The sequence below is a fragment of the Polyodon spathula genome, chromosome 5 (genome assembly GCF_017654505.1).
Source record: "Polyodon spathula isolate WHYD16114869_AA chromosome 5, ASM1765450v1, whole genome shotgun sequence".
NCBI lineage: Eukaryota > Metazoa > Chordata > Actinopteri > Acipenseriformes > Polyodontidae > Polyodon > Polyodon spathula.
In genome coordinates this window covers 20,582,085-20,829,411 of record NC_054538.1, presented here as the reverse complement: position 1 = coordinate 20,829,411, position 247,327 = coordinate 20,582,085, and the positions used below count along the sequence as shown (strand labels likewise).

The following is a 247,327-nucleotide window of genomic DNA, read 5'->3' as shown; positions in this document are numbered from 1 at the left end:
TATACCCTCCCTGTCATCTGTCAGCTGTTACTGATCTCTTGCTTTCTGAGAACAACCTTTCCAGTGGAGCTGTTCACAGGATTGTGGTCAGGCCACCTGCTTGGTACCATTATGCGCTGAGTATGAAGTGATTATAAACTAAAGACACTTTTACATGACAGCAGCAAATTCATTCATTGTATGAATGTAAACCTTCATACAGTAAGGGGTCAAATTTGCTTGTGAAATAGTGTACTTTTTTAGGCTTTTAAGGGAAAAACAAAACAAAACAAAACAAAAAAACCCCCCAAAACCTCAAGGTTACCATACATGTCATCTGCTTCCTCCAGAAAGGAAACACATTGCTGAGCACTCCTGGCCAGTTCATTCTGCACCAAAAGGGAAAGCTTGTTTTTTAGTCTACAGTATGTACTGGCGCTTCAGCCAACCGAAGAGCCTCTGCCAAAAGCCCGGGAGTCTAGCTGTGGGAGTCCTGCAAGGAAAGGCTGTTGGCTCTGGAAGATGCCAGCTACTAGACAGGTCTGTACCCTCCTCCCACCCTTCCTGCTCCCACTACTACTGTACCTATCTGTCTCACCTGTCCTGCAATGACTGTCTCTCACATCCCTGTTATTCTGTCCTCTCACTCTTGTCCTGTGTCCTCTCTCAACCACTGCTCCCCTAACCCCTCTAACTTCTACTCTCTCCTCTGCTAAACGCTCCTATTCCCAATCTATTATCCAATCCTCCAATAACAACCCCCGGAAACCATTCTCTACCTCCTCCCTCCTCCAGGGCCACAAACACACCCTTTTCTTCCTCTCTTCTTCCATTCCTCTGGAATCTACCACACTCTCCTTCCTTCTCAGCCAAGAACCTCAGTAACTCTGGACCCCTGTCTCTCCTACTCCCAGCACATCTCCACTCTAGCACGCACTTGCTGGTTCTTCCTGAGCAACGTACAAAGAATCAGACCCTTCCTCACCAACTACTCCATGCAACTTCTCGTCCACCTATACTGCAACTCCTTCCTGGCTGGCCTCCCTGTGTCCGCTCCAGCTCATCCAGAACTCCGTCTAGCTTCTCTCACACTACTTCACTGGCTCCTGATCACCGCTTGCATCCAGTTCAAGACTTGTACTCACCTACCGATGCCTTCACTAGGCTGCACCCAGCTACCTCTAGACCCTCATCTCTCCCTACACCCTCACCGATCACTCCGCGCCGCCTCCACTAGAAGACTGGCTGTCCTTCTCCACACATGCCCTGCAGTGCTGGAACGACCTTCCTGCGGATGTCAAGAGAGCGAGTGACGTGCAGCGTTGGCTTAGTGCTGACTCAATGAACTCACCGACTCTCAGCTGCTGAGCTGCTCAGCAGAAAGATGGGAACTCCCACACCACGATTAAGCTGTTATATAAAAATTATGGATGGGATTTAAATGTAGATACTGATACTGTTGTCCGATTTTAAAATGGTAATCGCCAGTATACACACAATTTTTTTTTATTTATGTATTATTGTGTAACAAATAAGACGCAGCAAATATGACACACACACACATATATATATATATATATATATATATATATATATATATATAATAATATAATATACAGTGGCTTGCGAAAGTATTGACCCCCCTTGGCATTTTTCCTATTTTGTTGCCTTACAACCTGGAATTAAAATTTATTTTTTGGGGGTTTGTATCATTTGATTTACACAACATGCCTACCACTTTGAAGATGCAAAATATTTTTTATTGTGAAACAAACAAGAAATAAGACAAAAAAACAGAAAACTTGAGCGTGCATAAGTATTCACACCCCCCCCCCCCCCCCCAAAGTCAATACTTTGTAGAGCCACCTTTTGCAGCAATTACAGCTGCAAGTCTCTTGGGGTATGTATCTATAAGCTTGGCACATCTAGCCACTGGGATTTTTGCCCATTCTTCAAGGCAAAACTGCTCCAGCTCCTTCAAGTTGGATGGGTTCCGCTGGTGTACAGCAATCTTTAAGTCATACCACAGATTCTCAATTGGATTGAGGTTTGGGCTTTGACTAGGCCATTCCAAGACATTTAAATGTTTCCCCTTAAACCCTTCTAGTGTTGCTTTAGCAGTATGCTTAGGGTCATTGTCCTGCTGGAAGGTGAACCTCCATCCCAGTCTCAAATCTCTGGAAGACTGAAGCAGGTTTCCCTCAAGAATTTCCCTGTATTTAGCGCCATCCATCATTCCTTCAATTCTGACCAGTTTCCCAGTCCCTGCCAATGAAAAACATCCCCACAGCATGATGCTGCCACCATCATGCTTCACTGTGGGGATGGTGTTCTCGGGGTGATGAGAGGTGTTGGGTTTGTGCCAGACATAGCGTTTTCCTTGATGGCCAAAAAGCTCAATTTTAGTCTCATTTGACCAGAGTACCTTCTTTCATATGTTTGGGGAGTCTCCCACATGCCTTTTGGCGAACACCAAAAGTGTTTGCTTATTATTTTCTTTAAGCAATGGCTTTGTTCTGGCCACTCTTCCGTAAAGCCCAGCTATGTGGAATGTATGGCTTAAAGTGGTCCTATGGACAGATACTCTAATCTCCGCTGTGGAGCTTTGCAGCTCCTTCAGGGTTATCTTTGGTCTCTTTGTTGCCTCTCTGATTAATGCCCTCCTTGCCTGGTCCGTGAGTTTTGGTGGGCGGCCCTCTCTTGCCAGGTTTGTTGTGGTGTCATATTCTTTCCATTTTTTAATAATGGCTTTAATGGTGCTCCGTGGGATGTTCAAAGTTTCGGATATTTTTTTATAACCCAACCCTGATCTGTACTTCTCCACAACTTTGTCCCTGACCTGTTTGGAGAGCTCCTTGGTCTTCAAGGTGCCGCTTGCTTGGTGGTGCCCCTTGCTTAGTGGTGTTGCAGACTCTGGGGCCTTTCAGAACAGGTGTATATATACTGAGATCATGTTACAGATCATGTGACACTTAGATTGCACACAGGTGGACTTTATTTAACTAATTATGTGACTTCTGGAGGTAATTGGTTGCACCAGATCTTATTTAGAGGCTTAATAGCAAAGGGGGTGAATACATATGCACGCACCACTTTTCCGTTATTTATTTTTTCCGTTCCGTTATTTTTTTCATTTCATTTCACCAATTTGGACTATTTTGTGTATGTCCATTACATGAAATCCAAATAAAAATCCATTTTAATTCCAGGTTGTAAGGCAACAAAATAGGAAAAATGCCAAGGGGGGTCAATACTCTGAAGTGTTGTGACAATAGTGACGTTTTTGTTCAGTCAACGCTCAGCAGTACCACTGAATTCAGGTAGGCACCCATTTGCTTTTATTAGGACTGAAGTCATTGTATTTTGTATCTTGTTCTTCATTGTACTGTAATTCTTGATATGTATTTTTTGTATACAACTAAGTCACCTGGGTAAGAGCATCTGCTAAGAAATAAATAATACTAGTGTTTCTCAACCACATTTCTTAATCCAAATTTGTTATGCTTTGACATGTGCGAGGTTGTGCGCAATACAAGACAGTGACTTTAGTCTGGTTTGCATCCAGAAGGTTATGCAATGTTTTTAAATGAAAAATAATAAAACAAAATTGTTCATATTTTTTTTTTTTTTTACACAAATGAAGTCAACTTTTCTAAACAAAAGCCTATACTGTGCACACTGTTACCTGTAAATATCCAATCCTCTGCTAATTGTTTGCCTGTTCTGAGTTTCACCAAGAGGATTGATTAATTCATTGAGAAAGGACTTACAAATCTCAAACTTCATAAAAAAGCAAGTTATACATGTTTAATTTTACAAATTTTTATTTATTTATTTATTTTTTAAAAGGAACTGCAAACTAATAGTCAGCAATGACATTTATTCAGTATTACTCATGACAAGCTGTGAATTGTTTCATCTCTTTGCAGCATCCCAAAGTCCCAGTCTCCAGTAGGAATTATACAAATGGAAGTCACATTAGCACATTTCCAGTTTAAACCAGTACATTCCAGTTTACTTTGAAAACAAGCTGTTGATTCAGAGTTCATTACACTACATTTATTCACAATTGTTTGAGGCTCCTTGAATAAATGGGTCTCGGGACCTTGGCAGTACACTGACATAACTTTGCACTTGTTCTCTAAAATAAAAAATTTGTGTAGGAACAAACAAATACAGTAATAATATAAATGCTAAAACAGTATACATCCATAACTACAAAAAACACAATGGTGGTCTATGTAGTAACACTAAAAGAAACATGACTTTTTTGCATTAAAACCATGCAATTGCCATTGACTTGTCATGCCATGTGAATAGGGTAAAAATGACTAACATGAAAGTTATACTAAATAAATAAAATACAGGTGCGATACTGGAAATAAAATGTAAAAAATATATATAAAAAAAGGCACTGAAATTCTACATTTGTCTCATTCTGCTCCTCTTTAAAACTATCAAATAATATTACAAGTTTATTTAAAAGGACAACAGCAGCTCTGATCCAACACGGATATATCTTAACTAGCGCTTTAACACTCCTTTAAAACAAGACGGGGCATTATATCATTAAAGCTGCCGCTTGTCCCAAATTTCCTGGCTTTCATTGTGCATGTGGCTACTACATCCTACCCTTTGTAACTAGTTGCAATATCAATGAAGCAATGACAATGCAACTTTGTTTTTTTTATAGTAGAAAAAACAACACCTCACTATCCAGTAATTTAGTGAAAAAATTAAAAGAAACTAAAACAGCACATGTAAAATAAAAAAAATAAACCAATAAAACTTAAGCATATTGTTAGCACATTACAAGTAAAATTCTGACAGTTATAAAAAGCAGTGTATAAAATGGAGGCTGGTCTTAAATCTGTTACGGGAAGTCTGCACAGGAAAGCTTCCTTCTTGTTTCCAGTGTTAATCTTGACTTGTGGAAATTCCTCTGCCGTTGTTACACTAGCCACCGAAACAGGAAGGAGACTGAGGCACCCAAGGCCAGGCCCAGAGATAGGAAGAAGGCCATGACTGCGCCAGTCGTCTCTGCTTCATGAGAGGCCACTTTCCTGTGGACAAAACAAGATGTAAAAGGCATTCAAATCGAAGACAAATATGGACAGAGATGCCTTAATTAAAATAATGGTTTTCCACCAAGCATTAAATCTGTACCCTCAACACTACCTCTCCTCAAAAGGTCCTACCCAGGGTACAATTAAGGAAAGCCAGCTGTGCAGGACAGCCTTTTCTCAGCTCTGGACCCTTGATAGATTACCTGTCAAACTGCATCTCTTACACTGAAAATTCCTTCGGCGGTAAAATAATTAAAATGAATGCTACAGCAATTGCCATAGCTACAGCCACGGCAAGACTATAGTGCTACTAAAAACAAACAAAGTACACACACATAGGTATCTACATTTGAATCTGAATTAGTTAATTCTATAGGGTGATGCAAACTTTTGGCCATAGCTGTAGAGTTACATACAGTACCTAGATACACTAGAACAGTCTACAGTGCTGTAGACCAGTGGTTTCCAAACTGGTCCCGAGGACCCACTGTGTCTGCTGGTTTTCATTCCAACTGAGCTCTCAATTACTTAACTAGACCCTTAATTGAACTGATAATTTGCTGAAATAAACCTTAATTGTATTCAGCTCTTAACAGTTGCACATGTCAAGTTAGCTGTAACATTTTATAAGTCACTTGAATGCTGCAGCTGTTTAAGAGCTGAAAACAATTAAAAGGTCTAAACAAATTATCAGTTCAATTAAGGGTCTAGTTAAGTAATTGAGCGCTCAGTTGGAATAAAAACCAGCTGACACAGTTGGTCCCCAGGACTAGGGTTGGGAGCCACTGCTGTAGACTGCAAGTCACCTGGTGGGGATTGCTTAATGTTAAACAGTTCAGTTCCTTTCTCCTTTGACACACTAATAGATTTGTGTGCATTGCTGCCGCCAGCGGCCGTGTCCTTACTTGGGTCCGAAGCACATGCAAAGGCTGGCCAGGTATCCATTGGAGAAGGCGAAGAGGATCATGAAGATGATGTACCATATGTCGTGACTGAAGAGGACAGGCAGGTTCTCCCGGGGCTGCACGTTACACAGCATGAACAGGGGCACGAAGACCACGCGAGCCACCACCATGATTGGCAAGAGCCAGCTGTCCTTTCCGGGCTGAAGGGGAAGCACAAAATAAGCATTCCAATCGGTAAAACTGCAGCATGTCATACACTGAACTGCCTGACTTCCTCAGGGCAACAGCTTTGTGGGCAGCAGGGTCTGGATGGAGAATGTGTGGTAGTAACTCAACCAGGAGATGAGAAGGTGCTGCTGCTTTCTGATACTGTAGTTCAATCAGACTATCATTAGGATTATTATTCCATTTTTACTGTGCCGTAGCTATCTGTACAGGTGCACTACACTTATAATGGGACAATGGAAAATACCTTAAATATAAACAATACAAGAAAGCTCAACTTCCAAAGAACGGGAGTTTATTATTTGTACAAAACACGCCCATGTGGGCCTTACAATGTAATTGGTACCATTTTCCGAATTTATATTTTCGCTACGTGTAATTAAAATTGTATACGTTAAACTGTACAACAGCTGTGCCAACAAAAACAGAATAAAATGAAACAGCTTTTATCCTGCCCAATGTCACATATGCCGCCATGACTCATTTACTGTCCCAGATGTACCTTATTTGTGAAAAAGACTTGCCTGTGGAACAGGAAAACTGTACCTAATAAAACAACGGTACTGTATATATTAAACTGTACTTAAATGCAAAAGTCATGCCTGTGGAACAGGCAAACTCTACGTATTAAAATAGTATATATGTTATAAATAAGTCTGTTTTAACCAGAGTAATTTCCCATTAAAACCCATGTTTGGCAGAGACACGCCTCCTCAATATGCTGTAAACTGAACTCCGTTCTAACAGGACCAGTTATAAGTGGGGTGCACCTGTATCAAAACAGAACTGTGAAAAGATTAAGTCGGTTTCTTTGCCATTCATGCAGCACTAGCAATGACATTTTATTGATGTTTGATATTAAAGGCCGCTATAAAAAGGATAGCGGCTTTGTAATTCAAATGTAACCCTAGGGTATGTGATCTACATCAATTGTACAAGAATACAGTGCTTTAATATGGTTGTATTTGAGATGTGCATACGGTACATTCAATTAATGCAAGAGAGAAACAAAACATATCGTATACAAAAGTGAGCCACCAAAAGATTCTTAGCACAACATACAAGCACCACAATGTTATTAAATTCAAGAGGTTAGAAAATAGACTACAACAAGCATTGGTTGTAATTTTGTTTACCCCCAGGCAAGAGGTAACAGAAGACCTATTTTAAAATACAATATATTGTTCCTGCTGTTTAATAGCTTTCTTATTCACTGTAGGTGTAAAACTAATTCTTAGAATTCAAGTTTAAAGGTTAACAGCATTTGCCAGAAAGTAAATTTAAAACATGCTGAAATAACCAAGTTCAAAACATGATGTGCAAATTATATGCACTGGCTTATCACTGGCTTTTATGGAACTTTTTTGCCATACGCAAATCGTGGCAGTGAATAAGAAAGCTATTAAAAGCAGTCTTAACGAGAATAAGCGCACATCAAATATCTGGAAAAAAAACCAAACTTATTTAGATTTTTGTATCCATTAACAAAAAAAAACAAAAAACACACATGATACTTCAAGGTATTTCAAGTGTAGGATAATATTTTTATATAATTATATTCATTAGGGTTGTTTTTGGTTACAGTAAAATAAAAATGCCATTTGGATGGATCATTTGTTGATGTTCTGTAGAAACACCATACAGTTGTCAGCCTCAGGGCTATCGGACACAACCCAGGAGTAAGTGTTGTGGCACCAACCAGTTCAAGTACAATGGCCCTTGTTCAGGCTGGGAAAGTGCTGTGGACATCTGGTATGTTCACTAATACTTTAATCTAACCATTTACTGCAAGGCAAGTGTTTCTTGCATTTGGCATCAGGACTTACCCACAAACAGATTGCAGTGAGACTCCTTCCAGCCCAGTCACACAGGTTAAACAGCAGGAAACATGAGACAGGGATAAAATAGTCTCCTAAAAACCAACAAACAAAACATCTAACCGTTACTCAACAGTAAAATTCAGTGCTTCTATGAAGCTCTGTATCAGATGCAGGGTCGGGGTCAATTCCTGTTTCAATTCCATTTCCTTTTTAAAATCAATTCAAATTCCCTTTGTATTAATCCATTTCTTACACATCACTGATCACAATTGCAATTAGCAGTATTCTGTTAAATGCGCTTCTTGCAGTGGCAACAAATTACATAAATTGAAGTCACTGTTAGTCAATTAAATTTGCTTCAAATGAAAAGCAGTTGAATAATTCACACCAGTGATGTCTTTGAAAGGAATTGGATTTTTTTTATAAAAAAATGTAGTCATCTCCAATTATTTATTTTTTTTTACCCTGGTTTTCTCCCCAATTTGATGTGCCCAACTGTTATCTGTATCTTTGGCCCACTGCTAGCAACCCACCCTGCCGTCTCAGGGAATGGAGGCTGGAGCACGCGTCCTCTGAAACGTGCTCCTGACAATCTGTCATTTTTCGGACTGTGGATCCACAGCGAGGCCACCTGACCTATAGTGCTGGAGGACAACACAAATCTGGAGGCTCCACTGCAGAATCACGTTTGGCTGTAACATAGCCTGGATTTGAACCTGTGATCCCCAGGCTATAGGGCACCTCTGCGTGGAGCTCCTTTGCTGGATGCGGCACTCGGGAGCCCCTGATTTTGAAAAGGAATTGGAATTGAAAAACAGGATTTGACTCAACCCTGATTATATGCCCAGTGAAGCGAACAAGAGACTGGTATTTACATAACGGCCAAACATGGGCTGTGAAATTAAAACATTTGAAACTTTAAGCCTTATAAAAACAAACCATAATAATAATATCCTGTCAAACTGTAAATTTCAGAAAATGTATGAAGCATTCTCACACTTACCCCAGCGACTGTCCCCTGCAATGGTGGATTTCACATCGACAGTGACAGCGGGAAATGAACCAATAGTGACCATAAACACAAAGCACACAGATAACGCCAGCACCCAGATCTGTAACAACAACACTGTCAGTCAATGGGAGGAGCTCTTCAGTAGCCAGTACTCATTTAAAACAGCACACCAAGTAACAACTGATGCTCTGAAGTAATGCCTTATAAAAGGTTATTTTAGCAGCCCCCCATGCTTTACCTGTGGCTATACTATAATTTACCCTGATTTGCCATGTTTATTAACAGTTATGCCAAATAATTTATTTGTTACTAAATTCGGTTTCTTGTTAAAAAAAAAAAAAAAAAAAAAAAAAAAAAGAAATTCCTGTCCAGAAACACAAAGTACTGCATAGGAAAAAGTCTGGCTTGTGAGGCTGGACTTAAAAACGAATATACAGGGGTGGCTAAGCATTGCATCACACGATACAGAAAGTGGCATTTTATGCTTGACCATAGTGCACCTCGCTATTCTTTACAAAGCTTACCTATGATATACCCATGCTTTATTACACCTTGCTATGCTTTAACTATGGAAACTTTTATAGGGGATGGTATGTAACATTTATGTTCTAGTTATTTCTGAAAAATGAATCAATGGCTCATTTTTTTGTGTGTGAAGTGAGATCTGGTGTCTCAGGTGGTATGTAGACGCGTTACCTTTTTTAAGATTTCAAATACTGAGACTTGAGGTTGAAGATCGTCCGTGAGGCTTATGACAGCCTTTTTATCTGCCCCGTTTGTATGTTCCGCTAATAAAAAGAAAAAAAAAGTACAAAGAAAAAGTACAAAGAATAACAAATTGTTAGTTTCCTTGTGATACTTGAGTCACTCTCAAATGTCCATGCTTTCTCTCCCCACTGTTTAACTGAGCCAAAGAGGCAGCACCAGTGTCTGGGATCAATTTATATACTGTTGTATGCTGGATTATACTTCAGCATGGAATCCTATACTGCCATTGGTTCCAGTAGTTTAAAAAGGGACAATAATGATACAGGCATGCTTTCACAAATCGGGACACGCACCTTAATAGAAGCAAATCTGGTTCAGTGCAGTAGCCTCTAGCAATACAATATAGGCCATTAATATGCCTGCAATTAGGCCATCAAAAACACAAAAGCAGAAAAGCAGTGCCAGAGCCTTAAAAACGCTGCAGGGCGGCATCTTGCACCAGCAGAGCCGTACCTTTCTTCAGCAGGTCTAGTTTGGTTTCGTCATCGTTGCTGCTCGTCATAGAGCTGCTGTTTTTGTTCAAATAATACAAGAAGAATTCCTGTGTGAAAAAAAAAAGCCAATAATGACAATGAAAGCCAACGTTACTATAAACAACAGCATGTTTATTTTACTGTGATATGCAATCCATGTTTACAAGAGGGTTCTGGCGCCAGACAGTTTTCAAAACGCAACAGCTGCTTTCCCAAGGGTTGCATTCCAAAACATTATCAACATGGGGTCCCTGCAGAGATCATCTCTAACTGTTACAGATCAGGCTTGAAAAATAAATTACATTGTCATGTAGGTGACCGGGATTAATGTAGCTTTCATTATATACTGTAATCCGTCGCATAGCCGCCTGCGGTGGAACCAGAGTAAGAGCAGATAGTAAAAAGGCAGATAAATGAATCCTGTTTTAAATACCATTATACACAGCTGTAACTATTACTGTAGCGACCTGGCCAACTGGGCGCTCAGAAGACCCGCTGTTGTGGTTGTTATGTGTTGTACGTGTTGTGTGTGTTGTTAAGCTGGTATGCACGCGAGTGTGTATGCGCAGCCGGGAAAAAATGGAGTTTGTTAGATTGCACGGCTGCTTGTGTGAGTGGTGGAGGAGGAGACATTAAAACTGTGTGTGACAATGAGTGAGAGACAGTACCTGCCTACAGTGTGAGATTAGAAGCCAGCTACAGTTGTTTGTGGTTAATAAATAAAAAACTGAACGACATTCCTCGTCAGCAACTTTATTGCTGGCGCCGCAAAGAAAAGGGACGACGGGTCACTAATATTGTTACCATTCACGCAACTATTGTTTTGAGATTCAGCTTTTATTAGGGAGCTCCCATAAATCCCCTGGTTAGAAAGATACAGGGTATTATTGCCTTGGACAGGGTAGCCATCTGCCGTGTGGGTGCGTGCATTCGCTGCTGAGTGACAGGCCGGAAAGGGAGAGGGAGGTTGAAGCTGACATGCTCCGCAAGCGAAGTAAACACACGGAACAGCTCACATGACACTTCCAGCAATGGCAGCGCATGGAGCACATACAACACCGTGAACAAAAACTTTGGTGGGAGCTACAATCACTGAACTAATTTTCTCTGTTCAACAATAAACTAACGTTGCTTAAGAGACTGATCATGGCGGATAAACGTTTAGGGTGGATATGCGACGGACTACTGTATAGTATCCCCCCCCCCCGCGGAAATCAACATGGGGCAAGTTAACAGTACTTGAACACATACTTCAATAAATATTCAGCAAAATCACCACCCCACTGCTGCAGAACTCACAGCCTGTCTGTGGTAGCATTGAAGTACTCCAGTAATTAATACGTTTTTATTTAAAATTCACACACCCCAAACCAACCTCAAAAAGTAGCCTGGCAAACACCTAAAAACAGTGCTATGAGGCAGCAAATAACCCCAGATTAGTCACTATACTGGCATTCAAGAACAAACAAAAACACATGACGTGAATGATACTCTCCTCACTGGTTTATTTGAAGGTATAGTAACAGGTAACGTGACCCTTACCATTTTAGGGAGGGTTATGTAGGAAACAATAGCTAGGAGGATCACCACACATGCTGTGATGAAATATCCGAAGGCACTGTCTTGTAACTCCGAACCACCTGGAAGGAAGGGTCAATGGGAAGAGTATTAGAACTACAAAATAATAGTTTTGCAACAATGATCAAGTAACTACAGAACCAAAATCCCTATTCACAAGCACTAAATTCAGAAGATTTTTAAAACAAGCTTGTTTATGTTCATGTAACTAACAGTTCTTTAAAATTACTCATGAGTCTAAGCTTTGGGAATAAGGGGCCCATATCTCATCCCCAGTTCCTGTGGAGGTTTTTTTAATTCACATTTTGGAAGGTTTTCTTCATTTGTTTATCTGTCAGTTTTTCCACAGCCCATCTTAGCTGTGGTTTCCTTTTTTGCACATCAAATCAAATGTAAAGTGCACAGATTCTCTTGTATTGGTTTAGGTGTAGCTCCACTGCTGATAAAAAGTATAGTGTGTTTACTGTAATTAGCTGACAGCTGCTCCTCAAAAGCACTGCGTAAACCGCAAGAGTGGTTGAATAGAAGCATCTTTGTCAGGTCACTGACAAGCAGCAAAAGATTGGGAGAGAGAAAACTGCATCATGAAATCGCAGAATTCCCTTAAAGCAGTAGCTTTTTTTCTTTCTATTTGTAAAACAGACAAAATCAAAACATACTTGCAATGGCACAGATCATAGCAATGGCAGCAAATGTGCCTGCCATGCCCTGTCCACTCATGATGGGGGCAGTGTAGCTGGCTGGCAGCAGGCCGGCTAGTCCGAAGAGACTGCCCTGAAGAATCGCTCCAAAGGCTACAAAGAGAGAAACACAGCTACTGTCCCTTATCTACTTTAAAAGACAAAAATACACACAGAGGCAAGACCAATCAAGGCATTCAATTACATTTATAAATTAAGTGTTTAAATCCTAAGCAAGTCAGGAGAGGTCCTTGAGATTTGCTGGAGGTCTAGGATTTGAACAAGCTGCCATTACACCATAGTTCCACATTAACTCAACTTTAATAATCACTCAAGCACATTGTGTTTCAATCCGAGTTCCCCTTGTTTTGTTCAGACAGTTCCAATCACTGTTTAAACCTTTTGTGGAGGGCTTTTTTTTTTGTATGTAAAAATTAATTGGAAATAATCAGAAATCCCGTTTGGTGAAATTAAAAAAAATAAAAAATAACCACACACACACACACGGGTAATTATGATCATTGGCTCAACACTAGTAAAAGAGCAGGTGTCGCTTACAGTTGATACAAACAATTGTGATCATCGTCAGCACAAAGAAGGAGAGTGGAAGGATGGAGATCTTGACGAGAGCAGCAGTCACTAGGAACAGCAGCAGAATGACACCCAGGCTTCCCATGATGCGCATCTTCTGGGGAACCCTGAAAGAGAAAGTACAGGGGTAACTTTACCACCAAGCTTCTAAAATAAGGCCAAACACCCAACCCTTTTTTTAATTCTAAATAAAGCCCCTGCCTTCTACATACACTTGAGTGTTACACCAGGATGGATGCTGTGCATAACACCAATTTCAATAAAATGTTATTACAAAAATGGGGGAATTTTATTAAAATTAGCCAGTTTCTTTAAATCAGCCAAAACCATAACATTCAACAAAGTAAAAAAAAAAATGGTTTAGATAAATCTAGCTTTGTGAAGGAATGAAGTGCTTACCTTTGATGGAGGACTGAGTTGAGGCAGGAGAAGATAAGAAGTGGCACCATGGCACACAAAGTCATAAAGTTGTTGAATTTGGACTCCAGGTAATTCTTAGGCACCAAGACAGTCAGGTTGCCTGTGGTATTTACCTGTAACATCCTTTCCTCTGCAGTTACCAGCCGGCTGGTGAAGTACTGTGAGAGAGGAAACCAAGCTTGGTTACATCTTGGCTCATCCTTCACACCAAGGCTTCATTACCTCCAACACATCGCATATTTATTCAAGTGGTCTAGTGCAGCGGTGAATTAACTTTTGGGCCGCTGATAAACAACATACATTACCAGATGGCAGCGGACTTCATCCAAAAATATGCAAACTAAAAAGGCACCAGTCAGATGCACAGCTCCATCTACAAACTTTGACATGCAGAGAGGTGTCAGTCAGCATAAAGACAGGTTTTAAGTTAATATATGCCATATAACGGGATCGCTACCAGTACTTTATGCAACCCTCTGATTGGTGGAAGTATTATTGGCGATCCAATCAAAAATAGCCAATAAAGCCCAAATAAAGTATGAGCACGTTATATGGTATAGCCTTGGTTAAGATGTGTGCTGTAATTATTAAAAAAAAAAAAAAAAAAATAATAATTAAAATTAAAACCCTGAACCTTCTGGCACCCCACCCCCAGGACATAGTCCGCGCCCCCCAGTTTGAGAACCGCCTGTCTAGTGCATGATTAGTCAGTATACGCTTTTATAATACATTCCTGCTCTTTTAATATGTTACTACAGGGATGGAAGTAAATACTTTAATCCATTCCCAATTTTACTATGAGTTTAAAAGACACACCCCTGAGCTTGTTGCCTGTATACTGTGGCTAATCAAGCTTGTCTTAACACCTGGAACAGGTGAAACGGCTATACAATAGGAGTCGTATTTCCATCCCTGTAAATTAAGCTTCTGGTCCAGCCAGCTGAAAACTCCAACTAGATAATACAAAAATTGTGTATTTTTATTTTTTTTAAATGTACACCATCTACAGTAAACAAAAAAACTCAAATTCTGTGCTTCAGGAAACCAAAACTGTAAGAGTATCACTGTAAAGCTGAGGGAACACAAAGCCACTTTTTCAGGAACAGTGGCTTGAAACCTGGCTCCAGAAGACTGGGAGAACTGGTTTAAGGCAACTTTGTTGTATCGGGCCCCAAGTCTCCCCTGGTGTCCGGAGATCAGGTTCTAAGCCACAAGTGGCTTCGTGTTCCCTCAGCTTAAGTGTATGTTACAAGAAACCCAAATATAAAAAAATAAATGAATACAGTAATTACCATTGTGGCAGTCATGAAGAAATTCCATGGCAGAAGTGTTCCTAATCCAAGAATAAAGAATATCAACCACACAGCCTTGTATCTGCAAAGTAGTAAAGAGAAGCACAGTTTCAGTGGTCTGACTGCCAATATACTGTTTGTTACTATCACTGAACTGTACAGATGTGTGGATACAAACTGTTCCACTGCTGCTCTGTGTTACTCTGCTGGGCTACCTGGTATCAGAACACTTTATTAGGGTGGGGCTTCCATGATCACTGAATGTATAAATAAAAATTAAAGTAGTAAATATATGCATACACTAAAACATAAACTTACTTGTCTTGTGGTGGATTAATAGCTGTCATTTTGCAAGTCTGATGTTTCTATAACAGTTTTGATTCAATTCACAGCACAGGGCCTGAAAGAAAAAAACAAGCAACTGTTTTAAAAGTTTTACAGTTTCCAAGGCACATGTCACGACAGCAGGCTTTAAGAATGGCTCACCACCTTATAGCATCGTTACTTCAAGAGCTCAAAGATTACATCATTCACTGCAATGCAGTTTGATGCGAATAGAAATTTTACTGCCAATGCTACACAACACCACAGGTAGCACTGTTTATAATGCACCAGCAAAATGCATTCACAGATTTACTTTGTATGGTAAAGAAATACAAAACAAAGGATTCTTCATATCGACTACAAACTGCTGCATTTGAATGATAAACCTTTGGGTTAAAGGGTATTGATAAATTGCAGTTCAGTACCATTAACCAGGGCAATTGCATTGGTCACCAATAAGGATATTTTACAGGGCAAGGGTAACTTTAGTATCCAACTGCATTGAGGTTTGAGCAATTCCAAGTGTTCCGGTCAGCCTGCACGCTACTATGTAACTTCTAATTTAAGTGCTTCTGTATCCAATTAAGTGGATCACTAAAAGCTGGAATTGCTCATTCCAGTATTCAAAACATGTTGCCCCATAATACATAAACAGCAGCATCAATGTCTTTCCATTCTAAATGAGCCTATAGCTTTCTATTTTAAAAGGATGATTACATAAAACCTAAATGTTTGCAGTTTGTTTTCCATAAATGTAACAGTATGACAAACTTAAAATGATAAAAATTACAAAGGATACCACTTTATAAAACACACCTGACATTACATTACTACAGGACTGTTTCACTTCAGTCAAAATTGAAAATAATGAGCAAGCACAGTACTTACACACTTTTCACTTGATCCAGTACAAATATGTAAAAAAAAATTATGCAGTCTCTTTTTATACATGATCTGTAATCTGGGCACCTTTCCAAGAATTGCAGCCCCATTCACTGGTAATGCCCTGCCTCAGAACCGCTGACATTTGGAATAGTTCTGAAACACGTGCAGCCTCGGGTCGTTCACCCCCTATACCCTGCACATGCCCATGTCGTTTAACACAGATGGGCTTGGTCCAATTTCTATTTCAGGGGCTGAGAAATACTGTAATAATTCACTCATCTTTTATAGTGCATACTTGAGTAGGGTTCTCCAGCGGAACACCATGAGATGGACCTGTTAATTGTGCAACAGGTCTTACATTTCCACTTTGAGTTGTTTTTTGACCAGCTAAGTTCAAGACTCGTAAATGAGTGGGCTGGTGATCCTCATATCCAAAACAATAGGAAAAGAGGCAGGTATGACTAACGGTCGTTTCTTTTGCTGTGATTTTCTTTAGCTTAAAAGTCTCCGCCCCACACACATTTAGTCAGCTCCTACTTAAACAACTAATTGATTTAAAATGACCACATTAGGCAGAAAAGCCCAAGCAAAATTAAAAAAAAAAGAGAAAAACACACACATTACTCTAAAAGGTAAGAAATGTATTATGGGATTTTGAGATCCTGAAAAATAAACTAGAGATGGAAAGAAGACTCCCATTACATAGTAGTTTAATCCATCCCTGGTTTCCCTGAGTAAGACACACCTGCAGTTGTTACAGACACACTGTGTCTAATAACCCTTACTCAAACTAGGAATGGGTGAAACTGCTTTGTAATGGGAGTCTGTGGCAAAGTGGCTGCTGACAATGAACAGGTGCAGAGGTGATGCACTGCAGGAATAATCACAGGCAGACAATTGTAATTCGGTTTAGAAAAAGGGGTGCTTTATTTTACAAATCCAGGTCTGATGACCTCAAACAATAATCCCAGGCAATACACAGCACTGTGTATTGCACCGCTTAATAATAACGGGTTGCAGTCCCAAATAATAAACACAGTTAGTACAACCACAATATACAATACACAGCCACCAAATTTGGGTGCGTGCCGTAGTGCTTGTGGTGCGTGACAACAAGTTTAACACTGAGAGTAGTGCAGTTGGGATTTTCCCAGAGAAATACTTGCAAGTCAAAGGTGAAGACGTGAATTCACTGCAGATGGTATTTCAGTCAAATTTTCAATGACTTGTTAAATCCATCTAGATGTGCTTTTGCATTTGTTTTTACGCAGTACATATACCTCTTGCAGACGTATGCAGAACAGGGAAAGAAGTGCTGGACATGGGAAATATTGTGTCAGATGTCAAAGTGGACATGACAATGGCAGTGATAAAGCCAGTTTATTTGAAAACATTAAAATTAGGATTGGACATTTCCATCAAAGGATTTACAAAAATCTGATGTGATCAGCAACCCAACAAGCCAAAATGTCCCATTACAACATATGCTATGCTGGGGGTGCAGGAGCACCCCCTGGCTTGAAGTACAGGGGCGCAGTGAACCTGCTGGTGCAATGATAATTCCTGCCAGTTTTGTGAATCTTTGAGCTGTGTGTGTGCAGTGCACTGCGCCCTTTTCACGCTGCTTTGACACACAAATGATAATAGACTAATCAGCGCCGGCTGTCACAACAGGGATGGGAAACTTTATAAATCACGTGGTGGCAATCTCATGAGAGTTGATTAGTAGCTGGAACGCCTATTGAAAATGTTCCCAAAAATTTTTTGAGTGAATTCCTTCACCTGCTAAATTCAGCTGGTCACAAATGTGCTAACTGGGTGGGGGGGGTACTTTGTGGAGCAATACTAAAAACCAACACAGTGGCATTCTGGGTGCGCCAGATGTCCAAAAACTCAACAGCATGACACTGAAGCACAAATCAACCTTCGAAGTTTTCAGGCCGTCCTTGTCTTCAACGACTACTGTAAATAAAATAGAACTGTTCAACTTGTTTTTACAAGTAAACCTTTCTAAACTGCGGTATTTAAGTGGAATACAACATTATACGCCACTTTTTGATTTGTTTGCTCTACACGTTTTATGGTAAGCATCCTGTATATATTGTAGAAAGGACTGTGGTTAAAGATTTTACTTGAACAGATAAACAGGTGTGGGTGCTGCTTCACTTTATTAACATGTTTAACATAATAGCAGCCGAATCCAAGGCTTTCATCATATACAGGGGTAACAGTTTTGTTCCATGGCTTTCAGCACCCTCACTATAAACACTGTTACAGCGCCACTGCCGCCCCAACAACATCTGATTGAGATTTAGTGAGGTCACATTTTACAAACCCTGCCAGTTGACTTTGTGCCACCATTCATACCACTGCACTTTTACTCTGTATTGATAAGAATCCAAACAGATTTTTCTAAAGAATGAATGTGTCTAGGAGTTGAACATGATGTGAATTTGTATATCCAGCTAACAGCATCAAAATCTAAAAAGAAAAACAACAAAAAAAAGATTAAATAGCGTCTGTAGCCTGAAAAAACAAAAAAGTTTGTAAAAAAGGGTTTATTGAAAAATTATAGTGTTTGGGGGAAATGCGTGCAAAGGTTGCACAACGTAGGGATTGGAACTTTATTGCAGCAAATTGTCATCCTTGTTCTAAGAAAAACATGAGCTAAGACTTAAAACACTTTGTTACGTTGTATTGTTAAAATCTTATTTGGAAAAAGTATTACCCAAAAAGAAAAAAAAGGAAATTACTACGTTGCCCACCTTTTGGTACAATGTGTAAGCCAGGAACTCTAGGACCAAATGTTTCAGAACGTCAGATTAAAAAGGAAACAAATAGAAAGCAGTCTTACTGTAGGTTTACCTGTACTGTATGCATTCACGTCAAGATCTGACAACCTGCTTACAAAAGGGAGGGGAGGACAATCGTCACTACTGTGAAACAGTATCCAACTATAGTACCGTCCAATTACAGTATGAGGAATGCACTGTAACTATTTAAAAGTTCAATTAAACTCCAGGTTCAGAATTACAGAATTTATAGCCCAACCAAATTAGCAATTATGACCTAAATTATCGTACTATAATCAAAATCAAGCTTTTGAGAATATCTATACCATGTTTGGATGAATAACTTGCAAGATTGTCTGCAATGTGCAACATCTGTCCCCTAAAGGAGATAATAAGAGGGCAAATCCTTCTTTAAAACAATGATCTGCTGTACAGAACTGATAGGATGCAAACCAGATAACACCTCATCATGTTAACATAACACTTTAAAATATTTGGGTTTGGTCCCTTCAGGCTTTCCAGTAAAACATGTTACAGCCTTTATGTTTTACAATGCAATAGCTTATTAGGACAAAAAACGACAAGACTTATTGTTACAGGCACTATTAGCATGCGACATCACTGACTCCCATTATCATTAATGCATACTGATTATGTGATCATCTGTAGCACAGAAACTGATTTGGTACAAGGACGCAACACTTTCAACCATCTAGGATGCATTTAAAAAAAAAAAAAAAAATCTGCTAATAGTTCTTTAAATCTAAATTGATATATATATATATATATATATATATATATATATATATATATATATATATATATATATATATACACATATATATATCCACACACATTTCTTTTTAAAAATGCAGTTCAGAATTGGAGAACAGAACCACTCAGAATGATTGTAAACATAAACAGGTAATAAAGATAGACATTTAGTCTACTAGCCCTTTAAACCTTCCGCTCCAGTGAACATTCAGTCTGTTTAAGTTCTGACTGACTTGACTTTCGGTTTGTGTATCAGGACAAATATCCACCAAAAGTATACAATACCTTTCTAAAACAGGCGACAGTCTGAGAATTATTAGGAGAATAACATTTTCACTAAGATTAAATATACCCTATGATTACCTAGCTTGAGTGTAAAAAATAAGTTTTAAAATATACTCAAACTGTCTCCGTAAGTATAATTTAGTGATCTCCTACCCAAAAATATAAAAAAAGTATCAGTTGTAGCCACAACCTTCAGAAACCAGGACCCCATTTACACTTGCGATTTAAGGAGGCCCAGTCGCTCAGTAGTCCCACGCGTGAAAAGTAAATAGAAAGGTGAAGGCTCTGCTAGCCACTACGGCAGTGGATCAATATTGAATGGTAATTATTTCTACATAATACAACTTTAATTCTAAAAACATTACATTTAAAAAATAAATAAACAAATAAAAATCTAGTGGGTTAACGTTCAGGTTGTTTCTTTCACTTAGAACATAAGAACATAAGAAAGTTTACAAATGAGAGGAGGCCATTCGGCCCATCTTGCTCGTTTGGTTGTTAGTAGCTTATTGATCCCAAAATCTCATCAAGCAGCTTCTTGAAGGATCCCAGGGTGTCAGCTTCACTTTAGCCTGTCTGCATATGACATGCCTTTTAAGCCCGGAATAATTCTGGTCGCTCTTCTTTGCACTCTTTCCAGAGCAGCAATATCTTTTTTATAGCGAAGTGACCAGAACTGCACACAATATTCAAGATGAGGTCTTACTAGTGCATTGTACAGTTTTAACATTACTTCCCTTGATTTAAATTCAACACTTTTCACAATGTATCCGAGCATCTTGTTAGCCTTTTTTATAGCTTCCCCACATTGTCTAGATGAAGACATTTCTGAGTCAACAAAAACTCCTAGGTCTTTTTCATAGATTCCTTCTCCAATTTCAGTATCTCCCATATGATATTTATAATGTACATTTTTATTTCCTGCGTGCACTACCTTACACTTGTCTCTATTAAATATCATTTGCCATGTGTCTGCCCAGTTCTGAATCTTGTCTAGATCATTTTGAATGACCTTTGCTGCTGCAACAGTGTTTGCCACTCCTCCTAATTTTGTGTCGCCTGCAAATTTAACAAGTTTGCTTACTATACCAGAATCTAAATCATTAATGTAGATTAGATTAACCTAATACGAGCTGCAGCGTATACTAAAGCTTAATTTGTCACAATTACCTTTTCTTCCTGTTATTTAGTAACTAATTGATAAATATTTAAAAAATTGCCCGATATCTGTTATTGCTATTTCACGTATTGTTACTATCATGTATTCTGCACTTTCCACTGTATTTAGTGTACTATTTCATGTATTATGCTACCATCATGTAATATGCACTTTCCACTGTATTGTGTTCTGTGTGGGGCTCAAGAAGAGCTACTTCCTTGTAGCAACCCCTGGGCAACATCTCTGACGGCAAAAAGCTATTCAAATCGAACTTACCATGCAATGATTAAGCAAAGCAATCTTGGGCTTGGTTAGTACTTGGATGGGAGACAACCTGGAAATACTGAGTGCTGTAGGTTGCATGTTAAGCTCATACGAAAATAGATATTGTATGGTGTATTATGTACTTTCCACTGTATATCATGTATTATGAATTTCTCTATTTGAAGTATTATGGATTTTCTTGTATTTACTGCATCTTGTAAAGCACTTTGTGATAGTGTTCCACTACAAAAGGCGCTATATAAAATAGATTGATTGATTGAAACCGAAACCCAAGATATGGAAATGTCGCACCTCATAATAAAAAGCTATCTATTGGCCTGGGGCTTTAGTGAAATGCATTTTGATTGGAGAATCATCCGTGATGTTTATCCTATGAATATTTCACTACAGTTACTATTTTGTTCATTTTTGGGTTTATAAACATTTGACGAACTATACTGAGCATCAAAAGAAACTTAGCACTTACATTTGAATAAAATTCACTAGATGAGATCGAAAAATAATAAACTTTTTAGAGCCGGTGCAGTGACTTTATTGTGCTGATTAACAACTGACATCACGAACATGCTGCAAAATAATCTGTCGATCCTAGGCAGGTGTTGACTCTTGGTCTCCCAGTTCGTGGCCTGTCATTAACAGAGTGTGTCTGGTTATAACCTATCACCAGGTTTGAAACTGCTCACCCAAGACGGCGAGCCACAGCACGCTGCCCTAGTCCAGCCTCCAAATTGCCAATTGCACAAAGGCGCTGCTCTCGAGATGTGGCATATTGGTTTTTTTCTGTGATTTTCTTTATTGCTTTTATTCAAGCTTGCAATTCAACAGCTGAATCACTCCATATCCAGTGTCCAATAAACTGTAATTAGGTGATTAGCAGGAGGCAGTGTGGTCCAGTGGTTAAAAAAACAGGCTTGCAACCCCAAGGTACCCCGTTCAAATATCAGCTCAGCCACTGACTCGTTGTGTGACCCCAATCAAATCACTTAATTTTCTTGTGCTCCGTCTTTTGGGTGAGATGTTCTTGTAAGTGATTCTGCAGGTGATACTTAGTTGACACACCCTAGTCTCATATCTTGTAAAGCATTTGTGATGGTGGTCCACTATGAAAGGTGCTATATAAATATTATTATTAAGTGCATAAGCTTCTGTCATAGTCACTCAAATGTGTCAAGGATGAAAGATCGTGTGATTAAAAAGAAACCAAAAACAATTTTGTCAATGTCCATCATTTATATACCTTATTTTTTGTTCGAAAATAAAATGAATTATAATAAAAATATGTTTCTTTTGATGCAGAGCCTCCTTCCCCCTAAACTCTAGATGTAACCAGATTATCTCAAAGAATGCCAGGAACTGTTTGTCAGCACAGGAGAGGCCCGCACTAAGAGGCACCAACAAAGGGGAGCTCTGGGACATCTGTCCAGCTCATTAACAGAGAAGTGATCAGTCACCACTGATCATATTCTGTGCCTATTTTCTGAAGCCCTCCAAGAATCACCTTCCTGAAGTGACCTTTCTTTCAAGGACCAATCCAAAAGTTTAGAGCCGATTTCCAGGGTGTTACTTTCAGCATCTAAAAATACACCCACGCCTAAAAGGTTGCTCATACACCCGATTTAGTAACCCAATTATAGAGCTGTGTAAAAGGCACGGTGTCCTGTACCGGATTCGAAATAATATGTTTGGCACCTCACTTTAGCATAGATGTAGTAAACTGTCACCCACAAGTAAAGTTGATATGTTTCTGCAGCATTACATATTAAAGGATCCGAAACCACGAAGCCACAATTTAATTTAAAAATGACAAGTTGCTAACCCTGGAAGTTTAGACTAAGCCAGGGGTTACCACTAATTATTTTAGCAATAACCTACGCAATTATTTCTCTTTTGCAAAACAACTGAAACACGACCTCTGCGTGATCCAAGACAAAATGTAAAGCTACAGAAATCCAGGCAGCCAGCACTTTAAGGCTTCAGTCAAATCCTGTCACAAACACCCCCCCCCCACCCCACCCCCTTCTTGAGATTTTTCCTAGTCATTTTTACAAAACTAAACAAATATTAACATATCGCCCTAATTATGTGTTCTGTATAGCGGGTTAATATGTTTACCCCCGCCTACAAATGGGGCGGAGGGCAATATATATATATATATATATATATATATATATATATATATATTATATATATATATATATATATATATATATTAATTGTTATAGCCTCATCATATTCTGATATATAATCCAAAGCAATATCTTTTTTTTTTTAAAAAATTTTAGACTGGCAATTTTAAATCCAGCATGTGGTATTTTATTAGGATTGCGTAATTAGTGTGCCGTTCTACGATGTAAATCATTTGAATCATCAAATGTGTTCCGCAGAACTCTCAAGCTCACTATAATTAATTCTAAAAGAAACTAACAAAAGTAACCCTGTTCGTATTACAAAACCCGAGTATAAGCTCAACACATGGAATTCAGCACGTCTTGTTCCTTCCAAATGTATTTCAAATCTCATCGACACCACAATAGCACAGCAGATCCGCAAATGCGGCACAATACATGTACTATCTAATTAAAACTGTAATGCAAGAAGTAAGGCTGCTACAACAGCAAAATAATTGTTCCCGCTTCTAAGATTCGGAGGACACATGTAAGAATTGTAAACGCTTAAGCACGTGTACCTGTGCGAATATATAAATCACCTGTAGCTAGCGACTTAGAGGCTGTGATCAGATAATCGATAACTGGCACAGATAATGCACATAATATTTTACCCCCAGCAGCAAACGCGAATATTCATATAAAACAGTTGTAACTCGAAATACTCAGTATTGGACGGGCTCAGCCATGGCAGTTCACTTCGCATTTCCCAGTTCTGGTACACCAAGCATAATTATAAAGTCTCACACACAAACACATGGAATTAGTTTTAAAGTTATACCGTAGCGTATTTTATTGTCTCTTAATATCAACGTTTTATCAACCCGTTTAATTTTGGGTATATATGTTTTATTTTCATTATTATTATTATTATTATTATTACTATTACTAATAATAATAATAATAATAATAATAATAATAATAATAATAATAATAATAATAATAATAATAATCATAAACCAGTACGAAAGTCAAAACAACCATTTGTTTCCCGCGCAGAATGAAACGCCTAAGTATAATTTTCATTGACAGACACACAAAACTGAAAATTAATAATCCCAAGGTATGCAGTTTGTATGTATCTGGTTTGCGTTAGGCTGCAACATTCTAACATTTTTAAATACACTTTTGGTCAACTGATTGTAATAAACTACAGCATATAACATTATATTACCGTTCCAGTATCCTTTTCTGCCACAGGATGTAATATTGGAGCGGAGATTCTGGCGGTAAATGAAGAGGCAGTCAGAATGAAATTGTTACAGTGAACACTGCCGCTCTAACTTCTAGCAAGGGACTTCGCGCTCTTAATCAAAGGAAAGCGACCCGCCCACTTATCACCCATTGGTCCATATGTTTCCATTCGCATTCACACACAAATACTGACTGACATACTGCTCAAGAGAGATATGGTTGGGCCACCAACACGCCAAGGAATTTACAGTTTTATTTATTTTATCAACAAGAAAATATGAACTAAAAATGGGTATTTGGGCTCCACAGATTTCTAGTCATAGACTAATATTAGTCTTGGGCAAAAAAAAAAAAAAGTTAGAAATAACACTGACAAGTTCGTCAAGCAGGGTCAATTGCAACGAACTGAAAGCAGCGTACTAACTGGGGATGATCCCGTGGTTAATACGCTGCTGCGTACTAAACTAGCGCGCAAGTTAAATACCAATTGCAACGAACTTTGCGGCTGAAGTTAGTCCCAGCTAAGTGCTAAAAAGTTCTCAATTGCGACGAACCCATAAATAACTGCTTCTGCCCTCTAGAGGATACCAAGTACGAGACTAAGTTAGTCTAACCCTTTCTATAGACTAACGATTTATAGTACTGTACTAAGTGAAACAAATGTGTATTGACAACTTTTGTAACTGAACAATTCATAATCACAAATCCGTAAACCTACATTTTACATATAAAAGACATATTTACTTTGCATTTTAGCAATAACCTACTCAATTATTTCTATTTTGCAAAACAATTGAAACACTACCTATGCGTGATCCAAGTCATAATGTAAAGCTACAGAAATCCAGGCAGCCAGCACTTTAAGGCTTCAGTCAAATCCTGTCACAAACACACACACCCTTCTTTCTAAAAGCACCCAAAACCAAAGTGGTTTTCCTAGTCATCCAAAAAACGAAAAAAATAAACCAAAAAACATATGGCCCTAATTATACATCTGTTTATACCCTTAGACGGAATCCAAAAAATGTCTAGATGGGCGGTCACGCCTATATATATATATATATATATATATATATATATATATATATATATATATATATATATAAGGGATGTCATTGCTGGCATTGCAATATATTCGTGTATCTTTGGAATAAGTTACGTTATTATACCGAAAACAATACTCACCCCCCACCCCCAATGATCAAATCGCTTCCACAACGAAAAAATGATCTAACGGCAAAATATTACAATTACGGTTGAAAGGATTTATTACAAATATTAAATAACTGAGAATATATTTAAAACCGTACAGTAATTATGTATTACCCACATGGAACAGAATTGCAATATTTAATATATGAGTAATATATTTTAAAGTTAGATATAACAGGCTATATGTATACTTGTGTCAACGTATGTTTTTAGTAGCCAATAGCATGCATGGGGTAGTTGGTTAGTGATCAGGACTGACCATCCACACAACACTGTGATAGCACTGTAAGCATTCCCCCGCGGCGAGAAGCGCCTCGCCGCTTGTGCCTAGCGTGCCACGCGCCAGTTATCTCTCTGCCTGTGTGTTACGCAAAGAAAAAAAAAAAAATATATTATATATAGATATATATATATAGTATATATATATATATATATATATATATATAGTAACATCAAGTTAGACCAAAACCACTGGTTTACCACTGCCCTACTGGTTTTTGTTCCAACTGAGCTTTCAATTACTTAATTGAACTAATAATTTGCCTAATTTGAGCTCTCAAATTATTTTAAACAGATGGATATTTTAAGTGAAGTATAAAATTGTATAAGGAACTTGAAATCTCCCATTTAAGTCACACAATTGAAAAAGGAAAAAATAAGCAAATTATTAGTTCAACTAAGTAACTGAGATATCAGTTGGAACAAAAACCAGCAGGGCAGTCCCTCAGCACCAGGATTGCGAACCACTGGTTTTGACTACATACAAGACAAAACAATTTGTCGGTGCTTGCGGGAGAGGTCTCATTTTGATTTGTTGTTCGTAAATATTCCCTTTCAAAATTATAACTTAAGCATGAATAAATCAAAATAAATAAAATAATACAGATGTTTAGGTTTCGTAAAAAACACCAAAAACAAAAAAAACAAAAAACAAAACAAAAAAAACACACGCATACCTTTACGAAAAAATCAATTTGTTGAGATAAGAGTTGAAATTCAAAGAATTAAAAGAACCATACACAATCTGGCCTTTGAAGGACCGATGAGGGATACACACCACATGTGAGCAGCTCACAACCCATTTTAATTATGTCATACACTTTAAGAAAACATCTTTTAACATATTTGTATTTTCTTGAGTGTATACCGTCTGTGGTGGGTGATGGCCCACAGATAATGAGGAGGCAGAAAAAGAGAACAAAGGAGTGTTTGAGAGTGTGGAGAGTGGAGTGTGGAGTGTGGAGAGTGGAGTGTGTAGCATGTGGAAAGTGGATTGTGAAGAGTGGAGTGTGAAGAGTGGAGAGTGTGTAGGAGTGGGCTGAGAGAGAAAATAAAAAGTGAATAAGTGTTGAAGACTGGGATATGTGTTTTGTTTTGTGTGTTTTGATTAAAACCTTTAATTTGCTCACATGCTTTGTTTGTTTTGTGTAAATAATAGTGCAACAAGGCACTTAACTACAGTACTGTCTCAGGGTGAGTGCCTGTCTGTCACGTTACCAGAGTATGCAAAAAACAAAGGAGGTTCAAACGAGCTACAGAGCTTAATAATTAATGGCCTACAAAATGAATTGGCATAAAAAGGAGTATTCATAAGATGCAATGCAGGTTTGTTTTAACTAGTTTGATCCCAGAATGCCAAGTTCTTCTATCTGCGATTTAAACAAACATTTTCAAGTAGAATTATAACCAGCCCATAGGGTATCATAAAGTAAATGTAAAACAAAGATCTTGTGTGATGTTGAACAAAAAACTTTCTGTGCAGGCAGAATAAAGACATGACAAAACACTGCTGCTGACCCTAAGAGACTGTGTAGGCATGTTAAAGGAGAATTTACTCTTGACTGGTAACAGCCAGACTATATTCCTCAATTAGAGTATATTTACCACTTGTATGAGGCTGGTTTGCATCCCCCAACATCAGTGTCTGGATGACTCAGATCTCAGGACAAGTCCATTTTATATCATCAAGAAACCCACACAACCTGGATACTGGGACTGTAGTGCCTCTAGTAGCAAAAGAAGACTTTCAGATGGCTTCTCTCTTAGTTTCACCTAGATGTAGATATCCAGTAGATTCAGCCAACAAAACATGGACACAGATACAGTACATGTAAAACAGAACGTTGTTTACAATTATGTTTTCCAATTTTTATTTGATTTTTTCCCTGAGAGTTTTATTATGGGCTTTGGGGAAAAATGTCACGTAAAACAATTATGTAGCACAGCAAAACTTCCCAAAAAAACTTTCACAAGTATCGGAAGCATGTTATAGATTACATTGTATCTTTTGAGACACCATCTACCACATGCTTGACATCAAAAATGTTTTCGCTTTTTTACTACAAGTTTGCATGTGACCTCGTGCCAGATGTTCAAATATGCCTTGGTGGTGTTCTCCAATACCATCAAAGAATAGGGAACATGTATCCATCTAACCCTGGCAAAGTACAGGCTTACAATGTGTAACTACAGCTTTAAGAAGTGAATAAATGCCCCCTCTGCTGTGGTTTAGGAAAAGGTTCTTACATTGCTGCTCGGACATAAATATACTCCCTCTCCCAGTACATCCACACCCTGTCTAGTCTTAAAAATTATTACTGCCATGGTTTTAAAATTACATGACACGATAAAGCCAGCACATCATTAAAATGAGCCTTAAAAGTTAAACAAGTTGAGGCCTTGAACCCAATTAGCTTTTTGCTAAACACTTTTCACTCTGTATAATTTTAAAATCCTTTAAAATAAATAAATCAATCAATTTTAGCAATTTTTTTTTACCTCTGAACTCCTTTAAGCTAATGAAAAGAGCAGCGCTGGAGAATGTAGTTCTTTATTTTTCAGGTTCATTCTCTGACAAGAGGGCAAGTTTTGAACACGCTGATGCCAGTTTTAACTGAAAACAACGTATTTCAGCCGACCTTCATTTTGATTATGCTGCATCAAAGCTACTTCATATAAGCAGACACATTTTGTCTCTAAAGAAAGAGGAGCTCGAAAAATTACAAAGTAGCCGGTCTTCAAATGAGGACAATGGCACTAAATGGGTTACCATGGACCCTTGTGTCTAGTAATAGAAAAAAAAAAAAAGTGAAATGCAATATGCAAAAAAGCATCATAAACAGGTACTTACTCTTCAAGCCTCCCATTCCCTGATTGAATTGGGACTGTACTCTGTTATGAACAGCTGTTGCACAACACAAACAAACATAATTCCTCATTCACTCAGAGGTTATGTGGTAGACTTGTTTAAATACCCATCTTTACACTTTGTCAAAAGCCCTTCTTCCTCTAACTGATGCCAACACCTTTTTAAGCAAAATCTTTGGGAACTTCTAGAAGTATTAATAGGAATAATTAAATAATACTTTATTTCTGCAAATATTGATTTTGCGCAGACAATCCTATGAATTTACGGAACAGTATCAATATGTTTGGTGTTTTTGGTACCAACTGGAGTCAAGGGGATTGAATAGTCGTTTAGGACCTTTACCTTTTGATCCATTTCAGTTAAAGTGAATTCCCACTTTGAGGGTGTGTGGGGGTTCAGAACTGTATCTAATCCTCTCTCACGGTATGAAGTTGTGTTATTTCAAACTTTTTCCTACCTTTAATAATTTTCATATTCATAGTCCTCATATTCACACACGGTAGCGCTTTTGCAGATACTGGGATGTGGTAAAATTAAGTGTATTTGGAACGTGTGCAACAGAGATATAGCCTGGTGGTCCGCAGAGAGCAATGGAAATGAAAACTCAACACTGAAGTAACACTATGTAACACAATTTTTGTTCCTGGGTAGTAAGTGCTATTTCCTAATTGCTTATGCCTCAGAAGTATAAAAAAAAAAAATGACTACAAAAGATTTAGAAGTATTTACAGTATAATCGTAAATCTCGAAAAACTACCCACTTCTAAATCTTTTGTAGTCATTTTTGTATTACTTTAGTATAAATGCATGTTAATTTGGATTCATATGTTGTTTTTTTCTGACTTTATGTGAACGAAAAGACACACATTTGCCCGTTTTCCCATTGGAAATAGTGATATTTTGAAATATCACTGTCCTGGTCACAAAAGCAAAGTTTGTGGGGAATAATAGCCATTTTCTATACTTTTGAGGCATAAGCAATTAGGAAATAACACTTACTACCCAGGAACAAAAAAAAAAAAAAAAAAAAAAACATTTGTTACACGGTGTAATCGTATACTAGTAACCCAAAAACAGGACCATGAAAGAAAGCAACTGTGTGCTCTAATAACATACTTTGGTTGGTGGGATGCTTGACCCATCTTCTGGACAGAGGTTGCTACAAGGTGCTTCTTACCTTCAAACTGGAACTACCAGACCAAAGTTTTCATTCACTCTAATGTTTTAATGCTGAGTGAGAAAAAATGTCCAGGAAAAAAGTCCAGAACTAAGTCGCCTGATGCAGCTCGATCTTGAAAAGCAGCAAACCGCCTTCACCAGCGCTGCTCACTGCTGCTGTTTCCATCCAGACTGAGCAAACATCATTGCTTAGTTACAATTGCATTGCCCTGTGTTGCAGAGTATGCGCATTGTTCATTTTCCACCCATCTCTAATTGTTTATCACTTCTTGTTAGTGGTATATAAAGGGCTTCTGAGAGGCATAGAGACATGATAGTATTCAGTCTTTGACCCAGCAATGTACAGTACCTTACATTAGAGGGACCACTCTTAAACATTGTCAGATGGTATCTTAGTGGCTGATTTGTACCACTTAGTGACATTCTTGGGACCGGTGGACAGTAGTGGCGCAATTGGCAAGCTAATTTCTTAAATTGATTATTACATATGCATTTCTCGCCAATAAATCAATGCAGCAACACCATTTCATTTTTCAAAATCAGGAACGCCAATAATTGTTGCATCTCAATTGGACAGGCTTCTCATTGCACCGACATGCTCATTGATAGCTCGTTGTCATTGTATCAGTAAAATGTGAAGTCTGCTCAAGACATTACTATTGTTGTTCATCTCGTACCACCTTCATTGTGTGCACTGTGCTTAGGGCTCGCTGTGCTGATGGCTTTGCCAAGTGGTTTCCTAGAACAGTGCAAACAATGGAAAGAAAAACATCAGGAGGGGATGGGCAGGAGATCCGGTCTGGTTCCTTGGTTCTCGTTTTTTTTAGTTTCACAGTTAGGTAATTTGCAAACTCCTGAAATAACAGTGGGCCAGACTTCCATGAACCCTGAAAGACTTCCCACATACAGCAAATAGCTGTTTTTATGAGAAAGTCGGGTGCTTACTTTCTGAGCAGTGCTTGCCCTTAGAAACCACACACCACCTGCCAGGCTAAGTGAAAAAGGATCTCACTGCAGCAGCAGCAACATTGTAACAAAAGAAAAGTGATGTGGATTTCATTCTTCACACTAACAGAAAGGCAGCTTCCAGGAACTGAGAAGCAGGATGGCATACCAGACACAAACATAATGATGTGCCACAAGAACCTGCTTTATAACAGAACTTCAGTTACTGGGACTACTGTTCTCCCTTTTCTTAGATGTTGTTCAGCTTCCTTTGCTTTTAAAGTTCCAAATCCTCTTTGGTCTCAAGAAAAGTATTTAATCTGTGAGCACTGCCTTTACACTTACTCTCTGCGCTGGATTCTTTCTTGTGGTGTTGTAAGCAGCAAATTAGTGTCAATCAGTCTCACAGATCATATGTCTGACCCCCACTCCCACCAGCAAAATTTTCCTGCATATAAGAAAGGTGACAACCTTCATTCAATTTTGCTTCCATAACAAAACAATATTCAGTCCTGCCAAATAGCAATCACCCATCTTAAAATAAATCTGTGGAACCTTGGATTCAAAATTAGAATACTGCATTGCAATGCTTGATCCCTGTTACAGACACATACAAAAGCTATTTTAAACCAGGAATACTAAAAACCATTGGTTCCTTTTGCGGACAAAAAAACAATCTCTATTTTTGCCCGTTTCACAAAAATTATTAAGTAACAGCGTATGTAACATTCAGTACCGAAACAATGTAATAATCACAGTGGACAACATTAAACACTAACAGAAGGAGCACATCATCTTATTTCTTCATTTTAAATCAGTTATGTCAATATTGTGTAACCTTTGGGTCACATGTAATTGCATATATTTCCCAAGGCTGAATTATTTCTCATATTTTTTCATATGTTAAGACTATTTGAAACAGTAATTGTTATGAAATACAGCAGAACGCCACACAAACATGTTGGGAATGGAGGTTGTTTGTAAGTCTGAAATGTTCGTAACTTTGAAAACTGAATTTTCAGTGGTTTTATTATATGTGGACACCTGATCTACACCCTTAATCTGGCAAATAATACAAGGATACAGCACAGTAATACAACACTCATATTGTTGTGGTTTTAAAGTCTTTAAAAATTGTACTATAAATGGAAAAAAAGGTTACATTTAAGTTACCATTGAAATCGTAACTGCAGCAAAAACAGTGATTTAAATGTCCATGAAAACCTGGGTTAACATAGTGCTTGTTTTAACAAAATTAATTCCTGCAGCTTGCCTCCTTTGGCATGGATAAAAAAACAAAACAAAACTGAGCTTTGTTTAAAACTCAAACATTCCTAGTAAAATTGCCTGTACTTGCTTTGAAATCTGCTTTACCTTTCTGGATACATTTGTTGGTACAGTAATTTTGCCTTCTGTGTTACCAGCATGCCAGTCATGGGAGCTCCTATGTGATTGTGTATTTACGGTTGAAAGTGGGAGTTCGGTAGACCGATCAGTTCGTAACTCTGGTGTTCGGAACTGTGGTGTTCTACTGTGATAAAACAAACAACATGTCACTTCATTATATAAAAAACAAAAAGGAAAAGAAAAAAGAAACACTTTCTTTACACTGTTCCTTTTACCGTTTGATGTTGTTTGTAATCATTCAGTGTACAATTGCTGTAAATGTACTTTGAGAAGATTTTTTTTAATGGGTTCCGGAACTGCTCTGACCTGACAAAGATACAGTAGATATAAAGTGGGCTAGACCAGCCAAAATCTATTTTATTTAGCAAGGTCCAGAACCTTCTACAGTAGAAGACAGCGGTGTTACCAGCAAAATACATCACTTTGAAAATATATTCATGATAACACAGAATATCATATCTCCTTAATAGGAAAATAAACAGCTTACATTTTTCATGAATAAATCATTTCACTTCTCCAATCCTGTACAGTTGGAAGTTTATTATATTTCTAGTAAGATTTTTGGGGGGCTTAAACCCCAGCCAAAGTGATGTTCATGCTCACAGGGTGCACCACAGCTTGAAGTTCCAGGCTGCTAGGAGCAGTTTGATTACAAGCACACATGAATCAGAACTGTGAACTGAAAACATGGGAACAAATATTAGCACAGCACTCAATTTAAAGAGTTACTAAATTATTAACTTCCATCCATTAAATACTGTCTACACATGGAACAATATACTTACAAGTTTAATTTCCCAGTTTTCATGTCGCAAAAAACACTGTCTCGTGACCATGTGATATTAGAAGACCAGAAACCACATACAAACAGAAAAGGAAAATACATACCCGGCCATAACAAAAAAAAACCAACAAAAAAACACATGCTGATTTGCTGTAACCCAGGCCTAATTTCACCATTACCCAATTATTTCTACAGAACACACATTTATTTTTTCTTATATGCAAAATACCTTTACAAAAACAACCTGTAGACAGTTCCTGTTTGCAGAACTGGTGAGCGTTTCAAGCTCTGAGTCAGGTTACAGAATACCTAAACACTTTTTAAGGGTGACCTCTGTGCCTATGATTGTCCTGTTCACAAGCACTGAACAATGTCAGCACAAACTGATCATGGCATCTGAATGTATCATCATATGACAAACCAAGCCAAAGTTACCAGAACATAAAAATATACAGTGTCTCTGTAGGGCAAGAACAAACACCAGACTTAAACAGGTGTTTAAAGTATACATCACGAGAATCTCTGACTATTTATATCACATCATGAGGTGCTTATTTTAAGCTTTTTTAATGATCAGTGATGGAAATAAGACTCCCATTGCATAGCAGTTTCATCCATTCCAGGTTTTACTGCCAGCTTGATTAGCCATAGTGTACAGGTAACAAGCTCAGGAGTGTTACCTGTATGAATGGATCAAACTACTGTACAATAGGGCTCCCTATAGCTTGGATATCGCTGGTTCGAAGTCAAGCTATGCCACTGCCGACCGTGAAAAGGAGTTCCTGGGGGCAGCGCACAATTGGCCAAGCACTGCCCGGGCAGGCTCACTCCCCACCAGCAACCCCTGTGGCTGACCGTGCGCTTGCAGGCAGGCCTCTATGCAATTCAGAACTGCGTGGTCCTACGAAGCTGTAAGTTCTGGATACGTCTGCACAGCAGGCTTGCTGAGCGAAAAAAAGCAGATGGCTGATGGCACTCGTTTTGGAGGACGAGAGGGCTCATCTTCGTCTCTTGAGTTAGTTAGGGGGTTGCAGCGGTAAACCAGGCTGAATAATAATAATTGGACATTCCAAAACTGAGAGACAAATTGGAAAGATGAATAAAAAAATTAAAAAATACTGTGCAATGGGGATCATATTTCCAAGCCTGATGACATTTTACTATTTGGATAACTGTACCTTTAAGTAATGTTGATAGCTCTTTAGCACGACCAACTGGGCTGTATGCTATCCGTTGCAGAGGATGGACAGCTGTACATGTGTCTTGGGTGTATCCAGAGTAATGTGGGTTAACTAGCAAGCTGAATAATAGACCTACCTAACTCTGTGGCATGCATGTTATCAAATGAAACTGTATAACTAGGCTCTGTATGGTCTGAACCATTTGTCCTGGATTGCCCTGATATAAATTTCTATAGCCAGCTTAGTTGACTTGTCCTTTGTATCAGGGGCGCCTAACTTTGTTTAACAATGGGGGGCAAAGTGAAAGAAGAACTACCTAATTTTTACTGCGCAATCTTTTTCAAGTTATTGTTTTTGTAACAGTAAACCCACAACACTGAACAGATGTTTCAACATAAAATATAGAATATTTACTAAGCTGAGCATTTGTTAAGTACAAACAGAAGCAGCACCAATTGGCAGAGCCAGCTCCAGTAGCATATCTGCACAATGCTGTACAGAACCTATAATCCCAACATGCAGCTTATTAAAGGGAAGTGCTAAACAAACACAAGCAATAACATGTACAACGTGTTATAATATGGCTTGCTCGACTCTGTTTTAAATGTAGTGCTGGACGTTTTTCACATTGTGTCATCAGACAATGCTGAGCTCAATTATCACAGCAAAACCAGCCGCTACAAGACTTTCGGAAAGCGAACACGAATAGGTAGGTTGAAACAATAAGCAATCACCCTCACATTGCAATGCTTCATGCTAATTGGTTGAAACACTAAATGCCAGCCCTCAACCAGCCGATTCATGACAATATTACAGGCAGTGCAGATCAACCAATAATACACTGCTCATACTTTAACAAGAGTACAGTTGTGTTCGGCCACGCCGACAGCATTCCCACTTCTGGCATCCTTAGGCACTAAAATAAATAAATAAATAACAACTGATGTGCCAAGTAGGTGAAATTTACCTGCCCAAGACCAATGGAGCCGATGATATACTGAAATCTAACAGATTACAGTAGGCTTATATCACAACGAGCTACATTGGTAAATATTGAGCCGCCCTTTTTATCAATCAGCATTATTTCTACATCTTTTAGTCACTTAGTCATACCTACATGTTTATTATTAAACAAATGTGAGTTTAAATGATTAGTAAGTACACGTTTCGATATGAAAGCTGAACATTAACATCAGCAAAGAATAAGTAAGAAACACGTTTTGTGTGATTGTGTGATTTTGAAGTGCCACTTTTTGATACATTTACTACTGCTTAATCTAAGTTAAAAATAAAATAATTTGGTGGGAATTGAACTTGTTTGTGGCCCCGCGGCAACATTATCCTATTTTTAATTCTAAAAGCCAACATTATTTAATTTTTAATAATGGTCTGATACTCTCTCTTCCTTATCTTTATCTTTTCATAATGGTCTTATATTATCTCTTCATTCAGATAGTTTGTTTATACAAAATAAAAAATAAATACAAAATATATTCCTGCATTTAAGTATTAATATTTCGTGCAGTCCTCTCTCTGACTGCCGGCCAAGTTCACATTCCTTTCACAATGTTTTTTCTTACTGTTAGCCAACTTTAGCTACACCGCATACCATGGGTCAAACCAATATGTTCGTGCATGTAGGGAAATTTTATTGTGATTGATTATAAATGTGGCCCATTCTCTGAATACTTTTTCATTTTTATATTCTATTTTAAAGATTTTAAAGCAAACCAATGCCAAACACAACAAGGTATAATACATAAATAATGAGGGGGGGCGGGGGGGATATAAACCCCCCATATTCAAAGTGGGCGGGACGACGAAGACGACACAGGCCCCTACCGCCTCGTAGGTTAGGCGCCTATACTCGGTAAAGCGTTTTGGTAGTTTATCCAACGAAACAATGCCTTGTATTCACTACATTTCACATGGGTGAATCTGGCTCTCATTTACAACCAGCTTTTTATATAATTTACTGACTGATACGTAGACAAAGACTGGTTGGGATGTCATTATATTGTACACATACATAAGTAAATCATAGACTGTATGAAGAAACTGTAAATCTGCAGCTGTACATTTTCTAAGTAAAAATTACTTACTGTTTATATTGCAAGATCAGGGTTGGGGTCAATTCCTGTTTTTCAATTCCAATCCTTTTTAAAATCACTTCCCAACCCTGTACAGGATCTTTCCAAAGAATTAAATTGACACTAATTAATGAAGCAAGCCAAGGTTTTTCCTGGAAGCTCAACAAAATTCATTTGCGGTTTCCCTTTCATACTGGATCCACTTATATAAGCCGAAATGGTGTTCCGGTACTTTTTCTATAGGCAGAACCTTGACTTAAGAATTAACTTAAGGATCTTTACCAATCTGTTATGAAAATGCTTATATGGTGCCCAACCACTCTAATTTTGGTGCCCGGGCATCAATGAAATGATTTGTTTTCCATGGGGAAATCAAATTAGCCTTCCCATTGAATAGGCACTAGGAACCAAAAAAATCAGTGTCTGATTCCTTACACACCGGTTTTGATGGTACACTCTGAATAGGAGTCTTTGATAACTGGTGCGTATTTTAAATGTTTGTAGAAGTCACACACATTTCCTGCACACTTGTCTGACTTTAGGAACATTAGGAACGTCTATTACAAACTACAGTACTACTTTAAATAAATATGCTGATGAAAAGGGCAAAAGTGCATCCTACGACTGTGGTCATAAACACGGGTTTAAAGCTGCTTTGTACATCGGTCACAGAGACCCAGGGACTGCCCTTGCAGTCGTTCATTCTGTCATTGCCATTAATGTATATTGCAAAAGCATAAATAAGTGCTATACTTTATTTAAAATAAATGTTATAAGTAATGTTATAAACTATTTATATCTTAGTACCAGAACTGCTGTTTTTTTATCTGATGACGAAATCACAAAAGACAACATTTACCCGCTAGATGCTTTCAAAACAAGCCAAATTTGTCTGGAAAAATGCAGATCTACCAGCCATCTTTGTGCCATATGTAGGGATCTACTTAAATTGCGGTAAATTTTTCACGGGTAGGTTGCGGAATAAAATTAGGATTTCGCAGACATTTTGCGGACCTGTTTAAACATTAAAGAAACATATATATATAAAAGAGGAGAATGTGAAGAAGCAAAAGGGGAAAGAAAAGGAACGGCCAGCCCCCAAAACAGAGGGACAGAGGAAGCAAGAGGACGGAGCCCCAGCTCTGGCCATGGGACCTCACATGGTGGGTACAGAGGGAGGATGGATGGGGGACTGGTGCGAATACTGCTATCGATTTGGGAATGAGAAGGAAAGCTGCACAAACGTCAGCAGGGAGAAGGATAAGGAAGGGGATCAGCCCAAAGTCCCAATGTGTCCAGCGCCCAAGTGGGTGGAGCAAAACCGTTCACAGCCCAAGAGGGGCCATTGGGACAGCTACTTCCACCATGCTGAGGCAGTAAGTTGGTGCCCTTCCTGTGGTGAGGGGGGCCACTCGTCATGAACTGCCGTCGCCCTGGAGAGGAGGAGGAGGGAAGATCCGGAGGGCAGCTGGGAGGCCTAACTCTGCGCCCTCAAGGCCTTGAACCTGTGCCCTGCCTGCACAGAGTGGGGCCACTTTGCGGTCAACTGCCCCCTCCTCCAGGAAAAGGAAGAAAAGGAGCACCAGTTCCCTGCTGCTCCCTTATTGGCTGGAGGCTCCCCTCCTGCCGTCACCTCCCGAGGGTCTGCTGCTGCCGTCGCCTTCAGAGGGACCACTCCTGCACTGCCTGGGGCTGCCCGGCCTGCAAAGCCTAGGGCTACCGGGCCAACATTAATTGGCTGTCGGACCAACATTACCTGGCCGGTTCGCCATCGCCTGGGGAGGCCTGCTCGCCATCGCCTGGGGAGGCCTGTTCGCCATCGCCTGGGGAGGCCTGCTCGCCATCGCCTGGGGAGGCCTGCTCGCCATCGCCTGGGGAGGCCTGCTCGCCATCGCCTGGGGAGGCCTGCTCGCCATCGCCTGGGGAGGCCTGCTCGCCATCGCCTGGGGAGGCCAGTTCGCCATCGCCTGGGGAGGCCTGCTCGCCATCGCCTGGGGAGGCCACTTCGCTCGCCATCGCCTGGGGAGGCCTGTTCGCCATCGCCTGGGGAGGCCTGGGGAGGCCTTCGCCATCGCCTGGGGAGGCCTGCTCGCCATCGCCTGGGGAGGCCTGCTCGCCATCGCCTGGGGAGGCCTGTTCGCCATCGCCTGGGGAGGCCTGTTCGCCATCGCCTGGGGAGGCCTGTTCGCCATCGCCTGGGGAGGCCTGTTCGCCATCGCCTGGGGAGGCCTGTTCGCCATCGCCTGGGGAGGCCTGTTCGCCATCGCCTGGGGAGGCCTGTTCGCCATCGCCTGGGGAGGCCTGCTCGCCATCGCCTGGGGAGGCCTGTTCGCCATCGCCTGGGGAGGCCTGTTCGCCATCGCCTGGGGAGGCCTGTTCGCCATCGCCTGGGGAGGCCTGCTCGCCATCGCCTGGGGAGGCCTGCTCGCCATCGCCTGGGGAGGCCTGCTCGCCATCGCCTGGGGAGGCCTGCTCGCCATCGCCTGGGGAGGCCTGCTCGCCATCGCCTGGGGAGGCCACTTCGCCATCGCCTGGGGAGGCCTGCTCGCCATCGCCTGGGGAGGCCTGTTCGCCATCGCCTGGGGAGGCCTGCTCGCCATCGCCTGGGGAGGCCTGTTCGCCATCGCCTGGGGAGGCCACTTCGCCATCGCCTGGGGAGGCCTGCTCGCCATCGCCTGGGGAGGCCTGCTCGCCATCGCCTGGGGAGGCCACTTCGCCATCGCCTGGGGAGGCCTGTTCGCCATCGCCTGGGGAGGCCTGCTCGCCATCGCCTGGGGAGGCCTGCTCGCCATCGCCTGGGGAGGCCTGCTCGCCATCGTCTGGGGAGTACTGCTCGCCATCGCCTGGGGGGGCCTACTCACCATCGCCTAGGGAGGCCAGTTTGCCATCGCCTGGGGAGAACTGCTCGCCATCGCCTGGGGAGACCTCCTCACCATCGCCTGGGGAGGCCAGTTTGCCATCACCTGGGGAGGCCAGTTCACCATCGCCTGGGGAGGCCAGTTCATCATCGCCTGGGGTTTCCTGTTCGCCATCGCCAGTGCATCACTGCTGCTAGCCTTGCCCTTATGGGCTACATGACTGGAGAGAGCAGCCTTTCCGCTGCCAGTCCCTGTACTTGGCCTGAGACTTTGTGCAAGGGGTTTTAAGGGGAGAGGTGGCCATTGAGGCCATGTATGCTGTGCACAAAGGGGGCGTATGTGGGAGGGTGTCCCGCCCCTTTGTGTATATATTTGTTTATTGTTATTATTGTTATGATTTATGTAGACATGGCGGCGTAATGCCAGTATTTATTTGCGTTTTATTATTGTGCGGCAGGATGAGCAAGGTGCCGTCCGCCATGCTATCGTTTATGTTTTAAATACCTCATGGAAATGTGTGACTGATAAACTACTAAGTATATAATTAGCTGACAGTCACGCATCCATACTAAACCCATGCAAAAGTTTCTTTATAGATACTGCCACTCGGGGAGGTTACTCATAAACATGGGGTGAATTTCCACAGCTATGCAGATGACACAGAGATTTATATATTTGTTAAAACAGGTCACACAACAGCTATCAATGACCTTTTCAAATGCCTAGCCAATACTACAAGCTGGATGTCTCAGAATTTCTTATAGTTAAATTCCGATAAGACAGAAGTCCTACTTTTAGGCTCTAATCAACAGATGGACTTGACAAATATTGATCTAGGTATGCTAAAATCAGATGTAAAATCTGAAGTGAAAAACCTCTGGGTTATTTTTGATTCTGCACTTTCCTTTGAACCACATATAAAATACTTTACTAGAGTGTCCTTCTATTATTTAAGAATCATTGCAAAAGTTAGATCACTCTTGTCCTTGGATGATGCAAAGAAATAAGTACATGCTTTTATTTTTTCTAGGTTAGATTACTGTAACGCTTTATTTTCTGGACTTACAAGTCATGCTATATCACGCCTACAGGTAGTGCAAAATGCTGCTGCTAGAATGCTAACTAGAACAAAACAAAGGGCTCACAATACGCCTGTGTTGGCATCATTGCATTGGCTTCTTGTGCATTACAGAATTGATTTTAAAATTCTGTTACTAGTTTTTAAAGCACTGAATGGACTATCTCCACAATATCTAAATGATATGCTAATTCCTTATAAGCTTGAATGCACTCTGAGATCTGCAAATGCTGGCCTTTTATGTATTCCAAGGGTGAATGGTAAAAGGATGGGTGAGGCTGCTTTCTGTTTTAATGCCCCCACACTCTGGAACTCCTTACCCCCTTTTATCAGAAATTCACCTTCAATTGCAATCTTCAAATCTCGATTAAAAACATACCTTTTTAATATAGTTTTTCCATAACATTTTTATGTTTTATTCTGAATTTTATTGTTACTTCTGTTTTTAACAACTGTACTCTTTTCTTACTGCTTATTATTGTTTTTTTGTATTTTTTTTCTGTATGTAAAGTTCTTTGAATTGTATTGTACATGAATTGTGCTATATAAATAAAGGTTTATTATTATTATTATTATTATTATTATTATTATTATTATTATTATTATTATTATTATATTATTATAACATAATAATTGATGCCTAGTTGATCCCTCGGTCACCAATATAAAAGAGCAAAGTTTGGCTGGTAGTGTTCAGAGGAAATGTTCAGAGTGGAGAACGAGAGTGGAGACGGGAGGTAAAATAATAATTTAAAAAGATAAAAACTGCTAAGTAAGCTGGTTTTGCAACCAGCATACTACTTGTTGCTGTTAGTATCGTTTCATTGTTTCTTTTGACCAACGTGCCTTTTTCTTTTGTGTTTTCTGTAAACCTTTTATTTTTGTTTATTTGTTTAAAAAAGCGCAAGCAGCATATTTCATACCACAGTGCTGTCTGAGTGTCTGTATCTTCTGAGTCTGTGACATCATCCACACCCTCTAACCCAGTGGTCCTCAAAGTGGTGCCCGCAAAGCCAGGCCATCGTGCCCACCGCAGCTGTTCGTAAATTATGGGTCGTGAACACATTTCTGGCGGGTTGCAGCATGGGAAAATAAAGAAAGCTTTAAACAGGTTTTCCAACAAAAGCGTCACAGTGGTCTGTTGACAACGCTGCTCGCTTATGCTGTGCTTGTACGTACTAGACATTTTTTTATTTTATTTTTAAATTTTTTTTTCCTGAAGGGCTTCTGAGTTACGATCAACCAATTGAATATCTGGATTGTCTCTGTGGTAGCCCAATCATAAGTTAGCTGGGTGGGACATAAACTGTGTTTGTTTCAGTTACAGGTACTGACAGTAAGTTTAACCAATAGGAGAGTCATATCTGCCAAATTTTACGCAGCTGCCCAATCATAACCAAGAAGAGGCCATTCACAGTTTTCTGTATGAAAATTGAAGGCGAGCGAGTAGCCAATGGGAAAGTGAAAAATCTGACAGCTGTCCAATTATTCGTGAGCAGAGGCGGGTGTTAATATGCCGGGTAAGCATTGAATTTTGCCGACTGTTATTGAGAAAAATAATACATTTCAGTATGTAGAATTTAATTTTCTATATCTACATTTTTTATTTCACCAGGGAAGGAAAACACTGTAGTATATTTAGTTACAAATAAACTTTTTCTGAATAATTGTACTGGAGATGAGCAATCTTTAAAACAGAGTAGTGTTGACAAATTTGTCAAATTGAAACAAAGCGAGATGCTATCTATCCTTTTATTTTAGTTTATTCATGTTTATCTGTGTAAACATGCTATTTGAAAATATTAGCATTGCATATTTTATATAAATTATTTAAAGAATAAGCACCACATGCACAATTACAGCCTGAGACTTGGTTTTATGAGAGCGAGCCAAGAATAACTCCCGCTAAAACTAAATATATATATATATATATATACATACACACACACACACACACACACACGAGAAGGCAGTGCAAAAGTCAGCGTGCCCGCAAACAGCCAAGTAAGATCAATTTATGGCTAATCAACCTTCAGGGCACCAGTGCAGAGCTCTCTGGGGGCTCCAGACAAGATCATCAATTCAGAGGTGCAAGATCCTAATCACAAGAGAAAAGCAGCTTCATAACAGACAGGACTAGCAGGGATTTCTTCTTGTAAACGGCACAAGATTTTTCTAGATGGTGACATCACTTAAAGGTTAATTTATGACTCTTTAAATTGTTGACTCAAGGGAGCCAACTTCCCAATGGTTCGGTATATTTGACATACCTTTGTCAAGGGAAAGTGTGTTTGACAACAACCAATGGAGGCACTTATAGGCTTTTAAAGCCATGGTAACTACACTCACTTATTTCTACTTAAATCTATGTATCTGTGATGTAATTTACTACATAGTTAACAATATAACAGGCTACTATTCTTTTCTTTTTAAACCTTCAGGCATTATGATATTGATTCATTTATTTTCCTTTATTCTTCCATATTGTACATTGTCTAATTGTATTTTGTTCTAAAACTACAAACTGCTGGTCAGTGGTTTATTTACCTTTGTTATGTTTGTGTGAACTCTATGCAGCAACACAGGCTTGTATTCAGTACACTATGATCTGTTTTAAATGCACTGAGAATCCATATTTTTAACTATGGCATGTCAGACGAGCTTGTCAGGAGACGCCTGAAACAGTGTACTAGTCAATTCTGGGCTTTAGATGGCCTGTCAGCATTTTCTGGTTCCTTGTTTCAGTTATAGGGAGTTGTTCTGTTAAATACTATACAAAAAAGGCATTCAAGTCATTGTACCGAAAGGATTTATGGAGATCAGTTAAAATTAGAAGTTAATCCACCTGTATGATATCCAGATAATCATGATATTCTGCTGTGGTCATATTATTAACTTGCACTGGAGATGTATTAGCACCCATTTTCATTCAGCAGCAGTTAAAAAAACTGTCGCTGCCTTTAAAATGAATCTAATGTCACTTGCAGGTAAGGTCTGAAGATACTCACTGCAGGCACTCAGAACACGACTTTCCAGATTACCAAAATACAGAAATTCATATTAACATATTTATTCTCACACAAGAAAAAAAAAAAAATCACCCAAAGATATTTCTGGATAGATATTGATGACATCTACAAGAACCATACAAAACATTTCGGTATCCGAAGATTTTGGATTTTTGAAGTTGCATTTGTCATAACCCCTCACTTGAATTATTCCTGTTCAATTAACAGTTCAATTACAGGTTCAATTACAGGTTGACTGAACTGTTGTTTAACTCAAATTCATTCTGGAACTCCTAGTTTTGTATTGTACATGTTAAAAAAAACAAAACAAAACAAAAAAAACAGCTGCTGCAAGGGTGAACCTGTAACCATATGGTCAAACTACCACATACAGTGCCGTGAACAAGTATTTGCCCCCTGTCTGATTGTCTGCATTTTTGCACATTTTTCACATTGAACTTGTTCAGATCTTTTTGAGGGCTGTAGTAGTATATAGAAGTTTGGTGCTTCTTTCATTTGTTTGGTGTGCAAAGTAATCAAACATGCAATCTTCAGATGTGAAAAAGCTATTTCCCCCCCTAGTTAACACAACCCAATTAAAGAGATAATTCGGGTCAGCTGTTTGAATACTTTGGTTAACAATCAAGCCTGATTTGGGCCAGCCCTGCCCAATATAAATCTGACTAACTTTGGCCCTTACCATCAGAGTGAAGTTGTCAGCACACAGGTTCTAGAGGCACATCATGCCACGATCAAAAGAAATTCCTCAAGACCTCTGGATAAAAGTTGTTGATGCCTATTAGTCTGGAAAGGGTAACCAAGCCATTTCTAAGGCTCTGGGGCTCCACCAAACCACAGTCAGAGCCATATTGTCCAAATGGAGAAAGTTTGGCACAGTAGTGAATCTTCTCAGGAGTGGCCGTCCTGTCAAAATCTCTCCAAGAGCAAGGTGTAAAATCGTCCAGGAAGTCACAAAGAACCCTAGAATAACATCCAGGGACCTGCAGGTCTCTCTCACTTCGGCTAAGGAGTCCAACCCAGTTAAAGGGATAATTAGGGTCAGCTGTTTTAATACCTTGGTTAATAATCAAGCCTGATTTGGGCCAGCCCTGCCCAATATTAATCTGACTAACTTTGGCCCTTACCTCAGAGTGAAGTTGTCAGCACCCAGGTTCTAGAGGCACATCATGCCACGATCCAAAGAAATTCCTGAAGACATCTGGAAAAAAGATGCCTATCAGTCTGGAAAGGGTTAAAAACAATTTCTAAGGCTCTGGGGCTCCACAAAACCAAAGTCAGAGCCATATTGTCCAAATGGAGAAAGTTTGGCCAGGTAGGGAATCTTTCTCAGGAGTGGCCCGTCACTTTCCAAAATCTCTCCAATAGCAGGTGTAAAATCGCCACGGAATGTCACAAAGAACCCTAAATAACATCCAGGGATCTTTTGAAGTCTCGGCTCCACTTCCGTGAACTAAGTCGTCACGACACTGGGCAAAAATATGATTCATGGCAGAGTAGCAAGGAGGAAACCACTGCTCACTAAAAAGAATATGAATGCTCGTCTCAAGTTTGCCAAAAAGCACCTGTATGATCCTCAAGAGTTCTGCAACACTGTTCTATGGACAGATGAGTCAAAAGTGGAACTTTTTGGCCAACATGGGCCCCATTATGTCTGGCGAAAACCAAACACTGCATTCTACAGTAAGAACCTCATACCAACGGTCAAGCATGGTGGTGGTAGTGTCATGATTTGGGAATGCTTTGCTGCATCAGGACCTGGACGACTTACCAACATTGAAGGAACCATGAATTCTGCTCTGTATCAGAGAATTCTACAGGAGAATGTCAGGCCATCCGTCCGTGAGCTGAAGCTGAAGTGCAGCTGGGTCATACAGTAAGACAATGATCCAAAACACACAAGCAAGTCTACATCAGAATGTTTGAAGAACAAGAAATGTATAGTTTTGGAATGGCCTAGTCAAAGTCCAGACCTAAACCCCATTGAGATGTTGAGGCAGGACCTGAAACAAGCAGTTTATGCTCAAAAACCCACAAATCTCACTGAGTTGAAGAAGTTCTGCATGAAGGAGTGGGCCAAAATTCCTCCACAGCCTTGTGAGAGACTGATCAATAACTAAAGGAAGTGTTTAGTTGCAGCTGTTGCTGCTAAAGTTGGCGTAACCAGTTATTGAGTGTAAGGGGACAATTTTATTTTTTTTCACACAGGCGCATTGGGTGTTGCATAACTTTCTTAAATAAATGAAATAAGTATAGAAATTGTGGGTTATTCGTTCACTCAGGGTCCCTTTTACCTAATATTAGATTTTGGTTGAAGATCTGATAACATTCAGTGTCAGGAAATATGCAGAAAATCAGACAGGGGGCAAATACTTTTTCACAGCATTGTACATATCTTAACACAATTGAACAGTGATACATTTAAAATTAATAAAGCCTTCTGGAGTGTATAACAGATTATAATTACCAGTAACCCACTTAGGCGATTGGTAAAGACACAAAACTGATACTAGAACATTTCGGCTGAACCTAAACAAAGCAGCGTGATTTACGCACGTAAATCAAGCTGTCATGAATGGGACAATATTGTTGCAATGCACTGTTCGTAATTTGCTTGCAAAGCATTTACTGACACAAAAATAGAAATAGAACACCGAGGTACTTTTCAAAAAATGTGTGTCGTTTAAAAACACAAAACAGTATTCATATGGAAGTGTTTTAACAAAACCTCAGAGTAAACAAAGCTACGTGGTCAGAATATCTGGGTTACTGTCTGTAGACTGTGTGTGAAATGAATGTTAACGGACGGGTGTAACTTAATTTGCTACTTCAACACGGCGTTTAGTTACTGTCTCAGTATAGGCATTTCGATTAGCGTACCATTTCTAATACATACTGTCAAATGAACTTACATGTACTGTCGGGCAGTGCTTCTCATCCAAGCGAGTTTTTCACTGTGCTCTGTGACCAAAAAGTTATTGAAATGTTTGCTGTTTTTATAGATTCTCTCCCTGAAGGCTTCTTTTGGTCCTGGTGCTTGTCGTACTACATGCATAGTTTTTTTCATGCATAGTTTTTTAAATAGTTCCTAACATGTCTGGATTATTTGTAATACCTCTGCGCTTTTCCCTTCTGCTTTTTAAATATCGGTTTCGTTTCTTTAATTATATTTGATACATGAAAGCAAGATTTACATCACATTTAAAACATATTAGAAGAGCTGAGGACTGATGCCTAATTGCGGTTGTCTGTTTTTTTGTTATAAACTTACCATAATAGTAAAACGATCTGAACATCCTGTTGCCATGTTAAGCATTGTTTTATTTATTTTTTTGACAGCCAAAGACTTGTGGATTTGTGTGTCTTTTTTTACCATCGTGTCTCTGCACAAAATAGTCTGTTTTATCCTCTCTCAAAATAACCAGTAATACATAAAGGCACAAAATTAATTTACCTTAAGTTTAATATTACTTACACAAAAACACTGCGGCGACAGTATAACTTTCCAAAGTAGTAAAATGCAATGGCACTGTATACATACCAATGTCAAGCTGCAGTACAGCTGCCGCTATAATACTGCAGTATAATACTGTACCGCCTTTTAAATGTTCCCACTTCATGCTGAATATGAAGTAAGTTAGGTAAGTTTTATTTTTTCCCTACTTGTTTTTAAAATTATTATTATTATTATTATTATTTTATCCAAATGTTAGTTAAAACCACCAGTAGTTATTTGACATACTACTGTAGCAGTGAAATATTTAGCCAAGGATTGTGTGTGCTTAGCTAAAAACGCTGTCAAAGGTGTAAGGGGGCCTTCTCCACTTTTATCTGCAGTTATCCAATGTCAATGTGCTGGACAAATTATCCATTTCAGAACAATATATATATATATATATGCAAGCAGCCAGTGTCAGCCAGTTAGGAAATTTAAAAGGAATACAGCAATGCCTAGTAAATACTGCCAAGCTCAGCTTTCCCCTTTTGTAGAAGTCTAATGAACAGAGAGGAGTAGGTATGCATTTAAATTACATCTGAATAGTTGTGGCTCAATCATGCTATTAACAATAACGTGTTTGTCCTTTTGGAAAACAAATGGTGCAAAGCAGAATTCTATCACATAGCAGAGAGTTCAGGAACAGATTTGTTACTTAATCACTTCTGATTAACCAGATCATTGCTCATTTAACCATAAACAGGTAAGAAGACAAACAAACAAACCGAGAGATGGCACACCACTGGCATGCTGTCCAGAAGGATGGTGACAGACAGAAGCAGACTGGCTATAAAACCCTACCTTGTACCTACAATCTAACTCTGATCATCTCCCATAATTTAGCTAATAAATGATTGATTTTAATATGGCAAAAGCATAATTACCTACCATTTAATCTAGATGTGTGGTAGTGCCTCTTCTCCTGCATGGACCTCTCAGAACTACATTTCTCATCATCCTCCTGCTTACATATGTAACCGAGAGGGATTTACCAGTGAACAAAACACACACCTTACGTAAACAGTTGTAGCAATACATGATAACATGTAACGCAAAAAAATAAAAAGGTCCTTATGTAGCCTTTAATCCCAGGTTGTTAGAAAAAAAGCTTGGCACATTTCCGCTCCAACTTTGGTTTAGCTATGAAGTATTTAGCATCTAAGAATGAGCTCCAGTTTTGAGTAATTCCATCTCTTTGTATTTCAGTGCAAAGTGCATTTAGGGTACTCAGTTCTGCTGCGCTTGGTTGGTTGTTGTTTATTTTGGACAGTGTTTCCTTTTATGAGGTTCTAATTCATTTAAGTATAATAACTAATTAAAATGTTGTCAAAGATGATCTTTTATTTAAATGGCTTTAGAATATGTTTCTTTTCTGTTGCATCAAGAGACATAAGAACATAAGAAAGTTTACAAATGAGAGGAGGCCATTTGGCCCGTCTTGCTCGTTTGGTTGTTAGTAACTTATTGATCCCAGAATCTCATCAAGCAGCTTCTTGAAGGATCCCAGGGTGTCAGCTTCAACAACATTACTGGGGAGTTGATTCCAGACCCCCATGATTCTCTATGTAAAAAGGTGCCTCCTATTTTCTGTTCTGAATGCCCCTTTGTCTAATCTCCATTTGTGACCCCTGGTCCTTGTTTCTTTTTTCAGGTCGAAAAAGTCTCTTGGGTCGACATTGTCAGTACCTTATAGAATTTTGAATGCTTGAATTAGGTCGCCGCGTAGTCTTCTTTGTTCAAGACTGAACAGATTCAATTCTTTTAGCCTGTCTGCATATGACATGCCTTTTAAGCCTGGAATAATTCTGGTCGCTCTTCTTTGCACTCTTTCCAGAGCAGCAATATCTTTTTTATAGCGAGGTGACCAGAACTGAACACAATATTCAAGATGAGGTCTTACTAATGCATTGTACAGTTTTAACATTACTTCCATTGATTTAAATTCAACACTTTTCACAATGTATCTGAGCATCTTGTTAGCCTTTTTTATAGCTTCCCCACATTGTCTAGATGGAGACATTTCTGAGTCAACAAAAACTCCTAGGTCTTTTTCATAGATTCCTTCTCCAATTTCAGTATCTCCCATATGATATTTATAATGTACATTTTTATTTCCTGCGTGCAGTACCTTACACTTTTTTCTATTAAATGTCATTTGCCATGTGTCTGCCCAGTTCTGAATCTTGACTAGATCATTTTGAATGACCTTTGCTGCTGCAACAATGTTTGCCAATCAACTGTGTCTGTCCTCTGTTAGAAAAGATACTGCCACACTTTATTTTCCTGCATGAAGTAGAACTTTGATGGCCTTATGCTTTTGAGAATCAAATGTCCCTGATTACATGAATCTCCAGGGCTGTGGGCAATACTTTGATTCTGATTGTTTCTTTCATTCAAATTCAGAAAATTATTTTCAGGGTGATTTATAATGAACAGCTGTTATATTTCATCTCCATTTTTATATTTATGTGCAAGTTTAGTTTCATTACAGTGAGGTTGTTTGTCTGTGTGCCAAACAGGTGCCACATCCTCTACATTTTATATCTGAATAGTTAATTTTGTAGATTTGACTACGTCAATCAAGTGCAGACATATTATAAAAACAAATTAAATGTAGTTAAACACATAGGTTTAGATTTAGCAGGAAAGGCAGCTATCCAGGGAGCTCAATGACAAATGGAGGAGACAACACCAGTAAACAATAACATCTGTATTTATTGTAAGCTTTACAAAAATGTTTTTTGAATATAACATAATGTTGAGTGAATGGCCCCTTCTTGAAACAAGTCAAGATAATTTTGCATAAACGCAATTGTTAATTCATAGATAAGGCCACTTAAAGTATATAGGGTGCAAAGTTTTATCACCCTAGTTTTGTGGACTATCAATATTTTTCCTAATCAGCAGATTGAAAAGTGGTTGCACAAGACTGAAAGAACTAGAGTCCATGGTACACTGCAGCCTCCTGGCTGGAGTGGTGGAGAATTGGAAGAAGATGGATATTGTCTACTGGTTGCAAAGATTACCCCAGCTTTACAAAAGCATTCATTTCTGAAAAAGTTGCCTATTATTGGCTTGGCTTAAAAATAAGGGTCTCAATTCAATTAAGTTCTGGGGAATAAAAAAAAGCATTTTAGGAAAATATAAATCCATGCATTAAACAGAGAATAATGTTTTATTTTGATTCTATTAAGGGATCAAAAGATCTGATTCTTTAAACACAAGCGAATAACCTTGAAAATGTGTCCACATCCATTTTGTTTATATTTTCACTTTTCCCGCTACATTCACTGAATTGGGCTCAAAGTATGCTGTAAAATGCATGTCCCCTGAAAAAAATAACAACACCACATTATAGAAGTTTGTACCACGAAAAGGAGCACATGACCATCATCAGCATTATTTGCAATAGTGTCTCATAATAAGCTACACTGGATAATTTATGTAGTGGTTCCAGACAAGACGTTTCAAAGATATTACCCTCAATTTCTCATCCAATCAGGTGTCAGTACCATAGAAAGTTAAATAATTATGATCTATATACACAGTATATAAAATAACAATGAGTTATTTCCTTGTTCTGTACTTTGTAGCTGGTATTGTGTGCTTTTTAATGTTTGGATCATCCAATAAAATGTTTTTGCGATGCAATAAACTAATAAAATAATGCAGAAGCTGAAAGATATTTTTTATTCTACTGTGTGTAAAAACAATAAATAGATTAAGCACAACGTACAGGAATAGCACTGCTTATTTTCAGCTGAAATTAAGAGCAGTAGACTTCTAGCTGACAAACATGAATGACACTTTATATCACAGCGTTAACTAACCCTACCAAAGCTTCTGCCAGAAAGCAACTCAGACTCAAGGCTTACATTGCATGAGAGCGCTATATAAAGTATGCTGTTGCTAAAAGTACAGTAAACTACAAACATGACAAAATGGTGGCTTGGCATGGTCTAAAAACAGTGCACCTTTACCCTGTTAAACATATATAACACACCCTTCATAATCATCATTCTTGCATAGAAGTAAAAGTGAATCGATTTGATTATTTACATTAAAAGTATTGATGGGTACGATTAATTTTCCCCTATGAGCTGCTGTATGGCAGGCAAGTAAGAGGTCCTCTGGATGTTTTTGAATCACGTGAATCTTTTAAAGGAATGGCACCCAAGGCAGCACAAAGAGAGCAGATGAATTCACGTGAAATTGCACTTATTATTTTAAATACAAACCGCTTTACCTAATATTCACTTCAACGCATAGCTATTCATTTACAGACATTTTGAAAAAAAAAAATCCTTCTTGACCTTATCCTTGAATCATTTCCCAATAGGTTGAAAGGTCATGAATGATCAAAGAAAGCCAACAGGACAGCCTCTGCTGGGCACCGTGACAGGATGATGTCACTGGCCAGGCTGTTGTGATCAGGAAGGAGACAAAGCTGCAGGTTGAAGCACTTTTGCACACTTTTAATTGTGAATAAGAAAACAAACAAACAAAACAAACAGAGGTACGCAGCTGATGGGGATTAGCTGTGAATTGAACTGAATGTTAGATAAAACATTGGCACGTTGAAGGTAAAGGCTGCACATTCATACAGATTCATAACAAAAAGCTGGCATTCCTATGGTTTTCCATTTAACTTTTTTTACAATAAAATTAATTAAAAAAATAACCAGAAACAAAGTATTTTGATGGCATTTATATGCATTCCAGGGAAGTGTATCATTATTTACAATTACATTTTTTTTTACCACTTTAATTCACAACTATTGATTTCCAGGCACTTTCCTTGAATTCTTTCCCATTTATTTGGATTTTAAAGCCTTGGCAACTTTTTATCTGCAAAAGGGCCTTGCAGTAGTTGTACTGTTGCCTTAACTACGGTATACCATGAGCATAGCATTGTACCTGGATTCTAGCAAAGAAAAGCATGGCACAGCAAAAGCAAGCATGTCTGCACACATACAAATATGTTCATTCATGATGGGTATTATTTGAAAACAGAAAACACTTAACACTTAAGAATCATATAGCTAGCTTGACTTTTTGTAAAATTGGTTGGCAGTCATCAAAAAATATCCTACTTGGATCTGAAGATATCATTGTGTTGGATAATGTTCTTGGCATTAGACAACCGCAACAATATTAAAGGGACTTACCAGAAATTCCCTTTCATTTATCTACAAAGAGGAGGCATTATTATGTGAGCAAAGTAGAACATTCCAGTAATTAATATGGGACACTGTTTTTTTAAAATTTACCTACAAAACGTCTGGGCTAGTGATACTACTGCAGAAACTGCTTTGTATTATTGCAGCTTCAAACAGCATGACAGAGACCTTAATATAAAGGATTGTTTTTCTTGCTCCTCCTGAGAAAAGTACTTTCAGCAGAAAAGATAGTCACACTGAGTAGTGCAGGACTTCGGAGCACAGATCTATGATTATCACAGGGAACCACGTCACTCAAACCACAACACGTTAACCACTTGACCAGGCAAGCACAATGCCCTCCAACTACTGAACAGAGAGCATTCTCCGTATCCCGGTGTTTAAGTATTCTCTCAATAGCTGGTTTCAGAAAAATAATCCGTAAACAAACGTGTGTACTTAACAAGAGGGTACTTTAGATGTGAGTAGATGTAGTTTAATTGTCTATAGAACTTTTTTGACTTGCTGAACAGATTTAATTGATAACTGTAAAAATACACTGTGACATGTTTGCAATCACTTTCCCACACGACACAAGCCTTCTCTCCTGTATATGTGGATGAGTCTGGGTGGATCATATGAGTAATCCAGACACAATGAGAACTATATCGTCATCTATGGTCTCTAAGCAATAAAAATACCATAAAAAAAATTAAACATGTCTACTTGAGCTGGAATTTAATGTTGCTGGTGCTATATAAGATACCCTAGCGCTAGAATCCAGCACCATAGCACCACATTTGCACCCCTGAGCATTTTGAGTAACAAGCACATTAAATCCAACGGCATATTACATCTCACGGCAGTCCGGTTGAGTACTGGACACCCTAAAGGGTGGGGGCCCTAGGCAGCCGCCTCACTCACCTTGCATTATGCTGGCATCAGCTGGTTTACATCAGCAGCTTGCCATCACCAGCCTCGTCATTCGACCTTGTGATGCTTTGCCGTCTGTGAGAAATGAGCAAAACACATTTTATATCAAGTTAGTTATTTTTGCTGAACTGTCTGAAACATAATTCAGTAGTTCTGTGCTTCCTTAATATAGTTCATGATTCATGATTAATGGTTAAGTGTGACTTCTTGTTATCTAGGTTTCTGCTGACCTTGGTGAAGTGAAGACAAAATGCAGATGTCAACAATTAATGCGCTTTGTCTCACATCATGTAAACTATGGCAGGGCTGGCATTTGCCCTCCAGAGGCTGTTTGCTCATCGACATCCGTTTATGAGAAATAAATAAAGATAATAAATAAAGAGGAAATTGGCTTGGTAGGGGGATCGAAGTATGGCCTCTGGTTTTCCAGCTGTGTGTGGAACTGCTGCAGTGAGGGGGTGTAATTAGGGGGAAATAGTATCTAAAAAAATTGGGCAATTATAGCACATCTCAATTACATCACTCTTCTCCACTATACTGTCGAATATCTTATTCTGTATTCTAGCCTCACAGTAACATCTTGCCCCACAGGAAAAGTCTGGTATGGAAGTTTTCCACATCAACCTGCCATGCCGCACGTCTCCTTGACCCATTGTTACTTTATCCGTCAGCAGCCCTGTGTAATCAACAAGTTTCTGTGCAGAATACTAATCTGTCTTACTTAGACAGGGAAATTTGCCCAGGAATCTCAATGGAATTTCTAGTGTTGTTCCAGGGGTATTTTCAAAACTTATTTATGAATGAGGGTATTTAATGTAAGAAAATGTTTTAAGAGAATTAAAACCAAGTAATGCTTGGCTTTAAAACAATCTTCCATTGAGTTAAGGATAAGAAGTCAGAAATCTGAATTAGCACTGGAGGACAGTACATTTAAATGGAACAATGCAAGACCAGTGTGCAGCACAAAGAAAAACTAGCTTGTGATACTTGTATATAACGAGTGCTGAGAGGACACATCGAGCAATGTATTAATGAAGTAATAGCTAGGGTCTCTGCTTCCCAAGTGTGGTATGTGAAAAAATTCAATTCGTGTTAATACAGAGCTGGTGGTCCCCCAGCCCCACCACGTTATTATAAGGAACACATGACTTAGGGAAGACCGTGACCTACTGTATACTCCATTCACATTGGGGAATCTGTTCAAGCAGGGCTTCCACTCATGTGCTCTCTATTTAAACCACACAGTGCCAGGGTTTGTTCTTCACAATTACAGCAGATTCTGTTTCCTAGTGGAGAGGGGTGGAAGTGTGTGTGCTGCTTTTGTTTCTTCACAAGGGAGCATTGGATTTCTACAGTCCTCAGTACTCATCCGTATTACTTACTGCTAGTTCCTTGTTTGTTCTGTTTAATGCAGTTTCGTTTTAAAATAAAAAAAAAATAACAGACTTTGCCGAAAGATGCCAATTCCTGCTGCATTGGCTTTTAAAGGGTTTAATAATTGATAACTGAAAAGTGAAAACATTTTGCAGGTCTAGTTTGGGATATTCCGTACTTTATAAAGGTTTTTGAGGATTTGCACTGAACTAACTTACATGATGAGGTTTTGTAGTAGTAATAGTGGTTTATTCTTCAGAAGGCAGACACAGTTTGTAGACAGTCAGAAAAGAATCTGATGTCAAAAATGCCCACACAGGTCAATGTACAGCTATGGCCAAAAGTTCACCTAGAATTTTAGGATTGAGGCATAATAAAAAAAATAAATAACTGTATGAACATAATTTAGATCGTTTATTTAACATCATGTGATCAAAGAAACTACAACATGATATCGCAGAAGCCATAAAAGTAGTTCAGCATTTCATGTTAGATTTTGAAATATCATTTTTATCCATTTTTGTCAGCTAAGAAAATGAAAAACTACAAAGCAATATGTAATTCAAAAATGTTTGCGTAACATTATTCAGCAGGTTTCATTTGACTTTATGAAGCAAAATTAGTCCATTCTACAGGGGGATGCAAAACCTTTGACCATAGCTGTACAAGCTGACACAAGAAATCAGCACTAAAAAAGGAGTTGGGTTGGGTATTGCTCCAGAACCTCTTTAAAAAATGATCAGCAACTGTAAGTACTCAGTGTAATGTATAAAAAAAAATATTTTGTTGACTTTTAAAAAGGTAATTTTGCATTCAAATAAATATTTTAAGCTTGTTAGCTAGTTTCTGAAAAGGGCCTGTGCCAGGATGGAGGAACGATCTTGCTGAGTATATATGTGTGCATCTGTATACGGGCTGACTAAGGTGAATACCTTTCTATTCTTTTTAGGTAGTTGCTTTGAAATGCTATGTGTTTTCAGAAAAGATTCCTGTGGTGCACAGTAACCTGCAAGTGGAGGCTTGCTAAAGAGCTTTCCTGGTTATAGAGCATTTAACTTAACCTCCCTGACAGTGGAAGGACTCTGTAACAGCAGTGCATCACACAACGCTGCCAGTTACATACATAACAACATAAGAAAGCTTACAGACGAGAGGAGGCCATTCGGCCCATCTTGCTCGTTTGGTTATTAGTAGCTTATTGATCCCAGAATCTCATCAAGCAGCTTCTTGAAGGATCCCAGGGTGTCAGCTTCAACAACATTACTGGGGAGTTGATTCCAGACCCTCACGATTCTCTGTGTAAAAAAGTGCCTCCTATTTTCTGTTCTGAATGCCCCTCTGTCTAATCTCCATTTGTGACCCCTGGTCTTTGTTTCTTTTTTCAGGTCGAAAAAGTCCCTTAGGTCGACATTGTCAATACCTTTTAGAATTTTGAATGCTTGAATTAGGTCGCCGCGTAGTCTTCTTTGTTCAAGACTGAACAGATTCAATTCCTTTAGCCTGTCTGCACATGACATGCCTTTTAAACCTGGAATAATTCTGGTCGCTCTTCTTTGCACTCTTTCTAGAGCAGCAATATCTTTTTTATAGCGAGGTGACCAGAACTGCACACAATATTCAAGATGAGGTCTTACTAATGCATTGTACAGTTTTAGCATTACTTCCCTTGATTTAAATTCAACACTTTTCACAATGTATCCAAGCATCTTGTTGGCCTTTTTTATAGCTTCCCCACATTGTCTATAGTAGAAAAACTTTATAAACAAGAAAGTAAAGTACAGAGAAGCAAGGCAGAGAAAAGCAAAGAATTAAAAGCAAATGCATGAATTTTGTTAATCTTGTTTCCAGTGGTGTCCAAAAGGCTTCACCCCAGGCTCTGAGGGGGGTAGCCTGCCATTGCCAAAGAGATTCTCTCTTTATTCTGTCTTGGGGCCCTTTCTGAGCTCATTGCTCTTATTTAATCAAGCAGACGTCTGCCTTTCTGCTCTCCTCAGTATGATGAATAGAAGCTCCCATGACTCATCGGCTTACTGGTGTGCCAAAGGGAAAATGAGTCACACTGAGAAAAGTCTACCTTGGAACATCATATTAAAGCAAAAAATCCAATACACTCCAATAGCTGGTGAGGACAGTAGTTTTTTTGATGAAGGGGACCATGGTGCTAGTGAAGCAGGAATGGGGAGTGGCAGGCATCGGTTTTTTAAAGTAGACTATTGTGGCTCCTGCACTGTAATTGGAATTTATAACAGCAACCTCACAGGCACGATGCTCTTAAGGCCTCGTAGGGAACCTGGTTCTCCATGTTCAAAGACCACAATTTCTCATCCGGCAATGGTAAACAAGTTATTTGGTTAATGCACAGTGATGTTATTTGTTTTGAAAATGTGTTTCTAATTGTTTTATCGCTGAGATAAGAAAGCATAATGAAAGCAAGATGTTTCTACATCTGCCCACTCGTCTGGTTTGAAGCCTGAACTCTGAAGTTAAAACTTGCCATTGCATTACATGATACAAAAGACAAAGGAGAAAAATGGCAGAGGCAAGTATTTCAGTGTCAGCTTAACTGTTTTAGAAATGCTCTTGGGCCATGGGTTAGGTGGCCCACGAGCATTTCTAAAATAGTTAAGCTGGCACTGAAATACCTGCCATCCTTTGTGAACCCCTGCTCAAGAGCATACAACAGTGATAGAGTATAATTACAACAAATATCCACCACCAAGATAGCCGTAGGAAATATTTAGGAGTCATGAGTAACTAATTTATTGGTGTTTAGTTAAACAGTGGTACATTGTTGGGTGTATTTTTGCAATTTTTAAGGTGCAGTTAATTGATGTTACAATCTCTAACTGGGTTGCTGTTGAAGAGATTGAACTGCTTCCATATTTTTGTATTATTGTATTGGTCTAGGATATACCAGTGTTTTAGCAGAGGAATCACACTCTAATTCGCTTGCTGGTACAAAAGAATTATGAAAGTTGATTGTGTCTTCAGAGCTCCTGTAAGGATTTGTTGCTGTCAATGACGTGTGGATGAATTGGCGCTGAGGGTGAGGCGCCTGTGGAGCTTTTATCAAGTCTACACTGGGTGTCTTTTCTTGCGAAACCTTTGGATCACTTTTTGTTTTAATTACAAGCTTGGTCTAGTTTCGAGGTAACGTTGGGCTATAAACATTGTAGAAATCTGCCAACCACAGTAAAAACGTTCGAAACTCCAGTCACCAGAGACTTGCACCCATCTCACTGATAGAGTGCAAGGTGGCCCTAACCAGTTCTCTCCAGTAGTTGACTGTGTTGACTGTTGAATAATGTAAAGCTCAGTGAATTAAATCTGGCTCTTGTGGCATCGCAGACACCACGAGCCAGGCTCCATTTGCTGAGCTTCGTATTTGAGAGAATTGCCTTCATGAGGGGTGGACCTGGATGACTGGATATTGGTTCCCAGTGTATGTACTTTGTGCACTGTCTGAGTGAAGTGGTATAAATGTGTATACAGCACTACTGCTTCACTAACAAAGCCTGGCTCTTCATGCTCTGGAGCACTGACAGCAAAGGTTTACATGGTATCGCAGACATGGGTGAATTCATCACACAGGTCAAACCCTCAATGTGACTCCAGGTCATGGGAATGCAAGCCTGGACAAAAAATGAGTGAGACAAAGTTCATCGGATTTGAGTAATGTTAATGGATACGCATCATTAAAACAACAATTGTATTATCTTCTCAACAGTCAGTGGTATCCTCATTCATCAGGATAAAGTTTTCTTGGAAACAAATGGCCATGTCTTACTAACCAGGCCTAACTCTGGCCTAAAGTGGGGTTGTCATGGGCAAGACCTTGCTGGCCTTTAAACCCACTGGAACTCAGTGTGCTGCAGCCACCAATGACTAACTGTGTGTTAATACTAACAATACTGCAGTTCCTCAATGGGTGATGTGAACGCACGTGAAGCTTAAATCATTGAAGGTATACAGTACATTCGAGCCATTAATATAACTGGTACAGTGAAACCTGTATTAAGAAGCTCATGTATAGAAGGGGACCGGCATTCTAATAGCAGCTCGGTACATTTTCCTTGAAAGAAAGTGTAAATAAAGACCACTTGTCAATGGTCCCTTGCTGGTTTAAATTGTGAAAGTAATACTCTGGGTTATAGAGGATTTGTGAAAGTAGTACTCAGGGTTATAGAGGATTTGTGAAAGTAGTACTCTGGGTTATAGAGGATGCAGGGATCCAGGCACATATTTGCATTATTAATCTGAGACTCTAGGGATCATTCATGACCATTTAGTTTGCCCAGCATTCATGTTACTAGTGTTAATAAAATAGTAACTGTTCTCTTACATTAGCCAGTTTCTTGCGGTACTGTATGGATCAGACTGTGCTGTCTATGCTATGCCCAGCGATGGGTTAAGAACACGTTGGTGCCATGCTTATAAAGGCAAGGATAAGAAGATAACATGGGGTTCATTGCAAGAAGCAGGACTGAAAATATGTCCTATAAAGATACTTTTTTAAAACTTTTGCCATCAAGTACTCTGGGAACTGAATGGGTTCCAGCTGCAGTCATGCTCTCAGCCTTGATGTCTGTGATGAGACAGTGTTGCCCATTTTAGATCAACTAGCTGCATACACTTTATTTGTGTGTTTGAAGATTTTTCTTGTGTTTAATTGCTGTAGTGGCCCAGGGATATTCTATATATTGTTCATGTTCAGCTGTGTGACTGGAAGCTGACTCTGACACTGAACAGACTGGCATGACTGAAAAACCCAAGAGCAGCACCTCAATCTAAACAACACACATTTATAATAAAAATGAAATCAAACAGTTACCAAAGATTCCAACCATGCTCTAGCATGTTTGAACATGTTTCAACATGAACATGTCCATGTTTGAACATCAGGTTTGTGTTATATATAACACCATTTTTTTCAGCGTTGAAGAACATTTACCTATATTGTGTAAGTGTATGTAAGGCACGCTTTACTACAATGAGTGCATGAGGCTAAAACGGTACCACTGTAGCCACACCAGCATTTTCTATTGGACAACACTGGTCTAGACCACTGAGTTGTCATGTTTTTCCTTATTAAAGCGCCCCCATGGTAAATTTGCATGGTAATTTCAGTTTTCTTTGCTTTTTTTGCTTCACCATGGTTATCTATGTTCTTTACTATGCTTCACTACACCACCATAGTATACCGTTTTAAGAGGAGGCATGTGAAACCGAGTTCAGAATGGTTACATACTGTAAAGATGAAGGTAGAGATCAGTGCTATGAGAATGGATCTCATGACAGCATTGCCATTGTCTCCCTGGTTGTAGGCACTGTCAGCAGATACAATGTAATTTCTTAGGAACATCATTTCTTGGCTCCTACATCAAGCAATAAAGCAACATGTTAACTGAGGTGATAAACAGTGCATGTTTCATGAATAAGGTTAACCAGTGAGAATAAGTACCTTATTCTTAGTTTCTTTAATTATCATTAACGTTGCATTCTAAATTTAGTAGTCGCCAATTGTTTTTTTTATTATTTTTTTCTCCCAAGTTTGAATAGTCAATTATTTTTAGGCTCAGCTCACCGAAACTTATACATTTTTTTTCCCCCAAAACCATTCTTTAGCTTATTCTAGCGAAACAGCTGTTTTCATTTGTAAGTGTTTATGAAAAAACAAATGCTTCATCTTCATGTTGATTCAATAAATTGTGATCAGATCATTCTAGTAATGCATTATTTTGACAGAAAACAGATTAAAATAGCTGGATTCTTTCCTGTAAACCTTGTGCAGCATGCAAGCTTCACCCTGGCCTACGCAGTTGTCAAGAAAACTAAAAACAAAAACATTTTGCAATGGATTGATATGTGGACAAAGTAGTGCGATTGCGCCAGCAACACTTTCAACATGTCATCGCCAGCAAGGTAAACATTGTGTTCGCACAGCCAAGTGTTTCAAATGGAAAAGATGACAAAAAAAAACAAATGGGTACTACTCGGGGAACCAGTAAGGTTACTTTACTATTAACACAATATTATAAATACTGGTTTATATAATATACCAACTGCTGGATGTTTTCAGGGTTGAACGGAATACTGTATTTTGTTCATCATTACTGAATTGTCATTAAAGACAAGTCTTATTTTATTTAACCCTTGGGACATCATATGTGTCCCACAAATAAAATTATGCTAACTTTCTTATTTTTGCAATGAGGCGCACGGAACAGGGTTCAACATTTACTGACAGGTCATCCAAATTGTCAGTTTTCTTATGATAAGAAGAAACCTGTTGAACAACCGCTCAATTCCTTGCGTACCTTAAGTGGTTAACCATCAATTGTCTCGGGGAAGCACACCAAAAGTGAGGCGTTTACCCCGCACAATTGTTTACAGTAACACATTCCACAAATTCATCCTTCACAAACAAAAGGAAAAAACTGGAACATGTTTACCACACATCAATTACAAAAACAACTTTTATTTATTAAAAGGATTTGCACAGCACTCTTTTAAAAACACATGTCCATAAACAGAAGTCGATACAAAAGATAAACAGAATTAAAATACAAAATGGTATTTTTTGATATGTTTTACTAATAATTATTTTTATATATATATATATATATATATATATATATATATATATATATATATATATATATATATATATATATATATATAAAACAGTCCTTAATATCCGCAAGTGTTAACAAAAGCTGTCGAAGTATATATGTGTTGGTTTTCCTAAAGTTAATGTTATGTTGATATATCTAATTTTTACAACGTTTCGTGAAACATTTTTGAAACTTGTATTTTGTCTTCAGGGTATTTTGTGTTTTACTAATAAAAAATAACGTAATCACGACAAATTATATATATATATATATATATATATATAATATATATATTATTATATAGATATATAATATATATATATATCGAAAGTTCAAATTTTTATTACTAGTTACCGTAGTTAATACAAAATGTAACATGAAAGCAGTTTCAAACTGCTGGAATTTTTATGAAGCACAATATGCAATAGTTTCCACATAACGTTGCAGGTGTAGTTTGCAATGATGTGTCAGACTTTATTCCACGCTCGTGATCCAGGCAAGGTTCTAAATGCTTCAAATACAGAGGTTAAAAATCTCTTCGCATCATGGCTTTATTGTACCCTTAATGGAACTCGTGATCCAGGCAAGGTTCTTAATGCTTCAAATACAGAGGTTAAAAACCTCTTCGCAGCATGGCTTTATTGTACCCTTAATGGATTTATTCTCAGGTAATTTACTTATTACCTACTATCGTTTTTTAAAAATATAATAATTTTTTTTGTACTTCAATTCCAGTTTCGGTTTTTCTGCAGCCCATTTTTTTTTCCAGCACAAGCCAGATGTTCTTAGGCGTAAACTAACTCCAAAAAGAAGGAATTTCTGTTATTACTGTTGACTGTTAGTGTGTCCGGTGTTAGAGTAACATGAGTGTATATATAAACCATTCATATAAACACTCATGTTACTTGTGTGGGAATTTTAGTTGTCAACATCCGCAGTACTTCTTAAATAAAAGTATGAGTGGTTCAAGATTCTTATTATTTAATCATCTTGCATACAGTAAAAAAAACAAAACAAAAACAAAACCCCCAAACAAATAAAGTAGTCCATTTGGCTGTACACAAGGCATGTTAATAATATATACCATACATTAAATGTCCACTAGCCTCCAAACAGTACAGAATTAGATCAGGTTTGTGATTGTTGTTTCTGAGTTGTAAATCCTGATAAACTGTGGGCACGGCTGTAAATTGTTTAAAAGGAAATTCCATAGCTCATATTGTAAGCACACAACAATAATATATTTTAGTATTAGTGAGCAGCTATACAGATTAGATTGGTGTGCACATGAACATGCTGTAGCCATACCTAAATCGACAAAGAGTAAATGCAGTATAGTGTTATATATTCTATAGTTAAATGTGCCACAAAATAAAATCATATACAAAACACTGTACAATTGCTTTGTATTACAGTATTACTGACACATGTTATTTGAAAAGTATACTGTAACTTGCTTATTCCGTGTGATATTGAAGTTTGAAGCCGACATGGTAAAAATGGATTCCAAGTGGCATTGCTCTTAAATTGAAAGATGGAGGCACAGCTTGACATACGTGTTGGAACCAGGCAGTATAGAATGTGTATCACAGTTCGGCCCAGGATCTCATCCGCAGGTTCAGCCGGACCCCACCCCCTTAACTGAGGTACGACCTACGACACCATCAACCAAGGGATATACACATAGAAGGAGGCAGTAGGCAGACGGGGGATTTTTATCGAATGGTGGGCTTAGTTTATAATATTGGTTAGTCAAAAGAATTCAGTAAAAAGCTCTGGATCTCGCCCCTAGAACTACAGAATGCCCCATATTAAACACAACATCAGGGTGAGGGGGAGTCATATTACTATATTCATGCAATTAACTAAACAATAAACATGACATGATAATGGTATCGACATTTCTAACTTTGTGTTTATTTGTTATTATTGCAAGATGATAAGCACAATTTCCCATAACCTTTCCCTCTCAAATCCATTTCTACTACTGAGATGTATTGATATATTTCTAGCACAGTGTAAAGGGTTTCATAGCACAGCAAGTTTCAAGTTTCTTTTTAAATAACAAGCTTACAGGAGAGTCCAGGGAAGCAAAGGAGTGCAACTTTGAACCAGCAGCGCATAGTGAAACTAATAACTCTGGAGCAGAGAGTGATCTTTAAAAACACAACATAAACAAACAAAAGGGTATTGATTTTTGTTAGTTTAACACCAGAAAAAAAAATCTGTTAGCTGAAGATTTCAAATGAATAAGTCTTTATGTTTTTGTTCAGGAATACAGGAATGCACATTCTAATTCCAATTGATTTATTGTGCGTACTTGTACTCATGTGTAATGGCAAAATGTGAACTCACAACAAAAAACTAACAACACGCACACGCACACAATGATTATGAATTGTTGGGTTAAATATTGGTTCAAATATTGGCTGTTTGGTTTTACCTTCATTACTGTAATTAGTTATGACTTGTTGCTGTTCATTCATACTATAACAGTCGCAACTGAGCAGATAATAAGTGAACAATATATTTAAAATAGAGGTGATTTGTGAATAGCATTGCACTTAACTCGTACTTTGCATGTATATACTACTACAGGATTTAATGTTTTTGAAATAGAAAAGACAACAGCTATATATATATATATATTACACTATACATTTTTCTTGAATGATTTTGGGCTCCCCAGACAGTTTCCATAGCATCCAGACAATGCTGCAGCAGACACTGTGATAAAGTGGGGCCTTAGCCCTGAAATATGTCCATGTTTAGTGTAGGAATAATTTAATAGCTTTGGAGGTGCCATTAATGTTATTTAATGTTGGCTTTGTGTAAATGCCATGATTAATTGTGAACAGCAAATGAATTTACTCATTACATAGACTTTTAAATAGATTTTTTTTTTAAATGAATGCGCTCTGCACACCACCTACTGGTTAAAAAACATATGAAAAAAATTGTCAGTGACTTTACATTTCTTTTCACATCCTGTCAGAAGTGAGGATGAAAATTTATTCCTTCTTTCCAAAGAACTTTTGGAAGACAGATTTGTTTCTTGGTCTCGGGAGACTCCCATAGGTCCTTTCTCCAGGTTTGTCCAGGAAAATTTCAGGGCTCCTGCCAATGAGCTGTGGATCTCTGTGTAGTGCAGACTCCGGACTGTTCAAGAGGGACTGGTTCGGCCCCCGCTGACCATCTGCTAACTGGTCTCCAATGAACAGGGTGACGGAGTAACTGGGTCCTTCAGATTCACCGAAGGGCGTGGAGATGGGAGTTATTTTCTGGTATGCAGCTAAAAAAAAAAAAAAAAAGTGCATATATTTCTATGAAGGAAACTAGGAACTTTGGAACCTCTTAGAATAAACATTCTACTCTGACATAATCATGACATCATCCACAGAATTCTTGAAGAATAACACGTTTACTGCACTGTGTTTACTTTTTTTTCTACTCAGCTGAAGTTTTGGTGCTTTTCAACAATTATGAACCTATCAAACCTCCAGCCAGGTTGTTCTAATTACAGTACTCTGTCGCGTATCCGCCTGTCACATATCTACCCTAACCGTTTACCCGCCATGGTCAACCTCTACAGCAACGATAGTTTATTATTGAACAGAGAAGATTAGTTCAGATATTGTAGATCCTACCAAAGTTTTCGTACACTGTGTTGTATGTGCTCCGTACGCTATCATTGCTGGTAATGTCACGTGAGCTGTTCGCCTGCAGGGCATGTCAGCGTCAACCTCCATCTCAATCTCCTGCTTGTCACTCAGCAGCGAATGCACACACCCACATGGCTACTCTGTCACAAACATTAATACCCTGTATCTTTCTAAACAAAGGGTTTAGGGGAGCTCCCTAATAAAAGCTGAATCTCAAAACAACAATTGTGTGAATATAGTAACTGTTACAACTGTGTATAATGGTATTTAAAACAGGGCTCACTTATCTGCCTTTTTACATATCCTCCCTTACTCTGGTCCCACTGCAGTCGGATAGGCGACAGATTACTGAATTATTTTATTATACCTGTTGAATCAGGTGTAGAATGGCCCTCCTGGTCTTGAGTTACCCACTCCTGCCCTAGTGAAATGCGTCTCTGGATGGTTTGCAAATTGCTAAATTCACAATTAAGTGGTTCAATGAAGGCAATTAACAATACACCCCTGAACAGATTAACAGATCATTTGAATTAGTTAAAATAACTCGGTACCGGTATGCCCTTTTACTCCTTTTACATCCATCTAATGCACTATTCATCCTTGCTGAACAACCAGTAAGCATGCTGCTGTGATGGAAGGTACCTGAGGTAAAGGAGTGGGAGCGTTGCTTGCTCACCACTGGCTCCTGGTCTCGGTCTGTGTGAAAGGAATCCTGTGGCAGCTCGGAGGCGTCCCTGCACGTCTGAGAGAGCTTCTTCCTCGTGGACTGTCGTAGCGAGCCGTAGTAATCTTCTACAAGGGGAGAGGGGCCTATAAGGTGTGCAGGCAAGCATGACGTGACACTTCGAACCCGCACCACTACAGTACTGTATTTTAATATCGCACAGTGTCATGCAAAATATGTATTAGAAAGCTAAGTCCTACCCAGCCACAGCACAAACTATTTGAAACACCCAATAATGTAAAATGTATATATTTTTTCATATATGGATCAGTATTTTATTTTATAGTCATGTCATAAAGGTCTGAGGAAATTTGTGCTTTATAATCAGAGTTTCCATCTACTCCAGTTTTGCCCTTACCACGATGACCAGCGTCTGAAGAAAGAGGTTCTGCCAGGTCCTGTGAATGCCCATGGTACCAGTTTGGCAATTTTGTGTTTTCTCTGGTCAGGACTGTTATTTCTTTAGTCCCTGAGAAAAGGGAAGTGGTGGCGCCCCCTTGAGGACAGTTACATGCAGTGCTGCAGGTGCAAGGAACAGCAAATTGGGAACATCTGAAAGAAATGGTCCCCTACTGTTAATAGCACAATACAAGAATTCTGGTGTTTGAGCTACTCTGGCTTGTTCTGCATGAACGTGTATACAATAGATGCTCTTAAGCTCCTGCTGGCACAGTACTGTTACTGAGAAGCTGTGTTTAACCAGAAACAACTGTCCATAAACACATTCAGAGTCTATTCAACTGTAACTACATACCACTGTTTGTTAAATTAATTGAAAAAGGACGATCTTTACCTATTTTTCAAACAGAAATGCTCTAAATGACTTGATTCACCTAAGGCAACCTTTAGATCAGTTGAATATAGATCTCTACAATAAATAAAGCAATACACTTCTATCTATAAACTATTAAACAAGTTGTTCTATTTTAAGTTAGGGTTGAGCAACGGTGATGAAAGTTGGCTTTTTGAGACTAATGGCTGCCAACAGCAACCAACATTAAATTCCTAGATTTCAATACATCAAAATGACTTATTTCCTAGCGCACGTTCCTAACTGACCAAAAGACTACGTTTTCTTTTTTTAATTGTCACATGCTAGTAAGAACATTTCAGAAGTAGTGAAAACAAAAGGGATGAAGCAATTTGTATTGTGCAGGGGGACATTCTAGATGCTGTTCTGTCAAGGTTGCATTCCCAGCCATTCTGTGTTTCTTGGATCAGCTGCCGATATTATTGAAACAAAAGCTTGGCGACATCGCAAAAGATATTGCGCTCTCATGAGGTAATTAGCTAACCACCAATCAGGGACACAAATAGAAAGCGATGGTATGATTTCAGACAATCAAACTGATTCACTAGTCACGCACTAACTTAATCCTTTAGACCGCAAGTTCCTGCCTTATCTTAACTCAGTTTATAATTCTTAAAAGTACTGACAGGACTTTAAAGTCCTGTTCACCAAAATAATGCACACAGAAAAAATGTTGTCCTATTCACATGTATACTCAGTAAAGGAGGCCATTTTTTAATTATACCACTTAATTTCACATTCTTCAGCTCAAAACAACATTATTCAGGACGGAAAGGGCTAATGAAAGCTAGGAAGCAATTAAGAGCAAGCCAGTACTAATGATGCAAAACAACAGGACCCATCACATATTGTACTGCATTCACTACATACCCATATAACCCCAGATTCTGAAAACTTGTCCGAAAAAACATCCAAACCATGGACAGAATGTACCGGTTTTACAAGGTATTATTTCTGTAGAAAGCCTGTTTGGGTTGCTGAATTAGTCATTTGGAATGTGTGTAACTCTAGCATTGACTTTAAAGTGCATCAATGAGACTAGCAGTCTCCGCTAGACACAAGTACAGTCTAGTTAAATTGTTAAATCACATAACAAATGCAAACTGCACTACACACTTTATTCAAATCATATTCAATCATTAAACGCTAGCACTACAGTGAGTCATTAGGCCTTATTGAAGGACTTACTATAGTAAAAAAGATTCACAAACTTCCTATGTAGTCCAAGAGATAAAGAAAGAGTAAGAAACATTACTTCAAAAAACAACAATAACATATATTTTAAAAAAGCTGTTTTGTAGTGTCTTTTTATGGTGGTTTAGAGATAAAAAAAAAACCCTCTTAAAAGCTTACTAGTTTTCTTTTTTGTCAGATTTTGAAAGACTTGCATTTACAACTGCTGAGATCACAAAACAGGGACTTTCTTACTCTGCAGCAGATAATTGAAATGAAAGCGGGATTTCTTCACTTACAGTGCGACTGGCGTGAGGCCTCCTGCTATTGACCTGGCAGGGTCCAGATCACTGAGCTCTGAGAACACAATGAAGAAAAAAACGACTTGAAAAACACTGTGGCTTTCACAATTTGAAGCAGAGGGCATGCAACACACTAGGGATATTAATAAATGTATTTCGGAAATGTAAAATCAGCTATAAATGAACATATCCATTCAGCGATCACAAATAAAACATTTGAATTGTGTGCTTTCCTTTACTCTATGTAGCAATCTATATGTTGTGACTGCTGGGCTGCCGGTACCCACACAAAACCATGCTGCAGTGTGATAGAACAGCCTCCGCAGAAGACTCAGCAGTAAGATTACTCTCTCATTCTTAAAACCTGTGTGGGAGCTTACTCATGACAGCGAGCAAGGATTTATTAGATAGAGGCTGGACATACATGTATACAAGATAACAACAGATAGAAAAGTACATAGTTAACCAGGAGAGCGAAGACTAGATAAACCAGTGCGATTTTAATCCAGTCATGAGGTTAGCAGTACAGGCTATACCATCACTGACATGGCATGGTTATACACTGAAATAAATGTCATTTACACCAGGAAATACCCACAGGCCTGAATCTGAATCATATTAAACACAATTCAATGTTATTGATACAACAGTAATAGAAGAAGGCTTGTCGGGAGGTATGTTCCTCCATACCCCTAGAGGATGGCACAGTATTGGTATATTCTTTTATTTAGTATTTTACCTATATTTGCTTGTATTTTTAAAATCCATTTCTTCATTAGGAATCCGGAAGGAGCGCTCAACAAATATTCAGAGCCGCCCCGCAGCCTTTACACACAAAGGAGAAATGAATGAGGTGAATGAATGAGAAACCAACAGTATAAAGTTAAACACATTTTTATCATATTTTCCCATATTTTGTAGTTTGTTGCAGAGCTTACTTTACTATTGTTCATATTGCTTATTTAGCCTATACCACAGAATGTCTGCAATATGCTCCTCCTCCTTCCCTATATAATCAATTTGCCCTGATTAAAGCGTGCAATCCCAGACACACAGCTCCCCCTTGTGGTATTCTACAGAATATCTAAGGTGTACTATAACCAAAGCGCATCTTTCTCTCACACACACAAGGACAACCCCAAAACGATTTTGTAGTATAATGCATTAAGAACAGAAAAAAAATACAAATTAATTCCAAATGCATTTACTCTGTTTCTATTTTCCCAAAACATAACAATATTTTTTATTTCTGGCCACAAGGGGTCAGTAAAACTAGGAATTAGAAAAAAACACACTACAACAGTGTACATTGCAATGCCCACTTTTTAAGATCTGTGAGAACATTATCCTCTCTTGCTCCAAACCAAAAATAATCCAGGTTCCTTTGAATGAATCAAAACACAGTACCGAATAGATCCCTCCAGTCCACCCTGTCCACCTCTTGAGATACTCACTCGAGTCTGAAACAGTGCATTTTTTTGGTGTAATCTGATGCAGGACTGCAAACAGCTCCAGTGAGGCTTAGGGGAACACCCGCTACAGAACTCTGCTTGGACACAAACAATGTAAAAAATGGTCATGCTTCTACTTAACAGAAATGTGATGCATACTTCAAAATCATTCCAACTTGGACCCTGATAACAGATCTCAGAAACATCAGTGATGAGACAGGCCAAAGCTAAAATATGCTGTGGTTTACTTGATGTTCTTTGTGGTCCTATCAAGATCTCATGACATTGTAGATCTGGTCATTTTTTTATTTTTTTTCCATTTTCTGTAAATACACATAATCCACCCCCCCCCCCCCCCCCCCCCCCCCCCCCCAAAATCACCACCACTATCACAACCAGTGGTGGTGATAGTTTGGTCATGTATTTAATATGTAAATATATATATTTAAATATATATATATATATATATATATATATATATATATATATATATATATATATATATATATATATAATCACTGTGTGTTAAGAGTTGTGTATGGTATGAAAATTACTAGAATAAATGTTTCAAATCAAATAGATGAAATAGTTTCTTAAAATCAGCCTGAAATCTAGTTTTTATACAATTCTATCTAGAAAGAAATACTACTCACATTAACTTGTGGATTAACACTACTTTAGAAGAATAAGCCTGGATATGTTTAGTTTAAGCTAAGCCATATTTCACAGTTGCTTTTTTTATTGCCTTACGCCAAATGTACAGTACCACCCTGTGCCGACAGGTCTCATAAGACATATCATACTGTCATGAACAGATTCCTACTGACCTGCTTGCTACCTTACCTTGAGCATGTCTTTTCTGTCCTGGTAAAAGCACAGGCTTTGTTTGAACAGCACAGCATAGTAAGTGTTCCACGTTCTACATGACGCCTGTTAAAACATAAAAAAACCCACAAAAAAACAAAAAAAACAACATTAAGCAGATTAGTTAATACATCTATAGGTTATAAAAATTCACCTTGCCGCTTTGCATTGCAGCTTTAGAAAGAATGCTTCCTGCTGCTTTTAATGAGGGAAGCCCTCCTCGACGCAACTAAACGGTTAATTCAATCAGCACTTCATTCACTCATCACTCAGCTATGGCGCCGTGGTGAACACAATTAGCTTCAAGACCACCCTGATGTATAGTGGTTGAAATTTTAAATGTAGGACCCTATTCAGTTAACATCTTAGCTGGAGAGAAACTTGAGGGAGAGAATGAACATAATTAACAGAGTTAATGTGGAGAAACATAATTAACAGAGTTAAAGTGGAGAAACATAATTAACAGAGTTAATGTGGAGAAACATAATTAACTGGGTTAATATGGAGGAACGTTTGTTTGGATTAGATTAACTCATCATCTGTGAGCTGAACCTAATTATACTGCATGTCTAGAGTTGTAAAATGTGCAGGTCTGAGACCTCAACAAGACTCCCAATCCCTATGCAGCACAAGGAGAAGAAAACAAAAAACTATACAAATTTGGTCCATATAATTAAGGTGACACAGCAAAAGTTTGTTGGCAAATCATTGGTTTATGCACGCGCGAATGTATTGTCTTCATTATTACTTCCTTCAATACTAACTTCTTTCGGACCACTGTCTCCTAAATGAACATCTGCTTTGTCAGGTTTCTACAATAATCAAGCTTACCTTTTTCCCTCCTAGCTGCAGCTTGTGCTTCCTCTCCAGCGTTCCCTCCATGGATTGAAACTCAGCCTTGTTTCCATTCTGAAAACATTCAGTAAAATGCAAGTTATTCAGCTAACAAAGACAAAGCAGCAAGACATTTCTACAGGGTCATTGCTACAGCATGCTTGCTTCTTAACCAGGCTTTTACACCAGCATGAAAATCCATTTAGTGGGCAGGTAGCAAAAAAAGAAAAAGAAAATGTTAAATAAATCTGGGAATAAGTGAACATTTTTTAAACAAACATTCATATTCTTCCAAATAAAACATAAAACGCATTTATATACTGTAGAGAACTCTTGCTTATTCATAAAACTGCAGGTTGTGTATAAATAAAATCACCAAATAATATAAAATAATAAAAAGACTAATGAGTAGTTCTGCACCAAAAGAAAAAAAAAACAGTTCTTAAATGGCTATATTCTCTATGTAAAGTTTGAAATCCAGGAGATTGTTCTAGACAACTGTTAAAGAAGCCAACAATACTATCGAACAATTTCATGAATATCCACAAAATATGACGCTGAAAAAAATAAATCCCAAATTGCACCTTTGTGAATTATCAGAAAAAGAAAAAGGTTAACATTGTATTATTTGTTTATTAGATATATAATAGACACTTTAAGGTCAACATGTACTGTACAATTCCAAAAACTTTAGTCATACCATGATTCTACAGTGCCTCCTTGTGTTGATTGTGTGTCTCTGCTCAGCATTGTCACAGTCCCTGTCCTCAAAATCCACTCGCTGCTTTCCATTCCCATCCACGCCCATGTGAACTGACAGGAGGCTCACTGATTGCTCCTGGGGACAGTTCAAAGGTTCTGATTTGTTAAAGGAGTAATAGTGAGACACACTGTCCAACAGGCTTGGGGTTTGCTTTGTTTAGTGGGAGTACTGTTATCGCTGTATCCAACCAGCATTCATTTATAGGGGGTTTAATTTGAAGTAGCAGCCCCACTGTTGTGCATGGAGAAGGACATGTGTTCTGCATTTAAGGTAATTTAATAGCTGCACCCTCATAGTCAGACAACTTTTTGCTTTTAGTCTGCTTTTTGCTTTTAATACATGCTTGAAATAAATGGCAATTAAACCATAAACTTTTGATTTTAATTCAGACTTGAGATCAGATGTTTGAATTTCATGCTTCTGTGATGGTCAGTTGTGCAGAAATGTCAAACGTGAGTCTGAGTTAGAACAAATGTGGGAGAAATTCCCAAAGCCTTTTACACCAAAGTCTCAAAGGCAGTTTTTTTTTTCCTAAAAAGATAAAGCAAAGCCTGTTCACGTTACAAAACGAGAAACAAACAACTTAAATACATCTGTGAGCCGGCACATTAAAAAAAAAAAGTGTTGATGATGCTTTGGAGTAGATGGGTTTGTGAATGGCACCCTTGTGAATCTCAAAAATCTAATCATTTGAAATGTTTGCAGTTCATTTGGATTTCCTGGGATGCATCTCCCAATACTCAAAATAAATCCCTTACACACACAATTCATTTCTTCTTCATAACTTCTACATTGTTAGTGTCCATGTCAATGAAAGTTTAAGGTTAGATATTGGAATTCGGACAAGCTAACAAACTGAGATCTTACCTTCACACTACCTGTGTCCTCCTCCTCCTCCTCCTCTTCCTCTCTATACTTGTAGATATACTTTTGATGATCCGCTATGTTAGGTAGCTCCACCTGATCAGAGGCTGTCTCGTTAATCAGAGCTATCTGTCTGCTAGCCTGTTCTTTATGAGGGAAAGCAGCCCAGGACCTCCTGTGGTCAGTGGTTGGGCTCTTCTCCTCGGCATCTGGCTCTTTACAATAGCCCAGGAGGTTCTGTATAGAGGTAGGCAGCCTAAATTCAGCGACCAGTAAGTTGGGGGCAGAGGCAGTGACTAGATTTCTGTACTTGACGTCTTGATGCTGAGTGATCTCTGTGTCTTGCTGTGCAGGGAAGGGGCTGTCCGATTCCTGATTATAGGTTTGATACATGATGTCGGAGCAGATGCTCTGTCTGTAACCAACGCTTTTGTTCCAGATGTCCTCTAGTTCCTCCTCTTCTTCTTCAAACTGCTGGTGGTCAGGGTGGATGACCTCCACTGCTGCTGCTCCAAGCTCGCAGCTGGTTCTGTCCCTTTTGTTGGTCTTGGTTTCCTTGTCTCGTTTAAACGTGCTTCTGTTGACTCTTAATGCAACAGATTCAGTCTGTTCCCCTGAGCAGGTCTTAGTGTTTACATTGTTACAAAAAACTGATTCACTCAACAGCTTGCTGCAGGTTGCTTGAGGACTTTTAAAACCAGAGGCTTCATTAAATCTTCCTTTATTTTTATCCGGTTTGTGTTCATTGTTGCTTAGCTCACAAGGTGTGCTCGTTCCCATCTGACACAACTCCGAACTGGATAGGGAGTATCTATTGGCTGCTGTCCTACTGTGTTGCTTTTCTTCATCAACAGCATCTATTTGGTTGCTAAGTATACAAGTAGAATCCAAAGTGTCAGCCAGCTTGTTCCACTCGCCAACCTCCTCCTGAAGAGTACTGATTCGGGAGAGACGCTTTAACTTTAAGTCAAATATGGCATCTCTGGGACTCTGCTGACCTTTGTTTTGATGATTCTCTGTGGCTGGTAGATCAGACTGGCACAGGCTTGAATCTTTTTCTGTGTTACGCAGCTTGAAACAGTGATCCCCGTTCTTCTGGCCCTGTGCCCCTGTAGGAATCTGGTTTGAAGTCTCTTCATAGACTCTTGGTTTTATAGAAGCCTGCCTGGTAGTGCTTAAGGCTGAACAGCCTTTGATCGTTACTGGAGCCTTTACTACTGCTGTATTCCGCTTAGCTGAGTTACGAAAGGAAGAGAGTGAATTTATAGTGAGGCTGTCAACTGTCTTTGTGTCAGGAGGTTGGATTTTGATAAGATCTGGGATGTTACCAATTAGGTTCATGTCCTTGGATAGCTCAAAACTTAAGACGGAGCCCAGACAAAGGCGTTTGCAATTGTTAATGACAGCCGGCGTGCTTTCTTCTTTGGCAGAGGGTTCACTTCCACCTGGTTGACTAAAACCTGAAATGGACCGGACGACAATACACTCTGCATCAATGTCTTTAGCCAATGGGTTTTTGACATAGTCCAGAAGCTCTCCACTGGGAGGACTTGGAATCATGAGATCCTTTACTCTCTCCTTCAGAGGCCACGTGTTTGTACTGTATGTAACCTCACCAGCCCAGTCAGCCCTACCTTCGGAAATGTCCACACCCATGATCTTCTGAATGGTGTGCCTGCGCACATCTTGCTTCTTCTTCTTTCCCCTCTTCTTCAGGCTGTTGAAGATGGAGCTGGAGCTGGTTTTTGGCAAGGTGTGGAAGGACGTGCTGCTGACTGACAGAGGAGAGGCTTTGGGAGGTCTCTTACTATTGAGCCGGGGCAGGGTGACACTCTCATAAACAGGTGCTTTTTTGTTGTCCTTAACATGCAAATAAGTACTTACCTGAAAAACAAAACAAAAGCATCATTAGGACTAAGAAGGATTCACAGATTTTTCCCAGTACCCCAGATTTGATTATATTTGTTATCCATTAAGCTTCATGCTTATGATACGATGCCGGCATTCATGAACTTCAATAATGTTTTCACACAACATAACATAAAACACTAACAAAGTAAAAGCCAATTACGGAAAACTAAATACACTTTCATAGTGTATCAATCAAAACTAATGGGAGCACAAGCAATACCTGAAAAAAAAAAACCTTATTACTCATAAGCAGTTGTTCCAAGCTCTACACCCACCTGAAAAGGAAGGTACTTGGAACCACGAGGCACAATTCCTAGTGCATGCTTAACAAGTACTTTATTAAACTCATATGGTGTTTAAGCAAGTAAATACACAACTGAAATGGTTTGGCCTTTAACCCCTATGACTAAACCAAATCTACCACAGCTGTTTAAAGGGTACCAAAACTGAAGTCTTCTAACAATCTATACAGTTAGATACCAAGATAGCTTCCTACCAAACAGCCACCTGTGTACTTCAGCTGTATTTAAATTGTTAATTTCTCTGAATACAGCTGGGGCATAGCGATGTACAGCAGTTGTGCTACACATATGCAGTACTGGCAAAGAAATTAATACAACAAATATTTAAAGGGTGACAGAGTGCATAACGACACACGTTGCAAATCAGTTTTGGTGCTCTGACTACATCTGAACTACATCAAATTCAGCTCATGTGCACCATGTTTTCTATTGTAGGTATAAAAGAATGACCCCTTTCTGTTAAAGAAAAACACACCAATTAACATATAAATTGCCACATTGTTTTAACACTCTAGCCATATCTTGAACACTGAAAATATGAAGTCTGTGTATCAAAGTTTCCATAACACTGAAAATGTGAAGTCAGTATAAACTATATATTGATATAATATGTTGATATAAACTGGTGGGAAAGAGGATTGTGGAGATGGAAAAAAAAACTGAAACACCTTTGTCCCTCACACAACTGTTCCATATGTTATGGAAATTCAATTACTGACATGTTCTGTTATATATAAAAACTCCTCAACCTCCTAGCTGCAAGTCAATTTCAGTCACAATGGACAAGGCAGCTGATCTGACAGACTTCGGTTGTGGGCTGATAAGAGGCGCTTGGCTGGCAGTCCTGTATCCAAGACCACTGACAGCTACTGATGTTTCATGAACACTCTTAAAAGCGGGGACTCTGTGATAAAATCTGTGCATCAGCAGCGGGCAACCACTAACTTCCCTGAACGAATTAGACACAGTAATGATTGAGGAAAAGTCACATGTCCCTCAGCAACGTAAACACCTTGCATACGCAGCAAGCCAAATCACTGCCACAGTATGTACCTTTGTTGCGCTTTCAGGCACTAGTTTTGGGTACAAATCTAGCTGCATTGTGTGCAGGCTGAAGTGCTTTTACCTGAGGTATTGTTACTATGCTCCATTCACATCCCTGCTTTAAATGAGAGATGGCCCAGACTTTGATTTTAGTCAGGTTAGCTATCAGGCATTTGTTTTCTAATCTCTCTCTCACCGTTTCAGTGTGTCACATACTTACAGCAGTTTCTCAAGTTGCATTCAGCTGACTTAAAGTTGAGTTTATTTCATTCAAAAAAGAGACAAAAAAGTTCTTAATTGATATTATTCATTTCACTCAGAATAGCACATATGAATTTATCCCTTTATTGGCTGGTTTCACAGACCATGAAAAGAACTAATCTTGCCTACATAATGTTACCTTTAGATTTCCTTAGATCAGTGCTAATCTGGGTCTGTGAAACCAACGTAAATGATACCAGGCTGTGTAATGAGGGCAAAGAAGGCCTCTCATATTATATGTCTGTCTTGTTCTCAATAGAAGTACAAGCTATTAAAACAATGAAGTGACCTGGTGTTCTCATTCTATATCAGTGGTCTCCAGGATGCCTAATGTCATGGCAGTCTTGAGCCAAGATAGTCTGGGAATCATCTGAATATGTCTCGCACCTGTGTGACTTGCTAGTCTTGTTGAAGGAAATATGAACGTAGGACCAGGTGTTATGCAGTCTGTTTCCTTTTTAGCATGGAATTTAAATCAGAGAAAGTTTTGGGCACGAAACATGTGAAATTTAACTTGTATCTCCACTTTAAAGTTTGCACATCACCAAACAAAAAAAAAAATAATAAAAAATCAGTGGACCGCTGTCAACCGTGTCCGAACAACGCCTAGCAGGTGTGGAAGATTAAGGACTCACCAAGCTGAGAATGCAGGAAGGTGCAAACCATCAGGCCCGTACCTGATGACTGCCCAGCCCACATGTATTCTGGTGGAACAAGTGTTCTCCACGCAGTTATCCTGGATACTGTGGAACGGCTTACAAAACTACAATTATAACTGTAGCCCGTTGCTTTTCAAATGCCATACCAAAGAAGAAGAAGAAGAAGAAGAAGAAGAATTTCACACACGACGCCCATTGAAAACCATTGGGTCCAACTAAATTGGGTCCACAGTAAAATACAGTACACATTAAAATATCATAAAAAGAAGCACAAAAGCTTCCTATAGTAATCTGCTGTACAAGTTATGTTATTGGAGAGTAAATCTGTCAGTTTATTCATACGGGACTGTAGTTTGGTTCTGCACAGTCTTGGACCTAATAGCCTAACCCTTTTGTACATTACTTTTTATTGTATAAGTGGTAGCTAAGTTACTGTATTCGTAAAACTCATCTACATTATAGAAGCAGTTCAAAAACTATAAAAGGATGAACTTTGTTAATGTGACTCTCCTGAACATTGGACGGTGGAATTTAAGATATAAAAGTGGGGCAGTGAAGCCTAAATTATCTATGCCTGGGCTGATGCGAAATAATAGTGCAGCCATAACAATCAGAAAATGAAAATATGGCGGAACCATAAGCTTAATTCAATCCCTGGTCATGTAGGTCTGTACGTTTGTGGCTGCCTATTTAGGGTGCCTCCATTGACTGGTATCATTTTTAAAAGGAAACCAGTCAAGGAGGCTGCCAATGTACTGTATTTACAAAATTATTCATCAGCATTTTACATTTTTAATTTCAGTGAGATTATTAAACGACCAGTAATGTATCTTTCATGTGGCAAACTTTGATCCAAATTGTATAAAACAGCTTATTTAATATTTAAACGATGGTAGAATAATCGAGTTTGAAACAGTGACTGTCTGTTTTTTTTGTTTTTTAAAGGATCACGTGCTGTGTTAGTAACGCCTCGGTTCCGAGCAGATTGTTTCACACTGCAACGCATGCATTAACATGCACACACAGAAAGAAAATGTTTTCCACAACATGCATTGCTGCACACTAATTACCTCGTCAGCATTTTGCAGAGAAATCTTTTTCTTTCTCTTTAAACTACCAAAAGTATTTTCCAAAAGGCCCTGGCAGCGCCTCCAAAAGTTTTTACAGCCAGAGGATAAAGACCCAGAGGGCTGAGGGAGAGGAAAAGAAATAATACAGTAAAAATGTGAAAGCACAGCCTGGGAAAGGAGACGGTCCGGAACCTGATTAATTTAATGAGAAAAAACTGATGACAGCAGTCATACATAAATACTGTGGTTTAAATTGATTGAACCTGTTGTGAAGGCAACTGGCACTTTGGAACAGGTGGTCCCTCAAATCTTCCACTTAATCCCTTTTGAGGCGAGTTCTCTTTTAAAACAGGTGGTCTTACACAGTGTATCTTTCTTTGTCTTGTACACAAGTTTTGCATGTATCAGTCTTTATTAAAATGCTACAGCATATGTAATTAAAAGGCTACACGTTATAAGACAGATTCTTGCAATTGCTGTTGGGGAATAATCTATCATATTTGTCAGAGCCTGTCCGCTGTCTAAGAGGGAGTAAACACAGGCACAGTAGCTGATCTTGAGGTAAGTCCACTTATAAACAGCCTCTAATTAACACAGCTGCTTTGGAAACCAGCTGTTGGTTTCTTTTATTTGATTAAAAATCATTATAAAAGCATTTTAATTGGTTATAAAAAATAAATAAGAGAACCCGAAATGTCTGTCATCGAAAAAAAAGACCAATGATGTTGCTAATGAAAGTAAGAGTTTAGAAAATTGATTTTAAACCTTGGCTACTTTTATAAGTCACTTCCCTGGCGTTAAGTTTTAATTATGCTGCTTTTATCCTTCGCAGAGAGTGGTGACAATGGTGATAAAGTTAAAGACTGCAAGAATTATCAAAATATTTCAGCATCACTACAGTAGTCTTGCAAGACCACGTCAATCCCCATTGTGCTGGGTTCTAAAGCCACTGGGTAACTTGGCACACTGTGTGTGTTGAACTCACCCTGTGAACAGGCTCCTGGGTCTCTGACTCATCCATGGCATCCTGGAGCTGCAGCTGGCTGGCCCCCTTTTTGGAAAAGTTGAGGATGAGGTTCACTGTACCCCCGAGTGAGGGGGTGGTCGGCTCTTTGAGCACCATAAGCGGTGGCTCAGGGGACTCCAGAATCAGCAGCCCCTCCAGAGAGCCCCTTGGTGAGTTCAGTTCACTGCCCTTGAAGCGAATCGGGGCCATTTCTTCATAACCCCCCTCAGACTGAGAACTGTGGAGTGGCTTTTGGGAGTGTAGTCTATCTGTGCAGGACTTGACCTGGCAGCTGGCAGATTGTTCTTGAAAAACATACTGTTCTTCCAGGTAGGGGGAGAAACCCTAGAAAGAAAAGGATAAAATCCAAGGGTAGATTTAATAATAATAATTAAAAAGTGCCTGTATCTTTTTACTGTTCTTTGGTGATATTCAATAAAATATGATACAATGACTCAATATATACATGTTTTGAATTAAATGCGTGGCATATTTGTTACACAGTGGGCTGTTTGGTATTTGCCCTCATTGAATACAATACAATACAGCTTACTTTTATAGAGTGCTCTTCATGCAAAGCGTCCCAGGATGCTTTACAATAAAACCAAAACATAAAAAGATAGCCAACGGCTAAGCATTACAGTTCAAAAATAACTCAAACAGATATGTTTTTAAAATTGATTTAACTGTGACAGAATTCCTGATATGATTTGGGATAGAGTTCCAAAGCCAGGGAGCATAACAACTAAAGGACCTCACCCCCTCCTGATTTCAGCCAACTTGTAGAAGCAACCAGAAGGCCAGCCTTTGCTGATCTCAGGGTACAACTAGGCGCATAAGGTACCAACAGTTTGTGCAAATATAAAGGCCCTACGCCACGGAGGGCCTTATAAGAAGTAAGGAGAATTTAAAAATCTTGTTGTGACTTGAAAACCGGAGTAATGTGCTGTGAATGGCAAGTGTGAGTAAGCACTCAGGCTACACCATTTTGAACCAGCCAATGCAGTTTAGAATCAGGAAGGCCACCAAGGAAAGTATTACAATAATGTAGCCGAGAAATAACAAAAGTAGGAACCTGAAGACTGGTTGAATATAGTTCTAGATGCTTGATGTTTTAATTGAATAAAAACAAAATTCACAGAAATGACGAAGATCCATTTTGCTGTAGAGTTCCATTTTTTGTCCTCATGCAAACTGACCTGAACTGACTGAGGCATGCACACTGTAGCCTCTGAATATATCACATCTCCCTTTGGCTCTGCTTTTGTCTTCCCACGACTCCGCTGGTGCTTCTGTGCCCTCCAGCGAACTAGGATCCATCCCAGCATGCTCCTCAGCTCCTCTGTTCTCTCCTTGATCTGCAAGGAAATGTAAAAGAAGTCAACTGGTGACCTTTTCATTTTGTACTTGCTAAACCACTCCTTGACTATAAGGTCAGGTTTCATCAACATGCTTTCAATGATGTACCTAACAGCAATGGTGGAGTGTCATGGGCACCCTACAATTCACCCTACAATGGAGATGGAGTTTAACGGTCTGACATCGCTGTTCTGTTTTGGCAGTTCCAACTTACCATTTCTGTTAAATGATGTTCTTCATCTACTAGCTTCTGTCCAGCTGTTGCCAGTTCTTCAAACTCCTGAAACTTCTGCTCAATCTTTGTATCTAGCTCTTCTGTCTCTGGAAGCTGTCCCCCTTTCCCAGGGTTCACTGGACTCTCAGAGAAGATACAGGTTCGCGTGTCCTCTGTCCATGAGCTGTGAAGAATTGAGGTGAGACACCAAAGTCGTTAGGGCATTTATCCAAGCTGAGACCAAAGCTGGGTCTACACCTAAGAATCTGTTGAGGAACAAGGTGCTTGAAAGGTTGCTAGCTATCACAGTAATCAACAAGGAACTGGACAGGGACAGTTTCTTGAGCTGAGCACTTGAAAGCTATATGATTTGGTTGCAATACAACAATGTGCTTCACAATTTAATGAGTGTGGTGTGTACCTAACTTCTTGACCCAATTTAACATTTGTAGCTAAAGGAAATTGTGAAAGAATATTTAGAAAGACTTTATTAAACCATCTTAGATCTGATTTACCTTTCCAATTAAAAAGTACATTTAATCCAGCCCTAAATCAGACCATTTTTTTTACATAAGTTGGCAGAGATTTTATTTATTTTATAAGAGGGCCACTCAATTCAACATACAACACAGTATTTGTATTTTTTGTGGTGAAAAGGGAGGTCTGCAGAATTCTCCATCATCTTTTCTTTTGTTTCTAATGGATTAAATAGATTCAACTATGGTTTGTTTGCTATATTTTACAAACGTACATACAGCAAAGTTAAACTGATCCACTTGCTTTTATGATGATAATAATCAAAATGACATTATCAGGGTCTTGTCCCTATTGACTCCCGTTATATTAAGTAACCTATAGCAAAAGTTGTGGAAAATACTGCATTGGTTTTGCTATAGATTTCTTGTGACCGCTTGGGGACTGCCCAGCTTTCTCAATTTCAACACATTTGTTTTACATAGAGCATCCACGTGAACCCTTCAGTAAAATCAGCATTTGCCTCAGCTCTTTATACAGAATCAGAACATTCACCAAATGCAGATTTATTTGGTTCACAAAATGCTAAGTTATAGTTGGGACCTATGCTTTTTCGATTTGTATCAATTTAATTTTCAGTGCTTATTTTTAGCTATTTTCAAGTTTTATGTAAATTGTTTTGCTTTGTATTTCATGTTTCCTCAAAAATTATTCTCTTACTATCTAGCTAATCAAGCTTAATAACATTTTAAGATGCAGACTTGTTCTTAGGCCTTTGTTGTCTGTCAAAAGCCCTCCTCTGTTCTGACCGCCATTGTTTGGAACTTTGTCAATGGCTAAGGTACATGCCTCCTGACTAAAGAACCACAGGGAAACAAATCAGCCAAGCCCGTCCAACACAATCTTTTATTTTTCTTACAACAAATTCAAACAAAATCTTTGAAAACTATAAGAAATTTCAACAGGGATACAAAAAAATATAAACATTTTGAAGAATTTTCACTTGAAGTGTAGAGGAAAATTCAATAAACTTGTACATTCAGGGTGAGGGTAGGGGGGTAAGGGTAAATTGCGTGTTTCTGAGGTTGCAATATGTTTATGTTTGTTTCACTCAGGAGCTTACACATGTAAGCTGAAACTTAATTACAATGAGGTAATATTTATTTTATTTTATTTTTTAAGTTGGATGACACCCTAAATTAACACAGGCTCGCTATTTTATGTCACTCTTTATGTGAACATAACCAGAAATAATAGGGCAGGTCATTGTCTGTCACAGATTTATGGCAAAATGACATCATCATGTTGGGCCTCAGCCCAAAAAAACAATACATCAATCCTCTAGGCTGTCACTTACATCATCGCCAGGTAATTTCTGAAGAAATCCTGCAGCTGTAGGGCCTGGGAAAGCCTGGCGCTGTTTTTTGCAATGCACTTGCCCATCTCTTCCCAGGTTTGCAGTGTTGCTTGCACCTCTTCCCCTAGGATCTGCACTCTCTCTGGACATAGAACCTGTAAGCGAGCAGCCTGCTTTTCCATCTCATCCACCTCCTCTCTGACAACTTCAAAGTCAATCTAAAGAGCACAATGGAAGCAACGTTTAGAAGACGCTGTGTCAGCGCTCCCTCCTTCTCCAAAAGGTTTTGCATATTTCCTGATCTGTCTCCAGTAATGGCCCACTGAGTATAACTGGCCTTGGCCTATAACTGGTTTATATTTCCAGGCTTTCTTTGCCTGTTGACAGATTTTAAAGAAAAAAAAATGAATAGCATTTTCAAGTGCAATAGGAGAACATTTTACAATTGTACTCAAGTAACCTTCAGATGTACAGAACATTGGATGGTTGTTTTATGACTCTGTTGCTATTTTTAGAGGTAAGATTAGGTCATTTTTTTATTTCAGTGGTATCACATCCAGACAGCTGTGCGTGCATGTGATAAACATAATGATGGTCCAAATGTGAGTCATGAAGCAATCCCCCAGCCCACTTCACAAGGAAAAAGCCAGTCCCTTGTGAATAATAAAAAGCATTCACAATGTTGTCTGTTTACAACATCAAAAAAGAAAAACACAACATAAAAACTGCGCCTGATGTTTTAAAATACAAAGGAAATATTTCTCAAAAGATAGACCAGTTCAGTTCCACTCTGCCATTTTTATTTCATTTTATTACTTATGAATGAAGTGGATCTTTAAAAGCTGACCACACATATACTGTGTGTGTACAATAATACAATTATACATGTTAAGCAACCTCCTGTATTAAAACAGTGAGTAAGCGCTGCAAAATAAGCTGTCGCACTGTATTTGGCTTGACACCTCGCGGTATACTACTAACTACAGTACTAGAACAAGTTCTACTGTGTTTTGTGCCTGTATCCAACTTGTTCAGACAAGCCCATCACTCCCTCCTCTCGAGTCAATGGAAATGAGATACAGGACCAATGGATTTGATTTATAACTAAAGCTATATTTTTTTCACTGTTCTCACGGATAACACGATTTCTCTGAAATGTCACCCCATGCCATGTAATATGCAGTTCACTGTGAAAATCCCTTTTATGTAAATATACTTAAATAAAGGAAGCAAACGTTTGTTTTACTGATGCACCACCATTACAAAATGTAATAAACCATAGTGAAAGCATGGTAAAGCATAGGTAAGCATTGTAAAGAGTAGCAAGGTATGGTAAAACATATTAATAAACAAGACAAACTAGGGTAAACTCTGTTAAATGCATAATATAACCACAGGAAAAGCATGGCAAAAATATCATGATAAACGTGGTAACTTTTATAAATTCATTTAGAATTTTTTTTAAAACTTGTTTGGTAATTTGGTGAAGGTTTTTGTAATTTTGCCTTTACTGTTGTTCGAGTTGGTATTTGAGAACATTGTTGCATAGTGACTAAATAAATATGGTTGATTTTGAATTTGACAAGGATATTTTTTTTCTGTTTTAACAGAAATTTATTATGTTTAATTGTGAAAGTACAGTGATAGTATGCCATTTTTTACTGTGAAAAAAAGAAGCCTAGTTATAATCTGAGGGTCAGGTAAAAGCCAATAAACACTGTTAACATAAACTCCATTGTTTTAAGTAGTGCTGACTTGAGTGTCACATAAAACTCTGGGAATTGAAGGCAATAGCCCTGCAGCATTGTTCAGTAGCATTGTTCTATTGAATAAGAAGGACAGCAGAAGAAAGTGTGCAGTGTGTTTAATCAGATTTCTTGCTAGCTATGTTTTTCAATTTGTGGTTCGTACAGTAACCAGGCATCAATAAAAAAAAAGAAAAAACTATATTGATATGCAGTCAGCTATCCAATCAGTGTTCCTCACCTCCATGTCTTCCTGTTGGAGGTTTAAGCTTTCCAGTCTGCACAAGTCAGGTTCACACTTCACTGCCATGTCAGTCTCCATCTCATGGATCTCAGCGCTTAGCTCCACACTCTTGGACAGCATCTGGTTAATTCTAGCTGTGATGTATGAATGCTGAGAAAGAAGAAGACTGCAGGTTTTCAGACAAGTGCACTTTCCATATTTATTTATTTGTTTTTCTTTAGTTATTATTTTCAATTATTTTCAATAACTTGTACCTTTTTGAAAGACGTGTTTATAAAAATAACATGTTAAAACTTTTTTTTTTTAAAGGCAGTGTCTGCCAGAGAGTAGGATGCATTAGGACATGTAGGAACACTGAGGACACTAGCAGAACAGGCTCCCAATGGTCTTCATTTATTAAGCTTGTGAGCAAGTGCAGAGAATAATGTTACAGGGGAAATACGAAAAAAGAGAGCCGGTAAATATAAAACATGCCATCTTAAAACTGGGCCCAAAATGTTGTGTTCCACTTTCAAATTGTTTGTCAGGTCAGAGTTCATTTTAAAGACAGGACGATCAAAAAAACGCGTCTCCTACCCGCCTGAGTTGCTCCTCCAATTCATGGTCTTCAGTCAGAGACCTGCCCCGCTCCCGCACGGTGTCGTTCAGCATCTCCACAGCCTCCCGGAGCTCTTCCAGGGGGTCAGCAATGTCATCCGAGTCAAAGCGCCCACTGTGGATTAGCTGCTGCCCTGCGTCAGCCAGAACCAGCAGGGAGGACCCATGACAGCCCAACTCACTGTGAAGGGGCTGCAAAACATGCACTGTGTTACTATTTTACAACTGTTCATTTAGAATAAAGAATTACACAATTATCCAGGAGTGGCTTTCATCTACACTGCACAATGTTCTGTCTGCTATACGGGTACACCAATACTGTACAGGTAAAGGGTGCTATTTGTAAATACTGCTGTAGGATTTGCATGTATTCTGTAACTACTGTGTAACCATAAACAGAAAAACACAATGCATGTCATGAACAAGTAGGGAATGTGCATGGTGTTTCCCTTCTTGGAGGTAGATTTAACCATGTGAGGACCCAACTTTCCAAACACAACATGAGCAAATAAATTAAAAGACTTCTAGAAGCCCCTAAATTACAATACATACATACTGTGAGTGCCACTAGAAATTTTAGTTTGAAACTCATATGCTGTATTTTTCATTGACTCTCTACCTTAGACACTTTTGTACAAACCTTAAAACTGCTATTTGTCCACTGTTAAGGTTCACATGCTTTTCTAAGCCTTTTCCAATGTTAATATGTTTTGGTTAGTCAAATTTTTTATGTCTTAAAAACTCCTGCTGGTCACCATTAGCAGTTGGGCTTAAACTCTTTAATTAATTAGCATCTTTCTTAGGTTCCATGACGCAATGTCGGCACTGCCGGAAAAACAAACAAAACAATGTGTGTTTCACTACAGTGGCTTGGAAGCATAGTTTCCTGGTATCGCCATGGTGCAGAATATCAAAATAAAACAAATAAAACATTTTGAACATGAGTCAAACTGTGATTAAATTACTATTGGTTTCTGGAAGATGTGATTCAAACCAATAAGATGAGTCCTTTTGTGGTCTTTTTTGTACTGTATTCTTAAAGGGTAAACAAAATTACTAAAAGAAATTCCACAGTATATTGTATATTTATTATATGAACCACCAACTCTCTACGCTGCTATGCAAAACATCACCTCTCACCAGCCGCACCAATGCAATCATCATTGCAAAAACGTAAGTCTACAGAGGATGCATGTTTTCAACAGATACTAGAGATGCAAAAAACACCAGAAAAAATGTCTTCTAGTAGTCTTGAATTGAATATTTATTATAGGACTTTGAAGTGACTCTGTAGCCTGGACTTCTATGCTGTCGGTGTGGATTACATGTGATCCATTTAAGTCCTGTTACTAGGTCAATTGACACTAAAAGCTCAAATTAATACCTATAATGGCTCAAATGTGAAAAACATTAGAAAATAGATCTCGCTTGTGGTCTGGCAGGAACTGTCCTCAGTTAAGGAGTGACCTCCATGATTGGTCAGATGTTTAGCAAGGCCAGATGATGGAGGACCATTGTCCCTCAGGAAGGTAGATGCAAATGCAAAGGAGGCTGTGGGCAGAATTATGCCAAGCCACAAATTAAAGGCTGCTTTGTTACTCTTACCTGCCCAATGCTGCTCATGTGACTGACCCTCTTTTTGACCTGGTTCTCTTCCATCTCCACCTTCTCAAGGAACTCTGTCAGCATGCGTGTGTCCTGCAGTTCAGAGGTCTGCTGCTTCAGCACATTCTGCACACAGTGGTACCTGTCGTTTAAAAAAAAAAAAAAAAAAAAAAAAAAATGAAAATGGGCATGGTCTAATGGGCTGACCTCTGAATCTCCTCTCAATCTTGTATCAGGTGTCATGTGTGTACATTATGACAGGCACTTGAACAATACAATGCAATTAATACAACTGTTCCAACAAATTTGTCTTTAATCATTTTTTAGTGTGGTCATCTTTGAATTGATGCACATAATAATGGAATTGATTCCAGTGTTCCAACAGCTGTTGTTGACAGTATACATGCTGTGTATGTGTACATGTTTAAGAGCTCAGAGTTGATGGCAATGGTTGACATTCATTATGATTCTGAATGTCCAAAATTAGATGGAAACCAAGATTTGCCAATTGGCTATAGGATGCATATCAAGCTGAAATTGAGGAACGTTTCAAAGGCTGCATTGTGAATAGCATTTTCTCAAAAGTATCTGGCTTGAAAACAAAACCAGAAAAAAATACAAAACCCATTCATAAAAGATTTTTGAATAACTTTCCATTATACATGCAGTGTTTTTTTTATTTAACACACTCTGATCTATGATGGATTTGATGTTATAGGTACAGTACATTTGGGCTGCATTCTGTGTGTTACTGTGTGTTTTAGAGATAAGAAACATTCTGATTATTTCCATTCCTGTATTTTTCTTGGTAGGATCTCTGTACTTCAAGAATCAGCTCTGTGTTTAGAAATCTAGGTAAGTCCAATAAAGCTGTCCACATCATATAGTTTTACAAGGAATCCCACACAGCTGGTACTTCTAAGGAGGAAGTCTATCCCTCCAGACCAGGACTGTAATCCTAAATATACCAAACCTGGAACACTGATACCATTGAACACTGTGTATGTTCGTAGGAGGAATAAAGGTAATTTCAGTCAATTATGTCTATTGAAATTAAGTAACTGAACAGATTTTTTGTTTTGTGTGAAGCCTAAGGTTTCAGAATAATTTTCTCAGTGCATCTTTCTGTCCTGCGGGCAAACAGGAAGTCCAGCAAGATGTGCAAAAGTGCTTCATTTAAAGGAGTGATAACCATTCTATTTTTGTACCACTTATAAACACTAGCAACATTATCACTGCTCGGTATCAACCGACCCGACATCTCTTGAAAACAAGATGCAGTTGATCTGGTACTTTGTGGATTGCTTACTTGTCCTCCACCTCCTCTATTTTGGATGGAAGTTCCACTGTGTGGAAGTGCCGCCTGCTCTTCAGCTTCTCTACTTCCTGTCGCAGTGCTCGGAGCTCCAGCCCTCGGGAAGCAACCTCGTTTTCTAACAGACTGCTCTCCCTCTCGGCTGCGTTCATCGACTCTGGGTCTCCACTCAGCGCGCACTGTGAGATGGATGACTCCACTGTTTTCAGCCATTCCCCCATGTCATTCAAGTCCTTCAGAACTTTCATAGCCTGTACAGATAAAAAACAGAGGTGATTTATATACTGGTCTCTTCACAGAGTTTCCACCTTGCTCAGGCTTGCTCAGAGACAGTCCCAAAGGTAAAATATTTTAGTGACTTTATTACAAAATGACCACATGTGCAGAAACAGTATTATCATTAGCCTGTGGTGAAAAACTACTACAGAGAAATGCTACATTTGTACATCTTCAATTTAATAGTCAGGAAATATAAACTGAAAATGATGTAAAGATTGATAAAGGATACAAAATGCATAGTGGATTGTGAGCAATGCATACCTTTAGGTTCGTCTTCTCTAACTCCCGTAGAACATCATTGTTCTTCTGGTGCCTCTTCTTCAGTTCTTCCCACAGGACTTCCAGCTGTCTCAGAAACTCTTCAATCTTAGCGCTTCCTGGATGTTGGGCTCGAACCAGACTCCTTCCCTCCTTTACAAAATTAAAAAAAATACACATAGTGTGACAGGCTATGCGGAGAGGAAGATAAATATGTAGTTCAAGACGGGCTAAATAACTACATCCCCCAGAATTCCACAGGAGGAGCGTCGCCTAGCTCCAATCTGTAATCATTATCACCTGCCTGTGATTAGCAGGCATGTATATAGGAGATCAGAAATGTTTGTTCTAGGCAGTCTCCAGTCTGTGTGAAAGGAGAGGTTGTTAGTGCAACAGGACCTGTTTGGTCTCCAGAGGTATAGCGAAAACCTTTTCCTTCGTGTGTGAAGAAAATAGTTGTTTGTTTAGCTTTAAATCGGGAGACGGCTTAGCTGATAGTAGTTAGGGACTGAAAGAAAGAAAAATTATTAGCAAGTGCTCTGTGTGAGTTAGGGGTTTGTTTTTTAGGGTTTTGTTTATGATCTTTTATTTCTGTAAATATTAAAATTGGCATGCAAGTGCTGAAAACACTTTAAATCCTGTGTCTGGGTCTATTTTAAAGGGGCTACGAACCCCTTTAGATGGCTTGGCTTTATTAAGTAATGATTCTGACAGCATAACAGTTCGGCATTATGTTGTGGTTACTGGCGAGAAAACTCTTTGTGGTAATCAATATAATTAGAGTGTAATTATTTCCACAGCACACAGATAAAGAAGAATACGCAATGGTAATAAAAATCAAGCAACAGCTTTACTGTAGGTTTCCATTAATAACATGGGAACTAACACATTACTTCCTGTTCAATTATTTAGTGCATATTGAAATAAACACCAATTTATAATTTAAGCTACCAGCTTTAAATTTTAAACTAATATTCTCCAGTTTGATACTTCTTTTACGCACCATGCAATCTTTATGCAAGCACACCATGGTTTGAATTAAGGATTTGTCCAATGGCAACTCTTTTTCACTCAGTAATGTACTTGCTCTCATGGTCTCTGTTGGTGTTGCTTGGTCTGCACGTACCTTCTTGACTACCTCAATCCGGGTCCGGTTTGATAAGATTTCATCTTCCAGGGCTGCCTGGCACCTCTTTGCTGCCTCAAAACCTTTGTAGTTCTCTGCACAGCAGATCTGAGTGGCCATGGCAACGTTGTCCTTTAGCCACGACAGGGTCTGCAGGGGCAAAGCAGCAGAGATGAATTATATTGATGAAGTCTCTAATAGATGATGGGTGGTTCCATGACTGAAACTGAACTTGTTAATGATCTTAATATGGTTCCATGATTGAACTTGTTCTGATTTTAATATGGTTCCATGACTGAAATTGAACTTGTTCTGATTTTAATATGGTTCCATGACTGAAATTGAACTTGTTGTTCTGATTTTAATATAGTTACATGACTGAAATTGAACTTGTTCTGATCCTAATACTTGTCTGAGCTCTATTTATGTAGACCGTATTGTAATAGCTAAATACATTGTACATGCCCATTCAAAGCATGCATGTTTACAAAAACTAAACCACATAAGTACCTTGTCTGCAGAAACAGTGAACTTCTGCAACTGGACCTGCAGTTGTGGGTATCTATGCTGCAAACTGGCTTTTGCTTCAGGTTTTTTCCTCGTGCTGCAAAACAGGATAGAAAATATGTGTGTGCACGTGCATTCCCAGAACATAGAGGACACTATTGTGGAAAGACAAATAGCATTGGTATTCTGTGCATGCTGTTTGGAAAAAGATCATTGTGTTAGCATTAGTACTTGAGATTCTACATTTACTGAGCATTCCAGGTTTGTTCACAAATCTGAGCCTGAAGTACTGAATGTGATAGTGATAGTAGGTAACTTGACCCTCCACAGTTTTGTGTTCCTTATTATTTTACGCTAAAAGCAGCAAAAATATAGATCTTGTCTCTGTCAAGTATGTGAAATGGTTGCCTTATTGTAACTATATTATTTGTTGTGGCAGATGCGTTACATAACAGACTGGAAAACTAACAGTTGAGAAAATACATGATTGTTCATGCTTCAAACTGTATTTCCCCAGAACTTTAAAAAACAACCATTTACTCACTCAAAGAGAGGAATATGCATTTGGTTTATTTAAGTGGGATAGTTGGGTTTTACAGAATCGCTCTGATCTGTGAAAGTACTATTCAGCTTCACCACCAGTGAATACCTTTCCCCATCTGTCTGGCGCCTGCCAATGACATCATCTGTCTCCCTGGGGCTGCTTCCTGTTCCTGGAAGGGGGCTGCTCTTTGACTGCTGCGCCTCGTCTTGGCTTTCAGCTATCTTCCTGTTATTCCCAGAGTCTCTCGCATTCTATGAAATGAAAAGAAGAAGGATATTTCATAAGAGGATACATGATAGTAAATTAAAATAACGAATGCTTTCAGATGCCCTTTTCATTTCATTTGAGCGTCGACCCTCTAAAAGGAACAGACAGCCCCTTGATTCAGACTGATTAATAAGCGACCATTGTTATTATCACTTACTGGCATATTTTATGTGGTGACATATCACAGTACAATAGAGATGCCCGGGGGGTGCTCTACCAAGTATCCAAATGGCTCAGTATGTACTGCCCCCAAGGCCCCAAAGAAAAATGACACTTCTGTCCATAGTTGTATGGTGCCTGACCTTGCTTCATGGTGAAATTTATTCAAATGAAATCAGACATTGGGGCTTCACTTTTTATGGTAATGTAATGGCGAGGGTAGCCAATGTTTTTAACTGCATTTCTAAACTTGTGCTATTATTTGATCTCTGATTGTGTTTCCAGTTCCAGACTCTCGCTCTGTTGTGTCAGTGTCTGGTATAGCCAGGCTTTAGCATCCCACAGTTACCTACAACCTCCCCCATGGCTTCGGTTTAATGTGGAACAACCTGCCATTTGACACTCAAATTGAGGATCACAAAGGGAGGTGTGCTTTGTTAAATTAGTAATTACTGGACCTGTATTCAAGTCACTTTTTTTCTTGAGTCAATTGTAAACAGTTTCACACAACTGTCTTTCTGTTCCAATAACCTCCATTCATTAGCACAACATCTCAGCACTGTGAACCCCAATGGGCTTATACAAACAGAAGCAAAAGAATAAGAGCCAGGAGTTCCAGGATCTAAATCCCAGCCCAGCTACTAACTCGCAATGCGACCTTGGGCAAGTCAATTTGTGAACACTTGAGTTGTGGTTACAAGATCACCTAAGTTGGCAGAGCTGCTTATGTGGCTCTCAGGTCAAAAATATTATTTATGGTGGCCAGGGACCTGGGTTCAATCCCTGTTACCAACCTGCATACTCTCTACAGGAATGTGCTTAATCTGAAAGTAAGTAATGGCAGTGCCTCTGTCATTTTGAATAGAGAAATGGTAGGCGATAATAAGATTTTTTATGGAAGTATTTTTTGTATTTAAAGTTTGTGCAAACGGATGGATGTGGATTTGATCTACTGCAGTTATTTTTATTAAGACACAGAGTATGCCTATAACCTTTGAATTACTATCTGTCTAACTAGTAAGTATGATGTCAGCAGTACTGACACTGAACAATGCATTTCATTTGCATCTCTGTTACCTTCACATCAAGGTTTTCATGTTTTTTGAACAAGAAAAGTACAACATGTATTCAACCCTCCCGGATAGATTCTACTAAAAGAAAATCAGTTTTTACAGTTATAAATTCTGTATGTATTATTGCTGAACAAAAAGATTCTCAAAGAATTACGTTGTAGCGCTTTTCTCAGTTGTGCTGACTGCTACAGAATACTGGGCAGTAATCTGGCGATGAAGTGCTTGGGTCAGATCAGCCTCCCATTAAAAAAGGTTGGATTCAAATAGCTGAACACTGTAAAATGCAAAGTTTAATGGCAGATGGAATGGAAGGACTATAATATGCAGACTACAACTCTGGTACCTCAGAGATTTTTCTGTTTTCTTTTTGTTCTCAAGGCTGTAATTGAAGACTTAAATAACCATAATGATTCAATTATACAAAGAGCGCATATTAACATACATACATGATAGCACTGTTGTGATTTTAAAATTAGCAACTAATACGGCCTATAGTTTAAGGGTTTAGTGTCCCTCTTCTCCCTTATACCTCCTTCAAAACAAGTTTTTTTGAAAAAAAAAAAAAAAAAAAAATTATACAGTACCAGTCAAAAGTTTGAGTACACTTGCTGGAAACCAGGTTTTTTTCATAACTGATAATGTTTTATGTCGTATACGTTTCTGTAAATACTTGAAAATGAAAACACATGTTACAATATACAAATCAAAACATAAGGAGTATCAAAGCAATGTTCAAGAAAATTGAAAATTGTCTCTAAATCTTGGATTCCTCAAAATAGCCACCCTTTGCCTTAATAACAGCCTCACAAACACGAGGCATTCGGTTAACAAGTTTCAGCAGGAAATCACCCTACATGTCTTCCCAGCTCTTCTGCAGCAATTCCTAGAGATATAGGCCACTTGTGGGTAGCTTTGCTTTGACTCGTCTGTCCAGTTCGTCCCATACAAGTTCTGGAGACTGGGCAGGCCAGGCCATTAGATTGTTGTCCTTCACTTTCCTTCTTCGCCAGATAGTTCTTGCACAACTTTGAGGTTTGTTTCGGGTCATGCCTTGATAGCCATGCTGGTTGAGCTTGCCATGGACTTGGTAAAGATCACCAACTCTGTCACCAGCAAAGCAACCTCAGACCACGACACTGCCTCCTCAATGCTTGACAGTGGGAACCACACATGCAGAACTCATGTGCTCACCCTCGCTGCTTCTTACAAATACTCGTGGTTGGACCCAAATATTTTAAATTTTGACTCATCGGTCCAGGCAAGTCTCTTCCTCTTATTCTGCACTCTTAACAATGGTTTTTTTGAGCAATTCTTCCAGTCAGGCCAGCTTCACGCAATCTCCTCTGAACAGTTGATGTTGAAGCATCTGTACTTCTAGTAACATTTAGCTGAGCTTGTATTTCAGGGGCAGCTATTCGCCGGTTTCCTAGACTTGTGACTCGAATGAACTTGTTCTCTGATTCTGAGGTCACCCTTGGCCTGCCTGACTTTGTTCAGTCCTCATTAGTGCCAGTTTCTTCAAATCGTTTGATGATCTTGGCCACAGCAGCTACAGACACTTACACTTATAGACAAGTTTATACAGTTAAAAGCATAGATAATCATGAAAAACCTGGTTTCAAGCAGGTTTACTCAAACTTTTGATACAAACTTAACTATATATATATATAATATAGATATATATATATATATTTATATATGATATATATATATATATATATATATATATACTATATGGGTCTGATTTGAACCCAGATTTCCAAGTGAAAAGGTTTGCATTTTTCTATTAACTGCTAAGATAATCTGACGATGCATCAGAAGACACGATTTAAGAGCCAGGTTCCATCATCAGGGCACACTCAGCTTCAGCATTCTATATAAAATAGTTAGATCTAACTCAACTCAGTCAGCGACCAAAGGGAATCCATTACAAAGGGCAAAAATAGCCACCAGTCTTTCCATGCATGAGTCAAATATTTTATATCCCTTCAATTATATATATATATATATATATATATATATATATATATATATATATATATATAATTTTTTTTTAAACGATGTTGTGGGGTGATGTCAGCCAGGAACTATCACTATAACAACATGCCCATCTGGGAAACAGCTTGAAACATCTGGATATCATTAGGGAAGTCTCCAAAATCAAAATAGCGAAGCATCATGTTTTCTTCATGCCACCAACCTGATGAGACCCAATGGCTGCACTCCTTCCTGTCACACCCGGCAACATGCATAAATAACAATAACAATAATAATACCAGGAAGGCGGCACAAAAGGTCAATGCCATGAGTTGTTTTCAAATTATGTGTCACCATTGTTGTGAAATAGCATTGCTCAGTTGGGTCAAAGGCTTTTCACACAAAGCAGGACTTCTTGTTGTTGAGCCCATCCAGCCGCGCCTGCACTATACTGACTAGATTAAGCTATTACAACAGACTGATAGAACTATCCACTAGTAGAGATGGCTGGGGCAGGAACTATCCTCACAGTATGTACTCTGACCGCTCCATTACTGCTAGGATTATTATTATTACTTTACTTTCTTATACTGTTTTACATTGATCAGAACCATATTTGATTTTCTGCTTTGAATAAAAAGTTATTTGTACTGGAATTATGTGAAATCTGTAGAAAAACAGTAGGTTAGAAGTTTTCTGCAGCCAGTGTAAATATCACCTTTAAGTGTTGCATACCCTGCATTGAGAGCCAACATTAATAGCTATGAACAAATACAACCCTACAGTGCAGTTCCAACAGTATATAAGTATCAGAATTTCTGAACCAACATATTTCACCAAAATGTGGAAAACCTATCTGAAATGACAACATATCCATTAAAACTTGTAGCATGGTTCAATAAAAAGCCAAGCTACTGACCACACATCCTTTAAGCAGGTTCAGTTCTTCTTGAACCTCTTTTCCCATGATCCTCTGCACCTCTTTTCCCATGCTGCACTGTGGCTCCTGGATAGAGGTCAAGGGGTCACCCTCTTCCCTTGTGAAATCTGAACATGGTAACAGGAGACCTGAGTTCTCATTCCTGCAGAGGGTAGAAATGTTACAAAATACAGACATGATCTAAGGCTTACATCATAGTTGGAATAAAAAAAAAAAAACAACAACAAATGCTTTCATCTAATTATGAGCTAAATATGATACCCACAACATTTTTTATTTATAAGCCAAGCCTACAGAAAAACAAAAACATTCTTTAGTGTCCAAAGACAACTCTGTTTACAAAAGGCTGCTTCATAATAAATCAGGTTTCAACTGGCAAACAGGAATCGAGCATGTAAACAGTGCACAGAAGTCTGTTTGTTCTTTCTACACATCTAAAGGGATACTTTGAACAATCTACATTTTTTGAATATGTATTTCCTTACTGGTTTAGCATCCTATTTTGTATGTTTTGTATACTTCTATAATGTTTCATCTTAGATAATTATTTACCAGTCTTACTAATGTCCATTTTTAACCACTGCTTCTGAAAAGACTCCTTAAAGTTAAAAACAAAAATAGCTGCAAACATAAAAGGCTGCAGCTAAGGGGGTATCATTTTTCGCAGAAAAGGAAAATGGTCTCAATATATATTTCACTGTGTAAGACAGAGTGAAATATTAAGGCAGCACTGTACTGATAAAAACCCTAGGAAATGTGAAGAACATTTCAAAAGAAATTCAACATGTTTTTACTACAGTCATAAACAGACATGCATTGTCAAGGTAACTAAAAGGAAACATAGCTACAAATGAAATTTAAATAGTCCAGTTGCTTTAACAGTGAGATTGTTATCAGTTCTTTTGTTTCTCAATTCAACTGTCTTATATAGAACTCTAGTAGAAAAGGATCATTGACATTTATGTCCCCCCAATCATTTTTTTCCCCACAGTATACAGATTATAAAAGTAAGACATTTAAAAACATTTTATAGCTTTTATACTTCAGTGAAAAAAACAAACAAAAAAACAAACAATTAAAGCTCATATTCATTTTTGAGGGGTGAAATACCTGTTAAAAATATAACTAGTAAAGAGTGTCGTTGCTATCAGCACAGTATCACTGCCATTTCCCTGCTTTCCACACAATCTGTTGTTTCATGCAAAAGACATTATGTCACGTAGGTCAGACATGTTTTGAGTCTGAGAAATTGCAGACTTCCTATTCTACTTTACAAAGAAATATTTTTTGTTTCCCTCAAAGTTCAAAATATATCCTGTTAAAAGGTCTGAGAATTCTGAGAATTGTTTAAGGAAATCCCTGAAGTGAGTTTAATTAAGCCAGTCCAACAATATTTCATTTCACAAATAGCAGCTAGTTGTTCAGAGCCGACTACCCACTCTTCGTCCAGTTGCTTGGCAACTGTTTGTTTTTGTTGTGTGTAAAATCTCAGTTATGATTGAATACAACCTCTTTTTATAACACTGTTAACATTTCGGAATATATTAAAATTGGCTTAACTGACTGTTATTAGTTTAGCTACATAATATTAAGGAAAGAAAAATAATCCCACTGGCAGGCTCAATTTCCTCGACATGTACCATAAAAGGGCACCAGTAAACTACCATCTATGTAAAGTTGTAAGAAACCTGCCTAAACGAACTGATTAACCTGTATGCAACCTTTATTTATACTTCCTATTCCATATGTATATCATACATTTATAAGGGTTAAACAAGGCATTTAGTTAGTATGCTTTACCTTAAAACCTACCACGTTTTCAGTATGAGCTACAACAGTTTTACTGTTGAACATGCAGTCAACATAAAGATTGGAGGAAAGTGCAATATCTACTTTTTACCATGTGTTGGCACTGATTTTATAAGAACATAAAAGCATAAGAAAATTTGTGAATAGGAGAAGCCATTTGACTAGTTTCTAGTAGACGATTGTTGCCAGATCTGTGTCTAGTTGACTCTAAAAGGATCCCATTTAGTAGACTACACACACGTCTCAGTGCTGCATTTGAAAATAGTGACTATGGTTCATTATATCGACTACATTTAGGAATTTTAAAAACGTCAAGTCTCCCTAACTGCTCTTGTTCTAGGCTAAACAGATTCAGTTTGAATCAGTTGCTCTTCGCCGAGCAGCAATGTTCTTTTTGTAATGCAGGGATCAGAATTGAATGCAGAATTGTGTACGTTCTCATCAGATCAGTGTATTATGTAACCTTATCATAACCCCATCATAGCCTCCCCTGATTTGTAATCTACAACACTAAACAACCAATCATTCTGCCAGCTTCTTCCATTGCCTCTCCACACTGCCTGGCTGCTGTCAGTGATGAGTCTACTGCATGCCCAGGTCTTTTAAGAACATAAGAGAGAAGCTGGCTAATTATAAACAACATGTTAAACCATCTATCTGGTCTCTTATTCATGTTAATAAAATAAAGAAATTAAATAATTTACCAGGTTCTTTAAGCATACCGAATCCTTTTTTTATTTATTTTTTAATAGTTTTGATATAAGTAGTGTAGTAGTATTGAGCATTGCAGAAGAAGTTTATTCAGTCTGGTCCGTTGTGTGAACCCCTGTGACAGCAGGAGACCCCTGGTTAAACTGGGCACTGCCAGGCCTTACTCTGTGTGTGTGTGTGTGTTTCCTTACCTGAGAGCCTGCTGGAGGAGAGCCCAGCTGTTCTTCAGCTCTCTCTGCTTCTGAGTAACTCGTTCTGCCAGGGTCGGGTGGAGGTTTGACAACTGAGAAACAGTCACATCCAACATCTGGGAGGAGCAAGGAAATTACTCAGTTCGTTTAGAATACATTTATAGGCTTGGAACAAGATATGCTTTATACTCTTAAACATTGGGTCAAACATCTATATTATAAAGAAGGAAAATACTTATTTTACATATTCATTGGAGCCTTGTGCTGCAAACCACCCTAATTAAGTTTTGCTGCTCTTATTAGCAATTGAGTTGTGTCTAGAACCAATACTAAGCTTCGCTAATGTGCTTACAATTTGTCCTTGCATCTCTCAACTATATTTCTGGCCCTTTTATGTAAACTGTACGTCAAAAAAGAAACAAACAAAATAGTCAGTAGGTTTAAACAAGTGTACGTAATAAACGTAAATATATTTAACTTGTTTGCGATGGTGATTTTTGATGTTTTGTCTTCCAATATATGTTTTTTTTCATTCTTTCAGTTTCACTATTGCTTCTTTCTAGACAGCTCAAGTCTCGCACTCTGCACTCCCAATCTTGCTTTCCTCTTTCTGAGGCAAGATGCTTTTCCAATAACGGATTGCAGGAAATGCAGCATTGGGGGTTTACAAAGGAATTGTTACAACACTTTCCTGGCAAGTACAGATAAACATGGCATTCCAAAAGCAGGACAGCTGAAACAAAATCCACAAGAATGTTACAAATTTAAAAATAACATAGGGGCTTCGCAAAAAACACCCATCATTTCCACGCATCAGCATACCACACTAAAGAACCTGCAGAATATGGTTTTAAACTTTTATTTTCCAGTATGTACCTTCCTTGTGCAAGAAGCACTCTTCTTTGTTCTGTAAGTGAAGTAAGCTGTGGGGTTCTCAGTGGGTGGGTAGAACCATGCAGCAAGCTTCTAACTGGATACAGACTTCTGGATACATACTTGCAACAGAAGTGAATTATTGCACTCACCATAATCTGACTAGCAATGTCTCTCATCTCTCTGTCCCCTCTGTTTTCTTGTCCATTTGCACCACAGATGCTCTTCCTCTGTACAATAAATACATACACACATACATTAGAACAGCATATATGTATACATTAATAGTCTCCATTGTTCTCACTAACCCCTTAAATCACTATGTGCACAATTGTGCCATGTTAAGTTTCCTATCAATGTACCTAATGCATAATGTATTTAATCTAGAGCAACTTCTAGAACTCCATAGAGTTCACACAATCTGAAAATATAATTAAAAAATAGTGACCGAAGGGGATATTTGAAACGGTTTATATTTTATGGAGGTAGGTGAATATATTTATAATTGGCAATATAAAACTATGATACATATATTACATCCAGTTGCAGATTTGATTGCATGCTGAAGATGCAGCCCGCAGCAGCCCCAGTCTGATATTGGGCTGATATGAGTTTTACAAACTGGTTTCAATGTGCAGATTTTGTCACATGACTTTCCTTTTTAAGATCAGATATGCCAAGTAATACAAGACCAATATGTCGGAGATGTAAAGAGACTATAGATAATTTTCAAAATAGTGCCCTTCCTCTGTGTCCTATCAAATACATATACGATATTCCTTTTGTACATGTGTGTAGTTACTTTACCTTGTTATTAGTAGCTTTGATGATGTTGTCTGCCTGTTGGCAAAAGGAAGAAGCCTCTAAAGCCAGCTGAAGGTTTTCATGATATTCTTTGATGAGGGTCTGGGTTTTTAGCCACCTGAAAAAGAGGGTTTGAAAGTTATGGAAAATCCAAAGAATGATCAGGTCACACATCACTTAACGTGTCACAGTAATGCTGATGTACTTTTTGCTTACACACATTCAGAAATGTAGTACCCGTCTGATCCAATGCTGTTTGTAAATTTCTTTAAATAAAAAAACGGATCCAGTAGAGCTGGTAGGTTCATTTTAAAACTGGTGCAAATAGTTTTGCAATTGAGTAAAAGCTCATTCGGTTTTGCCTACGACACATGTACACACATGTATATTTTGTTAAAAAAGCAAAAGCGACATTTATATTAAGCATTCATTCAATTAAAATAACGAACAATGAAACGATGGATTTCCATGCAGAAGGCAGTGCTCTTGCTGTTGCTTCAGCTTTTTGCTGAGGGGTAGTTTTGTCTGATGTCACTGTGCTAGCAGGTGGCCCAGTCACTCACTGCATCAACTGAACCTTTTATACTGAACCAAACTCATAAACTGCACATGCTTCCAACCTTTCCGAATGACATCATTCTCAAGTAGTGATGGCGTATTCGTTCTCAATGAAAGAAACAAAACCAAACCAATGCATAACCACAAATATAAAAATGAATGCAAAAAAACTCAGAAAAACAAAACAGAGATCCCATTCTCTCTGAAAACGCAGAAATTATTGTGAGCTAGCTCGTATGGAAATGCTTTGAGAAAGGGTAATTGCTGGTAATTTGCCTCAAATGACTTCTGATACATACATTTTATTGATGTGCTTTCTTTTTGCTGAGATATTCTTCCCTTCATTCTTTCCCTGTTTCTCCAATCTGAGAGCCAGGCTGTTGATCTCAGCATGGTGGGTCCAGTACTGTTGTTCATCCTTAAGTATAGGGGGAACAATTTAAATAAAACAAGCTGTTTTATATCATCTTCCGTGTCTCTACCTTCAAAGTAGTTTTTATTTTCAGCTAACTTGAATAATGAAGATAAATTCCTTCCTGCAGAGACACTGTATAATACACAATTTCATTTTAATGAAAAAAATGACTCTTTGTTTAGGGTGGTGTAAACCCATGGGAAGGACATGCCTGTTGGAAACTTTTTCACCAATACAGTTGACTGTAACTAAGACTTTGATGATGTAACCATTACCCTGCTTGCAGCCCTTGCAGTGAAATGCTCCAATATAATGAGAATGGAATGTGTTTAACAATTTAGGGAGATTAAATATTAATGGAAACATTCTTGCGCTTTACAAGTCCCACCTGTTTCAAATCCAGTATTCTTCTTGTAAGCTGAAGTTTGTCAATATTCTCCTCCAGAAGCACCACAAGCGATTGCTTTTCTCCCTGCAGAATAATTCCTTCATAAGTAAGGTGCTCAGTATGATAAAAAAATGAAATATGAATAATCAACTGTTTCACTGCATATAAATATTACATCATTTTTTAAATGTGGAATTAGTACAAATTTGCAAAACCAATGATATAACATGAAGCTGTCTTAGTTTTACACTGAACACTTTCATACAGAACCAATACAGTTGAGATACTAGGATCAACTATTTTATACCTCACTTGCCTTCATATGATTCTTTTTCAATCATTTATAATTTGTTTTTTCAGTCCATTCTTATTGTTTTGTATGTTTCCTCCAATATGACAATGAATTCATGTAAAGTCATCCAAAGCAGATCCTAATATATAGCCTTCAACAATTCAACTGATAAGGTGCCAGTACTGTAGAAAGTAGGTCAACCTTGGGTCATAATATTCACAGTATGAGCAGTAATGCCTGATAACAAATATCCATACACGTTTATTACATTTGGGCAAGCAGTTCTGAAATTAAAGCCCAACCAAACAGAAATCAGAACCCTTGCAAAAAAACATGTTCATGTCTTCAGGAACTTTTGCTAAGGTATGAAGTTTTACTGCAATTGACAAATTTGATCTAAAGACATAGGTCAAATGTAAATGTGAATGAAATTCAAACCAGATGACCATCAAATCAGCTGAACGCCAGGTGCCAAGCGGTCATTTCTTTTTAAAAAAGAAAATCCGTTCTGGGGCTTTACTGGTTATTAAGAGCAGGTGACTGCTTTGTTCGGGTGACCCTAAAGACTTGCTTTACTGTAGTGAAAATTGCATGCATAAAATAATAGGTTCATGTGGCCTTGGGGGTGTGGTTGTCTATTGCAGACAGCTTTTCCTCCAACCATCTGTCCGTGCTAGAAACAGCAGAGTTGGCACAGCACTTTACGCTAACAGGGCAGTGAGTCATGTCTGCTAAATGTATGAGTCGTTACATTGCCTATCTACTTATATCAATTGGTCCAGATTCCCATGAGATGGGTTAGATGACAATCCTGGGAAAATGCTGTACTGTATATCCTGACAGATGATTAAAAGATCAAGACTAATGTAATTAAAAACAAATAAGACTCTGAGTTATAAAGTATGACACAGCAAGAGATACAGACCATAACATTCCTGAAGGATTCTGCTTTGATATCCAACACAAGTTTTTATGACCCAGCACATTAAAGCTTTTTGTCCATGCAACATAAAAAAGCAGGTGCTGTGGGTACATTCCGGGAAAGGAATATGCAGAGCGTAAATGCAGAAGCGTCTGAGCACCTACAGTTCAATGGGACCTCAATCCATAACTCTACGCTTGTTTCTTAAACAGACATTTCATTGGAAAATGTGCACAACGTGAACCACAAACTAAATAACCACCACTCTTACTTCAGATGCCCTTTCTTTCAGCCAGGCTTCCAGCTTATCAACTTTTCTGTTGAATTCTTGAAGATTCCTGGCTCCGCTCAGTGCTTTCAACTGATTGGCCACAGTTTGTTTTAACGTTTGCCATTGGTCCTTGAGTTGACACAGTTGTTTCCTCACTGTGTCAGAAGTGGGGTTCTGTTTGCACATAAGTTGCTCTCCCTTCTGCAAGTAAGAAATGAATTAACATACAGTACAGTAGAGCAGTGGCTCCCAACAACAACTTTCTCACATGCTGCATAGAACTAAAAACATTCACCCCTACTGTATACCAGATGTTACTGTTAAGAGGAGTTATAATTATTTCATTAAATAATTTCATAAATCCTGCTGTGTAGGTCTCTTGTTTGTAGTTTTGAAAGATCAGGTTACAGCACTTAATTTGAAAAAAACAAAAAACAAAACATTGGGTGACATGCTAGGTTAAAGAAAAGAATGTAATGGGTCAGAGAGACTCTGCAGTATTGAGTATGCTGTCAAAACGACAGCATACTGTCCAGCACTTTTTATTCAGATTCAAATGCATGCTGATGATTACAGATATCAGCACACCTCCACTGCTTTAAATTTGAATGTTAAAGAACTCATGTAAACATAATACATATATTTAATCCCATTTGTCATGGAGTTGACAAAATCCTCTCCAATGTATTTTTTGTTTTATGTTGGTGCCGAGGGATGAGATGTGTGGATCTGTACTGAACCAGTAAATAAAGGATAGGCCTTGGTAGTCATGCGTCAATATTATGCCAGGTAATAAGTATGAAGCGCACCTATACAAGTGTATGTATTTATGACAGTGTATTCATAAATAATTCATTTTAAATGCTTTTTCTTATATTACCAAATGTTACTTTCAAGACTATTTTGCCTTTGATTAGAAACATTTCTAATACTGTAAGATTAGTGCTAATCAGGGTCAGTTAAAACCAGCCTTAATTTATTTTCTGGTTTAAACAGGTAGTCAAAAATGTAAAAGCAAGATCATTGTATTTGCAGCCATGTTTTAATGATGACGATTATGAACATTATAATACAAATAATTTAATAAAAATAATATGTTTTTCTTAAATAAGAAAGACATTATTTTTGCTGATGTCCTACATGGTATATATTTGTGAAATGGTCTTGGTCTTTTACAAGAGCACCACAGCCTTACCTGGTTGAGCTGGATCATGGTGTTCTCAAAGTCTTTGAGGTCTCTTTGGAAGGTTTGTGATACCTGTTCCCAGTCCTGCAGGGGGCACTGCTCAATGCTACATCCATCTTTCAAATCCTGCAGCTTTCCTTTAATCCATGTCTCAGCCTGCACGAAAATAATAACACAACATAGAAACACCTGCAAAGCTTCATAGTGAAACAAACAATCCAGACATTTTCTTTTAGGTGCAGGAAGATGGAAGTCTTAGAAAGGAGTTGGGTTTGGTCTGTACCTTACTTTTGCTTAAAGTGGATAATTACAGTACAATCAAAAAGGAAAAGGCCACTTTCAAATGCTGGCTCTAACTTGGGATGACCACTAACTCTCATGAAAAAAACACCCTAACATCCATCGGCACCATAACCCCAAAGAAAATGAAATGAGGCTAATCAAAGTTTCCTTTGGTAACATGCCATTGTGCACCCCAAGCGATCCCATTATTGCCTCTGTTATGTGTGACTGATAAAAACAGCTGTGTAACATAAGCCTATGGCTTGCAATATACACTGTCACCATTAGAGGGCCCTGTGCTTATTCTCTTCAATGCACACATTCTACCCATCAGGTCTTCACTGGCAAACTAACACTAATGTGTTATTCACAGATGGTTACCAGCCCATGCTGCTGTGGTCCACACTCTCTCACTTGCTAGTGGCTTTCAGGTTCCCCTACATTATCTATGGAAGGTTTGTTTGAATGTTACAGCAATGCTAAAAAGATAGCAAAGTGTAAGGGTCAAACATAGGCATGATGTTTCGTTCTATTACAATTACGGTTACAATTGTGCAGCAGTAATTACAATTTTAATTACAATTACACTAAAATAATCATAAACAAATACACACATTAACATGTTACTCTATTTATTCTAAATAACCAAGCAACAATCACAGGTGCAAATACAGAATCAGACTATATAAATGGGGTCACCAAAAGTAGTTGAAAATACACAAACAATCAAATGAGAAATAAACGCGTAACTGAACTAAAATCGATCAACTGTATTGTATAATTATAAATATAATTACAATTATGCATGTGTGCCAAGGTTCAATTGAAATTACAATTGCACTTTCATTACTTACAAATTAAAATTGTGACTGAGTGCAGGTCTGGCAAGCATATGATGTCTTTCTATAAAGCACAAGCAGATTTCTATTATGTGCAGCACTTCTCAATTCAGGGTTAAGTCTTTCAGGTTGTATTGTGGTATATCACTATGTAGAAATGTAGACATTCGTCTTAAAAAATAACTCAAAAAGTTATTCTATAAACCTTAGCTCCAGTATTACAGCCAAAAGCAGAATATGTTTGATTATGTTTTTGGTCTACTTTTGAATGATAAAGTCCAGCCCTCCCCAAATAAACAAGGCACAAAAACCACACACCACTTTACATAATGCTTGGCAACAGCAAAGTACTATTTGCATCAAATTAAAAGATGATGTCATTTCTTTTTTACTGAACATAAAACAGCCATTAACTTTTAACAGCTCCCAGAGGCACTGAGGCATTTTTGATAAAGGCTTTCACAAACAAGCAGGCCCCCAGCACAATTGTGTTTTGAAAAATAATGACATCATAGAGGAAGGCTTGAATATCATGCCTTTTCCTCCTTCTTGTAACAATAGGATATCTGTCAAAGACACTTGAGTACACACCTGACAACACTTAGGTCACATACCGCTACATTCACACTGTGAAATATCCTGGTATTATCCCTTACACCTCCCTTGTGGGGTTCCAAAAACATATGCAATTGTCTTGCTTTACCCACTTACTGTAGAACCATTGACTTAATAGCTAGATTTCTGCATGGCAATCAAACCAGGTCACTGCTTAACTTAGGACGATGTATAAGAGAAAGGACCTTGTTAAAACCTTTTGAAGCTGTCAGAATAATAAGTCAAACCAGGGGCCCTGCACATGCAAATAACGTGGTTTTTAAATTTTCTTTAGTTTTGTACATAAAGTTTTTTAAAATATAAGTTTGTGTTAAATATGGTAGGGCTGGGCTTAGAGTCCCCTTGCTAAATTAGAATGTGTGGAATGTGGCTAGGCGTAAATTCATGTACTGATTAAGAATTAACCCTGGTCACATGCCTTTATAAAAGAGCTGGAAAGCCAGCTGCTTTGTTCTCTACAAGCAGGAGGTGAAGGGCTGCAAGACCATGGAGAACCTTCATGCCTGTGTGTGGAACTAGGGTGAGCAACAAAAGCAAAACTACTAGTGATCAACAAATGCAAACAACTAATGGTTAGCATAGAGGAAATTTGCTTGAGAGATTCAATCCCATAACAGTATACAAGGGTGTGTAAGTGCAGTTCCTGAAGCGGGATCCTCCTTTTAGAGGAGTTAACGCATGACCACTCTTGGTTAACTTAGCTTTTTTTGCAACAGTGTTTTGTTTTACATTTTGTATTTATTTTGTGTTACATTTTGTTTGCCTATGTCCTTCCGCACTAGGACTACCACTGCCGGTACCCGGGCGGCAAGCACCCACAACTGCAACCTGAGCTACCAAACCTTGTAAATATTGTAAATGAAACCTGGACGCCTGCCGCCAACGCTTCAACTAAAAATTCTGTGTCTCGTATGCCTTGGTAATACCGTTTGAGTAAACAGTCGTTCATTTCAGTGGAAAATCACAGTGACGCGACGAACCAGAGATGGATCATAATGAGCACTATTTGGTTTGTTGCCAGAACCACTGAGAATGTGCTGCAGTGATAATGGGTAACTCAAACTGGGAGGTTGTTCTCAGCTACTGTAACGGACAGTATGTGAAGCTCCAATATTATGACTGGCTGTAGCCTTAACAGAGAAATCAAACATGATTCACCACAGCCACAACATCAAACTCAAATACTGTGACTGACTACCCATGAGGTGGGACTCACATGGTGTGAATCACTGCAGCCATAACAGAGAATTAAAATACAGAAACCTCTTAAAGACACAAAACACACCTTCAAGAGCAACATGGTTCTGATGTTTCAATTTGGAACACTGAAACTAGCCACGTGTCTATATTCTTTTGTTACTTGTTTCAACATTAAAATACCTTATATTTTGACCATTTTCTGAGCAACAGAACACCTCTAAGTGGGCACTAACATTTGGTAATGCTCTCTGCATTCATGTAATCTTTTTACATAAATAAGCGGTTTAGACTAATAAACTAACACACACGCGCGCGCACACGCACACACGCGCGCACACACACGCGCACACACACACACACAATACGATTGATTTATTACGCACATAATTTACAGATTAGTTGTGAATGTAATACATATTCAACTTCTGCATGAAACCCCTTGTTTCACACTTTTTAACTCTCACTCCTCATAACAGACAAAACCAGAAGTGGTACAATCATTTGAAATTCATTTACTTTCTGTGACTAAGAAATGCGGAATCACCCAGCAGCGATCCAAATAAACACAAAAATAACAGGTGAGCAGAAGCAAGAATCTATTTATAGTATTTGAAAGTTGTTATACTGTCTCAAATACCTGGAATGCAAGTGTATGCAGTGTGATGAACTGGACACCACTGGCAACTTTAACAATACATAATAATTCATGTGGTAAATGACTTCAGCACTTTCTGCTATGATGTTGTTCCAAGTTCCTTTTTTTTTTTACATGTTTTTTACTCTGAATTTTTTTAATGGAATTTAAACTTAGAAAAGGGCCTCATTAATGGTCTATGTATACCAATGTTCATGCATGAGTCGCTTAGTGTATTAATCCATTCTGCCTTGAAGAAACTATTGCAACAAAATTATAATGTTTTTTTTTTTTTGTCCAGTGAGTGTCCACAGAATAAGTATATTTTAATATTCCTAAAACACTTTGCGTGCAAAGCATCCTGTAAAATCTATGCTGCTTCAGCTATTTTGCATTCAAGGCATGTTAAGCATGAGTCTAGTTTAAGCATATATAATTGCTTTTGTGAATATCAAATAAAGGGGCCACTTTTTCTTGTATTAATATCGTCATAAATTCTCTCCCACTGCTTGTCCTTTTTTCTTCACCAGCCAACAGCTGGGAGCATTGTCCCTGAGCCGAACTCACTGAAAAATGTCCTCGTATTTTCAAGGCAGTTCTGAGATGAGATAACGCAAGCCTTGTGCAGGCCGGGCTGGTCTCCGTGGACCAAAGGCGTGAAGAGAGGGAGCCAAACAATGATCTCACCCCTGAATAATTGCTCCTCTTGGGGCCATTCTTTCCCCTCCCACTCCCCTGTGCTGCTTGAATGCTCAGCTCAAACAATGTCAAAAACGAAACACTGCGAAGGGGTCAGGGGACAGAGATGTTCTAAATCCATGGGTTTTTTAATTATTTTTTTTCAGTACATTTTTTATCCAAAGTCCAAAATTTCCGTGTTCCTTTCCACAACACAAAATTATTTCATACTACATTGCATGGGAAAACCAGGCCAGAATGCATCACTTGCTTCCTGGAAATTCTATATAGATGTATAAGGAGGTTTAAAGGTTTCTCAGGAACCCTTATCAGCAGATATAATGTGTTCAATAAGAAAACAAAAGTTTGAAATCTAGAGGCCTGTCGCTTTATATTTGGGAATTCAAATTACATTATGTATGCGCAGGCATTTGATTTTCAATTAAATTCATCTTAAAATAGAAGTAAAATGTAACATAATCTCATGATGTGATCATGGGACTGCACTGTGTTATACGCATTTAATGTTATTTTAAAGATCTGTCCTGGGTTTTAATACAGCATATAGGGCAGTAACTGATCAGATCTTGGAAAACAGCAGCGGTTTGTAGTGATTCCTGTCGCCTCCAAGATCCAAAATCAAATAACTAATTTGTGTTGTAAGAGCATAGTAAAACTGGATACCATTATTATAAAATGACTAGGTCATTGCTTTAGGGAATAATACTCCATTTTGGGTTAGCCCCTGTTCTGAGACTGCACGAATAGCCTTAACTTTACGGTTGTAATGAATGAATTGAAACCTACCTGCAGTATTTCTCTGTTAAACTGTGCTAAGCGCTGTGTTTGGCTGTAGTCACCCTGCTGTTTGTGCTTCTCCACATTTCCAGGGACTGTGCTCTCCTTTTTTGGTACATCCCTTCTGAAAAATGGGGCACTTGATTCAGTAATCTGTGAAAAACAAAAAATCTTATGAATGAGTGTAAAATGCCGAGAGCGAGAAAGACGTTTGTCTCATGCATTGCATGTTCTAGATATAATATACAGTACTATATAAGTAGTGCTTTGGATAAGGTCTGATTTTAATTAAAAAAGATATTTGCTGCTTTGCTTTGAGTCTAACTTTAACAGTCATTTGGTGGTTGGCTGTTCTTGCTGTTAAGGGGAGTCTTTGTGACGTTTGTTTATCCAAACTGTACCTTTGTCAGGGTTTGGAATTTCAATGAAAGTAAATGCCACAGAGATTTCATATAATGAAGTATACGAGGAGTAATATGAGGAGTAATATGAGGAACAGAATGTTATGATTGTAAAGGTTTTGTGATGACACACCTTAATACTACACCACAGGCTGCAGCTATCAAAATATCAGGAGTCTAATCAGTACAGAACAGTAATGACACAAACAACAATAACTACGACATATGTGTGATAATAATCCAAAAAATATTTCAAGAAACAAATTCTTGAAACAACAACAGGTATAAAAAGATTATTTGGAAAGCTGAGGGTTATAGTGGGAATTCACATGTAGGAGCAAAAACCGCCATGAACCCACATGGTTGGCTCACTTTGATGAAGTCATTGCTGACTAAGCTCCAGCCCACAGAGTCTTATAAATTAGCAGGATTAGTTACAATTTCAAACATGTAACCACGAGTGAGGTTTCAAGCTTTACAGAGCCTGGCTAGGAGAATGGATGATGCTATCCCTAACTGGCAGTCCAGTCCACTGGCAGTCCCATCAACCCTGTACCACATGCTTCCACAACAACGCCCTCTACTGTCCTGCTTTTCTAAGAGTTCAGTCATGTTAAAAAAATCTAGACAGTATAACAGAAAAAAAAATCGATGTTATAAAATGGCTTGGGCAGTGGTTGGCCACATTGACCCTCATTTGGAAAATTCTGGAGAAATCCCTATTATACCTGTTCCTATCATCATTATTACTACTTGGATGAGGTAATTAACAAGCTTTAGTATTTTTTTTTTATGAATAACATTCTATATGAAGAATAAAAAGGTTTTCGGAAAAAAAAAAAAAAAAAACGTTTAGCGACACAGAGACTATAGTTCCATCAGAGATTAGCCAAAACCTGGCTTTTATATCTTCAGGAACCACTCATCTTGTATAGTAGAACCAAGCTGCTAATGGTCCTGAAAAATCAGCAGCTCACAATAAAATCAGTGAGTCTGCCAACCCTGCAGTTACTACCTCATTGGGAGGGAGTATTAAACTGGCCATTAAACTGTTAATTCTTCTTCTTTATAAAACTGAAAGCCCTTTCAAACATGTGTCAGGCAACCCTAATGTCCTATTATATAAAATACTGTCAGCACACTGCAAATTTAATGGGACAAATTAATAGGAATAATATAATTTCCTTTTCAGGTCCAGTGAACATTTCTTGTCAGGAAGCACCTGTACAAAAAGGGAGGTTGAAATGATAATTACTTTTCTGGACAGCTCTATTTTTTATTTGACATCATTATAGTTGTTCCAACACTCATGTGAGGTAAAGCTTTAATTTCTAACCATTCTCATGTGGTTTAATCCACCAACAATGAAAGCAGTATGGACGGATTCTTAAGTATTTATTGCAAATCGGTATTACAGTCGGCTCACAAATTCACACCAAACCACTGTGGTCCTCAAATGGAAGTCTCACTGGAAAAAAAAAAAAAAAAACTATTATAGAAATATATATCTCAGGCACATGGTGTGCAGTTTGACACATTGACTCCACACATAGTAATAAACAGTTAAACAAATGTATAACAATGGATATTAAAAATAATCACTGGCCGACAGAAGACAAAACCAAAGTTCAGAGTCACGTATTCTATTTATCCTTATCAAAAAGAAGAAAAAAAAAGTTTTTGGTTTGTTTTTTCAACAAGCTTTTTCTGCATAAACTGTGGCATTTAAAACCATGTATATTTCTGTAATTGATTTACAGATTGAAAGAGATGCAAGGCTTGTGTTCAGGTAGCTAGTGTTTCACAAACTGGCCCTTGATTTCTGAAAAAAACATGCTGTACCCTGACACGTTGGATAAAGATATTTCCAAGACATGTTACATCTTTTTTAAAAAATAATAATAATAATTAAAGTCTCAATTATTTGTTAAAAAAAAAAAAACACAACTTGGTAAATTTCTTGAGGTAAAATCTTATTTTACCCATCACCACTGGTTTGCGCTTGGTCAACAAACGGATCTCTTCAGCAAGCACACTGGCTGATCTCATGTTTTTCCACCCTGCAGCCAAGTATCCCTATTTCTGCATGCAGTATGTAATCCAGATTCAAAATTCATGCTGACGCTGTGTCTCTAGGCTCATTTGAGTGGTGATTTAGTCTTGGTACACATGGAGTACACTTTTTCCTGGTATAAATGCTGCTAAAATGGCTTTAGCTACACAAGCAAATATATATTTTACAGTCTTTTTTTTTATTATATGTGAGGTGGTCGCACCACATCTTCATTAGATCAAAGCTTGATTTGTGTCATTTTGACTCTTAATAGCCCAAAACCACAATAGAAAAACTAAACAACTTTTTTCCCCCTCGTGTGTGTGTGTGCAGGATCTAAAATAATTGGTCATTTAGGCTTGGCGGCCATAAGGATGACATCACTTCCTAAATTCCAAGAGACCATTATCATATGTACAGCTGGCTGTAACTGAACACACACAGTTTAGAAAGTGATTCATGATAAAATTAAAACGTTTCTGCTGTCGAAAGGTGCAGTGGGCCTTTTTGTGATTCTGCAGGAAAATCCTTAATTAAAAAAGTAGACTTTATCATAATTTTTAAATGGTATCACTTGAGGAAAAAAAAAAACTAACAGGAAAACAAGCACATTGGCTTGTCTTAGAATGCTTAAACTACTAAAAACTAGTGAACAATTTAAAGACATTGAAAAAATATATATAATTAAAAAGCATTGACAATGATTGAGCTAAACTTAAAGGACAGCAATCGTACCTAACAAAATGGTTACATAGGCAAACAGGTGGTATCCGCTACTACACTAGTAGTGGCCAGACCAAATCAAACTCCGATCGCTCTTGCGAAAGAGTGCTTATGCAATAATATCGCTAGTTTCCATATCGCATTTTCTTTATCCCCAAACCATATTATTATTATTATTATTATTACTTCTGTTTTGAGGGGGCTGCTTGGCATGCTGATATGGTGTAACCGAAATAAAATGTGTTCTCCCTTGTACTGGAACGGTGGGCTTGTTCTTACATGCTGAGAATTTGGGCTTCAAGTATTATTTCTATGTAGGTCTATATGTTGAAGTACTTTACGAGAGTAACCAAATGTTAAAAACTAAAAGTTAATATCTTTAAAGTGGTTAAAACATTCATATGTTCTTTATTAGTATTCTATTTTTTCCATGTGTGGTTATTGACACGTGAAGTGGCGATGTGTGTGCACCTCTGGGAGAACAGCTCGAGAGGATCCGGTTTTTGGTTGAAAATAACGGCCACATTCATGGGGCGAGTTGTTTTTTTTTTGTTTTTTTTTAACTCGAGACATTTACATGAGAAATGTGTAAAATGCTTTTTTGGGGTTTCCGTTGACTCAGTTTATTTCACTCGAGTAAACCAGGCTTTTCACCCGACGCCATGCAAATGAATGGGAAAGGTGGGGGTTGATATGTAAAATTAGCTATGCGTAAAGTACTCGTGCTGTTTTTAAGATTGCTAGTGAAATTTTGTGAAAATGTGGTTTCCATCCGCAGAGAACTTGTACCCCAGTGAATCTAACCTGCTGTAATAAAGCAAAATACCTTGTGCCTGGCTGGTTAATAATGTGTTTTACTGCGCTTGCCCAAATTGTTTTTAAAATGTCATTAGTGGGATGTCATGTTGATAGCAGTGAATACTATTTCAACTATAATTTATCGTACGACTCATTAATTAAAAATGAACTTGGAGGTATAAAATGAAACTGACCAACAAGTATTGCAGATCACCATGGCTGAAAACTGGCAGAGATGTGTTTATATATATATATATATATATATATATATATATATATATATATATATATATATATATACCCCTTTCATTCAGGCAATACAGCATATAGGATCAGGTGATGCTGCATACACTACCCTGGCTTAGAAGCCCTACCTGTCCAGATGGCTGACAGCTGCTGAGGAAGCATTCAACACCACTCTTGGGCAAATACAGGTAGTGGGCACTTGCAAGGGAGGTGGCAGATACTGATGAAATGGACTGAAGTGCATTAATTCGTTCCCAAAACTGCCACTGCCTGCTGTCTCCTGCACAAACTCTTGTCAACAATAAAATGAGGTGTTCAGGAATCAGTGGCTGCCTGTGAGACAGAAGGGGAAGGTCACAGTCTCACGAGAAAAAAAAAAAGGAGGCACTGCCTTTCACAAGCCCAAAACAAGCGCAACCCATGTTAGAGTGGGTGTTTATGCAAATTACAACCTGTGTCTCTATAAAAAAAAACAAGCCCAATTCCGCTTATTATAAGCAGGCTTGGCAATTCTGAAGGTTATCTCAGCCTCCAGTCTCAATAGACAGCAGCGATCTCAGGAGGGTTGTGCTGTCAGAGATTCTCTCCTTTCTTAAGTTGTGTTGGATTTACTGTTGTATTAAATATTAATGATGCAAATAAATAAAACACAATCAGTACTTTCATTTGTAATTTTATTTGGTCATTTCTGAGAGGGCATCAACAACTTGTTGGATGTTTGTTGTGCTGTTTTGGGCGATCGATCTGGCTCATGACATCCAGTTATATTTATTAAAGTGGAGGGCAGACATGCCTTGTTTTTGTACATAGTTGGGATCAAAAAAAGGATGAGAATTAATTCATTTAGACATTTATGCAGCTCACTTGCTCTTCGTGTTTAACTTTAGCGTAGTTTTTACAGCAAGGGTATTCTCAAACATCTGCTTTAATACTATAACAAGGGCATAACGCAGTTCATAGTGGTTTTATACTGTAAACCCACAAGAGATATACAACATGACAGACCAGACACAGCAAAAAACTATAAAAAAAAAAACAGTCTGCATTATCATTAAGGTGAACTACACCAATGCTAACCATAAAATCACTCATCAGTCACTTGTTTCTACAGTCTTGGAATCCACAATAACAACTGACCTGCTCCCTTGCAATATTTATAGTTAAGGATAAACACGCTCATTAACATTTACATGTGAATGCGAAACTGGGTGTGGATTTTTCTGTGTGTTTTGTCATTTACACGAGTAAATGAGATTTACCCTATCCCCCTCTTTGGCCGTTTTTTTCGGCCACAAACCTGATTTACACGAGTAATTCTCCCAAACGTGCACGCGCATCGCCATTTCACGTATAAATTGACCCGCATGGAAACCCTATGATTGAGGGATCGGGTTAATCTCATTTACTCATGAGCATGACGTAAAACATGGGAATCCACGCCCATTTTCACATGGAAACCCACATTCACGTGAAAACGGCCACTGCTCTCAATCCAGACAGCCTTGGGAGCATACGTGGATGGTGTCTGGCACAGATCTCTATAATCCTACGTCTCCGCTGGTTTTCAGCCATGGTGATCTGCAATAGCTGGGTTGGAAAGTTTCATTATATACCTCTGGGTTAATTATCTTCCTTTTCCTTTAATTAATAAGTTGTGTGATAAATTAGTTTAAATATTATTCATGACTAACGATATGCCATCCCACCAATAGACATTTGAAAAACAATTTGGGCAAGAGCAGTAAAACACATTATTGAACATCCAGACGCAAGGCATTTACAGATCACAGCTTAAGGTTTCACTCAAACAAGATGTCACCTGACAGCCATGGATTTCCAGGTGAGATTCTCTCGTGTACCTGTTCTCTGTGCACGGAAACCACATTTTCCTGAGCTGTCTGTGGAAACTTCAGGAGAACTCTACGTGTGGCTAATTTGCATATCGACCTCATCCTTTCCCTTAATTTTCAATGGCGTCAGATGAAAAGAGGGTCTTCGAGTAAAATAAACTCAGCCAATGGAAACCCAAAATTTATAGGGTCTTTTTTCATTTGGCTCGAGCACAATGTCTCGAGAAAAATTAGAACACACATGGAAACTCCCCCATTGTTATGCGATTGTCAGTCAAATTAAAACCAATTAAAACCAACACTACTGTACCGCTCCAGTTTACTGTTTCGATTTAAATTATACTTCTGCTACTCAGACTCTACTGGGATGTTGTGCCTGTTGCCTGATTACTTGCTGACAGTTTGAAAAAGTTTATAAATCTGTCTTTAATGGACAATGCTGTGGGATACTGTGGAAGAATAAACAATGCATCTTCATGAATAACACACAATGCAATACTACACTTTAAGAAAACTGATTTAAAACAACTGGGTAAATGCCAGTCATGCTGCCTGGTGTCTCGGGAACATCTTTTGTCCTCATCATTTGTGGTATAAAAACTGATGGAACACAAGATTCCAGGACAGAAACCTCTATTTAGAGTGTAGTAAACTAGGTTATTATGTACAGTATACTCAAGAACAACAGTGATCCAGGATGAGTTTCTATGTGTGTCTGCATAACTGTCAGCAAATGTTTAAACAGAGGATCAAAATGAAGATACCAAACTAGTGATTTTCCTATTTTTGTAAAAGAATGATGAGAATGTAAAAAAGGTGTCATTTTCTGTACTAAAGGACTCTGTTCACAAAACTTAAAACTTTTTAAAATTATTATTATTCATTATTTTTTAAAGCTATATTGATCATCTTAGATTAAATTGTTTTTGAAAAATGAGAATAAACTAAACAGCTCTCTCTAAAACAGTTGAAATAGGTTCAATGAACTAACGACCTAATTAAATTAATAAAAACTGTTCATAAAACAGTTATGGTTTCATGAGTGCTGTCTCATGCTTTATTTATATGTGAGGCCGACAACGCCAAGGCAGCCCTGCGACATGTAAAAAGCTATAGATAGTACAAGTTATGTTGATACAAGTTAGTTGATTAAGTTCCACTAGGCATTTATGTTAATATAATAAAAAAAAATGCATACATTTTATTGACGTAAACTGTGCATAAGAGGACTCATGCTGCCGAGAAACTACAAAGCAAATGACAAGGTATGATAAAGGTACCTTAACTGCCTAACTTTGCATAATTAAAGTAAATAAAACAAACAGAACAGATGCTTTTAGCAGAACGATAAGGGTACTTGTCACAAAGACGGCTGGAGTGGGTGACTTCAGACCAGAAACAGGAAATAAAGAACAAGAGATGTGAAGTTTGGAGGAGCTGAGCGAATGGTTTCGCTCAGCATTTAATGAATAAACAGAACAGAAAATAAAAAGGTTGTAACAAACAAAAACACAGGACACGGCACTCTTCGCCAAAACAAAAAGACAAACAAAACAGACTATGCAGACAAAACACGGTGAGCTTCTTTAACTTTATTATTAGTTTTATTTTCTTTACCTCCGTCTCCAATCCTGTTCTCCACTCACCGAACACACAACCCAGAGTGAGTGAAAACATGCAACTTTTATGCAGCTGTACCGAGACTTGATTAGCAATCAATCATTCAATTGGAGTCGCGGTACAACTGCATGTGAATTAATAAAGTGCAATTCCCTGTGCTCACATATTTTTACATTTTACTTGCACGTGAAGCGCTGTGCAATCCTCGTGCCTAAATACAAATATACATTTTTAAACACTCATGTTACACAGACCTGTTTATATCCTGTGTACCAATGACTATACACCAACATTAACACACAACACAAAATACACACAGAGGCGGACATTTTACCACAGTACTATATAGTGATTAAATATTCAGTGAAAAACATTTGAGGTGTTTGTTGTAAATCTAAAACATAGATTGGGTGAATAATAAAATTTTCAACCATTTAAAAAAACAATTACCAGATGACTGGGGAAGTCTTTGAGCACTGTCGGCCTTGAAAATCCTGCTGCCTCACGGCAGCTATGTGTGTTTTTATATTCTTCTTCCTCCTCTTTCCGGAGTAAAACCTATTAAACAAAAATCAAGAAATGAAAAATAGTTAAAAGACCTGAGGTGCAGCAGCACATGTGCCATCACATCACTGTTGTAAGAGACTGCTAATGAAGAAATTCAGATACAAAATATAACCTATAGCCTGATTCGCATGGGGCAGGTGGTTTAGGAATTTTTATCGAGTGAAATTTAGTCTCGTGCGAACCGTCTATTTCTTTTTATCACAGATAATTTTCTCAGAGGTGCTCTGATTTTTTTACAGGACATCGGGACCTTCTGTAAAATGTCAAACTCATCCTAAAAAGGCATCCTGTGTCTTTTTACTCCTGTGCAAACAGACCATGTCAGTGTGATGTTAGAAAAGATACAGCGTTTCCGGGATATTTACCTCAAAGCAACACCAGACTTTACAATTATTTATTTATTTAGCAGACGCCTTTATCCAAGGCGACTTACAGAGACTAGAGTGTGTGAACTATGCATCACTTACAACAACGTCTCACCTGAAAGACTGAGCACAATGGTTATGGTTAAGAGGTTAAGTGACTTGCTCAAGGTCACACAGCGAGTGAGCCGAGATTTGAACCGGGACTTCCTGGTTACAAGCCCCTTTCCTTTAACCACTGGACCAGTAACCCATAATATAATATAATCACATTGGTACGATCTGTCCCGAGACTCTACATTTCAGTAAAATGCAACGATTGGGGTTCAGGAGGAATATAATTGGAGACTTTAAAAAAATATGCTTTTGAGTGGTGCACTTGAAGGTAGTGGTTATTTACTGGTTCACTGTGTAGACAAATCATGCACAAAAGCTCATCTCTGGCCACAACATCGTAATGCATTTTGAATTTAGCAATTTTTTCTTGATGAAAACTAATCCACGCTTGGGAGTTTACTACTAGACCAACTCTCGGGATGCCTGATTTTTAGTCCTGTGCAAATCATGTTTATGTTAGCAACCAACAAGAACAAACGGCTGGAGGAATGTTTTCAAAAGTTTGTCGATTTTATATTACACATAACACAAGTGACAACTGGCCTTTATATATGAATACGTCGTCGTGTAGGATGTCTCTTATTGTTCATGAGATGTCATCTCGTGCAGTTTGGGCGAGAGGACTGCAAAGCAATTCGACTGGCCTTCCCTGAGATATTTGCTGTACTTGCTTTGTATTATAACAAAACAGGCTGTGACATCTTCCTAAAATATTTTCCATGGCATTTTAAAGTTTATAACGTTCAGTTTACCTCAGTAAACTACAAACTGACATCAAATTAATTACTGCTCCACGACTATGGCTTGCTGTATATTCCGCCCTTGCACACTAATTATTGCAATTCATTGTACACTAGCCTTATGGCAACCACATTGTACCTGAGAGCCTTGGTGTGTATCTCCAGTGATTCCCTTGCTCGCTACACTAGTGTCACAGCAGGCTGGACAACACACATTTGCTAACCCCTTGCTGGGACGAGGAAGCTGAGACCCGGAGGCTGGTGGAAGAAGAAATTGAGCAGCTGGAAGAAGAGACCCTGCAATTGTGGTGGAGAAGCAGTGGAGGGGCAAGACTTATGTCCCTGAAAACCTGCGGGAAGAAGCCGACAGGCGAGTGGGCCACTTCAGGAGAGGCTGAGAAGATCTCGGGAAAAGTGGCAGGGAAGGTGGGGAAAAAGCTGCGGAGAGGAGAGTTTTGCCAGCAGCAGAGTGGCCACCTCAGGAGAGACAGCAAAGACAGCAGCCAGTCAGGCTGCTCCGGAAAAAGAAGTGGCAAGAATGGCACCGGCATGAGTGGGCTACTTCAGGAGTGGTGGCGAAGACGGCAGCCAGGCTGGCTGCCTCGGGAGAAGTGACAAGAACGACGTGGGCATTGAAGGGGGTGACATTGAGTGGAGCCAAGATTTCTGCATCTGCTGGAACCCTGACTCATTCCAGACTGCGGGATTGGCGGACAGGAGCCAGCCTCCATCAACATGCTAATTAGCAGCAAAGTACGCTGGGATTGGGAAATATTGTCGGAGAAACTGTTGTTATTGTTCTTGTGTCTCGTTGTTAGATTGTTGTAAGTGCCTTCATTATTTACTTGGTATTACCTGTCATTGTAGAAACCCTTCCTGTCTTGTTTTGTCGTTGTAAGAATATCACCTTGAGAAGAGGGATAGTGTTCTAGGGTGGGGAAGGGCTGTCTGTCTCTGTGTGTTTGAGTGTGTGGGTGGTGCTAACTTCTTATTAGCTGCCTCAGAAAACCACACTGAACCTATAAACGTTACTAATGCCGGGCTGCGCACTGCCTTTACTGGCGTCTCTCCTCTCACACCAAACAAAGACTTGACTGCCTTAATATAACCTGTAGCTGGGACTTCCACACGTGTATGAAGCCCTGCCATGTAGATACTGTGTATTTATTTGTATTTAAGTTTGGCAGGGATGGGGTAAATTCTATCTCTGCCAAACTTAAATACAATATACACAGTATTTACATGTGCAGGGTCTCAGCCCTGTCACACAGGGCTTAACATCAGCTGGCCACAATTTTTAATGTGCCGGACAAACCCGGGTGGATTATCATATAAAGAGATATGTGTTGAACTCATATGGACTACCGGTATACCGGATCCTCAATAATAATAAATGAGGCAGACTGCACTTGTGGTGCTTCAAGATAAACTAAACCCAGATTTAGAAAGCTGAGCATTATCTGTTGCAGTACCGTCACTTTTCATACACCACTCTAGCATATCTACATATTATTTAAAGATATCTGTAAATCAATTTGAGATATCTTTATTTCATTTTTAGATATCTAATTGATTTACAGATATCGTAAAAAAACATTTTTAGATATCTTAAAAACTGCACAATGCAGATATCTCAAAATGTTTTACAGATATTTTAAAATTGGATTTTAAGATATATCTAAATAATTATTTGGCTTGCCACAGTCCACTAAATGATTATTGAACGATGAATGAATGCCATTTACAGTTGTTTGTCACATACTTAAGTAATAACCGATAATGTTATACAAACAAGAGAACATGTTATGACAAGTTCTTTGGAATTGCCTTATTTTAAGGCCACGTCTGCTCTTGATATTGGCTATGCTGTCAATGGACTGCTCATGACGTTTGCTTTTCCAGATTGCAGCTACTGTTTCATTATTTTGAAAGACTACACGTGTGCTTTACAGTGTATAATATATAATATACTATACAGAGTACAGCCATAACAGTTACTTTTGGAACTCTTCGGCATCCTAGATGATGTAAGATTGCAGATGGCGCGGTGAGGTAGGTAGCTGGGTTTCAAGCAAGAGATTACTGCACCATGTGTTTGTAATTTACCATTGTTTACAATACCTCTGAGGTGGTATGTTAATTGGACCTTTAATGGTATAACCTTTATACTGTTTTGGGGTTCAGATGTTCCGCAGAAGCCTTTCATTCAGTTTTTGAGTTCAGTTTTATACATGTAAATGTGTTACTGTTTAAAAAAAAAAAGAAAATAAATGTAATGCTGTAGTTTTTGATATAATTAGGGCTTCCGTTTTTCGGTTTTTATTAATTGTATTTTTTTCGGTGCTTATTTTTAGCTATTTTCGAGTTTTATGTAAATTGTTTTTTTTCCAGGGCTTTTGATTTTTATATACTGTATGAAATTATTGTTTTCGGTTACTTTCGTTTTTTTCTGTCACAATATGTATAGTAACTTGACAGTACACTTCCATTCTAACTTCTTTCCTTTCTTCCACAAAGAAATCCCTCTATGGTCACAAGCACATTCTTCTGGGGTTTTTGTGTGTTTAGGCATTTTGTTACATTTCGCCACAAGGTGCAATTCTGTTTTAAATTCCAGCAGCGTGTAAATCCTTCCTATTGAACTGGAGTATAGCTTTAAATCTCCTGAGCAAGAACACATTTCTAATTGTAATCTCGTTTTAAATCTCGCAAGCGTGTACAATCCTTCAATAGAAAAGTAGGAATTTGCTGCCGCTCAGTAGTTGGGGTGGGTTTAAAGTATTCAGAGTGAATCAATTCGAGATACAGGTCAGAAAGGAGGGACATTGCCTAAATGATTTTTAATTGTTTTTTTCTTCTTTACAGGGAAATGGGTCAAGTCAGCATGAATTGAGTAACCATTTCCAGTGTTTTTCTGGTGTTTATTGGATATACTGCACACAGATTTCATTATTCTTTGTATGGGGGGTGTTTTATCGATTGATATCGGTTAAAAGCGAAAATCAGAAGCCCTAGTTTTAACACAGAGCAACATCAGTTGAAAAGATTCCCTATTCACACTAACTGCTGTAATGAATGTCCCAACAGCACCCATTGATGACATATAATGCACAGTGTGTGTTGATTGGGCATTATTTAGATAGTGGAAATAATATATCGGCAATATAATTCCCTAGTAAACTATATAATGCAATCCATATCAAGTTTCACAATGTACCAAACTAATTATTTGACAAAATTAATTATAAGTGAAAAAGTAATGTAATGTAGTAATGACAAAACAGAAAAAATATATATTACAATATTTTCTAGGGAAGAAATCTGTTTCTTTCATAATGGAATTCAAAACAGTAGCTCTGCTAGAAATATAGGTCTATAAAATAATAAGAGTACCCTGTAGGTGTCTGGTTTTTACATTCATTCAAAGCTTTTGTCTGTACTCTCCCTTTCATCAAAATAACATTAAAAAAAAAAAAAAAAAAAAAAAAAAAAACCCTTCTAAAATTTGCTGTGAGGAAAAAAAAAAAAAGCACTACAGCTATGGCCAAAATGTTTGCGTCACCTAGAATTTTAGAATTGAGACATAACTATAAGAACAGAATTTTTATTTAAAATCGTGTCAAAGAAACTACAAAATGTCTACTGGAAGCAATAATAGTAGTACAGTATTTCATGTTAGATTTTGAAATGTCACATTAAAAAAAAAGAAGTGTCAATTTTACATTAAGTACATGGAAAACTACAAAGCGGTATGTAATTCAATATGTTAACGTAACATTTATTCAGCAGCTTTCGTTCGACTTTATGAAGCAAAATGTGTTAATTCTATAGGGTGCTGCAAGAAGTACAGAAGTGTATTTGGCAATATATAATTTAGCAATATACATACAAACAGTAGTTCTGTCAGAACCCAGGAAGCAAAATAGAAATAAAAAAATAAGGGTTTTCCAACATCATGTTGAAAGTACAGTTTATAATTTATCATGGGCTCAACAGTAACACATGCAGAGCTCTATATATATATATATATATATATAATTTAGCCATCTACAACATTTTAATCAAAATATTTGATTTTTAATAAGTTTATTTGTTTTACCCCACCCCCATACAAAATCATACTTATCCTGATAAAATAAATACAAACATTTATTTTAATTGAACTAGAAACTTTTTTTTTTTTTTTTTTTTATAAAGGCAGTGAAAAGTTATTAATCAATACATTTTTTGGCATTTAAAATATTTCCACCAGTTGCCATTTAAAGCAAGTTTTTAAGAAAGACCCACACATTTTTTAGGGAGATTTGTTAGAAGATAGACATCTATTTAATCAGATTGATAACTTTGCTATATATTGAATACAATACATAGGATATAATTTCACAAAAACAATAATGTGTACTTGATTTGTCTATAATTTTCCCTTACAGTACAGATAAAATATAGCTATCAAATATCCAGTGTTTAAAACTATCTGTTCTGTAAATAAAGATGGCTTTTCCCTCTTCCCAGTAAAGCATGCAATTGGGTTGTTTTTGTCGCAGTTTTTGTTTGCTATTATAGTGCAGCTAGCCTCGTGTTTTTTATATTCATTATGTAACAAATAACAATGGGAATCAAACATGCTGTGCGTTTAATTAAGGAATACAGAACAAGGACTACACTGTATGTTGTTTGTGTTTAAAAACAGTAATTTGTATTCAAACCTGATTTGTGATGTCTTTAATCAGTCATTTAACACAAGATGGAGTCTTTTTTAATGATATAAATGACTGTAAACAGCACAGCCCTTTAACTCTAGCATGCCCTACTTTAACTAGACTGATGTGAAAGCGTATACCAAGTAGTCCGATATATTATGTTGATGTTAATTCACAGACGTCTCTCAAACTCAAGGGAAACTATGAGAAGAAAAATAAGGGCTAATATTTCAATACAATGTGTTACCCTTTATTAACCTTTTGGACAGCAGTAGGTCATAGTTCAACCAGTACAAAGAACATGAGAAGTTAGTGGGGCTTAATATGAAATCTTTTTAGAAAAGAGACTTTACAATTTACTTGTGAGGAAATTATGATGCTGGTTCTGATCTTACCATTTTTATTTTAATCTTTAAAGTTTCCATGCACAGTTTAAATAAATAAATTGAAACACTAAAAGGAGGTTTTTAAAGATTAGAATAAACACTGTAACTGGTATCAGCCTTTTTATTTTGTTCCATCTGCTAAGAATTGAACTTTGAACCATGAATCTTCTGCTGAAAAAAGTATAATAATAATAATAATATAATAATAATAATAATAATAAAATAGTAATTTTGTAATGTTTCTTGTACTGTACCAGGGATCAGTGTAATACATACTGAATAACCAGTAGCATTTTAAACCCACAGCCAACTTTACTCTGCCCTTGCCCCAACTTTGTAAACTTTTCACACTAACAAGGATAATTTGCACCTTGAGTTATTTAGTACTGCTGCTGCTGAAGTGCGTCATTCCATAGACTTTATAGAGGAATCCTAGACTACTGTTCCTGATTCATTCCATCTTCAATATTTCAGAAGCTTGCCCTGCAGGTATGGGATATGGCTTCTTCTATCTATAGGTATTAACTAACCATGCTGGAGGAATCACTGAATATTTTGTGTTAATACACTGCTGCAATCTTCATTATGTTGTGAAAAGTTTTCTTAAATCATAAAAGCTAACAGATGCAATTACCGCTACCTTGATACTGTACACAGCTTTTAAGTTGCTTCAGATTAATTACGTACTATTAAAGTTAAATCTATTTCGTGTATATGAGGAAATGTTTTGGAATATTGTAAGTCTCTTTAGGGGTCCTTAAAAACTGAAATTACGTTACACTCTATTTTAATAGGAAGCTGTTCAGGTTCCATAGATATCCTACAAAAAAATGCATAACTTCCATTTTTGAGGATAGAGTAGTCATTATTTGAATAAGGCCATAAACATAATGTCACAAGATACAGACCATGAAAGAATGCAGACCCGCACAGAACAGGGAAGTCGAATTCTAGCAAGGTTATGGTCACCTGAAATGGATTTACTGTATGTTATGTAGATTCAAGGGGCATCTGTATCACAGGGAAGAAACTTTAATGCGCAAAGTCTATCCTGTTGGTACTTTTTTAAACAACCAACCAATTAATGTCCCCTATGTTAGGTTGGGTTTACTGCAAGAGAGCTAAACCATAACAAATAGCGCCACCTGTAACCTCATAATAAATTAATATCAGGTTTTTGTGCTGCAGAACGTGTTTTATTTTTCCTTGCAGTAAATGGCTACAAAGCACCATGTTTAATTTAATCTATTAAACACTACAGTTACTTGCATATTCAAACTATTTTTTCCCTGGTTATCACACATGTTCATTACAGCACCAGCTTGCCAGTAAACTATGGTAGCAAGACATTCTGGTAGCATAATATGTGACAGGCTTCAGATTTGGTAGATACAATATAACTAATGCAAAAGTTACTTATCTGTTATGCTTTCAAACACAGAAAAATACTTCAGGGTTAAACATGAGTAAGTAAGACATATTTTATGACACAGACAAAAAATACATTCAGTATACTAAAATAACTACAATTACAAGTATTACAAGTAACAACCAAAAACAATTATAAAGTGTCACCAGATTTGATCAAACACATTAAGCTGTGTAAGGCACTATCAGAATAGGAAAAGCAAAAGGATGAACCTTTACCTTAAACTGGGAGTTTGGTTTATTCTCACAGCTCACTCCAACAATCCTGGGCAGAATGATGGCTGCATTGTTATTGTTGTTTGAGTTCTCTGATTTGGCTGCCATCACATTTGGACAGCGTACTACTGAGTCCACCTTGTCCCCTGTTTTTTCCGTCCAGCTGGAGATGGTGATCTTTTTGATGGAGCGGGAGGATGCTGTTGGGGAGACAGCGTTTCTGTTCAGGTGGTCTTCCTCAGACTTCTCATCCTGACACCTCTCAGCCTGAAGCACCCTAGCGGCCACGGGCGAAAAGTGTGAATCGTCTGGATGGGTCGGAGAGTGGCCCAGGTACAGGGAGACCTGGTCGTTCAAGTTGTGCTGCATTTTACAGTTATCCAAAGAAGAGCTTGGCAAAAAAGTGTCAGCAAATTCTGTGCCTTTTGGCACTGCTGGGACCGAAAGTTTGGTCCCAATAGTGAAAGGTTGAACTTTCCTGACGATACTTTCAGACATGGTTTGTACAGCACCTCCAGTCCAGTCTACAATGTTTTTTTTTTTTTTAAGTCCAAAAAAGTTGCTATTAAAATTTTTTAAAAGAAAAGAAAAGCTTAGACATCTACTTTTTTATTCATGTTTAAGAGACAAAGGACGCAGGAAAGAATAGCCTCTCGCGACTCCTGAGAGCGTATGCGGTCCCAGATACGACGCAGCAGGGAGCCAAGGTGAGAGCCGGCCGTGGAGAGGCTTCTCCTGAGGAACTGAGCAGCAGAGCCTGCTAATTTGCTACTAAGCAGCCTGATAAGCAGGGAGCGGAGCAAGAGGAAAAAGGCTGGCATGCTGCCTGACTGTTCAGTGTAAAAAAAAAAAAAAAAAAAAAAAGAAAGGTTTAGTCCAGAACAGTGAAGTCACCACAGTGTGTTAGAGCATGTGCGGGTGACTGAAGGAAGGGAGGTTGTAAACCCTGGCTGTCAAAACTTCCTTCCCTCTTTACAAAAGAAAAAACGTAGATAACAGCAAAGAACTGAGAGACTAATGCACTCCAGCCTGACCTCCTCAATCAGAAATGTTTTGGGATGAGGTAATTCCTTAAACATAAACAAGTCATGCCAGTTCCAAGCTTTACCTCTTTGTTCCCTCCAGATTTGTTTTTTAATTGCTGGGGGGGAAATAAATAGATAGTAAAAGATGAAGGGGAAAAAAGAGGAGCAATTTGAGACTTGTTCCCTTTTATCTTGTTTGAAGATAGCTGAATTACAACTGGCAATGGCTAATAGTACCTACAAGTGCTTTCATTAAAAAAAAAACCAAAAACATTTAAGCATGTGGTTTTTATAATTATAACCTGTCAGCTAAAAAAAAAAAAAAAAAACACTTTCATACATGCTGTTCTTTTCGCTACCTTTAGATGAAGCTTTTTGAAATTCAAATTGACACAATCCGGTTCTTCAAGCAGAGCAGCTCCTGTTGGAGATGCTTTTCAGCCCTGGCATCTATTCAGCTAAGGATTGCTGAAACACAGTTCTCAAGATTTTCTGGGGACTGAATCAGTGAAGTCCCTTTGCATGTTCCTTTAAATGCAAGCCCCACCACGAAGACAAATGTTCAGTGAAATAGATAGCTTTGACCTCTGGATCCTAGCAGATGAGAACACCTTGAGCTTTGCTCCAACCGTGATGGACATAACAAGTGGTCTGGAGGGGGCAGGCATTGAGCCAGGGGAAATAGAAGTCTGACAACAGTGGTAAAGTCCTACAACTGCCATTCCTGGAGGAAAGAAAAAAACAACTCAGCTTCCATGACAGTAACAACTGGCCCTCACTTTCTCCCACTGCTTTAACCGTTTCAGCACTTTCTGTTTCCTGCAACATATTCTCTCACTATAACAATAATAGGGATCCATAGAGAATGTGCTCCTGTTTATTGTATATACAAAACTTGCAAAGCTGAGTTGAACATGGATAAAAAAAAAGAACCAGATAATGTGATAAGGAAAGTGTACTTACAGTAATTGTATATATTATCTATTAGAATTTGCAGTGAGTAAAGATTATCTTATTTAACTTAGCAAAGATTAAGATTCCCTGTCCAGTAAGGCCAGAGCAGTGTGATCCTGTCCAACAAAGCTATGAATGATCCCACAGGACATACAGAAGGATTAATCCAATACTCTGGCCTCCTAACTTAATCTCATTTTACTACATATTCACCAAGAATGTTTGCTTGTTTGGTTATCTGAGGCAAATGTGAAAAAGTAGGACCTTTGAAAAGTAATGTCTGCAACTTGTCTGTCGTTCTACACCCTACAGTAGTTCTGCAAATTGAAGACTCGACTACTTAAGGGGTTCAATAGAAGCAACAATGGAATCATCTTTGGAATCTGATGTTTCTAATCTTGGCAACAGCATTAAATATGTTTTATTCAGTCACTGCTGGAACACATGATAAATACATTATTTGCACAGCAGCACAACTTGGTGGATTAAGACATAAATCTTGAACCGCACTAGCAGCGGTGTCCTTTGATTTCTGACAGAGTGATTATCTTGCTTTGTATCTTAGAATTCTGTTTGCCTTTGCTGTTTGCAGTGAAATAGGCACCAATGTGACTGGCTTTAGGGTGGCACATATGATGAATGCTACCTGTCATTTGCGCCAGGAAGCTTCTTCTATTATGATTGAGTTGAACAGAACTCTCAGAGTACTAAACGTAACTCTCACATTCCAGGTTCTTATAGAGTTGGCTTTCCCCTGCATCAGGAATCACCTGCTCCTGGTACTGTCCACTTTTATCTTGTACTGATTCGATTGTAATACTGTTGTTTGTCCCAAGACTGACACCAACACTTAGTGGCCAAAAATTGGAGAACATGATGTACAATTATAAAACGCCTTGTCTGTAATGTACTCTCACATTCATGAGGTCACTTGTTGTGTGCACCGATTCAGAAACAATCATGAGAAAGCAGAAGGATCTAAGTGATTTCATATGGGGCAAAATAATCAGTTCCAATGAAACTGGCTCGTTTGTGAAACGCATTGGCTGTATTGACCAACATGTCTATCAGGAGCGTCTCCAGGGGTTCCTGGAATGGTAATATTTGCAGAAAAAACAATACCAGAAAGCACAACTCCGGTCGCAATCATATCACAATGGATCGAGCCCGCAGGCGTGTGCAACATATTGTGAGAAGCAACAGATGTGTTTCAGTGACTCGAATAGCAGAAACCTTCAGTACTGGAGAAGACACATCTCTTAACAAAAATAAAGCACTGGGGGCCTTGGAGGTGTCTAAGGCCATTCTTCATTTATTATTTTGACCAGTCTGGTCATGTTGAAATTGGTAGTGTGCTAAGGGGTAAAGCATACAGAATTGTTTTACATAGTGGTTAGGAAGTGGTTAATGGCACAAAGCTCTGCTTTCAGGATGAAGTCATCTCAGAAAGAGCTTCATGCTTTTCAGCTTGACAATGAGAGAGGAGGCAGGGAAGGAGCTGAAGGGACATAGCTTGAGGGCGGCGGATCTAATTGGGAGGTGTGGTCTAAAGTCATGGCTGGTAGTTATCACTCTTCACACTTTGAATACAGATCTGTAGTAACCCTCACAAATCTCTGTGGGATCTCCTGCCTACTAGTTCCTTTATTGAAAGCAGACTAAGCTATATACAGTACATTTACTTTACCACACGGAAAGCATTTTTTTAGTTAAGGATAAAGCGTGGTTAGATTAATTACATACATTGGTCATCTTTGGACATCTCTTATTGAATATATTTAGAGCTACAGCAACACAGCTCCAAATCAGCTGCTGATAACGTTTTCGTGACAATCTGAGATGGAAAGTGAATGGCAAGTTTATTTTTTGAACGATAGTAGAGCAGTGCATTATTTTGACTTGTATCAAATTGTCAGCAGAATGGTTAAAGTGGAGTGTCGTTCTCCTTTGCTTGTTTATATTTTGAGGTATTGGCTAACAAGAACAACGCAGGAAAATATCACATTTCAGCAGGAAGCATTCAGTTGAACCCACAACAATGACAGCAATGCAAGCTCCACCGAGAGCTTTATTATAAAGTGTTACAGTCCATCCTTATGAAAACTAGAGTGTATTCAGACCTTGCTTCCTCCTGCAAAAATGCTAATGCTAGAGTGAAATGAGCGATGGTGTAAGTAGGTTAGTGCTTGGAGGATAAGCAAAGCCCATATTATTCTGTATGCTTTCCTAAAAATGCAATGCTTAAGCACTGAAATGTGTTTGCACTGACTGGTACTCAACACAAGGTCTTTGTGTCACTGTGCACTTTAATGTGAAATGAGAATCTAACTGTTAATGTCACAAAACTATTAACAAAAAACAATCCACACTTGTGAATTGTTTACAACACTTGTGGTACTGTAGCCTCACGAAAAGAATTGCATTTCCTAAGGGTGGAGATCATTTGAGTTGAAATACCTTTAAGAAATGCCAAGAGTCCACCAATATATTTATTAGACATGACTTATTTACAGTTTACATTTTTTACAGTGCAGAATGGTATTTGTGACTCTTTCCTGTCTTGATAATACATATTGCTGTTAAGGGACAGTAGTTTGGTATGCTATGGTGCTTTGTTACATTGTACTGACCAAACAAATAAGCTTGGTGTTTATGTGTCTCCATGGAAATGTCTGCCCTTTAAACAATTGTCCAGAAAAACTAAATTTATATACAAATGGGAACATAAAATATATCATGTATAACTGGAAAAGGGATTTGCTAGTTTTTCATAGTTCATAGTACCAAACAGTTTTATTTTTTGGCTTGCTGTTTCCCTACAGACCATTGTGGCTAGGATGGTGCCTGCGTCCAGCCAAATTAATCATGAATCTTTTTTTTTTTTATTGTAGTTTTGAAAGGTTTTAAAATGGTTGTTTATTGCACCTTGTGTGGCTTTGTCAGGACTTTGAGTCACCCTTCTATGTGGATTTGCAATAGTTTAGTCGCTGGTCTTTAAATGTGACGTGCCACATCCCAAAGCTCCCTCCTGCCTCTCTTCACCACAGTAAGTCTGGTGAAAGTCACTTCAATGTGTTTTTAAGGGTTATTTTTTCATATGCCTGACCTTACTACGAGCTATCTGAATTTACGATGGTGAGCTGTGGTCACATACAGTACAGAGAAAAATGCCAGGAAAGTGAACTGCCTCTGGCACTTATGATGTCACGCTATTCCAACCTAGGCAATGCCTTCAGTTAACCACAGGCCTGGCAGACATCCAAACTAAACTTAGACATACTTTAGTGAGTTTGTAAACACTGCAATCATGCGATCAAACAAGGAACTTTATCAGCAATTGAGAACTGAACCAGCAAACCTAATGGACAGAGTAGGACAAATGGTTTAAATATTTAACAAAATGAAAAATGGCTGGTTTCATTGTCCCTGATTAGAACTACAGTAATCTTGGACCACCTAATGTTACCGTAGGCAAAGTAGTCCACGATTAGTGCTAGTTCAGTTTGTGAAACCAGCGTAAAGCGATCTTAAGCATCAATATTCAATGTTACCAACCCTTGACTGTATTAAAGCCACTGGTGTTTTCCTCTAAAAGAGAGTTTTTGACACACTCATAATAAATAAAATAAAACATACAGTGGAATGGCCCACAAAAAATTAGTTTATACATTTTGAGATGCAGATCTTCTGTTTGGATCATTAAACTGGACTCCACAGTTTCTCAATTGCTAATACAGTTCCTCTTTTGAATCCCTAACTACAGTATTGTTTCATTTGTAAAACAAACAAAACAACAAGAGATACATTAGCACAGGTGCACCACTCTGCTTTTAGTCCCGTGTTTTCACAACAGAGCTATTGTGTTCAAAGATTACTTCATGTTTTATTTTATTAATGACTCATGAATGACTGTACACTAGATATATGCCAAGGAAAAAAGCAACATAGCATGGATTGTGGGAATCATTGTTTAAATTTTACAAGAAAGTAGATAGTTGATGTGTGAAAGCAAACATTGTGGTGTAATCTGAAGTGGGAGAAATAGTTTAGCAATGAAAAAGTCACATAACCTTATTGTAAAACATGCACTCTCAGCACCTATCCAGCATAAAATTCCTATCTCGGTACCTCATTCCCAAGCCAAGTCCAAACAGTTTATACACTGTGAAACAGGCAGTGTTAACAAAATACTCAGTAAGTGATTCATTTTGCACTTTCCTGAGACTTTGTTGGTGGATGAAGAATTGCATCATTGCTCAAAAACACCTACAATTTTATCCTGGAATTATTTCTGCGCCATTTAAAGGTAATATGAAAGAAAAAATAAATAACATCCAATTTCATTTTTTATGCCATATGTGTATTACAGCTAAAGTCTGAAATTTGTAATTTTCCAACAGCATTTTAGAATAATAAAGCAGTATAGGATATTTTGGGCAATTACTTATGTCCATAATCAGTTAGTTAAAACCAGGTTTAGATGCTAATTGTCTGAAATCTTAAACTTTATCAAACATGTATTATTAATGTTAAATCTGGTTGATTCTAGCACTATCCAATTCTGAACTTCTAAAACTATTTTATAAAGCTAAATATGTGCTATGCAAAATGTACAACTGGTGATAAATGAATATTAATTACTTGACTGACACATACAGTAGTGTGTCGTGCAAGAGGCAGAAAACGGAAAGACGCTGGCTCCTTTTTCAAATCCCTTCTTTATTCTGGATGCTATCTAAACACCCACACAGAGACCACAGCTCTGTTAGCTTCACAAGAATCAACACAGGAACACAGTCACCATGGCAACCAGAACAAGAGACACGCATAATGACAGCAAAGCTCCTTTTTATAGCTTAGCTCCCCCCTGTATGTAGATAAGGGGAGAGCGATAAACACATCCCATTGGTCCTCGGCCGCACACTTCGGGCCAATGGGATCACACACGGAACACGTGCAAACAGAGTGGTTTACAGACAGGACCAATCACAGGGAAACACGGAACATGAAAGTGGCTCAGGGCGGGAACACAATTACAGCGATAATTACAGTAGAAACAGCGGGAATTATTGTTATGATATATTATGTTATTTTACTTTAGTAAGTTGTGTTTTAAATATTTACAATTCTTAATTTGCTTGTATATGTCTGCTATGTCTTTCCATCTGCCTTTTCTCTCTGTACCTTTTTCTATTTTATTTTTCAATTTCAGACTGTAATTTATATATTGTTACAAGTCTTTTAATATAATACATAAAAATACTGTGCCATGCATTACTGTAAATTAGCAGCAGTACTACAACCAATACTATGTTAAATATGTTGGGCCGTTTTTCGTATAAACTTTAAACTAACAGGTAATTTATTAAATTGAGTGCTGTTCTATTTCTATTTAATTTAGTTAGCTGAATAAGCCATAATTAAGACTTAGACAGGTTATAGATGTAAATGTACTGCTATGGTACATTTTAAACAATACATTGTTTAAAAGAAAAATAAATGTACTTGCGACTAAGATGATAAGACAAACTCGTAGTATTGCCATGAAAGGAAAGTCCTGAAGAACAAATCTTGCAAGTCTTTTTTCCTTCCTGCTGATCCAGTGGTTCACATTTTTTTATTTTTGCTGCACCCCCCCTTTTTTTGACTTTCAATAATATTCAAGCCTGGGGACTGTGACGGCCATTCCAAAACCTTTCTCCTTCTTTCTTGCAAATATTTCATGGTTGATTTTGAGGTATGTTTTGGATCATTATCTTGCTGAAATATCCAATCTTTTTTCAGCTTCAGTGTCCTGACTGACTTTAGGACATTAGCTTCTAAGATTTGTTGATATTTAGTTGAATCCATTCTTCCACCCGCACAATATTTCCGGTTCCACTGGCTGCCACACAACCCCAAAGCATAATAGAGACACCCCGTGCTTAACAGTTGGCAAGGTGTTATTTTCTTGAAATACTTCACCCTTTTTTCTCCAAACATATCTTCTTTGGTTGTGGCCAAACAGTTCAATTTTCGTTTCATCAGTCCAAAGCACATTGCTCCAAAAAGCTTCAGGCTTTTCAAGGTTTAGACGTTGACTTTTGTGAGGGGGTCGCAGAAAAGGCTTTCTTCTGACAACTCTCCCATGCAGATCCTTGCTGTGTAAGGTACGCTGTAGTGTGGACCTGTGAACTGCTACTCCAGTGTCAGCTAAACTGTTCTGAAGGTCCTTTGCAGTGACCTGTGGGTTCTGTTGTGCAGATCTGACCAGTTTTCGGGCAAGTCTATGTGATATTTTTCTTGGTCTTCCAGATCTTGCCTTGACTTTAACCGTTCCATTTAACTTCCATTTCTTGACATTGTTTCTGACAATTGAAATTGCTACCTGGAAGCGCTGAGAGAGTTTTTTATAGCCTCCTCCTGTTTTGTGAAAGTCAGTTATCTTCATTTTCAAGTCTTCAGACATCTGCTTAGAGGAGCCCATGGTTGTTGAAACCACACAGAACAACCATCAGTCTGACAGATTAAAAGGTATGAAGTTACTTCAGAGTGATAGTTCAACACTGGAATTGACTTCACCTGCCTAATTGAAGCCCTAACGAGTGAATCAACCTTTCTGGGTCTTAGTAATCATATTTTTAAGAAGTAATTAAGAACTGCCTGTATCTGTAATAAATGCAAATAAATAGTAATCCCGTATTAAAATTTGCAGAAAGGTGTCATGTTTAACTGAAACTTTTTCATACAACTGTATAAGGTTTCATGTCAATACGTTAGTAACATGTTTTTCTAACACTGTGTTGCAACTGCTTGCTATTACTTATAGTATAACATTCTTTATAACATGTGTATAGATGCATTTATTAATTGTATATAACACATCATAACTGTTTATTATTGTGTTATTGTAATAGGGGTGTTCTGTTACTGTGTGGGTATCCACTGAGAGATGAAAGAGACACAGAGGGTTTGAGGTTGCAAATGTCGCTAAAGGTGTCCAGGTTTTATTATTTAAGAGTTTGCAGTGATTGGTGGTTGCCACTAGGGTACCAGCAATGGTTGCCCTAGTGTGGAAGGATACATAAAACTACATGAATACAAAATTACAAAACACTGTACAAAAACAAAGCTAATAAACAAAAGGTGGCCAAGCTCGGGTCATGCACTACTCCCACTAAAAGGGAGGTCCCGCACCGGGAACCTTCTCCCTGCACACACTAAACAAAACTAGAGTGGAATTAAAATTCCCTTAAATTAACCCCTAGCCTAAAGTACACCAAGAATCCTGGTTAAACACACGCTGGCGCTCGTCTCGATTCACTTACCCTGGTTGCACATGCAGTCATGAGGCTTTCCACAGCACAACACAGCATGGAACAGCACAGAACAAATGATTGACTTCCCAGCCCCTTTTTAAAAGCAGATGACAATCAATAATCAATTATTCAATTGCCACCTGGCCGCCTGCTGCACATTCAGTTTCAATTAGGCGAAAGTCTAACCTCCCTGCCCTGTCATATCGAGCACACACTTTGTTTAATACAAACGTTTAAATGATACAAATTAAACCATCTTTATTTACAATCCCCATCAAATGTTATTTATAAATCAAACATAAAACATATTTTTACATGGGCAGGCCTCAGCCCTGCCATGCTTCTATACATTTATTCTTCTTTATCATCACAGATTTGTAAGTCCACTAATGGAGTCCACATGGCAAAGATGGACACAGCCCTTTTACAGTAACTACATGCAAATCTTATTCAACAGAGGCATTTTTCACTGTCTGTGCGCATTACTTCATCCTTTTCTCACTGGCGAGTATTATGTTTAAGAGAAATATGATCGGCCAGGATGACAGGTGAGAACCACGGTCCACTGGTGAATAAGTGCTTGCCTTTCTCCTGACATAGATGCACACCTGCAGGGTATCAAACAGAGTGTGTTAACTACTGTGTTAGTATGGGCTTCGAGCAAGCCACAACACTGTACCACAAGGTGAAATTTAGGAATTCAAACGTTTAAAATTTTTTATTAGACATATATTAATAAGGCATTATATAGTTACAAACCACAGCTCCACCATAAGGTGGCATTTATTAATTAAAACTTTATAGATGTTTATTAAGTGTATATTAATTAGGTAAATAAATAAATAGGTAATATTTTGTTCTGGGTATATGGGGTTCAAGATTTGGCTGTGAGATCTTTGGAAACCACAACCCCACAGTTTGCTATAAATTAACTTAACCTTTAAAAGTATAAAATAATGACATGTGATTTTTTCATTATCTGATTGAGATGTTGATACGAATGGAATCAAATGCAACTAACGGTATGCAACTGGGTTATTCTCTTAACACTTCAGAGTTAAAATACATACATCAAAATGTATCTTATTTGGCAATTCTTTAAAGCGGTTATCTAGATAACAGTGCCTTTTCAATCCCAGCTTCAGTTTGTATACAAATGAACACAAACGGTGTTATCTTTTATGTTCATTTTAAAACACGACCCTCATTTATCATCCAAGTTTTCCCCTGTAATTGCTGTCAGAATTTTCCTGGCACCACTGGAGTAATGCACATTATCAAAGCCACTTCAGTTTTAAATGAAGTGTTAAGGTAAAAAATATCCCATCTGGGACACATTGAGATCATGCCAATCCCAAAGGTCTCGAGCAGAACAGGTACAGAACAGGTAACCCTAGAATTAGCTAAAGGTTGGTAATATACAAACACGTCCCGGATTTTCAGTTTTTTATAACTATCAATAAGTGTCTCTTTGTCTGTCTACTAACATCAAGCCCACCGTGGCTTATTGTGTGCATCAGAAATAACCGCAGTGGACGAAGCAGCCTTTAAGAAAACGGAAGGAATGCCTTTAACCATGTGCATTGCATAGTGTAAATATGAGAGTATAAGGCTCTTCAAAGAAAAAAGGATGTGTTGGGCGATGTTTCTAACATACACTGGGTTTTATTCCACCTGCATGTGATGTATAATCATGCAGTTGGTATGAACACATATTAGCAATTCTATAACCCATTATTAACAATCAACAGTGCTGATTATAATATAGTGTTACTTATGCACCTGTAAATGAGTTATACGTAACTTTAGGCTGTAGCAATACAGTGTTCTAAGTGAATGTTACACGTTTAAATGAAGCCCTATAACTGCAGTATTACATGAAGCTTTACACTAGAATGTGTCGTTGAAATAATTTACCATCAGATGTACGTTTGCATACCATATGTTTAACTTTATGACACAAAAGACATTTTATTTAGTGTGCTACCGTAGCTTTCAAAATCTATACATCTGGAGAACAACAGCAGCTACTGTACAATAGTAGATTCTTGGGATGAGCATACAATACAGCTCACCTTGTTGTGGCTGCTGATGTAATGTTACAATTTAGCTAACACTGGTGGAGCAGCTCAAGTTCGTACTGCAGTCTTTTATAGAATGTCACCGCTGAGAGACTGGCAAAGAAATAAGTACCCATAACATTACAGGCCTTTGTTAGATATCCCTGTGATCAGAACGTGACCAGCAAGCTGGGCACGGTAAGCCAGTCAGCGAGCCTCTATGAAATGTAAACACATTTAAACACAGAGGTAAGACATCTTTTATTAAGAGATTTTTGAAATCTCTTAATATTTTGTACTGAATGAAAACTCTCATTAAACCCCTTGTTATCAGCAGTTATTTGTCTTTCTTCAAATGAAACCTTGACAGACCACAAAAACAAGGCATTGTATTTTTCAAACAACATCACACATTGTAAAAAAAAAAACACAGTTAATGGGAGTTAAGAGTGATTCTACACTGCCAAGTGCTTTCTGTCAAGTAGGTAATGCTAATTTCCTTTTACCAGCTTTCTTTTTTTAATATTGTTGTATCATACATAACATTTTAATAAGTATCGTTATTACAATGTAATCATCTATCCACTTACACAAATTTTCATAAGTGGTCATTTAATATTGAATTCACATGTGAACACAAATTGATGATACATTGAAAACACAGATCTTTAGAATCTTAAAACTAACCTTAAATGGCAACATAACTGACTCAGTCCATGTTAACCTAAAAACACATGTGAGAAATGTCTTCATTTGCAAAACACATTTGTTAAGTTTCTAATAGCAGTAATATCCTGTCCAGCAGTCATTACCTGTAGATAATTGACCATGGCTTTCATTAACAGCCAATTATCTGGAAGAAAATGACTCCAATTAGTAACTCTTTGTCTATGATTAATTCACATTCTTTATGGGGATTAATCTCACAAGTGCATAAAATGTCCCATTGTTTATTTTTTATAAGAATAGTAAATGGTTTGGTGAAGCATTCAGGAAAGGAACGACATCATTGGTTAGCAAAAACAAAAAAAACAAAAAAAAAAACTGTCTTCTAAAGCAGGGAGCAATTGCATAGGTCAAAGGTCAATGCAGCCATAATAACCAGAACAAGCATCATTTGATATGCTTTCACACAAAATATTAATCACTTTGAAAACTGTTCACCTCTGACTTATGATATCATAGCAGTTCTCAACTGGGTAATTTAACTCTTGTGAAAATACAAAGGGTGACAAATGGACTAGGAAATCCTAAATGAGTGTTTCATTAGCCGGCATAAAGAGGTAAATGGTATGATACAGGGTTACAGACGAGTAACATAAGGGGCAATAACCTAGGCTCTAAAACAAATATTTTCTTACCTCATTAGTGTAACATTTTGCAAGTGTCTTATCACTTTCCTGCTGCAGCACTGTAGGTTATCTCCCTGCTGTGCAGAAGGTATTAGAATACCACGTGATGCCACCTATAGACCTCTGTGCAGCAAAGGTTTCAGGTGGGGTCCTAACATCTGTTGCACATCGAATCAATCTACAGTGTGGTGGCTGGTGGCAGACTACTTTAGCATTTTGTGTTTGGTCTTTTGATCCCTAAAAACAAATAAGAATGCTCCTGGCGCTGCATATTTATAGCTGAAAATGTGTTGAATCAGGTAGAAGAAAATGCATTGGTAAAGAATGCGACTCAGAAATCAGCAATATCTTCTACCGGTAGAGCTTTCTCTTTGCAGAACAGGCTGAAGAATAGGGTATGGATGTGGAGCTGATTCAAGAAGACTGAAAGAATAGGAATATCCAGACTGACCAAAGCAATGTTCTATCTGCCTTTCAGAAATGTATTGACACTTGTCATGTTATTCTGAGCAGTGTTAATATACTTATTTGGCTATGTACAGTATAATATACATCCATCTATTATCATTTACCTCTTAATCCTTTTTACAAGGTAGAGCCCAGAGTACCTGGAGAAAACCCACTGTATAATATACAGTACATTCAAAATAATATTTGGGATTAGATGGTGCAGTGGACCAAGTCATTATATTTTCATGCACTTCACATCTGGCTTTGGATCAAACTTACCTTACAAGGGGAATTAGTTTTGTAGTTTCAGTTTAGCTCCCACTAGTCCATTCATTGTCATTTTTAGTGAACAGAAATTAATATTGATGTCAAAAATAATCAGAGATAGAACTTAAGATTGTTTACTTGCATGTCACATAATAGAAGGGTGAAGTGATGACATCAGAGAACAGGGCAAATATAATTCTTCTTAAGTAGGGAGTAATTGTGGTCAATTGGTGCTATAATAATCTGAAGAGGCCACGTCTGGCTTATGTTTATAAAATTGTTAATAATGTCAGTTGGAGGAACTTGCCTTTTACTCCTGATGTCATTGAATTTTAAGACTGCAAGACTGGGTAGCTGCATTAAAATGAGGCACTTGTATTTCTGATATGAAAGGGAACAGTGTTCCAGATGACACTGTGATCTTAAGCATAGTGAGATCTCAGGAAAGTAAATCGCTTGTTTCAGGTTTAAACATAGTTCCTTTTCCATATGTCATACTCGTTATATAAAAGGAAATACTCCTCAAACGTTCACAGAGTGCTGTGATAATTTCACTCCCATTGATAGCCGTAAGCAACAACTTGGCTATGCTCATTTGTGGAAATATTATGGACCATAGTCATGACAACTATGGAAAAAAGAATGACTATTCTGTGTTTTCAGCTACAGTATGCTGTGACAATACCACCAGGCCAGATCCACCCACTGCACCTTGTTTTTATTCTTTTCCGCACTGCTACGAGCATAAACAAAATATATCACCCAACTAAATGACTTTAAAATGCAGAAGGACAGAGTGGATTTGAATTTCAAAACCACCCAGCCACTGAATCATGGAAACATTTTTTTTTTAATAATGGCATTGCAGGGTTCAATTAAACACTGGAGAAATACTTCTACAAACAGACAAAGGAAGCAGCTGTTAAATTTTACTTTTATAGCTCTTATTTCCTGAGCAGGTCCCGTCACTTTATAACTCTTCAGTGAATAGGTTGAAAGACAGACACACTAAAAAGGAAAGCAGAAGGGCAGACAGACAGAGACAGACAGACATGGTGCATGAAACACAAATGGTCTTATAGAAAAAACAAACAAATACAGTGGCACCTGTGTGTATTACTCGACAGCTATGACCATAAGTTTTGCGTCACCTAAAATTTTTGACACTTTTTCGTTAAGTATATGGAAAACTACAAAACGTCATGTAGTTCAATATATTGACGTAACATTATTCACCAGGTTTCATTCGACTCTATGAAGCAAAATTTGTTAATTCTATAGGGTGATGCAAAACGTTTGGCCATAGATTTACAGAAAACATTGACTACATTTTGTTCTTAGATTGGTTTGCCAGTTAATGTATACATTTAATAAAACCGTATAATAAAACTATTTTCTGGGCCCCATTAACTGTTTTTATAGAGCGTTTTTAAACATTCTTAGATTGCTTTAAAAAACAAGAAAAAAACAATTTTTACAGTTTACAGTGACTTTGTGAAACACAGACTTGACTTAATTAATAAACACGTGCTTTCAAAATATCCTGTTGTGATTTCTGATTATGACCCTGTGTTACAAAGGTGAACCATGGTAACTGCATTTCACCATGTTTTTATAACCACCATACCTTTTTTCTTTTTTTTGGGATTCACATCACTTGCTTGCGCTTACTTGCTTTTGCTGTGCTTTATGACAATTTACACTGAGTGTAAAAGCCAATTTTCAGAGAGGATGAAACCAACTGCTCCTGCCTACACTTAAGTTGTTCTCCTTTAACTTTTCAACTATCATCCCCATTTTCAATAATAAGAAAACTACACTTACGTGATATTTAAGATACCATAAAATGATGACAATGAATGTAAAAATCTAAGAAAAATCCTCTTCAAATAGAACATTTTCAGTTAAACGTTTAACAAAAAAAAAAATTGTTCCTTTTAGGATTTTTGTTTACCGTTTACACATTTCAACTTTTACAGAGCCTCTGCTTTTACAAGTTATACTATACCGTATTACACCAAGCCTTCCATACACTGCACAGAAATGGAAAGAGAAAAGACTAAGTGTGACAAGAATAAAATACCAAAGAAAAGAGACAACGAGGAGATATAAAAAGCTTTGGGTTCTCGTGTGCCCTTTCTAGTAACCCGGCTGGAGTCTGCTGCGCACACAACACACAGGCAGTATTCATTCAGCTGGAATGTCTTCTGCCAGTATGTGGTGATCAAGCCACATCTGATAGTGGGGCCAGCCGGGGTGAGGGCCTGCCTGCTGCAGCTGGGGTGGGCAGGTGTCTGGAGGTCACAGTCTGCCAACTGACAGCGGGCAGGAAGGAACGTCTCCGACAACTGACACCAAGCAAATGTTGATGAAACCAAGCTCCATTTCTGGCCACCCTAATTCTGACACCTCCAGTAGAGTTTAATTTTTATGTTACCTATCAAATGAATAATTAAAGGCTAACGGTTTTCTGTGTCTATTAATTACTATGTCTAATATTTACTTTTTGCATTATTTTTTTTTTTTCCTAATGGCTAAAATTTTATGCTTAGCTTTTGAAGTTGACTTGACGTGTTCAATAGGAACAGACTGTAAATGGGGAGGTGTGGCAAAGTGGTGTATTGTGTACAGGTGCAGGAGTGAGGTGGTGCGTAATCAACAGACAGAGAGGTTTATAATCCAGTTGTTGTGTAGTGCAAGGGGTAAATAATAACAGGGTTGCAGTCCCAAATAATAAACAGCTTATCCGTCCCCACAATGTACTAATATGGTCACCAGTCCTGGGTGCGTGCAGTAGTGCTCGTGGTGGGTGATACAAGTTTATTTGTGACAATAATGCAGTGTTGTTCCAGGTTTTGTGCTGGCCCTTGGCAACAGCTCCGGAACATGTTTGGCTGTGTACTAATAACAATAATAATAATAATAAGTGACAAAAACAAACAAACACTCACGATACGTTAATCACAGGTTCTCTCACAGGTCCTTCCATGTTCTATTCGTAAACCAAAGTGAAAGAACAGATTGCGTTTCTCCGTCCCCTTTTATGCTGTCACACATGACCCCTTCCGGGTCGATGAGTTAATGCACCGGAGTTCCGTCCCCTAGCTGTCCGACTTCCCTATAACCCTGGGAAAGAACTGTCAACCCATCCAAGGTACTCTGTTCTCGCTACTTAGTGCCCTCACAGGTTGGGAGGGAGATTTACTATCAAGAATCACTGTACTTCTGTCACAGCAGAGTAGTAAACAAATGGACTATTTACATGTTTTTAATATAATATACTTTGAGGTAAAAATTTAGCATAACATCTCTGATTGTGATAAATGTCCAGTTGTTGAATTGCATGCAAATGTTTACTTTTCACTTAACCAGCAATTAATTCAAAGGAAAACTAATTTACAAAGTGTCCCGACAACAATGGTCACATACAAAAATAATACTGCAGATCGAATTGTGATTTATTTACAGTTAGTAGTAGGAACTCTCCAAACACAATTAAACCTGTTTGCAGTGACTTCTCCAGAAACTGTCTAAACAGGTGATCTCACATGGGGACTTAGCAGAGTGGCCACTTGAGATGGGCGGTCCTTCTATACAGGTGGTCTATAATTAACACAGGTGGCACTTCAGCATGTGCCTAACACCAAGTTTCAAACACTATAGGATTCTCAGGCTCCAGATAGCTGACAAACAACTAATACTGTACAAGAACTGAATTACAAGGAGACTGCTGTGTGTAAAGGAAGGACACTTTCTCCAATTGTGATTTGTAAATGCAGTCAACCGCTTGTAATATTACTTTAAGAGTACTGAGAATAAAAAGTGAAAATATATAACGGACAGTGTTGTGTGATACACTGCAGGTTCTGTCCCTTGTTGGTGAGATGAGATGAGGTTAGAAGATCCCAGCTCTTGCATTGTGGTTAAGACCCTCGCTGGCGGTGTGCGGGGTTGTCGGTTTGTGCCCAGCCTCCACACTGCTACAAATACTAGGTGTCTTTATCAGGAGTTCACTTTTACTTAAGAAAAAAAAAAAAAAACAGACTTTTGAGCAATATATTATTGTAGTGCTGACAAAAGAGGTGAGACAAGGTGTGGGTTAGGCTGATGTAATTAGTTAGCTAATTGATTGCTCCTGTGTTTCAGCCTTTTCTAAACCTGGCAGAAAGTCATGTAAGGGGAGTGATAACAGGAAAGTTACAAGGAGGACGAAGCCTGAGACGTGGTATTGTTTTGTCCGGTTCCTTTTAGCTACATGTACAGTTTATCATTTGGGATTTAATTGCTGAGAAACTGTGAACTTGAAGAATGTGTTCGCTTGATGCGTTATAGAGTAACTATTGGTGTTTTAATACTATTGTGTGCTGTATATTGATTTCGGTAACTATTTCCTTGGAGTTTCTGGCCAAGGATTTATGTCTGTATTATATTGTTAAATTGCAGGATTTGTTTCTCATTTTCTTATTTCTATTTGTTAATTTATTCATGAGTGTTATGGTTTTGCTTTCGATTTTTTTCCATTGTTTATTTTTTGTTAATTGTGTGTAATATGTTATGTGTTATAATATTTATTCTGACATTGTTTTAAGACTTACTGATGTATCTAATAAAAGCCTAAGTGAACTGTAGTACTGTGTGTGTTGCATTTCTTTTGGAGAAAAGGTGACTGACCTGACTACACAGATTAAAATATTGTTGTCTGTTAATTTACTTAACTTCCCAGGATGGCATAGTATCTATATTGGCTAGAAATTGCCAGTCTTTACATTATTATTATTATTATTATTATTATTATTATTATTATTATTATTATTATTATTAATGTTAGTAGTAGTAATTAAATCTGTAGAGAAAAGGGGGGGAGTGGAAATGCAAATGAAGGGGGAATTTAATTAAGGCAATTTTTGCAAGACAGCTCGGGAAAATGTGGTTTCTATCCACAGAGAACAGGTATCAATCAAACAATCAATCTTTATTTTATACAGAGCCTTTCATAGTGGACCACCATCACAAAGCTCTTTAGATACACAAGAGAATCTAACCTGGAAATCCATAGTTGTCAGATGACATCTTGTTTGAGTGAAACAGTTTAAAGCACAGTGTTAAGCTTGTGTAATAAAGATGTGATCTGTAAATACCTCATGCCTTGTTGTTTAATAATGTGTTTTACTGCTCTTGGCTAAATTGTCCATTGGTGGGGTGGCATATCTGTAGTAGTGAATAATATTTCAACTAATTTATCACACGAATTAGAAAATAATATAAAATGAAACTGTCCAACCCAGCTATTGCAGATCACCATGGCTGAAAACCGACGGAGACGAAGGATTACAGAGATCTGCGCCAGACACCTTCCATGTATTCTCCCAAGGCTGTCTGGACTGGGAGCAGTGGACATTGTCATGTGAAATGCAGGTTTCCATGTGAAAATGGGTGTGGATTTCCCGTGTTTTACATTATTCTCATGAGTTGATGAGATTTACCCTTTCTCTCTCTGTGGTCGTTATTTTCAGCCACAAACCTGATCCTCTTGAGCTGTTCTCCCAGACGCATCGACACGTCACATGTAAAAAATAATAACACATGGAAACTCCCCCAATGAATCAAACTGATCCAAAACTGGATTATTCAGGAAGCCAGATCACCAAAACTTGACAGGCTGGTACATAGAAGCTCTTTGCTGGGATGCATATATTATTTCACAAGAAAAACAAAACAAAAACGACAGCATTTGAAAAAGAGCACTGTTCCTTTAATTGCTCTAAATTAAAGGAAAATGTATGATTTAATCTTCTTGCCTTGCAATTAGGTCATGTTTTATGACATCATCTTGGATAGCACTATCCTGTTGACCTAATCCAGCATGGGGAAGTAAAATCAGTGCATTAAGTGCAAATTAATATCACACAAATGTCCTGCAGGCCTGGGAGCCTTATGTTGTGACAGAGCATATTCTCTATCCCAAAGCCTTAGCTCTTAAGCACGTGGGCCTGGTTTGGAGCATTTAAAGGGATCAGGCTTACAGGAGCAGCATTGTGTTAAAAATGTTTTAGGTCTCGCCTGTTGCTGTAATTCATTCCTACACTGGGTCTTTATACCTTCACCAGGTTAGCAGACTCTATCCTAAACATTGTTCCTGCTCGATGTTAATATGCAAGTCTACCATTAATATTAATCAAATATTATTTTTTTTAACTGGATGCACCTGCACCAAGTTGCAACTTATTTTGTAGATTTTTTTTTTTTTTTTCCATAGTTCCAACTCAAAATGTAGACATTTATTCCCCTAGAAAAGGGTTTCCACTGCTGGTCACATTGGCCCTGGCCTTTCTGGTCTGGTTTGCTACATTGTACCTGATGTGACCAGACCTGGCCATGAAAGGCATAACATAGCAGCGAGGTGTGTGCTGGATAGAAAGCCGACAGCTACACATTTGAAGCTTTTTTCACGGCTGCAATGGCTGTCGAGAAGAGTCTGGCCAAAAAGCGGCATGGGGGAGAACAAAGAAATGAAAATTCTTTTTAACAATCTGGAGCTGACTCTGAAATCCAGAAACAGTTAGTGGGCGCTCTGTGTTATATACACGTGTTTGAGAAAATTGCCAGTCAGACAGTTGGATCTTGAGAAGGCTGTCTAAAATCGTACGTTGATTGCTTAGGTGTTTTTTTGTTTTTGTTTTTTTTTTACATGTTTTTTTTTAAAACAAAGCACAATACTATCTCACAATCCCCTCAGTGACCTTTTGACGCAGAGCAAGAACTTGCAAGGTTAACCACCTGTCTGTCTATCGCATTGTATACCGTGAGCAGAATAACTGCCTTGAATTTACTGCTCCAAAAAACTTTTCCCATAGACCAGGATAGGATTATTATTTAAGTATACTATGAGGTAGATCTTTTTGCTCAATCATTCCCAAGCTTGTGTGACTCTTTGTTGACCCCTAATTCCCTTTCATCCACCTAAAGCATTAAACTCCAAATAAAGGCAGCGAGGTGGAGAAGAAAGCAAAATGCTGCAGTCTTATAAATAGAAGCATTTTAAAAATAGAATAAGCAATTTTCTGCTACACTGTAGATCCTTGAAACACCCAGCACATGCTTTAAGTGCAGCTGCTGTTCTGCAGTTGTTACTTTTCTGCATATTTTCAAGGCAACCTTTCAGCGACGATCAGGAGACTGTTATACTGCACTCACCAGCAGCAACATCTGTTGTTTAAAAAAAAAAAAAAAAAAAAAAAAAAAAATGTAAAGCCACACGTTGGTGTCTGTCGATGCTTGATGAAATTTGCACATTTGGTAACAGGTGGTGCTTGCTGCATGACTAAAAATGACATCAAGCACCCTTAAAGTAAAAAAATAAAAAAATAAAATGAAGAAAAAGCAGTAGCTCTCTGTTTAGTTTGGTAGATTAGTATCAAAAAAAGGGATCAACAATGCCACAAATCCTGCAGTTATCCTCACTGTCACAGTCGCCTCTATAAGAAAGCAGTTTAACCCCAGACTGCCCTGACTCATGTATTAAGGGACGTATCAAATTCAGTCTACCTTTAGAACGTGTTCTTTCAGAGTTTGCAGTGTAACAGAAGCGAACTGTTGCTCCAAAAATGTTCAGTATCTGTTCAGTTGTTCCCTTGAATTGTAGGCCCATCACTGTAATTCAAAATTGTAAATCTCCCAAAACATTTTAAAAGTAGCTGTTTATCTTTATTTTACTTTTAATTATTAAAACAAAGAAAAAAATCACTAACTGATTGATATACAACATTTACTGTACAGGAGTCACACAATCTTTTTTATGGATAAACACTGGCGCACCACAAAGAGCATGGTTATACAAACACTATTTAAATAAGTAATTCTTTTAGTTTAGAAAAAGTTGCAGCAACTGTTCCTTTCAACATTAATTTTGAACTGATCTTAAAGAGTAAGTAGCAGGCTTCCAAAAAATATAGCGTTAAGCGTCCCCACGTGTTGCTGCAACTATTTAAATAATGTACCTGTAATCTGTATTTTCATTGTTAACATCCTGACAACTTTTTACACTTAGAACTTTAAAGTCTGTTTCAAAGCTCTTTTCAAAATGGGCGCTCTAGTGCACTGATAGTATAAGGATTATTGCCCACATTGTCAAACCGGTAACACAGCAATAATGATCCATAATGTGGTACAGAAAAGCCATAGCACTTGTTGTTAATTTGTTTTTTTATCGCTCTTCCTGCAATGATTTTACAGGACAGATCTCAAACCCCAGTGCACTTTAGCGGCTTAAAAGTTGCCCCAGGAAAAACATTTTACCTACTGTTGTTTAAGGAAGAGGCATGTCGTGGAATAAAATGTGTTTCAATTGCAACCAACACACATTTCCATTTGAGAACAATTTCTTCGATCAAGTTCCCTTGATGCAAGTTTGAGGAACTTAGAACTGATTTGAACAGCATTTGGTCTGAAGTTATTTGAGAGGCATTTGTTTCCCATCATGGTAGATTTTCTTTAGTGAAAGTGATAGTGTCCTAGGCATATGTTGATCATTAATTCATTGTTTTAACGTGCTTAGACATATTCGTTAAGAGAAGCTTGAGAGATTAACCTGTGAATTCAGTGTTATGCCTTTAATAAGCTGCCCCTTTCAATGTGCCCCTCAGTTAGATCTATATATGGATACTCAGGTACATTAACTACAATGTAGCAACACTGTGCTAACACTTTTGTTACATTATTTAATAATCTGCTTACGACCAAATTATATTATTAGGAATTTAACTTTTTTTAAATGCTTGTTACATGAAACAAATATTTACTACAGTGTATCTATGTGTAGTTAAATCATCTGTATTTTCAAGTATATCCACACACCAGACGCGATGTGATTTTTTGAATTGCCAGTGAGATATTGTCGCAGCAACATGACCATACACACCAGAAGTGACACAGGCGATGCCACAGGTTTGAAAACTGCCATTGATCAAGACTGGTACATATTTGTCAACATGATGTGGAAATTATGAGTGTCTTCTCTGACGGTATTTCAACATATATGGCAATAAATCATACACACCAGGCTTATCCAGTCCCTTCGAAATGGACTCCCATATATTATCTTCCAAATCTGTACCTGTATAATTGTGATGCCCTTTGTCATAAAGCTGTAGGTATTTTTTCAACGGCAAGTATTATTGTTTCCACAGTCACTTTGGATACTGCTTCACCCTGCTGGTCCACGTGTATTGAAGTTCTTCTTTGACTGCTCAATGCCCTAGTTGACGCGTGTCAAATCACCTGTCGCGTCGCCTCTGGTGTGAAAGATACTTACCTAAAGCATAGGTTCAATTCATTTTGAAGCATCGCTGCACAGTTCCTCTTGCCGCACCACGTCTGGTGGGTAGCAGCCTTAACACTTTAAAACAACGTCCGCAAATGAATATGAATTCAGTAAAGTATCGCTGGATGACATTGGAATAACACCTGAATGATAAATGTTTTGAATGCTATTTTGTAACATCTAGTTCTGGAACACCACAGGAATAGCAGATAATGCATTGGAATGCACAGCAATTTGAGGCCGTTGTTTTAAACTGTAACCACTGTATCTACTCCGAGAAAAGTAACATAATTATCTGGTTCCCTATAGGAAATACATAAAAATTTAGTATATAACAACATTCCTACAATAGAAATAGCCATTGTTAACCAAAATTCCACTCACTGAGCAGTAGCTCATTTCTACAGCTAATCTGCTGCCTAATATAGTCAGAATAACAAGGACAAGTTATTATTTTACAGCTTTATTTTAAAAATATGTTTTGATGTCAGATGTTGAGTGGAATGTGGCCAGCTGTTAAGCAGAGAAGGTGTTGGTCACAAGACTAGCCTGATGCAGCTGCTCTATGGGATAGGGCCACACAATCATTGCATTGTTTTTAGGGGATGATCCCACAGCTGGTACTGTCCGAATGCCTTTAAATAATGAGCCACTCAGCATTCTAGAGGGTGCTTTAGCCTAGACATGACCTTCGCTTGGTCTAAGCTGAGCAGAACATAATGCGACGTGCTTACCAGTGTGCATCACTTAATTCGGTAACACTTTATACTGAGCGCTTGCAATTCAAATACAATTAATGAACAATCATGTGACTTACAATTCAATTGCAATGAAGTAAACAATCACTTACATTCAACACTAAAGCAAACATCAAATCTGTGTTAATGTGCTTTCACCCTCAGGAGCTGCTCTTCGGTTCATGTTGCGCATGCTAGATCAGCCTAAGCGTTTATATCCTGTTGTAATTCTTCAGTACACAGCTATGCTCTGGAGAGTACTGGCGGTTGGTAATATAAAAACACTTTGACAGATCTAGCCTGTGTTACATATGTCTAAGACCCCGTTCACACTTACTAAACCGGCCTGGGGCCCGCCTCAAATTTCTGTTCACAGTTGAGGTCTTCGGGGGCCTACCTGCGTTTACATAGGTGGCTGGAAAGGAAGCCTAACTTGCGGCGAAGTGCTTGTCGGGAATGTAAACAGTGACGTAAACATCGCATTCCCGGAAGTCAACATAAGAGATTGAGCTGGGAAATTTGCAGACGTAAAGATGACCATATTATTTTTTTGCAACACTGTTGGTACTGTACTTGCTGCATAAGATACGATAAAGGCGTGTGTTGACAGTGCAGTGTGGAAAGAAGCGATCGTGTTTGATCATGTGTAAATGCTGTCAACAAAAACCCTTAGGTCTTTTATAGCTTCCCCACATTGCCCAGATGAAGACATTTCTGAGTCAACAAAAACTAATAGGTCTTTTTCATAGATTCCTTCTCCGATTTCAATATCGCCCATATGATATTTATAATGTACATTTTTATTTCCTGGGTGCAGTACCTTACATTTTTCTCTATTAAATGTCATTTTCCATTTTTCTGCCCAGTTCTGAATCTTGTCTAGATCATTTTGAATGACCTTTGCTGCTGCAACAGTGTTTGCCACTCCTCCTATTTTTGTGTCGTCTGCAAATTTAACAAGTTTGCTTACTATACCAGAATCTAAATCATTAATGTAGATTAGGAATAGCAGAGGACCTAATACTGATCCCTGTGGTACACCGCTGGTTACCACACTCCATTCTGAGGTTTCTCCTCTAATCAGTACTTTCTGTTTTCTACATGTTAACCACTCCCTAATCCATGTACATGTGTTTCCTTGAATCCCAACTGCGTTCAGTTTGAGAATTAATCTTTTGTGCGGGACTTTGTCAAAAGCTTTCTGGAAATCTAAATAAACCATGTCATATGCTTTGCAATTATCCATTATGCTTTGCGATGTTGCATCCAAAAAAATCAGCAGTTTAGTTAGACACGATCTCCCTTTCCTAAGGTCATGTTGACTGTCTCCCAGGACCCTTTTTACCATATAGGTAATTTTCCATTTTGGATCTTATTATAGTTTCCATAAGTTTGCATATAATAGAAGTCAGGCTTACTGGTCTGTAGTTACCCCCAGGGGATTTGTTATTTTAAGAGCTCCTAGTCCCTTTAACACTTCTGCCTCATTTATGCTAAAGTTATAAAACTGGATAGGAACTGGATGACATGTGGGGCATGTTGTCAGTATCTTCCTTTGTAAAAACTTGTGAAAGTAATCATTTAATATATTTGCTTTTTTTTTTTCTTCATCTACGATTTTGCCATTTGTATCTCTTAAACATCTAATCTCCTCTTTGAATGTTCAATGATCTTGCTGTTGTAATATTGGAAAAACATTTTTGGAATTGGTTTTAGCTCCCTTAGCAATGTTCATTTCTATTTCTCTCTTAAAATGCCTTTCTAACTTCCTTTTTGACTTGCTTTTGCAGTTCTGTGTACTCTTTCTGCGTACTTTCTTTTTGGTCCTTTTTTAATGCTCTGTAAAGTGCCTTTTTTCGCTGAATATTTTTTTAATTGATCTATTAAACCATTTTGGCATTTTAGTTTTACATTTAGATTTGTCTACTTTAGGGATATAATTGTTTTGCGCCTCTAGTACTACATTTTTGAAGAACAACCATCCTTCTTCTGTGGGTGTTTTCTCTATTTTAAAAAAAAAAAAAAAAAAAAAAAAAAAAAAAAAAAAAAAAAAAAAAAAAAAAAAAAAAAAAAAAAAAAAAAAAAAAAAAAAAAAAAAAAAAAAAACCCCAAAAAAACAAAAAAAAAACACAAAGAAAAAAAAAAAAAAAAAAAAAAAAAAAAAAAAAAAAAAAAAAAAAAACAAAAAAAAACAAAAAAAAAAAAAAAAAAAAAAAACAAAAAAAAAAAACAAAAAAAAAAAAACCAAAAAACAAACAAAAAAAAAAAAAAAAAAAAAAAAAAAAAAAAAAAAAAAAAAAAACAAAAAAAAAAAACAAAAAAAAAAAAAAAAAACAAAAAAAAAAAAAAAAAAAAAAAAAAAAAAAAAAAAAAAAAAAAAAAAAAAAAAAAAAAAAACAAAAAACAAAAAAAACAACAAAAAAAAAAAAAAAAAAAAAAAATACTCCAATCTACTTTTTTGGACGCAACAAGACGGACACACAGCCTAGGAGGGGGAGCCGCACAGAGTTTTGCCGCGACTTTGTTTCAAAAGTGCTGGTGTATTCAGTGCTTTCCCCATTGCTATTTTCCGGGCTGGAGACGTTATAAAAATATACTACCGTACTGTATATGGAAATCGTGACCCATAAGCTTATGAGAGGTAGAGGCTAGCCGCAAGCTGGCATCATGCAGCCAATACAAATACAGTAAAACTTCACAGACAGAGGTGATTGCTAGTGGAATACACACAGAATCCCACCCATTTAGAGGCAACATCTTAGCCAATAGCAACATATGGAAGGCCATCTGGGTCAAAAACGCTTTTTGTAGTACACCTTTCAAATATTATACACGTACTCGTTTGGACCAGTCAGAGCACAGAATTGGTACGTGTTCTAAAAAAATGATACGAGCTACGTATTTCGCTACGTATTTCCCACGTTGGTGTCTAGTCATTTTAACATTAGTGGCTTGTCATGGTAACGTATTTCCTTGTAATCGCTTCTTATGCACAACATAATTGGCACAGTAGCCTATAACCTTTGGTGTATCATTTGGATAAAATATCAATTTAAAATAAGGAGTATTGTAAATATGGCAGCGAGAGATCTTCAGCGCTGCAAGTATACTACTACCACTAATAATAATAATAATAATAATAATAATAATAATAATAATAATAATAATAATTATTGTGTATAGCGCCGGGGGCGTTTCTTTACAATATTTGCCAGAAGCCCAGCTGACTATTTGAGACTGTGCGTTTATTATGTAACATCACTAACATCTTAAAATACTTCAGATACAATCATGGAGAAGCCACTAACATACAACCTTATAACATTAACATAACTGCATTGCAACATTTCCAGCAACGTCGTTAAAAGTCTGTGTCCGTGGGTATTAAGTAACCGTTTTATTTTATAACACGGTGCCTGTATTGTACACCCCCAAAGTATAAAGCGAAAGTAAACAAGGAAATGCAAAACGTTAGAAAATGAACAAGCAGAAGAACGAATCTGCATTGAAAAACTGAACGCATCTACCACTGTTAATAATAAAAACAATAAAATCCACTAAAAAGACCACATCCAGTGTAACGCGCATTGTATTATTATTTATAACTCCCGTTTACAAAAGACCCGGCGATTAAAAAAACAAAAAAACAAACAAACAAAAAAAAAACAGGCCTACTAAAGGAAAAGTAAAGGCATATAAAACACTGTACAAATAGAAGATAAACAATTGGAAAGGCAAGTTTAAAAAAGTATGTTTTGAGACGGCTTTTAAAAATATTCAAAGCCTCAGATTCCCTGATCACTTTTGGAAGAGTATGGAAAATGTGAGGCGACTTTTCATTGAATCATTTAGTACATATACTATTTTCTTTAAATTCATTGGATCTTATTTCATTTGTAAAGAAGTGATTGGCCCAAATTTGTACGTGTAGTAAAAATAGTACACGTAGTTAACAAAACAGAATGCGTAGTGTATCGCAGTACTACACGTAGTAATTTATTTGAAACGTGTACTAACAGCACACATTTTGACCCAGGTGGCCTTTCATAAATTGGTACACGTAGTCATTTCTGTGCTCTGATTGGTCCAAATGAGTACGTGTAGCGAATATTTGAAACGTGTACTACACAACGCGTTTTTTTTTAATTTTATTTATTTATTTTTTTTACCCAAATGGCCTTGCACAGTTTACAAAGTAGAAGGCGTAATGTATCACAGTACTACGCATAGTAATTTATTTTAAACGTGTACTAAACAGCACACGTTTTTGACACAGGTGGCCTTCCACAGTAATACAGTAGGCATTGGAAAGCATTACATAAGGTAAGCTTTTTTTACTTTTACAAAATTGCACTTAGCCTCCATATCCTCTTATGACCAGCTGCACATTCATTTTTTTTATATGGGAAGATTAAAAAATAAAACATCATCAGAAGTTTCATTTAACATTCCAGGACAACAAAATTACCTCATATTTGCAAAAAGGGAAATGTTCTGTCCTACAAAATGAAAGAATACTGTAGAATAAGTTCACTTTTTACTCTGGAATATCAATTACCTAATCCCTGAAGTATGTTCTGTGTATGAAAAACATGATCACATCCATCATGCATTACATAAACATAAATAACACACTCCCACTGCAGCTGTCTGTTAGACAACTGCTGTCTAACTAGTACCTCTGCAAACACACTGTTGCAACTACCTGCCATAACACTGTCAATATGGTGTTGGGCCAGCATAGGCAGCCCAAGAGCAGGCGGTAAGTTGAAATTGTTCTGGGTGGGGTACATGACCCAATGATTACCACCTGCAGTTCCTTCAAGGAAGATGGTCGTTAAAACATTCTACAGTATCAGTAATATTGAGATCTGGTGCTGGCAGGCCAGGGGTAAGACACATCCCAGACAATGCATCATAGGATGGACCTGGTCAGCCAGCCACCACTTCCATGTATTGTTTGTGTGTTACATCAGTCTATAACAACAGAAGGCTTCCACACCATTACAGAATCTCCTGACCTGAACGGTAGAGAAGAACACTTCCAATCATAAACATGGCATTTTGATGGAAAAAAAACAAACAAACAACAACAACAACAACAAAAACTATTACACACAGCAAGTTGCATTTCCAAAATGCATGTGGATTAATAAATACATCTGAGCTGTACAGAGCAGACTGAGAATTAAATTGATGGCTCAAACACACAAGCAGCTTGGTTGAAGCACAATTGCTTTGGTATTCCCACACAGAATGTAATGGCTAAAGACACATGTGGTCTAAATCAAGTGCTGAATTGGGCAACCCTGAATTCAACTGGGGAATATACAACATTAGTATGGCTATTTAGGGTATTGTACTATCCTGAAAGCAATATTGAAATCATTTTAATATAGTGTTATAATCTATTGTAAGTACTATATCAGTTGTTTCCTTTTTATTAAGCTTTGTCAAGTTTATAGACTTTGGGAGCCCACTAGTGGTCAAATATTGAAAGTGCACACCCGTTCACACTATAACAGTATATATTACCAATCACCAACAATAATCATGTTTGGTGCCTTCACTTGCTTGCACAAAAAAAAAAAAAAAAAAAAAAAAAAAAAAAAATCTAACAGGATGATAAAGTACAACCAGAATCATGCAATTTCCATTTCTACAATTTTCAACCATATTTTATTTTTATTTTCAAGGAGCATGTTTTGCCTTCCGAGGAACTGTTTTCAGAGCAACCTCCTAAACTTAATTTCCCAAATTGCTGTTTCTGTCATTAGGACTTAAAACAGAGACCAAAGGGAAACAGTCGGGTAACTTTAGCCAAGACCATTTTGAAATAACACAGTAAACAAAGATTTGAAACAGACAGGCTACAGAGATGTAATATTTTTCCAAAACAGTTTTGGAAGAAAACCAACCATTACCCTTGCCGACTGTGTTTAAGAGAATGTTGTTAGTTTTCCAACAACACACCTTGGTTTTCCACCATGTAAATTAGAAAGCTCAAAAAATAAATTGATGTAGAAAAGACCTTTGGAGGAACACCAGAGATAGCACCTCGTAAATTTTTTTAAATGAACAATAAGTGGTGGAAAACTTGGTTGTTAGACTAACCAACCATTGCATCATTGCTGCAAGTCTCAATAAATGGATCATTAAGAATTTACAACCATTGTAAGATTTTGTAAGCTTATATATAATAACCATGTGTATTTATTCCATGCCACTTTGAATCATATTAAAGGATTAACGTTAATATTATTTTTACATATTGTCACAGAAATACAATGAGTCTTGGTGATAAATCTTCCTCCTGACCTGTGAGGGCATTAATCAGCGAGAACAGAGTTTTCTGGCCGGGCTGGCCTGACAGTTATTTCCCAGGGTTCAAGGGAAGTCAGCTAGCTAAGAATGGGGCGAGACTCTGTTGCAATAATGCATTGACCTGGAAGGGAAACGATGTGGCAACCGCAGATTGGAGAGGTGGTTGCACTCGTTTACCAAGGGGTCATGAAAGGGGACAGAGAATCACAGTCTGTTCTTTCGCATTGGTTTGTTTTGGATAGAACTGAGAAGGACTGTGAGAGCATAAAAATAAACTGTATCGTGATTGTTTGTTTGTAATTGTCTTGTCTTGTACGTTACTACACAGCTAACACAGTTCCGGAGCTGTCGCCAAGGACCAGCACTAAGACGGAACAGCACTTCACCATCGTCACAAATATAAACTTGTATCACCAACCACGAGCACTACTGTACGCACCCAGGACTGTTGACCATGTCTGTATTATTGTAAGGGTGGATATTGTTTATTATTTGGGACTGCTTTTCCACTTTGCCACATATTTGTACACGTAATTGAACTAATTAGATGCAATCTTGTTTTTAGGGGAAGTTCTACAATATTTACTAGAGTTTGCTGGTACTCTTACTCATAACTTCCTTCAGGAAGTATTTGTTGGCAATTATTAAATAATTAACATGTATCATTTCAAAACGAGAAATGCTGTCTCATCTTTACAATCAAGTACCAATCATTGACAATTAAGTTCTGCATTGTGTGTTTTAAAAGCCTATTGTTGACATTTTTTATTACCGTCCTGCCATACCAAAAATGTAAACTGATGTACTGAGGCCATGATTTTCATTGCTTCGATACGGCAGTGAAAATGTCACCGACTCGTATGAGAGGAAAATTTGCATCCAGTCAGCTTTTAAAACACTCAATTTGGAAGTTAATTGATTGGTACTCAGTTGTAAAGTTGAGGGAGGTATAGCTTTTCTTGTTTTGAAATAAACACATTCATTAATGAATTCAATACACAACGATAAATACTTAAAGGCAAGAATTAGTACGAGTACAAGAATTAACCCACCTCTAAAATTTGCTTGGATTCAGTGAAGGAGGGCTTAAGTCAGGATAGATAGGGTTTTTCTTTTTTTTTTTTTTTTTGGGAGGGGGTGGGGGTGGGGGGGGGGGGTGGTGGTAGTGTACACTGTGTTTGAATTTAGCCGGATGGATGCTTTGATTATCACACCTGCTATTGAAGAGTGCCATATGATCTTTAAAGTTAAATGAAAGTAAAATAACAATAAACATTACCTCTAAATGAATTTATATATTCGTAAGGCTTCAGAGAGAACCAACATACAGTATTGTCTTCACTACACAATCACTAGAGATTATCCGACAATGTGACATGCATACATCACCAGACCAATGTAAAATTAAATTAACAAGCAAGCAGTTTTTTGTATTTGAGGTAGTAATGATAATATGTTCTTATTAAATGGTATAAACTTTTTTTTTTTTTTTAATTGGGAAAGTGTACCGTAACAAAACAGTTAAATATAAGCTAAAACTTACAACAACCATTCAAAATAAACACATGTTGATATCTCTCAAGATTAAATGTGCAAGCTATAGCCTTAACAAATTAGCAGCACCACTGAGACGCAAACATGTTAACGTTTAAAAAGGTCACTTTCCGGAAGTTTATGAAAAGGGTTGTGGGATATAAACTTTTAAATAAAATTTAGTCTGCACTATCACCACTGATCTATAATATTGTAAATCAGTTATTATCACCTACTTCAGGCTTGTGAGGGAAAACGACAATTCCCAGAATGCAGCACTTTAACTGCGCAAGCATCCAGTTGAGAGTTATGATTAACAGGAATCTATATAGTAAACGAGCCTTGCGGCTTGGGTTTGTAGCCCCTTTAAAAATTGACCCAGACAAAATATTTTATTTGTTTTCATAGCACTTCCATGCTGTTTTATTTACAGAAATCCAAAAAACAAAATAAACAAAACCAAAACAAAAGCCTAACTCCACTTCGGAGTGCCAACTAAAACTTTGATGCAGGTCCTTGACTAACGTACAGGACAGTTAAGCTGTTTACCTGCCAAACAAAACACATTGTTAAACACACACACGCACACGCACGCACGCACGCACGCACGCACGCACGCACGCACGCACACACACCTTTTCAATAGGCTTGTGCACACTCTCAAGCAGGCTCTCCACACAACAGCCCCAAACACACTGGCTGCACCTCTTAAATACCCTGCACCTGGTTCTAATTTACAATTACTTCCAGGTGCAGGGGATAATTAACAATAAAACAATTAAATTAACCAAAACGTGCATTTGCACATCTTTTTTAAAAGCAGGGAAAATCCACCCTCTCCCTCCTACCTTACAATATATATATATTTAGCTCAAAGAAAAACAGAAACATTTATTTATTGCATCAACGAAACTTCTGTAAATTCTGCACAAATAAAATATTAGCAAGGAATGACCATGGAGTCTCGGATACAATTAGTATTTGCGTTGGAATTATCAAACATAGCATAATAACTGTCGAGGATTACCGAATAAAACACATACTCTGCATAGTATTGTTTACAAACGTGTAGGACAACTTTACACTCATTTTGTACCATACTCATTACTAATAACATTAGATAGCCAGACTTTACGTCAATATAATGATGTACTTTTGACTTAAGTGCCCTTTGCCAAATGCCCCTGTACACTGTAATAAAAATAAAAATGAAATACTAAACGTGGTTTGGGTTTCCAAGCACACATACTTAGGGTCCTGCATTTTACATGAACTGTTTTTTTGTTTTTTTTTTCAATTGTAATTCAACTGCTATCCCCTAGATGTCCCTGCAGCCACTCCAGTTATAGTCAAATTCACAATTAAGAATGCGTTAAAAGAAAAATCTAGAGACCTAAACATGGAGTCAAACATGGGGTTTCCATGAATGTTTTTTTTTTTTTTTTTTTTTAACTGGAGACATTTCCTAAAGAAACATGTCTTGTGTAAAATGCTTTTTTGGGTTTCCATTCGCTCAGTTTATTTTACTCGAGTAAACCAGGCTTTTCATCTGACATCATGCAAATGAATGGGAAAGGTGGGAGTTGATATGTAAATTAACTATGCGTAAAGTACTCCTGCTGTTTTTGAAGATTACTAGTGAAATTTTATGAAAATGTAGTTTCCGTGTGAGAACTGGTACCCGAGTGAATCTAAGCTGCTGTAATAAAACAAAGCACCTCGTGCCTGGTTGGTTAATAATGTGTTTTACTGCTCTTGCCAAATTGTTTTTCAAATGCCATTGGTACTGAATACTGTTTCAACTAATGTATCTTATGACTCATTAATTAAAAATAAACTTGGAGGTATAAAATGAAACTGACCAACAGATATTGCAGATCACCACGGCTGAAAACCGCAGCATATAGGGGATCAGGTGATGCTGCGTATACTACCCTGGCTTAGAAGCCCTACCTGTCCAGATGGTTGACAGCTGCCGAGGAAGCATTCAACATCACTATATAAGTAGTGGGCACTTGAAAGGGAGGTGGCAGATACTGATGAAATAGACTGAAATGCATTAATTAATTCCCCAAATTGCCACTACCCGCTGTCTCCTGCACAAACTCTTGTCAACAATAAAATGAGGTGTTCAGGAATCAATGGCTTTCTGTGAGACAGAAGGGGAAGTTCACAGTCTCACAAGAAAAGAAAGTGGCACTGTCTTTCACAACAAGCCCAAAACTAACACAACCCATGTTACAGTGGGTGTTTATGCAAATTAGAACCAGCGACTCTCAAAAACAAGCCCAATTCCATTTGTTATAAGCAGACTTGGAAACTGTGAAGGTTACCTCAGCTGCCAGTTTCAATTGGACAGCAGCGATTTGATGAGGCTTGTTCTGTCAGATTCTCTCCTTTTAAGATGTGTTGGATTTACTTTTGTGTCAGGCTACATGTTAATGATGCAAACAAATAAAACACAATCAATACGTTCATTTGCAGTATTATTTGGTCAGTTCTGAGAGGGCATCAACAGCTTGTTGGATGTTTGTTGCGCTGTTTTAGGCGATCAAGCTGGCTCCTGACATCCAGCTATTAACATGGAGGGCATTCACACGCTGTCTTTGAACATAGCTGGGATAAAAAAAAAAAAGGCCGGGAATTAATTCAGTTACATTTAAGCAGCTCACTTGCACTTTGTGTTTAACTTTAGCGTAGTTTTTACAGCAAGGGCATTCTCAAACAGCTGCTTTAATACTATAACAAGGGCATAATGCAGTTCATGCTAAGTGGTTTTATATAGAACTGTAAACCCACAAGAGACATAAAACATGACAGTCCAGACACAGCAAAAAACAATAATAAAAAAAAAGCTGCCCGCATTATCATTAAGGTGAACTAGACCACTGCTAACCATAAAATTGCCCATAAGCCACTGCTTTCTGCTGTCTTGGAATCCACAGTAACAACTGATCTGCTCCCTTGCAATATTTATAGTTAAGGATAAATACGCTTGGGTTTCCACGCGAAACTGGGCGTGGAATTCCCTTGTGTTTCGTCATTTACACGAGTAAATGAGATTTACCCTATCCCTCTCTTTGGCCACAAACCTGATTTACCCGAGTAATTCTCCCAAACGTCCATGCGCATCGCCATTTCACGTGTAAATTGATTCGAAAATTGATTTGTAAGTTGATTGGAAACCCCATGATTGTCAATACCTTTTAGAATTTTGAAGGATTGAATCAGATTGCCACATTCAAGACTGAATAGATTCAATTGCATATGTCTGCATATGACATGCCTTTTAAATCCGGAATAATTCTGGTCGCTCTTCTTTGCACTCTTTCTAGAGCAGCAATATCCTTTTTGTAGGGAGGTGACCAGAACTGAACACAGTATTCTAGATGGGTTCTTACTAATGCATTGTAAAGTTTTAACATTACTTCCCGTGATTTAAATTCAACACTTTTCACTATATCCGAGCATCTTGTTGGTCTTTTTTATAGCTTCCCCACATTGTCTAGATGAAGACATTTCTGAGTCAACAAAAACTCCTAGGTCTTTTTCATAGATTCCTTCTCCAATTTCAGTATCTCCCATATGATATTTATAATGCACATTTGTATTGCCTGCGTGCACTACCTTACGCTTTTCTCTATTAAATGTCATTTGCCATGTGTCTGCCCAGTTCTGAATGATGTCTAGATCATTTTGAATGACCTTTGCTGCTGTAACGGTGTTTGCCACTCCTCCTATTTTTGTGTCGTCTGCAAATATAACAAGTTTGCTTACTATACCAGAATCATTAATGTAGATTAGGAAGAGCAGAGGAGCTAATACTGATCCCTGTGGTACTCCACTGGTTACCTCCCTCCATTCTGAGGTTTCTCCTCTAATCTGTACTTTCTGTTTTCTGCATGTTAACCGCTGCCTAATCCATGTGCATGCCAATATTTTAGGCTAACAATAAGTCAGTCTAACTTTTTATGCAACTGTCTAACTTTCATTAGACTATTCTAGGTGACGAAACTAAGACCGGTCTAGCAGTTTATAAATTGGCACAGTCTTGCAAGACACATTCTTTCAGGCATCTTGCAGGATTCCTGATACAGTGGCCAGTGAAAAACTGCATTAGGGACCTAAAGACATGACTTTGCTAATGTATATGCTAACTTCAACTGCTTATTGTGTCTCACTACTGGATATGTATTCCTTTGTTTTATTTTTTATATAAGAAATAGTATCTTTTTAAAGAATTTGTAAAGATTTTCAGACATAAAAAACTTGTGAACTAGAGTATGCTTCCCTTTATCTGTTACTACCTAAGCTTGCCATATGAGTAGATCTGTGTATTTTAGAAAACAAACATAGTGTGCTATTCTAAAAATGACATCCCACATGTTCTTTAAAACTCTAGTACCGTGTTGCCATAATAGGTAGCAGAAACAGGCTTCTGTAGATGTAGGGTACATTACAATATCACCCAGCAGGTGGCAGTGTTGATCAATAAACTCTAGTGCTGTACTTCTCAGTTGAAGGCATTGGCTGAAATTTTGTAAATGTTTTTAAAAATCCTGTTCACAAACCACACTGGGAATCATAGGTCAGTTTTAAATGCTCACATTTCCAGGTGACTTAGGGCAGGTGGCATTCCAGTTAAATCTGACTGGACATATTAATGTGATTTATCTGGTTTAAATTGTAATATGGGGCCAGAAAATGTGAACATCATCCAAATTCACCTGGTAAAAGCACTATGACATGCAGGGCTAGTCATGTTAATTCCATTAACTTTTTTTTTTACCCCTCCGAACAGTTTAGCAATGTTCTTTTAATTATAATTATTATTAGTATTAGTATTGGTATTTTTATTTATTTTTTTAAACAGTCATTGACTGGCTTGTAATGAGTTCTGTTAAAGTGGATAACTTTTTATATACAGCACCCAAGGCAATAAAAGATGAAAATATGTGTTAAAGCTTTTTTTTTAGTGCCTGAAGTTTTGCTGTTCTCAAGGTACCCCTTTTACAACTGCACAATAAACTCCTCGCTGAGCTGTCAGAGGTCTGTACTGGGCATTGACCAATTTGGATCAGGTTTCTTGTTTTAGTTTTTAAGGATGCAACAGGGATACAACCTGAAATCTCATATTATTCATACCTGCTGCATAGGTACACTGGGTTTGATAGTTTTATGAATTGGTACACTGTGCTGGCTAAAATGTTGGTTTTTATCCTTCCTAAAGGCAACCCAGGTTTTTCAATTGAGTGTCTTGCAAAGGAAAGTATTAATTACATTTCAGTAATTTAGAATGGGTATTGGTAAACCTTTAGATCTATTTTGGTTTCCACAGCTTACTGTGCCATTCATAAGAATCAATATTTCTGCTAACCTCTTTATTTCATGTTTATGTTTGATTTTTAAAATTTTAAAATTTTGTTTTGTCCTGAGATGGTTTGAATTTAACAGTTAAGCACTGTTTTTGTATTTTCAAGAGCATTCAGTAATTTTATAGACTATAATACGCCTCTATTGTATAAGTTGAGTATACTACTCAACCACACCCTATTTTTCATTTTGTTTTTACACGAAGGGCATTTCTGAAAGCCTCCTTTGGGGCTATATAATTCTACTAATTCAATCTTGCATCTTGTACCACTAACAAAGCCAAAGGCAATCTGTAATTATTTGTACAGTAGATCCTCAAAGTGACAAAGCGTGAAATGTTTGCAAATCTGAAACCTTTGTGTACTGTATTCATAAAAAAGGTTTATACATTAAAGCTGAGTAATTAATAACAAATCAACAAATGAGCTGTTTCAGAAGTTCTGTTTTGTCAGTTCATAACTTTAAGTTTCTGCTGTATTGTTATTTTATTGCCTGTAGACTTAAACCCTCAATGATTTACGTCACGCTGCAAGAGACTTGTTTATCATTGTTCTTGGTGACCCCCAAAATACTTCTGACCCTATATCAAGTGGCACTTCAGTATGAACACGTTTGTCTTCATCATTTCAGTTCACAGCTCAGCAGATATTAACTTAGGGGGTGTCTTAAAGGAAAGGTTGGAAACAGGTCTTCAACTTTTACTTCAAAATATTTTGTTAGTTACAGTCACAAATAAATGATAACCAGTTTTGTCATTATATATAGTAAGTAGTGGGTATTATGCTTTTTGCAACATTGATAACCTCTGTAATTATTTTTGTTTCTTTCAGTTTCCTACAGTGGTGAATTTTATATATTTGGTAGTTACAATGCATGACTTGACAGACACTTTAATGATCTCTAGAAATTTAATCCAGGTATTTCATGTTTTATTAAATCTGTTTATTTACTGTGGAGTGTTAGTCATCCTATATAGAAATGTAATAGTTTTAACAGCATGTGTGTGTAATATGTGTATGTGTACAATAGATATGTATATATTCACACATATAGCTATGGCCAAAAGTTTTGCATAACAGAAAAAAAAGAGATTGTACATGGCTAAACTGAGAAATTCACAAATTGGGTATTCATAGGGAATCTTGTGTAAAGTGAATGGAATAATTTCAGATATCTGACAGTGAATTGTCATACATTTGCTATGGAGAGGTCATGGGTCATTTGTAGCCAGTAGATGTAGGTGTAAGCATCTTCTACATCTGAGAAGGATGAACTGCTTCTGTTATCATAGAAACCGAATGATGCTGCTGCTGCTGCTGCTAACCAACATTGGTCTGTGGAACAACGAGGAGACATTGGAAATATACAATGTGTGCAACAGTAGCAGTGTTCCAATTCAGAAACAACAAAGAACAAAGGATTTGTAACAAGCTCAGTTAAAAAATCCTTTTATGGAAATGAAAAACGCCTATAAAGGACTGAAGCTGTCACAAAATTAATATAGATTACTAGCAAGAAAAAAAGTGTCATTGTGACCTATTTAGTTACAAGCATATTGAGTATAGTAGAATACAGTGGCAAGGGGATTATACTATTTAGGAACCTGTCCTATTTCCTTTTTCCTCTTGACAGTAATGTCCCTAAACATTCTCTATTACCACAGGTAAGATATAGCCTGTGCATAGTAAACAAGAGACCAGGAGAATGTTACATATATATTATATATATATATATATATATATATATATATATATATATATATATATATATATATATATATATATACAAATACTACAACCCCTGAGAAGCATTGTGGGCATTGCAGAGTTTCTCCTGGAAGGTCCATGTCCATGCTGTATGGTTGGAGAAAAGATTATCCTTTTTGGAGGCACCAGGTAAATGCTTGTTCAGTTTTAGACTTACTGTAAAGTTTTGATATACTGCACAATAAAACCTGGATTAAATCCAAATTATAGCCCCACTATAGCCGTGCTAGTGTTTATAGAGAAATGTTTTACAGTGGCACTGTTGCATCTGTAGCAGCGCTATAACAACAATGGAAAATAATTGATATTCAGTTCTGTATATAGTATTTGTATTGTGCTTTTATTAAACCTGCTTTATGTCTTACTTTTAACTGCCTCCTGATCATGCAGTATGTTAGTCAAAGGTATGAAATGATCATCAGTCCTTCGGTGTTTACTCTGGGTCTCAATAACGACACTTTTTTACCTCTATTAAACCTGCTAGTGGTTGTCCTCAGTACCTTCACTTAATATAATGGAGATAGAGTAAATGAGTGAGGTTCACGATGGAGCAGGTTTAGAAGTTGATGGATGGCAGAAATTGATTAAATGTTAAAATAGATGGTATAAAGATACAAATATACCTATGAGCCCTGGAACCTTATTTAAGACAGAACTGTCAGTGTGGGAGGGTAATCATCTCAATTGAAACTTGCTCTAGACTGAGATTGTATCTCCTACAGTGCATAGTAGTTCTAACATATAGCAGTGACCAAAAATCCAAACTAGAATGTAGGCAGGAATTAAACTGAATACATTGTTTGTATTGCAAACCAAAAATCAGTGCTACCTGTAGGATGAAATGTTTTTTTAAGTTTTTTTTTTTATTTGAATGTTTTGTTCTCCCAAAGGTGTGGTGGCACGATTGTTCTTTCACCCTGTCCTGTTATCTGACTTGTCACACTACAATAATTCAAGGTTGAGTCTCACTAAAACGACCTGATTTCAGGTAGAAATCAAGACGGTTGTAATTTATTATTCGCTGTTTGAGGTTCTGGATGAATTGCCTTTAATGTTTTAATTTTGTGTTTTACTAAGATATTAAAATACTTATTTTGGCTATTTAACTGTGGTCAAAATTTCCATTCACTAGCTGTGACCCAATGCTTTTTAAATTGAGCCATGCCTTGGGCAGGTGCAATCTGAGAGCTAATGTTTGAAGTGTTGGATTTCACTCAGGGTCATCCTTTCATGATAAATGTTGGTTATCTCTTTCAAACAGACCAGCAGTTTTAGTTTGGTGCTTTTACAGTGGCAGAAGTCGCTGTATTGGACTTGTTAAATGACTATCTCATCATAATATTGCTCATGAAACAGTTCAACGTGTTTGTCTACTTCATCTGAAAGCTCATGTCACAATCTAGCTAGATGTCACAATTTTCTAGACTGCTTTTATGTCCTTTCTGTTGCCTGTACAGGGAGGCTGAATTGCTATTCAGTAGATTCTGAGATTCTGGGTGTAAAAGTGAATGCAAGGCTTTATTTGGAAAGAACTAAACCCATTTTAATGTTATTTAACAAAAAATAATAGTCTTACTACTCCCTCAAGCAACTAGATTAATTGAGTGTGTGAATCATCAGTCTCAGACCAATGGCAAGCCCAACATTTTTTGGGTGATGGGTCTATCCTAAACACAGAGCAGCTTGGATATCACAGTCTTGCCAGTAGTTTGATAATAATGACTAATCCAATGTAATAAGGTTACATTTTTATGGAATGGCACAGCTTTGTCTTTCTAGTTATACTGATGTTTAAAAGGAATTGAAAGAATTGTGGAATCAAAGGGTTAATGCTGTTTATATTGATTATAAACTTGCTGGGCAACCCAGGATTTTAATTCAATCCCAATAAATAGACATTTGTCAGAACTCAGATTTTCTGCAAGTTTTCCTTATAAAAATGGCAACATTTAGGAAAAAAATGTAATTTGAAAATGTCTATGTGAATTTGTCTTTTACATACTCTAAATGGACCGGAGAAGCCTCAAAGGTAGACAATTGGTCTGTTGCTCATTATGTACAAACAAGATAACTGGATGTAAATTGCAGAACACCAGTGCATAGATATTAAATGTATGTTCTATTAGTCATCTTTTCAAGTTAAACTTTCCAAAATTGAAATTTTGTATGCAAAACAGCTACCGTTATTACCATATAGAGGTATGAAACAATTTTGCCTTTTGATTTTGGCAAACTTTTGCTTTAAATTACAGTTTGCTTTAAATTAAGGTTCCTGCACATGTTTTGGGGAGCGAAAATTAGGAGATTATGGAATTACTGGTATTCTTTTATGCTAAAGGACCATTTAGTCTCTTTCTGATTTAAAGAACTCATGGGAATGTGAAGTGCATACTGAGGTTTATATTCGTTTTTTTTTTTTATCGAGCTGTAGATTCCTTTCTTCAGAACGTAGACTTGGAGTCTTTTCATTCAAGCTGTGCTTCCTGCATCTCCATCATTGTAGATGCCAGTAAGTGATAACCAGTAGAGGGATCTGTGCCTTAAGACCTGTTTTCTGAACATCTCTGATAGTACAGTAGCTGCGTAACAAGGTAGTAAGCAGCAGGGACCAGACTTGTCTCTCCTCATCTGCCCAATCAAGGGACACTTATCAACTGTCTGAGGACCAGTTATTCTCTTATCACATCTACCCTACTGGGCACTTTGGATGGCCTGAATCAGGAGGTACTGATAACAGAAAATAACCCTGTAAGTACTGAAATTTCATAGCAGCAATTAGCCAAATGGCCAGTCTTAATACCAAATTACTACTAACTGTGTTACTACTAATGTAAATTCCTTTGTAAAATATTGCACACAAATTATACAGTATAGTGATTTTCATTTTGAGCATCCTCTTGAAGTCTATGCTAGACTTAATCACACACATTTGGTGCTTGACGGTATCATTTAAAATGCTACAAATATGGTGATGGGTTTAAAGAAGTATTAAGATGTTTAATATTTTTGATCTTCTTGAAGGTACAATTGATTATAAGCAATATATTTATTGCTTAAAAGTAAACTATGTGATTTTATCTTTTAAGGATACACACACACACACACACACACACACACACACACACACACACACACACGCCAGCACATGTTAAATTGGATTGATAAAACAACTCGAGAATAAAATGAAACACTGTTAAGATTAATAGGCAGAGACGGACATGCCTAATTTTTTTCCTTTTGGGATTGCGCTAGTATTTGTTTTCAAGCATCATGATTTCCTGTCCAAAAGAGAGAATGGAAAATCCAACTTAATAGTAAATGATTGTTTTTTGTGTTAATTAATTCGATCTTCTGTACAGTAAGGGACAGTAAGGGAAATGAAACGAGTGTCGGTGTGGTTCTGTAGGCCTGTACTGTATGTAGGTGTTTCCAATTACTGTACAAATTAGAACGTGATCCTTACGAGTAATGAGCAGCAGGACCACACATAGCTTGTGTGCACCTGAAAGCTTGTTTTGTTTTCTTTAGCGTTTAACCGTATCTTGTTTACATTTAGGTCTGCTGTTGTTCAGTAGAGTTAGCATTGATACTAGCTTTGGACTAATTGATTATGATGCCCTCAGATACAGCAGACCGTATGTTCTATAATAATATTCAGTTTAAGTGCATTCCCACACAATGTATATACTGTGTAACTTGCATTTTTGCATTTAATGCATGTACAGAATATATATATTATAAAGATAGTAAATTGATAGAACAGTATCATGGCAAAGAGCTGCTGTAGTGTGTCCTGTTGTAGCAGTGCCACTCATCTCAATAGGAAAACGGCATACTTCTGACACTAGATAAGATAGCCCAGAAAGCTACTGAAAGGGGGCTTTGTTTTAGTCACCAACTGATGGAACCTGATTAGAACAAAATTTAAAGTAACTTCTTACCGTCTGCTGGGAATGCACAATCCTTGTAACTGCCGTATGTATGTACATACATAGATACAGTACATGCTTACGACCATTTAAAATAACATATGTATTTAGAAAACTGATTTCTCAATGGTTATGAACCCTTGTTAGTATGTTGTTTTGCACAAGTTTTCAGAAACAAGATATATGAGGAGGTGCTGGTCAGTCTTTACTTACATGTGTATGTCACATTTTTACTTGTGTCTTGAAAACCTCTTCCAATTTTGATTAAAATTAAGTTATGGCAGTGGTTCAACACAAGTTACAAAGAACATCAATATCTGTGGGTATATGGGAAAAACCTGTCCAATGTGTCTTACATTGTTATATGTACATATGGTGGATTCAGGTCATGGTGGTAAGGAATGTCACTAGCATACTTGCTCATGAACAGTATTTTCTTATAACAGCCATGAGGTCACACTCAACAGTCATCTAGTATAATATAATATCTTGTAACAGTGACAACAATGTTGGAACATTTAACTTTTGTAGTAGTACAGCAACTAATCATTTCCTATCAAAGTTGATGCACCACCCATTAATGGATGGGTTGGTGAGGCGGGGGGTGAATGGATTACTAATATTGTCCTTGTGAACTAGTTTCCTGTGACTTGTGGCTTGGATGCAGTTTACATCAGGGATCTGACATTTAAAAATGATTTATTTTTTTCCTGTTAAAACGAATTTGTCTTTGCATGTCCAGAACACATCTTGATGCTTCTCTTATGTATACTGTAACTTTATACTTTACTATAGTTTCCAAACCAGGAATAAACATTTTGCATAGTTAGCATACCTCCACGTTTTAGATTTATTTAATTTTATTAATGTATATGTAATAAAGGAATATACAGGTGTTTGTTTTAAGCTGAATTGTTTGGTATCGTGCACAGTTTGGAGGTAAACAAGGTAAAGTTATTAACTCGGTTTGTTTTTATGAAATTGCTCTAGATTGTCCTTAATGAAGCCAAAACTTTATTTTATTAATACAAACTGACTTTGAAAAAAAAAAAAAAACAATTACTCATTAATTCTTTCAATAGTGAATTTGAAGTATGAACAAATACTGAACCTGCATGATTTTATTAAGACACCACTAAATGTTGGGGCAGCTTTAGATCTAACAACCCAACCGCACCCCCCCCACCCCCTTCCCCTTTTTTTCTACACCTTTGGGAAATGTCGTTCACTGTCTCTGCTACCTACATGTCTATGACAGAAGGAGGAGCAAGATAGTGGGCGTCAAATGCCACTTTTGATGAATTGTGCTAGTCCGACATGGACTAATTATATATTAAGGGTTTTCTATTCCTACGTTAGTATAGTAAATCAGCGTTACTTTTTTCTTGATGCCAGTAATTTTGTTGAAAGCCCCAGATAGGAACCGCGTCCAGCACATTACTGCACGTCACTGTTGTTACTGGCAGCTCAGCATTTTGGTCCTGACCATTCAACACCACTTACACTAGTGTAAACAGTCCTGCTGTGTTTCAGAGCAGCGAGAAATTTACTGGGACCTCTGATTTATTACCTTGGGGAGCCTGGAATCGCAGATGCTGCAACCTTACCCAGCTATTGCAGCTCTGCTTATCTCATTTACAAGATAGGTTTGTACACAGCAGGGGTACCCTGAGTAACTGGAAGAGTATCCATACGTATGAAAATATCTGGATGTCTTGTCATCTTAAACATGCACTTCAGTATGTCTTGGAAATTATTTTTAGCGATGATTTTTTTGCTGGTTCTTCTAAAAGCATTAAAGCTGTTGTTACAGACCAGCCACATTTGAATAATGCATCCACAGTCTACACAGGTGCTGGCTATCTGATTGTCCCTTTTCATGTCTTGGAAGTAACATTTCCAATGTAGCTTCATGTTTACAAAATTGACTGCTTTAATAAGTTGTACAAAAGTAGAATTTAAAACTACAATTAATATAAAATGATTGCATTGATTTAAATTTACAGTGATTTCATATACACTCCAGACATCAAAACGGTTTAAAGAGCAAAATCTTGTTAAAGGAACAAAGTGTTAATTACTTATTAAATAGGAGGAATGCTTTAACATTATATTTGTATACACAAACCTCTTGCTGGTCGTTATTATTACTTTAGTAATTTAAAGTTACTAATCCAGTCAATTTGTACATCGTTAAAAGCGTTTAGCCTTTAATCCTTGACTTTAGGCTCATGAGCCACACACAAAGAAGCACCATGTTTCCAGGCTGCTGTGACTTGAAACCCCTGAAAATCTACGTATTTTTTATTAATTTTTTGATTCCTTAAATCTACATAATTCCAATTTCTATTCTTGGAGTATTTAATAGAGATAAATACAGTAAAGATTTCTTTCCATAGACCATAGTTTAACGTTCTTTGCATTTTCTGAATATCTCTAGTTGACCATTCAGTTTGTTTATATTCCCCAAAGGTAGTTTAGGCTGCAGGAATACAAGACACCTGTGAAACCTCACATATCTTTTTATTAGCAGCAATAGGAGGTTTTGAACTCGTCACAGCTCTTAAAACAAAACAGATTACCTACTACCAAGTGTGTTTTTTCGTTATAATGATTGCATTTTACGGGAAATATGTTCAGCATTAGTTTATAATGTAAGACGCATCTTCAATATGTGAACAACACCTTTAAATTAAAGCATATGTTTTGTGCCCCCACTCGTTTGAAACTATTCAAAGCAACTAAAATACATTTAAAAACCTTTGTCTACCACCTTGCCAATCTGTAAGCAATGGCTCCGATTTTATCTAGATAATTCTGGGTTGTTTGTAAAATCTAAACTCTTTTGTAAATATAAGCTAAGTCATGTCTTAACTTCAGGTGTCTGTAATCGATCAAGAGACATGACAGGCACTTTACAAGAAACATTTATATCTTTTTTGTATTCCAGCACATTCAAAACCCAATGTGAAATATCCAAGAAGGATTTTAAAATTGAAATCCAGTTACAGTATCTAGTGTTCAAAAAATGGTCACCATTTTTTCTAATGAATAATTTGTTACATATGATATATATATATATTATTATATATATAGATATATATATATACTATATATTAGATATATAATAATATAAATTACAAAACCGGAATACCAAAACCATTAATTGTCATGAAAATATTCTGTTAAATTATCAACGATTAATAAATGCACAATATACAGTTAATCACAGAGTGCATAAAACTATTGCCATCATCATTAGCATCCTGTTTTCTATAATAATTCAGACAAGATTGTGCAACATGTTTTGCAGTAAGTACAGGATGACCTGTCTGCACTAATTGTTTTGTTTTAAGCTGACAAGGCCTTCAGTATTTGAATGGACCTAGCATTTTATGTACAATTCTAACTGATCCTTCAATACTTTTGTTAATGTACAAATACTTCACATCTCCTGTTCTAGGGTTATTGTGATGATTTATATGGTCCTAAACGACTTTCTGTGAATACACAGGGAATTAAATTCTACAACTGGGTTTTATTATTAACAGTTTGAGTATTTGTGCATGGGTCAGGGGTATTGAGATTTTGGAAATCATAACCATAATCATACAGTGCAACAACTTACTACTTTATGCTAAACAAGTAGTCATGCTCTAGAAAATAAATCCTAAAATACTGTGCTAATTAGGTAAGTTAGTAAATTAAGTAAAGTGTGTTAATTAATGAGTTCCCATTCCCACATTTACTTGTCACAGTTGTAGGTTGTTTCTGTTACTTTCAGAAACATTGCAGAGTTGTGTAGAACCACAATCCATGAGGGTTCTGCAGTAGTAATCCTCTTATTTGTACGGTCCAAAGCAGTTTGAAGGGGATTAAAAAATGTAAGGCTAAACACCTGGAAACATTGTGGCACAAAAGAAGTTAGGAGATAAGTGGCTGGGTAAGCTTGTTAGTGACTCTGCTGCAGAGATACCTCTAGCCCCCCTGATGTGACCTCCAAGTTGGGAAGGAATCTGTGAATCCACACAAAGAGAAGAACCTTCCGAGGAACCTGAGACCTCTCTGTGGCACTTTAGGGAAAGCGGAAAGAATGGGTAAATCCGTATAAATTAAGTACCGGTACTCCTTTTCAAGGAGAGTGACAGAATTTCCTGTTTAGAAGTCCACGTCTGTAAGTTGACTGGGTTTAATTTCTCTCCAAACACAGTGTTGTGTTTGTTGTATTTAGAGGCTTGGACCAGCAGGGATAGTGTTTTGACACAGCTGCACGAGTTCAGTAAGTGATTGCCGTGGACATAATCTTTCATTCAGTCAAAATAAAAAACAGAAGAACAATAGGATTTAACATGCCCCTTAAGAATAATATCTCTCCTTTTAAGAACTAACATGTTCTTTATTTTAAATATATATATAAAGCCAGACTGCTATAGCCTCCTAAATGTGGAATTGTTTTTTTTTTCCTGTGACTTAACTTACTGTTTCCTTTTTTATTTTCTCTGCTTGTGAAAGGTGCTGAGTTGCTGTCATAAGATTGATGATCTTTAACCACCAAATACAAATAAAAGCTTGTAGTGTTAGCTTCCTCGGTGTGCCCTGCCACAGAGTATTTGCCTTGCCCTGGAGGTACCCCCCTTCCTCTGAGGTGGTGAGAGATTGACCATGCCCATCCAATCCTGGGCTGCTCTGTGAGGCTGTCAGCACAGGTGCCAACTAGGCAGTTCTGATGTTTTTCTGAGATGAACAATGGGTGCAGAAGGCACTAGGATTCTCCAATCTCCTAAACTACAATTGATGTAGGCTGCACTGGTTGATTGCTTCTTATACTGTGATTCCAGACGATTTCAGTCCTAGCACCTCGGCTGTATCGGCTTGCTCATTCCAAACTTTTATGATATTATTCAGAGATGTGAACCATTAATTAGTTTGTGGTGGAGAGAGTACACCAATTTTGCAATGTGTTCCTTGTAATTTTTGCTACAGTGTCTGTGGGTCACTGAGGTGCAAGCTACCACTGAAGAAAGACACATGTCAAGAACAAAACAGGCAATGGCAAACTAGGATTAACTAATAACTGCTCTGATTGTTCTGTATAGGCCACAGCTAGGACTGAAACCTAATTTCAATAACTGCTTTCCCCAAAGACTGAAAGCTTTAACAGTAAGAGTATCCAAAGATTGATTACATATATACATATATACATATATACACACACACACACACACACACACACACACACACATGCACACACACTGCTGTGCAAGTCTTAGACATGTTGCATTTTTCTGCTCTGATGCATTATGAGCATCAACAATTTACTCTGAGTAAAAAAATGCAACATCAATCAATCAATCAATCAATCAATCAATCAATCAATCAATCAATCAATCAGTGGTTGGAAATCCTAGCCTGTGGAGCAAAAATAGATTGAACTATTGCCCTGACATCCTTACACCACCGGTCAATAGTCTCCATCTGTCATGTGATTGGTTCATATCACTGTCAGACCTACCCCTTTTCAAAGGAACACACTTTTCCCCTGCACTCTTCACAAGAGAAAATGGCTAAACACGGATTTTGTGATTTACCAGAAAGTGAATTACAAAACATACTACAAAAGAAAGGTGCTCCAAACACTAACATGGTGATTAAAACATCACTGTCACTGTTTTCTGACTTGACAATGTAAACCAATATGACAGCTGGGATATAAGCTGGAGTATGCAGCAGTCAGCAAGCTGCATGGTATTTATTATTAATTTATTTAGCAGGCACCTTTATCCAAGGCGACTTACAGAGACTACTGTGTGTGAACTATGCATCAGCTGCAGAGTCACTTACAATAACGTCTCACCCGAATGACGGAGCACAAGGAGGTTAAGTGACTTGCTCAGGGTCACACAATGAGTCAGTGTGTGAGCCGGGATTTGAACCAGGGACCTTCCTGGTTACAAGCTCTTTTCTTTAACCACTGGACCATGAACTTCAAAAACATTTTCTATTTATTTATTTATTTTCATATGATGTATTAGATATATTTAAACAAAACATATAAAGTCTAAGTATTTACTATCCAACCTTGCCTCGCTAATTTTCTTGACTGATTCATATATCAAATATGTACTGCAGACTCAGCCATAGTGGAAAATTAAACCCCACGGGAGGACTATTGTTACCTGCGGCTTCGGGCATTATAGCCTGTAACAACAGTCTTCCCTAAGGTCAATGATTTTTCCACTATAGCCCTCCTCTCCAGTCCATATTTATGATATATATGAGAGAGATGGTATGTATATTAACCTTCTTTGGTGTCCAGCCAGAAAGGTCAGCATGAACTCCTTCGGTTGACATCCAGGGATTAACCTTGAAATTCGGAATGCAGACTAAACCCTGCTACACGCTACATTAACCAGCACTAAAACAAACGATGACACTTGTACCTGTACCCTCTATATTATTTATTTATCTTCTACTTTTAATCAGGAACCGAAGGTAGTGCAGACTAATAATATAGGGGTACTTATTTTCTCTTCCATGTTCGCACCCTTTATCAATATCACAGTTTATTGAATCTAAGGACTGTGTTTTTGAGGAGGTATAAATGCAAGATCAAGCAGCGAAACGCACTTGCGAAACGTGATCCTCCTTTAGGATTATTTGTACATTTTTTTAGCTCTTGTCACAGTGGAGATGGCAGAAGTTTCCATTCCATTTGCAAGGGGCCCCTCAGAGCTACAGATTTGCTTGTCAAACATTGGCGGTGACCCTGGCAGGATATAGGGCATCTTGCACGTGGCAGAGCGGACCTGGGACAGCTGGTGATAAGCAATGAAAAGAGTATTCAACACACACACACAAGGGAGCAAGCTTTAAGCTATCTTTGAGATGCACCATCCTTTTTTTTTTTTCTTCTAAAAGCCAATTTAGACAAGCTTCCAAGTGCTTTTTAAGTGCTTAGTATCCTCAGACAAAAATGTGTGTCACTGTTTATGTACAGTAAGTGAAAATAAGGTTTTTAGAATTAGTTCTTTCTCCCTTGGGGCAGCTCTAGTAAAAAAAAAAAAAAGTATAGTTTTTGTGAGAAAGTCCTGTATTAGCAAATAATCCCCATTTTATAAGGTAATTATGTAGCAGAGTAATGCAGTATACAAGTAACGATAATAAAATGACTAGTCAGCTTTGGTTTTACAGTATGACTGCAACATTTATTGGTTACAGAGGGACATGGCCTCTGGTATATATCAAACGTTCAAGAGCTCAGTTCCCTAAACCAGGTGTTCTTGAAAATGTATTATGAAGTTAAGGAAGAAGTAGGAAGGATGGAGGCATGTGCAGAAATGTAGAAAACTTTTGTTTTAAATTCCTTTTTTAATTATTTTAATTATTTCTATATTAGATTTCAGCCCTAGACATTAGTGGAGAGTAGGGTTGGTAGAATAATCGATAAAATTTATTTTTTTATTGATAATCATAATTATCGTCCGTGACCCAATGAAGCAGGAAGCGCCGCTCTGAGAGAATTGAATCAGTAACAGTCACGCAACTGTAACCGTGAGGCACTCCATATATATATATATAATATATATATATCTATAGATATATATATATATATATCTATATATATAATAATTAAAACCACATGATTAAAGAAAACAAATGTTTTCAGGTAACGTTAACAATGTTTTTTTTTACATTCATATATTTTTCACGAAAGTAAACGTTCTCGAATTAACAAAAGTTTAAATAAGAAACTATATGTATTTTTTAGGAAAACTACATCATTTATTACTATCAAAATTGCAATAGGTTTATTTTTATACTCGCGTTTGTTCGGGGCACCCATCAGAAATTTAAAAACTAATTTTATATACCATATAGTTTATTTTCTTTTTTCTCTAATCTCAGTGATTTAAGCGCTAGTCACACTACAGCGTTTATTCGCACTGTTTCAAAATCAAAACTGAAACTTAATACTACCTTTCACACTTGAGTGTAACCGCTGGAAGAAACGCTGCGAAAAGAAATAACTCGAAACAGGTTCGATTTCTGGACAAAAAACGCTGCGATTTCCAGAGACCCTCAACATTTGGAGGCAATGTGGATCGGGTGCAGGCAGCAGTATTGTTATAGAAGAGAACAAAGTAGAAGAATGAGGGTTCACTTCTATAAAATACCACTGATTTGCGTATACTTGATAAAAATAAATAATTAAATAAATAAATAAATAATAAAAAAAAGCCTACCAATGCTGGCTTCTGGCTTGGAGGGTCTAACCACTGGTGTGAATGTTCAGTTTTCCCTTCATAATGGCCCTTCATTTAAGTTATATGTCTCAATTTAAGGGATGCGCAATAAGACATGCATATAATTTGGGAATACAAGGAAAACATCATGATTCTAGCCTAAGTTATTGACTTCACTAAATTAAACACATGCTTCAGCATTACAGCAAAGTGGAAAATTAACTGACAATGTTTTGGTTAGGTTACCTAGATATACCTATATATATATATATATATTATATATATATATAATATATAGATATATTATAGATCTATATAATAATATCTATATATATATATATATATTATTATACTTGTGTGTATATATTACTGAACCGTTATATATCAGGTAGCCATATTGTTGATTGTTATGTTTTTGAAAATTATTTCAGCAGTGACACAGTATTGTGTAAACTCTGGTTTGTAATTTTAATAAAACATTACTCTTAAATCTACAAATCTGTATTTCTTTAAATATATAATTGACCATACATGTCAACATACACGATCCTTCATATAGGTATTATTTTGTCATTTAAATGGTTAGTGTCTATTGGTAAGTACCTTTCTTCGTATGGGGGTGTTCCATGAAAAAATGTTCTTTGGAACCATTTCCTGCTTCTTAACAATGAAAGCCCATATGAAGGAAACCTAGGGAAGAGCATTAATTGTAAATAATTGAAAGAGAAAATGGGGTAACAGTGTGCTGGTTGCCAAACCTGTTGATGACAGGTCCTGTTTTACATCAGTGCCTTAGTTTCCATTTCCTCTCTATCGCTGACCTTGAAAGCCATGTTAAGAACTGGATCGGTGTATTTTTTCAGGAAGTATATTATTTTTCCATTGCCCCTTGGTGCTAGCCTGCAGTGTGAGGATGGTCACAGGGGATTTATTTAACAACAGCCTGTGTTTCCTGTACAAATCACAGAGATACTGAAGTTTTGTTTGTTTTCAAATGAATATTGAACTTCATTATGCAGCCTAGAAGAAGGTATTGATAATTTAACTGAATTAAATCGACCTTTTGAGTTCACAGTATTGTATGGCATTTTGTATTAAACATACATATCAAAAACAAAATCAAGATGCTAATTGAGAGCCTGTGCTGGAATGAACACAAGAACAAGCAATGTTTAAGTATGTGTTAAGATAAATGAGATGATGCATAATATTTGTTAATTCTGTATGTTACTGTATTTTACTTGGACTTGTTTGGATGTTCCAGAAGTAGACTAATGGGGATGTGGCTGAGTTTGAAATGGAAGACGAAATGTAGACTAGCTAGAGTATGAGTATGTGTTGTGACTATCAGGTACAGCATGCGTCTGGCTCACCAGATAAGATGCTTTTCAGGAAGTTATTGTACATGAAGAGTTCCTTACTGCCCAAGCTCGCTGAGGGCTAGAGGTCATCAGGAAGTAGGGAAAGGAAGGGACACAGATACAAATTATCTTAGGATAAAATTCATGAAGAAATAATACATAGAGAGCAGGTAGGGTCAGCACAGTGCATAAATGGAAGAGGAGATAACTGCAGTGTTTATTTTAACAGTGAATTCGATTGATGGTGTCATACTTTTTTAACGAAGTGAATGTGAAAAGCAGTTCCTGTTTCTTTAAGCATTTTATCATTAACTCTCTTAAACATATATGACGCAACTTACTGTGAAGGAGGAGAACAAAAGTGTAGTGTGGAAGGTAGAATATCCATTATGTTTGAACCAGCTGCTCTTGCTGTACAATACCGTCTCGTGCCAAGAAAGAAAGGAAACGGAGATAAACATAAAGATGAAAAAAATGAAATATGACAGCTGAAATGCACAATGATTTTCACTTGGTGAATTTGCTAATGGGAAGGAGGACAGTGTCTATGGTAAGTGTGCCTGCTAATGAAAACTAATAAGAGGCATATTCACATGTTTACCATTACCATACCATTACTGTCAGGAAAGAAGCATTCGTTTCACTTTTATTAAAGTAGCAGTTTTACATGCATTGCACTTGGAAACTGAAGTCTACATTAGCTCTCTGATGTACTTTTATCAGGAAATTGATTTATGAACAGTAGTTTTTAGTTATGTCCTTTTTTTTTTGCTGTGCTATCATTAAGTAGTGTAAGGTGAGGTGTGTTAATAGCATTACATTCAACTCTGCTGTCTCCACCTGCATTTTTCTGTTAAATCGTGAATGCCACATGGCAGGTATTGTGTCATATCCACTGTACATCTTTATTATTTTACTGGGGAAAAAACATGCTATGTGCATTCACATTTCACACGTAAATGCTCACTTCATCTTATTCGTATTTTGTGGGATCTGATTTACCAAGAAATCTTACACATTTGAAACCATGTAATCATTTTGTCTGAGTAATTTTTTTTTTTTTTGTAATTGTCTGATCTTTGAACGAAAAGCAGTTTTAAAAAAAAAAAATCACAAAACTGGTATAAATCAGAACTATAATGTCACTTCCTGACATACAGCTCAGGATTAGGTACAACAAAACAATTGCAACTTATATATATATATATATATATATATATATATATATATATATATATATATATATATATATATATATATATATATATATATAACATATCTTGCTTTAAGTAATTCTGGATATTCCTAATTTAAAACATAAAAAGCAAGCAAAGAACCAATTAGAACCAATAGGTCATCTTGCTTAAAGGGAAGAGAGAACAGTGGTGATAATGTCTAATGCTAATAAGAGGTAGGACAATCGGGTTGTAAAGCCTTGCTTATCACTCCTTTAATTGCACTTGGTGGTGGTGTGGTATTGTAACACAAGAATGTATGTACACAGTATAATTTCACAAGCATGTTTACTGACTTTTGAAGTTTAGTGTAACCCTATACAGCAGTTCTCGAAGACTTCACAAGTATATTGCCCCAAGAGAGGCATAAGGGTGAACTTTAAGGAAAACACCCTCATTTAGAAGCCTCAATTACACACCCTTATACAGTATGTTGTGTTAAAACGCAAGGACTATTTTTATAACAGAATGTGACTCCGGCCCTTACCTTAAGTATCTCTTCTTCAGAAGCTTCAGTGGGTCAAGGATCTTTTGCTTATTCCCAGTGTGGCCAATTGGTAGTATAAAGGCCAACTCACACCTAATGATTCTTAGCTGATCAGTGAGAGAAATTGCTTGTTTAACATATTTTAGACAACCAAGCTAATCTCAGGGTTTTCACGCATTTTATCAATTGCTGTTTTGCTAGATTTGTGCTGCATCGTTTCTTTTTGGTGCTTTTAAAAAAAAATGTATTTTATTGATAAGCATTTCCTAAAGACTCTGCTGTTTTTACATTAATAATAACAATATTTGTGCTTTCCAATTTTTTAATGGGAATACAAATTCTGAATAGTTTGATTTGTCTGCTTTTTGTCTTGGTAATGAAAAGCCTGTTGTGGTAATGACTATCTTGAAATCAGCTTCTGTAAAACAACTTGTCCTCTTGGAGAATATGTAAACTCAGCTTGTTATAGTTTCTGACACTGGCCAGATTCGAAACACTATTTGTGGAAATGGATAATGGAATAACGATTTTATCATTAATTGGCAGATCTTTGAGGATTAAATTTTTTATTTAGTTGTCTTCCTTTTGCACATACAATGCCACTGGTTATAAGAAATTCCTTCTAATGTATGGAAGAAACAATCTCTGGACTGTACATTTTAGTGTCCTTTGCCAGACCAGATGGGAACTGTCACAGGCAGGTGCTGGATTTTAGCAAACCTTACCTTCCATGATTAATCACTCTCTAGACACTGTTTTGATGGGGATTTGGTAAACAGTACTAGCTCTAACACTTCTCTGGGGTAAGCTCATTAAAGACTATAGGTTTGCATTCATATTTTAGTGGACTATTAAGCAATGAATACGTTTAGGTTCATATCAACAAGTTGTGTTGTAACTGTAATTATTTGACTGAAGGAATACCTACAGTACATTACTTTATACAACAACATGTAAAAGCTTGCAGTTTAGAAAAGTCGCAGATGAAAAAGTACTTACGAAAGCATCAACAGCAATATCAGTATTGATACTGTCATACACACTTTTCTGTATCACCGCAGTGTAGTGCTCTTTATCAGATGCAGTGGACTATACTATATGTTATCAACTGCTTATATCTTTTTTTTTGTTTTTTGTTTGTCTAAGCCTGTTTAATAAACTCGATGCCATCAACAATTTGGCTTCTTGCAACATTTTTACATACATGCTTGTCTGTATGTCTGTATACCATTCCAAAATCAGTACAGTAGGTTAAGGGAGTTTCCTTTTATTTCTTTATAAGCATGGATCTTTGAATTGGTTTGGGCCAGTGTACACAAATCTTCAGGAGAGGTTTCTTGCATTAAAAGGTCATTACATTACAAACTCTTAAGGCTGCAGTCCACCAGACATGATGTGACAAGTGAAACTGTACAGCAATGCAACAAAATCAATAGAACTTTTACTTTTGATAAGTATCTTTCATGCCAGAGAGACGCTGGAGCAACATCAGAGCGACCCTGGAGCGACGCAAAATAAATCGGATTGAATCCTATTTTTTACGATTTGTTGTGCGACAACTAGGGAATTAACCAATCAGAGAACAGCTTCAATGCACGTGGTCCAACAGAGTGAAGCAGTATCCAGATTGATGGAGGAAAAAATACCCAGAGCTTTATGACCATGATCATTGCAATTATAAAGATACAGATTTGAAAGACAATATATGGGAGTACATTTAGAAGGAACTGGATAAGCCTGGTATGTTGAAATACCGTCAGAGAAGACGCCCATAATTTCAACATCATGTTAACGAATATATACCAGTCTTGATCATACTTTTGTCAATAGCAATTAATAGTTGTACAGATCTGGCAGTTTTCAAACCTGTTGCGTCGCTTGTCGCTTCTGGTGTGTATGGTCATGTTGCTGCAAAAGTATCTTGTCGCCCAATGAAAAATCGCCTTGCGTGTGGTGTGTGGCAGCCTTTAAAAGGGAATACTGAAGTACGACCGAGGCATACTTGCATGTTCCATTTCTAGCTTCATTTTTATTCGTCCTTCTCCTTGGATATAAACAAAATGTCTCTTCTGTAGCAAGTAAAAGCTGATAAAGATTCCACCTCAGTCCCTGGTGCTTGACCTCCTGGTTAGCTGTGCATGTAATGAGTTCCCCAGCTGGGGCCCTGGACCCCTCCGGTCGTGCTTCTCTGTTCAGAGGTGTGCTTTACTTCTGGTTTGTTTGTTTAGGTAAGATTAGTAACATTAAATCCCTACAACATCCTGGAAAAGGTCTAGGACTTGAGATGGATTGTGTTTGTCATGATCAGTAACTAGCTTACATATAATAGAAATTCCACAACATCTTGAGTCTGTTAAAAAAAAAAAAAAACACAACTAGCAACAGACTACACCACACAAATATAACTGACAGGGAGAGACTTGTAAACACATTGCTGTCAGGTAGCAGGTTATTTAAAATTGATGAAAATAAAGCGCAGGTTGCTTAACCGTGCTAAAAGGGTCTCTTCTCATTTAAAAAAAATAATAATATAAGAATTTACAACATTTCTATAGATCCTTGTGGTTTAAAACTCACAAATGAACAAATGTTAGATACCGAAATCTTTGCAGTAGCCAACGCTGGAAAAATTTTGAGACTCACTAGTAATAACAACGCAATTACTTCAAATCCTGCTTGTATTGTAATTGTCATTAGTCTGTATGTTTCAATTGGGCTCCTAAAACATGCCAGTTATTGTGAATGTGTTAGGTTTTTTTTCTCCCCCAAGAGTAACAATTTGTACTAACAGCTCTATGAAACATAACAGGATTGCTAATCAGACAGCAGGTTGAGGTACATTTGCAGGCTTTTTGTGACAAAACTGGGACAGTTTTTAAGAGGTATTGCCCTTTATTATTCACAAATTTGTATGCACTGAAGTGTTAAGTTCCTATCATTTACTGTCATCTGAATTCAGAGCTTGATATTTAACTAACCATTTGGTTCAGCTTTTAAAAACAATAGTGAGTATACTGTACAGCATACAACTGTACTGTTCAATATTAAGATTATTCTTTTTATAGTTGACTATAAACTTTCTAATATCCTATACTACTGCATGTTTATTTAAGACCACATTTCCACATGTTAATATATGTGTGACCAAAAAATGTACCACATAGTTCAACCACATGGTAATTTACTTGGTGATAAAATGCCATTATCACCTCATAAAAGCTTAGAGAATTAAGAGGCAATTAAGCAGGGATGGTAAACACCCTGAGAAATTAGTGCAATTACAGTTATTGCTGTCCCATAAAGGGTTCAGTGCCTGAAGTGATCTCTCAGCCTGCTATCATGTTATAATGCACGGTTTAGAAATGTATTTTAATACAGCCTATTATCTCTACTGGAGGTGAACAGGAGGGCACACACATATAACTAGATAACTGTTTATTTAATGTGTATGTGACTTGCTACGGGCATTCTTTAGCATAAGTTATTGATTATATCATAATCTTATGTTATATGGGGGCATCTTTCAGTTTGTCTTTGAGTTCCAGGCATTTTTCCTTGTGGATACAGGTCATGGTGATGTAGTTTCTTTTTCATGATTCTGATCTCTCTAATTTTGGCAGGGTATGTATGTCATTGACTTGTTTGACTAGTAATAAGGGGCAATCATATATTGATCCCCAGTTCCCACTCCATTCTGCCATGTAGTGAGAGCCTAGGGAAGTACATTTGATACCTTAGCATACATTGTGTTACATGGTAGTGTTCGTTGGTGGGAGGTAAAATACACACATGTACTGTATACACTAGGCTTGAAAGTTTTCACCTTGGGAACCATTTTGCTATGGAGGAGCTGGCTATTCTGTGTAATGTTTTCTTTTAATTTTAAAGATTTTGTTAATCATTTCCTCCTTGCAATTAAGCGTAGCAGGTGTCAATTTTGAGAATCTTGCACAGATTTAAACAGGAAACAGATGTTACCAGATACTACTCAGTATTGGATAGCTGAACCACTTTCTTGCAGAGAGAACTTGTGTTATCAGCTAAGAACACACTGTCTTCATTGTCAGAGCACTGCAACCTCTCCATTAGCTTCCTTTGTACCTAATGAGCAGTTCTTCTGAGTATCACACTGGTGCACTGGCTATGTGATCTACATGTGAGGTCACGAATTAGTATAGGTATGACATTAAAGGCTTGCTTCAGATGTGTTCCTGACTTTGGACTGTAGATAATGATAAAGTTTTTAAATGATGCAGATAACATAAAACAAAAGGAACTATAAATTAAGACCCATCAAAAATACCCTCACCACTGGTCCTTAAGGGTTCTGGAGGCATAAAAGATGATGTAATACCATGTTTTCAAAGCAGACAGATGCTTGTAATGAAAAAGGGGTGACTGTGCAGTAGTACCAATAAGGGTTGAAATCCTCTTAATGTAATTGTTGATCTAGATTTAAATGTAAAGATTAATGTAAATGTGAAATGTTAATAATCCACACACTCCAATCTGATTCCACATAGCTTGTACAGTAGCTTGTGATCATTCGTTTGAAAGGTGTGGGCCCAAGGGTTTGTGAGCAGATCATTAACGTTCATGCTTTAATGTCAGACATTAGACTGCTAGGTATTCACGGAGGATTTTAATGAATTCATAATATTTAACAACATACTTTTTCCAGTATGGTGAAAAGCTGGTAGTGCCAAAAGTTTTCCTCGGAGTACCATAGAATCCTATGAATGTAAACCCATATGATCTTTATTACAGTCTGAACATTATTACTAGGGCTGTATTTTTCACGGTAAAAAGTGGCTTATTTTACAGTCTAAAATAGCAAGCTATTTTACAATTTAAACATTTATTAAAGCAGAAAAAACAGAGTTGTCACATTCAAAATTGATCATTCAGTTATAGTGTTCCTAAATGTTTAAATGCTTACCTGAAAAACAGTAAATGCTAAATTTGTAGAATATTTCATTTTTATGCCCACCTTTTTAAAGACATTCTATTTTCACCATCTGTGAATTATCAAACATAAATAAATGTAAAAAATAACAAGACCACATGAAATGTCTCCTTCTTGTACTGGACGGAGGGATCTTTAGCAGAAGTATTTCCAATCTATGATGCAGCTGACGTCTTTTTCATTGAAGCCATTTTAAAGAAATCGTGCAGCTCTATAAGGTGTGTTCAGTAAGCTACCGTAAGGCTGCCAGGTTCCTAAATGCAGTATAACATGTAGTGTGTCATGAATAAGGCAAATGTTTGCCATATTTATTTTTAAGAGTTACAATGTGTATATTTTCACTATTCTTTCAGAAATGGGAATATTTTCACAGAACTTGTGAAATCTGAGATAACCATGAAAAAAATACAGCCTTAGTTATTAGTTTGAGTTTCAAACACTCATACTTAAAAGAACACAAAGTAATGACAAAAAGGATCTTGAGAAGAAATTATAGTTCTGTGACAATCCTTAAATTTATGACATGCAAACATGACAGTTTTTTCTGTTCTCTATTTATTTATTTATTTATTTATCTTCCCTCAGCCCATGTCCAGAACATGACATGGGAGATGAATTTAACCTCAGGGATCATTCTGACTTTACAGCCTGGACTTCAGTGTGTGAACTCTCTTCTTTTTGTTTCCTTTTTAAATTGTTTTCAAGTTATCTACACTTTTAATAGAAGGGGCTATGTTTCTGCACAGCGGTCCTTTCGCTGCCATTTTCACATGGGTTGTATTTGTTTCGTTGTCCTCTGTCACAGCATGAACAATTCTTTACATTTGTGGGACTGTTTGCTGCAATGATTTCAAATGCCCTCGTTCTAATATGCATGCTTGGGGAGTTTGTTATTAGACCCCGTACTCCGTATGAATGCACATCTGGTGGTCTTTTGAGGTTTTCGTTACTGTCATTTACTTTCAGTAATTACTCCTCATACAAAATGTGTGCTGGTAATTTTGCGGATCTGGTAAAAAAAAACAAAAAACTGGTGGACTGCTTTGTTTTTTTCCACCTTTTACATTTTATATGCAATATAGTTCCTGCAAAAAGACAATGTATTTTCTTGAAAATGTCGGTAAATTATTACCCTTTCTAGTGCGACCCAGTGCATGACTGGCACATCTATATGCATTTAAAAAAACCTGGCACCAGGGTGCAATATTGATTTGTTCTGGCTGACTCCATGCTGATTGCAACACACCACAAAAATAATTTGTATTTACAATGTTGACTTAAAACTAGATACAGTTAATAGCCACCCCTCAGGAAAGCCTTGTCCTCCAAGACTAAAATGCAGTTTATAAGAGGGCAGTATAAGTGTACGTATATTGGGGAATGAAACTACATGTCCATCCCATTGAATGTTGCATTATTAAAAAAAAATTAAAAAAAGGAACTAATCTGTCATGGTGAGGCACTTTAAACCTCTGTCCTGTTGCAGCGGGATCTGTCTGCAGTTTGGTGAAATCCACTGCAGTGGGTTGCTAACTGAAAATAACAAATGATGTTAAGCTGGAAAATGGTTCCACTCTAACATGCCTTTTAATGTAGCCTTATTGCGTAGTACGGGGGACGCTGTAAAAGGCCCTCGCCTGCTTTCCTCTCTCTCTCTCTCTATCTTTCTCAGCCAGTTAACCCGAAACCATGCCGTCCTGTCCTTACTGATGATATTTGGCTGGGGGAAGGGAACGGACGTATTTTCGGTATATCCGCTTTTGGGCGGGGGATGACTCGACAGCTGTCCCTCCAGCTGCTCCCAATAACTGGCACTGTGCTCTCGCCGGTTTCTGGGTGGGGTTTGTGCAGCGCCGGGGATCCCCTCTGGCTGTACCATCTGTCAGTCTCTCTTTCTTTCCTATTTAAGTTGTGCACTATTTCCTTCTCTTGTATTTTGTTTTGTGTTGGTTTTCATACACTGCAGGAACCTCCGCGTCGGATTCTCCTCAAAATATTTTCATTTCTCTGATGGACCAACTACTTAATATAGACCTCTACCCAGCACCCAGACCCGCTCCCCGGCACTACGGATATCAAAACACCCCTGCCAGCAAGCCCAGCCTCCAGAGCAGCTATTGTAGAAGTATCGACGACTTGTCAAACATTAAAAGAAAAGACTTCCCAGCTGGAAGCGAGCGTATGGCATTGCTATAACAAATGTACCTTTATATCAGCTTCCACGTTGCCTCTTCTCCCAAGCGCAATTCAGGAAATTCGTTCGCACAAACACAAGACAAGAGGCTGTTCTCTCCACAGCAGCAGCGCAGCAACCAGGAGACGTACCCGAACTCATCCCTATGCTTCATAACAATATTTTTACGACATGACATGAACTCCTTCATTAACCCCATGGCGTTTGAATTGCTTAATTAATACACAGTTCTACGATATGGACAAACCGGTTGCTTTTGCATTACTTCGTTGGCATTCGCCACTCCAAACGTGGCCGCGGTCTCCACAGCTAACATTCCGACCTGCAACTGGGCATCAGCCTTCTCAATGGCGACAGCTAATGCCTGTAGTCAGAAATCAAGTCCAGCCACCATATGGTTTCTACTTTTCTATATATGCAACATTGATGGCTAGACTCTCAAAGCTAGATTCACAAAGCTATTTTCCAAGCTCATTTTATTTTCTGAAAAGGAAGATTTTCAAGTACAGTTCAAATTTAGACCGCTTGTAACAAATGGCCGAGTTATTGTTTGTGAAGTTTAATTTTTTGGAACAGGCTTCACAATGCTGTTTTGGTGAACTTTCCCATCCCTTACACTACCAGTTTTCCTGAGCTAAACATATTTTCATATTTTGATTTTACCCCAGAAAAGCCGAATTTCACTTGTTCCCCTGCTCGCTTAGCAGCTCCAGCAACGCCTTTGGCTCCTTGCTTGCCCCAGCCCAGGCAGTCTGAGTCCCGCCCTCATCTATCCATTTCATAGTACAACCAAGTTACTGCATCTGCTTCAGGCTCCAATCAGCAGCTGCCATCCGACGTGACGCACTCTCTCAGTTGATTCGAGGGCAAGTAATAGAAGATAGTCAGTTCTACACATGCCCCGAGGTCAGACATAGATTCACTCCATCCCGCAGCAACAAATGCTCATACGCTCTGCACTGCCCCCAGTCACAGACTCGCTCTCTCTCTCCATCCGATTCATATGCAAAACCTTCCATCTGCTTCCTCTAAACCCAGAATCTCCGAGTCTCTAATTTAAAAAATATCGGGAAGTGCCTAATCATTGATCTTTTTGCCCCGGTGGGCAGTTCCTCCGGTCTCAACGCCCCAATTCCCCTTGATTAACTCTCGCTTTGTAACATTACAGATTCCGATGCTATTAATTCATCAAAGCAGCAGGCCACGATGCTTAGCTCTCAGAAGCTGATATTTTAGATGCTCTTAATCGTTCCTTCCTCGGAATCATCCGGGTCACTGTCAAACCGAAACCAGCCTCCCACTCAACAAATCCTGGAGTACATTTGTCAGCTCATTATCAACTTCCAAGTATTTTCAATCTCTAAACACAACTGGTTATCTTCCCTCGGACACTTCAATTTCACAATTTGCATTATTCCAAGGCAGAACATTCATATCATGCATTCTCTCTCTCACCTCAACTATAAAAATATATATCTTTCAGAAGCAAGAAAGCCTTCGCCAGAGTTTTCAACGCTCCAACTTTCCTCCATACTCGGATCATGGCAGCTATCTCCACAGTCAAGGCTAATGCTAATGCTAGTATGTCCGCTCATCCTCTCAAATACTACAGCATTAATACATGGTGAGAGATGTGGTACGAGACTGAAAATCTAATTATGAGAAGGAGTTCAACTATTAGGAAAATGACTGGAGTTGTGAAACCCAAATTTCTGAATGTGAGTTCACCTTTTCCATTCCAAGCAGACATGACAGTAGCAAACCACTGATCGATCCTGTATTAACCAACACATAGGATGTTCGGCATCTCATCTCTAGACATCAGGATGTGGTACTCCTTGCTGCAACACTGGAACACTCAATGAATGTAGTTCCGGCTGCTCATCTTCAATACAGATCACCAAGTTACTTTAGCAAGAACATCAACTGCCACTGCAGTTTTCCACATCCTCAAAAAAATAAAAAAAAATAAATCATGTTCCTAGATCTCCGCAAACATGCAGAACAAAAAGCTAGGCTCTGTGGTGATAGACGGTGGTGATAGACCGCTGCAGATTTGGGAAAGGCTACACGCTGCTCTCGCTGGATTGCAAGAGCTACATATGCTAAACGTGAAACAGTCATACTTGATGCAAGAAGCTTTGGCAGTGGACCAAGACACGTCTTCACTGTCATCCTAGTGAGGGAAGAATGCTGGATAGCTACTCTAAGGAGCAGTACTTGGAAGTGACATTAGCCGCATTAAAGGAGCAATTGGTCCTCAAGTTCCAGAGTCTGGTTTCCAACGAGGACTCTCGTCCCCCCCCCTTAAAGGACCTGACGTTCATCTGAACTCTCTACAGTCTCCTCCGCTCTGCACAACAGTTCATGTCTGAGGCTTTAGCTCCTTCCACCCGGTCCACCTACTCCACCGCCTGGTCAACATTCCTTTTATTCTGCACCCAGAACCGGTTCTCTTATTCAGTCAGCAACCTACACCACTTCCTCGCATTCATTACCTACCTACGGGTCTCCTTGAACCTTCTCCCTTTATCATATCCTACATCTCCAGCATTCAACATCAGTTCTGTCTTTTGTCCATCCCTGCTCCACAGCTTCTGTCCGTCCCAGCTATCCTTCTGAATGTCCACGGCATGGAAAGAGCTCTCACAGCAGCCGTGCCTTCCAGGCTACCAATACCAAACGTCATTCGACTTCTAATCTTCTTGCTCAGGAACGGCTGCTTTAATCCATCGGATGATCCCAACATGGAGGTACTGTGTCTAGGCTTTCTTTGGCTTCCTTCGTTGTTCAGAATTCTCGGTTCCTTCTCCATCCAGCATTCCACCGATTGGCTTGTGATGCTCTGACCTATCCCAGCTTCCCGGTGATCACTTTATCCTTCTCCTGAGGTCCTCCAAGGTGGATCAACTCTATAGAGGTCACTTCATCCAGCTGTCAAAGATTCATTCCTCTCTCTGCCCCAGCTCTGCTTTAACCAGGTATCTCGTGACCAAGAGCTGTCTTCCCTCAGATCCTCTGTTCTCAGAACACTCAGGTTCTATTATCTCTAGACACTGGTTCTCTTCCCACCTCTCCTCCCTCCTGACAAGAACTGGATTTCCTTCCCAGTCCTATTCTCCTCATTCATTCCGGATCGGAGCTGCCACCTCAGCTGCACAAGCAGGGGTTACTCAATGCACAATTAAATCCCTGGGGCGTTGGTCTTCTTCCGCCATAGAGACCTATATCAGGACGACTTCTTCGAACATTACAGCTGCCCAACAATCCTTGGTTAACATGCCAGGAGTGGGAGCGCCCTCTCCGCCAGCTCCACCAGAGGTTTCCTCCTGCTGGAGGGGGGAGGTTCCTCTCCACAGCGTGGACTGCCTCCAATCCATAGCCTGTCCCTACTAACCTCTCTGTGTCCTTTTGGTTTTCCAGTTCACGTTTATGTGTGTGGCATGCGGTTCTTTCCTGTTCCAAGGGTGAGGTTCTGCAGGGGGGCGAAGTGAGTCACTCCCCTGGCCGGGTCTGGCTCCGCCGCCCAGGTTCCTTGTAGGAAGGAGGAGACCCCTGGCCACACCTATTCTTTTGCAGCTCGTGCGCTTTAGCTTCTAATCTATACGACTTTCTCTTAACCCTTAGTCATTTTCCTCCAGGTCCTGCGGGCATCCAGCGGGTGCCCGGCCCTCATTTCGGGGCTCACGCCTAATGGAGGTTGGTTCTACGGACAGGACCTGTCAATCTTTTTCCTTTCCAGGTCCGGGTACCTTTCTGTCCCCCTGGGGTAGCCGGGTCTCGCTACCACCAGGCAAGCTGCCGGGACTGGTCCTCCACCAAGGGGGGGGGGGGGGGGGGGGGGGGGATTATGCAAACTAGCAGTCATTCAGTATAGCCTGGATCAGCCTTGCCTCACTCATGACATCAGGTAGGGAAACAATAAAAAAACTAAAAAAAAAAAAAAAAAAAACTAAAAAATAAAAAGACGTGTCATCTGCTGCTTTGCTTTTTCATCCCATTCTACTTTTTTATTTCAATTTTCATGTTTTGTTTTAGTTTTTTCTCTTGGCCAAAAAACCGTGTCTAGTTTTGTAATATTATATTCTTATACAAATAAGTAGCTTAATTATGATTTCTTGTATGTCCTCTTCAGTCACTGCATGCATAATTGTACCACGTTAAGTTTCCGATCTATGTTTCTATTTTATAATGCGTATGTTTTTTTTCAAAGTTTTGGTACAAACTTTAAAGTGAAATTTTACATGTATTTAAACTAGTCGTACAGATCAATATGTTATGAAATTCAATACTAAAACAGTTTTACAAAAAAAACATTGGGTTTTCCTTAACAGTTCAATATCACCAAGTAAGTCACAAAACTAATATATATATATATATATATATATATATATATATATATATATATATATATATATATATATATACACACACACACAGTGCTTATAGAAAGTATACACCCCCTTTCAAAATGTTCACCTTTTGTTGCCTTATGCCTGGAATTAAAATGTATTAGAATAGTTTTTTTTTTTTCATTTCTCTACACATCCTACCCCACAACTTCCAAGTGAAAAAAATATTCTAGACATTTGTAGAAAACTAATTTAAAAAAAAAAACTGAAATAGCTTGGTTGGATAAGTATCCACCCCCCTTGTAATAGCAATCCTAAATTAGCTCAGGTATAACCAATCGCCTTCAAAACCACACATCAAGTTAACTGTCCTCCACCTGTGGTAAATTGTAGTAATTCACATGATTTCAGGATAAATTCAGCAGTTCCTGTAGGTGCTCTCTGCTGGGTAGTGCATTTCAAAGCAAAGACTCAACCATGAACACCATCCCTATTGTGAAGCATGGTGGTGGCAGCATCATGTTAAGGGGATGTTTGGGATCAATAAGCTACTAACAACCAAACGAGCAAGATGGGCCAAATGGCCTCCTCTCGTTTGTAAACTTTCTTATGTTCTTATGTTCTTATGTTTCTCATCGGCAGAGACTTGGGCAGTTGTTAGGATAGAAGGGAAAATGAATGGAGTAAAGTACAGAGAAGTCCTTGAGGAAAACCTGCTGCCCTCTGTAAGAAAGCTGAAACTGGGACGGAAGTTCACCTTTCAGCATGACAACGACCCAAAGCAAACAGCCAAAAATACACTGGAGTGGCTAAGGAACAAAAAGGTAAATGCCCTTGAGTGGCCCAGTCAAAGCCCTGACCTAAATCCAATCGAAAATTTGTGGCATGACTTGAAGATTGCTGTCCATCAACGCTCCCCAAGGAATTTGACAGAGCTTGAACAGTTTTATAAAGAAGAATGGTCAAATATTGCCAATTCTAGGTGTGAAAAGTTGTTACAGACCTATCCCAACAGACGCAGCTGTAATTGCTACCAAAGGTGCTTCCACCAAGTATTAACTCAAGGGGCTTATCCAATTATGATCTTTCAATTTTGTATTTTTAATATATAATTTTTTTTCTCAATAAAAACATTTTCCCCTTAACAGTGTGGAGTATGGTGTGTAGATAAGTGGAAAAAAAATGCATGAAACTCTGAGGCACTGACACAACAAAATGTGAAAAAAGTTCAAGGGGGTGTAGACTTTATATATATATATATATATATATATATATATATATATATATATATATATTATATATATATATATATATATATAGCATGTGGAAGTTAATGGGTTAGTGGGACTCTAACCTGTATTATCAACCTTAAAAAGCTTTTAGATGCTGTGTCATAGCATGGGGTCAGAGTCCAATTAACCGTTCTCTAACCTGTCTGGAGAGGCACAGACTCCCTCAGACCTCTGGGCCACTGTGCACACAATAAGTTTGAGGGAGTCTGAAACCAGATCCATAGATAACAATCTGAGCCCCGACCTTTCACCTCTCATCAGGTCACCACTAGACCCCGTCAGCAGCCAGCTTCTGGTTATTGGATTACAGCAACTTAGTGTTAAAGCTTTCCAGAAATGTTATGGGGACAAGGAGGCAGGCAATGTGTCTAACAGATAGTTATTGACCAAGAAAAGTGATGACTACTCCACCCTTCCCCCCACCCCCCCATTGCTGTTCTGCCTTTTGAATTATTTATCAAGGCACAGAAATAAAATAGACAACATACTATAGGACACAACATAGCTTTATGTAAAAAATAAATAAAAATAACAACAACAAAAAAACAAGGACACCCAGTTTTACAACACACAAAAAAACTCAAAACAAAAAGAGGGAAGAAAGTTGTATATACATATAGGTGCATTATATTAAGTCAGATTTCAACTTGTGCTTTACCTTTGTCTTTGCATGTTCAGCAATTACTTTAAACTTTACCAGTGTTTCAAAATGGCAAGACATACAGTACTCTGAGGAAGCGAGCAAAACCGTTCCAATGTTACAAACTGATATGCATTTCCTGTACTGAATTAATTTCACACTGCAAGCACAGCAATATATGAACCATGCTCGGTACTCAAAGGGAGACAACCCAGATTTTGCCCAGCAAAAAGATTCATCAGGTCTGGGCTTGTCAGAAGTATCATTGTCGGATTGTGTTTAGTGAAGACTTGTGTTTTGCAAAGCTAATGAATAAAAGGATGTGGGACAACTTTGGTCCATCTCATAGACCAGCATATACTGCACACCTTAAGTTACTGCGACTGACCATGTACAGAGATGGTGATCTGTTGGCCATTGGCTTTCCTTTCATGGTCAAGCACCCAATCCCAGTGCCGTTCCAGCAAGATTTTTAACACTGCACATAAGACAGGTTTGATTGGATCTCCCAGCAACAGGGAATGTCCATTTTCCTTGGTTATCCCTTCTGGCAGAAATCAATACGGTCAAACACCTGTGGGAAAAGTCTGCTATCGGTACATTTATATTAAGTATAAATCCTAACTTTCTAGGTTTGTAGGGTAGTCTTTCTAAAACAAATATAATATTGTATGTGTGTTTTGTTATTCATCTGTTTCAATATTTTGTGCTGCTCTTGGAGTAGTTGTAATTTCTTACAGGAAGAGACCCTGCAATTTTATTTTGAGAGATTTTCTTCTTTTTTGTTTTTTGTGTCGTTTCAGGTGGGAGTTGACAGCTAAGATGACCAACAGTAACATCAGTCAACCAATCACCTGCTCAACAATACGCCAACCAGAACACACTGAGGACTTTTGTTTTTTACTTACAGGAAAAAAACTGGGGTGTATTCATAGCAAAATTGCTGTTCATGCTTAATTTTTGTAAAAAAATTAAAAGCAAGATTTGATTTCTAGCTCACATATATGTGTTTGTATGAAAAGCAAGGAGATTCCATCTTAAGGATAATAGTAGTTCAGTATGGCGGTGCTTTTTGAACAAGACTGAGTTGACCTTGTGTCTTCTCATTATGTTGAATTGAAGTTCTAAAAAGTAAAATGACCTGAAATTGATTTTATTTCATTCAAGTGGAAATGAAGAGACATAATTGAGTTTTCTAACCTTCTGTGTTTCTGGAAATAGGCCCAAGTCACCCACTTAGGTAACTGACTCAACTATTGTGTTTGTAATTTCCTGGAAATTGCACAAATCAGCTATGATTGTGGTGGCCTTTTGTATGGATGGTTTTCTTTGTTTTTTCTTTCATGTTTGGTGCTCTTAATCAACACACTGCACTAACCCTTTACATAATTTCTTTGGTGTCCAGAAACAGGAAGAGTTTAGTGAATACTGTACATTGGCTTTGTACAGAAGCCCTAGGCACACGCTCTGAGATGGGGTGTGTCATCACCAGGTTAATTTCAGGAACGACAGTTGTCACTCTACCCTGGTTATTGGTCTCTAGTGCAGAGTATTTCACTTAATCAAGACTTATAACAAAATATAACAAAAATAAACAAGCATTTTTTTAAGGAAATGTAAGAGTATATTTAAAGGGTCTGTTTTTGTACTGTAGTAAACTGTTCACTTGTCCATTTGTAGTAGTAATTCATAGAAAGAGTTTAACAGGTATTTACACTAGTGACAATGCATGTTTCCACAAGTCACTACAGATCTGCCTTGGATACATCTAGTTACTGTTTATGTGCAAAAGCTACCTTGAACCTTTACACTTCCCTGCCATAGTGCAATTTTAGGACATAATATATACATGAAATAACCATCTTTTCTAATTGTTTAATACTGAATGTGAAACCCACAGCAGAAAACGTAATTTACCATTTTGGATTTAATATTGCATTGACACAGTGCACTGTACATAGTGTACTGTATTATGGGACAGTCTTCAAAAGCACTATGTATGTTGTTGAAGCTGACACCCTGGGATCCTTCAAGAAGCTGCTTGATGAGATTTTGGGATCAATAAGCTACTAACAACCAAACGAGCAAGATGGGCCGAATGGCCTCCTCTCGTTTGTAAACTTTCTTATGTTCTTATGTTCTTATGTTCTTATTTGCTTGGTTTTGGTACTTTTTCAGTTGGGTTTTGTTTTCTGATTCATGGATATGTTTTCACACAGTTGGTTAAAGGGGTGCTTTGGTTGATTTACCAGCCATTATTGCCTTTCAGTAGTTCTCTGTTGAGTTAGCAGTGAGCTGGTAAACACATCTGGCTTTCATACCCACCTGTGAATAACTGCATCCTTATGTTCTGGGTGAGCATAATCTATTTACTGTCTCATTTAAAACTATTCTACACTGCTGGTACTAACATGCTACATGAATGCAGTTTTATTCCAGAACAGCAATATTGAAAGGGTATGTGCCTTTTTTTTAAAAGCAATACTGTTGACTGAAAAAGTAAGAAAACTCAGAGGGATAAAGCAGGTCAGTATTTTAGGAATAACTGTTTCCAAGTCTAAACTAATGCCCTAGCATAGAGTACACAGAGATTTAATTTGTTCAAGTGCCTTTCTGGTACACAGGTAAGAGCAAGTATTGTCAGAGAACAGTACCTAAATAAGAAAGCAAAAATGATAGATCTAACAAAATTAGAAGGGAGATGAAAAAAATCCTAAAATGAGGAGGAAAACATTGGCTAAACATAATTGGTGAAGTAGCTGTTGCTGGTATTGAGGATTGGAATAAGCAAAAAAAAAAAAAAAAAAAAAATCCAGATAGCAAAGCTCTTCCTGCTGCCATTAACCCAGCGTATCTAAACGTCTTTTGTTATCCATCGAAGTAAGCAGTAATGAAAATAGATGTAGTTATAAGTTACACAACTTGTTAATAAAATGTATTGTAGCGATCCCGGTTCCCGCAGGCAGGCGCATCACACAGGGCGAGGCAATCCACACACAGGCGGAGGGCGGGCGTGAGTCTGGGACCTCTCGCACTGAAGCATAGCGCCGATACCGCGGTACAAAAGAGCCGGCTCCTTTACAAGGAGTGTATATTGGGTTTATGTCACCTACCAGCCCTGCTGCCACCTTGTACGCTACAGTATTATTATCTTACCCATTGACTCACAAAATCTCATCATCAATATCTCCTCTGGCAAAGCGATCGCCAAATGAAACTTGCAAATTTGTACTCCCAGAGTATCGAATGACAGCATCTAACACAGACGTTTTGAGATGGCTTGTATATTATGGAATTAAAACCTTTCCTGCATATGTACAGGTGAATTCACAGCAGGGGACAAAGTTGGTATTTGAGATCCATCTATGGCAAATTTCTTGATCTAATAAATCGCACAGATTACAAAATGCAGCACATATTATTTTAATATAAAACTTCATATATAAATCCAAGATGGATTTCCGGGTTAATAGTTAACTAATTTTTGCTCATTAAAAGGTTTTTTTTGTTTAGAATAGGTTAAAACTGATTAATACACTATAGGTCTGGTGGCCTCGCTGTGGATCCTCAGCTCGAAAATTGGCAGGAGCATGTTTCGGAGGATATATATTCCAGCCTCCGTTTCTCGAGTCGCCAGGGGGGTTGCAGCGGTGAACCGGTATGCAAATAACAATTGGGCATTCCAAATTGGGGAGACAACTAAATTAGATTTTATATAAATAATACCCAGAGAGATTATATCATGCAGGAAAATAAAACATAAATTCACTCTACTTTTCGTAAAGAAATCTACAAATTTAGGGAAGTTAAGCCCTCTATATCCGAGCATTATAGAAATGTCTCAGACAAACATGACAGACAAGGTCTGAGCCTGAGTGTATCGTTGTTCTTCTTCAATACTTCCAGTCATTAAATATTTGCTAGTAGGCCCACGAAGCATACAGTTGTCTTTAAAAAAAATATGTCAGCCAAGCTGAAATCAATTTTACAGTGCAATATACTATTGAACTATATAATCAATAAAGCATTTGAGATTTTAATTATGTTTTTCTCTTTTTTTTTTTTTTTAGTTGTAGGCGTTGATAAGGTATTTTATCTTTAAGAACATCTTGGTGAGTTTAAAGTGATATGTTGGAATTTCACATATATTTGTCTCCACTACGTACCTTGTGATGAGACTAGCATCTCTGCTATTTATGGAACTGATATTGCTCTCACTGCTATAGAACAGTGATCTGTGGCAATCAGAGAATCAACAGTTTAAAAGGTATACAGTATATAACCAATAACAAACAGGAAGACATGTTCAACGCAATAATTCCATCTCAGGGAAGGCTGTTGTTTAATTTCTCTCCCAGGTCCCCTGGATGGAATTACAGTGTTCTAATTCACTGCCTGCCACCTACTAGTCTCTATGTAACTGAAAGCATGTAAGTCTGCAAAATATGAAATTGACAGTCTATTGTTAAACGGTGTGAAAGCTCATAAAAATACAATAATACATGTAACTTTTAAATTAAACATCATCAGATCAAAGAAGGCCTACCTAAATTGATGCAAAATGTTAAGCATACAGTACATTTTATACTTCTAACTGAGGTAATGGCAGCCTGAAACCACCTGTATGATTTGTTTTGCAAAGTTTGTTTACGTGGAATTGAAGAAATCACTAATGCCATGCTTGGGATTACGACTGCTGTGTCCACAATTTGTTTTCAGCGTGAGAGCTAAAGGTTAAGTGGCAATGTCATTATTTCTTGATGGTCGCTGCCTGTGTGCCCTATCAGATTGCTACACGATGTCCACTCCTGCCTTGCCAGGCTTTTACTTTAACCTAATAGCTGCAACGTTAGAATAAATGCAATACAATGCTGATGGAAATAAGTGGGAATACTTAGCTACACCTCTCTTGGGTGGGTGGGGGGGAGAGGGGAGATTGTCTGCAAAAAAAAAAAAGAAAACACCCAACTTTATCACTGTGTTTTAACATTTCTTTAATTCCACTGGTTATCTTTTGTTAATAGCCACATTGACAAGTTTGCTAGCCAAATTACATTACCTTGCCATTAGTTGTAATAACTGTTATGTCCGATATTACATGACTATAGGATCATGCTAATTTGGTTTAATTTGATGTCCTGGGAACAGAATATAATAGCATGTCTAATTTAAAAAATATATATTTATTTAGAAAAATACACCACTCGCCCCTTTCATGAAGAACCATAAGGACTGTTACAATGTTTTCAGATCAGTTATACTTTGAATGTATTTATTTGTAATACTCGACAATACGAGAAACACACATTAGACACTTCATTGGGTAACATTTAAAAATAATGTCTGCAAATCAGTACAAATGGTATTGTTAAAAAATAAATAAAAAGTTATATCTACCCAATAATTGTATTAAAAAAATTGGCTTCCTTTTGAATAGTTTGTGTACATTATTTCCAAATATTAGTAAATGTGACATGTACCGTGCACTCCGTACTGGACCATGAAAATGAAACAATAAAATGAGGACCATCTATTCCTGAGAAATATTTTTTTTTTTCTGGGTAATTGTTTCCATCCTTAATTTTGACAAAAAAAATCATCTTACAGCTGAAGCCCTCCCAAAGCGCTTTACAAAAACAAACCTGAAAAAAATAAAAAAAAATAAATGAAAACTAAAAACTACCAAAAGGCCACTTTTACAAAATGAAATAGAAAAAAAAGATAGTCTAGGGTTATTATTTAGATCGCTGAGCTCTTGAGCAGTGAGAGATCTATTGTCTAAACTGTTCATTTATTTATTCAGAGTCTTGACTCCAGGCAGGGCTATGCCCATGGTTCATAGATGCAAAATATGTCAATAAAAAAGTTCCCCTCTACTGATAAAATAGAGAAAACCAGTGTCTCCTAATGCAGCAGTTCGTTCATATCTATCAGCGTGCCAAGAGCCGGGTGGTGCTGTAAAGTAACTGTTATCTGCAGTGTTAAGAGCAGGCTGCAGACGGGAGGCCAGATAGACTGGTTAAAGAGGCACAGAGTCCCTTTATAATAACTCACCACAGCACAGAGGAAGTGGGCCCGCACTAGCTCTGTCAAGCGCCAATGAGAATGGCCATTCAAAGTGTTAAAAAAATTAAGAGTAACAGACAGATAGAAAAGTTTTTTTTTTTAAATTCCCCTTCTGGTTTGAAAGCCAACATGCAGGCCTGTATCGAGAATACATGCCACGTAATTTTATACAGGCTGTTAAGATTCAAAGTCTTTCCTCTAGTTATTTTTATTTATTTATTTATTTTCTACTGGGACACTAGGCAAAGTTTTCACAAGCTTATGGCCAGGGATTACAAGGATTGTTAAATATCTTCCAATAAGTCTTCACCTTAAGTTTATGTTTTCAGAAAAAAAGGAAAACACATAAAGCACTCCCTTTTTATATTTCTCAATTTACTTGACGACTTTCTTGTGTCAGATGTCAAAATAAAGAGGGAGCACTATATATATTAATAAATATATTCATTTATTGTTTCCTGTCCCTCTAATATTTGCATGTTTGTTAACTTGCAACCCTGTATTGTGTGTGTGTGTGTGTGTGTGTGTGTGTGTGTGTGTGTGTGTGTGTGTGTGTGTATGTGTATATATATATATATAGAGAGAGAGAGAGAGAGAGAGAGAGAGAGAGAGAGAGAGAGAGAGAGAGAGAGAGATGTTTTGAGCTGTAATGCATCGGCCAGCTCAAAACTAGCGAGCAGGGATTCTAACTAGATTTTTTTCCGAGTTTTTTGTTTCCGGTTCCAAAAGTGCCGAACAGCTGATTTAGCTACTTTTGGGTTTGAACAAAATACCAGTGTAGTGTTATTTTCAGGTACGCCGCTAAAAAGTGGTACGCAGCGCACAGTGCTTGCTCGTACATCCCTAAGCAATTACTAAACAACCGCCACTTAGAAAACACAGAGTACATTATGCTGTTTTCGGTCTTTTTCATATTTGATTGAATTCATGATATTTTTTCCACCATTAAGAAAGTAGTATCTGAATATTTATCATATGCAATACACTGGGTCTTGAACATTTTTTTTTACTTGTGCAACTTTGCGTTGGACTTCTCATTTTGTCTTGTTCAACGTGAATTGATTTTTCTTTTTAGAGAAATTGATTGTCTGTTTCCAGTTTAAGTTTGCCAAAAAAAAAATGTATATTTAATGGTTTGCAAAAATATAATGTATAATTAATGGTAAATGTAGCTCTGTTTGACAATAGGAAAACATCCATCAGATCGCATTTGATTGCACCTGTGCCAAAATCTCACAGCGTATCACTTTCAATGTGACACTTTCTAACATTACACGGGTATTGTAGGATGTTGTATTGGTGTTCAATGGTCTTCATTTTCTTGAATTAAACAAAAAAGCATGAAATACAGTAAACTACAGATAAAGGCACTCAAAGGGAACATGGTGTGACAAGTTTTCCGTTTGTATCAATAAATGCACTTCCTGTCTATAGAAACAACAATGCCTATGTTGCAGCCTTAAAAGAAAATTACAGCAGTTCGCTTAATGCGATGTTCGTCTGAAATAAAACCTGCAGCTAATCAAGATCATGGCTCCATCAAATATGCCACTTGCGGTTTTTCTCTGTTCTGTTCCACCTTTCAATTTTGTGGTGTTTTTAACGTAATAATTTTTTTTTTTTTCTAGGGCCCTACACATCTACCATATATTTGAAAGGCAATACCAAAAAAACATTTTTGTGACAAATATCTCTTCAAAGCATTATATATTTACCATAACCTACATATTTCTTATTGCATAACTACTCTGTTCTAAACAAAAGATATGCAGGAAATAAATCCTCGTCAAGTAATCAATTACTTATGAACACTCTTTATTATTGAGCACTATTATTATTATCATCGGTATGCATATTTCACATACTACGTTTGGATATATCAGTGAAAATTAAATATTGAACAATTAAATCATGAATCGTTAAATAATTGAGAATATAACAAAACAAATTAGTTATACAATAAACATTGCTGTTTTCTCAAGTCAACGGTAAAATGTCTTAACTCGTAATATCCAGGGGCCCGTTTCATAAAAGTATGCGATTGTGATGAGGTTGTGAGAGTGGTTGCGAGGACTTCAAGGTCCTTGCTGCGAGCGTTTCATAAAACCCACTGCAAGGACCATCGCTTGCAATCCTTTTTAGCGTTTGCACACCGACAAATCAGTTACTCTGCAATCAACTTTAAAGCACAGCTGCAATAACCTGCAATGGGCGGTGTGACACGGAAAGACGATTTTTCTAAAGAAGAAATAAATACAATTACAGAACTTGTTGATCAAAACAAACAATTCTGTTCGGCAAGTTATCAGGAACCCTAACTAGCAAAGAAAAGAAAAAAAAATTGGCAAATGATCACGGATCAAATAAATGCATCTGTGGTTGGGGAGAGAATGGCAACCGAAATAACGGACAGCCACCGGTCTTGAATTTAAACTTGGAAAACTTGAGTAGTGTGGATCAATAAGAAAAACCACAAGGTGTGCGACCAAGTTCTCTCTGCAGTCCTGAATCATAAGGATAAAAGTTTGTTCCTGGCTGGTTGGCATAAATTGAGAGAGACAGTTACTTTCTTCATAGAAATTATCTTATATTGGTCAGCACCTTTGTGAAGATTTAGCTAAAGATGAAGCAATTGAGGTAAACAAAATCTATGAGGAAGTGATGCAAGTAATTGCAGAAACAGCAAAAAACATCTCTGGAACACAGAGTACAAAATTAGACCAGAAGATCATGCAAGAGACAAAAGACATCATGAAGAAGGGAAATGAAACAAACACCAGCTCTGCAAGACAGTAAGAAAGCGCATTACTGAGAACATACGATCGTTCAACTGTAGGTTGGTAGAAAAAACTATTGAAAACAACCGAAGCTTGAAGAAAGCAAAACAAAGACTGACCATCAGGAAAAAACAGATTTTAACAATCAAACAAGAGGACGAGACAATTATCAAGAACCGTGAATTGATTCGAAGTCGAAGACTTTTACTGATAATTATATCAAGATGAAAAAAGCAATGTAGCAAATGATGAAGACGAGATGGAAAAAATGCGACCGAGGAAGAAGTTCCAGACGTTCTAACAGAAGAAGTGAAACATGCTGTCAAACACATGAAAACAGGAAAGGCACCCAGAGAAGATGGCATAACAATTGACATTGTGAAAGAAGGAGGTGAAGAACTGAGAAAAATACTGTTGTGTATTTTTACAGATTTTATTAAGCAAAAGAAAATGCCAAACGACGGGAGCACATCAGTGATACTTTACATGAGAGAGGAGATAAAGAAGAGCTCAAGAACTGCACACCTGTTAGCTCACTCCCTATAATCTACAAAGATTTTTACCAAGATACTCACTAACAGACTTCAAGATAAATTTGACTCAGCACAATCAAATGAGCAAGCAGGATTCAGAAGTGGATTTAGCACAATGGATCATCTTCAAGTTGTACGGCAAGTGATTCAGCGGGTACGAACTACCACTTTGCTTGGGATTCAGCGACTATGAAAAAGCCTTTGACTCTGGTTACACAAGATCTGTATTAAGCTCTCTGGATCCCAAGAGATATAAAGCGATCAGGAAGAAGGCCTTCCAGAAGATGGCAAGGTGAAATTAGGAAACACGCTGGAGCAACAGGGACGAGAGACGCAGCAGACAGGCTTTTGTGGAAGAATCTTGGGAAGGCCTTCATCCAGCAGTGGATTGAAAAATTAGGTTTGACTGTGTGTTTATATATATATATATATATATATATACACACACACACACACACACACACACACACACACACACACAGGTGAAATCTAATTTACCTGCACACACACATATGACGAGAAATCTGTGGAGCAGACGCGAAGACAGCAGCGCTACAAATGGGAGGATTAATTTCATGTTATGAAAAGCTGAAGGATGCCGATTCTATAAAATCAGTTTGCCTGAGGCAGCTACTTAGTAAATCCCAGCAAACATATTTTGCCTCACTGAAACAAAAGACTATGATGTTCTTTCTCAAGGTTCAAAACAACGACTTGCAGCAGTGAATTGTTTAAAAAAAGCTGTTATGAAACAAAAAATTATTTTGTTGAAATGTAAGAAAAGTTAAAATTACACAGCAGGCTTGTTTATTTAGTTTTATAGTAAACAAATTAATAATAAAATTACTTGTTTGAAATCCTAGAAAACTAGGAACACTTAGCTACCATTATTTAATATTAATGCGTGGAATACATTGATGATAATATCAAAACGCTGAGGGAAAATAAGGAGCCAGACGACCACAGCAAGATCGCATTCGCCAGACAGAGGACCTCATTCACCAAGGTCAGCACACAACAACACAGCCCACAGCAGCGTGCAAGCTGCCCCTTTATACCCCCAAAACCCTGTGAAAACATTAACCTTTAGACATAACAAGACATACAATGTAGACAAAACAAAACACGTTATTGGACCCCACAAATCAGACTAGGCACAAACACAACACGATTGGATAACATTCACAAGCACACTGGGGCCACGACTCAATCACGCTGCCCCCCACAGGTGCACTCGTTCACATGCACAGGCCCTCAGGACATTGACAAAACATGGAACAGTGACACAAAATGATAAAGCACATAACACTTAGTAGAGATCGCTACAATACCTTAGTTTATAGGAACATTGTGAGCTCTGATGAGCAGGATAGTTTATTCCTGTCATGAAATGTGTTATGATTTTGCTAAGATTAACACTGTCAAAGTAAACTATTTTTAAAACATTCTTCTGTCTGTAATATATTGTATTGCATACATCTCCAGTAAACGCTAATTTGGTTTACATTACTAGTTTCTGTATTGTATTCATGCGTTCTAGTCACACGCAATGACACCTCATTTATCACACATCCGTGGATCTATATCCCTGAAGCACAAGGATAAGCGGAGTTCCACTATGTATGTGTGTGTGTGTGTGTTTGTGTGTGTGTGTGTGTGTGTGTGTGTGTGTGTGTGTTAAATTGTTAACCTACATAAATCAGCACATTTTGTTTCTCTTCCATCTCATTAAAGTTGAAGCCTGACAGTATGTGACCTTGTGCTCTTGCCATCAGCATTTTGGTTGACAGCTGTAAACAAATATCACTCCCGTTGAATTTCATAGACGTGTACTTGTTAATAACGGTCGGTTTGTCATTTTAAAAACACACATTTGGGACTTTGTGAAAACCAGACACACTCAGCAATGTCATCAGCTACTAAAAATATAAAGCTTTTGTTTAAAATAAACCCACGGTAGAAACGTTAATGACTGCCCCCTGTAGGCGCTGCAATTTCTTGTACTAAAATACATTCTTTATGAGTTGAGAATCCCAAAATATAGTTGTAGTAGCTGACTGCCTCAGGGCCACATTCCTAAATAGATGTTTCATCATTTAAGTGACAGAAGCATGTTGGGATATTCTGCAACTTGAATGGTTTAAAAAAGAAATTCATTACGAATCAATCCATTACGACTTGGGCAAAAGTTAGCCTCTGTCAGGCAAACAATATGCAACTGTTTCAAAAAGTGTATGTCTGTATATTACACTACTGTATATCCATACAGGCAACAGCAAAACAACAGAAGCAGCTCAGAGTGATTGGCTAATGCAGTAAAATGCTCATAAAATCCAGCTGTGAACTGTTGTAACCCATTAAATTGATCGATTGCAATGCTTGTGGTTTCTGCCCCATCTCCCCTGTGGCATGGAGTGATTCAACATAAAGTTTATACATAACTTCAAAATACCCAATCAAAATGCATGAGGAAGGGGTTGATTTGATCAGCCTACATCCTTTACAGCACCAGGGAATCCCCATGGATAATCCTGGGATCCAATTTATCACGTCATACAGGAAATGGTGTTACATTTGTTAAAGGCACTTTTAAAGATGTTACTGTAGTAATGCGAAGCAAATTAGACCAGGACTTATTTCATTTTTACCTTTTTATTAGTTTTATAAGTAGGTGATAAATAGTAACTATTAGCACAAAACAAACAGCATTTGATTTCATGTTAGTAAGATGCAGTATTTGTAGCTGTAGTTTTAAAAAATGCACCTTAATATACAGCAAGACCCAGTAGGCGGGTCAGACAAAATATACGCACTGGCAAGAGTGAGTTGATAATGAGGTGTCAATTAAAGTAAGCCTTTGAATTATAGTGGCAGTATTTAAAGACTGGAGATGCTTAGTGTATTGGTAACCGACATTTAATGACAGTATGCTCCCTGTTTTAATGCACTGAAGGTGCCATGAAAGGCATTATCTAATTCAATTGTATTTGCAGTAAATTAGAGTGAACCACTTATAGTAATGTCTAGGGAACTGCTTATCCAGTTGTGATGAAACTTGCTGATCTCTGTTTTAGGAATACAATACAGCTTAATGTTCATGAGACTGTTCTAGACTGTTAAAGACAGTCTGTATGGGTCATGCATATCACACTGTATTTTAATCATAACAACACCTTTTATTCAAAAACTAAAAAATATATATACGAGTCTAAGCTTAAGAATAGGACCCATTACATGAACAAAAAGAATATTATAAACCCATCTGAAGGAGCGTTCAGTTGTCTGTTGCATTTTCATAGGTCTAGGTTTAATTCAGAGTCCAAGCAGAGAAGATGTTACCAATATTTTACTGTACAGTATGTATGGTAAGCATTCGATGTACTGCATAGTATTCAGATGCTCCTGATGAGTAATCACTGAAATGGCATGTGAAGACATGGGATCAGTTACTAGTTGTCCCCCCTGTGGATGCCTGTAGTCACAACTATTAAAGAATCGGGGGAAATCATGTGGAAGGAATGGCAACACAGCATACAGAATCTGCCCAGGAAAACTGTCATCAGATCAGGCTGTTAATTGAACTAGATGCACAAAATACACGTGGACCACCCTAATGGCTAAACACCAGGACATCAGAATAACAAGCAAGCCACCTCTGCAGCATGCTGGTGATTGCTTTCTGCCAGTACTGGTCACAGATGTGTTTTGAATATGGCAAGCACTGTTTACATGATATAAAAAGCCCATCTGTACCCCAAAGGGTGCAAACCAATATATCGTTCAATTATAAAACTACTCCAAAAATAGGAATTCCAGCGTTTACTGGTAACAATAAAGACACATAGCCAATGCTCTATTGCAATGGTTTTATATATAATGGTGAAATATCAATTGTTTATAAATATAATATAAACCATTCTCGCAGCTTCTCACAGCTATTTACTCTAAATTGTAATTAGCGCAATTCTAAAACAAATTAGAAACAACTTTGAAATACTCCCAAGTTAAGTCTTAGTTTTTTTTATGTCTGGTTTGGTAACTTTATTGGGCATGTTTCTCCTTTCTGAAAAAAATGCGCTAATAACGATGCGGAATAAATAGCTTTGAGAAATCAGGCCTAAGTTTTTCTGAGCAAACCACAACGCCAGATTTTTGATGACTCCAGTGTTTTGCCAGTAAAAACACGTAGAAGAAACTGGTTCAATGTTACACTTTCAAACTATTTTGCACAAATTAAATAATTGCAATGTCTGAACTCCTCACAGGCGGAAAGGATTGAAAAGTCCTCTGAGAGTTGCTTTGTGTTTCACTATGGCATACAAAGTATTTGTCAAAAGATAAAATGACCAATTAAAACTTCAAACTGCTAACACAATCTGTATATACAAAATAAATAACAAAAGTTGATACTTACTGATTTTGTAACCTTTTTTTCCTTTCAGAAAAAAAAGAAAAATTGGTGCAAAACCTAAGAATCTACTAAAAATGCAGATTAATGTTAGCCTATGTACCTGACCATTGGCTCCCCTGAGACTGTAGATAAGTGCAAACGCAAGACATAGGGGATAGAATGGTCATGCATTTTGCATTGCTATTCCACAGCATGTGATACGTTTCAATACTAAAAATAATAAACATTTTGTATTTCCTTTTTATGTGGATTTCTATAGTATATGATTTTTACTATTTTCCTGTACAGGATTATTTGAAATGCATGCTCCTATTTGAATTATAGAAATCTGGCTCTACTGTGACATGCGGATGAGTTTTAAAGTTACAAGTGAATAATATTTTTAGGAACCAACACACCACATTGTGTACACAATATACCTGTAAAATCGAACCAAATAGGTTTTACAGGTGGATTATTGTGAAGACAGGGAAAGGTTTAGAAACAGCTCAGGATTTGTGTTGGGTTACTAGGAGGCAGCAGTGCCTAAACTTTTCATGGTAAACAGCAGCCTGCCCCACCCATCACGTATGCAAGTGCTTTATTCAGCTTCTGAATTTAGCATTTGCATCCCATATCTTATCTCATGATATGGGCAGCTTCTGCTTCTTTATCTCCACAGGCAGGGGCTCCCTCTCCATAGTGATGGTCCGAGGGCTTCCTCTGTACGGGAGGTTAATACCTTGCAAACCACCTTTGCAGATAACAGGGAGCGCCCATGGAGAGGGACGCAGGTATTGCAAATGTCTGTCTCAAGGTGCAGGACACGACAGATCACTGTATGGGTTGTAACAGCATGTAAAATCCACATTATCTTAACTCTGCACCCAAACAACCTCCATAAAATCACACGCATGTAGGAAATACTTTAAACACAAATTTAAATGATCTACGGTATCATAAACTATAAAGAACACAATCACAAGGCAATGTTATGCAGGGGATGTAAGCATTGTAATAGGCCCTAAGCTGTTAGCTTGGTGCTACGTGGTTGGTAGCTAGTTAGCTGTTAACTAGGTGGCAGTAAAATTGACAGGAGCAAAGATGCAGTATTATACTGGGTGCCCGACCAGTCTGAGAATCTGTATTCCTTCCTGCAAATGCAAAAGGTAAGTACAGAACCACCGTGTTACACACACACGTCTTAAAGGGATGGCAAATGTCCCAGAAGACAACCACTGAGCCATCTCTGTGCAATCATTTCAGAAGCAACTGCTGACTGATATGGAGATGACGCCTGCAGACGACTGAAACGTGGAAAATGCGTCTATCAAATACACCCATAACCCTGAACGCAGTTAGTGAGCAATCGGCACTGACCAGAACATTATGTAGGGAATTACACAGGTTGGATTTTTTTAACAAAGCATAACAGTGTGTGTGAACGCTTTACTGGTGACATCTCCTCCTTACCAAAGGCATGATGATTTACTTTGAATATCAGTAGGCCTACTGTTCCATCAGAATGAATCGATTGCAGACATTATCCGCATATTGGAACACAATGACAGAAACACATGAACTGGTAAATTAACAGGCACATTGAAATACAGTTACATTTATAGATTAATTTATTACTGTATTAGATTCAAATTACCAATGCAGGCAAATAAGGTTTTTTTTTTTTTAAATAAACAACAATATATATTGAGTTGTCTTTACATTTTGTATTGATTTTTATTTTTCACTAACATATTCAGTATTAGTATTATTGACAGAATGTAGGAGTGTATCCATTAATTACGAAGTGTAACCTGTAAACAAAACACATGCGTTAACAACACTCCATTACCTCGTGCCCCCGGCTACCTCACGATTGTACCTACATATTATGTATTGCCCAATACGAGTTACAAATAAACACAGGAGGGTACCAAAAAAACAAACAAAACAAAACAATAACCTTGTTTTAACTCCCGTTTAGTCATTTACCCACGTGCAGTGCCCTGATTGATAATCTCTTGTCAATTCCTATTTGTTTTCTGATTAGAACACTCGAATAATAAAAACAGCAGCAGACAGCATTTTTGTAGCAGCCACAGAAATAATAAAAATGCATTGTTCTTCCTATTCGTATGATAACTTGTATACTATTAGAATGTAGTTTGTGTTAATTGTAGTTAACGGACTAACACGCGTACGTCTTCACCAACAACCAGCCGTTCTTAAAGAGCCAGACCGTTCTTTATTGCTCGTGCTATCAGCTATCACCCCCTGTGGGGCACACGGAGTGGGGTTATTTTTAGAGCCCCCGTTACTAAAAATAACCCCACGCTTGTAATTGCGTCACAACAGTAACATTAGCCGTTTTTTACACACCCTATGTTTAAAACAAAGGTATCGGGTTAACCCTGTGCTGCGGTATAAAAGGACTGCGAAGACAGGCTGGAGACAGAAGGACAAAGCTAGACCCACCAAAAAGGTAAGGAGGGCAGACAGCGTTAGGGCATGAATACCAACCCATCTTTTTAGTCACCTTTTCATTCAATGCATTCACATTTACTTACTATACCATATTAATTTAACATTAATGTAATGCAGTTTCTACATTAATAAATAAATAAATACATACATAACTTTTATTATTATTATTATTATTATTATTATTATTATTATTATTATTATTATTATTATTATTATTCAATTTTGGTTTAGGATATATACACATTTTGCAAGAACAATATTGTGTTTTACTCACCAAAATGCATATATGGCAAACTGTTCTAATGTTCCCATACCTAATCATTATTTTATTTTTTTTCTAATAGAATGAAAATGACGGTCTGCTGTGAATATTGCAGAAATGCAACTGGTGCCAAACCCAGGATTCCACTATGCAAATCCACATGTTTTACTGCAGCCGAGGAAATCAACCAGAGGATACCATATAAACCGTTCAGGTCAGCAACCTTCCCTCTTAACTTGTAACTAACTTATTACAGTGCAGTACTTGTAACAGTACTTTGTATAGCTTTAGTTATGTGTGTGAGCTCCCTCTGGTGGTATGTGGTGCCATTAACGTTTTTAATAACCATTACTGTATTTTATTTATTTGCTCAACTTTAACATTTTAAAACATTTAGCAGTTCATAAAATGTATTTTATAGGACACCTTTTATACTTGAGCACAAGTCGCAAACATCTTGCATTGCGTTGATAGACTGGAATGAAGTCTTTATCTGCAATTCTAAGGGAGATTTAACATTTTCAGGAGATTTCTTCACTGGGGTTCATTCATTAGCAAACAGCTGAACAGTATTAGCCAGCCAATGCCAGTAGCTGTATAATCAGATATAATAAGCTCACAGACTTTGCAGTAAAAGTGTATTCAATTCAGATTCAATTAGACTTTTGAAGTTTGCTGTGACTACGATTTATTCTCTGCCAGTGACCTGTAAACATTTGTTATCCATGTAGTTTGGACAATCAATGCTGAGAGTGAAATGAATTAAATAATTAGTAGCTGCGCTGTTACCTGAAACACTGAGCGATTCAGAGCCTCAACTCCAGGACGTATTGGGCAGAGACGGCCCAGGGAAGAGTCATCCCTTTCACCAAGTGATGTCTGCAACCTTACTTTACAGGGCCCCCTCTATAAGGCCAAGACGTGAAAGTCCAGCCTTCCTCTTTAACACCCATTCACACTACTGGGTATAAAATGTAGTGCATTCCCCTGAGACTTGAGTATGTTGCAGCTGTACATCGGGCACTAGTCCTTTAGGTGAATGGATTCCACGGAAACAGGCTCTGTTCTACATTCACACACAGTACCTGTTGTATTCTGAATGATAAAGCATGTGCCATTGGAATTAAAATTAGGCTTCAACAGACCCTTTGGCTTTTAACAGCGCCTCATTGAAATTAAAGTTAACCAGAAGACTGCATGTCACAGAGACCGACCAAGCCAGCTATCTGTTGAATCAGCTGCTCTGTGACCACATTGCTCTCTACATGTTCTGTGCTGTGCACCCTAACCCAAACCCTAACCCTAACCTTTTGGCTGTGGTCATGTACAGGTCAACCAAAGGAGCATCCAAGGCGAGGAGGGATCACATCAACGCTGAGATCAGGAACATGCGGGCCCTCCTCCCAATTTCGGAAGATGAGAAAGAAAGCCTGCCCTACCTGCACACCATGTCTGTCATTTGCAGTTACATCAGAAAGTCTCTGTTCTGTCAAGGTAAAACGAAAACTTACATTGTTGCAATGAAAGTTTAGAATTTCAAGCCTGCAGTACTGTATGCCCTCTTATAAAAGTTTGCCTCTGTATTTTTGCACGGTCATTTTCCACTTTTCCTGTGCTTTTCCCATGGTTAGGCTGTACTAAGTATTTACTATAGTTGACCATGCTTTACCATGTATTTATATAAGCTTTACTATACCTCTCTTTACTTTCAATGCTTACTTATGCTTTACCATGCTTTCACTTTGCTTTGTTACACTTTGCTGTGCTTTTACTATTGTAAACTTTTATAAGGGTCCCTCTGTTATTTTGTTAAGAACTTGACCTGAACTCGTTTGATATATTTCTTCCTCTCTGATTTGTATCAGACCTGCGCAAGGACACTGAAGAGCCTTTTCCCCTCCCGTATGAGGATTTTCTGCAAGCACTGCCTGGCTTTATTGTGGCTGTGTCCAGTGAAGGGAAATTGATTTACATTTCAGAGAATGTCACTGAGTACCTCGGCTACTCCATGGTAAGATGCAATACTAACTTTAGTTGTGCAAAAACATTACATTTGTTGACTATTATTAATATTTATTTTTGCCAGAAGTTTAATTGTATTTCTTTAAATTTCAATATTTATAAGCATGCAATTCAGCAAAACGGCATCACAATAGAAATCACAAATAGTTTTTTAGTCATTTAAAGTAATGTTCTTGTTTTTTTGAATAATAGGTGGATCTATTCCAAGGAGAAGGTTTTTATGATATGATCAAAAGTGCTGATCTGCACATTGCAAAAACCCATCTACAATCAAACTCATTGTTGGAAACAGGTAACAATAATTACTGCTGATTCAAAGTGGGGGAATAAAGGACCCTTTTCTGTTATAATTTCTACATGTATTTCTTACATGTATGATTTATTGGTAGATCTTTTTGTTTTTCCCAGAACGCTCATTTGTTTGCCGGATGCACACTTCCAAATCGTTTCGACTCAGACATGGCAGTAGCTGTGCAGTGCTGGTCAGGGGCAGGTTTCAAGCTCTCCCAGGAACTCCACCCTCGCCCTCCAGCTCCGGAGCTGTCTTTGTGGCACTGTGCACCCCCACTGTGAACTGGTTACAGGACTCTGAGACTCATTCCTACCTGCAGCGGTTTCAAAGTCACCACCTCCCTGATATGAAGTTTACTGACACTCCAGACAGGTAAGAACCAAAGAAGGGTTTCAAATTCATTCATTAACAGCAAGAAAGAAAGTATTTTAAGTTTCTTAAATCACATAGATACAATTTCTACCTAATTAAAAGTCAAGACTGACAGTTACTCTAGTATTGTAGATGAAGAAGCTGTTTTACTATGGTGTGGAATTTGCTTCACGTACTACAAAACCTTTGAGAAACCAATGTAATATTACTGGCATTTCTTTTTAAACAGCTTAGAAAATATGTGGGACCAGAAATTATGATCTCAATTTAAAATATTACACACTATTAACAAATAAAACTGAATGATTTCTTTATCTGCATGCATAGTTTTTTTTTAATAAGTATCCCTTCCTCTTTCGTTCCAGTGTACTTTATCACCTCGGGTATTCTGCAGAGGAAATGACTGGCCGGTCTTGGTACAGCTTGCTACACCCAGATGACCTTAGCTTTGCAGCATCCCAGCACAAACTCTTGTGTGAGTACTGTGTAAATGAGTTACAAAAAAACACACTGAGTAGCAAAAGATCTGTGACACACCCAAGTGAAGTCACTATTACATCCCGGAGTTAAAGTGTGTTTTTTTTTTTTTTTTTTTTTTTTAATCTGTGTTTTACAGTGAAGGGAGATGAAGAATGTCATGTTGAAATGGTGGTGAGACTGCAGTGCAAGGACCTTTCCTGGACCTGGGTATACATCCGAGCCCTGCTGGATTCGGCAAAGCAATCTGTGACCTGTATAAACTACATTATCAGGTAAGAGCACGAACTGAATTGAATTCACTGAATTACTGAAGTAGAACTCTTACGACCTTGAATTCTCATCACTTTATCAGTATCAACAATATGGAGAAGTTTTACAACTTTCAATCAAACATACTGGTCATTGTGAATGACTAAAGACAATGAAAACACATTGAATGAACATTTATTATTTTATTTACAGTGAAACAGAAGCCACATTTCTGCGTCAACAGATTGACTGTCAATCAGAACACGGAGCAGGAGTCATTTACCAAAAATCTGTGAATGAGTATCAGAATAACGCACCAGCACCAAGCACCAATCAGAACCACAAAGAAAAACCTGCCAAGAGCCGGAAGAGACAGCTGGATAATGACATCCTGGTTAAAGAGCCCAGGAACAAGGCATCCCGAATTTCAGAGCCCAGCATTTACACATATTACGTTTCTTGTGTTTCTTGTGTGAACAGCTCTCCAGCAGTTCCATGCTATACTCCCTCCACTCCACCTTACAGCCCCCAATCAGACTGCTCATCTTTCCTGCAGGAGGACTCAAGATCACTGTCCTTTTCAAACACCAATTTCCTTGTCGACACCTATGGTGCTGTAGAAGGGTTGTTGCCGCCAGCTGGAAACTCTCCCTCATACTACTCCAGTGAGCTTTATGCGGTGCCTAACCAGGCTGTAGCTTCAGAACCTTTGCCAGCCATTGAGGACAGTGCCTTCAGCCTAGGCAGCTTTAGTGGATCTCAGGTCATGACAGAAGAGCTGTCTCCCTCAGCCAGCGGTCCCCCTTCTCACGATTTCTCAAGCTGCACTAATGATGTCCACCTGGTTCCTGATTGCATGACAATGGAGGAGGTTTCAGGAGGTGTATCAGATTGCTGTTTTCATTTTGAAAGCTTCAGCATTCCTGGAAACTTTCAAGGCAACTTGAACTCCTATATGCCAGGCCAGAGCTCTGCTGAAGCTTCTGTGGTTCCTGGAAGCTTGTTGACCCCAGTTTCATCACCAACAGCACAGAACAGCTTTCAGTATAGCGAGAAAGAAAGAACAGAGATCAGCATTCTTGCAAGGCAGATCTCCTGCCTAGCTTCAAGCTTTGATGCATATCAGAGCATAGACCAAGTTCTGAACATTCCAGGTGACTTCACAAACGTGCAAGAACCCCAAGGAGACCAACAGCAATTCTGCAGCTGGACAGACTCAGTGATGCTTGAACCGGAATCTGTCTTGAATGAGGGAGTCTTTGACAGCATCTTGAAGGATTTGGCCACAGTTTCAGCAAAGGAAACTGATCCCTGCTCCCCGTCTGCCAGCTGTGCTGATCCTGAGCAAACTCCCATGTCTGCTGTCTCATACAGCATGGAAAGCAACCAGCTCCTCCTGGACACAAATACCACAGAGCCAGCTGGCTTGTCAATTATGCCGCTTGAAGACGACTTACCCTTGGACGAGTTCTCCACAGTTCACCCAGCATTCGACTCCTTCATGATGAGGTCTGTGTGTGATGGGTACAGCAATGAGTTGCCTCAACTCAATGAATACCTGCACCATAGCCTCCAGCAAGGTAAGGAGATTTACATGTTACTACTACATTAATTACTTATTTCTATTTCAGCATACCTGTTGTATAAGGAAATGGCGTATTCCTGTGTCATTTAACAGTTTACATGCTTTGCACAAATCCCAGCACTGTAGTTTTACCTGCACTGGCAGAAAGGTTGTCTCCTTATCTATGATAAAAACTATTTTGTTTCAATTAGGAAACCCCCAGTCCCCAATCAAATGAGCTAACCACTACAGTATGCCATTTAATTGGTGTCATCCATATTACAAAATTGCAATCTGCACTTTATTCATACTTTCCTTTTTTTTCAGATGGGAGTGTTGAAGAATCCATGTACTGAAATAAGTCTGTGACTTACTTCAAGGCGTATGGCACATTGTCATAGTTGCCCGAAGCTTCTTCGCTGGATTCAAAGAAGAAAATGAATACATTTGCTAAAAAGACTTTTATATATCTTAAGCATCACAGACTATTTCAGTGGGAACCGGTGTCCCAGATGAAACACATTCGTGACTGGAATTTTCTTTTATTAATATACAGTAACTGTATCAAATAGGAATGCAACAATTGTGAGTTGTTGAAAGTTGTTATGGGAGATTGTATTTAGTTCAGTTAACCTTTACAGTACTGAATAATGATATAGATACATGTTTGTTTGGTGGACCAAAGTGTTCTAGGGAGACACAATGTTGATTATTATAAATATTCACTATACAATGTAGTTATGTTTTTGCTTTGTATGTACTGTTCTGAGCAAACATGGAACCCATATTCTTCACTGTAAGCCATGTGTAACACCGTATAACGTGATGCTTACTTTTTGTTAACTTTTCTGCTCAGAGTTACTCTGCAGCACTTATAAAAAAAGTGCATTGTACTCTCCAACACCTGAGATTAAAAACAAAACGGAGAACAAGAACAAAATCATGTAGTTAAGAGGTGACTTTGAATAATATCCTGAGATGTGTAGGATATTAAGGGTTAGTAAAATGTAGAACATGTAAGTATCCCTTTAAGTGTTCATTTACATATTAAATACAGTTACTAAAATTGTTTTGGGTAGATTCAGATTTGACAATCATATTATGCAAACAGTAAAGGTAGAGAAAAATATAAATTGGTAGGACGACACTGGAAGAAAATCCTTTTCTATGTTACGTTGCATCAGTTTCATCGAAGTGCGGCCATTATTTTAGTGTGGCTTTTCATACTAAAAATGTGCTTCATGTCTGGTTGTGTTCACTACTGTTGTAAATGACAGAGTGACTACAGTACAGCATGAAAAAACAAACAATTGTGTTGAATCCATTGTGCCAATCCAAAACTGGAGGTGTTGTATTTCTGATATAGATAGATGTAATATTTTATTATACTGTATTATTATTATTATTATTATTATTATTATTATATTATTATGATATTTTTTATGTACTTCAGTTCTGTTAATAAAACTAAAATTTATGAACTTTTTGTTGGTTACTGTCTTTCCTGACAAAATGACATTTATATATATATATATATATATATATATATATATATATATATATATATATATATATATATATATATATATATATATATATATATATTTGAGAAAAGGATAGCGTCAGTAATGAGAAAAGAGTCAGCTGCAGTGGAAGTCCTGTTGTGAACGTTTCATTACAAACAAGAACAAAAAACAAACAAATAGGGCACGTGGGCCAAAATAAAGGGTTAAACAAGCAAACAGCAAGGAATATGCATACACAATAAAAATATAAAAACACCTTCACTGGCTTCTGTCCTAACACCACCCCCAAAGAAAGCATTTTCTCTTCCTTTTATACCCCGTGGCTAGTACTTGACTGAAGAGCAATTATTCAATCAAAACCCAGCCACATTCCACACGTGTATTTGGCAGGGATAGAATTAACCCCATCCCTGCCAAACTTAAATACAAAATACACGCTGTTTACAATATTATATAGGTTCCTACATTGTTTAAACACAAAAGATATTTTCAGTTAATTCAATAAAATTGGGTGGAAATATTTCCACGTCAAATGTCTTCTAATCAGGAGTAATTGACTCATTTTGAGTTATTTCACCACAGGTTTATTCCGTGGAATTAAATGATTACTTGAAATTCTTGACATGGTTAAGACAAAAACAAAAGAAAGTTGATATCATGTTAAAGCATAAATCCATTTAAATAAAAACAATAGTTACTACACCTTTAAATCTAAATCTACTGAAATATATTTTCATATGCAGTTACCGCATCTTATCCTGTGTACAGATGGGAATGTCTTGAACATAACATACGGCATGAATTGAAATGAATTGTTATTAATACTGAGAACAATATCTATGTTTTGGTGATTTGTTACTGTCTCTTGTTAAAAGATGCACTGTTGGAGTGGCTTTGCCCAAACTGCTAGATGACATCTCTTACACAATGAGAGACACCCTAAACATAACCTATTAACTTATTCTAATCAGTACTGAAGGTTTATGCGTTTCTATTGTTTTTCCTCGTTATTTGTGTCATATTTATAAACCGCTCCAGGAAAAAAAAAAAAAAAGCTAAAAAGACTGATGAGTGAGCTGGGAAAGAGTGTTATCATTGGGCTGTGCATTAAATCCCAGAGATGAAGAACACCAAATCACATCTGCACATTCAGCCTTTTCTGAAGATGTTTATGAGCAATCCCTTTACTGGCCATCCTCAGCAAAGTGAAAGGGAATACCATTTCACGTCTTTAAGCACCAAGTAAATGTCTGTTTTCTAGCTTCATGGCGTGGCCTCTCTCTCTCTCTCTCTGGTAGATGTGATAAGGTAACAGGAAGCAGGAGTTTAAGCTTTCTAAATCTGTATTGTGATACTCCACATCCTTGTTAAAGTAAAAGTAAACGCAAAGCACAAAGAGATCTTTAGCACAATGAAATTGAGAGTGATGTTTCTAATGCTATGGTAAGGAATGGGTTTAAAACCTTCATCACTTCTTTTACCTTCTTACCATACCATATTATATCATGCCAATTTCATATATATAACTTCCCAGGGCGCTTCACTTAAACAACCAGCAAGCCAGAAGAGCTCCAAACTGCTCACTACTGAAAGGCCAAATCAAAGAGATATGTTTTGATCTTAGATTTAAAAATACTGACAGACTCAGCATTCCAGATAAAATTTGGAAATAAGTTCCAAAGTGAAGCTTGAAACTTACCTGTAAGTAACTCATGCAAATAGGCAGGGCCAGAACCATCAATAGCCTTTTAAGTGAGAAGAGAAGCCAATGTTTTCAATATTTGTTGATCTGGCAGTACTTTCCAAGCGTTTGCCATTATACAGTAAGATGTGTACAGTGTAAGATAATGTATTAAATATTTATTAAAAGTCTTTTCCACGAATTCACAAGTGCTGTACACATTTTGAGGTATATTTAATTGATTAAAAAGTGTGTGTAAGTCTCTTCAGAGCAGTTGTCTTTGAAAGTAAAATGGTCCAAGACTCAAAATGATGATTGGTAATACAAATAAATAAAACTAAAACAGTGTTGATGATTATCCAACTAATAATATGATTTTATATTATTACATTTATAATAATCAATGAAAATGTCTCAACTCTTTCCCCACTGCAGACTGTTCTTAAAGATAACCCAACTCATAACAGCAGACTGCTATCATAGTCCAGGAAAGATAACTCCACTCAGCATGGCAGACAGGTATATCTCACCATATTTACCATTTTATGACTTCACTTTTTAGTTACAGATATCTTAGGCTATCTGTCTGTCTAGTAACACAAGGCACTTTGCATTGGTTTTTTTTAAAACTAGCACATGTGAAACATTAAATTATCTGAAAGAGTTGTTTGTTAATTGTTCTGCAACATTTAAAAAAGGGTTGATTGTTCTTTCACACAGAACGATATAATATCAAAATATTACATTGATGATAGCCCATTGTGGTTTTTCAAGATCCATTCTCTTTACTTACATTAAACATAATGATACATTTTCCCCCAAAAAAGTCAATGGTCATTCACAGATTAGGATGGAGCAGCCAAATGGAAAGTCTACCCATAAAAGTATAGAAGGATTAAAGCTCTGTCATTTAGTGTCTGAGTAGAGCAGTTATTATCCTACAGTAGACACCCTCTAAAAGCTAACAGGACTTTAGAATCTTGAAACTGTCATTTATGCAGCCTAAGCAGCCCCAAATATAACCTAAAAACTTATTTTAAAAACATCTTAATCTGGACTTAAAAACAGCAAGATTCCTAGCTTCTCTGACAAAAAAGAACGTTGCATAATGTAGGAGCCTCATAAGAAAAAGCCCTTCCTCCCACACTATTAGTATTTACCCTTGGAATAACCAACAGCCCTGCATCCTGAGATCTAAGATTCCACTTAGGTATGTATGGGATCAATAGCTCTTGTAAATAACTGGGTGCTAATCCATTAAGGGCTTTATAAATTAAAAATAAAATCTTAAAATCAATTTGAAACTGCACAGGAAGTCAGTATATGGAGGCCAAGGCAGGAGTAATAAAACTTTTCTGGTTTTAGTTAGAATTATTGCAACAGCACTCTGAATAAGCTGCAAGAGAGACACCAGTGCCTCGAGTTTTACTTCTAAAATGATTAGTGCATAATATAAAATATATATGTGATAACTGCCTGGGTTTTAGCTCAATACCTTTTAAATGATAACGGCAGCTCAGGATTGATTAGGTTCGTCAGGGACCCAATAGCTCTGCTGGCCTATACTCCATCCTGGAAAACAAAAAATGAATTAAGAACAACTAAAATATGCAGAATACACTTCAATCGCTGGGTTGTCTCGCTACTGATTCCCTCAAATATAAATCTACAAAAATGTAAACCTGTTGTATCAATGCCATCCAGGCTGCCCCATGTACACTAGGACAGTTTGTGACAGTTCAGACCTTTCAAATCACACCCCAATGAATTCTGGTAATCGTAGGCCGGCTGTGAAAGGTACCTGAGACAGGTAAAACATTTCGAATGCACTGGGGTCCCAAGCCTGGACTGTCCCAATCTCCAAACTGTCCTAGTGCACATGTAGCCATGTAACCCTACCCTGGAGATCTTATAAAACATACTGAAAGTGTTATAACCAGTGTCTGAGCCCTTATATCTTAATCGTCAATAAAATCTGTTAAAAGGCACCATAAGCTGATTTGTGGTAGTATTGCTTTTGATATTTTAGTGTGCCTGCTGCGCACACTTCTGTGTCAAGAAGTTGTTTATCTCAACGCATACTTCACCATTAGTAGTATCATTTAGACACTACATTTTATATAGAAAAGCAGTGAACCTTGGCTCAGCTTTATTTACTTCTAAATGGACCCCCAGCACTGAATCTATGCTGTCAGGCATGCTAGCTGCCCCATCATTCCTGAATTTCTGACAGCTGGCCACACCACTGCTTCTAGACTGAATAGTACCAGCAGTCAGTCATGTCTGAAACAGTGTCCTGCTGCTCTTGGGCTCCAGACACGAAGGGACTTCTGAGCCAAGCGCTGATGGAGCGCTGATAATCCACAGGATTGTTGGCTCTGCAATTTAGGTCTTCGTAGTCCTGAAGGGTCTGTAGTGAACCATAAATTCAAAATCACCTGTCAGGAATAGTTCTAGAATTCCAGATAATGCCATTACCACGTGTTTACCGTCACAGCACAGTAGCTCTCAGTAAAAGCAAGAATTATTTACCCTTTAACCCCCAAACATGCCGTCATAATCTTCTACAGGCTACAATAAAATGTGATCTGACCAACAAATCCTTTGTAATCAGCAGTGTACAAAGTCCTGATCTGGTTAATGGTGGTATGCACTAGTTGCTGTGTTTTTTACTACTAGTGCACAATATCAGTCTCGTCATCCCCCTGGTGATTTTGTCCTTTCGGTCACATGTATTACTTGGTGTATTATCATCCGTGTCATATCCCCCTCCACAAATTTGGCCAAGATCACATTTTCTGTCACAACATTGTTAAACACAAATACAGTGTTTAAATTATACAGTCGGCGCCGCTTTATTGGGACGTCTTGGGAGATGCACAAGTATCCCGAATACGCGAAAAGAAAAAGAATGAAATCACATCACATGATTATTAAATGTTGAATACATAATTTAATATACAGGTCATTTTTTTATTTTTTATTCCTAAACAAAATCAATCGCTCTTTTTTTTTTTTTTTTTTTTTTATTATTATTTCTACATGAAATTAAAAATAATGAAATCACATCTTATCGCAGGGCGAGACACTACCGATGCTGGCACGCCAACTTTCTTGCAACAGCAGCCTGAGAAACAACAGGGGACTTTTTTAGCGCCTTCAGGAGTTCAACCTGGTTTAGGCAATTTATTTACACAAGTCACAGTATAATCACGTATTATACAAACCTGTGTTGCTCCGTAAAGCATTTGAAAATACTGTATCACAATTAAACGACATAAATAGGGGAGAACAGTGGTATCCAATTTAAGCAGAAATCCCGATTAGACTGAATTGACTGTATCGCACTTAATCTATAAAATCTAGATAGAACTATTTGGGCCAAGGTCGTTTTCTTTTCCCACAGCGCTATCTGGTGGATTCAAGCTGTACTGTTTCCTGAGGTATTCTGCTGAACATGAATCCACGTGTTTGCCGGTTGACAAAGGAGTCTCTATGTGGGGTATTGTAATTTGCTCCATATTTAATGATTTCTTTGCACAGATATTTTTTTTTTCTTTTTTTGAAATGTACGGTAAAAAAAGTCAGTCATTTTTACTGAAAGAAGTTAAGCGAAAGGCTTAGTCAGGGCCGGGATTTGATTCAAAACGTAGACCTTGAAGTTGATGGTGAGAGGTAATAGCAGAGTTGGCTATGTCGGTAATAAAACTACACATGTTTTTGGTTGTTTTATTCTTGGGTTTGGGGGTATGAAAGTATTTCGAGTTCTGTGAGCAAAATACTGTAACAACATTTTTTTTTTCTTTACCTTTTGGGTGGAATAACGAAGGCTGAATGTATTCCTATTTTCACTGGTGTAAATTAGCAGACTGGCGTGATTATACTGCATGTAGGTTTACAAAATACTACTGTCATGTCTCTTAACACCACTGCTGTGTAAATGAGTAATAAGGATGTATTAAGAATTGGTGTATGTTATGGTTGTCTATTGTATTTAACACAGCCCTACCTTAAACTTTAATTGTTAACAGTTATTAACGATAAACTAACCGAATCATCATTATTAAATTATTAGTGGCCAAACCCTAAACAATTATGGACTTTTTTTTTAAGTTGTAAAAATAAGGGATGCATTACTTTAATTTGCACAGCAGTGGTGTGAATAGCATTTTTGCAGATCCTACAACAGAACTCAGGTCTGGACAGTAGTTTGTATATCAGGAATCTTTTTGATTTTGCAACTTCTTTTCTGCTACTACACCATGAATGAGTATTTTAGAATAAGATCTTTTGCTGTACAATGTGTTGTGCAAAAGCACAACATTTATGTGAACATTTTACTGGCATGGGTTGAATGATTTGATTATGGTGACACTCCCAGATACAGTTCACATATAACACATATCTTTGGGGGTCAGTAGTTAGTCAAGGGTAACTAATAAAACCGGACTCCTAATGCCATGGAACAGAGCAGGGGTGCACATATTTTATAGGGTTTAATAAAAAGTAGTGCTGGGACAAATATCTGAATATTCGAATGAATATTTTTTGACGTATTCAGATACAAATATCTGATGTTTGTATTTGCTGCAAATGACAAAAATACCTTGCATTTATTTACAAAAAATAGCAGGGGCTCCGTTCAGGTGCAAAATAATCCAGCTCACTTTCATCGACCAAATCAACAACATCAGCAGAGACATCCTGATCTGCGTCACTGCCCTGGACGTACCGATGGTGGGAACATGGTGAATGCCTTCACCATGTTGGCAGCATTATCAGTTACTATGTCATATCTTACTTGCTATGTTGTAGCATGTCATTGTCTCCTCATACATACTGAAGATGTTTTCTGCAATGTGTTTGCCCTTAAAATGCCAACAGGCCAACATGACATTTTGTAGTGCATAATCCTGAATGAAGTGGCCTGTGACCCTGAAAAATGACCTCATGTCTCTGCTTGACAACAGATCTATGGTTAGACAAATGTCTTGGGCTTGCTGCATTTGACTCCTCAGGTGTTCTTGGATGCTGGCAGTGCGCTGAGGAATAAGTGTCTGGCTGATGTGTTTCCTAGTGGGCATGGTGAAGCAGGGTTCAGCCAAGCTGAGGATGTTGGGAAAGTATTTGCTGTCTACAATAGACAGGGGCAGGAGATCATTAGCTATAAAACTAACAATGCTGTCAGTCAGCTTCACTTGGCGAGTGTCGGTGGCCATCCACTTCATGGATTAAGGACCATGCATTAGGCTACCCACTGAGGTCTCAGATTGGACAGCACTGATGGTGGCCTCAAGCTCCTTCAGGACCTACAAAATAGAAGACTTTTTTTAAAATTCTATAATGAACGTTCTTAATGTAATTAATTTGTCACAAAACATGACTTACGAATTATGACCTCATGTACTTACTTGAAGGTGTCTTTTGAAGTTGGAGGCTGCTCTTGATGAACTAGAGACAGATATATTGCAGTGTTTACATGTAGCACGATGGTTTCCCACTGTACCATTTGCATTTGGCTCATCAAAGTGATCAAGGACTGAAATCTTCCTAGACATTGTACCTGTATCTTTATTTTGATGTAGTATTTTTTAAGGGCTTGTCCAATAATCAGTGGTTATGGCAGTTCAGAGTTCATACACAAGAATCAGGTAGTCATCCAAAGCAGGGTCATGGCAACCAACAGGGTTCTCTCTCTCTCTCTCTCTCTCTCTCTATATATATATATATATATATATATATATATATATATATATATATATATATATATATATATATATACACACAACTGTACACTGCATTTGTTTTAGATGTTCATGTATGGTGGGTATTTTGAGATTCACAGGGTCAAATGGCATTCGGTTTTATTTTAAATTAGTATTTGGATTTGCCGAGAAAACAAACAATATCAGTTTTATTTTTTAGACTTAAGGTCAGGCAGTGGAGGGGCTCGGGGCACAAGTTTGATTATTTTTCTGCTCGTCTTTATATTTTCATCTGTATTTGAAGAAAATATATCTGTTGCTGAGGGCTTGTGATCAGTATCTTCATGGGCACCATCATGGTAACAGTAAGATTGATTTCTTGTGGAATTGCTAGCAGTTAATCCACATTGAAAGCAACTTCACATCAAGGCTACCCAGAGTTACTGCATGCATTAGCCCCCATACCTATTCAATCTATCCATCTCTCACCATCTAAAGTTCAAGCCTTTGCAATTACAGTATATTACATGCAGGGCCACAGTAACTTCTATACTGGACAAAAAAATAAAAGAAAATCAATTTACTAATTGAGATTATGAAAATGTGCTTTTCCAGTGGGATAAAGAAAAAAAAAAAAACATAAGTGAATGTTAGGACAATTTGTGAAGGAAATTCTGATAAATTACTGAGCCAAATGTGAAAAAAGTGAGATGAAACTGGTAGAATCATTGTATTGCTTATTGTAATTTTTCTAATTTAGAGCTTTCAGCTATGTCATTTGAAGAGCTAATGAAGCTTCAAAATAAAGTAGGAACAAAGGTCTACAATGAAGAACCTGTTGCTGGGAAGAAGAAAATCAAAACAACAGAACAAAAACAAGTAAAACTTTTTTTTTTGAGAACTACTGTAGGTATGAAAATATGAAATATACAGTAGTACTGTATGTCTAGTACTGAGATTTTGACTCAGTACTGCTACCAGGAGGGATACAGATATTATTGAAGTGTGGACAGAGGAACCCTTAGAAGCCACTCATTCACAGCAATCTTATTTGATCTAGCTAGAGTCGGTCCTAACGAGATCCACTTTATATGCAAGAGGGGAGACAAGTTGCTAGTATTTTGTTCCTAGTTTTATTGTCTCAATGACAGAGACCTTGAGGATTCCACAGATTCAGAATTAGTTGTTTGGTCTGTTGCTCAAATTGTTGCAATGTTGCAATACTTTTAATGGTTTTCTTTACAGAATGATGGAGGTGTCCGCTAAGAAACCTGTTCCCTTTCTGAGAAGAGTAGGTGGATTGCTCTTCACTTGAAAGTTGATTAAAATAAATAAATAAATAAATACGACAGCCTGTTGGTTCTTGCGCAGTCATTGTCATATTTTATTCTTCTATTCATCTAATGTATCTGCTTTTTGTTCTCAAACATACACTAATAAAGCTGATTAATTAGTTTTGCAGGTGTAATTACTGCAAACATAGACTACCAGTGTTGTTACCTAAAGAATCAGTTTGTTTTAAATTCAGTAAATTATATATATCTATCTATATATATAGATAGATAGATAGATAGAGAGATAGATATAGATATAAATTACAGTAAGATCCAGTTTTGCTTGCCTGTTCCTAAAATGCCACCTTATTGCCCTCAGACAGAGTGGCTGTTGCTATATTACTATATTACAATGGTGCTATTGCTTAAGACACTGGCCTTACCTTATCCAGCTGGTGTGCAAAGATCATTAATTTTGGAGGTTGTCCCAACCTGTCTTGTCATGTATACTGGATTGAAACAGAGGACACATTTTATATGGTTTGATGACCTCTCAGGAGAATATAAGCCAGAGATATTTTATAAGAAGTACGGCTTCCTAGATGACATCAAGAGAAGGGAAAAAGAGGTAAGAAGCATTTTGACCTTCAATTCACCTTGGTGGTAAAGTAACCAAACTGAGAACTTTACAACTTTTCTTTTTTTTGTTTTTAATTATTTTGTATTTATGTATGTTTTTAGGTTAAAGGAATATTCTGGCATGGAAAATAGCTGACCAATGAGACTGCTTTAACCCTTTTCACCCCCTGGGTATCACTGAATTAGTAGTTGATTTTTTTGTTGAAGTTACTTCTCAGTTCATAAAAGACCTGTGATTTCTGTAGGTAGTTCCACTGTGAGATCGTCTACAACTGTGTCAATGCAATCATTGACTTTCATAGTGTTTATCTGTGGAGTGTACTGTATCAGGGTTAGAAACTAACATTGTGGTACTAGTCCTAACTTACTAGTTCTTATTTAGTCAGAATCAACAACAGCTGTTGGGATCTCTAGAATATTAGGCTTTTTTTTTTCATAAAAAATGAACTTATAAATTTTGAAATATATATATATATATATATATATATATCAAAATTTATATAAGTATATACACACACACACACACACACACACACACACACGCACATAGTATCAGTCAAAAGTTTGAGTACACTTGCTGGAAATTGTCTCAATCTTGGATTTCTCAAAATAGCCACCCTTTGCCTTAACAAACACGAGGCATTCAGTTAACAAGTTTCAGCAGGAAATCACCCAACATGTCTTCCCAGCTCTTCTGCAGCAATTCCCAGAGATGTAGGGCATTTGTGGGTAGCTTTGCTTTGACTCTTCTGTCCAGTTCATCCCATACAAGTTCTATGGGATTGAGGTCTGGAGACTGGGCAGGCCAGGTCATTAGATTGAGTTGTCCTTCAATTTAATTGTTTGCCAGATAGTTCTTGCACAACTTTGAGGTGTGTTTTGGGTCATTATCTTGCTGAAGGACTGCCCAACCTGATGGAATGCCATGCCTCTGAAGTATGCTATGATAGCCATGCTGATTGAGCTTGCCATGGACTTGGTAAAGATCACCAACTCTGTCACCAGCAAAGCAACCCCAGACCATGACACGGCAGGGCCACAATATTGCATTTTCCGGAGGCCGCCAGATTTGTAACAATTTCAATGAAGGAATCTGCTTCTACTCTGCATGTAACGTCCTTCACGTAGGCAGTCATTGCATGGAAGCCCATTCTCAAATAATTTATTCCTTCAGAAACCAGATCTGCTACTGCCAATGCACCTAAATCACTCTCGTCAAGCGACTAGTTAGTTATTTTTGGGGATTATTAAGGTTATATTAAAACAAATATGTAGATTTTTAAAATGCTTATAAAGATATGCTGTTAGCGTTAGTAGCCTGCCTGGAGGAAGGGCAATCGGATCAGCCATGGATTCCCAAGGTTTATTTCCCAAACTTTTTTTTTTCCTCTCCTGCTCGCTGACGATCCTTGTCAAAGTTTAGCTAGTGGGCTATATCCAATACTGCTCGCGGCATTGAGACCTGCTTGTTCTGTTTGGAAATGAAGGGAGGTTTCAGTTCTGAGTAACTGTTTTGTAAGCATTATGAGATTATATCTGTACATTTTTTTAAGCACTTGCCCACCAGACTAACTAGACACAGACATCTAGTCCTCATCAGTTTTCATTTGGGCAAGCGTTAGTTTCAAACCCTGTCTATACTAAACAGTCTTACTGTTTGTCCTTCATCACTAAACATGGTGTTTTATGTTTAATTGCTTAAGATCTCCTGTCGACAAGATGCTGCCCTGATCAAAAGGGAAGTAAACAATCTGTTATAAAGTTAATTATATTTTTTTGTAACATTGTGGCAATGTATCCCTCCCCAGGGCTATTTATTTGTATTGTATGTTGCGTGTAGTGTGTTAATGTTGGTGTATTATAATTGGCACACGGGATATAATAGAAGTTATGAACACGAGTGATTTGAAATGTATATTTGTATTTAGGTATGAGGATTACACAGCACTTCACATGCAGGTAAAATGTAAAATTATGTGAGCACGGGGAATTGCACTTTGTTAATTCACGTGCAGTTGTACCAAGACTCCAATTGAATGATTGATTAGCAATCGAGTCTCGGTACAGCTGCATAAAAGCTCCATGTTTTCACTCACTCGGGGTTGTGTGTTTGATGAGTGGAGAACAGGTGTGGAGAGTAGAAAGTAAAAAAGTAAAGTAAATTAATTCAAGCATATAATTGCTATTTCGTGCTGGAAGGACCAGCACAATACTTGTGTGTTTGTTCGGACTCAGTGTTTTTGGCCGCAAGTGCTGTGTCCAGCCTTTTGTTTGTATTTCAAACCTTTTATTTTCTGCTCTGTTTAATTATTAAATGCTGAGTGCAACCAAGCGCTCAGCTTCACCAAACTCCACGTCTCTTTCTGTTCTATGTTGTTTCCCTGTTTCCGGTCTGATGTCACCCACTACAGCCGTCTTTGTGACAAGCATCCAGCAGCATTTGTATTTCATGTTGATTGGTGAACAGTAAATTCAATATCTTCAAGACCAATGGTTTGCTTATTGAAAATCTGCTTTTTATTATTAGCAGATCTATTTAGTTATTTTCTAACAATCTGTCTTCATTTACTATACTATCGGTCTGATGGATCACCATTTAGTTTGTAGGAAGCAGAAAGAACAGTTTCAGCACCTTTTACAGAGAATGATGGATTCATGTCCTCTATTATTGCCATATTTAATGCCATTTTTCTGTTTCCTATTTATCCAATTACACCAAGATTTCCAAGTAGTTAACTCTTGTGAATCCAACCACCAAAAAAAAAAAACAAAGTGTACTTGTCTTTTGTTTTTTTTTTACTTGTCAGAAGTTTATAATAATAATAATACTGTTAACAATGGGCCATATTCAAGTGCAAACACTCTACTGTAATACAACATAAAACGAAAATAAGAAAAATGATTTAATAAAGATTAAAAATTGTTAACTAAGAAAAATTGACTCCCTATAAAATAATGTTAGACATGTAAAGGGTGTCTTTTGTAAATGCAGACAGTATACCGTGTTACAATTCACTTTGTTACTAATACAAGATCAGTGAATTCAATTAAAATGTAAGATGTTAGAGGTATACAGCAAGCCTGTTTCGGAGGCACTGAAGGGTCCAGTTCAATTAATATTTCAACTGGATAGAAATCTTTTAGGAAATTAAAGTCCATGCAATAAAAGGCTATTGATGCAGTGTTAATTCAATCAAAATTAATATTCCTCATTTGCTGGGGCCAAATTACAGAGTCAACTTATCATTTTCTATAACATTTTGAACTTTAACAGCCTGAAGCTTGAACAGTTTTGTAAAGAATGGTCAAATATTGCCAAATCTAGGTGTGTAAAGTTGGCGGAGACCTATCCCAACAGACTCACAGCTGTAAGTGTTGCCAAAGGTGCTTCCACCAAGTATTAACTGAGAGGGGTGGAGACTTATCCAATTATGATCTTTCAGTTTTGTATTTTTAAAATATAATTTTTTTTTTTCTCAATAAAAACTTTTTTCCCCTTAACAGTGTGGAGTATGATGTGTAGATAAGTGGGGGAAAAAAATCCTCATTTAAATGCATGAAACTCTGAGGCACTTTCACAACAAAATCTGAAAAAGAGTTCAAGGGGGTGAAGACTTTCTATAGGCACTTTATATATATATATATATATATATATATATATATATATATATATATATATATATATATGAATATATAATATATTATATCTCGGTATATGCCATTGAATTTAAGTTTTAGATTGGTTTTATATGCTGTATATAAATACTGCAAGACAAACTTTAACACTGAATTTATAATGGTGTTGGTAGTATTAGCATATAGTTATGTTGATGACAGGTTAAATTTAGTGTCATGTATGTGCTTCCTACAAATTAATCTGTGCCACTATTTTCATAAACCTTTGTGTGGCAGAGCAAAGCTCTGCCCTTTTTAAATTGGCAGGGATGGGGTTAATGTCCCCTACCTACCTGGGTTTATTATGTTCAGGTGGCTGGGGTTGATTAGTTGATTAGGTTAATTAACGATCAATCAGCGCCCAGCCACCTGACATAAAAGGAGGCCTCCGCCTCTCATTTGGGAGGAGGGAGCTGAGGAAGCAGGTTGGTTTTTTGTTGGTTGTTTTTTTTTTTCTAAATCCAGTGAAGGCATTGCCCAGCCTGGAAATCTTTATTTTTGTAAGTTTTGCTTTTTTTGTTTGGTTATTTGTGTTTAAACATCATTATTTTTGCCCTTGTGCCTTTTTATTTTGTGTTTATTTATAATAAAAGTATATGTTTTTGAACTGCAGTCTGTCTCTGTGCCTGTATCCACTCGTCAGCCTGCCACACTTTGTTTTTGCTTTCTATGTATTTACCATATACTCTGCCAGGATCAAAGGGAGTTCAATCAGGATTGATAGTGTAATTAAGAACATACCTGTTTTAACCTATTTGATTGTCAGCATATTTTATTAATGTAACCTCACTTGGTGATTCTGTTTTATGCTTCATTTGACTGAAGTGGCAAATTAGCATCAGACACACAGCAGTGCATTTAACTATATTTAGTATGATTCTTCATAATGCGCGCATGCCCTCCAAATTAAACCCAGTATTAAAGACAAAGTCAGAATATAAGACATTTGATGAAATTGAACTAATACAAATTCTAGAAATACACAAATAGAGAAACCATTTGAGGTCAACATTAAAAAACAAACAAACACAAAAAACAGAAAATGTAATAATCCAACAAATTTAATAGTTATGTAATCAGATGTAAGATGATTTAGTTTTGGGAGGATCTGTGTCTCTGACTAATGTTTTGCTAGAGGTTTGTATGTATGTATTGCTAATCAGACACCCCAAAACCCATCACTAAAAACCTGCTAGACCCAGTTTGAAGATTTTTTTTTATTTAACATTATATATCATATATCATTATCATTATATATACCAAATACATTTTTCTTTGAAAAAAATCAGAACACAAGCTGTATTTGTGTAATTTAATACATTACATTTCGACTTAACTTATCATAACAACATAGTTAAAGAGACAATTAAAATAAACTGTAGATGCCAGCTACAAATGCACAAAAAAAAAAAAAAGAACTAATAATAATTACAAATTAGCCTGTCCTCAATTGAGGACAATGGCACTTAATGGGTTAATGGAAGGAGATTACATTGCAGGTTTAGTATGCAGTGTTATTGTCAAAGAATGCCAGATATAGTCTAGGATTTAGCCTAGTGCCCAACTAAGTAAGTATGGCTTTGCAATGGTTTCCCAATATTGTAACTCTACTTTCTATTTTAAAGATAATTCCAATGTTTCTATTGAAGATAGCAACCAATAGTTTAATCTTTTGGCTTCCATATCTCTCAGTTCTGTAGAGCAGACTGCATATCTTAATCTCCCCCCTTTTTTATACCACAGTAGTCAAATCAGCCTTTTTGGTGCAGTTATTTTCACAGGCGCAAGAAAGATTTGATGCTGAATTATCATATCCTAAAAGGTTTGACCACCAGAGGGAGCTTCAGACCATGTACAGTAGCTGAGTGCTGGGACTAAAGACAAGGCAAAGGAAAGAAAAATCAATGTCAAGTTAATTTTGAACACTAACCTAAACAGCAGTAAAGTAGATATTGAACAATTAGGGTTCTATGAATTATTTATAATTCATAATAAGAGTTTCTAGATGTGCATGTGGCTTCTACATTCTGTTTAATATAGTGTACTCATCAGTTGTATTAAAATAAATTATAAACAAAGGAAAACTCTCTCTCCTGTGGGAGAGTGTGGGACTCTTGTGAGTGCTTGAGATGGATTTGGCAGCACATATATCCCAATAGAAATAAAGCAAATATGAACATCCCCCCCACCAAAGACACCTGACAAAAGCAAGGCAGGGGGTCAATTTATAGTATGTAATGTAATTTTATACAAAAAAGTGTTGACTGAAATGAGAACAAACTTTTACTTTGAAACAAGATGTCAGTGGAATGTTTGATTAAACAGAAAATGATTTACTCCTGTTAGGCATGTCTGATGTTAGCCCAGCAGCATGTTTCACAGCTGTCAAGCACAGCAAGCAAAACATCACAGTCCAGCAGACACTCATTTATATGGCACTACTGCTAATGGCTATAGGGACCAGGCTGGTAAAAGCACTTAAGTGAGGAGTAACTCACAATTACATGCCAAGCAATGCCTGGTAAGCCTTTCAGTTGAACATACTAAAATCTGCCCTTTGTTTAATTGGTAGCGGTATTAACTGGAGAGCTGGTGTGATGTCAACATATTTTGTACCAGCTGCAGCTTCTTTAGAGAACTGCCAAAGGGGCTGGAAAGCCAGTTAGTCAGTCTAGCAGGAGGTTTGATCACAGAATAGCACCCAGGGTTCGTTCATCCTTGCAATGTTTTGTAAATTGTCCACAAACTTCAAAATGCTTTATCACAGTTCTAATGTAAATAAAAGAAAAGTTGAAGATAAAGGATAAAACAAATATTTCATTTTGGCTGCCAACTAGGAGTCAAAGGATGCCTGATTACAGCATACAGAAAAGCTGAATATAATATAAGTGTTTCAACCGGTAGAGTTTGAAGTAGATGAATGTTACTTACAAGATAACAAGAAAATTGCATAGTCATAACAGAATGTGCCAAAATAGTCTAAACAGAACTTGTCAAAATGCAGATTTAATTTCCAACTATTCCCGCTGGCAGAGTCATCTCACAGACAGGTCAGACACAAACCCAGGACCTGCTTTGAAGAACAGTGCTGATACCACCGTACAAAAGAGTCGGGCTCGCTTGCAGGAGCAGATATCAGGCTTATGTGTTCATTTTTATATTTGGCTTATAACCGAAGTCGCCCTGGACTGGAGATGGGCCACGTACATTATATATATATATATATTATATATCTATATATATATATATAGTATATATATAATATATATATATATATAGTTTCTGAGACAAAAATATGTTGACATGTATTCGGATACAAAAATCAGATTTGCTAGAAATTACATAAGAACATAAGAAGAACATAAGGAAGTTTATAATCGAGAGGAGGCCATTCGGCCCATCTTGCTTGTTTGGTTGTTAGTAGCTTATTGATTCCAGAATCTCATCAAGCAGCTTCTTGAAGGATCCCAGGGTGTCAGCTTCAACAACATTAGTGGGGAGTTGGTTCCAGACTCTCTCAATTCTCTGTGTAAAAAAGTGCCTCCTATTTTCTGTTTTGAATGCTTTTTTGTCTAATCTCCATTTGTGACCCCTGGTACTTGTTTCTTTTTTCAGATCGAAAAAGTCCCTTGGGTCTACATTGTCAATACCTTTTAGAATTCTGAATGCTTGAATTAGATCACTGTGTAGTCTTCTTTGTTCAAGACTGAATAGGTTCAATTCTTTTAGCCTGTCTGCATATGACATGCCTTTTAAACAGGTAATAATTCTGGTCGCTCTTCTTTGCACTCTTTCTAGAGCAGCAATATTCTTTTTGTAGTGAGGTGACCAGAACTGAACACAATATTCAAGATGAGGTCTTACTAATGCATTGTACAGTTTTAACATTACTTCCCTTGATTTAAATTCACAATTTTCACAATGTATCCGAGCACCTTGTTGGCATTTTTTATAGCTTCTCCATATTGTCTAGATGAAGACATTTCTGAGTTAACAAAAACTCCTAGGTCTTTTTCATAGATTCCTTCTCCAATTTCAGTATCTCCCATATGATATTTATAATGCACATTTGTATTTCCTGCATGCAGTACCTTACACTTTTTTCTAGTAAATGTCATTTGCCATGTGTTTGCCCAGTTCTGAATTTTGTCTAGATCATTTTGAATGACCTTTGCTGCTGCAACAGTGTTTGCCACTCCTCCTATTTTTGCGTCATCTGCAAATTTAACAAGTTTGCTTACTATACCAGAATCTAAATCATTAATGTAGATTAGGAGATTTGCAATTTTGTTTTTCAACTTCAGAATTCAGCACTACATGGCAATGCCTAGAAGTTGGAATAATGGCAGGATGTACCATTTCTCCACTGGCTTTTACCATGGCAATGGAAGTAATTATTAGCGCCTCAAAATGGGTAGTGGGAGGAGAGCGCTTGGCTTCTGAAATGCGACTACCACCAATTCGAGCATACATGGATGACATGACAACAATGACTACAACAGTAGCCTGCACCAATCGGTTATTGGGCAAATTAACCAATAACATTGAATGGGCACGAATGCAATTCAGGCCCACTAAATCAAGGAGCATCTCTATAATTAAAGGTAAAGTAGTAGATAAAAGGTTGTACATTAATGGTGAGGCAATACCAACAGTATCCGAGAAGCCAGTGAAAAGTCTTGGGAGATGGTACGACGGGGATCTAAAGGACACAGTTCGTGTGGGAGAAGTTAGACAACAAGCAGTGGAAGGGTTGAAGAGCATTGACAGCAGCGCTTTACCGGGCAAACTGAAACACTGGGGCTTTCAGATTGGTCTACTGCCAAGACTGCTGTGGCCACTGACTGTGTACAAGGTTTCCTTGACAACAGTTGAGAAGCTAGAAGCTTTAATCAGTTCATACATCAGGAAATGGTTGGGAGTTCCACGCTGCCTCAGCAGAGTGGGACTTTATGGTAAAGGAATACTGCAGCTACCAATCTCTGCTCTAACCGAGGAGTTTAAGTGCGCCAAAGTCGGACTGGAAATGACATTAGTAGATTCACGCGACTAATGCGTAAGGGGCAGCAAAGAAAATGGACAGCAAAGAAAGCTATGGAAGATGCTAAGGGTGCCCTTCGAATCAGAGATATTATGGGGCAAGTTTAGCATGGAAAAGGAGGTTTTGGTCTCAGTTCAGCTCCTTCTACATGGCACAAGGCAACCCCAGCTCAACGGTAGTCAATGAGGTGAAAAAGCAGGAGGAGAGGATCAGGTGTGTAAAGGCCATTTCCTAGGCCAAGCAGGGAGAATGGATGAGATGGGAAAGTGCGGAACATTGTAAGATCGGCTGGTAAGATCTATGGACAATGGAATATACGTAAGAAACAGTCTTGAAGCCCAGGGGTTAAACCTGGACAAAGAAAATAAAGCCGAATCAATATGGGTCAGAATAATGGACAAAAATTCAAAGGGCATAATAATAGGAGCATGCTATAGACCGCCAGATTCAGACTGTGAGCAAAATAATCTGTTATACAATGACATTAGAAATGCGTGTAGCAAAGGAGAAGCCATACTAATGGGGGATTTCAACTTCCCCCATATAAAATGGGAAAACCCGGTGGGTAGCACGAAGGATGAAATTGAAATGGTGGAAATGACAAATGATTGCTTCCTAACACAATTTGTCAAGGCACCGACTAGAGGGGAGGCATGCCTTGATTTAGTCTTTTCAAATAACGAAGACAGAATAACTAAAACAGAGGTCAGAGAACCACTGGCAAACTCAGACCACAACATGGTCTCATTTGAAGTGTTTTTTAAAACCCCAAAAGTAAAGACTAAAGCTAAGGTTTACAATTTTAGAAAAGCAAACTATGAAGGTATGAAACAGAGACTAACAGAAGTAGATAGGAGTAAAATAGAGAAAACACCCACAGAAAAAGAAAAGTACACTTTCACCAAATTTTCACCAAAAAGAAAGTACACAGAAAGAGTACACGGAACTGCAAACGCAAGTCAAAAAGGAAGTTAGAAAGGCCAAGTGAGAAATAGAAATGAACATTGCTAAGGGGGCTAAAACCAATTCCAAAATGTTTTTCCAATATTACAACAGAAAGAGAACATTCAAAGAGGAGGTTAAATGTTTAAGAGATACAAATGGCAAAATCGTAGATGAAGAAAAAAAAAATAGCAAATATATTAAATGATTACTTTTCACAAGTTTTTACAAAGGAAGATACGAACAACATGCCCCACATGTCATCCAGTGCCTGTCCAGTTTTAAATAACTTTAGCATAACCGAGGCAGAAATGTTAAAGGGACTAGGAGCTCTTAAAATAAACAAATCCCCTGGGCTGGATGAGATCCTCCCAATACTACTCAAAGAAATGAAAGAAGTTATTTACAAACCGCTAACCAAGATCATGCAGCAGTCTCTTGACACAGGGATGGTACCGACAGACTGTAAAATTGCAAACGTAATACCGATCCACAAAAAGGGAAACAAAACTGAACCAGGTAACTACAGACCAGTAAGCCTGACTTCTATTATATGCAAACTTATGGAAACTATAATAAGATCCAAAATGGAAAATTACCTATATGGTAACAGGGTACTGGGAGACAGTCAACATGGTTTTAGGAAAGGGAGATCGTGTCTAACTAACTTGCTCAATTTTTTTGAGGATGCAACATCGATAATGGATAATTGCAAAGCATATGACATGGTTTATTTAGATTTCCAGAAAGCTTTTGACAAAGTCCCGCACAAAAGATTAATTCTCAAACTGAACGCAGTTGGGATTCAAGGAAACACATGTACATGGATTAGGGAGTGGTTAACATGTAGAAAACAGAAAGTACTGATTAAAGGAAAAACCTCAGAATGGAGTGTGGTAACCAGTGGTGTACCACAGGGATCAATATTAGGTCCTCTTCTATTCCTAATCTACATTATTAATTTAGATTCTGGTATAGTAAGCAAACTTGTTAAATTTGAAGACGACACAAAAATAGAAGGAGTGGCAAAGATTGTTGCAGCAGCAAAGGTCATTCAAAATGATCTAGACAAGATTCAAAACTGTGCGGACACATGGCAAATGACATTTAATAGAGAAAAGTGTAAGGTAGTGCACGCATTATAAATATCATATGGGAGATACTGAAATTGGAGAAGGAATCTATGAAAAAGACCTAGGAGTTTTTGTTGACTCAGAAATGTCTTCATCTAGACAATGTGGGGAAGCTATAAAAAAGGCTAACAAGATGCTCGGATACATTGTGAAAAGTGTTGAATTTAAATCAAGGGAAGTAATGTTAAAACTGTACAATGCACTAGTAAGACCTCATCTTGAATATTGTGTTCAGCTCTGGTCACCTCGCTATCAAAAAAGATATTGCTGCTCTAGAAAGAGTGCAAAGAAGAGCGACCAGAATTATTCTGGGCTTAAAAGGCATGTCATATGCAGACAAGCTAAAAGAATTGAATCTGTTCAGTCTTGAACAAAGAAGACTGCGCGGCGACCTAATTCAAGCATTCAAAATTCTAAAAGGCATTGACAATGTCGACCCAAGGGACTTTTTTGACCTGAAAAAAGAAACAAGTATCAGGGGTCACAAATGGAGATTAGACAAAGGGGCATTCAGAACAGAAAATAGGAGGCACTTTTTTACACAGAGAATTGTGAGGGTCTGGAATCAACTCCCCAGTAATGTTGTTGACGCTGACACCCTGGGATCCTTCAAGAAGCTGCTTGATGAGATTCTGGGATTAATAAGCTACTAACAACCAAACGAGCAAGATGGGCTGAATGGCTTCCTCTCGTTTGTAAACTTTCTTATTGTCTTATGTTCTTATGTTCTTAACAGACCAGGATCAGTTTCCTCATCAGATCAGCATGTGATGTTCTCACATCAAGACAGAACCTAAACTTCTGGGTGGGTGAGGATCCCTCATGTCCTTTGTGTTCATCACCTGCAATATTAAGGCACATTTTGACAGGATGTAAGGTGGGTCTTAGCCAAGGCGGTTTACTTGGCGCCATGACCAGGTGCTGCGATGTTTGGCCTTAGCATTGGAAGACAAGCGTAACCTGACCAGTAAGTTGCCACCAGTTCGATCAAAGCACTACACTCAAAAGACAATATTTCTCCATCCAGGAGAGCAACCACCAAGAAAAGGTGTTAAAACCAAGCCTCGCCCAGGACAACTGGAAGATGCTGGCAGATGTTGGTCAACGGCTTATTTTTCCAACTGAGATGCTAGCACTAACCATCGACCAGACCTTGTCTTGTGGTCTGGATCAGCACTCCTTGTTCATCTGGTAGTTAACCGTGCCATGGGAAGATGCTGTGGATGAGGCGTATGAGTGGAAGAAACTTTGGTATGCTCAACTAGCTGCTGAAGCGGAACAGCGAGGATGAAGAGTCTGAGTTTATCCATTGGAGGTGGGTTGTCGAGGATTTGTGGCACACTCTACAATCAGAAAGGAGCAGCAACAGGCTGTGGCTGAGACAGAAAGATTCTGGATGGGGATCTCAAGCACAATAGAAAGAAAGCAACGCTGATGTACATGTAAGCTGGGCTGAGCTGAGTGGGGGATGGAGGGGGGTGATGCTGGGATGCCAGAATCACTGTTCTTGAGGTGTCGTGGGCTAGTCAACTAAACACTGAGGACGGAAGGTGCCCACTTGAAGACCCTAGAGATGTACCCTACTTAGCTCAATCCAGACGGTTGTCATGCTGATGCGCTGGGGAGACCACATTGGGTTGATCCCCGGAGCCAGCATCACAGCTGTTGTGTGTGCTGATGTGCTGGGGAGGCAAAATGAGCTGATCCCTGGAGCCAGCATTACACTTCAGTAATCAACACCTGACAGAAGGATATCTAAATCATCAAATGGAAAACAACGCAAATGGATGGAGATGCAGATGGATCACATTAGTTTAATGCAAAGCTATGTCTTAGTTGATGAGAGCCGAGTTCAAATCAGCACGAAGTTCAACATCTACTCTCATGTAATGAAAATCATTTTTAAGAATAGCAGAGGACCTAATATTGATCCCTGTGGTACTCCACTGGTTACCTCACTCCATTCTAAGGTTTCTCCTCTAATCTGTAACCACTTCCTTATATATAAAATAGATTTTATATATTATATATTTTTTGTTCCTACTTTCTGTTATGTGGAATATAATAAATGAGACCCAAAATGCTGAGTTTTTTCTGCATTGATTTTACAGCGCCATTTCCATGTTTGTTTGATATGAAGTGTTTGAAATTAAAGGGATATATAGTTTACTCATTTCTACTCTCCTTTGATGTGCAAATTCTAGGTTAAAGACAAGATATTTTAACAGTGAGCATCTGTGTTGGGTTTCTGCGCGCAAGACCGACAGCTGAGAGTTCTCAATCAGAACTGTGGCTGAGTAGGGGGGCGTGACCACTGGACTGCATGTTCTGCCTGTGTGTGTGTGAGTTTTCTGTGATTGGTTGTTTATGTTCTGTTGTTAGGCACACACTGGACCTGTTAGTAACCTTCACCCTAACCCATGGAAGGACCCTCACAGAACTGTTCACGTGACTCGCACATTTGGGTCTAAACAGCACATGAGAGGGAAAGGACTGTATGCGGGGCTCTGGTTGGCTGACGGCCAGTAACAATGTATCTGTTCATGTTCAATCTACCTCTATTGAATCTATCTGTTCAACTCCACCAAACAGGGGCGTTTACACACTTTTTTTTTTATTTACCAATGCACCACTGACATATATATATATATATGATATATACTGATATATATCATCTTCAGCCTTTTTCAATCCACTTCTGGCCTGAAGGCCTTCACAAGATTCTTCCACAAAAGCTGCATCCCTCATCCACGTTACTTTGGCATGTTTCCTAATTTCATCTTGCCATCTCCCTGGAGTTCTTCTTCTTGGTAGCTTTATATCTCTTGAGATCCAATATAGAATCTCCTTGGTCCAGTGATGGTCTGTTGGTCTTGCTACATGTCTGGCCCACTGTCATTTCAGTTGAGTCACTTGTAAGTTTTGAGTCATTTTTGCATTGAGGGTCCAGATTTCACATCTGTAAGTTAGTACTGGCAGCACGCATTGGTCGAAGATTTTCCTCTTGAGGCATAATGGTAGTTTCCCTTTCAGAACCATGCTTAATCTTCCAAAGGCACTCCAGCCCATATTTGCTCTTCTGTTGATTTCACACATTTGGTTCTCCATTACCGAAACGAACTGTCCTAAGTATAAGTAGTTATTGACTTCTTCAAGCTTGATCCCATTGACTTCAATTGCCTGTGGAGTGGTATATTTACTGAACATGACATACATAGACACACATAGACACATACACAGGGTGATTAGGAAGTATGTTTACCACATCAATGCACCATATCTCATGTGGTAAACTTACTTTCTAATCATATGTATATTTCTGTATATATAATTTCTGCAAAAGCCTAGGTGCGTGCTATTAATATAATGCAACTAATGCATACATTGGGTCATGCTTCTCATTACAGAATAGTCTTTAATCAGACTTGTATTATCAGCACAAACATTATCAGTACATATTACCTCTTTCAGCACCTTTAAAGAAGCCTAGAAAAAATAATTCCACTCAAAAAGGCAGACTGATAGTAGAGTCTATGAAAAGTAAAGTCATCTCCCAACTGTATCCAAAGACATTTACCATGAAAACAAATAGAATGTACCATGCTGTACTTAGATCCAGCATGGTAAACAGATTGGAACTCTTTCATGAAACACAGTAATTCAATAAGTAAGTCAATACCAGACCATCATGGATGATGAGTACAGATCAACGATCAATGAATGGTGCTCCCACAAGGATGCTTCTGTTCAATGCATCAGCAGTATCATTATGAAAACCTATTGCTAATACTGTACCCAGTGAAGCATTGTATAATTAGCAAAAAGGTGTCATTATGGGCATGCCACACATGAACTGACAGTGTTTTTAAGTTTTCATTGCAAATCCACCATTCATTGTGTCAGCTGAAAAAAGAACCCTTTTTAGGTTGACCAACTGCAAATACAAAAATATCTTCTATAGCAACATATACTTCCATAGCAACATAATGTTAGCACACTCTGATTTTGATGTGATACAGCCATCTTGAAATAATTAACATCAGATGGAAATGACATCACATTATGGTTAGCTATACTGCTTTATTAGTGTGTGACAGGGTCTTCCTCGGGTCACACGTGTGGGTAGCCGCTGTTCAAGCATACAGAGAGACTGAGGTTGTGTTGAAACGCCGGCACAGGCGCGCAGGATTTATTAACAACAAAAAGAAAGTGAAAGTAAAATAAAGGCGGTCATGTGACGTTACCAGCGATGGTAACGCACAGAGGACAAATACAGAAAACCGTACAAAAAGTGCAAAATAAGACACAATACCCCAAACTATAACTCAAAAGGTGCCGTGAAAACGGCAGGCCTTGCAGCAGCCCCGATCACAGCGATCAACATGCTTTTATACTGACGCTCCGCTTAGACACGCCCACCCGCCTGCGGGAACAGCTGATTACTTTCAGCTGCTGCTCCACGCAGACGGGTAATCGTCCCCAGTGGAGCGCCACAGCAGCTAAACAATTAAATCAATATTAACAATTAACACAAAAACATACAATAAACTACATATTCCATTGTGCAAGGCTTACGCTTTGCCACATAGTGTTATTTATCCAAACAAATAGGTAGCATAGGCTGCTGTAAGATACATGCTGATTTTCACCCCACTTATGGTTAGCGAGGCCAGAAAGCCTGCAGTCACTCTGACTTCTTGTGACGTGGCTATGAGCTTGTATTCTACAGTACCCTATACGATACCCTATATACAGTATACGCTATACACCAAATCACTTACTGGTGCGTCTTAAAGGTGCAGAGTCACTGTGACCAGGATGGTTTGTGGGTGACATCAGACCAGGAAGATACACATCAGTATTGCGGGATGGAGCGCTGCTGCGTGTATTTAATTATAAATAAATACACACAGCACGTTGATACAAAACACAGCAAACAAGTATCGTGCTGGTTTAAAGCCAGCATGGGTAGCAATTGTTTACTTATTTTTAAATGCCTTTTCACTTAAACGTTGTTCTGAACAAAACCCAGCCTAGACTGAGGGGTTCCTACTTCTTTTAAGCAGCTCTGACTGAGCTTGACTGAGCTTGATTGCTTGTCAGTCATTCAATCAGGCCCAGGCACATTCTACACTTGAATTGATTTAGCAGGGGAGGCAACTAACCTTTCCTGACGACCTAAAACAACAGTGCAAAATAACATTTAAATCATAATAATACAACACAAATACAAAATAAAAAAAATACCCACAATCATGATTACTTTTATATAGCAATATACTTTTCTTGGTCCCAGTTTACTATATTTTTCCATAGTTAGTCATCTGTCCCCCTCTGCTGAAAGTCCAGTTTGTTTACATTCACCAAAGGTAGTTTGCTATCAGAACATTTCCTGAAATCTGCGTAGCACTGCATCACTCTAAGAAATCAATTAAGCAACTTTCAGGAGAAGGTGGTTTTGTATTAAATAGTCAAGCTCTCTAAAAGTTTTTTTTTTTAAACGTTGTTCTTGTTATACAGTAGAATTTTACAGCTGTAATTTTTTATTTATTTACATCTGATATTTTTTAAATTGGCCTTAAACCTATCTTATAAATTAGTTTGTTGGTTTAAACTAAGTCCTTAGCCATCTCAAAAAGACTGGCCAAGAAGTAGATGTACAAGGAAACTAAACTCCCCCAAGAGGGCAGGCTTGAGGCATGCTAGCTGCCAGTGCTATCCCTGCATTTAGGATAAATATGCTCTCATCTGCAATGTTGCCAATCCAGAACTTTGTACAAGCTTTTGAGAATAATAATATTTCAGACTAAGCGTGTCAGTGACACATATCCTTCCACAGCTTTAAATTCAAAATAATAAAAAAAAAAGTTTATCACTTAGACCTACATCCACTGTGTACACCTGAAAATGCAAGTTTGTTATACAGACATAAAGCCAACTCCACTTTTTTCATTTCAGCTGATGACAGTGGCTAAGCCATTTTCTATGAACCATCAATGCCAAATCTCTGTGACACATAACACACTTCTCATTGTTACTGTAACACGACTGCCAGTCTGGGGAATCAAACGATAATTTCTCTGACAATTATAATTCACTGTCTACTTGATGGACTTGTGTGTAAACATGCTCTAACATTGAAACATTTTGAAACAGAAGACTACAGCATACATTAAGCACTGAAAATCTATGTTAATTTCTTGTTTGATATGTTGCCAGTAAAAACATTGGATTGGTTAGCTGGAATCACCATGAACGATAAAAACATATGGATAAGATGGGGAAGGTCAATAAGCTGGTAGTGTGGACACTTACTGTATTTACAGTATTTATTATGGTGTCGAGTACTAGAATCAGTGTTGACATTCTTGACATTCTGATGTAGATAAATATCTTCAATTTATCATCACTTACAGTATTTCCAAGCCTATAGCTCAAGATCGTCTTTAAAGAGTCTATCAATTTCCACACAGCCAAACTGTTTAATCTGCTTCAAGCAGCCGCATTTAGTAACAAACTGAGCCTCCTAATATTCTACAAAAATCACTGGTTGCCGTCATTTTATAACATACATAAACAATAGATCGAATCAAAATCATTGCCTCTTTCACCCATAACAATAACGGACACCCATTATGCAGTGTTTATAAATAATAAGCCATTCTAATTTTTCTAATACAATGTTTGATTTACAGAAAGCTGGCACAGTTAAAAAGATGCATCCATTCACTATATCATAATCACAGTGTTGTATCAGCTCAATGAAGGAGTGTGTTAGTGTCATGATAAGAGTGATGTGATTGTCACCCCTATCATGTTGCTATATTGATCATATTGGGAGGTTTAAGCTTGTTTTCACACTGAAATGTGAAAAGGCATCAATCTCCTAGAAGGGTTAAATCTGTTCATAAAACAAAAGTTCAGACAGAGCCTCAAAATAACCTGACCATACTGATTTTATTATCATTACCATTTGATTTATACACAATTTTAACAGATGTTAAACTTTTCCATGGCACGGCAATTTTGCATTTTTACCATGTTTGACCTAGGCTTGTATTAAACATGTATGATGCCTGGTTTTTCACAGTGCTTTACTATCTCAGCATCTCATGTGATTTACTGTGCTTGCTTGATGTTTACCATGCATCTGCTTTGCTTTCGTTATGCTTTATACAACACATCTCTGAATTCAAACCTTCCCATGGTAATAGCAATGTTTAATCTGTAAAACAAAAGTAAATTACTTTTAGTAAATCACAAATTATTATGCTTTGTCTAAACCGAAAACTCAATGATTCTTTGTGGGTAACTCAAATAATCAGTTAGTGAATGACATAATAAAGCCCCCACTTTGTGCTTCAATGTTTACCCCTTCCCTCACTCATTGATTATGTTTTAGTTACACACATGGAAACATCAGGTATCATCTTTTTACTACACATCACGAATACCAGAGGTCAATGATAAAGTATATGACATTTTGTTTTGTTTTGAACTTGTAGCAAATTACATTGTGTATCAAAATACATTTTAGTAAATTTAAGAAGATGTTCTGTGTTGTATTATTCTGCAGAACCTGGTCAAAGCCAACATTAAGGAAGTTACTGCCATATAATTAGCCTTATTAGCCACTGACTGAGTAAATAGATAATTCTTAGGGCTTGAGGATGTTTCTTAAGAGTTTTAATATTGTTTTGATAATACTGTGATGTAATACTGGAAGTTCTGTTAGATTCTATTTCTCAACCAGGGAACAAACTTCTTGTCAAACCATTCTTTAAAAATGTCACTGATTAAAATAATCCACCAGCACATTAGAGCCTTCAGTTTCTTTAAATGAGTATGTTTTATTTGCTTTGCCATTTATGCAAAGCTTGAGTTTATGTGAACCAGTTGCATTTGCACAACACATAAGTTAGCCTCTCTTGGCTCTCATGACGTTCAGTTTTAAATGCCAAGGTCTTTGTCAGTAAGCATTTCCAATAAAGCCTGGTTTCATCTGCATTCTAAATTTGTTCTGGTTGGAACACTTCTTTTTCAATACATTTTCTGAAATCCTCACGGAAGTTATCAGCAGATAACTGGACTGGTCTGCGCTCAACTTTTCTTATTGAATGCTGATCTCGTGTAGTTTTTTAAACCGGGTCAGCCATCCAAATGAAGCATTAAAATCATCCTCCATTCCTAGATCATCGCAAAAAAACTTGGCTTGTTTAGCACAAATTAGTCCAGATGCTGGAATACCTTCAACTCTTTATTGATTTAACCATTCCAGCATTGCTTTGTCCAAATACTCATATGTTGCCTTTTTCATTGACTTCCTCTTAGTCAAACCTATGAAGATGAGTTGCTGATGTAAGAAATCAACTCCTCCTGTTCGCCAATTCCATATTCCACTGAAAGTTTTTTTTTACAGTACAGTAGTCTCTGGCTAAGAGAACACCACTCGGGAAGCAAGCAAAGTGTTCTTATAGCCGTAGTGTTCTCCAAGACAGAGTTAGTCATCAGACACAATGTGAATTAATAAATAAATAAATACATATGTATTACTTGTCAGGACGCATGTTCATCAACATATGAAATGAACTGAATAAGTAAAAGCAAAACAATAGGCAAGTGTTTGTTAATAAACTATAATAATAAAGTGACAGACAAACTCCAACATTAATAAAACTAAAACAAAACAACACGGTCAAAAAGCTTAAATCACCATGCACTATGAAATTAGGTGGCGGTGTGTTTCAGTCTATCACAATAGCAGAGGCAAAAATAATGTGGGTTATTCAGGGTTAACTTAATGTTAATAAACTATCTGTCAAACTAAGTTAACACAATACCCCTACACACATTACAAAATGCAGCAGCAATATACAAAATCACTATCAGTGCCAAGAAGATGTTCTTTTAAGCAAAGTTCCGGTTACTTTAGCTGGAGCATTTACAATGGGGAAAATCTGTTACACCACAAGGGTGTTCCCTTAGGCAAAGTGTTCTCTGACTACTGTACTACCTTTTTCCAGCTTTTCAGTGATTTCAAGTTGTTCATCAGTTGTGAAAAGCACATATTTACATTTACTTGCAGAAATATTTGCCTTCATAATGGCACTGAGTGATTGATCTTGACCTAATAACAGAACCAGCTCATGTGTAATTTTTTTTCCTGTAAGCACGGTTGATCCACAAACCGGAAAATCAGCTCACGGATAATCGAGAGTTGACTGCATATATTAAATATTTCATGTAATTAAATTTTTCACACAACTTAATTCTGTAAGCAGTTTAATAAAGGGGATTTATGCCCATACTTTCAAATTCCTCTTTGCATTCTTGACATTTATTTTGGTTAGTTGCCGTGCGAGCCTTTTCATGTTTGAAAACTCTTTCCCCCCCTGAGCACTAGAAAAACCTGTGGTGATTATGACTGCTAGCAAGCAGCAAATCATATCTTTCAATTAAGAATTTTGAAAGCAGACAGGGCAGCGAGCAAAGCAGCCTCAAAAAATAATCATTTTTGACAAACAAGAAATGCAATCTTAATTATAAGATACAACCACTAACAAAGCAAACAGAAAATAATGTATCTGACATTGTGTTGCCCGTGTACTATGCTACTTAACTACTTTTAATTATATTCAATTAATGTCATTTCAAAATTGTACAATGTCTCAATACCTAGCAGTTTGATTTAAATTAGAATATCTATGCTGAAACAGTAGCTATGGTTACTTTATTATGAAATGTTTTTTATGAGATACTGAGATTTAACTGTGGAATTTATCACTCATTGTATAGATGTTCTTAGTTTATCTGAAACAGCTGCCTGAATGCTGATGCCTGTGTCTCTCACTACTTAAAGACAGAAGTTTTAATCTCAAAGGTTTATAGTGGATTACAGATTTCATTAAAATCTTATATTTAATATGTGACTTTAAAGAGAAATAGGTAATTTCCTATTTCCCCATCTCGTTCCCTTAACAAAACTAATATAGATAGGATAGCATGTTCAGAACAAAGGCATTGTATCAGTTTATTAAAATAGACGGTAGGTGGAATATAGGATGTCTTAGCCCTCCACATCTTTCATTTGAGCCTGATAGCTTCTTTGATATTATGTCCTATAAGCTTTATATTTATATATCTATTTTTTCCCCAGATAATTACTTTTTTAGAAATAGAACAAGACAGTGAAAAGATTGTGTTGGATGTCACTGATTAAAAACTCATGGGTCTCAGGTGGCAAAGCTTTTTGCAATTTATTAGTAAAGAGCAAATGTTTACTTTTGAAAAGTTCTTTAACTTTTACTAACAGCTTTCCAGATGAGCTTTTGACAGCCTATGATGCTCTGCTGGGTTAAAGCAGAACACCATCTAAGGAAACATGATTAACTTTGACGCTGCAGATGCCAGGCACCTGTGAAGCAGATTCCATGAAACACAATGTATGGTTTGAGTATTTGACCTTACTTTTAACATAACAGTGCACACGTATAGAAGGGCTGAGATCTATTTTTGTATGCAACCTTAGCTTTACCCACCAAAAATATTGACGATGAGATGTTTAAATGTGGTTTGAATATTACACTGCTATCCACTAAGCAGTGATGGTTCTGGCAGGGAACTCATTTTAACCTTAAATCAAATCTTGTAAACATCAAGAATATTTTAAGCACTTCCAATAGCAGATGTGATCATCAGTCGAATAGCTAGTATCTTATTTGTCCTTCAATAAACAATGCATCTAATGATCGTCAATGAAAGGATTTACATCTTTCTATCATACCTCCATCCTTTAGAACCCCGCTGTGCACCAGAGTTCTCCTCCTCCTCCTCCCCAGCCCCCACCTGCTTTCTGGCTTTGTCTAACAGGGTGAGGGCAGCTATCCTGCCCCACTACCATAATGTAGTAGTGTTGTCTAGTCTATGTTTTAATAAATAAGTGAATGAGTTTCCTGACTGAATTATAGGTTCCCTAAAAAAAGTACCAATTAAAAAATGCAATAATAAATGTTAACACTTAAAACAATCAGTTACTTTATCACAGTTTTAGTTTATTTTTTTTTCTGTATAAGTCACAATAGGGATAGCTGTGCCATATATAGCACTTTATCCTAAAGTTAGTCCTGAAATAACACCAGATGAAGCTAAGAGTCAAGTCACGTGCTGACCACAGAACCGCATGAAGAACCAAAGCTTTTGGCTTTCCTAGGAGCATGCATGTGTGAAGATATGTGCCTTATGACAACGTAACCCCCTTGCGTTGCACTGATTTGTGTAGTAGATTGAGGCATAGATCAAATAAAGAGATGCACACTTCTCTGCTGCTGAAGCAAAACTAGAAAAAAAAGATAGGTACAGAGGTGGGTAACGAGGCTGAGCTATGAGGAAAGGTTAAAATAATTCAATCTCTTTAGCCTAGAAAAAATACAAGAGGGGCGTTGATTGAAGTCTATAAAATCATAAAAGGAATAGATACATTTAACCCAAGACACCACTTCAAAGTTAGCACAGCAAGTAGAACAAAAGGGCATAAATGCAAACTGAGTCTTTAGAACAGAAAACAGGAAGCACTTTTTTACACACAGAGTTATAAATGCATGGAATAGTATGATGTAGTGGGATCTAAAACACTGGGAACATTTAAAAAATATATTTTGTGATTCTGTGCTTTTAAATTAGATCCCCCGAGTAGAGGAGATTGCTTTGCTAACAAGGGACAAGCCTTGATATGCAGAATGACTTTTCTTATGTTCTTATGTGTACTGTGCAGACCAATTAGACAGATCGGTATGTCTATACACAATAGCACCATCAACTGCACATAGAAATAGCTGTATTAAACAGTGTTAAAGAGTAACAGCTAACTGGAATAAAATCAATAAAGGATTGGAGTCACAGCATTACAGTTGGTGATGGCGGACGAGTGTGCACACGGTTGTCCAGGTCCCACCTGCAGCAGGAGAAGGCATAGTAGCACCCTCTATCAATCTTGCACAGGACCCGCCCTTCTCACAGCCCACCACGTCCACTAAACAATGAAGGCATGCATTGTAAATATGATGCTGTTTTAAACATGCATTATAAATATGATGCTGTTTTAAACATGCATTATAAATATGATAAGTTTTAAACAGCTAGTTTACTACTGCAAACAGCAAGTTTACTACTGCAAAATCATAGCAAACTTTATGAAAGCATAGTAAAACACTGTAAAACACAGCGAGGTAGGGTACAATCCTTGAGCAAATCCTTGGTAAAACAGTGCACTGTAAACTGCAAAATGACTGGGGAAATTTAGAATGCAAAAGGGCTGAGGTACTGGAGTTATTTATAGGATCCCAACAGCATGGCAGTAACTTTTCAAATAGTGATACAGGAAACAGTGAATCCTGGTGGGATGAGGTTCCAGATGAAATTTAAGCCAGCCTGATCTGTCTAGACTTTGTAAATCTGAGATGACAAGGCTACGGGAATTTACAGTTGTGAATCCGAC

At 37.7% G+C, this 247,327-nt stretch overlaps 3 protein-coding genes and 1 long non-coding RNA gene across 9 annotated transcripts in view; 2 read left to right on the top strand and 2 right to left on the bottom strand.

The window, feature by feature from the left end:
* LOC121315257 overlaps positions 1 to 1,536 on the top strand; it is a 3,542-nt gene extending 2,006 nt beyond the window's left edge. Inside the window, exons 2-3 of the long non-coding RNA XR_005950224.1 lie at positions 330 to 519; positions 894 to 1,536. This is a non-coding gene — a long non-coding RNA (uncharacterized LOC121315257). The remainder of the gene's footprint in view (positions 1 to 329; positions 520 to 893) is intronic.
* A 2,249-nt stretch (positions 1,537 to 3,785) lies between these two features.
* LOC121315704 (equilibrative nucleoside transporter 1-like) lies at positions 3,786 to 46,618 on the bottom strand. Of its 2 annotated transcripts, none has more exons than XM_041250036.1 (13): positions 46,493 to 46,618; positions 15,128 to 15,209; positions 14,810 to 14,891; positions 13,497 to 13,675; positions 13,065 to 13,204; positions 12,486 to 12,620; positions 11,791 to 11,888; positions 10,229 to 10,316; positions 9,704 to 9,795; positions 8,999 to 9,107; positions 8,002 to 8,087; positions 5,951 to 6,150; positions 3,786 to 5,042 (listed from the first exon to the last, which is right to left on the bottom strand). In XM_041250036.1, the coding sequence occupies exons 2-13, from the start codon at positions 15,154 to 15,156 to the stop codon at positions 4,931 to 4,933; spliced, it is 1,350 nt and encodes a 449-aa protein (XP_041105970.1). In that variant the 5' UTR covers positions 15,157 to 15,209; positions 46,493 to 46,618; the 3' UTR covers positions 3,786 to 4,930. The 2 variants fall into 2 exon arrangements, with proteins under 2 accessions (XP_041105970.1, XP_041105969.1); XM_041250035.1 differs by lacking the exon at positions 46,493 to 46,618 and adding an exon at positions 24,653 to 24,747.
* A 17,184-nt stretch (positions 46,619 to 63,802) lies between these two features.
* LOC121315702 (spectrin beta chain, non-erythrocytic 1-like) lies at positions 63,803 to 125,149 on the bottom strand. 5 transcript variants are annotated; one of them, XM_041250030.1, is made up of 34 exons: positions 124,574 to 125,149; positions 116,505 to 116,612; positions 108,373 to 108,516; positions 103,327 to 103,473; positions 102,132 to 102,332; positions 100,647 to 100,730; positions 100,143 to 100,261; positions 99,289 to 99,403; positions 98,634 to 98,711; positions 97,609 to 97,724; positions 94,877 to 95,039; positions 90,587 to 90,732; positions 89,941 to 90,034; positions 89,431 to 89,580; positions 88,308 to 88,457; positions 87,762 to 88,018; positions 86,453 to 86,594; positions 84,827 to 85,039; positions 84,248 to 84,400; positions 82,262 to 82,479; positions 80,431 to 80,614; positions 80,057 to 80,215; positions 78,837 to 79,202; positions 77,852 to 77,971; positions 72,608 to 74,488; positions 71,678 to 71,815; positions 70,975 to 71,052; positions 70,123 to 70,209; positions 69,283 to 69,374; positions 68,568 to 68,653; positions 67,826 to 67,883; positions 65,901 to 66,094; positions 65,461 to 65,610; positions 63,803 to 64,448 (listed from the first exon to the last, which is right to left on the bottom strand). In XM_041250030.1, exons 1-34 carry the CDS (start codon positions 125,066 to 125,068, stop codon positions 64,168 to 64,170), a joined length of 7,167 nt encoding a protein of 2,388 aa, XP_041105964.1. In that variant the 5' UTR covers positions 125,069 to 125,149; the 3' UTR covers positions 63,803 to 64,167. The 5 variants fall into 5 exon arrangements, with proteins under 5 accessions (XP_041105964.1, XP_041105967.1, XP_041105965.1 ...); XM_041250033.1 differs by lacking the exon at positions 72,608 to 74,488; XM_041250031.1 differs by lacking the exon at positions 77,852 to 77,971.
* Positions 125,150 to 208,274: 83,125 nt separating this feature from the next.
* Positions 208,275 to 213,574, top strand: LOC121316375 (neuronal PAS domain-containing protein 4-like). Its single transcript, XM_041251452.1, has 9 exons — positions 208,275 to 208,453; positions 209,570 to 209,733; positions 210,105 to 210,250; positions 210,454 to 210,553; positions 210,670 to 210,925; positions 211,291 to 211,400; positions 211,542 to 211,677; positions 211,868 to 213,234; positions 213,546 to 213,574. Exons 1-9 carry the CDS (start codon positions 208,323 to 208,325, stop codon positions 213,572 to 213,574), a joined length of 2,439 nt encoding a protein of 812 aa, XP_041107386.1. The 5' UTR covers positions 208,275 to 208,322.
* Positions 213,575 to 247,327: the final 33,753 nt, after the last annotated feature.

Coding starts and splice junctions, on each gene's coding strand:
- LOC121316375 (XM_041251452.1), top strand. CDS start 208,323: ATGAAAATGACGGTCTGCTGTGAATATTGCAGAAATGCAACTGGTGCC. Junction 210,251..210,453: donor AGTACCTCGGCTACTCCATG/GTAAGATGCAAT, acceptor TTTGAATAATAG/GTGGATCTATTCCAAGGAGA. Junction 211,678..211,867: donor TGTATAAACTACATTATCAG/GTAAGAGCACGA, acceptor TTTTATTTACAG/TGAAACAGAAGCCACATTTC.
- LOC121315704 (XM_041250036.1), bottom strand. CDS start 15,156: ATGACAGCTATTAATCCACCACAAGACAA. Junction 12,621..13,064: donor CACAATTGTTTGTATCAACT/GTAAGCGACACC, acceptor CTCTCTTTGTAG/CCTTTGGAGCGATTCTTCAG. Junction 5,043..5,950: donor TGCATGTGCTTCGGACCCAA/GTAAGGACACGG, acceptor TTTTGTCCACAG/GAAAGTGGCCTCTCATGAAG.
- LOC121315702 (XM_041250030.1), bottom strand. CDS start 125,068: ATGTCTGAAAGTATCGTCAGGAAAGTTCAACCTTTCACTATTGGGACC. Junction 88,019..88,307: donor TAGAGAAGACGAACCTAAAG/GTATGCATTGCT, acceptor TTATCTGTACAG/GCTATGAAAGTTCTGAAGGA. Junction 65,611..65,900: donor TTCAGACGCTGGTCATCGTG/GTAAGGGCAAAA, acceptor CTCCCCTTGTAG/AAGATTACTACGGCTCGCTA.